The sequence below is a fragment of the Pocillopora verrucosa genome, chromosome 12 (genome assembly GCF_036669915.1).
Source record: "Pocillopora verrucosa isolate sample1 chromosome 12, ASM3666991v2, whole genome shotgun sequence".
Lineage (NCBI taxonomy): Eukaryota > Metazoa > Cnidaria > Anthozoa > Scleractinia > Pocilloporidae > Pocillopora > Pocillopora verrucosa.
In genome coordinates this window covers 24,521-299,820 of record NC_089323.1, presented here as the reverse complement: position 1 = coordinate 299,820, position 275,300 = coordinate 24,521, and the positions used below count along the sequence as shown (strand labels likewise).

The following is a 275,300-nucleotide window of genomic DNA, read 5'->3' as shown; positions in this document are numbered from 1 at the left end:
TCACAGGTATATCGTGAAAATTAATCAAAATTTCGAGAAGGAGAATCCGATAGGAACACTTCGCTGGTAATCAGAATCTTTGATATTGAGACAAGTAGATTACAACTTTGAAAAATATCCAACTTTTATTGAGAATGCTAAATTGGTAAAATAAATTTTACCAATTTAAATACAAATATAATGATCTCTCCTCCGGCGAAACCGTATAATACTAAGTCACGCACCATTGTGTTTACGATTCTGAAGAAAAGTTTCTGACCAGCAGATATTTCCTCGCTGAACGACAAAATCTCTCGTACATTCTTACTTCCTGCTTATATAAAAGTTCGTTTACGACAACAACTGATAACGTCCCTTCCTGTTCTTCTTTGAAGACACCGTTTTGGATGATAAGTTCTGAGGTAAACATACACACGGCAGGCATGAACATCGCCCGTCCGAGAAAGGAAGATCTTTTTTTTCTAGACTGAAATGTTCCGACCTGAAAGATACAAAACTAATGAGATAAAACTGTAGAGAGCTTGGGGATTTTTTTCCGTTATAACTTTTTAAATGTATTTCTTTTGTTATCCAGACATCAATTCATTTTGTAAATTAGCAAAATTATTTCTAGGATACCAAAATTATTTACAACAATTGTTTCCATGTTTTCACGTCGCTGTTCGACCGCAAATAAAGCACTGTTGGTTAAATAGATAGCCAATTAGTAGAACTCGCCTTTCAAGTGTTGCGGCATACAGCGAACTCAATATCGGAGGTAGCATCTGTGCTAAAAGTGTTAAACCGTGTCAGAATATTGAAATATTGAAATAAATAACAAAAAAAACTTCACACTTAAGTCCCTGATAAGGGTAACGACAACTCCTCTTGCTCAAGCACAAATCTCGGCAGTAAATGTAAGTCAGTTGTATGAATTATTATTTGCAAAACGTTAGGAAGGAGAAGCGTCTATCCAAAACGTCAGCTTTCTAAGTATGTGCTTCAGTCGAGTTTGGCACGTTTCTGAAGTATATATGGGATGGGCGATGTATACCTAACTAATTTGCTCGAAATCATCTCATATCGTATGCACGGACGTGGGATACCCAAAGAATTTATCATGCTATAGTCTTTCGTGGAAAATAGACTTTCAAGTAGGATGAGAAAAATAATGGCTTTATTTTTCTTCTAAACTTCTTTTTTTTATAAATCTGATAACCAGTGAAACGAAAATACTCGGTGTATCTGCTGACAAGTCTTATTATATTCTAGATTTTGAACTGGAATACAACTAATTAGTGTCTAAAATATTCTTGCAGGATGTTAATTAATTCTGAATTGTTACTTTTTGTTTTGACTACTTGAAAGCTTTGCTAGCAGGGGCAATGACAACTTTTTACAGTGGTTTCTTTGGGATCTGACCAGTTGGTTTTATTTTTTTTTCATACCATGCGTGAAAAATGATGTTTAAAAGAGAAAAATAAAGAAAGAAGAATACTTTTAAATTTTTTTAAGTCGCGTGTAAAAATAAACAGAGTTTTCGATTAGAACTGACTCGTTTCTTTCCTCCAGTCAATATTATTGTTGAGCTTAGGAACCTTTCATATGAATTTCTGATTTGCATAAAAATTGAGGCCTTCTTAAAATTTATCAAGTAATTTTGGAATTTATAAGGTCAATGGTGACTTATGGAAGAGATAATCAAAACTGCACTAAAGCTTCCGTCCTTCCGTTCAGACTATCTTTCACGAGGTAGCTTCATGGTCAAGATGACAGATAATGAGAGATTTGGCAATCTACATCAACAAAAGTTCAGCTCCTGATTTATTGCGAATGACTTTGAGATGGCAGGTCTTCAGCTCGGTGTTGACTTCTTGTCTGTCATGTCCACTTCTCAGACTTATAGGGCAAGGTAAATTGTCCATGTGAGATGCTCGGCCAAGCCAATCAAAGATTAAATTTGCAAAAATTGACGACGCAGAGATGGCCTATTAATGAGTGAAATATGGCTGAGGAAAATGCGATTGTAGATTAAATGTGGTGGTCCATTTGACGACAAAAAAATGTTATAACATAACCAGCATCAAAGTAAAGGAAAAAAAAGAAATCCATGGCCAAGTGAAGCATACTAATTTATTCATAAGAACAACCATTTCGCTGTCTTTCTTCAAATACTATTCTTACTTCTCTGATGAAACATTGTGGGTATTACCTTCCCGGGAAAGAAAATTATACCACGTTTTGTATGCTAGTGGTTTTGCGAATAAAATTTGCATTACAGATATCAGATAATGAATAAAAGTAAATCAAACCCCATATGGTCAAAAATCCAAAGAAAAAATCTCATTGACATCTTTGTAGAACCAGTTTGAGACTTTGAAATTTTATGAGAAGGCTTGTTTTTGTGGGCCTAATGTTATCGATTTTTGGCAATATTTATATTGTATAGGTCTTGACGATTTAGCCGGGAGATTCCCACCTGCGAAAAGTTGCCAATTAATAACAGCAATCCTAAACAACAACACCGCCACCGCATGTGAAAATATTATCTATATCTTAACCGTATCTGCCAAGACAAAAAGAATTATGATAAATTATTTACCAGACAATTAGCGTCAAGCAAAACAAGACTAAAAGCCTAACGCCCCTAAGGAATTCGGGGCGTGAGTTTTTGTATCTTTGCGGATTCAAGGATTGACAGTTTTATAGGAAGCAAAACTTCATGCACCATTATAATTACTGCAAATATATATTCACAGATGTTTTCTGTAGATATGTCATAACTTAAATTATTATTTAAATTTACAGACAAAACTCCTTTATTAAGCAAGTCGTTACAGCTTTTTCATTACCTGTACTGTAAGCGTTGTTATACCACGATAATGTTTCCGATGATAAAAGCTTTACCGCTGGATTAACTTTCCAATGAAAAAAATTAAAAAACTTCTGCCCCAGCTCAAAATGGATTAGATTTCATTCGCAGTGAGAACTCCTCCAGTGCTTTCAAATTGCATTGCAGCGGAAGACACAACGTTGCTTAGTAACCACACCTAAAATAGCCTTTGGCTTAATAGAAGCTTTGTCGACAAAATTAAATCCCCTATTGAATTACTGAAAAAGGAAATTCAAAGAAAACAGCCAACAGGATATGTACCGCATTACTCTATCACAATACTAATACAATCGAAAAAGATCACGCTATTTCACTCCAGAATATTTACGAGATATACACAACTATTAAGCCAATTTTACTTCGATATTCGTGTTTTAAAAGGTTCAAGGTTGCTTATACGATTCGCTATTTCCTAAAAATTGACAACCGTTGTTAAATTATTGAATATTGTTATTGGTCAATTTTCCGCGAAGATGTCGGCGGGAAATGATTTATAATATCGCATGCAAAGTCTCGCTGGTCACTTTGTACTGTAGACTGTTTGAGCTTGAATGGGCAAACCTAACGAGTTACTTCAGCGCCCGAATATGCAAAGCCATCACAAGGAATCGAAGGATAGGCAAGTCAGCAGGTTGTAAAGTAATTTTTCAATGATTGGAAATTTTTATTTTTTATTGTAGATGACACTGATATTTCCAAACTTTTCATCCTGATTTGGTCATATCCTAGTCATATTTTGTTTTGTGTTGTAAAAAAAAAAGTTATAATTCTTATTGTGAATACACAAAAAAATGCTTTAATGTAGGATTTTTTCGGTTGTTTTCACAAATTTTCGGTAGTGGCTTCATCACGAGATATCATATTTTCTCAAAATAAAAGGAGTCTCCCTAAACGATAAATGTAACCTTATGTCCTTGAGAAAATTGGATCCAAAATACATTATTGTCATTCTATGCTTTTGTCAATAATTACGCCGGAAAACTGAGGCGTTAGACTAAAAAGGTTTTTATTTATACACAGATCAACTTTGTAGTACTCTGCACTGCTCACCAGCTTGTTAACAACCTACAGTTTAAATAACAAAATAGCTTTCACGTATTTTATCATACTCGGTGAATATAAAATGTACAAGAAAAAAACCTTTATTTCTATTAGCACACAAAATGTAACAACCCATTGGGTTGATATGGTTTCACCCACTTTAAAAGAAAATTTATAATTTTAAAAGCAAGGTTAAATTCATGCATATAATATCGTTTGCACAGTCATAATGTCAATAGAAGAATGCCTGTTAACCAATAAAAAGTAAGAATTTCTCTCTAGTAAATAAAAGCATCTGGTAAAGTTTTCTCCGCATAAATATCAAACACAATTATTGCAATTTTACATTTTAAGTTTCCTTTTCAAGTGGAAATGACTCTATCTTGTAGTTTCTTCCCGGCAACAATAACTGCAAGTTGATGTTAAATAAACCACAGACGCGTTGAGTTGTGTACTAAATCCACCTCGTGTTTCAGGTGAGAAGTCTTTTGGGACTACATGAAAACTAGACAAAGATTTGAAATAATACCTCGCGTGGTCGACACATCTCAGCGAAGGATCATTTTAAACGTTGGTGGACGAAAACATGAGACTTATCTGAGTACGGTCAAAAATTATCCAGATACCCGACTGTACTGGGTCGTGGAAAATGTTACGAAAGCTATCGATTATGACTCGGAAAGAATCGAGCTGTTCTTTGATCGACATCCAGGCATATTTGAGCAAGTTTTGAACTACTATCGTACGGGTAAACTGCATTGTCCGCACGATGTTTGTGGTCCTCTGTTCGAGGAAGAACTCGCATATTGGGGCATCGACGAAAAAGAAATGGAACACTGTTGCTGGACTTCGTACACTCAGCACAGAGAAGCAGAGCATAACTTAAAAAGTTTTAATGTCCCTGATGGTGAGCAAGATCAGGATACAGATTTGGAAAGCGACAGAATGGAGGATTCAACTCCTGCAAGGGACTGTGGCCGCCCTTTCACTTGGTGGACGAAATATCAACCTAAGATTTGGCCAATTTTGGAAGAGCCCCATTCTTCTAAAGCTGCTAAGGTTAGTTGCACCTCCTTACATTTTACGATAAATATAGCTTTTACCACACATTGTCTGCAACAACGTTGGTTAGACACTGTTTATTTAGGGGCACTCTATTATAACACTAATAATTATTTCGACTTCCCATCCGTTACAGATAAATTCCTAGGGAAATATTTTAGAAAACGACTTTAAGGACATTTTACGTCTTTAACGCAAGTGGAATTCTGCGATGTGTCCGAATCTTTCGTGATGTTGCATGGATCTCTAAGAAGCTGAGTATTAGGTTATATATATCTTGTCACGACAGCTGTTCATAAAATTAGATTCGGAGCCTTTTCCACTGTCGTATGAATCAACTTTAACCAATTTGTTTAGCTTCAGCTTTGCGATTCTCCATTCCAAAAAATGGGTCAAAATTGGCACTAAAATTGAGACAAAAATTGGCACAAAATATTGGCACCAAACATTCGGTTGTTGAAAATGACAAAGGATATACTCTGATAACTCTAGCTTATAACCACATTTTGAGATGCAAATTAACACTCAAACTGCTTAATGAACGTCTAGCACATTTTTCAATCGAAGCGTTGAAATTTCTCTCGTGAGCAAACTGCGTATCGTAAAAAGGTTTTATATCGGGAAGGAGACTTCTTAATATCATGGTTGTCACAAGTATTACTTGATTCTTTTTGCAAGCAAAGAAAGTTGCTCCATGGGAAAATTAATATGACAATACACAGATGTCAAGTATTAAACCAGACACATTTATGACAGGATGTGGGCTTCATTTCGCATTAGAAGCCGCAAAATGAAATTTTTGACGTGTAGAGAGCATTTTTAATCTTTAAAGTCTGTTTGCACGGCTCCTTAAATGAAAGTTAAGATAAATTATTTATATTTATTCAGCATTTTGACGGTTTCGACTATCGGTGTGGAAAAAACTAAAAAGCATCAAGCTTAGCGGTGTTATTTACGAACCAACCAGTGCAATTAAAAAAAAAAATTCTGAAAACAATTAAGTTTAGTTTTCGGCCCAAGGGCAAAGTCTCTTTCATTTTTCTTAACACGAAACCATAATAATTAATTCGGCGAGGTAATTAAAAGGTGAATCCATGGTGGCTACGAAAGAACAAAACATGCATGTGAATGAGATCGAATGACTCCATTCTTTATTACAAATTCGTCTTCACTGTTGAATATAAACGATAACAACCGTCGTTACGACGGCAAACATTCGTTTACTTCCTTTACACTATCACCTCGCCATTGCACTTACTAACTCGTAAACGAATTTCGGATTTAATTCTGATACCATTGCTGATATATTTTGCAAAGCAGAACATTGCTAACCTACCGTGTTTCAAACATTTTTAATGTATATGGATCTTTGTCAGAAATTCAGAATGTTCCTAGAAAGTAATTGCTGCACAAAAATAGCTATAACTAAATCTAAATTAAACTGACTTGTAATTTTCGTGATCCTGAAATGAATTTACTTTTTATCTTTTGTATTACAATAATTAGAAACTAGCAGTCATTAGATCATCGACGGGGGGTTTGCCTTTGGTTTTAAGCAGATCATGGTTATTAAAAATTGTTTTTTTTGGTCAGAGCGGATGAAATAAGCTCTCTCTTTGCCGATAAGGGTGATAATCCTGGGCTTGATTTGAAATTTCTAGTTTCCAAATCGTCAGCTGAGTGCAATCTATTTTACTCCCTGAGCTTATCTGCGCATTAAATCTCTCCCAATTTTCAATTTGCTTGACCGAATGTCAAGAAGAACTGAGATACTGAAGAATTAAATTGTGCATGCAAGGCACCATACCAGCTCTAAACGTGTGCTCGCAATCAACATATGATGTATGTTTTAATCCTTTTTTCAGATACTTTCAATCATCTCCATAACGCTGATCCTATTGTCCGTGGGCACATCTTGTGCTCTAACTCTACCCCAGTTCTCTAAGCATTCAAGATCAGTCCAAGGTCCCGCAGCTCCTGCAAGGGATTCCACCACAGTAACCATCTTCACTATAATTGAATTCTTCTGCGGTATTTGGTTCACTTTAGAACTAGTGTTACGGATTATCTTTTGCCCAAGACGACGCGTCTTTTTCCGAATGGTGACAAACTGGATCGATATCTTGTCGGTGATGCCGTTCTATATTCGTATTCTCGCTCCTGATGGTGTATCGCAGATTGCCGATGCACTCCTTATGATTCGACTTCTCCGACTTTTCCGCTTTTTTCGATTGCTCTACGGTCTTCAAATACTGTTGCACACGTTAAAAGCAAGCTCGTACGAGCTGGGACTTCTCTTACTGATTTTGTTCATACCAGTGATTTTATTCTCATCAATCATCTATTACGTAGAGCGTACCATGAATGACATCCCCACGAAATTTCGTTCAATCCCAGAATCCTTTTGGTGGTCACTTATAACAATGACCACTGTCGGCTATGGCGACATAACACCAAATACGTGGCTGGGAAAAATTATCGGAGGAGCATGCGCAGTTTGTGGCCTTCTTGTGGTCGCTCTTCCAATATCCATAATTGGAAGCAATTTTAATCTTTATTATGCGCACGCTCAAGCAAGGCTTAAACTTCCGAGACGAAAAAATAAAGTTTTGTTAAATTCCATAACTTCGGACTTTTCGAATCGCGGAAATTTGTCTGGTGTCAGGCGCAGAGGATTACGTATTCGTAGTAACGTCAGCCGTGAACCTGAAGAGGATGATTGCCTAATGTCTGACATGTTGGCCAGTCATTCATCTCGGCAAAATAGCCTTGCAAAGCAAAGTCCCGGTGAGGTAAAGCGAAACTCGACAACCTGGAGTATTCCGTCCAGCAAATCGGATAACGAGGGAAAAACCTCTCCAACGTCAACAAGGCCGACCAGAGAACGTCGAATCAGCCGGAATGAGAGAGTGGTTCCAAAACTTGGAGATCTCCCCGAAAAGGATGAAACAGAGGAAAATGACGGTCAAGATGATAACCATCAGGTTTCAAAGCAAGATTCCATTGTGAACAATAATGTCAGGAACAGTTTAGGTGTGCCAGGTGTTTCTCATGTCATACCCAAAGATCGCCTGCCACTTTGGATAGCAGAAAACGGAAAAAATCAACGTGTACGATCCTTCAGCGTTCCGTCGAACTCAAACATGTCTTTTCCTGAGGCGCCTCCACGCAAAACACAGTCTCAAAACTCTCACGTTTGTAAACGATGCTCTCTACCGAGAGACACCCAAAGCATCTGTGGAGAAGACAACAGAAAACGCTCATCTGGAGAAGTTTGCTGTTGCGCAGAAAAAGATGAGATACCTCGAGGATCGCGAAATAACTCAACTTACACGATATTCATTCCAGGTGTTGATGAAGGTGTACAAGTGAGTACAGAAAGCTTACCATCCTGGAGCAGAGAATTTCCTTTCGAAGGAATCTCACCCATTCAACTTGATGTTGTACCTCGTTGGAAAAGAAGGAGATTTTCAGACGAAGACAGCGAACCAGATAATCTAAATGAAGCTGATGAGCGAGAAACTCTTGTAAGTGAGTTAAGTGACAGCCGAACTGTTTTGGATGGTAAAAGGAAAGAACCCAATAAACAGCCTACCATGTTATATATAGATATGCCAGGGAGACATGGCAATATTACTGAAAATGAAACTTCAATTTAATTGAATGAGGAAGTGTCGTAGAAAAAGGAAGCAGATAGAAAAAAAAGCTACTGACAGGCAGCTTGGACAGAGCTTCTTGAGGCCTATGGCCAAATGTGCATCTCAATACCCTACGGGGAAGGGAAGGCGGCACTACCTTATATGGCTTCGTGGGAATATACCGGTAAACAAGATATGGTAATCGTGGTTTTGAGCCTGTAAATGGATTTTGAGTTTTACGATTTATCGTCGTAACAGTGTTTTCTGAACTAGAAGTCTTTCCAACTTTGTACCCCCAGGCAAAGACTTTCTTTCCTCTTGCAGATGAAATACATTAAGAATTTGTAAAGTGGTATTTAACTCAAGCAATTTTGAGAACCATATTTGATTACTATGTAAATGAGAAAACTACTGATTTGTTGAAAAACTATTCTAGTGTCCCAACCATTTTGCTTAAGAATTTTACTGAATGAGTGAGTTATCATTGATAAGAAATATTTAGAATTAGATAGATGCAATATCGAAAATATTCATAGCTGAAATATAGAAAAATTTGAGAGTCTAAAAGGCTATTTTGAGGACGTCTTATTCATAGAGAAGCAAAAATGTTACGTATAAAAGTTGGTCTCACGAAATACCTCTTTATATTTATAAACAAAAAGCAAACAAAAGAAAATTTCGAATAATAGTTGTTCGTAATTCGATCAGATTTAGTTCAGTCTAATCACCCAATAGAACTTATATATACTTAGAACGAAGTTGAATTATTCATCACTTTTTATATTTATCTTATTTGATTTACATATGTGAGATTTTGCGAACCTTTTTATAGTTAACGGTAAACTTAACACTAAACTTATGATTTAATCTAGGTACTGACATTAGATCAGGTACATTCCAGTCAGCTATAAAAAAATCTAAGCAATATTTAACAGTATTTAATAGATATTAATTCGTTCTCGTATGTCATTTACGTAATATACAGCAAGAATATCTATTTGGTGTAATTTTTTTTGTAAATAATAACAATATTTGAATATCTTGATGGTAAATACTACTTTACCTCATTCATCGCGGAAAATATAGAGAAAAATTGTTGACGAAAAAAAGGTAGACTCCTCAAACGTTTTTAGCATGAAAACCGCTTCAGTAGGCAAACATAAATTCGTTACAATGAAGAGTTTTAGGTGGACAAACTGTGAGGTCGCCAGCACCTTAACGACGCCATTTTCCTACTTTTTTTCCCTTTTGGTTTTTGTTTTATTTTTTATTTTTTTATTGGTTTTTTTTAATTGGTTTTGTTGTTTGAAGCCGTATTTCTTAGGCCGACAAGATACCGAGTCTCTTTCAGAAAGAAAAAATTAGGCCCAACCTAAACACTTTATCACTTAAGATGGAAAGAGACCTTCAATATGTCAGTCTTTTAAAATAAAAAGGAAAAAAACAATAAAAACAGTTGTTCAATCATTACTCAGTTCATTGTTTACCTAACATTCGTATAGGTCCCTTTGGCCTCTTTTGATTGACACTGAGCTCTTAGCATGGCAAAAAGTTAATACCAACATGATAATATAAAAATACGCTTAGACCCATTGTAAGGTAGAGAATCTTCCAGTGCACATTATATAATAAGCTCAGTTATGCACGCGTTTTGATTGGTTCTCACTTATGATCTATTGGAGGACAGACGTATAGATGACGTCATCATTAAAACTTTTTTTAATTCTTTATTATATAAAACAAATAGATTCCAAGTTGCCATGCGTCTGTTCAGTAATAGATCACAGAGGACGTCAAAATGTGGTAAGAACATCAGTGACACACTCGGCTGCGCCTCGTGTGCCACTTTTTTGTTCTTATCACATTTGACGTCATCTGTGATCTATTACTGAACAGAAGCATGGCAACTTGGAATCTATTTGTTAAATATACAGCCAAAGTTTGACCTTTTGAATTGTGTTCGTAAAAGTTTACCCAAATATTGCGTGCTTTTGCTCAACTTTGGCATGAAATTTTCAACCACTTGTTAAAAGGATAAAGAATTTCATCAGTTTTATTGTTTGTGTACACAAGCTTAACACTCTTTTTTATTAGAATTCTTACAGCAAATTGACCCAAACTCTTGATTTCCCTGTATATATTGTTTCTGCGTGAAGATCAACGTGTGTTCTTTCTTTTTTGATGTAAATTTTTTGAGGTCTTAAATTTTAATATGTTGGAAATTTGGGAACTTTTTGTTACGCCTCTTTGTATTTGACAATTAAAGCCATTGGAATCATGAGATAAGTGATCCCTAAAGAAGCTGCCGCCGAGTGTCTTGGAGTTAATTAAGGTAGTTTTGACTTGATGAAGTTGATTGTTGTGGTCAAATAATGCCTGGGATCTGCAGCTGAAAAGTGACCGAAGTTTTGACGCGGATTTCACAATTGACAGCCATCACGTCAAAGTTGAACGATTGTAGTGGCTAAACTAAAAACACACAGCACTCTCTGATTAAGTCTTAGAGAAGCTTCCTTTCAAATGATTAAAACACAATTGACAAGATTTGGCGCTCAGGTTAGTAAATTGTATATGCATAGGTGATGTTGAAGCATTTTGAAGCTTATAAAATGTATGTGGTCGATTCCTCTAAAAATTGAATAAATAATTTTTTTTCGCTGCGAGGCTAACGAACTTTGAAAAAGTGAGAGATTCTAATGGATCTAACTCAAGAGAGAAAGGTCAATGACAACCGTTAGGTCTAAAATTAAACAAACAAAACGTTAGAAGGGAAATTTCACCAGAAAATAATCATGGTTAGACTTTATCCTTACGATAACGTCAAGAACCTCAAAATATGACACTTCGTCGTTGTCATATATCTAAAGTTATCGGCCCTGTACTCGATTGTTGAAAGGACCTCTAAAACAAACGGTTTATTTCAATTGTCCGTCTTACACTTTATATTACATGAATGAGCAAACATCCTTTCTGCCGACGGTTTTCTAAATCATTGTCTAGAAAAACTGTCTTGAATTGGATGAAGGACCAATCTCGAACATACAAGGATATCAGGGTGTTTTGCAATTCCTGAGGAAATAATGTTTCAGTGAAGAAAAAGGGACAAAAGTATCCCGTGCATAGAGTTTGTTTACATTAACGAGTCTTCACTTAGAATCAAACACGAAATACTTTTGCTATATCGCTGTCCGAATTAAAAGACACCTCTGAATGCTAGAGATTTTGCAAACGAAACTAATCATAAAAAAAAATATTTCGTTTACTCTACTGCACAAATTTGTAAATATCTTACATTTCATATCGCGAACCAGCATCTTCGATATCTTTGAATTGGTGCGCTCGGGTGTGTTAAGTAGACTACAACAAACCACCCTCTCGTGAATTGAAGACAATACTGCTAAGCTTAATTTTGAAGCACTTGTCATGTATTTCCCGGGACGATCATTGATTAAACAAACCATATTTCTGATGGATTACGTGAGCTTAACTCTGAACGTTAAAAAAGTGATCTATATCGATATATAAATACATCGCCAAGCAATTATAAATAAATAGAACTTCATTAATGACGACACGTAAATAAAAGATGAAGATTTGACGCATGTCATGGTAAGACAAGCGAACCCTTCGTTAACAATAGATAAACTTTAAGCTGTGGAGATACCGGCGGACAAGTGACTAGTTTAAACCGAACCAGGTACGGGGGATCTAGATATAAAAAAAAAAGTCGCTGGGAGCGGTTTAGCCTAAAAATATTCAAGTGACAGAAGCTCACAAAATATTTTTCTAGTTGGCATAAAATTCGTTTAGCCCATAAAAAAACTTTATCAAACCATCACATTGGTTTTAAGAACATTATGTAGAGCTCATAACGATGTCGGCCCATTAGCAGTGAGCATCGAATCCTCATCTTGGTGAGCATCGAATCCTCATCTTGAGTCCTAAGTCTCAGCAAAATTGCTTAAAATCCATAATTTATGTTATCATTATCATTGCCTTTATCATAGAATAGGTATTAGAGTTGAGATTGGTATGAGACTTATGAACACAACCAATATCATTACTGTTATCGTTATTGCTATCATTGCAAATGTTTTTGTTATCTTTGAAGTTAACGATGGGCTGCGGTAAGAACATCTTTTGCTGGACAAACTTGTTTGGAAAAATGGATTGATTGAAAGAAATATCTGATCTAAAATGAAGAAATACATTTTTGTTATGAACATATCAAGTGCCATTTTACCAAATTTTATCATGTTATAGAACTTATTAAGCAAACACGAAAACACATCGACAAGAATGCTTAAGTTTCGAGTGAAGTAAAATCAACGAAATTTTTTGCAACAAGATTATCATTTGAAATGTTTGCTTAAGTCGCCTTTCTGTCGCGCAGTGTATCATTACCTCCTTGTTTTCGCATAAGTCACAGTTTGCCACAGACAAAATAACTATGTTTTTTCTAAAATTACTTTTCATTGAATGAGTCTCTGTGTTTTGTTTCTATAATTTATCGTCGAGGCAGAGGCTCAACCCCCGCCGATGAAAACCATCTTTTTTGGGTTCATCTGGCCAGCAAACTAGTGTTCACGGTTCTTTGTCAGAGGTAGTTTCTGTCTCTATTTAACAAAACTGATGCTGAGTGTTTTCCCAACAGCGTCACTGCGGTTTATCAAGAGTATTGTCTGTGCATTCATTCATTTGCATGAAATCATACAAATTTATTCTAAACAATTTTAAAATCCCTCTTTTAAATCAGTTCGATATAAGAATATTGTTTACTTTAAATTTCCCTTTTATTAGTTCTCTAGACTCGCCATAGGAGGCAGCCATGCACCCTCCATGGTACATTTATCTTCCAGCCATAATGACAGTTTCAGAAGGGAAAAGGGCCATTTTGGATAGGAAATTAGAAATTCGATTCTACACAAAGGGCGGGAAAGAAAAAAACCTGGTCTTTGTGATTTCAATATTATGAAATATCCCTTATAGCTCTTTATAGCTCCTTAATTCTTGCACGCCGGATGTCAGCATAATTATCCCATGCCAAAACTTTACGAGGCATGGTTATGCCAATAGGACATTTGACAAACTATTCGTTTGGGATTTCTAGACACATTTTCGGTTCATTAGAACCTCATTTCATGTTTTTCTCCTGCCCCTGCTGTGTAAACAATTGACACGCACGAAGGCCTTCCAAGTAAATTAATCTTCGTCAATAAACTAAAAAGTCGTGTTCTGGATATTTGTATAGATCAATAAATAAATAATATGACCATTAAAGATGATTGAATCTTCTTTCTATTACTTTTATCCACTCTCAACTAATTCGAAAAACTAAGTGATGTCTGAAATTTACAACAACAGGACGACATTTCTTTTAAAATCTTTAATTCTGAACAAATATAGATAATCTTGCTATATCACATCATCCAGGTTTTTATATTCTTTAAAAACGTCCTAAATTTCAGATTAGCAATTGTATGTTCATTGCGAAAAGCTAATGGTCACAAAGCTTTGGCCAGCTTGACCAAGACTGCAATTTTCGCTCTTCGACATTTCCAATAATATTCGCCCTTTAGCCTGAACACCAATTGATATATACATCCTATTTCCACTTTTTGTTGACACTTGCCTGTCTGTTCTAACAACTGACAAGCTAAATTACTTCCCCGACACCATATGCTAATGAAAGAACATTATGTCTTCTACCGCAATTCCGCACAGATGCAGTTTTTACAGTTTTTTTGTGATGAATTTTTTGGTCTTCATAAGGATATTATTCGCAAAGATAAATAATTGATGCACATCTTTACTGCGGCATTTCTGGCAAAAGATAGAACTTCTATCTTTCAAGTAAGGTAAGATAAAGAACCCTGGATAACTTAGTCTCAAATAGGATAAAGGTACCGAAATATCCTTTCATAAGAGAAAAAAAATCTAGACATAGGGTCAACCTCTAAGTTTATTCACTGTTTTTTAAAATGGCGGAAATTTTTCTTCATCCGCTCGTTTGCGATCTTATCATTTCGAGTAACTTTTTCCTTAAGTGTATTGGATATAATATCATTATTCAAAAGTATCAAGAAGTGTGATCACTGATGGAGACTTAAGAGAATTTCCAATAGAGGTTTGAGGTCAAAATTTTATCAAGAATGCTTTGAAGTTTTAGCAATTTACCGAATACACCGCCGATCGGATACGAGGAATCGTCTTAAACTTCTTTTGAACGATTTGCAGATTATAACGCTGAATGTATCACAACTGAAATGAAACCATCCTTTGTACCAACCAACGATTTCATCAACATCAGAAATATTTAGTGTAGATACTCTGAAGCCATTACTGCAAATTTGATTTTTTTCAAGACGTGAAGTGCTTTTCATAAAAACTTGACTTTCGACTGAAGCCATCGCTGTTTGCTATTTAATAATACTACTCGCTGTTAAAACAATACCTTAAGCTTACAAAAAACTGGTAATTTGTTTGAACATTCTGTTTAAATCTGAGTATGATTCTGAATCACAATGATTTGCAAAGTCTGAATTTTGTACACCAGCAAATATTAAGTTCTTTTTGCTTAGGAAGAAGCATTGAATAAGATGTTGAAATTGTTCGACCCCATCCTTTGTAGCGAGATGAATCGTGGGGTACATATACAAATTTAAGATATACATATTTCAGGTTGATGAATTGTCGACACCTTTCGTCGTGAAAAAAATTAAAATAAAAATAATTCGAGTGATAGGAAAGCTATTTCGAATTACAGATTGTACAGTGTTGCTTAGCATTAAAAATTCGTACTTGTATCTTGGTCGACAATTGAATTGAAGTTCAAAGGCATATTAAAATGTCAGAAATTTAAATTAATTTTTAAATTGCATATGTCAATAATGAAAGACAACCTTCTAAATTGGAAACTCTGCAAGGTTAAAAAAAATCTTATAATTGCCAATGACTTTGAACGATGGAAGCCAATTTTCCATGTAGTGTTGTTTACGCAGACTTGGGAACAATTGTCTCTAAAAACCAATGAGCTTTCATGTTTTATTTCATTTAAAGAACGGGATGCAAACTATTTCATGAACTGTTTTGATGCAAAGCTTTCAAACGAAAGAATGTTGAGCAAATGAAAAATAATCGAAAAAGTCTTTGATGATAATTATTTAGCCTTCCTTAAAAAAATTATCACAAATTTCGACTGCGGTAATTTCGAAACACATGTGTGTTTTGTTTTGATTCTAACTAACATGTTACATTTTCCTTGAGACGTTCCTCAAGTGCTTCGTAACGTTGTAACAACTTTGAAATTTCATCTGTGTAAGTTTTATGTACGGAAGTTTACAGAAATCTGTATGGTCACATATACTCCAAAAAATTATGACAGAAATGGAAAGAAGATGATTACGAAGCTGCTGATGATATAGAAACAGGAAGTTGATAGCTTTATGAAATTCCAGTCACTTAAGAGATTCCTTGAACTTTTTTTGCACGTTTGAAAGATTAAATGCAGCATGACAAATGAAGAGGAGAATTCTTACAATTTCTTTAACTGAGATCAGAAAATTAGGTTTTGGCAAGAAATCATAAGCCTAACATTTTCTTTAAAGTGTTCGTAGCGATTATCTAACCAGGAAAAAAGGTTATTTGATTACAGTGCCACCTTAAACTCATAGTTGTATTTCTGAACATTCGCGCACGCTTCCCCGATTTCGTTTTGGAGCCTTGCGATTTCGAGTTTTCCCTACGGTAGAGGGTAACGCATACTGGCTGAAACTGACAAAATGATCGAAAAATGGCAGCAATCGTAATCTTTTATTAATTAAGTCGGTCAAATCTCGTTTCTTTTACAACAAAAAATTCAAGCTACTTTGTATGTTAATTAGTAAAAATAATTTAAGAAGTCTGTTATACCAAAGTTTCACATCGACTCCGAAATTCAAACATTTTTGCATGTTGTTGACACAGCTATGGAATAAAAGCCGAATTTTATATTAGCTAATGTCAAGACAATGCTGAAACAATATTGTATCGTGAGCATTTTTAATCGTAAACTCAAACATGACTTTATTTTTAGTGTATCTAATACATTCGTTTTCAATTAAAGGTGAGCGCCTCTTTTGAAGTCTTTTTTCCATTGTTTTTGCAATGAGAGTATCAAGAATGCCTTATGGCCTTACTGAAAAAAATATTGGCGATCAATTTACGTAGAAACCTTTCTATTCAAATTCAAATGATCTCTGTGTGTTGCCCGTCGCCTAAGCCACCTCGCCGACACGAGAGTAATTCTTGTTTCGTGAAGTAAACTGATTGCTTTTTTTATTTCCATGGTAAGTTATTAACTTTCCTGTCCAATATCGTCGATGTTTTGTAATATCTGTTGCATCCTGTTCCAAATCGAACGATAACTGTGAGCTGACATAGTATCGATTGCGGAAAAGTGGTAAGTTTGTTTATTATGGAAGGCTTTTCGCGATGCTGCATTAAAACTCGTTCTCATCGGCTATAGTCCCTTTTTCAAAAAAAACCCTCCATGTATTTAACCATTAGATGAGGCAGAGGGTCGCTTACGATTAAGTTTCTCGAATTGAACTGTACGTGGAAATTTAATAGAAACTGTCTTCAAATTCTGCTAAGAAAGAAAAAATTCATATCAATTACTAACGTGTTTTTATCAACATCGATGGCAAAACCGGAGCCAAAATAAGAGCATACTTTATATTGTGAGTTTATAAACGACGGAAACTTAGAGTGGAAATGAAGTTTTATTCAAAACACCTCGAGCAGATTCTCTGCACTTAAAATTGCAGGCTTAAGTCTTAAGGTCTTGCAATTACATTACACGCCCCAAAATATATTACCCTCAGTAAATGTAGAAAACGCCTGTCTACAAAGCTACATGCATAAAGCGTTCATAGGCAATCATTGAGTTACTTAAATCGTTTACAGTGCAACTTTTAGGAAACGTCAGATAATTTAGTTTTTTCGTTTAATTCACCGATTTCTTTAACCAATCTATTTTTTCTTTGCTCTATGAAATATGAATCTTAACAAAGCACATAAAAAAGACTGCACACGACATGAATAAGGATAAGTGTGCTTTCCTCCGAAAAAGAATATTATAATTTGGAAACAGTTTAAAAATTTTATATGCGAAGGTCAGGGCAAACAGAAATTTACATAAAAAGGTAGCTGTTGTTTTTAAAAGCTCTTAAATGTCAAAACAATGAAAGTGTTTTCAAAATGTGTAGCACCTTTTTTTGCATAATGGCTAGATTATAAATCTAGACTCAGCGGAAAAAATATGTCTGGGCGCAGGAGCATCGTTTACAAATTTCGAAATTATAGATTGCCTTTTCTGACTGTGTGTGCCGAAAACACACGATGAAAAAATTTTTCAATGAAAACAGGCCAGACTAACCATTTAAAAGTTTTCATCAGAGCGCGGGGCATTTCGTAAAAATTGATGCCGACTTACTAGTATGAAGGCCGTTTAAAGTTTAAGATTCTGTTTATAGATTTTTCTGTTCAAAGCAGAAATAATGTTCCCTGACGTATGTCATACAGCATGACTGCCTAAATAATTCATTCCTTGATAAAGTAGTTCACTTTGGTAGGAACTGTTAAAAACTCAGTATTATCATTAACTAAAGGAAAAGTCATATCTTATTCGCATATTCATGTTGGTAACGGGTCTAAAAAATTTTTTGAAAACGTATTTTGAATACACATTTAAAAATGCCCATAAGCATGACTCTTTGTAAAGCATATCTGATATTTTGTAGATACACTACCTTAAGCGTAGGCTATTTAGGCGCCTCAAAAGCCTTCCTGAAGCCTGCATAGAGTTTGAAATTGTTTCTGTGTCGTTCCTTGAAGGTGTAACTGAGGAACTGTTGAACTAGGGAGCTGACGAACTCCACTGCGAAACAGATCTCATTCATTTAATACTGAGAAACTATCTTAAATGTCTAAAGCTGCTACAGAGCGGCTAATTGCCTTTTTTGGTTATCACTTTGAAGGTTCCAACTAGTCTCTGTCGTTTCGAAAACGGAAAACTGTTGGGCCGTGAGCGGTCTGGGTAGGAGTGTAAAATTTAATAAGCAGCATGATAACTTTTCTATTTTCAAATCTCTAACACATAAAAGGATGTTTGAATCGAGTGTTTTGATAGGATAAAGTAGTTTTAACTGTTCTTTAAAAAATTTAATAATCCTATTTCTAGGTGAGCTGTTTAGTTCTTGCAATACCATTTATCAAATGTAATAGAATATGTACATAAACTTTCAATCGGCACGACCACAAATTTGGAACAAGTTAAATACTTGTGTGATCACTGAAATTTTATTCTTTTCGAGGGAAAGCAAATTGATTTGAGCTATTATAGAGTTACTTTAACAAACAATTGAATGCCAACCGAAAGGAGATTCAAAGAAAATTAACAACACGCAATCAACATTCTACAAGCGAAAACATGAAATAACTACTCAGTAGTTTCAAGTATACTATTTTAATTGAAGAAAGTGTTTTTCACGAAGGAAAGTACCCGACTCAAATGTAATAAGATATATCTCATAAGAAATTGAAAGGACTGACACATGGACAAGTGTTCAAGAGCTTGATTTTGACTCCTTATTCTTGAAGAAAGTCATGATGTTTATCTTCGTTCAAATCCTTGAAGTTTTTCGAAGAAATGTACTCACGAACCATCCATGTTTAAAAGTTATTCTGCGACTTTGAAATAGGAAGTTTCCAACACATTTCAAAATATTAATGGCCAATCGGTTGTTTTTTTCAGGCACGAATTTGCTGATAAGAACTATTGTTGTCAATTTGACGCTTACCGAAGTCTTCAAAGTAAACAACGTCACTTAAGGGTTTGGTTACTTAAGGTAGCCAATAAAATTTTAGCAAAGGAAGATAAACCAGTGGCTCAAAGAAATTGATATGTTTTAATCATCTGACGTCATCTATTTCCTGTTGGATACGTTAACGAGATCACGCGTGATCACGTTTCGTTTACACTTTTATGAAAATTAAAAACAACAAACAGACACAGTTTGAGTCGTTTGTCTAAAACACAGATGACAAACAAAGCATCTTTATTCTACATTTAAATCAATGATGTGTCTTGAGGAATTATTACTTTATGCACGGAATACTTTTAAATTTGCCTCAAGGGAAACTGGCGAAACTGTAAGTGACTGTTTTTTGGTTGAATTTTCACCTCGATCGGGAAAAAGTGAGGATTTATATTTTTCTAAAAAAAAAGGCAGAATTCGCTTTTTGTTGTTGTTTTTTTATGTTTATTGAGCTTGAGGGCTACAACTTGCATCTCAGCAGGGGTTCACCATTCTACACATTTTATACGATAAAATATGAGAATATAATATAATATATGATATCAGAGTTAGATGAGCAGATATCAGCCTGATCCGCTACAAAGCTAAGAAAAATCCCGTAATACGTGATCATGTGTGGAGCATTCAATTATATTGTCATTCTCTCTACGCCACTATATTCATTAGGTAAACACAGCCTTCTTTTGAACAAGCTGCCTGCTCGTCCCTTATGGCAGCAAAGCGAATGCGCCGGTTCAAACTTGAATTCATAAAACTGTGAATTTTTTTTAATCTAAATAGAGAGTCATTTTGTTTTCTTTTTTGTTTTTGTTTTGTCTTATTACCTGAAAGCTAAAGTGAGTTTTGCAATTACATAATTGTATAAACTCTAAAAATTATCATTGTCATTTGTCGCGGTTCTAAAGCTGTAGTGTGGGCCTAATATGGTTTTACATTTCCCACTGTATGACAGTTTGGACCTCAAATTGTCCGTAAATGTTCTTGAAACTTAATGAGGTTTTTTAATTATCGAAATGGTGCATGTACAGGAGATGTACTTTTAGCTGTCCCATAATTAGGGGAGAATTTTTAATGCACTGTCAAACTTTTCATCTTCGTGGCTTTGTGTCTAAAGTTCCTTGCCAACGCAATTTGCGCCAATTTAAGCAGTTTTATAAAGGGATGAATATATCTAATTAATTTTTCTTCGCATTTTAGGTAAATAAACCGAGAAAATGTGTCAGTGCATAGAAAGGTCTTTTTGCTACATTACATTCAAGCTAAAAGCGAGTAAAAATAAAATTTATGCGTTGAAAGCACGGGTAGCTATTACAAGTTTTTAGTTCAATAGTTTTAGTACTTTTGGTCAGGTGTACGCCTTAATTAACGTGGTTGAGAAATTCATTGTTGCCTTTTATGCAGTGCTAAAGCCGAAGGGATTTTCGTTCATTGAGATATTTAGTTTACAGACGTCTTCACGCCCTCCGAGAAATGTCCACAGAATTTGTTTTTCTAACAGCTATCGGGCTTCGCGTTGTAAGCAGTGGCAGATAAAGGATAGAACGACCAACATCGAGCGAATTACGTTTTGAAAGGAAATTTTCAAAACGCACCGCAAGGTTAAGAAGGTATCGTAAAAGTGTCAGCGACTAGAATTTGTCTTATTGTTGCGGAACTTATTTACTGTGTTTGAAGGTTCTAGGTACTAAACTCGGCTGGCCTTCGCGTCTCTATTTTATCTTCGCTAATAGCACGAACAGTCGGAGATTTCAACTGGTTTTGATTCTATAGTAGCAATTTGTAAACAATCCATTGTCTAAACACCATTTCTTCGACCCAATATTTGCCTGGCTGTGAACTCATTTGAAATGTTGCGTTTAGCAGAAAAAGGTACAATTGAGATGATCAAAATACCCCGTCGTTGTTTGACCTTTTTGTTAGGCTATGGCAAAAAGATTTCTGGAAGTTGCTTGATAAATTCATAACTTCCTCCCCAAATCTCTCATCGCTAATGAAATTATCAACGTGAGGATCTGCTTTGGTGCTTTGCTAATATCACCTGCCCGTGTGCTTGTGCAAATAGAACCGCCATGAAAGTGATGTTTTTAATCTGTTCTCCTACAGGGTGTTAGCTCGAAAAAGGCATCTCGACTCTAGTATTCGACTGATTTAACTCAAGGACTCGGAAAATCATCTTCGCAACTGATTAACTACAAAATATCTTTGATTTATGAAATAAATCCGTTGTTTAATTGAGCCACTTCATCAACATCGCTAGAAACCGCGAACTGTTAAACGTAGCAGTATTTCAAGATGGATTTTGGAGGAGGCTCGCAGTTTGACGGGTCCGACAGATCCCGAATTTTCATCAACGTCGGAGGATTTCGACACGAGACTCATGTCTCTACACTCAAGAATATTCCTGATACCAGACTTTACTGGATAGCGGAGAATCATGATACGGAAAGCTCTGGAAAACGAGAATATTTTTATGATCGCCATCCGGGTGCATTTACGCAAATTTTGAATTACTATCGTACCGGCAAACTACATTATCCAACAGATATGTGCGGACCCATGTTCGAAGAAGAACTTTGTTTTTGGGGAATTGACGAAAAACAAATGGAACCTTGTTGCTGGACCACATATACAAAGCATCGAGAAGCCGAAGAAAATTTGAAAGCCTTTGTTGGCCCCGACTTCGAGCACCTGAAAAGTAATGACCTTGAGAGATCCTCTTCTGACATATCTGGCATCGATGAGAAGAAAGATAACTTTTGGAAAAGAATACAGCCTAAAATTTGGAATATTTTGGATGAACCTCATTCATCTAAGCTGGCAAAGGTATGAAATAATTATTTTAAAAGATTTTCAGTGTGTTAGCAGTTTATTTCTTTAATGACCTGTTGTTACGGAGCGGCGACTTTGCGGTAAAATAAAATTGACTTAGTAGTTTTGATAAAACCTTACAGACTTTTCGGAAATGAAAACATGTAATTCATGATAAATTCAATTGAAACCATCACTCGGGTTTGAATTTGTCTGTCAAGATACAGCCTTCGTGTTGTAAAAACTACAGCGAGACAGGTTGCCTCATTTAATAGCTGTTGCACATTATTTTGGGGAAAGGTCAACATCGGTTCTCTAGAATCGTTACACAATTTATTTTTTTTTGAGTTGTACTCATTTCTTGCCCGATATTTTCTAATTTCAAGGCTACTTTTGTTTTAAAAGTGACCCCAGAGGAACAAAGTTTGTTAACGAGATTACAAAACATACACAGCCATTGGCGATGTTGTTTTGAAACTTTTAGCTTTTTATTATTTATGCATAAACTGCTAGCGACGAGCAAGATTATTAATTGTCTTTTCCTGACCAGTCAATCTGGCTTGAGGCATCAAAAATTTTTCTTTCTTCTTCGTTTTTGCTTCTTCTAAAAATTCATGACCATAAGTGATAGAAACGTTTCCGTGTAGCAATATTTGCGTAATTTACAGCAGAGCAAAGAAAGGAAATCGACTGGCACTTAAGCGCGCGAAAAGCCACTTTCACTGTGGAAATGAATAAATATTTTTTTTACACTTTAGGATTATAAAGCAAAGGAGAGAAAATTAAAGAAATATTTTCTTTCAAGCAAACGATATCCGCATTCCAAAAGCTTACGTTTTATATTGTCAGAAAAAACTGCTCAAGAAATATAATAACAACCTATGTTTTGTACTCGTAAGATAGCATAAAGAGAGAGAAACGGCCTAAAATCAACTGTCTCAACAACAACCAAAAAAAGCGCTCGGACAAATCATAAAAAATAAACTCTACCAAACCCCTATCGATCGTCCGAATATATGTTTACGCATCTACTTTTCTTTGTTGTTAGATTCAGGACAATATATTTTAAAGAGGGGAACTTCGCGAAACACCCTAACTTCAGGTTACATTTCGCACTAACTAACAAGCAGTAATTAATTCATGATTTGGAGAAATTATTTCAACCAATAAGAACACGATGACTGACAGGTGTTTATGACGTCACCTGAAATAATCATGGTTATTAATTGCATTATGCTAGTTTTCTTTTACTGTTGACACATTGCTTAGCGATCTTTTGTCCTTCCTTTTAAGAAAGCGTAAATTCAGTGTTCTTAGGGAAGGAAATTATGCTGTTTCTTCTTAAATTTTTGTTTGTTTAATTTTGATTGATATTCTGATAACCATGGTTTCAAGGGAAAACGGCAGCGAACAAAAATACAGAAACATTTCATATTCCGAAAACGCATATTTAGAATTCGATTCAGTGCCTTTCTTGTATTTTACTCAGATCTAGAATTTCGAGTTTCCTCTAAGTAACATAAAGAGAAACCTCGCAAATAAAACAAATTTCAAAGAAAGTACCAAAAATTTCTGCTTTTACAGCCATTGTTTTCTTTTTAAATTTTCTGTGTTCCCCTATCGATTTTTCTGATGATTCTTTACTACCCACAAATAGACAAAAACTGCAAAGACAGAGTAGATTCATGCAAAGAAGAGTTTAGTACCTAAAACCCACTTTGAAGGAAGAATTCTGTAGTGTAAGCTATAAAAATTGAATTATATACTTATGATGTCACTACTAGGGTAACTCTATTGCGCATGCTTGCTGTAAACGCGTGGGAGTACAGGTGCTCAGCATGCTTCTCGTAACATGATATTATAAATGTCGCATGTCGTCTGTTTTGCTGCATTATGCGTCAGTAAAAACATCCCTTGTTCCACGTTTCCTTCTGAAAATCTACTTCTTTCTGTACCGCAAAGATACAACATTTTGAGTTCGAAATATTCCACAATTTCAATGGAACAGTCGCCACATTCTGCAATATAACGTTTCCCAATTTTTGAGTTGGGAGTTTCCTGTTTTTTGTGCAAAAAAATTACTTCATTTTTTTTTATATAAAAATCACCACGTTTCACTTTGAAAATTTACCACATTTAGCGTCGAAATTTTGTTATATTTTTGCTTCGAAGTTATAAAAAATTTTGTGCTAAAATTCTTGTGCAATTGAGGTTGAAAATTTACGACATTATGATGAAAAATTACTGCATTTTGTCTCAGAGAGTGAATTATACTTTTTTCTGCATCAAATGGTACGGAGATAAACATAATCATCTGCGGCGCAGCACATGTTGCTCATTTTATCTTTAAATGAATCGCTGCTCTAGTGCGATAATTCTAATAGGATCAACAATGCAACAAATATTGTAATATGATGGCAAATATTCAATTTTCATGTCCATTTTTACCACTTTCTTTCAACAGATCGTCTCATATCTCTCCTGCTTCTTCATCAGTTTGTCAATTGCTGCATTCTGTGTCTCCACATTACCAGGAATTCGATTAGACGATGAGATCTTAGGCAGACGTGATGGATTGTCTGTTCTCGAAATTGTCTGCAGCAGTTTTTTTACTTTAGAGTTTCTAATGAGAGTCATATTTTGCCCCTCCAAGCTTTTTTTCTTCAAGAGACCTATGAATTGGATTGATCTGATATCGATTTTGCCATTTTATGTCTCGTTTCTGACGGAGGACGAAAAAGTGAAAATGTTCTTGGTCATTCGAGTAATGCGACTATTCAGGTATGTCAATAACCTTGTACCCTTTAGCAGAGACAACCTATAATATCATTGCCTTATTAATAAACTTCTTAAGATACGGGTGATGTGATTTGACCTGTTTAATTGCAGATTTGTAAAGCTGTCTTATGGTCTCCAAATTATGATCCACACTTTGAAGGCCAGTTCCCACGAACTAGTTCTTCTTCTTCTCATGCTCTTGATCCCAGTGGTCATGTTCTCCAGCATCGTGTACTATATTGAAATCATACTGGACAAAAAGTCACACTTTAACTCAGTTCCACAGTCCTTTTGGTGGTGCCTTATTACCATGACAACTGTGGGATATGGTGATCTCACCCCGCAAACCTGGCCGGGCAAAATCATCGGAGGCGCCTGCGCAGTTTGTGGTGTGTTGATCGTTGCTCTGCCGATTTCGGTCATCGGTAGTAACTTCAACTTGTACTACGCGCATGCGCAAGCGAGGCTCAAGCTTCCAGTCAAGCAGCATCGACTTGTCCTTGGGGGCGTCCCGGGTCTACTGACAAAGCATCAGGAACTGAGCTCGCGGAGAAAGAAGAAGTCTTGTGCTTTACCGAACCACGTGGATGTGGAAATGAGCTGTATGACAGAGCGAACATCGCTCAGATCCTCGATGCCCCACAGCCCACTCCTAGAGCTGCGCAGAGCCACAGCTAGAACTATACATGAGTCAGATGTAGATCTTCTGACAGCAGATGAAGACGAAAGAAGTGTATCATCTCCATTACTGAAACCAAGTCCCCAACTGCACCCGAGAGGTAAGGACAAAATAATGATTATGTAAATACCGTGTCAGTCAGCTGACAGTCGGGTGGGGTTGGTAGGTCAGTCAGTTGACGGCAAGCTGGGGTTAGTTGGTCAGTCAGTTGACAGTCAGGTGGGGTTGGTTGGTCAGTCAGCTGACGGTCAGTTGGGGGTGGTTGATCAGTCAGTTGGCGGTCAGCTAGTGTTGGTAGGTCAGTCAGCGGTCGGTCAGTTGTGGTTGGTAGGTCGTCAGTTGTCAGTCAGCTGAGGTTGATAGGTCGATCAGTTGTCGGTCAGTTGTGTTTGGTCGGTCAGTCACGTCAAACAGTCACTCGGTGTGTCACTGAATCCCCTATAAATCTTTTGGTCGATCCGTTCCTCGGTCCGTCTGTCAATTATTAGAGGTTAATGTCTTAGCTTCAGCATTATTTCTTTGTTTTCTAATCCAGGGTTTGGAGACAATAACAAAGCAGTAAATTTCCAAGGTCTTCCTAGAAGGCGACCTCGCCGAACATCCGGGACACTTATGCCACGAAAAGTGAGCACTGTCCCGGATGAAGAGAGCAGAGATATGCAGAAGCAAGATGAGACATCCGAAAAACTGTCACGTGCTGAGAGGAGTGCTGCGCATGGTGGGTGTAGTAATGATAGTCAAGTACCAGAAAACATTCAACTGACACCATTAGAGGTGGAACAAACTCAGGAATCCTCCCCACATCCCAATACCGAGAGCTCGGGATATTCCCCCACTCACCTTAGCAGCGACGAACAAATAAACAGTAGAATACAGAGGGAATTCGATCCATTGGTTCCAGTGATAGGTTCTGGAGAAGACAATATTCGAGCAAAGTGGTTTTTAGAGGGAAGCAATTTTGGGAAACCACGACAAGATGATTCAAGAGGCCAGATCATCGCAAACGGGGATGTTAAATCTTCATTTATTAAAAGGCCTTCCGTGGACTCTGGCAATAGATCTTCGCAAGAGTCAAATAGCAATTACTTATCCTCTGTGGAAACTCCACTTAAAAAACGAAAATCTCTATCAGATTCTCTTCTCTGCGCAATGCCACAAGATGATAGAGACTCTTATAATGGAACCTCAAAGGAAGATAATGAAAATGAACTAAAATCTGACCCTTTTAGTGCTGATCGTAAGCAGATTTTTTCCAAGCAGAATGGGTCACCTTTCTCAGGGAAAAAGGCAATTTTTAGTAATGGACCCTGTCTTAAACATTTAGATGAAGATATGACTGCCCACCGAAATAGAACAACAACTCATCCGTGTTATGAGTCACCGGAGCTGCCAAAGAAAAGACGGAATGCAGCTTGTACCGTGGCAATTTTGTCTGCAAGTGATAGAAGTAGTGAAGACTTTCTAGAAACGAAGATTTAAAATATAAAAAGGGAAATACTAACGCGTGCTCATGAAAAATCATAATTTTTGGATTCTCAAGAAAAATTTCGAAGCAACCGTATCATAAGTCCAGTTGGAAGTGTTGCAGAATTCATCATGTCAAAGAAACTATGTATCTGTAATTACAACTTAGGTTTAGAAAGTTTTCACAGTTTAGACAAATGTGCCTCGGACTCAAAATTTTTCTTGACCATTTTAGTAAAATAATGACATTACAATGTTACTTAAGAGGTGAACAAAAGTTGAGATCGAATCCGTGATAAAGGAAGCTTCCTCTATTTTTTTCAATTTTTCCTAAGCCTTTTCCTTGGATAATCCCTGTTAAGGAAGTTGTATATCACTTATATTTTCTATGATCCCCTTCCCCCAATCAAGACTCTAAAGATAACTAGTGATGTTTCTCGAATCTTTTTCACGTTGATACCCTAGTGGGTTCTGTATTGGCCACTGCTGTTTCTCAAATCTCGTTGACGTGGATACTCAGATGGATTCTATTCGTTAGTCAGCAAAGCATCCAGCTAACAAACGAGATAGTTTCAATCCTACACAAGAGAGGCCAGATCCTGGAGCCTTCAAATAACTTAACAAGTAATAATACCACACGTGGTGATGTTGATGTGCTGCGATTAAGACAGCTTGTAAACACTTAGACATTTATTAAGTGACATTGTAGTACTGCTCCATATTGGTTGATGAGTCTAATACAGTAAGAAACAAGTGCCTCAGTCTTTTCACCAGGGGGGCAATTAATTATTTTTGACAATACAGTTTTAACAATTCAAACAGTATCGCTTGCAAAAAGGTACGTTTATAAAGTTTTCTCTATTGTAAATTTAAGTGGGCTCTGACACTCATCAAAATCGAATCTCAAAAGGCATCACTCTCATTCGAGCTTAAGACTCTTCGCCACTGAGCTCATTTCAAAGTAACTATAGATATGGGAAAACGAGGGGTGTTTTTTTGGACTAAAACATTTCTGAGGAAACTTGGTCAAAGATGAAAATAATTAATGATCATAACACTTTAACTGATGGATTCATGAAGTTGTAATCAATCACGTTTTTCATCAAATTATAAGAAGAAGTAGAATTTCATTATTAAAGCATCAGTGCTGTAGATTTGATTTTAAAGAGTTTGAAAATGCACGAGGTCGACCCTAATGTAAAATGTTTTCAATAACTCTAACTTTGTGTGCGACATCAGTTGCCGCATTAATAAAATATTCATCAAGTTGACCTCCCATTTTCTTTTCAGTTCGCTAAAAAGGCCAAATCCTTCAGCAATCAATCGTTATCTATCACCTGAGGGGGAGAGGGGAGAGGATTTTAAGAGGAGAACAGTCGTTGCTAACAGAGTATAAACGGGGAGCTATTTACTGCTCAGACGTCACTCATTTTTCTTAACATTTCTTCCTGCGTTCGTTTCAGTTTTAACTGATGCCCCATATTTCCATTTTCGGAGATATAGGTCCTCTTACAATTATCTCAAATAGAATACCGAGCGAGGATCCATTACGATCAGATCTGCCCAATTCCGGACGGCTTCATCATACATGGATGCATTTGCCCGATTTTGGACGGTACAGTCTGATTTCAGACCCTTTTTAACAATTTTAAAGCTTTCGTCCGATTTCGGACGCTTCTGTCTGATTTCGGACGCTTCCGTCCAATTTCGGAGGGCCTCGCCTGTTTTAGAGTTCCGACTGATTTTAGAGGCGTCTTTGCAATTTCGGATTTTTCCGTCCAATTTCGGATTTTTCCGTCCGATTTCTGATGCTCCGTCTTTCAAATTCGGAACTCGCCAAAATAGAAAATTATCTCCTTGAAAAAATTACACGGTCCGATAGGTAAGGACAAAATATGTCTAATAATTCAATTTATATTAAATGTTAATGGGATGATCCTCGAGGTTGTAAATGTCAAAATTATTGAGACATTTTTGCGGATGAGTTTGTGTTTTTCTTTTTATCCCGTCATGTAATATTCATTTATTCAGTGTTCATGAATATTTTATAATTTTACTGTATTTGTGAAGGACACGGCTTCTTCGCTTGTTAATCGCACGACAATTTGGAATCAAAAACTTCCTGCGCTACAGGGATGGCTAATACGAAACGGATTCTTGTACCGATCGACGAAAAGGAACATTGTGTCAGAGCTTTTGACTGTAAGTATATCTTGCACGAGCAAAATATTTTGCGCGATCCCGTTATTTTGGATGATAGAACTTATTGATGTCCGATTTGCACGCAAGACGCCCCTTACATTGTCTCTATTTTCTTATATGCACGCAAATCAACCGCCAGCAAAATGAACGCTCCTTTGTTTGCGTGAATAAATTGACGCAACAATGAAAATCCAGCATAAAGCTTGATCTCTTCAACAGTGTTTACTCCGGTTTGAGACCGTAAAAAAAAAAATGCTCACGCCAAATAAATTGTTGAAAAGTAATTTCCATGAACTTTCCAAATTTCAGCCGTATTTTAAACAGTTGATCTAATTTAAAAAAGTATAAGGGGTAGCAATAATTTTGTGGATAAGAACGACAGTCTGCCAAGTCTACCTTTCTAATGCAAAATGAAATGCAAAATGTTCTCTCTGCGCTTGCAAAATTCGCCTCGTTCAATCAAAAGGCTAACGTCTAGTGATCTGTGCAAAATACGAAGTTTCCGAGTCTTCGCAAAATTCGAAAACTTTTCGATTTTTTATTCTGACACATCTTTCAGAAAAAGCTGACAGTTTTTCTCGTGATCTCCCGCTAATTCATATTATTAGCTTGTTTTCAAATAATATTTGACTGACGAATGCGGTTTGACTTGAGTAACTTCCTGAGCAAAAGGAAAACCCACAAGTAGAGTAAAATTCATCACTTGCTGTCATAACTATAAAATTTTTGCAATTTTTAAAAAGAAAAGAAAACACAACAAGCGAGAAATACGATGTTCATCCTGAGCGAAAAAACTCATTTTAATTGGCGTCATCTGGAAACCTGAATTTTAATATTTACGCTTTGTTTCTCTTGGAGAATACAAACGAATTTCTCTTGTCCATATTTGAAGCTGCCCACCAAATTGACGTGCATAAAACTAGATTTATGTACAAGTCAAGGTTTTAAAAAAAAGTTTATTGGGATTTTAGCACATAATCGAGCTCAAAATCTTCTTCCGACATGAGATGAAGGGTCCTAAAGAAATGAAAAGGTTTTATCTCTAGCTCTCAATGAAGAGCTCATTGTCTCTCACACACTTATTCAATTTTGACAGACTTTTTTTGACAACTTAGTTCGCTATACTAAACAAGCGAAAGCATAGAACTAAGACTTCAGTAGTAACACACTCAAAAAAGCCGACGAGAAAATTTTATTCGTCGCAATTTAATTTCAGACGATTTTAAGAATCAGAATCAGCTATTAACCGCATTTTAAAATTATCTTTCGATCTAGGCGAGAAATTTATCTCGTTTGCCTTTCCCGTCGTGAAAATAGTGATAAATGTCAAGCGTTTTCTCTTCAACCCGCGGTATGACATAATGGCAGATTGCAGCTGCTCAACTAGCAGAATACTGTCAAGCGTTTTCAATGGATGGTAAACATCCATTTGATACTAAACAAACATGTTGTTATCCTGTCAGCTCACTTATTTGAGGTAACTGTTGGTCGAAATTTACCGTTTTATTAGGTTGACATACCTGAGTCGGTCTATTCGCAATCTAATTAACTCCGGAGTTAAACAGTGTTCACATAGAAACTACAGATAACCAAAAATTGAAACGCCTTGACAACGGGTATGGAGCGGGGAGGAGGGGCTAAGGGAAGGTGAAGGGGGGAGGGAGTAGGGAATAAATGACCCGCTGCTGCTCTTCTCTACTCGTAGTCTTCTCGTTCGCTTACTCTAACATTCATGAGGTACGGTCGAAAATCGCTAAAGTTCTTGTTTTACATTGTTCCTCTCTCCATCAGGGTACGTAGACAATTATGGACAAGAAAAACAGGAAATTATCTTACTTCATGTTTACAGCTCACTTGATCATGTCAAACAATACTCCAAGGATGATTCACAAGGTAAGTTGTGTGACTTGTCACGCTGCAGTCGGTGGGTATTTAGTCATTAAGTGACCATATCAAAGTAATAATAATAATAACAATGATATTTATTATTTGTAACGTGCATTTTACATGCGCATATGATCAAATACGCGAAAAAATATGTCATTTGCATTTTTTCACATCAGATGCCTCGGAACTTCAAGTTGATGAAATGAAGAACATTTTGAGGGCAGCAAATGCGCAAGCCTCAGGCATGCTAGAGGGGTTTGAACAGAAATGTAAACATCTTCAGGTCAGTCAAAACTCTAGTTCCTAAAGAAGGAAAAATGGACCCCACGCTAAAGATTAAGACCCTCCGCCAAAAAAACAATCCGCGTGTGCTGATGCTTGTTTTGTGTGCTTCCCCACTACCGTTCGCTCTTATGCTAGTACCTAGGTAACCAAGCTTTATAAACTTGACCCAACTGTAAAGCCTTCGCAAGATTAAAACGCAATTTAAAAGCAACCGTTTGTTCATTTCAGATACCATTCAAAACCAGAATTGAACTCGGATCACCGGGAGACGCCATTTGTAAAGTGGCTAAAGACGAAAACGTCACCTGCATTGTACTTGGAAATCGGGGACTCGGTGCTTTCCGAAGGACCATATTAGGAAGTGTCAGTGATCACGTGGTTCATCATTCACGGGTTCCGGTTTTACTTGTCCCCCCAAAAACACATTTCTGAGGATGAAACTTGTTCTCAGATCCTTCTCGAGCGATTGAAATCTAGCTTGAGAGGTCTGGTACCGAGATTGTAAAAAACTTTGTTCGTTAATTGAACTCATTGTGCAGATGTAGAAAGGCTATTGAAAAGATATATTTCTGAAAAATAATGGCTTATTAGGAAAGGAAAAAATAAACTTTAGGGGTGGATAATCACGAACCCGAGAGGATTAATATTAAGTAACATTCAATTTTAAACATGAAAAACTCAGGCTTAAAAAATTCCGGAAATGCCTACTCTAAGTTAGTTTGTCTATCACCTCTCCGAAAGAGTGCGATCTTAATTTTGTAACAACTTATTGAGGATATTAAATTAGTACTCTACGGCAACTGAATGTTCGTTAATCGTCAAAAAAAAACTGAAAGAGTTTTAACGAGGATTTTTTTGCTGTCTTATTATCTAACAACGAATCCGAAGAGAGATTATCGTTTTAATCCTTTATCTTCTATGAGTGACCAAGAGAGAATTTCTCCTTACGATATCAATACAATATAAAGCATAGAAGTGATGAGAATAAAGTAGAATATCAATTAGGGATTATTAGTTGATCCAATACCAAAATCTCCAAAATTATAAGAATTGTATTTCAGACAGTAAGGAGAATTACTATTGAGATCTTAGAATTTTAGGGGTTAATCTATAGAGGTAATTGTTGGTAATTTGTGGGTAACTAAGTTTCTTTACGTCCCATGTAATCCAAAAATGGGTTAAAAAAACTTGTCTCGTTCACTCGCTGCCCTTCATGTTTTGCTACATATCCTTTATCGATTCAGGATTCTCAGACTCCTCATTAGCGTAGTTCCTCTAAGACAATACAGCCTATTTCAAAGTTGAACTCTGAAAATGTTTAATACTTTTATGTTGTCGTGAATAACCTTATAAACATTGTTATCTAAACTTTCTTCGCATACTAAGTTGTTGTTTCGTTCAACTTTCGATTTACCCCTTAAGACATAAACACTACCTCTTGGGAAGCCGATGTTTTGTCTCGTCACGAAACATTCCGTTGCGTGACGAACGTATTACATGACATGACCAGACAACGGCTGTTATTGAATCGCCTTAAATCGGTTCCGTTGCTGTTTCGTTCTCTTTCCTTTGGTAATAACGGGTTCTCCCGGGAAGCCCTTTTCGTATAACCTCTTGGAAAAAAATGATTGGTAAGAATTCAAATAAAACTTACATCAGGGTACACTCTCCCGCCAAAAAGCGATTTTCATCCTATGAATTTACAAAAATTTAAATATTTGACTTTCCTTTAAAATAGTGCTTCGTATAATAGCAACGTAGTGTGCCGTGGTTGTTTGAATTGGAACCATTGAACTTATCTTGAAAATCACTAATTTCAGTTCCACTGTAAGATAGCTGTTGCGCAAAACAAAAAAATTAAATCGATTTTCAATCAACCCATGTTCAGCATAAATTTCACTTTCTGTTTCTTGTACCAGCTTGCTAAAGTAAAACATTATATCAATGTTTTTGTTAATTATTAATCCCGTTGGAGTATACTGTTTGGATTTTCCAAATAAGAGGAAGCAATTGGGCTACGAAATGAAAATATCTTGTTTTCAATCTTGATTCTCACACAAACACGTTGCTATCATCGTTCACAAAGCATCACTTTTCAATAGGAAGAAACCGTCACAAAAAATGCCATCGACATCCCCAAGAAACATTTTAGTGGCAGTGGATGGAAGCGTCTACAGCGAGAGAGCCTTTGCATGTGAGTAAAAAAAGGATCGAAATATTTTTTAGAACTACTGCCGAAATCTAGCAATCTTGAACCAATGGTATAATTTTGGCATGAGGTTGCAATTCTGTGGGATCAAATTTTCGAATTTAAAGCTGATTTACATTTTTACGCAGCTCTAATTTCGTAGATTTTTCTCTCTATGATAAGCTTGTGGCATGATGTTTAACGCTGCCTTGTCGCAAATTCCGCTCATTTGATATCATTTTCTAGGCAGGTAAAAAGTGTTTGATATTTCCATGGCCGCTCTCATTTTTTGGTACGTTTACGCGCATGCATGTAAGCATCCCCAAAAAGAACAATCTCCATGAGTTCTCGCTATTCTGGAGAACAATCTAGCGGAGCTCTGCAACGCAATCAGGCATACACAACTGCCGATTTAAAGAACTGATTCTACATTGAATTTTTTATCAAAACAGGCCTTTGTATTTTCAAATATTCTCGTCACGTTATCGAAAAATCCTGGTATCAAAAACTACCTCAACTAGAATATTTTAGAGCTAGTCTTTTTTCGGAATAAAGAGTGAATACCAATCGTTGAAAGCCGATAGATTCATCAATCTTGTAAAAGCGACGAAAGTGAAGGCACGGTCAAGGCGTTATCCTGAACAACTCATTTGCTCAGGGAAAAAACTAACGTAAAGAAATCAGCTGTTTGATTTGCCAGTTATTAGCTGTAAGATGTTCTTTTCAAACGGTGCTTTATTTTTGTTGAAAGAATAGAAAAAACGCAATGTTTTGTTTTGTTTTACCACAAGCCTAGCGCGAATTAGCATTTTGGTATCGGCCATACGCCAGTTAATTATTGTTATCATTTCAAGATAGCCAGCACCTGCTCCAAGCCGATGCAGGTGTTCGTAAAGTACCCGGAGAGTGGTCGGGAAAACTTCGGCTTCTGACCTCGCACCAAAGCTTTAACGAACCTTGCGAGAAGTTCCAAGGCTAAAATGGATCGGAAAAATAGGAGGAGAGTTAGTGTTAGTTTGAATATAAGGATTATGATGTTTTCGCCACATATGTTTCCACTTAATATGTTTTTTTTTACTTGCAGGGTACGCTGATAAATTCCGACAGGAGAGAGATCAGGTTGTGTTTGTTCATGTTTACGAGTCCCCTATCACTCCAGCACCAACATTTGCAAGTAAGAATGTGTTTAGCAATCATTTCTATGCAGTACAGCTCCTAAGCATTATCAGACCTGACCGTGACGTCATGAAAACATAGAGGTTGGTAGCAAGAGCCTCTGAACCTTTTAGGCCAAAAATGCAATATGGAGGTGTCAATTGTTCTAAGTTCACGTAAGATTGGGGTCAAAATGCCACTGTCGTCTCAGGAAGGTATTCAGTGTACTCAGTGGATACTGATCGAACTTCGATTCTTACTGCTGGCCAAAACGATCGCGGCCCTTGAAAGGGTAACGTATTTTATTAAATTGGGAATTTCCGTGAGCGACACGAACTTTCCCCAGGGTCACGCGGAGATAGTAACGTTACATAATGAAATGACAGACAAATTTAGTCTGATAGACGACGCAGAAACAACAAGGGAAAAAAAGCTGCAGTATTTGGAAAAAAGTGTTATCAGTCATATAGAACCTTTTATGTTACAGATTGTATGAGCATTCCACCGCGAGAAGAATGGGAACGAATGTTGGAAAAAGCGGAACAACAGGCAGCAGAGATGCTGAGCGGCTACGAGAAGAAATGCAAAGAAATGAAGGCAAGTATTTCATGGCTATATTACATTCCTCAGCATAACTCGGCAAAAAACGAAAAAGGAACGCCTTTTTTTTTCTATTTTCCAGCTTCCTTTCAAGACTCTCTTTGCTTACGGAGCGATTGGTCATGTGATCTGCTCGGTGGGAAAGGAAGAAAAAGCCGAATGTATAATTTTAGGAAGTAGAGGACTGGGAACCATTAGACGAACAATCTTAGGGAGTGTCAGCGACTACGTCACTCAACACATGACCATACCCGTTTTACTAGTACCTGCTGAGGAAAGACGCTAACGCAATAACCTGTGTCAGCGGTTACACACATCCTCTTCACGACACGTTTCAGTCGAGAGTTAAAAATTTTTTTCCTTCGTTTGTCTGAAAAGAATTACCATAAGTACTGTTATAATAGTGTTAGAGAGGTTGATACACAAGTTTATTTTATCCATTATGATGAGAATTCTTCAGGGTTGATAAAATAAAGAATTTAATTAAAGACAAAACAAATAAATTAACAATCAGATAAATCTTTGAACGTTTTATTATGAAAGGCAATATATGACCTTTTAATACATATAAACACGTTACTCTCGATAATAAAAGAGTAAGAAAGCTTAAAATAAAGTTAGTATAATTTCCTCACACAGTTTTGGGAAAATTATGAGGTAGTCACAATATATAGAACCCAACATTTTTTTTAAAACTAGGAATGCCTTGCATTCTTGCAAAAGAAAGTAAGTTAATTGACGACAGGACGAGTTTCGAGATTTTGCCACAGCAAACTATATAGTCTCAACAATGTAATGCGAATATGATCCTTTAAACAGCATGACAACAAAAATTGATAAAAACTAAAATAGTTAATAGAGTTTTTGGTAAGTATTTGTCATATTCAAATATTCTAAATCGCGATTGAGAGCATTAAACATGTACGGTTAAAATTACGCACGGTTAAGTATATCAAATCTGCAAACTGTAGCTAAATACCTTGACTTCCTCTTAAACAATCCCCTAAAATTGCATTTCTTATTGGAAATGGTCCATACAAAAATAATGTATAATACAAACGTACCAGATTACAACGACAGTAATTTGTACATACAACAACAAAGTTCCTATCGAATTTTCAAATCAGAGTTTGAAATAATTTCTCTTGCACAATTTACAGTTTTTTTTTCTTCTTCTATTGGTACACACTTTAAGAGGATTTCAGCACTATCAGCTCTGGAAAAAACTCTTTAAACCAAAGGAAAAATACTCCATCGCTACCATCATCTGTAAACGTGCAACTTACAATTTTGACGTAGTATGAACGGAATTTAAACGCATTCAGTGTACTACTGAGATTAAATCTCAAGTGAAGGGGGCTACTGTACGTCAAAGTTTATGCCACTTGAAAAACATTGGAGAAAAGTTTACAAGTTCTTCATTTAAAATCCGTTCGAATCTTCTCCATCCTAGGTCATCCTTGCCCATGGTTTATGAATACCACATTGCTGTTTGTCTATTTAACCAAATCAATATGTTATGGTTTCCTCAAAACTAACGTTCGTTTTACCGTTGTAAAAGAGCCGAATCAGGGCATCATGAATTATGCCCTTATAATCCTACCACATCACTCTTGTTTCAGGACACATGAAGGACCATATCCAATGCATCAATATTCTATAAAATCACTTCAATCTAAAACTAACTTCCCACGAAACCACTATTTCCTGAGTTTTACCAGTAAAGCAAAGGAAACAGCAGAAGCCTTCAGGTAGACTTCTTGAAAGCTACTGAGCTCGCGTTACACTCTCTGCGTGACAGACAGAGTGCGTGAACTTCACCGCGTTGTGTGACCATCACAGCGTTGTACAACAACGCAAAAAAATATATATATACGAAGAACTTTATATATTTCAGTGATCACTCGATACTCTTACTTTTCTTAAAAACCTAATCATACTGAAATATGTCTTAATAATAAATTAGCATTCGTAACAAGTTGTTTATCTGTACAAAGACAGTAAAAAAAGTTCCCATTTTACAACATGACCATCACTCAAAACCTGCGACTATCCAAATCAAAATGTAAAACCAAATCACTCGCTCTACAATCGCTCCATATCCCACAATAACCTAATTACACTTTCTTTAACTCTTGATCGGGGCATCCTTCTTAATTGGCATATTATTCCACAAAATACTTACTGATACCTCTACTGAACTAGCCACACTGATCTGCCTTCAACAACCGGGAAGGGTTTTTCACAACAGACTGAACTCGTCGTCTGTTGAAGCCGATGCTCAGCAGTATTTCATCGTTACTTGAATCAGTTCAGTAAGCTAACATTAAAAGGACCCGCTGAGTATTTAGTAGTTGGTTATGTTTTGGCAAGGGCTGCCAAGTTCAGTGCTCTACTGCTCACACGTGATGATGTCATACGACTGAAAAATGAATTAATAAAAATGTTAAAAAATGCTTCAATTAGAAAGAACGTATGATATAGTTGAGTAATATTTACTTACTTCCTTTTCTTTAAATCGAGTGGTCAGATTTGAGCTTGAGGAAAACTGGCCAATTTGTAGACTTAAGATTTCTTGCAGTTAGTCTGGGTTTTGTTGGTAAAAACCGAAACAGCGCATTATAGAGAAGGAAATCCTTTTGGCTGCCACAATGACGAGGTGTTCGTCTGGTAAGGTATATACTATGACGAAACCTAGATGTATTACAACTCCAGCTGGTTACCCCCCTCCCCAACCCTCTCTCTCTCGCCTCAGTATTAAATCATCTTTCTCTGACAGCTTACCGGTACATATAAATAATCCTGGGTGGACAGAGGCACTGCGAGCGTAAAGCGTCTTACACAAGAACAAAACACAATGACCTGGACACCAATTGAATCCTGAGCTCTCAACCTTAAGTCCAACACAGTAAATACTTGATCAACGCTTCACCCATTCTGGAGTAAAGTATTAATTTGTCTGTCATTACCTTCGTAACATGTGGGACGAGGTCCTTGTTGTTCTTCTCGGTAGAGCAGAAACTTTGGATGTTTTCAGCGGTGACATTACTGACTGCATTGTCGACGCGTTCGCAAGCCTGTAAAAATGTTTAAGAAACATTACAATCCTGCTGATCACTACAAGTGTTCTTAATAATAACAAATCCTTTCTTTTTCAGAGCTTTTAACTTTTTTATCTCTTCCTTCGTAGAAGTTTACTGTAAAATTTCAAAAGCCTTCTAGACGCTACGTGACGTGTCCAATATGTCAAGCTTTGTTATTTCCAATTCGTTATAATCTTCTCCATCTCAAACCATCCTTCTTCCTCCTTTTGTATTTTTCTATCTTAGCAAAGTGATATTTTTGTGGTTATTTTCAATGCGAGTAAATTTTCTTCATCCTTTTCCTTGTTAGTTTGTTATTGCCTCTTTAGCATTTACCTAGCTAATATATTTTTACAATTGAGCACAAAGAGTGAGTAAAACAGAATTCTTCTATGCGATATCTAAGTGAAAGATTGTCGTATGTTTTACTTAACTACGTTACACTTACTTCAACGATTGTCCAGTCGTGGAGCGAGTGTGACCTAATCTACCATCCTCCAGTCTGAGAGACAAAAGGAAAACTCTAAAATAAATTTTATTTCATACGATGACAAGGTTCTATTTGTTATTGATGAGGCCTCACAACGCGAATCTGACTTTTCAGTTTATGCAACAATTCGCATGAAAGCTCCTAGGCAGTTCTTTCACGTGGTAATCTTTATCATGCTGTACAAGGTGGTTCTAACTTCTGAGTCTGTGGATGAAATCCCTGGGTGTGAGTATTTAGATCAAGGCTAATGAGCATTTACTTCCATTTTGTACCACTTATTACGCTGTACAAAGTGGTTCCACCTAAAGATGGAAGCCGAATGTCTGTAATGTATTTCATCAAAACTACAAAGCGCTTATTTCATAAGTCCTGTTTTACAAACAAATGTGATAAACTAAGCTTACTTTAAAGCACCCGTTGTTGCCGATCGCGGATGACGCAATGAACGGCTGGTCTTCAATCGCCTCAGTTCATCTCCTTGTGTTGGTTCCTCATTGTCATTAGAATCTTTACTGACCGTTATCTCTTTGGAGGCAAGGATGCTGCTACGTTCACCGAGCAAAGACGCGCCTGAAGTGGGTGTAGCACGTAACATGGGCGTAAGATCCTTGGGAAAAAAATAGAGTAAAATAAGAGACTTTCAAGTGTAAAAGAGGCTATCGTTAAGTTTTAACCCTCTACACCCTAACATCGGTATGCATATTCTCCACACTGTTCTCTTAACATTTCCTATGACACCGACATGGAGAATTTGTCTAACAATCAAGAGCTCTTTAAGTCCGTGATCTATAGTCCGTGGTCAGCTCCAATGTTTGATTCAGGGGTGATATGGTAAAGAGAAATTAGATACCAGTCACTCTTAGTGGTTAAAAGGTTAAAGACTTGTTTCGTACTCATATTTCATAAGGTAGCTTGGTTTTTTTTAACTGAGTCGAATTATGTAAATCTGCCACCCTAGAGACTTTTTAAAACTGACATTTTATGCGTTATCTCTTGGTCTACATCAGGTTGCTGGTATCTTTCTAAGGCACAACGAAACTTCAAAACATTTGGTTAAAGCTTCTTCAATGAGTTGCTTGAGAATGATGTTACCTTGTACAGTTTACTGGGCCTTGTATTGACAGAATCTTCAATCTTGATGGTGTCCACTCCACTAATAAGCCGACTCACTCCACAGCGATCCACTGCTTTTTACAAAACAAAAATTGATAGAAACCTTAGTTACAAAGTTGTTCAATTGATCAGTTTGCGGTATTATTAAGAGAATTGTATCAAAATTAATATAAACACTATCTGTTAACAAACCTTTTTCAGCCTTCTCTTTTTCTCTCGTTCTAAAAATGTCCCCTTGTATCCACAAGCTGGCTTGTTTTCTACAAAAAAACAAATAAATACATGTACATTGTAGAACAAGTTCAAAGGTTTCAAATCGTTATATAACACTAGTATTCAAAATGAAGGACCCAGATTTACACTTTCGATTGGCTTAAGGGAAAGCTACAAATGTATTTGGTTGGGGTTTTGTGACTTTCCTCCCAGCTAAGAGTACCAGTTAGTCTTTATATCTGTAGATAAATGGAGAAAACATATGAACCGGTGCACTTACTCTTCCAAAAAATTCTGCTGAGGTCCAATAACTGATCCAGGACGGCAAATTCTGCGAGTAGGACAAAAAAAAAATGGTACACTGTAAATCTATGATCACTTCGATAGAATTTAAATGCTAGTGATTTTTTGCGAGCAGTAAAATATGCGTTATCGACCAAGCTTGAGGTCAAGATGGCTGGATATTGGCCAAGTTCTCTTTTTTGCGTTTTTATGGACCGAGACGAAGTCAGGATCAGAGCAGGCAAGATGTGCCAGTCAGAACACAGGATTCGCTTCATATTGTCCACGGGCACTGCCAACGATATAGTAACATCACTTCTTACCTTAACCAGGCAATAGCTTCTGCAGCAGTGAATCGGTAATGCTTGATCAAGTAACACGCTATTAACGTCCCAGTTCTACCAAGACCAGCTGAAAGCAGGAAAATAAAGCAGTTAAGTCGGGAGTCGAGCAAGTAAACCAATAGGCATTCAATTAACACTTAAACATCAGTACACATATTCTCCATTTGTTGTTGTTGTTGTTTAACAATAAAGAGGTTAATAAGTTGATGATCATGTCCTTAATTCTCATAACTCTTATGTTTGATTTAAGAGTAAAAAATGTGAGGAGAAATTAGATACCAGTCACTCGTATCTAAAAATGGTTAAAAAAAAAAAAAATAGGTTAAGTTCCCACTGAAGTGGGCAAGGGAGCCGCAAATTTAGAGTAGCTGCCATTTTCAGCCCCAAACTTACATATAGAAGACTTGCTCACCAAGCATAACATGTTAGACTTGGCCACCACAGTCCTTGGAGAATTGTGAACCCTTACCTTTGCAGTGAACTGCAACAGTTCCTTTGGCATTTTCCGCTATTGTCAAGAAACGCCTGATGAGCAAGATATTTCATGTCAGTATGGGGAGAAAATGTTTCTTTAGTGGAGATGTATGAACACCCAAAAGTAAGGACTTGGTAAAACTCAACTTCCCCCATACACAAAGTTTACAATCATGTAACATGACTTTTTTCAAACTGAGAGTGCATCAATCCCTAGATTGTTCTGTCCAATCAGTCTTTGCCAGGCTCAGTGAAATTAATCGGTGGGAAGGTGAGAGAAAATCTGCATTTTTTCAGGACTCCTTCTTTTCCTGTCACAACCTCCCCAAGCATATCCTCTGTCTGCCTAAATTCTCACTCATATTAGCACAATTAACACAAATTTCTCCCCTTTCTGTTTTATGAAGCAAAAAGCATCCTGCATACGTGTAGATGTTAATAATAATAAAAAAGCAACAAAAACAACAAAATAACCAACCTGACAATCATATCACTTGGCACACTGCCATCCACAAAGAACAGGTCAAAATGTTCAATACCATGATCTGTAAACCTCTTTGCATCATAGAATTTCTTATTGAGTCTTACAACTGCTGTAATATTGTGCTTTTTGAAGTAAGGGATGTAGGCTTCTGGGGCATGCAGAGGATAACCTGTAAAAATGTAAAATATCTATTGTAAGCTACACTGCCTCAATATAATCAAATTACTGTGAATAATAATAAGAAGAACTCAACTCCTCAAATAATTACACAAGTGATTAATCCTTTAACCCCCAGAAGTGATAAACATGTAATTTCTCTCTACAAATTCCATACATTATCAAATACAGAGGTAATGAGAATACTCAAAATTAACAGGTAGAAGTTGATCTTGATCTAACACCAAACTGTCGCTACTAATTTACAAGGAAATGTGAAGCAGCTAGTGGGGAGAATTAACAATCAGATTCTTGGCAGTAAAACAGTTGAGAGGATTGGACCACCATGAAGCAGGAGTCAGATTGGTTAATCACAAGCATGACTACAGACAGACTTACCACCACAAAATCTTATTGCCAATCAAAACAAAACAAATGACTTTCTCCATAAGAATATTGACCCAGTGGTTATTCAACAGTCAGCGCCAATGCTGAATGCTGTACAATTACAGAGGCATGAAGTGTAAACTGTCCTATTGTTCTGTACTGCTACAGATATGTTACCTATATATGCATTGTGCTCAAATTTGACAACTTATAACCAATAACACTCAAGAATTTTGTGATAGTTTTTATGATCAGAGATAATCCAGCCCTGGTATTTTAATCTAAAGTCAGCCAAAAATGCTTACCATTCTCAATTCTACTTTTATTGTGAGGTCCACTGAATGCCAAAAATTTATCTGAAAAATAGTTTACAACACAAACTGAGTTAGGAATCTTTGTTAACAGGTCACCCTGCAAATTAAATGTAGTAAACTTGTAAATGGTAAAATTTTTCACAAATGAAGAATATTTCTTCAAGTTTTTATTCATTGACACTAATTTTTGCAGCCATCTCATTTAATCAACTGCCAAGTTGTCAATTTTTCTAACCTGGTAACAGCCAGTTGAAATCCCCATTTTCAATTCTCTGCAAGAAAGAAAATGTATCGCAGAGATAACATTAGCATGTTATAATCAATGATAACAAAAATAGCAATGTTAAGAATGACCATGTAGATAAAAATTATTATAACAATAAAATATTTGAAACATGCAAATCGCTGTTATAATTTTTACATGTGCCCAAAAAAATATAAATACTAGTAAGACTGATAAAAACAGAAAGACATGATATATTAAAAAAACTACAAATATAACAACAGAAAACTATAATAAAATTGACTTATAGCTAAGAGGTAAAAATTGATCAAAAAATTTTAACTAAAATTGTCAAATTCAAACATCTCACCTCATAATGTTCATACTCTTCTACATCAAAAGTTTCAAAGTTAAAAAACCCATTTTGTAATCCCTGCATTAATAAAAAAAATATGACTTTTACAAGAAACAATTACTCTACACAAGGTCACTTAGCTTGTCATATTGTTTGATTCATGCCATGTACTGAAACATGTTCGTGATATTAAAGATTTTGACCAAAAAAAAAATGCAAATAACTAGCAGGTATTATCACTGGTTTTCACATTACACTCTCATTGCCAATACCAATATCAAAGGCAAGTTAAATTGCTCTTGTACCTTGTAAAGGCCATTTAAAACATCCATTAGAGAAAGGTTGTATGAACATGTTCCAAAGGATGCATCTCTGTAAAGGAAAAGAAACACTGTTTTAGTCCATTTATTTTTCATTACAAAATTAAAGACACCACATTGTAGATAGTGAGTACATTTTACTTTTTTGCATTCTAAAAGTATTCCACAAGCAAGTTCTTTGAGCAAGTTCTTCAACCACTAATCATTTCCTCAAAGCTGAAGTCTACAACAACGACAATAAAAATAAATTCTTGTGTTTAAGGGGAAGATGAATAAATGTGGACTTCTAAAACCTAATAAAAACAAGGTGAAAAAAATCATATTGTAATTGTCCAAATACAAGACACTTACTAGATGAAACACAAACTGATGTACCTTGTGAGTTCATGCATATCACCCTTACATAATACACACCTAAATGGAAGAAATGGTGGGTTGCAGCCATTTTTTATCAGTGGTCTATAAGACTCTTCTGGACTTCTCTTCAGGTAGATTATCTATGAAAAAGCAAGATGCACCAGTTATTACAGTAAATAATTGAAGATCTAAGTGGCAAAACAAAGTGAGTTAAAGTTTTTGACACATCACACTAGTGTAAATGGGCCGTACACATCATTTGTGCACCACGTCATCACACGTTTTGTTGAGTTACCTTTTTTTTATGAAAACATATCACCTGTAACTAGTGTCTTTTTCAAATTTTGTCATGGTTTTGATTAATTAGTAAATGGTCTTTGTGTCATCCAATTCGGTCTGTAATCATAGTTGTGATTAATGATTCAAACTCCTGCTTTGCGTTCATCCAATTTTGTCAATCACTCCTATGATCACAGACCAAATTGGACTCCACTCAGTCCCATTACCATTATTAATCAAATAACTGACTTTAAAGTTTCAACATTGCTGATCCTGGCAGAATACAGGATGCTATTCTTGTAAAGGGAAAAACCTAAACTGATGTTCTCTAAAGTAGCAAACCTATGTCCTACACTGAAAACAAAAGAACAACACGTTGTAAAATGAATATTAACTGTGATAATACTTACTGAATATGATGCAATTAAATATGCAGCATTTGCCCTCTTCCTGCTATCGAACGAGGTGTAGTGAACGATCTTTTTCTTTGCCAAAGAGAAAGACTACAAATTCAAACAAAAATATAGATTCAATCATTTGAGTTACCTCATTTTCAACTAAAACTACAATATAACAGCAGAAGAAATTTATATGTTGAGGAAATGTCTTCTAAGCCCACAAAGTCATACTTTAGTTTTGCAAATCTCGAAAGTTATAGTCCTGTTTAAGCCCAAATCTTAGATGTCTAGCTTAACATATCTAAGCACACGATTGTTCTATTCCAATCAAAGTTAATCAAAAAATGACCAGCAATAGTATCATAGAGTTAAGCTTTTATCTCATAATCCAAAGAAAAACCACAACAATATAACAAATGTTGGTCTGAAACTGATAACACCATGTGATGATGATGAAAATACCTCCTCTTACAATAAAAAGTTCAATATAACACAACTGTTAATTTTCAATTACTATATCCACTTTGATACAAGCCAAAAAAAAAGGATATTTTTAACAGAGACTAGTAAACAACAAAAGACAAAAACAGCTGCTCTATTTCAACAAGGCAAGATGATTTTTCAAACCACTGTTAAAAGGAATATTTATAACCAATGATATCTAATTTTGAATAATTGGAAAAATGAGTTTTCAAAATAAGTTTTCAGATCAATTTAGATAGGCACACATTAAGGGCAGGAAAGAAGATTTTCATACAGACCATAGGAATTCATGTAGTTCATTTAGTTCATATCAATCATGAATACACGTTTTACATGTCAACAAAATTATAGATGTTTCAGTCACTCTAATTATTGTGAATTCATCAATAGTAAAAATCAGATTTCAACCGGAGTATCAAAAGATAACACTAATAGCCTATTCTTTCAAATATGATGCTAATATATATAATTTCTCATGCCCCAACAGACGAGCAGAGAACTGAGACATGAGTAAGCTAAGCTACGTAAATTTTCCATCGCCAATCTTAATTGCGTAACACTAGAGCACTTCGACTTTACTTTACCCTAGGTAATAACTTACGATCTAGGTTTCTAATTGGATTCACAGTTTATTTCTTCGACATATTGCATGAGAAGAGTTTCGAGAGTGTCAATAGAGAAGATAAAGAGAAAGAATTTTTGAGTGCAAACGTATCTCAATATCGAATTCTGTTTGTCTGTTTTAGCATTAGACCGTGAACACGAGGCAAAATTCCAAACCACAGACTTAAATTATCGTACGGGAACATTTGTAACAAGTAACCACAACTTTTCAGAGCTGATGTGCCCAAACTCTGGTTTTCTGATTATCCAAACTTTATATTTAAGTACAGAGAAGGAGGAGGGAGTAATTTCGAGTCATTACGACCGGCTGAAATACAAATAGGTTAAGCTTAGCGTTTAGCAAACAAACGCGGGGACCCGTACAAGGAAAAAACATCGTCAACGATGTTTTGATCATATAGATAGCGCTTAGATAGTCTCCATAAACGGAATACCAACTAAAGTATCAATATCACCGACTTGAAAAAACAAGGAGTTGCATCTAAACAACGGACGTTGAAGTCTCTAATAAATACTACGAGCGTAAAATAATACGGATGTGAGTTAAGTCTTTACTTCATTTTTCATGGACACTGGAAGTCCGCTAGAAATCAAGAATGACTGCGAGCGAACTGCATGAGTTTGTCTATAAAACAATTTGAAATATAATATTCATGTTTTCGTCCACAAAAATTAGTTAAAACAGCAGATTGCTTACCTTAAGCTTCTTGTAAAGCCTACAACAGTAGCGATACAGCATAGCAAGATTCAAGGGTCCGAAGTCGGCGTAAAAACTGCAGAACGACAAGTTTACAAATTGACTAATTAGAACGCAGGCTGACGGCAAATAAGCTTCCAAATTAGAACATACTTACTTCTCATACACCAATTCATCATCTACACAGAAGTAATGAACAGATTCAGTATGTCTGGGCTTGTTTCGCAGAGTGATGAAGTACAATCGATCTAGTAAGAAATTAAGAAGGGGACATCTTGGATAAGACTGACAATTCCTTGGCGGTAAACCATATTGGCAGCGGATAAAAACAACCGAGGTGTACCTTTTATAAACTCGCTTGCGTTTGATAGCTCGCTTTCATCGGCCATGATGTTTAAATCAAGTAAAAAGGAACAGAAATCTTCGTAAAAGTCTACAACCGAACTCGCTTACTCCATTCTTTTACAGTTCGACTGCATTACAGTTTTCAACCAATCACAGCTCAAAGCATTAAGTTGCCATGGGAGACGACCTGTTCTAACACAATAGAGCCCCCATTAGGGCATAGAAATAAACCATAAACACTGACGTTTCTAATCTCTGTATTATGAACAATACTTATACAGTACTTCTCGCCAGATTTAAAACCAGACTTTGCAAAAAAAAAAAATTCTATCTCGTATTATGTTTCATCAACTCGATATTCGGTTTTTGAGGTGCTGTTGATCACAGATTCACATCGACTGGAAGTTTTTTATTGTTTCCTAATAAACACTAATACTGGTTACATTCCTCAACTTTTTGAATATACAAATAAACAATTTAATCTACGCGATTAAGAAGGAAAAACATGTATTAGCTTTCCACACACATGCACAAACTGTAAGATTTTTGTGGAGAAAATCAGACTAGAGGAGGAAAAAAGTCCTCCACTTATTTCCGCTTGAAAATGTTTGTATAAACAACGGGTCCTCCTCAAGAAGCCGATTGTTTCCTAAATAATCCACCGTCATTTTTGGCAAGAAAGTTATACTTTATTGCGTAGGCATGCTCTGAATCTACCTCTGACAAATGGCCTGTCGTTATAGAGTGAAACTAGTGTTGTTATATTATGTAAACTTCTCAGCCGTAGTGGGAGCACCTGCTATCTGTGGCCATATGTAGCATAAATAGTGTATGTTAATTTCATTTTTGCCTCCCTTCACGCTGAGAAAAAAAAATTAAAAAAACCTTTACTGGAGCGAGGCTATTCCTCGTTCTCAAGTAGTTCACCTTGAACTGACTCTCTTTAGTTACTTTTTCCATGCAGTTTGAGCGCTAACAGTGATAGTTCATAGGATAGACTGTTTTTCCCATCTTGGTGAACAGTAATTTTGGGGTAAAATTCAAAGTTTAATGGATTTATCAGATTAATATCAATTCGGATTAGACAGAGGCACGTTCATAAGTCGGCTCCTTGTCCATTGTTTCCGGCCAAATTGGAATTTGAAGAGTTGACTTAGAAGGCACAATAAGTGACGTGCAGTTATATAGGGTTTTGTGGAGAGAGAAAAAATGGAGAATCAGCAGAAATATCCGCACATTGCCGGTTTCGAGAATCGAACCGAGACCTCAGAAGACAACGGATGAGGGTGAGACTGGAGACAACTCAAATTTGGTACCAGACAGTGCCAGACTACCTGCATCGGTTACGCAACTTGAAGGACAATGATGCTGTGTGGAGACTTTCCTTGGAGTTGAATTGTTAATTGATCTATGATAGCAACTAGTGCTTTGCAGTCACTGGCCATAACTGTCAATCCAAATCCTGGTTCAATTTTTTTAAGAAGTATTGTCATAATGAGGAACAGTCGTCATGACGGTTGGCTCGCTTGTATCTTTTCCCAGACGTTGCAAATTCTTCTCTTCAGCCTCTCTCTTCTGCAGAATGTATCTAACGTGCCGGAGTGAACTCCTAACAGTGACCGCCAGAAGTTCCACATGGTTTTTGTCATCCTTTGTCTGAGCGCCCAAGTTCGTTATCCTGTAGCACTTTTTAGTTCCCAGTCCTAAATACTCCCTCGCACCCTCCTTGATCGGACGGAAACACAGAATGGTAACTAATGGATTTACAACGGCGCTAAGATTTGCAATGATAACAATGGAACGACCGATCAGATATGACGTTGGAAATTCCGGACGGCCAATACCAGCGATTATTAAGTAATAAAAACCAACAGGACTTGAACACAACCAAAATCCAACAGTTATGTAAAAAGATGAGAGTACAATGTTTCTCAATCCCTTCAATTCCTCTAATTCTGACAGTGATTTTTCCATGCTTGATCCTCTCTGATTATTTTTCCTTTGGATCTTTAGAATATGATAAAGCGTACTCAACGAAAGGGTAGCGATGGCCAAGGCTGGTATCAAGAATGTCACACCCAAAAAACCCCTTGCAAAGTTTCCAGTTTGCCCAGGTTCTGCGACACAAACTCTTACGTAATATCGATCGTCATTGTACATAAACTCGACTTTTGATCGATACAAAAAAAGAGAGGGGATATTGATTACAAACGCCGCTATCCAAGCACCACGGGTCATGTAAGAGATCATTTTATGTCCCAAGGGGCGAAGAGGGAATGTTACCGACCAAAACCGCTCAAAGTTGATAACGACTAAAATATAAAAACTGCTGCTGATCGCAACGAAACGTACATACTTCGAGATAGCACAGTATTCCCGAGAGCGAAGAAATTCCAGGCGATAAATTTCCAGAGCGTCAAATGGAATTGCCACAAAGCAAGTGAGCAAATCGGAAAAAACCAAATGTCGTAAGAAATAAAAAGATCTGCATTGTGGCCGAGCCATCACTCGCTCGTGTCCTTTGACTCGACGTATTCGTCTGCATGACTGCGCCTCTTTTTTTCGTAAAATGTAAAGAGTCAAGAAATTCAGGAACAAAGCAAGCGGCTCAATTATGAAGTACGGTGCTGCTAGTGATATCTTTTGAAACAAGCTCAAGATATTAATCAGCTCTTCTCTGGAATTGTTTCCATGGTTTTCATGGAGCGTTGTATTTGAATGCATGGCAAAGGCGACTGACAAGTTCGACATCACAGTGTTCTATTAATAAGGAAAATAATGAAATAATAGTTTAAAATATGTTCAAGTATACAGCCTGGAAAGGAAACGGAGAGAATAAAAACATGAAAGCAAAAGTAAGAGCTACGTATGTTGGAGATTGGTGGCCTGGTGAACCAAGACACACAAATTAATTGACTCTTGATCTCTAAAACGTGCTAATAACATAGTTAACTTCTAGGAATATCCAGCGCACGAGCTCCGAGAGCGAAAAAACTGAACTTTACTTGAGGTTGTCATATTGATAAACTCCAATCTTACACTCTAGTCTTAACGAGAGAAAATGAGGGGACCTCCCATCGTTTTTACGACCTCGTACACTAAAAACATTTTCCACTGCTCTTAATCTTTGAGAAAAGTCACGACAAGAATAATAGCTTAAGGCTATCTTTCACGATGAAAAATTGCGTAGTTTTAAGCCATAAGATGTATACATCACAGAAATATAAAAGTAAAAAGTAATACTGTTCCTGGTAACACTAAGAGGTAACCATGAATTGAGTAACTCTCAATGTCCATCAGTGAACATTTATGTAAGTGATTTAGACTGTTAATCATAGTGCTCAAGTCGTCATTAATTCGGGGTAAGAATTGCTCGAATAAGAACAACCTATCTGAACTTGCGACACTGAGTTTTCACATAGGTACCGATTATAGTTTTGTTCCTTCGGCATCGAAAGGGCGTAGTATTTTTCTTATTTAATTCAAGTATTTGTTAAATTAAATTTGCTGACTAATAAGAGAAAAATTTTCGTTTTCAAAGGGTAGGCCAAACAGTTACGTCCAAAAATAGCTACATTTGAAAATTTTGGTTTAGTTTTCCTACTAATCCATTTCAAACAGCCGGCGTTCCACGATGAATAGGGTTTAGCGAAATCATGAAATGCTATTTCAATCAATACAGGGTAACTTAGTGTTATCAATTGAATTGATAACATAAATTGGCCACCGTAAAGAGTTCAAAAGCTGACGTTTCGAGCGTTAGCCCTTCGTCAGAGCGGTTGACGAAGGCTTTTACTCTCCCACCGACGCAGCACCACAGTTTCCTTTGAAACTTGCCCCCGTTATTCAATACAGTTAACCAATGCGTTTATCGTCCTTTCACAGAAAGAAAAATCATACTACAACCAGCTGTTGATTGCACAAGCTCAAAGAAAATTCTCTAAATTTAGAATCAGAAAGAAAATAATTACAAATGTATGAACAAAGAAATAAACAAATTAGGATGAGGAAACGATTTTCGCACTCACCTGGATGAAACATATAACTTAAACCGACTAAATATTATTTTGCTGAAATTGTTAAAGGAAAAGCGATGTTAATTGAAACTATCCTCGAATACCAAGAACAAATTATACAGCAAGACTTGATCATGATAATTGAGAAACCTTTTTTTGGAGTCTAATTGGAAAATAGAACGTTCATTGGTTGACGTTCAAGTGTTCAAAGAGGGGACGTAATTGGCATCAAAGAGCTTTGACATACCGACGTGTAACGAAAAAGGAAAGAAATTAACCTCGACACACTGAGCATGGCAAAGTTATAAATAGTTGATGACAGGGGGGAAGGTTGGAGATTTTCGGTAACTCGTTCACATTCCTTAGACTCGTCCAAGAACCCCGCCATGATTCCCCCGAATGTTCTTTCACGCATCTCTTGAGACCGAACAAGGATGCAGAGTAGTCTGGTGACGAGCAGACTGAATACCTGTGGCCGTGACGAAAAACATGGGAACATTTCTTTCAAAAGACAGAAAAAAATTAAATAGGAGTAATAAAAGAAAAAATGAAAATCAATGGTTTAGGATGAAGATTTACTCATATTTCAAACGAAAAAACTCGGAAAATTCAGCCTGAATTGTTCATGGTTAATAAGTCAAAACCTCCTGCATCTCCTTTAAGCCAAGGTACCAGTTATCACCTATCGGTTGGGGGAGGGGTCGTTCGGAGGATTTTGAGGGGGATAACATGGTTTTTTTGGAGGAGGATCATTTGTCGCCAACGGAGTGTAAAGAGTAGGGGGGGGGGAATTACAGAAATTGACCGCTAATTCACTGCGAATGAGGGGCGTATTTGTACTCTAGACTAGACTGAACGAACTGACTTGGAGAAGGTTTAATAAAACTGTTTGATCAATATAATGATAGAGCTGCCATTTTAATTATTGTGTTCTGTGAGCGAGTATCTTGCTTTGGGCAGAACGACAAATATAAAAAGTGGAACAACGGTCCGGTTAAAATAAAATCTATTCAGATATCCCGCCAGTGTTGTTCCAAAGAAACAAAAGGAATTCTACAATTCTGTTATGGAGTTTGAGATCTAACAAGTCCTTACTTTCTGTAAGGTTCGCCGGGGGACATAACAGTACGGGGCCGAAACATACTGATAGATTGTGCGCGTCCATTTTGTTCGTTTCCTTCTCAGCAATAACGCACAAGAAATGATTCAACAAATACACTAACGTTTCTCTGTTGTGTTGTGGCAACTGGACAAGCAGCTTGGAAAGAACACGCTTCTGTGCAGCTAAATCTTGATCTTGAACATGTTCTTTAGCAGCTTTAATCAGCATTTTGGACAAAGATTCAGTGATGAGTGGCTCGGGAAGTTCTCGAAGATAATCTTTCAGAATGCCGGCGATGACATTGATATCAGGATAATTCTCTTCTGACAGGTCGACTTTCGTGCTGTCTTCGTCAAATTGCGCGTGTAATTGCTTCTTCCGTCGAGCGTTTCCGGAAATCCGATAGAGACCGACGTTTGTCAGTCCGCGCTTCTCGATCTCTTCGACACACTTGCGAACGATTAACGGAACGCTTGCCCTCTCGTTGCGCGAAGTCACGTTGAGTTGAAAGCCGAACACGCCCGAACTTCTGTCGGAAGGAGCTCGTTTTAGCAACGCCTTCATCTCTGTGAATTCCATTTTGAGGTGAATCGCGCCTTGTGGATGTAAACGAAACACGGTGTTGTGCTGCTGGCCGCATCGGACAAAAGGTGACAGGTTGAAGGAAACTTTAGCCACTGGTTTGTCAAATTCGTGACCCGGTGTGAAACAAGACAGACAGATTTCACGACCATGCTGAACTTCTACATCAAAGGCTTCATCCCATGTTATGCTTTTCGAAGCTCTTTTAGAACTCGTGAAAGCTTTACGCTCAAAATCAACTTCGACTGCACAATATACCTTCTTTTTCTTCTCCAGTAGTTTCTTATCTGCAAAAGGGAGGTTGGTGGCTTTGATTAGATGTAAGGAGACCATACCAGAGACCGCGTGGGACGACAATAAATTATGTCCACTATAATCATCCGGGAATATCATAAAACCGACATCTACCTCGCTCCTAAGTTGGTCGCTGTCAGTCAAATCTTGCGAGGCAAGCTGATTGGTTAAACTCTTGTCAGTCATAGACTGAAGGCTGGCGCGCCTTCTGGTAAAGGGAGACAGTTTAAAGTGACCTGATGGCGAAGCTGATCCGATAGAAAGCTTGGATTTCGCGCCTTCTTCTGGGACAGGATTTAAAAGTTTCAGATTCGGGTGTGATGATCGACTCGCTAGCCGTCTGGTTCCGGTAGGAACTTGCAATCCACTAGAAACGAAGGAATTTAAAAGCATGGAGTGCCTTTGCTGTTCCACAATATCCTGGCACTGCGATTCACTTTTTCGCGCTGGCCTGCGTGGGGAAGTTGGCGTTTTATAAGCCTCTTGTCTCGCGCCATCTTTGTTTTTCTCTCCTGTCTCAGCTCCGTTTGAATGTATTTTGAAGGCGAATGCACTAAAAATTTGGCTTAGTGACAAAACGGAGTCTTTACGTGAAGGAGATGGCGTAGAAGGCGTAGATGGCGTTGGAGATTTTTCCTCCGCGGTTTCGCCATCCGTGGATCCACTCCAACTATTTCTGTCTGATTTTCCATCCTCAGGGCTCTCAAAGTTAGAGGAACTTGAATTCCGACTGTTTGAAGCATCTTTATGTGAAGCAACAGGAGAAGGTGGTGGAGTTGGCAGCACTCTACGGTTTCGTGGCTCTGAAGGGAGACTCAGTAGTGGTTTCGTTAACGTGGGAGAACTGCTCTCACTTCGACTATCACTATCACATCGACTTGTCCGTCCGACTTCGGATGGCACCGACGGAAGTCTTCGCCTTGCCTTCGGGCTCCCTCCGGGAGAACCCGTAGGGCTTCGGGGAACCTGCTCCAAAGTGTAAACCTTCAAAGAGTCTTCGTTGGACATGCTGCTGTTAGCAGCAAGGGTAGGAACTGCGAAATCGTCGAGATCATCGAAAATCAAATTAACAGATGTAACGGGCGTTAAAGTACTTGACTTGCGGCTTGCAAGCGGTGGGGGTGTTCTTGTTGATAAAATTATTGCATCAGCTGACGGTTTTCTCGTCGGAGCTTCGGGTCTATTTATGTGTCTTTGTTTCAAAAGAGAACCGACCGGGTTGCGGTGATCTTCGGTAAATTGTCTGCTTTCGTCTTCTTGATGCTCAGAATTTTTCTTCGCAGACTTTAAGCGATTATTTTGTGCTCGAATTGCCTTAATAAGTTCTTCAATATTCGACGAATCTCCGCCAATTGGCAGCTTGGAAATTTTCTTCTTATGGTTTGCATTTTTGTCTATTTCAACATTAGCTGTTTCTGTTTGAATAGTTTGTTTACCGTCGTTGCTGGGTTCTGAGCGGGAATCTTTAGTTTTGATTTGAAAACCTTTCGACGTTGTTTTGTGAAAGTTTTCGCTCGTAGCTATGGATCCGTTGATTTCTTCAGAATATGAATTTTGATCAGTCAACAAATCACTTTTTCTGATGGTCAAAATCAGCTTGCGCGGTATTTGAATCATTCGTACAACATCGTCTAAACTAAAGCCTTCAATATCAACTTCATTCACTGAAATAATTTCATCGCCAACCTCCAGTAACCCATTCACATCAACAAAACTTCGCTGTGCAACGCGTGATACAAATATTCCATTCTTCCTAAAAGAACCATCACCTTGTCGAATGAAGAAGCCCAAAGGCGACGTAGAATTCTTAATAATTATTACATCGCGAACCATGCATTTGCCTGAATTTTCAACGTGATTTTCACCGTTCATTTCATCCGATGCGGGGCGCTTTAAATCGGTGGTTTCATGTCCGCTAGCGGTGTCTAACCCATGATGCAAAATCTTTGTGTTCTCTAATTCTTGTTGATCCGTTGAGAGGTCACTTTCATTGTCTATGGCTTGTATTTTTGCAATGATGTCAGCAGTCAATGTTTTCTGTGTAACATATCTTAGTGCAGTTTGCGCCATGTTGCTTGAACCAGGATCTGAGGCTTTAGGTGTTGATCCAGCAGAGAACTCATCGAAGCTGAATTCGATCTCGCTCAAGTCGTTTGACATCGGTGACACGTTATTACTCCATAAATTTCCCTGTTGTGGCGTAAATGTCCGTGCCTCCCACATCATGGATCCAGCACAATAAACGAAGCAATAGCACACTTCACCTTAAGGTCATATCGATCAAATAACAAATAATAAAGCCTGATTTTACAATGACGAAGAAACCCTTGTGCGTCACCTGGGCATTTAATGGCTTCTTCAGTACTTTGTATTGGCTTCCACACTTCCCAAGGACTGTATTTCTATGCGATAGCTTTTTCCACTTAAGCAACTCCGTCGGGATTAAGTTTTCACACCTTCAATATGTATTTGACCACTGGAAACAGCCCAATCATACGTATGTATTGTGGTCGCATAATTACGAAAAATTTGCATTACGTCGCAAAGATTTTTAGCAGCATAAACTTGAGCGAATTTAATAACATTATTTTAATCCAATAAGTGGACGTATTTAGGATGTTTTCGTTACGTTTTCTATTTCCTGTGTCTGGAAGTACGTTAATAGAAAATAACAGCTTAAAATATTAGCTGAGATGTCTAGTTTCCCAGCAGTCCGACTATAAACAAATATTCTACAGCAATATCACTGCTGACCTGTGTACACAATGGCTTTAAAAACGTTTGTGGCACCAACAGCACGCATAACCATTAGAGCACTTTAATTGTTTGTGCTTAAATAACAAAACGAAAAAAAAAACGTCTGTGAAAATAAATTATTAAATTTCAAACGTCAGATCTTTTAGCAGCCTGATGTAAAAAAAAAATCCTATGTTTTGTATTGCTCTTGAGAAATACTCAGTAATTAAATTCTTAGGGAGAGCTATTTTAAGTTTCAGCTGATAATGATAATAATTTTCCATTTGGTAATCATTAGTCGGTAATTGATAGGATTGAAATAAACCATAAGACAGACAAGCACAGACAAGAACATCGATCTAAATTTAGCTTGATAAACGATAAAAATAAAATTGTTATCGTAGCAACAGGAAAATGTATATTACATTACTTTTCAAGTTGTTTGTTGCTTCAAAAACGGCTCCGATATTAAGACCCAGCTCTACAGAAAGAAAGTATTAAGCGCATGAAGTGGATTCTTTCATCTAATCCCGCAAGAAAATCTGGTGCACCACGAAAACAACTAAATTTGCATGAGAAATTCTTTTGGGAAAAAATTAAGTTCTCTCTTCGTAAAACGAATTATAATACCAACATCAGTTTCAGTGACATATTGGCAACTCAGAGTAGAACTTCATAGCAGCTGAAGAGCTGCCTTTTGGGGATCATATCAGAATGGATATTGTAATGATTATATTGGCTCATGAAGCGAAAACATACCGACATCGAGAGAGATTATTTATAGAGTAAACTTTGTTTGCAAAGTTTGCACACGAAAAAAGACTACAAAAGCGATATGGTATAAAAATACAACTCCTAAACCTTCATAAAGTTTTTTTTTTCTCGCAAAAATTTGTATCCCCTTAATGTAGAAGGAAAAAAAATTTATTAATACCACAAAAAAGTATAATAACTCAGAAAATGGTTGGCAGATATTATGCAAACTTATACTTATATGAATTCAGTTGCAATGGGTCTTGTATTCAGGGCATTACTACTAGTCATCAAATCCCAGTATTGCGCGGCTGTTGAAGTTAATGAGCCTCAGTGTACATTTCCCGTGGTTTTGTTCCTCGGCGCGGTCGTGGTCTGGGTACAGTAGCGCTGTGTTTGGGTGATTTTCTCAGAGCGTGATATTTCCACGCTTCAGATATTTGTTTGATCTGAAATAAACGCAAAACTTGATTAAAACGTGAAAAGTCACACGTCCGCAAGCATGCTTGCGTGCATGATCGCACGGCCTAACAAGCGCACTCCAATAGCGAAACCGCGTGTGCTGCGCGCATGAAAGCGTTTATGGAAATTAAATACGTATCATCTAGCGTTCACACGCACATACGCACGTACAGACCGAATACGTACGTAAAAAAGAAGGAACTTTATACGTACTGTAAACGCACAAACAGGCAAATGAAAACATTTGCCTACGCTTTACGCGTTATAAAATGAATACGCACGAATCTATTGACGTAGAAAAGGCTCAATAATTTCGAACTTCTTTCCTCTTCATTCTGAATGAAGAACTCCCTGCTGAATACATATTTTTCAAATAAGAGGTGGCAGAGAGGTCTGTTCAACTGAGTTGGTGCAGAACCACATAATAACAATCAGGTGCACTGGTTTACTGGCTCAGTACAGGGATGTTTTCACCAAGACTTACCGGAATCATTCTATCCTTCTCGTTGTCTAGTTCAACCTGTTTAAGTTCTTCAGGTGTGAGTAAGGCAAGCCTTACATATTGGATTACATTCTGTGCTATTTCAGAAACTGACTTACTAAGAACCACCTTGAAATAAAAGGAAAGACATTCCAGAAATATTTATCTTAGTTTCCCAGACATTAACACTAAATATGAGGCACTGTGAATGTAAAGAGTAAAAGAATCTTGCTCAAGATTACAACAGAATAATACACAACTCAATTCAAAGCTTCAACATCTCCCCTTGCTTGGCAATTGACCATCATTTATGGAGTATTGAACCAGAAGTGTTAAGTCTTTCCAGCAAAATACATATGTTATGATGGAGAAGTTTAAACATAAAGAGTCTGGTTTTATGAGTGAATGGCTCAGTTAAACAGTTTTCAACCTTAAAATGATGCTTACTAACAAAAACCCCAACAGCAGCACATAAGTTAATAAGTGACTATGCTAAATTCTACAACATTTGTAGGGGCATTTGGTGGCAATTTTGGTCTGGTGGAAGGGCGGCAGGAATTTGAATGAACCAATCTTCCAAAATTCAAATGACTGGGGGTGCGTGGGAGGGGATGTTGAAGCTTCAAATTGAACCTAGTCGCATAAAGTGCACATTCACACCACTTTAAGGTTAACACCAGACATAGCAATAAAATTCACAGACAATAAGCTATTGATAAATATCTTACAGAGTTCACTGTGGCCCATTCCCTCACAGCTGAAAGAATTTCCAGTTCATCCATCATCAGTTTATCACTTTGTAGAAGTAGTGCCAATGCCTCCTCTGACAGCTCATGGAATCCTTTTGTTCTGAATACATTCTCTGTGTTTTCTTCAATAAAATCTAAGCATCGCTCTCTTAACTCCTCCTGTCCATAGGTGACTGCGATCTAAATTTAAATATTTGGTCAACTATAACCATGACACAGTAGATAGTTGACCATAAAACCTTAAAATTCCCATGGAAGATACAGGTTTTCCTTCATCTCTCATTCAAATCATAAATTGTCCCCAATTTTTTTTTCACACAAAAAATGGTGCATAGAAATACTGGATCTGGTTGAAATCCTTACAGGGGATTGGGATCTTCATCTGTGTCCCACATTTGTGAAAAAGGTTTAAGATCGTCTTTACTCATTTGTAGGTGATTAACTAATTCCAATCAAAAACCATTAAACCTAGAACAAACCTGCATTGCTTCTGATGCTGTATCTATGGCAAGAGTTTCACCAATGAACTGCTCACAGATCTACGAGTTGACAAAGCAAAGATCAATATTTATTAAATTAATTTATAATTTGCAAATAAATATGGCACACTCAAGTTTACTCTCTTCACTTTCACAGAATGTAGTCTGCTGTTCCACACCCTTAGGCATAAAATTGTGCACCTCAAAGATTAATTGAAGTTTTGGAAACAGGTGAAAAATTACATCTAAAATTTGTACCAAACACCACATCACAGCATGAGTATCAGAATATAATGTAAAAACCTTTTGGAGTTGTTCTAAATTGTACTCCATGGCTGAACCCATAACTTCCATCACCTGAAAAAACCAATCAACAAACAAACAAAAAAAAATGATTAAGTACCATTATCTAGTTGATAGATCAAACATGCAAAGAACAATGAAACAAGCAAACAGCAGTCTTTCAGTAAATCAATATCATGTAAGGTATTTGATCAATAAGTAAACTTATCAGTCAGCTGATCAGTTAAACACATCTATTGTATTCATCATCCACTTGCTTCAACTTCAATAGAGATGTGTCAGTAACATGTGTAGCAAGATATTTCAACTCACATTTCTGTTATTCAGAGTGCATGTATTTGTGTAGAGAAATTCCAACAATGACATAAAGATTTCTGGAGTAACATCTGCCAGTACAAGGGGTACATCCTGCTGGTCAGTTTTTGGTCGTACATTGTCTTTTTGATCTGATAGCATTGCTCTAAAAACTTCACACCTACAATCATAATAAATGCATTTATACAAAAAAACAAACAATTGATCAATACTTGTCCATGTGAAAAATTGTACTCAGTGTAAGGGGTTCCAAATTGACTATTGATCAACCACACACCTATCTCTCACTGATAAAAGTTAAATTCACATATCAAGTTCCAAGTATAATATTTTTTCAGATAATGCTTGGCTTAGGAACCTAATATTATTTGATTTTATCAGCTGAGTTGATAATGTAATTTGGCTGACATAGGTAGTTTCTAAAGCTGACATTTCAAGTGTTGGTTCTTTGTCTGCAGATTGATGAACATTTTCCTGAGACCAAGGGGTAACAATCAAAACATCAGCCTTGGAAACACTTTATGGGGCCATTTTACATTATCAACTCAGTTTTTAAATCAAACTTTCTTGTAATGCCCTCCATAGATGCAGCACCACAGTTTCTTTACAAACTTACCCCCTTTGTTCATTAGGAATTTAACAGAATATTGATTATTTTAAAACATTAAGACTACTAAGGGATAACCTACAGAACAGTATTACCTTGCCATCAAAATTGACTTGTTTGCACGGATCACTTTTCTGTTTGACCCCACAATAAACTTCACATCACTGCAAAAGTAGTCAAGCAAATTGAAACTTGTTTCAAGGTTATCAATTCGGATAGGAAATCTGCATAAGGTTCACAACACTCCTTGTCATTCTTAAAAACTGTATTAAGTTTTCCTTTTATGAGACTGATCGTATTAAAAAAATTACAGGAAAAAACGAACATTCTTAAAACACACTAAAAGGTACAGGATGGTGGAGGTAAGAAAAGATGGTACACTAGTACTGAGCGTAAATACTGCTACGGAAAAATTTCCGCACAGCCCCATACCTCGTTATGCATGCACCTCTTATTGGTGATACACTGAATAATAAAGCCTCATAGATTGGTGAAGATTTAGAGGTTCGTGTTGTTTGACAACTGATTAGAATTTAGTAGCGTGACAGTTGAGGATTCGAACGAAAACAAGTTCGCCTCTCAAACCTGAATTCCTTTTTATCAATGATTCCTCTCATGTCGTCGGCAAATGCCCAAGGACATCCTGGTATTGTGCGCTCTTGTGCCATTGTGCAACGGGAGATAAAAAAAACTTAATGTCTAAGAACCCTAACCCAACAGAAATCCCGCGTTCCAGAATTTCTGCTAGGCGACAAACCAAAACAAAATTGAGAGGCGTAGAGACTGGGTTAGAGGAATTTTTCAGTAAGTGGTGTCATGTACCAGGCCATGAAATGTCCGAAATCAGACAAGACTAATCGAAATCGGACGTAAATGTCAGGAATCGGACATAAGTGTCTAACATAGAACAAAGCTGTCCATATTCCAACAGAGCTGTTCAAAATCGGATCAAATCGTCCAAAATGGGATGGAATCCTATAAAATCGTAAAGTTTTGAAATTCCCATCTTTTTCAATTTTTTTTCCTAGAGTTACCCCCTCATTATTCCCTAAGCCCTGCTAATAAAGTCTTGACGAAGGAAGAGGAAAACAGTGAGACGCACAAAGGACAAGCCTAACGTTTAATTCATACGTTTTGCACGCACTGCTTGCCTTAAGTCTGTGAATACGCGATACATTATTTTGCCTTTCAGGGCTTCATCAGCATTCTCCAAAAGTCAAATGCGCGTAAAAGTAAAATTGCAGTTTTTCATTGATCTGACTAAACAATCGACATTAAATATACAGAGCTATTTTTCAAAGATAAGCAGCCGATTCGTTCCAATCAAATACGACAAGCGGTGAAATCAATGGTAAATTGACAGCCTTCACGCTCAAAAACTTCACAGGATTGAACTAGGATTAAAAAAAAAAAAGGAATAAAATTTCCACTTACAATAAACAGCCATACACTCTTGCACGTCAGTAAAATCTGGCCTAGTGTGATTTCAAGGCGGTTTAGTTCTCAATAGACTTTTTTTTTCTGTTTTTATGTTGAACGTGATGAAGCTGACGTCCATAAAAACTCAAAAAGCCGTCTTAAAGCTAAAGCTTAGTAAATTCCATAGAAATGGAACCTTCCTACAGCAAGGTGAATGTCAAATCTCTTCATGTTGCAAGAATAGATAGATAACCTCTTAGAGACAAAATCATTTCTCTATTTCACTACAAAATGATGTACTAAACGCTGAATTTGCAATCGGGCTCTGATATCTTCACGATTCCTGGTAAAGAACAAAAAAACAGTTTTTTTAACAGCTTTGCCTTCTCCCACAAGAAGTAAATATTGACTATCCCTTGACTTGCACAAACTGCAAGTAAGCATTTGTTTTCTTCAAGTTCTCAATGTTGTAGGAATTTCCTGAAAAAGAAACATTTAAAGATAAATAAAAACATCTCCAGCTAAATACGCGATAGAGAAATTTTCAAATGAGTATTGGCAGTCATTCGTAACCGCTCTATGATTGGTCTGAACGTACTAACCTCTCAACCAATTACGTGCAATACTAAACCCAATCACGACATACTCACCCGTGTTTTTCCGCGCATGGGCCAGTTAGCTTGTTTTAACTTTGGTTCCCATTGGCTTACTGCAATACTTTCCTTTGATTGACAGCTGTATTTACTTGTTTTACGACATGCACCCTATTTAGCTCTAGTCTACGTGGATTTACTGACTAACGCGTAGGTGAGGTGAAACGACCGATTTTCTACAAGCTCGAGAAGAAGAACAATTTGGAGCTGCTCTCCCACTCATCTCTGTAATGTTGCATGAAACTTGTTATGTTTTTTGTCTCTTAGTCATGAAATAAGTTGTGCGAAAAAACTTTCACAGGTATAAACAAAGAGAAGCGTTAAAGTCAACTTCGTTGTACAGTAGCATACTTTTTACAACGAAATTACTACGGCCGCGACGACTGTAAAGTGCATATATTCGGTAAGTAATCTTCTGAACAAATTTCGTCTAACCGGAATCTTAATCTTAAGAGGAGAAGAAATGAAAGAAATATTTACCTTGAGGAACAAAGAATGTTGAGCCTGTGTGAAGAATTGCCGAAGACTTGTGAACTGTGACTTTGACTCTTCCCTTGATAATGTAAAAAACCTTCCAAAAATTGTTCATATGCGTTAGTTCAATTTTCCACGAATACTTACAACAGTTAAAAAAAAAAAAGTGATAGCAAAACAATGATAAAACTTAAAACTGGGCTACAAAGTTTTGGATACTCAATGTTGGTAATGTTCGAACTTCTTAAGTCCATTCTTTATTTTTGAATAAAGGGGGTAATTTTCTAAAGAAACGTTGGTGCTGCGTCGGTGGGAGAGTATAACAGGGTAATTAAGTGTTATCAACTGAGTTGATAACGTAAATTGGCCACCGTAAAGAGTTTAAAAGCTGAAGTTTCGAGCATCAGCCCTTAGTCCGTCGCATTAGCCCTTCGTCAACCGCTCTGACGAAAGGCTAATTCTGAAAACGTCAGCTTTTAAACTCTTTACGATGGCAAATTTACGTTTATCGACTCAGTTGATGATACTAAATTACCCCAATCTTTCCTTCTGTTTCGTTCGTTCTCTCGTCCGCTCTTTTGTTCACCTCAGCCTATCAGTCAGTCTTTTCTTTCATATACAATCACACAAGATGAGTTTTATTCAGAGTGCCAGACCCCCCCCCCGGCAAACCTCTCCCTGATTCGCCTCAATAATTCTTCCCGCAAGCAGAGAAACGGACGTCCTGCTGCGAAAGTACCAACGGCCTGCTCCTAGACTATAACTGTGATACCATGTTTGTTCACATAACAAGGAAATAACGCTTACCATTGTATCTTGTCGTACAAACTGCTTTCCCTTTTCGGCTCCAGGTCTCAATATCACTTGACCGCCTCCAAACAGAGGCTGTGAGATATATTTGTGAACAACAAGAGGGTCGTTCTCCTGTGCTGGTTTTCCCGTGGGATTCGTGAAGTTTAACATACCGGGAGTATGGAAAATGTCTGAAAAAAAGCAAATGTAGGTTATCGGAGGGCGTGAGCAAAGTTTATCATCAGAGTCAAGTGAACCGTAGCTCATGTTTTGAAAAGTTCATTCAGTGTCGCCAGTAACAGTCCCATTCCCCACACTTAACACCAGCTCCAAGATTTGTGCTTGACCTCGGTCCAACGCTTTACTTTATTAGTTTGCAGTGAAATATAAAGCACGTACCCATAGAGACTTCTTCGTGGTTATCTGAGTTTAACACTGTGCCTTTTGGGTTTGTAATTTCTTGGAATCCTTCCAAATCCTGGAGTAAATAAATAAAATAAGTTTTATATAAACTCCTTCGGTCCTTTAACTGCTTCGTACAATATGAGGTAATCATTGGTAAGACATTGTAAGGAAATTTGAGTCACTGAACCCGTCAGCAAGCTGCATTTATAGTAAATAACAGAGGGTCATTTAAGTAGAACTCACATTGTCCGGTTCTTCCTCAGAAGAATCAAGAGAGTTTGCTGCAAAGTGAAATCAAAAACTCCTTTACCATTGTTTGACTTTTATACCGTAATGTAAGATACTATCCGTTCTAAATACATTATTTCTAAAAATCGGTTCACAGAATGTGGAAAGCCTTGTTTGTCGAAAAAGATGACATTGTACAGCAGAGAATAAGAATCACCACCCTGTGAGAGACTGTTAACACATAAAGAGCAGAACTGTGAGTAAGATGTTACATGTTTGGAAAAGCCATTTGAGAATGAAAGGAAAAAGGATGGGGGGAGAGAGGGGCGAAGGAAAAGAGAGAGCGGAGGGAAAAGTATGAGTAGGGGGGGAGGAGTGAAAAGGGAGACCTGAGGGTGGTAAGAACAGAGCAAGAAATGGGAAGAGTAATGGGGACAGGGAAGAAAGGCGAGGGGGGGGGGGCAGGAACAAAACAAGAGAGAAACAAGCGGGGGAGAGCACTGGAGAGATCGAGTGCGTATATACGGCAGCAAACATATTAGAAGGGAGGAACTCTTTCCTGGTAAATAACACAATCAGCAAATTCACCGTTGGTTTGTTTTTTAACAGAAAGTTTCGCTGTTTGTTTCCGCTTCTTCCTGTACTTTGGTGTTGGAGTTGGATTTTTTATAATGCCCTTTATGCACCAGCCACCTAACAAAGAAAAACAAATCATCATCAGTTACTTCGAATCGCTTCTTTTTGTTACTATGGATGAGGGCTCTCCTTCCTTTTTCCAGGCCTGTGATTGGTTGGAATGGAAAGAAATGAGGTTACAACAACTCAACCAATCATAAGGCTCATTTGAACCAAAGTATCTTGTGATTGGTCGGGTTGTGATGGCTCTGAATTTGATTCGATGGCGGTTGCTGTCCGTCACTCTACAGGAGCTAATGTAGTTTTATCAACACACCTAGAGCTAAAATTTATTTAAAAAAAGATTCTCAATTAAGTTAACGGTACCTGATTTTCGTCGCTCATAATCTATTCGCTCGTTTTTCCAGTATTGAAGAGGCGGCACGATGGTGCGTTTGCTTCTCCTAGTATGCTGTTCATTAGGAGAAACTGCGAAAACAATACGTAAATAAAATTTATCTTAGCCAGTCTGGAGCTTTTCCTTTTTTCGTAACATGAAGCGACTGGGAGTATCGTTATTCCACCTGGGCAGAATTCATTAAGTTCTGTAGCAGTTTGCCTGTCCTTTTACACTCTTGGGAAGAGAGAAGCACTCTGAGAGAACATATCAAACTGACTGGGACAGGGCTCGAACACAGATCTCTCCACCGAGGGTCCAGCTCGTTACGCCCCAGCCCCCCCCCCCCCCCACGTCTCCTTACAGGATTACTGAGCGATATTTTAAGCGATGAGAAAATTCGACTTAACTCACCTTCTGGTTGCGTGGTATCATTTGTGATGGTGACTTCCTCTTCAGGATCAACTTTAGAGTTATCACCAACACTGGAGCCACTGGCAGAACCCACAGATGATCTGACAGTTCGAGTACTTCCGGGGGTAAATGTCCCATCTGCGGATTTGTAAGAGCTGTTCTTAGACGCAAACGATAGACTAATAGGGGAAACGTTTGCTGGCACAGACGGTGATCCACGAACGAATGGGGTTGAAGCAAAACTGACGGAAGAAAGACTTTTTCTGTTTGGCTGCTTGGCAGGTTGTAGGCTCTCGTCATCGGCGTCACTACCGCCCGAGTGTGACTTCCCTATTGTCATCTGACGCTTCCTGGAACCTGTAATAAACATACAAACAAACGAACAAACCAGGAGAAATTTTACAATACAGAGTGGCTCCGTGTTTGTAAATATCATCGCGGAAGAAAAATTTAGGCTGCTGTTGACCGTACTTTTAAAAAGATTAGCAACGTTATTGATTCATACCCACATAATTATTAACTATGATGTAAGTTACAGTCTACAGTGTTCAACATAATAGTGTAATTACCTTTAGTTGATCGTCGCACACTGCCTCCAGATTTAAGAATTGACTTCAACGCTGTTACTGGTTCAGCTGGAGCGTCCAACAAACCGTTGTCGTCTTCTACTCCTTGCGATAAATCATTTACATCAGCTCTTTCATTAAAGTTGTCTGTTGTTAAAGAGTTCTTCTTTGCTCCGGATTTCCTCGTATCTCGTTTATTTCTACTAGTTTTACCAGCATTTGTTTTGGTGTCCTTTCTCGGGGAATCCTTTGCAGTGCTCGTTTCATTCGCTTCGTCCTGCAATCTTCGTTTTTTGGCGTCCACGCTTAGTTCAGTAGAGTCGTAACTGCTCGTCTTGGAGGAGTCTTTCGAGTTGTTTGCTTTACCTGCTCTTCGTTTCCTTGCATATGGTGGTAATACCCGTGACACCTTCCTTCGCTTGCTCGCGACACCGTTGCTCGTCTTCTTTGAAGACTCGGAGCTTGAAGAAACATTACTGGACACATTAGACATCCTCCTCACGGAAACATCATTTGTTTTCTCAAACTCATTGGTATTTTCCTCAAAGTCATCATCTTGCGCTTCGTCCAACTCTGCTGCAATGTCAACGACTCGATTGTCCTCTTTGGCAGTAGTTTCTTCATCTTTTCTTCTTCCTTTTCCTCGTTTTCCTCTCTTTTTCTTAGACATATCGTCACCCTCCTCTCTTTCTTCCAGTTTCTGAACTCTGGTAATACCTTTGGACTTCCTTGCTCCAGTATTTCCAAAACCTTGAGTCAGATTGGTATCACTTTTCTTAGTCCTACTGGTCATCTCCTTTCTTTGGACCACTGACGATTCCTCGTCTCTTCCAATTCCTTCGGTTTCCAACCCTGTTCGCCCTAAATCCATGTTTCCACGTTCAAAATTTTCATCGTCCTCATCATCAACTGTCACTTGCAGTGCTTCTGCCTTTCCATTCTGTTCATGAACTTTGCCATCTTTCCCTCTTTTCCTCTGCCCCCTGATATTCCTTCCCCTGAGTTGTGTTGTATCCACTCTATCTTGTTGCTCGGTTCCTTTTCCAACACTTTCTATCTGCTCCTTCTTCTTTTTACCCTTGTTCTCCTTCGTTGGTTTTCCCTTTCGAACTGCTGCTTTTTTAAAACCACCATCATCCTTTTGATTATCAACTTCTTCATCGTCTTTGTTGCCATTTTCATTTTTCTGCTTGCTTCCCCTGGTTACCCTGCTTGTCTGATGCGTGATATTTGGTACAATTTTTCTTCCCCTTCCCTTTATTGTCTTTAGTTCATGGGGCTCTTCCACATTCTTTGTCTTCCCTCCTCTTGTACGTGTCCCCTGCAGTGGCCCCGCTTGTTCTTTCTCAGTAACTGTCAAGCCTGTTCTTTCCTCCTCGTCATCACCTTGTCCCACCACTGAAACCATGACACTCTCTGGATCTCTCGTCACATTTGCCTTTTTTCCTTTGACTGGCCTTTTTAGTGTTGCCTTATTGCCTGGATATCCCTTTGTTAACACAGGTATTCGAGATTTATATCCTTTAGTTGCTGGCTCATCCTGGCAGTCTGAACTAGAACCAAACTCTGGAGACATAGACTTGTGTTTTGTTCCTTCCAACACAAAACTCTCACTCATGACAAAACTATCAGCCTGGGCAGGCAGCGGCGATTTATGAACAGCTGTGCTGGTCTTCGCTGCACGTGATATATTCCCAATGGTTAGAAAAGTATCTTCTTCAGTTCCTGTTATATCAATGATGTCCTCATCTTCACTTTCATCAGCCTCAATTCTGTGCTTTTTTGTTACTGCAGGGGTCTTTTTCAATGATTTAGGTTTCTTTTTATAAGAAGTTTCATTGACAGCTTTCTCTATTACCATTTGTGGATCCTCATTAACAACGTCAATTTCAGTGTCACTATCTCCAACCTCCTCACCACTAGTCTTTGCACATTTGTCATCCGATGAATCTCTAAGAAATGATACGATAAGAAAAACACAAATTGCCTTAAGTACTGTGAAACTTGCAAAACCATGATCACCTTGAAGAGATTCGCACAGGTCTGGTACATACTGACTCATCAAAATTGAGTTCAAGACACACAAGCAAACCGAAAAAATAAAATATATAATCACTGTTGCTGTTTCAGTTAAGTTTCTCACTTTTTCTGATACCTGATTGGATATTTTCAAGTAGGCACTTGCAATAAAGTACTTCCAAGTGATATAATGTATGTCACCATTATCAAACAAGCACAATAATCTGAATTTTCTTCCAAACCATGAAGACCTCATTTCTTGACACAAATAATTGTTTCTTGTCAGGTCAGGGTAGAAACACAGCAAGCCCAAAACTTTGTGATGTGCTGTGTTTCTTAAGTAAAATAACTAACAATTAAAATAAAAAAACAATCAGATGAGAATTACCCAGCATGTACTTGATCGTCTTTTAATTCAATTGGTGATTGCCCAGTTATGAATGACAACCTACAAAAAGTGACAAAATGCACACACGAAGCTTATTTGCCAAATTCAATCATTAAATCAAAAGGAAAATCTGCTGCTGCTCATAGAGGTTGAGATCTTTCAAATGAAAATGTTATTATTGAATTAAGTTTATTGATTCCCCCCCTTTCACCATTCAGAAACCTACCTCTTGCTAATTGGTCCTCTTAACCGTGGAGTTGGTTCTCTGGAGGCTGGGTTTTTAATTGCAGTTCCAGTGTTATTAGGAGACCCAATATTCTGTTTCAGTCTATCCACTGAATCCCTCTCTTCTGGAGGTGACTTTTTCAATTGAGCATCATCACCTGAGACAGTCACAACAAATTTGACCATAGAACTCCCATGATTGACCAAGAAAGAATTTTGCCTTATAATATCAATACAATATCAAGCAGACAAGTGATGAGAATAAAGAAAAATGTCAAATTCTCTGAACTAACATCATAAGAATTGTATCACAGACAGTAGAGGGAATTACTATGGATCATGAGATTCATGTTTAAGGACTTGCTAAGGTCAATGTGTTACCATACTACCCAGGTTGTATTACCAACATGGACCTGAAATCTGTTAGGGAGGGGAGGGCAGGGACCTGATCTACATTGCACACGAGGGTCATGAAATTCACTTATTAAAATTGAAAAATCTTCCAAACAGAATGTGCAAAAGGAGAAACAAACCTGACAGTGGATGGTCATCTGCAACTTTCTCAAACACATCTTCATCCTCCTCTGGATGCAGATTGGCATTTTCCCTACAAGAATTCACCATACAGTCCTATATCTAACATAACTCTCCTTTTTTATTGGACTCGCTGATGTTTGAAAATAATTCCAAATTAAGGAAAACAAAGTATGAACCATCGATAAAATTTAGCCAAAACATAAATTTTAAGCCACCCTGTATGTGTACATACTTCACAAGATCTTTATCCAGTCCTTGTGTATTTGGAGCAACGACTTCTTCTTCTTCTTCTTCTGGATCTGAACAAGCATCAGACATATTCATTGCATTAAAAACACATTACACAAACTTCATTGTGATCCCTTCATAAACCACTCAATTAATCTCAAAAGTGTTGAATCACTTCCTATTTGAAAGCTTCTTTACATAGTAAACAAAAACATTCTCCATTGACAAATGTAGCCCCACCTGAATATAGAAAATAGTCATCAATGTTTTCAAAACCAAATGAATCTTTCCTGGCTTTAATATTCAGAGGAACACCAGTTCGTCTGTAAGAAATAACATCAAAGATAATGAGAAAATACATGTACTCTGTTCATGAACATGTAATTGCAACGCAAAGATATTTCCATATGCAGTTTGAGACTAATGAACAAAGTAGGTAAGTTACTAAAGGAAGTGTGGTGTTGCATCCATGGGAGAGTATAACAAGGTAATTTAGTGTTATCAGCTGAGTTGATAACGTAAAGTGGCCACCATAAAGATTAAATTGTAATGGGAAGTTACAATTAAATCATTTCTGGACATTTAAAGGTCAAATGGATTAAATATAATTCTGATCTGAATTTTACCTTCCTATTAGCGGATCTTGAAATGGTTCATTAGGAATATGTAGATTATGTAGGAGAGCATTTCTTCTAGCAGCCTGTGAGGAAAAAATATGGTTTTAAGTCATTATGGAAGGCCACCGGAAGATTATTTTTCCCAAACCAAATAGTATCTTGATGGAACGCATTGAAGATACCATTCCCAGTCACTGCGAACGCCGATCGAGTGATCGATGTCAAAACTGTTCAAACATCCACTTAAATTATCTAAATATGCATGTTTTTACATAGAGTGAATTTCGTTCCTAATTCGCGGACGTCGCAGAATCAAAATGCTATTATACACACTCTCAGGGCTAAGACATTCGAAATCCGGCATGATTTAAGAGACAAGATGCAGAGATCAACAAATATTAAGTTTAATAGTACGAAAAAAGTGTTGTAAAACGATCTCACCTTTGCAGCCGCCATTTTGGCTTAATGTTCTTCGTTTATTTCCTTGTTTGCTTAACTTTATACCGGCCCTGAGAGGTCAGAGGACTTAAAGTAAACTTCTAATCATGTGTAACTAGGCAATCGGGAGCGATCAGCAGCTCTGCAAACAGATTTCCTCCAAAATTTTGGCAAAATGTTTTGATACGTAAAACTTTTGTCTTTCCCGCTGCACATAATTACGCATGCTCGTTGGAAAACTTATTGTGTGCTGACTTTGCTGACGGGCTCATACGAGGCAGATTTCCTGAGGTCAATCAGTGTAGCTGGGAACAGCCGGGGCAGGGTGAAGTCTATTGCATTGGAGAACGTTTCAGGTAACTCACTCACAATTTGCATGAATGCTTGTTGACCTGTGCTTTTTTCCAGCAAAATTGCTGTGTCGGGTGTTTTAGATACTTAAAATGTGGCTAAACAATATATTACGTAAGATTAAGTTTTCCATGACTTTGTCCTCGAAGGTCATCAGTACAAACAATGCTGAGTCTTAATCCATCATGGAAAGCGTTTGATTATGGAACAACCCACTTCTGGGTACACTATGGTCTCTGCACGTTTGGTTTTCTGCTGGCAGTGATTACCTATGTAACACAGGCTGCTAAGCCAGCTCCTTATGGAAAACATCAGACAATTAACCATTCATTTGGCCCATTGGTTCATCAAAGACTTGCACACACTGTATCAGATGCTATCCCAGGGATCTTTCTGTTTTCACTTGTATTTTTTCACTATGGAATTAAGAAAGAAACCACCAACTTGTTATTTTACTGTATGTGGCTCTCTCATTACCTACATCGTGGAATTATCCACCCCTGGATCATGCGATACAGTAGTCCAAAGACCCCTGTGGGTATATCCTTGGGGGCACTGTTTCCTAACCTTCTGTACAGTTTCCTTAATGCTGATTGGATAGGTACTGCAGACTATGGTTTGTATTACTACAAAGACCCATGTTTTGTCATGGGTGTCATGTTTTTTGTCGCGGGATATTTTATTAACCGCTATGCAGACTTGTTACTTCGTAGACTAAGAGCTGAAGATAGTTCCAAATACTATGTACCTCATGGATTCTTGTTTGACCTGATTTCCTGTCCAAATTATTTTGGTGAGATGCTTGAGTGGTTTGGCTGGGCATTAGCAACATGGTCTGTAGCTGGTGTAGTTTGGTTGTTGTTTTCCAGTGCCACATTCATACCAAGAGCCAGAGACAACCATGAATGGTATACAAAGAAGTTTGCTGATTATCCTAAGAATCGAAAGGCTTTGATTCCCTTTTTGTATTGAACCTAACTGATGTTAATATCAGTCAATATTAGTCAGAACAAATTTGATTGCTATTGTTTAACAGTTGTAGTAGAAACAATAAAAAAGCAAAAAAATTAAAATTCTATATGCTACTTTTTCTCTTAAATTCTTAAGATATGATACACAGTTTATCTCAGAATTGCTCAACATTTCCCTGAATGTTACTAAAAGAGAAATTTGCCATCAGAAGGATGACACCCTCCATTAAATAAGTTTGTGGACTTAGTGGTAACAACAACAAAGGGATGACTTGACACTCTGCAAAATTACTTAACCTCTGGAGAAAGGCCTGGGCACTAGATCAAGGTTTGCTACTGTCTTTCTTGGACAAGTTTAGCTTTCATTAAAGATAAGTTTGAAAACTTTCAGCAAAAGGTTTTGAGGATAGTAACCATTTGACTCCCATAAACTTGAAATTAATATGTTTGTTTCAAAGGAGCCAGAACTGCCTGACTTAGAACCTGCTGATTAGAATTTTTTTTACCTTAGTCTATAAAGGTAGCCAAGCATATCAACAATGTTCTTTCAGGCTTTGCTTTCATATCCTTTCTGTATAGTGCCCCCCCCCTCCCCCCCCCCCAAATTGTGCCTTTTGGCCCATTGGGAAGCTTAGAGTAAGAAATTGGGTTACATTTGTCTTTGTTTTCAACCAAATCCAGCTGAGGGGTCCAGGTGATATTGGAAGAAGTAGTTTATTTACAAAGAATAAAACAATGATGGTTGTTCTTTTTGTGGTGACTAAATTGAATGAACACAGAAAAAAAGTGAAAGAAAAAAATTTTGTCAGCCAAATGAGCTTGTTGGTGTTGTGGAGCGTACGCCGGATTCAAAGATGGCTGTATAATCCATAATGAACCCCAAGTCACCCAACCGAGGTAGGTTGTTGTTTTCTAGTGGCTTGGGTACTAGTTTGAGCAATAATCGAACCACTATCTTATTTTGGTAAAACTTACTACTTCAAGCCACCTAAAGGTGAGGTGAATAGCTTTAATTTCTCTACTAACCTGGCTTTTTCAGGTGTGCCTTGCTGTCTTCTTTTATTCGTAAGTCGAAAAAATGCTGTGAAGTTTTGGGATCAATTGATCGAACAGTGATTGCGGGAATTTTGCATAAAAATTCCACTGAACTGAAATGGCAACAGGTACTAGATATTTTTAGCTTAGAGGATCTAATTACCAGATATTTTCTGTAAATTGAAGGGAAAAATACCGAGGAACTTTGGGGGAAAATGTATGACTTTAATAAAGAAGGCATGCTGTAGTGTCGCAAAGTCTTTAATTGTAACGGAACAGACTCCAATATACAAGAAGAGTTTTTACACCGAAATTAGTCAGATCCAACGTATCCGAAACGTTCTTAGGCTTAGCAGCCAAGCCTGCAATATGCGTGGATACCCGGATATAACACATGCTAACGATCTTTTATAAATTAATTCAATGTAGGCCTTTGAAGCGTTTTATATGAACAATGCTGAATGCATTACCATGGACGACCTTTGAAGACGACAAAACACACTTTTGGGTTCACTATGGTCTCTGTGCATTTGGTTTTCTTTTGGCAGTAATCACTTTTATAGTTCAAGCTACAAAACCAGCACCTTACGGAAGACACCAGAAATCTAACCAATCATTTGGGCCAATGGTTCATCAAAGACTTGCACACACAATATCAGATGCCATTCCTGGTGTACTTCTGTTTTCACTTGTATTTTTTCTTTATGGGACTCACACAGAATACACCAATATAACATTTTACTGTTTATGGCTTTGTCATTATGTACACCGAGGAATTATTCACCCATGGATCATGAAATACAGCAGTCCAAAGACCCCTTTGGGTATACCATTAGGGGGGCTTTTCCCTAACCTTCTCTACAGTTTTCTTAATGCTGATTGGATAGGTGCTGCTTCTTATGACTCTGACTACTATAAAGACCCACGGTTTATCGTTGGTGTTATAATGTTTGTCACAGGATATATCATTAACCGCTATGCAGACTTATCACTTCGCAAGCTTAGAGCAAACAGCAGTTCTGGGTATTCCATACCTAATGGATGTTTGTTTCACAAGATTTCTTGTCCAAACTATTTTGGAGAAATGCTTGAATGGTTTGGCTGGGCTTTGGGAACATGGTCAGTGGCAGGTACTGTGTGGTTTTTGTTTTCTAGTGCAACATTAGTACCACGATCTAGGCATAACCACAGATGGTATAAGAAGCAATTTCCTGATTATCCTGCAAATCGAAAAGCTCTGATTCCATTTCTGTTTTAAAATAGTCACTTAGATGTTAGTAAATTTGTTCAAGGGATGTAGTTGCTAATGAGAGGCACAAGGAAAAGTATGCTGGTATCCTGTCCTCCTTTCTGAACATCGTTCTATGTAGAAGGACATTGATTGAGCATTAAACAGGGAAAGTACTAACTAAGATCATGTCATAGTATTTTACTGATTTCAGAGCATACTTCTTTCTTTGCCTTTCTCCTCCCAAAGTACTGAGAAAAATATTAGGGAAACCTGTTTTAATCAAACGGGGAAAGAGGGGTTGGCAGTGGTTCTGTTAATAACTGGACTACCACCTGTTCAGGTGGAACCTTCTATAAAGTATCTCCTTTGGCCTGCAAAGCTCTCCATTCCAGCAATTGTCACGCAATTTCCCCACCTGATTGTCACACAATCCTTTCCAACAGTATAGATCATCACCTAATCCCAACTGATATCTTCTTAGTGGGATTGAGTTATAAGCCAGAAATGATACTGCCAAAACATGAAAAGAATGCCTACTAAGTATGATAGTGAAGATCAGAGTTATGACTATTTTAACTGTTAGTTAAACTTGTAAAACTACAAAGTATGTTTTGCTTGTATTAAACAGTAACATTTCTTTGTACAACGAAATTGTGAATAGTCATTGAGAAATAACCCTCGTGTTGTTGAAGATATGTAGGAGGATAAAGAAATTTTGTGGAGATTGCATCAAGTCCTTGAAAGGGAAACCCGCTGACACGAACACACAAGACATCGATCACGTGATAAGTGACACTTTTTACCCCTTATACAAAATGGAGACTGTTTTTAAACTGTGTTCTGAGGGACAGGATCAGAGAAAGCAGGTATAGGGTTAGAAAAGGGAAAGGTGTAATCTTTTCACCCTCAGAGGAAAAAAATCAGTTTTCACTCTCCCTCCTGGTCGCTCCTGTCACATTTATTTCCAACACTGAATAAAGGAAACAGTTTCGTCGAGCGCGGAATTAAAAGACAACCCAGATTACATTATTTGAAGTTCTTTCAACGACCCTTTTCAGTGAAAATGTACATGGAAGTCGCTTGTGATTCTATCAGATTCTGCTATTTCGCTCTGAACGTAAGAAGACAATCTTCTTTTTAGTGAAATGTGATCTGCGCTACAGTTAAGCGGAAACCGTCAGTACGCGTTTGTAGGATGATGAACGCATCTATTTGAGACGAAACTCTTCTTAACAATCATGCTCGAGATTTATCATTGCTTTCCTAGTAGAGTGGGAACTTGCGTCGTGACTGCTTCTGTAATCAAAATGAACTTTGCCACCTCTTTTTACTGCAATGATTAACTGCCTGTAAAACCTTGGATCTCACTCAGAAACGAAAATCATTACCAGTAACTTTGGTTAACCATATTGTGGGTACTTTGAACAACACGCATGCGCTTTCCCCCTTTTTTCACTGATCAATTGTCTACAACAACTTTTACCTTGACGCGGTTGAATTAATTCTGATTGGTAACTATAGTTACTGCAAACTTTCTCTAGAGTGGTTTTGTTTTGGTGGTATTAAGATACAAAAGGATTACAATGATACCAGACTTTACATTAGGCCTTAAGTTTGTCTATGGTTTATATACTTAAAAAAAGGTTAACAAATTCTTTAGTCTCAACGGAAGTAAAGCTTAATGGCTTTGTTTAGAAAGGCATTTAGGAAGTCGGGGCTAATCTTCCTTAATGACGCTTTTTCTGAAGAAGATATTAATCCTGAATAGTGGATAAATGAAAACACACCGCGATATCGATCAAATTATGATTTCTTCTGGTAACATTAATGGTTTGAGAGGAACTAAGCTTGAAAAAATCTATGATAAATCATCAGCGAACGATAAGGTTCAAATTTTCAAGACTCCTAAGTTTCCTAAAAGAAAATGTGAGGTGTTTAGTATGGAGAATCTTCATTCCAATCGATTATAGATGTTAAACGATCGGACAATCGTATTAAGGTTTTTTCTCCTAAAGTGAATCACTGACAATTAAAAGATAAACAGACCGGAACAAAGACTGAACGGTTATGGTAAAAGAAAACTGTTTAGTCACGTAAACTTTTCGTATACGATTTTGTAGAAATGCGAACAGAAATTTCTCACTCCATGTCGCCAGAAAACAAATACAGTTAATTCTTTGAGAAGTTTGAAGTCTTAAGCTGTACAAGTACAGGAGTCGAGACTGTCTAATCAATTAAAGTAATGACAAGCTCTGTTAATAGCGCTTCTTTGGAAGGATATTCGACAGGTCTACCCCGAGGAGTGTTGAAGAAAACAGGGAACAATCAACGTCAGTCGACTTTAGCAAGTCAAGAATCTTCTATTCTGTTTTCATTGGAGGGAGAAAACTTCAAACTGAGCGCGCCGGGTTTAGAAAACTCATTTAAAATGAAGCCTGACACATCGTTTAATTCCGAAAGAGTCCGTAAGCTGGCCGAGGACATTTTGCATGGAACATTCGATGGAATGAAATACGAACGAGAAAGATGTCGACAGTTAGCGCTGAAGGCGAGTGAGGAACTGAAAGATAAAGTTAAAGCGGAGCTTGGTTGTAACAGGTTCAAGTTTGTTTGCTTGGTTTATTTGGGATCGAAGCAAAGTCAGGGAATGAGCATCACCAGCCGCTGTCTGTTGGATGAAAGATTTGATAGATGCGCAACGGCCTCGTTTCAAAATGGCTCCCTGTTTGTTGTGGCTACAATTTACGGTATATATCTGGAATAACTGTGAAAGACAATGTCGTCTGCACCTTCCATTCTTTGCACCCGTAACAGTTCGCTGATCATGTACTAGGGAGTCTCTTTTATCTTGAATAGTTCAGCTAATGATGAAGAGTATTAATAGACAGAACATTTTATAGGAAAAAGTGGCCAATTGTCAGGGCACCAACAAAGAGACCGCATTCCATATCCTTTCCAGGATAATCAGGAAAACCGTTTTCAGCTGCTTTTATGAGGCAATTGTTTTTAGCTCTTTCATATGAAATCTTAAAACTTCAGAAAACTTTCCAGTCCACCGCGCAATCTTAAATTAATCAATTAATTAGTCACCCTTTTTTTCGACCATGGAGATATTTTATTTTGGTTTAAAATGCGTGAAACCTCGTTGTACATCTACTTACTATATCCGTAATCAGTATTTACGGCACTCATTTGACTATTTGCAACGGTTTTGCGAAACATGTTTATATAGAACACTTGACAGCAAATGTAGTAGTTGTATGAAGAACCCTTTCGTTGAAATCTTGCAAGTAAATCTAATGATCGTAAGTTATAGCGAATGCTATAGTGTGGTGCGTGTGTGTGTGTGTTTTCTTTAAGCTCGAGGGGCAATATTGACTTTTATCCCATTCTTAGCTCGCAAAATAAGCTCAGGAATCATGTCTTCGATTGGCACGTAATTGTCAGGATTGACAGATAACTTGAACCTGTAAAAATAATATAAAAAAAAAAGCAAATTGTATCAATACATACAAATTGAAATAAAAAAAGAAGAAAAAAAAGTATATAAATACTTTAAATACTTGAATATATTTGCCAAATGACAAAAGCATGAAATGACGAGTAAGCAAACTAAGAATAATTAAGTGTTTATTCCTAAAAATATAAACTTCACTAACTTGCGTATGATCATAGCCACAGACAGTTTGACTTCCGTCAAGGCAAAGCTTTGTCCAATGCAGTTCCTGTTTAACACGAGAATAATTTTCACTGACATAAAAATATGGCTGGGTGACATAAAAAGTTTGAGGAGAAAACTGTTGCATTTCAGAGTAAAGCTCGGCAAAATACTGTGCGTGGTTGAGTGTCGAATATAGATAACTTGTAACGCATTGTCAAGTGCGGGAAACATGCAACGCAGTTTAAGCGCGGGAGATTGTACTACGCAATGCTTAGCGCGGGAAAATTTGTAACGCACAGTCAAGAACGCATGTTACACGCAAGCGTGGGAAAACTTGCAGTGCATTGATTAAACGTTTTTCAGGACTGGAAGGTAATGGCACAATTATGGGTTCCCCAGTTTGTGAACCCGTGTTTCAGCTCGTTTCTGGAACCGAAGAATGCACTCCGGAATTAGAACTTAGACACTAAGCTTTACATAAAACATAATCAGGAGCGTCACACCAACCGTGCAATACCAGTAAATTACACCAACATCAGTCACATACCAGTCCCGATATTTACCTTGGACCAGCCGAAAACGGTATGAAGGCATATGGTGACATTTCTTTAGCGTTTTCAGTCGTGAAGCGCAGTGGGTCGAACTTCTGTTTTAAATCGGAAACCAAAGGAATTTAACATTTATAGTAAAAGTGACAAGAATATTTGATAAGTGTATGTTAAAGTTAAAATTCTCCACCAAATACCGAAAGAAAAATTCTAATTTCTGTTGGCGTCACTTATAATCCGGCGCAAATTAATGAAGAACATCTACCAGCAATCACTTTTTGATGATAATCTGTCAATAGGGAGCTAATTCAAAAACACAAACCTTAGGGTCTCTCCACACGTGTGGGTTAAGATGTAAAGCGTAGACGTTGGTCATCACCCAAGTACCTGACGAAAATGAGATGTTTTTTCAGAGCACACACGAAGTATTTATTTTATCATTTTGCCTTCTTTTGGGATAAAGAACAGTTAAGAACTTGAAGGATGTGGTAAATAACGCGAACAACATTGGAGGGGGGGGGGAAGAGGGAAGGGGGAAAAGGAATCATACGTTTCTGCCTGGTCCCAACACCACTCGATGTTGACGACGCCGTTTGCATCATTTTAGAAACTTTTTGTTGGACAAATAGATTTTAAAAAACTTTCCAAAAAATAACAACTTGACATATTCACAAATATCAATAATAGGCAAATACAGGACCCCATGCTCTTCCCAAACCTGAAAAAACCGCCTCCTTCCCCCTGTTAGTGATTGACAACTTGGAATGAGGGCTATTGACAAATGCATGCCTCTGACAAGTCAGGAACGTTTGTGATCAATACACACAGTACCTTCCGGAACCAAATGGCCATCAATTTCATAGGTCCTGTCCAATGTTCGACTGATCATGGGGACTGGGGCGAATAACCGACAACTCTCCTTGATACACATGAGGAGATATTTCAGTTTGCCGAGCTGCTTCCTGTGAAAACACACATTACGCCATTAGTATAATGATGCCATAGTAGAGGCTAAATGACAAGATAATTAAGCCAAACCATCAATTTCCCACACACACGTCGATATTCGAAAACTTTAAAGAGAAGGCATCCCTCACAGGGCCGTCAAGTGGCCTGAAATAGGGTATAGAGATGATAAGCTCCAAATATCTTTTACAGAAGGAAAATTAACTGTTCCTCACCACTCTATCTCATGACTGTTTCCAAACACTTCTTCAATCTCCTCCAGGCATTTCTTTTGGTGCTCAGGGAATCTCGCCAAATTGTACAAAGTCCACGAAATAACTAAAATGGTAAATAAAGTAGACCGGATAAGTACCTTTTGTCTTTCAAGGGCAAAAGGTACTAGGCTGCCGGAGGTTTTTTACTAAGGTCTTCGTTTGAAATGAGATCTTATTGTACACACCGCTTGCCGTGGTGTCGTGCCCTGCAAACATGAATGTCACGACTTCTCCGACTATTTCTTCGTCTGTTAAGCTGCTTCCATTTTCGTCCTGAATCATAGAGAGAAAAAAGCCATTTACACCAAGCTCGATAAGAGTCGTAGTGCGAAAAAATGAACACAGAGGGTGCGTGGGGTAGATTTTCATGGATCGAAGTTAGAATCGGAGCAATTGCGTACCTACCCCTCCCCTTACCCAACAACTGTTAATGTTGTGGGAAGGGGAGGCACAAGGGCGCAGTTGCTCAGATACTGACGTCGATCTATTTTTATCAATTTAAAGGTACTGCTTTGAACAAACAGCGCTGAGTCTTCTTAATTACCTTTGCCTCCAGTAGAATATCAAGGAAATCCAAATGCTTCTTTTTCCTGAGTTTCTCCTTCTCCTCCTGAAGTAAGAACAAATAAAAGTTCATTGATATGGCCCAAGTTTTCAAATACAATCAATAAACTTATCAAAACTCACGTCATCCTGTAGAGCTTTACGCCTGGCTTTTATTATTCCATCTGCTTTTGCATGAACAAACGCACAGTTCTTAAAGAACCTTCTTCCGTCAGGCGTCAGCTTATAGATGGTGTCATTATGAATGAGGGGATTCCTACAAAACGGTGTACAAGTAGAATAGGCATGAAAAAATAGATTTGTGTAACACTGAGGAGTGAGAGGATGAGGATGAGAGAAGAACAGGGATAAAAGACAAGAGGAAAGAGGCATAAAGAACAGGAAGGAGAGACTGAGGGTGAGGGAGACTGAGGTGAGGGAGGAAGAGGAAGAAGACTAAAGAAAGGAACAAGAGCAATGCAATGCAATGCAATGTAATGCAATGCAATGCAATGCAATGTCAGTTAAATATGTTTCTTACATCAGTCTGTCCAAAATCTGACCCGAGGCTTCATAAACAACCACAATGTAAGGGTCCTGTTTTCTGAAATGCGAAAAAGGAAACAAACAAATGACACATCACCTGGTATATTACTTAGAGTAAAGGGTGTAAGCAAGAGGGAGTCCTAAGCTTTATGTTACTTCTTCCTTGTTAAGAGAAAGTGATCACGTATAATAATAAAAGAACCTAAAATAACTTCAAATGTATTAAGATGCCGATGAGAAAAAGCCCCCCCCCCCCTCCCCTCCCCTTTTACCGGAAAATGCTGTTTACATCCCTGGACTACTCTCCGGTATATCTTGAGCAAAGGTTTTCACAGTGATGTACAGCACTGGTAGAGTAGACTAGGAAAATTTGGAGAGAATCCTCTACCGTCCAATGACAAACATCGCAGTCTGATCAGTTGTCAAGTTTTGAACGACCACAATTATTAGATTTATACGAACTCAATCAGACTAGTCGCTCTCGATCTCTATGCGTAATAGCTGACGCGGGTTTCGCCCTCGTTAAACACAACCCTATAGAAATCACGCGGTCTTAATCTAATTCTTTGAAAACAATTTTTTTTTCACATACAGGTTAGCTATCTAAATGTGTCTGCTATATCTCATAGCTTCAATTCTTACTTTTGAGTCTGGCAGTTGGTTCTGTAGCTGAGTGCACATTTGAGAACGGAGTCTAATGTCATCAGACTAACATGATGAAACAACTCCACTTCCCCACCCTGCTGAGAAGACCATTTTTCCTGAAAGAAGAATATCATGATTTGCTGTAAAAGGCTTCTGAAAAAGCCATTTTTGAAGTTTCCATTTGACCACAATAAGTAGCACAGGTATTGGTACCTTTAACTTCTTTTCTTACTAAATTGTATTGGAGTTCGCCTCTTCCTTAGATTGAGAACAACCACTAGCTCCTTTTCGGCGAGGTCCGTCACGCGAGTGAAAGAAGCAACGAAAACAAATGAAATTTATGGTAGCGCGCTGCGTGGAACTCTTGGAGTGAGGCGCAGCGGGCTAGTATCAGTTGTCATCATTATTATTATTTTTTTTTTTCGATTTTATTTCTGTTTTCTTTCTTTTAATCGCGCGACGGACTTCGCCGAAAAGGAGGGACTGTTCGTATTCTAATTCCCCTGATCCAACCTCCCTCCCGCATCGAAAATGTCGAACACAATGTTAACCTTTCTTATCGAAACTTTAGGTTGGAAAGAAGCATTTTTCCGCCGGGGGGAGGGGGGACTTTTCCGCTGGTTATAAAGTAAACATTTCTCCTTAAAATCACGTGTGAATGCTTCAGTTCCTTACCAGAAGGACATCGGTAGATTCCTGGAAAACTTGAACGTACGGCTTGAGAATCTCAAAGTGGAAAGCCGGAGTGAGGAGTCTTCTCATTCGAAACCACTTGTCTCCATATGAAGTTACCAAGCCATCTCCTACAAGCATACATGACATTTTACAGTTTTATCTTTACACTTGTTGCTTCAGTCAGCAGTTTGATTAGAAAGATTAGACTAGCCCCAAGGTTAGCCCCGCGGTATAATTAGGTCCATCACCTGATTAGAGATCTCCATCTATCTAGGTAGTGTAGTTTGCATTTACTCGATAATGATGATGATGATGACAATGAAAGTGATGACGATGATGATAAAGTTGCAACTCACCAATGAATGGTCTGACAAGGTTGTACACAAGCTTTTCTTTGGGTGCATTACTGGACTGAATGACTTTGACTGTTTCCGGGTGACAAAGGACTACTAATGGCTTGAGTGGGCCAAACCACAGGCGATAACAAGTTTTGAATTCTTCAGCGCATTTTCCGTGGAATTGAAGTCCAGCTCCGTCAAACCGTGCCTACAGATGAAATTGACAGGCAAGTGTCATGAAATCAATCAGCTTGATTACCATACCCCTAAAGAAGCAGGCATGCATAAATCAATTTGTCACATGTTAAGATAAGTTCATCCCTTGTGGTTCGCTTACCTCGTCACGTAAATAAAAGGGAGCCTGTTGCGTGATAGGTCTTACAACCGTCTTCGCTCGTCACACAACGTTAGCTCATAACGTAACAGTTTAAAATTATCAATTTGTAAATGAGCCTCGGCTTGTTAACGCTGAATCCATTGTATCTTCAGTTTGTTTAGTTTTGCTGTAAGAGTTCAAACCGTAAATTTTCACGTACTTGAGCTTTCGTTCGCTATAGCCTTGTTTGATAAAAGGGCCAAAGAAATAAATCCTAAGAGATTTGGATAAGATTTTAATTTAAAAAGGAATCGAATGAAGTTCATCATACACTACAGTGAGTAATTGAACGGGTTCGTGACATCACCACAAGATATCATTCCGGCCCACAACCTGACTCAGCTTGTTTAAAACTTACGTAATCAAGATGTCCCTTCAGCCAGTGACCATCCGGTCCCGGTACTCCATCGACTGACTTAACAGCAAGTTTCCTTTGCCGAACAAGGCTTAGTAAGACGCTCACAATGCAGAAGATTGCAGCAGTCACCAATACGAGAGATGAGAACGTCTGTGGACTCGACTGCGGTGAATATTGCAAGACAAATTCCGCTACCGATTGAAGCATATTCTTTGGAATAAAGTATCACAAAGGGCGGTTTTAAATGCTTTTCTCGTCTGATTTAAGCGACTTTGGTCTCTAATGATGATCAGAGGTGACACGTAATTGGAGTGTTGAACAGATTTGCGCGGTCCATGATTGACAAATGTCAATTGTTTATGTCACGAGAACTTTTATTTTGATCGCGATTAAAATGCAAATAATTGTTTTGCTCTCTTATTGTGGTTTAATGAATTCCTCTGAGAGTTAATGTACGAATCAAAGTCCGTGGGAAACGCTTCTCTTATTTATTCATGTCACTTTATTTTCTTTACAGGGTTATGTTTGGGAAATAATTTTTAACTGGGAAAAGTGCACGCGGTGAAATTGCTGTACAGTGCCTATTGTGTGTAGAAATAAAATGAAATAATTAAAAGAAAAAAAGGGTCAGACCTCTGATATTTGCTGTGAGTAAGTACACCAAACAAATTCCTGGGGAACCTGGCGTAGCGTGAGCCTGCCGATATCAACAGGCTCCTGCTAACTACAAAGACGCAAAATGTACACGTTTGCGACTTCCGTCGACACTATAGAAAACACACACGTAATCATAAATTTTCGAAACAGGTTTAAAGGAACATTACTCTCCTCTTGCGTAGACAAGGAGTTTTATGACGTCATCAAATCCTTTTTTTTCCTCAAACCCTTCCGCCCCCAACCCCCCAAACCTCACGTAGAGTTGAATAAAATGAAACATGTCTTTTCTCGTCCTGACCTTAGAAGTCTCGGAAGATTTGTAATAACCGTGGCAATGTAAAAAGAAGCTGAAAGAGCCATTTCCGAAAAGAGACTTCCACTTGGCAGCACAAGTAGTTTCTAGCACGGAAATGGTATTTTCTTGCAAGGACAATATTTAAGTAAACGTCATTCAAGGCAATTAGAACAATATCATTACACATACCCACGGATTGGTTCTTTCACTTGGGGATAAAAGTCATATTTTATGCATATAATTTGAAACACCTTTTGTTCTGAGAGGGCAAAGTTATTTTTCTGTTTTCTTAAATAATTCAATATTTATTTCGTCCCGAGTAAACATGCATCAGCATTATTTTATCTTTTATTCTCAAGTAACTATTTCTGAGACAAGGTTGTGTTCTTAAACTACGACCACTAATTTTTTGAGTGAGGTTCCCGCACTAAAAACGAAATTGACGTTGAAAGCGTTTTAATTCTTAAGACTAACAACCACCACAGATTTATATTTATTTGAGAGCCGAGAAGATGAGAGGTTGTGAAGTTTCTGAAGACTGAAATCGTCAAAAAGAAAATGACCAACGCTTCCAGCTTGTGTGTGATACTCGGAGCAACTGTACAAACAAACTCTACCATACTTTATGAGCACAACCGTAATTTTGTTATCGGAATCAGTATTATAAACGGACTACTGTCGCCGGTTGCTGTTGTTGCCAATGTTTTTATCCTCTTTTCGTTGTGGAAGACGTTTTCTCTACATTCCGTGTCAAATATACTGGTTGCATCTTTAGCTATGGCCGATCTCTGCGTGGGTTTGTTACTCCAACCTATGCTAGTTTATCTAATGAATACTCGTCTTGTCGCCACCTTCTGTGTAGTTTTTAAAATTCAAATGTTTCTGGCGTATCTCTTCACAGCATTATCTTTGGGAACGTTAACTTACTTGAGCATAGAGAGAGCTGTCGCTATTCATTGGCCTTTACGTTACCATGAACTAGTGACTTCAAAAAGAGTGGCTTCTGTTGTAATTCAGCTTTGGGTATTCCAGATTTTGATTTCGTTAATCATCTGGTTCGCTGTGGGAAGGTATTCAATCCTTGCCGTACTGTCTGTCGCAGGAGCACTGTGTTGTACTTTAGTGATTTGTTACAGCTATAAGACAATTTGGAAAATTATTCGTCGACATCAACGGCAGATACAAACTAGACAACCCATTAACCAAGAACAAAATGCTTTTGATTTGCTTAAATACAAAGCAAAGACTTTTACGTCTCTAATGATTTTAAAACTGTTCGTGTTATGCTACCTTCCTTATTTATGTGTGGAACTAAAAAAACTCACTCGCAGAGGACACAAGTCCATCGATGTTGTAGAGTATTCAGTTTTAGTAACAATCGTTTTTGCCAATAGCTCTTTAAATCCTCTGATTTATTTTTGGAGGATAAAGGATCTAAGACGCGCAGCATTGAGCACTTTAAGAAGCCTCATTATTTGCTAAAAAGAAGCAAATTAAATGGAAAGTTACGTACAGAAAATAAGCAAAAGTTTTTCTAACCGTAAGCAATCATTACGCTTTGTAATGTCTGTTGACTAGGAATTTACACGGGGAAAATCCGGCAGTGTAGATCTATTTGAATTTAGCATTTAGTGACAAACTCATTTGCATATAACGAACAGGTTCTGCAAATTCACTCTATTCTGTAGCTTTTCATGAAAATTCACCGTTCAGTTATACTGAAAACAGATGACTTGAGCTTAAAGAGAGCTTGAAAATGGTTCAAAAAAGGAATAGATTCTGAAAATGTCTTCAATCATTCTATTCGTTTTCAATATTTTCAGATTTAAAATCTGCGCATCTTTTGACTGAAAAATCGGGTAACACTTAATATTTGACTGACATTTATTTCGAGAGAGCTACCTATAGATTTCCAAAAACCTTCAAGTGAGAGGTATAACATACATACAGCGAGTGATTTTTTTACACTCAATTTCAGCTATTTTCTCGGATACAGTCTTCCCTTCACCCTTTGGGGAGGGAGCACAGGCTCATTTCGCGCTTTTCAAATGAAGGTCAGTAAAAAAAAATATAATTAGAGGCAGGAGGGTTGTCACTCTTTTAGGCGTTTCCCTGACAACCACAACCGTCCTTTGTCTCCTATCCGCTTCCCCGCTCATGTCCACTGACTGAGCATTTGGTAAACGCTTCAAACTAAATCACTTCGTTAGATACGTCAGTTACACTTTATTTATGTTCGACCACAACCAAATGCTTTATGTCTTCTTCACTCCACTCCCTACACTGAGAAAAGCAGGAAAAAAAAACTATCTACATTATCTACGAGATACAACTTTCTGCACTATCTTCAGCAGATATATAACTATTTACTGTGTCATCAGTAGAAACAAGAGGGAGGTAGCTTTATCCACAGCAGGCAGTAGCAATAACTGTATTAAAGTAGACAGTGTGGATATCTATATCTCCTGTAAACATTGTAGATAAAGGAACTTTCTTCGGTATCCCGCAAGGTGATGAAATGCACCGACAGCCTGGACCTGGTCAGTTTTTCAACTAAAATTGTGATATACTGGGGATGACATCATACTCAGTGTCTGCAGTGACTATGACCTGCGGCTACAATCCAAATTCAACATGGCTGCTCGACAAGGACTTTACGTAAGAGTACCATTGAAACTTTTTCGTCACAAGTTACCCTTTTATTTGATACACCGTATATTTTCCTGTTTAGGTAATTTCTAGGATATCGCGAGGGATACATACGTCTTGCAGGAGACAGTTCTTGATTCCTATGGTGATCGAACAAACGGTATGTAACTACAGAGCCGGAGCATTTATATTTCTTAAAGTATTTCAACTTTGATACGTGCTCAGAACCTTCTCTTCCTGTTTTCTGATTGCTGAAAGATTTATCTTGATGTTTTTCAGGGAAGAGGTGAAAGAGCCTATGACATATTTTCCCGTCTTCTGAAAGAGCGAATAGTGTGTGTTATGGGTCCTGTAAGTGACGATGTTTAAATTTTAAAATGTAACCAGATATGCAAGTGATTACTCTAAGTTGTGGTAGTTTTTGAAGGAAAAGAGAGTTGAAAACGCAGCTTATTCAAAGTAGAATTCATTGTTCTTAATTAAGTAGCACAAGAATCAGATAGGAGAATGAGAAAAAAAAACTATAAAATTGTGTGTCTAGTTTGACTGAACAAGGACTTATCATTTGAACAATTTTTGACCTGAAGCCTTTTGTGAAGGAATAGATTGTCAACCAGTCAGAATGCAGGATTCACTTTGTTTGCCTCTTAGAGAGACAGCCTTGTAGTAAAATTTGTCATTATTATAAGAAACTAACTAAATGCATAAAATCACATGTGATTAGCTCACATTTTTGTGGGCCAGTCCAATATAACAGTGTGCAATGTGCCAAGAAATAATGATAAAGTTTTTTGCATTCGGACAACAATCCTTTGTGATGCCATATTAAGGAATTTGGACATAACATCCTACAAGAAACTGATGCTGGCTGGTTATCAAGGGGCAGTGGAGATGATGCAGTTGCTGCAGCACTCATCTCTCAATGCTGTCACCCCACTTTAGTTCCTGTATGTAGCATTTCTTGTGTTTGAATGTTTTGTTGGTTTTCCTCTCTTCTCTGAGGGTTTTTTGTTGGGACCCCTGTGTTCTCTAGTTTCTCTGCCTTGCCAACAAACCTGATGTATTTTTAATCACTGATTCAGAACCTTTTTCAAATGGTTTTTTTTTCTGTTGTTGTTTTTTAGATATCAGATGAGTTGTCAAGTCTTGTTGTGGCTCAGCTATTATTTCTACAGTCTGAGAATGATAGAACTCCTGTTCATATGTACATCAACAGTCCAGGTGATTTAATTAAAATTAAAGGCACTTTTAAACATACTGTTGCTAATTACTGTTGTTATGTTGGGAAAAAACTATCCGTGGGAAAATCAGGATAACAAGGAAAGTCATCATATATTGTGTTCAAAGCCATGGTGTTAATACATTTAATTTGATATTTAGGGTTTAGCAAAAAAAGTCACCTTCTAAGTTAAAAAGAAGTTATCCTGACCTCAGCCTTCTAAAGGAATTTAGAGTAAGTGAGAGGTTAGCCTCTCTAACTTTGTCAGCTTCCTCTGAAAGTTTGCAGTCTCACATTTATACTCCTGGGTGGAGAAAGGTGCTGTGAGAATAAACTGTCTTGCGTAGCATTTCAATACAATGACCTGGCCAGTTCTCAAACCTGGACCTTTTAATCCAGAGTCTAGAGCACTAACCACTTACCCACCTGTGTGATATATTGCATTCTGGATGTTTTAAGGCAGGTTTACACGTGACACTTAATTATTTTGTGTTCTTGTCAGGTGGGTCAGTTACAGCAGGATTAGCCATCTATGACACAATGCAGGTATGCTTGTTACAATTTTTAAGCAATTGTATCACATTTGTTTGTTTATTCTGTACAAAATCAATTAGCCATCTATGACACAATGCAGGTATGCTTGTTACAATTTTTAAGCAATTGTATTACATTTGTTTGTTTATTCTGTACAAAATCATAGCCCAGAGTTTTGGTAGAGGTGTAAACTCCTTTTTTTTTTTTAATTTGGGGGGGGGGGGGGGAGAGCAGGTTTTCTGAAAGTTATTGCTTATCAAAGATGTTCATGGAGTTTTATGGCATTACTAGAGTTTCTATACAGAAGAATGAAATGGGCATCTGCAAGGGTGCAGTAATTCTGAAGTATTGAAAGGATTACTGAAGGGAACCTCATCTTAAGTGTTCTTCATCAGTGAAAGTAAGAAAGTCTCATAATGTACCGATATTTCCTTCTCCAGTATATTCAACCTCCTATCTCCACATGGTGTATGGGGCAAGCTTGCAGCATGGGTTCTCTGCTTTTAACTGCAGGAAGCCCAGGTTTGAGACATGCTTTACCACATGCTAGGGTTATGGTGCATCAACCACATGGAGGAGCACGGGTATGTTGTTGTTTTCACTTTTTTGTTGATATACCCTTGAAAGTAGTCACTCAAATGTTTGAGAAACATCAACATCCTTTGAATTCAATTTGACTTAGTTTTTGTGGCCTTAAACAAGGTAGAGGTAATTATTTTGCATGTAACTGAAAGATGTGTGTGAACTTGAGATAAGTACTAAGCAAAGTTAAGGGTGCTCTGACTGCATGACTATGCAAAGATGTCCATTGTAAATTTTTCATTATTTTTTTAGGGCCAAGCCACAGATATAGCCATTCAAGCAGAGGAAATTCTTAAGCTCAAGACACTCCTAAATAAGATCTATGTTAAACACACGGGTCAGCCTCTTGATGAAATAGGTAAGATTTTGAAAACATGTTATAAGCTATTTGCTTCAAATTGCTACATTTGTTGCATTGATCATAACATAGACAAGGAGTGAGAGTGACAAAATCGCGATGGATTTTAGTTTTGCATATGATAAGTCGGGAGGATCACAAGTTTTTGGACCAACCAGAGAACGTAGGGAAGCAAAATAAAACCAATCCTGGTCTATCTCGGACACCCACAATGCCAAACACTGAATTAATCACTTGTTCACGCATTTATTGATGGCTTATTTGTTTCCAATTTTTGTTCATCAGAAAAAGCGCTGGAACGGGACAAGTTTATGTCACCTGAGGAAGCTAAAGAGTTTGGTTTGATTGACAGAGTGTTGTCTCACCCTCCACCAACGGATAATTCTTTGCCGACTGATGATACAGCCGAAAGCTCATGATGCTTATAGAATCTAAAGTTAGGACGTTTAAAATTTCTTTTTACCAACGCTTTAAGACACTCAAGGACCCAGTTACAAATATAACTTTAATGATGCAATAAGTGGGTATTAAACTCGTGTGCAATGTTTCCAATATTGACAAAAAGGCCCCCTGTCATCAACGACATTATCTCTAGTGACTGCTTTGTTTAATGCTGTCAAGTTACAGCAAGATCTCTTTTTTCGCTCAGGTTTGTTTCAAAGCCATAGGTCTTGAGGGATTTATGAACAAAATGTGGACTAATAGCACACTAAACGTTTTTTGAAGAATGATCCAAACTACTTGTCGTACTTGAACACAAGCTTAGTTTGACCGCTTTCTACACCAGGGATCTTTTCGTAGGTCAGCTTACGCCGTTTTGAGGACAGGTACGAAGGGAAGACAGACCATTTATCAGGATCTAATAGATTCAATAAACACAAGTTATTCTTCACATCATTTTGAACTAGATCTTCTAATGCCCCTGGTAATACCACATATAGATTCCCTTGTTCCTCGAGTGATTCCCCTTCCATTAAGATTAGAAAAGCGCTGGTGGAGTGAATAGGGGAAAGATCGCGCCCCCGTTACTGCTTATCACGTATAAGCTCTCGTCACGTTTTTTGGTACTCTATTAGCTTGCGTCCCAATGCTACCCTCGTGTTGTGAAGTTGTATAAAAGATAGTAACTCACCGTCTAGGGACGGCCGTTTTGCTGTTACCGCGTGTTCCCCTCCTCGTAGCTGTCATGAAAATGAAATGTTTATCTGTTGGTTACTTTTCTTTGCAAACATGCCATTTCGCTCTCTTTGTCACGATCAGAGGTAAATACGTTTACACAGGGCTTACCCGACAAGTAAACTTTTGAATAAGAAGTGCTCTGTGGGGTTACGAGATTTTAGTGACAAATTATACAGACTCCCTCCTATCTCCTAGCTATTGTAGTATATAACATTTTCAACGGTTTTGTGTCCTTTCTGCTGTAAATGCACGATAACAGAGAACTTGCTGGTATATTTATTCACTCAGGGAAAAAAAACGGCTTTGTTTTTTAAGCAACTCAGTGGAGAGCGACCTTTAAAACAAGCTCTGTGTATATCACCATAGAGGTGACAGGAAATACTTACCTGTTGTGCACCTTTTGACGCAGAGTTAGTAGATCTTTCAATACCAAGACTAACTCGTTTGTGTTTACTAGCGACAGTATTTTCTCTTAGCGCTTGACTTGATGTACTCGGTACAGACACTTGAGGATAATCAGATGAGCCATAAACTCTCCTTTGTGGTTGAGCTATTCCCACTTTAGTTGGAACAGCACGGGTAGCCTCGTTTCCAAGATCTAATACTCGCACAGCTTGCCTGCGAACATTCAATTGAATACGTTTCAATCTCGTCTCCAGGTCTTTGCGGCAAAGAAATTTTGGCGGTCATACGAGGGTACAAGCCTAGACCAGTACTTACAGTAATCTCTTTACTTCTTCTTTTTTAGGAATGTTTTGAAACAGAAGGCGCGTCATAATATAATCGTTATTGCTCCGAAGATGTTTAGCCTATGACTATGTTGACACAGTCTGAAGTAAAACTTAGGCCAGAAACACTCAGAAAACAAGATAAACGTTCTGTTTACCATAGCTGCTCTTACCTCACGCGTTTGCTTGAATGATCTTTATCCAGTACACGTGCTTGCGGTATCTGATGAGTACGGTAATCTCTGGGGTTCTGGTACCTTCGACCGCAGACGTTTCTGTCCCAAGACGAGTCAAAGTGATCATTCTGTTCTCTCGAAGAGTGTGTCGTAGATCCTCTTGCTATTGGAAAGTTTAAAGACATCGCTGAGCGACCAGTCACGTCGATGTCTTCGTCATGTGTCAAGTAGTGTTCATTGTCATCCCTTAAATGGCTTATTTCTTCGGGTCTTGATCGACAGGAACCGGGAAATTCAGAAAAATAATGACTCTTAACTGGATAATTGGACGTTACTTGGTGATCATACCTGATGTACGGTACCTTAAGATAAAGGAGAGATAACAGGTGAGATGGCACACAACATGTAACAAAGGGTGAAAGGGCCGGGGAAATTGAGTGGTTAAGTTCAAGGACACCCATTGATTGGAAGGCAGGCCATCACCTTTACTTGCCTTCCTCCTCCCTCCATCATTAATAGAACTCTCCTTTCATCCTCTGTCCTAGCTCTACATCCCTCTATTCGTCATGTCTCTCATTCTTTGCTTCTTGTCGCAAAACAAGTAAGCTGGTTGAAAACTAAGCACGGAATAATACACATAAGGAATATTTGTCTCCCTTTTGGCATGATGGTTACCTTTTTCTCTGTGATGCATCGCCTCAAATCTGATTCGACGTTGTCCTTCCATGACTTTGAAGATGTATTTCTCGCTATCAAGGGTCTCCATTCGCCATCATGTGTATCAGGAATATCTGGAAATGGAGGGCAGTGATGTTCAGCCTCGTCTCTTTGAGAAACGTCGAGAAAAGAATTCAAGCGATCTCCAAAGGCGCTAGCAGACCAGTCATCAGTTACTGGTTTATCTTGAGAGTAAGTATGATAAACCCTATCAGTCACAGGGTCTCTCGTGGTTTCTCGCGTTTGTTGAATGTTTACCCAAAGTGACGGTGGATCATTAAGCCTGTAGTCAGTGGATTCCACCAAGGCATTTCTTGTAGCAACCATGCTATCAGGGGAAGAATTGGCCTCTGAGGCAGCCAAGGGCATTTGATGTGGCGACGGTTCTACAGCAAAGCAGCTTTGTGAGGAAGTTTGAAGTGACGGCTGCGCTATTGAAAAGACTGGCAACTCAGAACACCAGTTCACAGACTTGTAAAATTCCTAGAAGAAAGCCAAGTAGATACTTTTAAGTGGTACATAACATTGCCATTGGAGTAGCTATAAACAGTGCAAAGGTTACATTACTAAGCAGCCGACCCTATAATATACGTTTTTTTATCACATCACATTAGTTGAAGTCTTTGAAAACAAACACGATAAAGGATGTCACCAAAAGGACCTGAGAAAATTTCACAGGGGGAGGTCCAAACTGATAAACGAATAATTTGATACACAAGGATGAATGAGTTTACGCGTTCTTCTCTAGCTCGCTTCAGCATTATCTTCCTGATTTGAGGATCAAAATCTCAGGCGTGGTAATGAAGATCAGTCAAGTTTCTCAAGCTCTTAGTGACATCATCGCATAAGTTATGACACGATGATATTGAATCAATCAAATTTCCTCATTCAATACTATTAGTGCAGTAGTATGTACAACTTTACTAACACTCATATACAAACTTAATTCCGCATACTGAGAGAGTTTTCGGCGGAATCCAAGGACAGGTTTCTTTCAATTCCTCAGGTGACATTTTCAACAGCTCAGCTAGTGGGGCAGCGGTTAGCATCACTTGTGCGCTGAGTAAATAATAAATGAGTTATAAAGGAAACCTTTAACGCTAATCAGTGTACTGTGCACCTTGTCGGGTGTTGTGGTTAAAGTGAACTGACAGACATAAAATTCAAAGTGTTAAGTGTTGTGACGGTAATGTTTCTTTTTTAATATCTATAAAAAAATCTTTTGTTGAATTGATTTTTATGTAGATCATTACCGTTAGACAAGTTATCTCACTTTGATTACCTGAATGAATTCATACACGGAAGTGACACCAGGAACTCCTCATGCTTCAAACAAAACAACACCTTATTAGTCTTGAGGACATAAACAGGTCTCTCTATGTCACAAAAAATATTTTGCGATGTTTTCTAGACACGAAGTGAATGAAGCCAATTTATCTCACCGCACTTGCTTCGTTTGTTAACCATTTCCTTTTTGGCCATTCCATCTTGTTCCACACTGGAGACTGTGCCCTAGCTTTGTCACCTATCTGTCTGATGAGACGAGCAGTTTCTTTCATAGTAAAGGAGTACAGGATCTCCACTTCAAACTCATTCTTTTGAAAATGTGCACAGCTGGCAAACAGAAGGGATAGGTGGCGAAGAATTTCTCCTGTAAAGGCATGGCTGAATAAAAACAAGAGTTTGTAATAAGTTAGCACTGACTAACCCTGACCTTATCCCAAAATCTACCGGATACATCTTGCGGGGTCATCACCAAAATATTATTTTTGTTTTGGATACGTACTCTGGCTGTTTGTTAGAATACATGATAATATGACACTTGTGGCATTTGAGGGACAGTGACAGCACCACATCTCTCAATCCTTTATATTCGTTCTCATCTGTTAGAGAAGACAAATGCTGGAGATGAATGCAGGTTCTCTCGTCAATCATCACGTCTGGCTGTAGAAGCACTTTGTTCAGAGAATCTTCAGACTTTGTCTTACTTCTTCGTCTTTCATAGATCATGACATTGTGGCAAGTTTCGAGGAGATGCAGGAGATCTTTATTATGTGTAAATTTTTCACTGCCGATGAAAATGTACTGATCTTGGTCGCTTAACAAGCTGGCGTCACTAATGTCTGAGAGAGAAATGATAGAGAACCACGTGAGGTCCTTTACACTGGTTATGAGACTGGCATTCATCACATAATAAATGTCGTTATCCTTTGATGCATACACATAGTTTACAGCTTGAGTTAGATATGAGACTTTGCATAAATAAGGAAAGTTAATTAATAAAGGAAAAGCGGAGAAGAGAATGTCTTAAGGAGATGGTAGCAGAATTGACAACTTTCACCGCAAGGAGCTTCTCAGCAAACTAATTGTTAGGGCGTTGGGGTCTTGGTGGAGAAGTCCAAACCCGAGTTCCAGCCAACATGTTGTATCCTTCGGTAAGACACTTCACACTCACACGGACACTCAATACCCACGGGGGGACACAAGGGATCAGCCAGCTCACAAGAAAAGTTAATACATAGCTGGGAGTTACTTTTGACGATAGCAATAATCCTGGCTGCTTCATGCTACAGAAACCAGGATCAACTCCAAAGCAGCCTTGAGGATCCGATATTAACCAACAAAACTTGTCATGAAACTCTTCCTCGATAGCTTACATGTATATACGTACATTGCTAGTAAGCCTATAAATTCCTCTTTTTCAAGGTTGATATCGAACATGCCTCAGTGGAAAATATGATGATATTGTATATTTGCATCATTTGTATGCTGCGTATTTTGTATCAATATTTCCTGCAAAACTACATTAAAATAAGAGAAACAAAATGAAAATCAATTGGTCTGGACCTAACTTTGATTGTATCACAACATCAACAACTCCTTTAAAAGTGAAATTCAGGTTCTAACCTTCGGCCTCACTTAAATGATTTCCCATTGAAACTTTTGAAATCGTTTTCAAGATTACATGAGATTTAAGTCTTGTGCTGCGAGAAAGTTCCTCCCTTGTTACTGTTCCACTCGGGTTGTAGTCCAGCACAAAGTCAAAACTTGCCCACGGAAAATCCTCGCTTGCTGCTAAGCCATTCACAACATAGATTACCAGTTGTCCATTTTCTTCCTGCAAAGCATTGATTTCTGTGTCCTTGTTAAATAACCTGGTCTGAACTCCGTGTAAACCTGACAATGTCTCTGTAATTTCTTTGGTTAACTTTTCGTGGAAAGTGTAAACGATGATAGCAGCGTTTGCGCTGCAGGCTTCTTGATCTTTACTCCACTTTGCTACGATGGTTAGCAGCTTTGAAAGCTTTGGGTGAATTATTTTCTGCTGTTCAAACGCGAAACGTGTTTCGAAGAGGTATCTCCGCGTTGATTCCAGAGCTCCCCCTATTAAACTGCTGTACTTTTCATTTATTGAGCTGAAGAAGGCTGGAATAAAGAAAGGAAAATATATCACTGTTTTGATAAACATTAACCCCTCAAATCCCTGCTTGTAGTTCAATTAGTTTAACAGGCAGAACTGTCAAATAGCCTCATTCAAATCTGAGTTTGAATTAGAATTTTTAGTCTAAATCACAAGAAACTAGTTGTACAAGCTGTGAAAATGTCGCAGAAATTGTCAATCTCACCTACTGCAGCTTCCAAACCACTATGCATAAGAACATCAACAGAAGAGACAAGCGCATGCAGGCATATAGACATGCCATAAATATCACTTTTGTGCTCTCCTTCATTAAGGGACATTTGAGTTTGCTTCAAAACGAATCTTGTATACTCTGGATTTAAGTTCGAAAGCGTCTTAGTTTGTGGCACAACCCCAGCTCTCTGAAGCTTAGATAAAAGAGGCTTTACATGCCCGATCAACTCGTCTAAAATTTCTTGGAAATCGTCTGACAGTTCAACAGGTATGTCACGCTGCCGTACGGGATAGTTACTATGTAGCTGGCTGTGACACTCATAGCCCGTTGGATCTTGCGTTTCACTAGAGTTGAATCCTGTCTGCTCTGTTGTGAACACCGAAGGACGCACTTTCGCCGCTTTTACGACTTTTTCTGAAAGAGAGAAAACGAAAATGGTACTGGATTTCCACTAAAAAGAGTCTTCTCTTAGCAAGGGTCCCGATCAAATGATAATTTAGATAGATATTCAAGAGACTGAAGAAAAGAGCAGTAATTTGAACGAGTTCATGAAGGCGGGCGTGAAAAGAAGTAGAAAAACAACTTTGTGAAATTTTATCGGACTCAAATGTTTTGTATCCAAATAAGGAGTTTCAAGTTCTTTTGTGTACTTTTGAAAATTATAACAATTTGGTGATGTGTTACATGTCCAATGACACTCCTCGGCATAGATATCGCACACTATTAAAAAACATGATGTACTTCTCTTTTAACTTTGATTCCCTAACTTAATGTTTTCTTTCTTTTTTTTAAGGATGTTGAATGCAATTTCCCAAAGTTAAGCAACTGTTTTGATTTTGTCATCAAAGGTAAAAACAGTTAATAAGCCCAAAAGGATAGATTAAAGAGCGAGGTAGTCCATTCTTACTTGTTGGTGCACATTGGCCAGAACTGGGTGACTTTGAGGAATTCTTATGACCTTCCCTGAGTAAAAAGAAATCATCAATGCCACCAGAAAATTGTCTTAATGCCGGAATTATTGTGCGTTTCGTGAAATATGGTTCCCGTTCGTCTGTCTCTCCCGAGGTATCTCTAACTTCTGTCACAAACTTGCTGGTGTTTGACGAGCGTGAATTGAATCTCGTTGTGGTATCTGATGAAGTCGAAAGTGTAGACAAAGTGTCATGGATATCGCGTTTTGAAGCCAATGTCTGCATTTTTCCTCCATCCTCACCTTAACACACACAAAAAAAGAAAAAAGATGTATAGATCTAAGTTTTGACGTTCCCATAGGTGTAATGACGCTTGTTGACTTCTCTTAAATACTGTTTGAGAATCAGCTTTGACATCAGATTTAAATGACATTTCGATCAAAGTATAGCTGTATTGTTCAATGTTATTGTTGTGTAAGTACTTACCCGATTGTTGTTCCTTCGGCTTTCCCCCTGAAAACGGCTGTAAGTCTCGCGACAAGCTTCCATCTTGTGCCTCATCTGGACAAAGGAAAAAAGGCAAATAAATGATGAAGAAAAGAAGTAACAAGCAGAAAACTTTGCCTATTGTTTCCCCGCAGTTCAATCATGACTTTGCAAAGATTTTATCTCACCGTAAATGTTATTTTTACTAAAGGTTTCCCTTGCAGTTCCCTTTCGGTGAGGAGATATTTCACTTTGTGATTGCTTTTCATCACTCCACGACGAAACAGACTGTAGATATATTTGGCAATTCTCCATTTGTCTTATCGACACAGCGAGCGGGTTCCACGGTATGCCTAACTCCACCTTTCCATCCAACAATTCTTGTGAAAGGGTCAACTTCTTCATTGCCTCCTGTATCAAAGTCGTCGAATGATCCTTTCTCCTCCTGGATGAAGTAGTTGGTACTTAAAGAAACACGAAGTGTTTTAGTGTTTTACGTTTTGTTAAAACTCATTTCCATTTAATGAACAGAGAATAATGCTTAATATCCTCTATTACAAAGTTCATTTTTGGTATTGACTTGAAAACAGCACTTGTTTTGGTTCTATGAGTGCGACCAGCAAGGACAAATTAAGGTTTTTTTTGGGTGCAAAGTTATTCAGAAAAAAAAGAAAAGAAACGGAAGTTTATTAATACAAGGTTTATTTTGGCTTATTAAAATATTGTGTTGATCCTTAGAGCAACCGTAAGGTAATCCATATAAAGGCTACACACATAAAGAAAATCGCGATCTTAAATGGATCACTTCACGTTACAGGTCGGCTACAAAATGTTTTCCTAAACCATGATGCGTAAACTAACACGAACTAAACCACTCTTGCAGAATTATTCAGTTGACAAACCCGATAGATTTTCTGAGCATACGTACCAGGAAGCACCATTGCTATGTGTTCACTGAGGAGAAACTTTTCATTTTCCCATATGTTTTGTACACACTGCTTGACCTTGTTGGGTGACAGCGGTGGGCTGAAGAAATTGACATCAAAGATTCAGGAAAATTATTCAAACAGTTAATTAAGTAATATGTTAATTACAAACTGACTAGTTTTGAGAATTTTGTGAGTAGTTCTCCTGCTGTCTGAGATTCTATTGCGAAACCGACGTCTCAGATTATTTTTCTCGCCATCGCTCCCCACCGATACAGATGATTTCTTTTCCGGTTAAGACGAGATGATAAGATTCTGGCATTCCGTTAAGAAAATGCATATTGACGCTAGGAACGATCTAAGGGAAGATATGAAGTTATTAATGCGAGAATTCGCTACAGATTCAAAGAAAAATCTTATCTCTTGGAGCGTACCTAGTTATCTCAGTAGATAATTTAAAAGGTTGCAAACTACTAATGAACTTCTTGCTGCTGTGATTCTCCGCCACAGTTGGAAGATGAGATGGAGATTCCAGTAACTGCTGATCCTCCAAGACATCGCAAGCGTTGGTTTGATCTCCTAAATATTGAAAGTTTCTAATATCATTGCTCAAAGAAGATATAATACTAGATAAACCCATGATGGAATAATTGTTTTCACCCTAGCTCTATAAGCTTTGGAATTGATACGAAAAGGAGTACTGACATATTGTATCTTTTTATTTCTCTTGCTGGTTGATTCAGTGACTCCGACGCATACTGCCGGTATTTTGCCGCAACACTTCACTCAAAAATGATTCGAGGGAGAATGATTTATTGGAGAAAATGTGCTTCACTAACGGATGCATTGCACAAGCAAAACAAGTCAACGTATTCATCTGTATATTAGTAAACTCTCCTACTTACTGACTGGAAATTACCTTCATTTAATTTCACAAAATCATTTGTCTTTAATTCACTGCTCTCCTCAGAACCTGTGAGAGTTTCAACACCTGTGTGAGTGGGTTGCTGTAACAGCAGCTCAGGTTTCTCCCCTAAAATGCAAGTATCGTGAACAAACGTTAGAGGCTTGCTTGCATGCTACACACAGGTTCTCCCCGTGGACAAACCAGTGCATACAATAGAGCTGTAACCGTCTAATCACGAGCCGAAGGTCATTTTTAACGGTACAAGAGGAACTGAGTGGCGAACAAGTGGGAACCCGGCCAGAAGTATGATTCAATTTCCCAAATTTTTTAACAATAAAGCAATGGAAAAAAGGACGAAACTTACCTACAAGCTCGTTCTTTTCATGTAGATCAAGCAATCTGAGTGTCTCTTTCACATAGAATGCATCTTTTGATGTGATTTCTGGACTGAAAACGTCTTCGATTTCATCCTCATTCTATGTGAAAAGACATTCAGGCGGTATGTTAACAGCGCAACAACACCACAGCTACTGAACCATCTTGACAGAACCTCTCACCTCATTCCCTGAGTTAAACATTTGCTTAGGATTTCTCTGTAATGTTTAGTGTCTTTTGTCTGCTCCACTTTTACAAGCTTTCCATACCTCATTCACATTGTCACCGCAATGTATCTTTAAAAACATTTCCTTGTCCTCCTGTCCTTGTCCTTCGGCATTTTTTCCCCTGAAAGACGCCTGAATTTCCGATCTGTGAGTTTACAGGAAAAAAAGGGATATTTGGGTAGTTAAAATTCATAAAAATAGTGTGTGATGATTTCTCAGTCAAACTAGAAATTGCACCAACAGCGTCTAGTGACCTCATGCAGACGTTACCAAATGAAATAGGAGACTTTCGGGGGCTAGCTAAACGCGCGTCATACATATCGTGTAAAACATTATTAGCTAAAAGACGTTGCTGTTGGAAAATCAAACTACTAACCTCAAAAGGCTCTTCTCTTCTAAGGGATTACCATGGCTGTCCAACAAAAGAGGGTCTTGAACAAGTTTGGTTTTCAACCTTGAAGCTAGGACGTTTATGTCAGGAATCTTCTGGCGAATGGAATAAAGGTTGTCTGTGAATTCCACTTCTTCTAGTTTCATAGAGTCAGCTATGAGATAATGATAGATATTGGTATGGGACAAAGGAAATTTTGTAACTTGACTTATTACGCGGAGATCACCAGTTTACTACCCATTTGCCACTTTATCTTGTTCTTTATTGATCGGTACTTTCACTAGAATTCTCGTACACTTTTGCCCTTATGTTCAGTTTTAAGGCTTTAATGTTGTCGCTCGCAACGATCAAACAATTCAAATTTACCGTCAGACTTTTCATCGATTGGTGTAAACTGTTCTTTGTCTGGTGCTAATGAGCTGATGACCTGATCCACGATTTCCTCTTCAAGATCAGACCACATATCAAAGGATACCAAAGGGGAGTCTGGGTTGGAGCTTGGGACAATGTCTTTCCCAGTCTTCTCTGAGCTGTAGGCCACAGGCCGCTGGATGTTGCCTGAGATTTCTGTGATCTGTGCCAGGTAGTCAATAGGTTGTCTACTTGACAACTTGAAGGGAATCATTTCTGTGTATGAATAGCTTATAATTAATGGAAAATTAGGCAAAATTTTAAATAGATTGAAACAAACCCAAGAAGCGCTTAAAATAGCTTCATAAGAATTATTAAACATCTCTTCTTTACCCTTCAGTCGAGGAATAAGTCGTGTCCTATCACTAGCTGTTCCATTATGGGTGTAGGTATCTACATACTCCAAATTGCTCGGTATTGTGAGAAGCATCTGGGAAAGCATGTTTTTGCGCTGTCGTAATGCCTGCAAAAGAGAACAACAGAACCATACAATAGAAATTTATATTTAAATATCTGCAGGTTTACCGACAGATTCAGATAAGGGTGGTTGTTTGTATGAAGATTAGAACAAATGCTGTATTTACATCCGCGAGGAAGTCGATTCCCAGGTAGCGTGGCATTTTTAGTTGTATCTTGAGGCGATCTCCTTCTATTTCATCATTTTTTGCGTGTTATAAGATATCATTTTCAGCTCTACGTGGTAATTTAAACTCATATTTTGTTTATGTTCAGATTTTTTTTTCTTCACGCGGGCGGACGCTCGTAACGCGCGCTTTTGGATAGATTAACGTGATTGGGCAGAGTTCACAGATATCAACCAATCAGATTTGACAATGTTTATTAGTGTCACCTTCCACCTTCCCTCTCCACCCTCACACAAAATCGTCAAGCCTTGTAGCCAGGCCTCTTCGAAGTTGTAGTCTTTTCCACGCTTTTAATCTCTGGCACGTGGAAAACTAAAATGACGTCCCTGGCAAAACAACTACAGCAACTGCAAATACCGGGCAGTTTGCCTTCAACAGCCACTGCTAAAGCCAGCAAAAAATCATCTCTGCTATTTGATTCGAAAGAGGCAGCTGACATAGACAACGAAACTGTGTTCTCTATCGGTTTAAATGGCTTGGAAGAATTGAAAGTTATCGAGCCTGCCTTTAAGATGTTTGAAAAGTCGCTTTTTGGCGACAATTCGATGTCTTTGGAGAGATCTTTACAAACAAAAGATGTGAACGAAAAGCTCGATAAGCATATTTCAAAGTTTCTGCAATATTTATCGCCATACTTCTTGCTAAAGCCAGCTCATAAGGTTTTGGAATGGCTTATCCGAAGATTCCAAATCCACGTGCACAATGTTGATAGTTTGGTCACTTGTATTTTGCCTTACCACGAAACAAACTTGTTCACGCGTGTGTTGCAGCTACTTTCCATAAAAGATCCTTCCTCAAAATGGAACTGGCTCAGTCCGATTAAAAAAGCTGGAGTTCCCCTTTCTAAGACAGCTTTCTTACAACACTGCATCACTGATACAGCCTTCTTCTCTCTCATTTGTGACATGGTAATGGAAGGTATAAAGTTGGAAATCCCTCCGTCAAGCTCAAGAGTTTTGTTTACATTTTATACCTCAACTGTTGTTGGAGTCTTGGATATGATGCCAAGTGTGACAGAGAAATTTATGACTCTATTATTGCCTCATTTACTGGCTTGTATTAAGTCTGGGCTCTCAGAGCTGATAGCATCGTCATACATTATTACAGCTCAGTTGTGTTTTAGATGCAGTATGGAGAAGGAATTGGTGAAATCCCTTTCTGACAGCATATGTAAGGTATTATAAATTACTGTCATTTTGGGCAGCTTCCTTGAATAAAATATAACAGTAAATGGTGAGTTGAAAGTCCCTTGAAGGTTGACCCTCATGACTTAATTCAAGATTCCCTCTCATGAAAGCACCAGGGACTAAAATTGAGTCTTGAAATAAAACTAGCAACTTATCAATGTGGTGAAGCTTTAGTCATTTTTTGAGTTTGCATAAATGTTTACAACCAATCAATTATCAATCAGGGCAGTCCTCAAATTTAAACTGTTCCTCAAGTCTTGTTACAGGGAGTAATCAAGTTTATTTTCATAGTCCATTCTTTGAAGGTACTGTCTGTTGCTCTCCATGTTTCTGTGGCATCTCTCTTTACCTTGTCTTTCTCTAGCTTTTTCTCATCATTGGTTGACCACTATAACTTGTCATTGGTTCATAAGCTCTCCCAAACTCAAGTATTATTAATCCCTTCGTTTTTTAATAAATTTCAGAGCATTAAACCCGGATTTGCCACTGAAGGTTTGTCTTGTCTTACCTACATTTGTCAATCACAGGGGTTAAAGAAATTATCAAAGAGGTTAGTCTATGATACATGTATATAGCATATGATAAAAATGACTTACTTTTGCTTAATGTGCAGATATGTCACTTCTTATCCTTAAAATCTTCCATTTTTCATTTATAATTGTGTATTGCTATGTATTTTGTTACAGGTCTTTTAAAGCACTTCTGAAGCTTCCAAGACTGGTAGATATTCTTCACAATCTGTCTGTGACTCATAGCATTAATCCATTACTTGAAGCATTTGTCCCACAACTTGTATCCAATGGAATAAAACAGGAGTTATCAGAGGAGAGTGACACAAGAGCCCTGTTAGAGATTGTCTGGGAATTACTTAGAGAGGTTGATTTTGAACCAGCACTGGTCACAGTGATTGGCAGGTCAGAATTCATCATAAGTTGTTCATTGTAAGAAATACAGATATTTTTAATGGTTTTTTGAACAGTGTGTAGTACAGATATTATAGATGCACTGTCAGAGGGTTAAAAACAAATAATTCAAATAAAACACAGCTTGAATGAAAACCTCTGGTAAGCTATGGAACAGGTTGTGAGACCATGCATCTGGTCATTAACATGTGGCATCAATTATAGCACTTTTTTCATATATATTTCAAGATACTTCAGACCAGTGAGTGATGAAATGTGTATTCCCCGTGTTTGAAGGAATTTTCCTCTTGAGAATAAAAATCACATGAGTTGAGTACCTTTCTGACACTGGAAGAATGTGATCTCAACATTTAGCAGGCTTCAAGCCAATAAAATCTTCGTAAAACTCAGTCTAATCAGTTTTCTCTAAACAGACCTAACATATGACTGAAAGAAACTTCCACATGCTTGACTTGTTAATGACTTCTGTTCAGTTGGTGGAAATGTCGGGCACAGTCTATGAGAGCAGTCTTCTTATGGATTCTCTTCCTAAAGACAATCACATTTCTCAAATTACTTGGTTTTTTTTTGTTAAATATTGTAAATTAATCACTCTCCTTGATTCTTACCTGTAGAACACTTCTTGAGGAGTACTGTGATGCCAGGAAAGCATTGGGTGCAGACGAGGGTAGAATTGGAAACTTGAATGAAAAAGTGAAAGATTTGGTGCAGGCCTTGGAAAAAAGGTTAGGTTTGATGCCTGCACATTTGTATATGTGTAGGGCTTTTATGTTTTCGAATAAATTCATTTATATCTTTAAGCACTAAGGGCATACTCTGTGTTGTGTACCCTGCTTGTTTCTTGTAGTTCTTCTTTAAGTGAAACTGTAGTAGGCTATATCCATCAGATGCTGATTAATGAGACCAAATATCTGTTCTGAAAAGCTGGCAGAACTGGTGTTTGTCACATTTGCTCAAAAAGTGCTGGTATTTTAGAGTTTGCTTTAATTAAGTTCTCATAATGTCACTTCTCATAATTGAATAACCCATATTTACCAATGGATATGAATCAATATTAAGTCTCGTATTCTTGGCGAAACAGGGCAAATGTAGTTCCTTTAGAAGTTTCTGCAGGTGATCTTTTCTTTCCTGTTACTAAAGTTGATTTTGTTTTTAATGTATAATTATGTTTATTTTACAAGATATCCTACTGAACTAGAGAGAACTGTTGAGGCACATCTTCAGGCACTCAAGAACACAGAGGACATGACTGAGGGGGATGCTGGCATTGTTTCAGAGGAAGGTTCCCTCTGGACAATGGATCTGGTGTCCTTAGCACTCACAGGAGTAAAATCACAGGTACGTGTAACTTCCCTACCCCCTTACAAACACATGTAACTTCCCTGCTTCCCCCCCCCCCCATAGGTGCACATAACTTCCCTGTTTCCCCTCCCCCCTCCATCGAATGACTCTGGTGATGGAGTGTACATGGGGAATCACAGTCTGGTGGATGGAGATGGTGATATATTTTAAAAGCAAGCATTTCTTAAAACCTAATGTACACAGAGACCCTTTGTCATAAATGACAACATAGTTTCTTGTGAATTTTAGAATGACAGAAATGAAATGGAAATTTTTTTGGCTCTCCAGCTGTAATTAAGATGATCAAAGAAATATCTAAAAAAAAACACTGTCACACTGTCTGTGTACCCCTTTTAGAATGATGACCATCATGTATGGAATATCTGATGGAATATATGTATGTGTAAGACAGAACATTAATATAACACTTATATTCAACTGGATGTTAACTTTTCCCTCTGCAGGTTATTCCTGATTCAAACACAACACTAGTTTTGAGTCTTCATCATCCTCAAGCCCAAGTGCGAGAAATGGCAATCAAACGTCTAGGAGAACTATTAGCAGATAAAGGGGTACTGTTCTTCAGTTATCGTCCAGCTGTTATATTTGTGATCAGCCCTTGATCCTTTCACCTCCAAGAACTCTTTAGTAATTCTCCTTACTGTCTGGAAGACAACTCTTTTGATTCTTGTTTGAAGAAATTGGTGTTGGATCAACTAGTAATCTCCTAATTGATATTTTTTCGTTATTCTCATCACTTGCCTGCTTGGTATTGTATGGATATTGTAGGGAGAAATTTTATCTTGGTCAGTCATGTGAGTTAAAGGGTTACATTAGCCTGAACCTGTTTGTAGCTTCTCCCCTTGCTTCTTTTCTTTTGGAGGGTTACACTTGTTGATTATTTTTTATGCTTGTGATAGAATGTTGGAAGCATGGTTTATTACCTTTTTAGCAATTTGTGTGACTGTAGTTTCTATATACAATTATAACTCTGGTGAATGTTGGTGTTGATCATATATATTTTTTTGTACAGGGCTTGTCTGAAGACAAACAGTTCATTAGCGATTCATTACTTTCACGACTTCAAGATGATGATCCATCTGTGGTGGCTTGTGTGCTTAAGTTGGGACAGGTGAAATTCCATGAATTCTCAAGAGAAAGAATATTTAATTTAGTTGAATTTTTTCACTTTGCACTTTGAAAATATGTGATTATACTAATAACATATAATGGGTATTTTTTTGCAATTAGGGGCTTGTAGATAATCTTCCCATCAATCAGTTTTTGAAAGAAATGTTTAAACTTCTGGATAAGAAATCAGAGGAGTGGTGAGTGTAACACAATTTTATGGACATTATGATGTGCAAATTAAAGGAAACATTAATTTTTTATAAGTCTATCAAGCTAGATTTACATGCAGTAATAATTCTTGTTTTGGTCCTGTAGGGACAAGGTCCGAGAGGAAGCCACTCTATTGTTAGTTGGTGACTGGGTAACCTGTGCTGTACCATCACTTGTAGCAGAAGTTATGTTTGGTTTATTGCCTCGTCTACTGCTTCATCGTCAGTCTCACAAAATGGCAGTTCAGTTGTCATTAATTGTCAGCCAATCAGAGCTGGCTTCACTTCATCCTCTTTTGACTGGAATGGAAGATTTTGTTCAAAAGAAAGGTAGACACATATGCATCCTTTACATATACATGCAAACATTCAGTAACAACAGTAACTAACAAAGTGATCTCTCAGTGCTTACAAAACTGAGAGATTGCCTATCAAAAAGGGATTGTACATGTATTTGTATTACTTGTGTAATGAAACTCGTGTTTCGATACATTAAGTAAGTGACATTTTCCTTCCCAAGCTGATTCATCAACAACTTAAATTAAGCAAATCTACTGCTACAGCTTGTTATGAGAAAAATTCGCAATCAACGTGACTTGCGCAAGTGTAACATGATAGCTTTTTTCATTATGTAAATTTTCTGTTGTCTTCTCGCCGCTTTTTCAAGCCTTGAAGTCCTTTGTTTCATACAACAATGAAATACAAAAGAAACTTATAGCACTGAATAACAAAGGCACATGAATTGCGCATTTTTTTTGGCCGTGCGCGCAAAAAAATCATATATACGTGTCTGACTACCCTATGTTGGAGCGCATGAAATTTGTCTGCGCAGTTAACGTATACGCAAGCGGTACTGTAGGTATCAGTAAGTTGTATTGTGATCAGCTGAGATACATTTTGGTATTCAAGTGTGAATGTATTTTATCCTCTCAAACTTTTTCAGAGTGGAAAAGTTGTACGAAGATTGTTGACCTTGATAAGCTTGCCATGGCCAGCAGCTTACTGATCAGTTGGCTTGGAGATAACCTGGTTAAGTTAGATGAAGAACAATGTGTGGAGATGGTGGGTAAAACAACTCTTCTCCCCTCCATAGACGTGTAATTCTTGATATCAAGAATTATTGTTTTGGACTCGTAAATATCACTGGCACAGTTATTCATAAGAATTGGAATCAGAACTTACGCTGTACCTCTGGGCATACATGTATGTAACTGTAGATGTTTGAAGTCAGTAATTGTAAAGAATTCACCTTTAAAGGTTAATTTTAATGTTGTTACATTTCTTCTTGATTCTCTCTCAATCAGGTTCAGAGTATGATAGGGTATGCCAAAAGTCTTTCAGATGAAAGTCTTTTCTACCCACTCCTGAATTGTCTGCTCAGTAGGGTCATTGCTACAGCAACAGAGGAGTGTAAAATGAAGTTTTGCCAAATCATCACAGAATATATCTTACCCGATATTTGGAAAGTGACAAGATTGCCAGGAAACTATGAGCCACTCAAGGTACTGTGGACTGGACTGACATTTAATGTATAAAGCAATAATCTGAGAAGTTTTTCAGTGCTCTGTCTTTGAATTAAGTGACCTCTACCCCACTCTCCTTCATTTTATTATTCTCAATTTTCTCTTGGATTTTGAAAGAATAAAGAAGTGTGCTAAAGAGAGAAAACTTCCTTGCTTTCCTGGGATTTAATTGATGGAAAAGCAACCATATTATTCTTTCTCTAAACTTGGAAAACAGGAAGCCAACCTGTATTACTTTTGCAAACCTGTGCTCTCTTCTGAAAACCTGATGGATGTAGCTTTTACTCTGATCTTTTCAGTCATTCACATAAAATGCAGAAGATCTTGTCTGGAGTGCAGAAATAGTGATTTTATGTTGTTTATATGTGAGCACAGTACCAATTGTTTTCTTAGGAAGGTGTTTCTTTTATATATACATTTTTAGGATGAAGAGTCAGGAAACAAAGACACAAATCCAGGGCATGTGGTTCCATTTTCTCAACTAAAATGTTTGGTGAAATTTCTTGGTAAACACAGCAATAAGCGGCTGAATCATGCCAAAGGTGCCATTACACTGTGGCTGTGTAAGATGTTGATAAAGAACATCCCTACTGTGCCTTGTGCTTTAAGTGGTGAGAAATGTTTTTTGAATTATGGAGTAAATTATGTAAGTTAAGTGTTGTTGGACAATGCAGACAGTAGTTTAATTGTTAAACTATGGACAGTGTTGATAGTCAGTGAGCAGCTGGGATTCGATTACTTGTTCCTCCTCCCTTTCCCCAATTTTCTGTACATGTCTGGTTGTCACATAATGTACAGAAATCTAAAAACATATTATACATGTGCATTGTTTGTCACTTGTAGGACAGTGGTGGCCAGAGGCAGATGGTAATAACCCAGAAGGCATTTATACTAAGGTATGGAACATAAAGCATAAGGATACCGTTCCAAATTAAAAGTGCAATTTACAAGTCCTTACCTTTCCTTTTCCTTAGCTTCTGACAATGCTGTTTGAGGCTGTAGCATTTGGAAGTGGCACTTCAACAGCACATCAAGATTTATTCAAAGAATTACTTCAAGATCTCTTTCAGGTAAAAGACAATGTAGAGAGAGGTCAATTACGTACTCAGGTGTAGATAATATATGTTAGAGATTTATCCATTTTGAAGTAGCTACCAGAGTTAAATTCATTTTATTTTTTATTTTCTAATTTACTTATAGTCATCAAATCCACTGTATTAAGCATTTTAAATTGTTGAGTTAATTGTTTACACATTTATCATTTATGTGTTACAAGTTTTAGTTTCAATATCCATTGTTCAATTAAATGTCATTTTCCGTTACATTGTTTTCCAGTGCCATCTACCAGAAAAACTAGTCCTACTAAAGTTTCTTGGACATTTATGGTGTAAAAATCTCCACCAGGGAGGGGAGAGTGGATTAGCTCTTCTGCAAGTTCAGTGTCTTCACATTGCTACTGCATGCTTTGGCTCCATTAGCGGGAAAGCGGTGAAGGAACTGGCCAAGACAACATGTTCAGGTACAATAGTGTTTTTGCTGCAGGTAACCAAACAAAAATTTGAGTTGCCAATTATCAGGTTGTGAGTGATACATTTGTCATCGATGTACATTTGTATACAGGTGTAACTCGATTCTTGCTTTTGCAGTTGTTCCTTCTCTTATGGTGCCGCTGTGCAGCCCAGTCTCTGCTGTAAGAAAGTCGGCTGTTGCTTGTATAAAGATTATCAAGTCCAAACTATCTTCTGTCCAAGCCTGTCCAGTGACGGCACTTCTTGATGTCTTGAAGGACAGTGCTGAAGAACTTTCTGCAGATTCCGAGCAGTTACATAGGTGAGAATGTAATATTATTTAAATTTTTTCACTTATAGAAAAATTTCAAATTTGCCAAATTTTTTTATTACCTTTGGAACGGGTCACTTCTTGTCTTGAGGCGAGCGGAGGAAAGTATTAGGAAAGAGCGAATAAATGGCGTGGAAAGCGAGAATAGCGCGAGGCGCGAGCGAGTATAGTGCGAGGCGAGAGCGAGTATAGCTTGAGGCGAGAGCGAGCATAACGTGAGCCTCAAGGGCGAGTCACGCGTGTGACCTGCCTTTGCACGCACATAGCGCGTGCCATCCCTCGCCTGAAAGCTCCAAAAAAGGGAAAAATTATTGCTCGTTGTGCAGGACTAATCATTTACTATTTGAACTATTCATTGACAGGGTTCTTGGTGAGTTCTTTGCACCAGCGGTATCCCGCGGAAAGCCTCACTCCAAGTCATCGCACAATAAGATCATTAAGAACACGCTGGACTTCTTGTTACAACATGTAGCATCCAGTGAAACGTCTTCCTTTGTTAGACGTACCATACTGTCATCGTTACGCAGTGTTACTACTCAGGTATGAAGAAACCGATGGCTACAGGCAAACACAGAGCATCTCGATTTTTTATGAGAAGTAGAATAAACGGTAGATTTTTAACACGGTTGTCTTTGGAGAAAGATGTTACTTGAGAATTGGTGTTGTTAGACTCTTTTGAATTTGTAGATCTTAGCAGTATCCAGGTCGCTAGTTGCTTATGAACCTAGTAATTGGCCGAATTCAACGCTAGGTTTTCTTGCGCTCAGAGGCGGAAGATCAGAGCGGAGAAACCAAGAGTGTGGGCAGCACTTTATAACGGGGGAGTGTCGTTTTTACACAGGAGATGCTTCAGACCCTGTTGCCGCTCGTGGAAAAACTATTAGACAAGTGCGAGGATAGCAAAGCCCTCTTACATGAAGATGAGAGCATTCTGCTACAACTGATTTTACAAAAGTACACCCCGGACGCTGCTGCACTGCTGCAGGAGGAATCCAAATGTTGGAAAGAGATGTTGAGGGTGCTCTACCTGAGATCTGCGGTCTGCCCTGGACATCCAGCACCAATGTTGACTATGATTGGCCAGGTAAGTGCCATAAAATGAGTCTTTGCGACCTGTTTGGAAGCAGTATATAAGAAGTGTTTTGTCGCATCTAATCCATCAGAAGCCTTGATAGCAGGAACTGTGATTTTTTTTTTCCCTCTAAACAGCTGAGAAACAGGCGATTTCGGACACTTCCGTGCAATTTTGAATAGTTTCGTCCGATTTTTAACGTTTCCCGTCTGGTTTCAAACACTTTCCACATTTTATTTCACATCCCATTTCAGAAGCTTCCGTCTGGTATCGGAAGGTTCCTCCTGGTATCGGACATCTTCGCCTGTTTTCGAACAGTTCCGTTTGATTTGGGACGGTTTCATTCTATTTTCGGAGATTTGTCTGATTTTGGACACGTCCGTCCAATTTTGGACACCCCAGTCAGATTTAGATAAATTGAATTAAAACGTGTATGTTGGCTCCCGGACGCCTTTGTCTTATTTCAAACATTTCCTCTCAATTTTGCTCCTTTCTTTCAGATTACAAATAGATTTTTCCAAGCAATCCCAGCAGAAAGAGTAAAGCAGCATCTGATGAAGATTTTTGTGGACACGATGCTTGAAGCAAAGGATGTTGTTATAGGAAATGCTGCCAAGAATTCTCTGTTGAAGGTACACTGTTGAAAAAAACTGTTAAAGCTCTCTGCAAAAGTGAGAGATACCGTCCCGTAATTATAAATCTGATGCCCCGCCAAGACTCGAACCTCAGTCACTTCTGATTTCGTGGTCGCTTAGCAGCTCGGGCGTTCAATAAAGGAGCATTCTGATTCATGGCAAGCGTTATAAAATAAAAATCTGTGGTTGTCGTTTATTCATGTGCACGTAGTTGTCCTTGTAAAGTCGTGACTAACCCGATTTTGCTTTCTTCGCAGCTTACTCTGACAGCAGATCTGATTACTGAAGAGCTATGTAAGCTGAATTCCAATACTGATAAAGAACCAAAGAAGAAGAAAGTGAAGAAGTTAGTTTCCCGAGCGTTTGATTTATTTTGATTAGTATTCATTAGTGCTGTTTGCACAATGTATTGTGCTGGTTGCATGAGTTTTTTTCTTTCACGGAGACGGTAAATGTTCTTTTGACAGGGCGCGAAAGGGTGAGCAAGATGACGAGAACGAAGGAGCAGTGCAGCTACAAAGAGTGACAGTTGTTCTTGAATTGTTACAGAGTAAGATTAACATTGAAGAACCACATCGACTTCTACCAACCTTGTTTGGGACCCTGACCAGGTAAATGTACAGTCCTGTGATGAGAAAAAAGAAGGGAAAAAAACCTTGTAAAGTTATGTAATTTGAAAACGACTCTCCTTTTTAAGGTGAACGGAAAGTGAAAGCTTGCTCTACCATACACATTTCGTTGGACTTATTTAATGATGGAAACTTCTAAAACTTCTGCTCTTCGTGTAGCTTGAATACCAGCTGTTTTGAACTTTTGCATGGAGGTTTCACGTCTAATGTGTCTGTCGATTAATGTTAACAATAGGTTTTTTGTCCATCACACAGTTAATATATGTTCAGGTTGGCATCAAGACTTTGTTTAATTTTTGTTTGTTTGTTTCTTTTGTTTGTTTGTCTCCCCTTCAGGTGTGTAGAACTCGATCACAGTCAAACAGCTTCAGAGTACATTATGCAGCTGGTATTTTCTCTCATCAACAACATCTGTCAAAAACTATCTCCAAACAGCATCGCGTCTATTGCAGGTAACAGAAGCCATCACTAGCGGTTTGGAAGGGGGGGAGGGGTGAGGAACTCATAAAATGAGGGGAACTTGTCGTTCACCCCAGGAGTATTAAGCAAGGATTTGGTGTCATTTTAGACTTTTTAGGACTAAACCCGATAACGTAATGTCAAGGTGTATTTGGAAGTTGCCTAAGAAGAAAGTAAGGAAACACCGTCATTTTACTTTGTTGGGAGTCATTGGCTTGGAAATTTGAAAGGTGTTTACGGTTAATGAATAAGAGGGGGGGGGGAATGTCTCTCAAGACATTGTGGTGCTGCATCGGTGGGGGAATTACAAGATAACTAATTTTGGTTTCATCAACTAAGTTAAAATTGTGAATTAACCGCCTCCCCCCCACCCCCCTACAGTAGAAAGTTTCTAAAGCTGACGTTTTCGTGGGGTAGCCCATCTTCAGGATGAAACATCAACTTTAGAATCTTTCTTCGCGGTGGCCGGTTGGTATTCACATTAACAACTCAGCTGAAGAAACCAAATTATTTGAGTATCTAATGGGTCGGATCACAATCTAAATCGCAGCGAGTAACATCAAACACAATTTCCGTTGAGGGTCGTTGAAAATTTTTGTGAGGAAATTTACCACTACCCTTTGTACAAAACTGTTACACGGAGTCCATTCTCTGAGTTCTGAATATTTTAATTCCGAAATTTAAGTTTACCAGGGATTTTCTAGCTGAGATGTTAGTTCACTGTCTTTTGTTTTGTGGCAGATCTTGTTCCCGAAGACCAGTTTGACGTGGAGTTGATAGTCCAGTGCATAAGGTCATCAGAGAATCCGCGCACTCATACCCAGGCTTTACTCCTGCTTGCAACCTCAGCCAAGCTTTTTCCGGTAAATTTATTGAAAGTGTTTCATAAACTCGGTGGCCTGATGGTTGGCACTCCGGTTTCTGGATTTTTAAAATTCGTGGTTTCCAATTCAGGCCAAGCCATTTTGTAGGCACCATTTTCTTACAGTTCCTCTATTCACAAAAGAATAGAAATGAGTGTCGGTGAACGACCTTAAAAAAATGCTAACGGGGAAGGGAAGGGTAACCCAGAAGCAAAATAACTTTCTAGCCCGGCAGAGTTGAATCACGCCTATGCGCTTCATCTTACAGAAACCAGGAGGAGTTGCAGCGGGGTATCTATTCAAGCCTTTCTTCTATGCAGACTTCATGTGATTATGTAAATTTGTATGCTAGCTGAAAAACTCTCCTTCCCCCCACCCCTTCCCCTCTCAGCCTCCCGCGTCCAGCAACAATGTGATATTGGAATGATCTTTGGGGCTTTTTTTTTCAGGAAAAAGTTTTGCACAATGTGATGTCGATATTCACTTTCATGGGCGCGAGTGTCGTTCGCCAGGATGATAGTTACAGTTTTGAAGTCATCACTAAAACACTGGACACAGTGATTCCTGCGTTGATTCAGGTATGTGTGGTTTGTTTGAACTGCATTTACTTTCAGTTGTGCACATCAAGTGAAATATGAGTAAGAAACGTATTACTCGTAAAAGCTTTTCAATCGAGTGTCCTAAAACGGAATTAAAACGGCTAAGTAAGACAAAGGTGAATGTCACAGAGAATATTTTGGGATCCAAATCTAAAATAAGGAAATCTAGTGAAGTGCGGTAAAATCCACGAGGGTCAGAGGGTGAAAAGCGCGTGGGTTAGAGGGAGAAACGCGCGTGGGTCAGAGGGTGAAAAACGCGTGGGTTAGAGGGAGAAACGCGCGTGGGTCAGAGGGTGAAATGCGTGTGGGTCAAGGATGCTGCAAGTTTTCTACACCGATCACAAAACGAGGCATAGCAAACCTATTCCAGTCCTGGATTAGTTTCAACACTCCCATTTAGGATTTCTTCATCCACGTCTCAATCCATTTAGGCGGGTGAGAAGCAGCAGTTACCACAGCTGACCAAAAAGGACTCGGCGTCTCTAGATGACATTGTGGCGATGCTTATCAGAGTGTTTGTGGATGCCTCGCCTCACATTCCAGAGCACCGCCAGCTTCCCTTGGTTGCTCATCTCATCGGCACTGTTGGTTCAACACAGTTCCTTCACACAGTGATCATTCTCTTACTGGAGAAGCATGTTGTGCACGCTCCAAACACGTCTGATGATAAACAGGTACTTGTTAGATTGCGAAAATAGTCTCTTTCGACTCCCATTCTTTCCCTCCCCCCCCCCCTCCCTCCCGTCCTTCGCCTTAATGGAAAATCACAACATCACGCACACTACACAAATGAAGTTTACTCAAACGTAGTCCCGCTGTGCTTCGGTTCAAGGCGAGAGTTGTTCCTAACATGTACATACCTTTACCTGTTTTTGTATCACTAGGATCAATCGGTATCTGGATGACTGCGCACCTACCCCTCCCCTAACCCAACAACAGTCAACCGAGAACAAGTTAGGGTAATGTTGAGTTAGGGGAGGGGTAGGTGCGCCGTTGCCCAGATACTGACATTAATGCTATTGCTCTAAATATTATTTCTGTAGACAAAGGGGAAAAGTAAAGAATAGTTTAAAATATACGTAAAAGTAGGTATCTCTGACATGATTTATTTCTTGTGTTTCAGACCTCTGTTGCCAAAAAGCCTCTCGGAGCAGACTTTTGTCTCAGTCTCTGCCATTGCTTCCACGTTAATGTTCAGGTACAGTAAGTTTTAAGACATGCGGTGTTGAAATTAGTTAAACGAGTGTGAATCAGGACTAAGGTATCATACAAAAAGATATATCTTGTAATATGAGCAGCGTGAAGAAGCGTGAAACCTTGTCTGTTAAAGAATTGACGCGAGGTATAACAAAATCTGGAAATGACAACGTATCTGGGAGGTTCTGGTCGTAATTAAGGTGTTTTGTCAGTATTTGGTGGAAAAAATTGAGAAGCGGAAAAATTGTATCGTTTTTCTTTTCTTTTTTGTGATTTTTTTTAGCTGTTTATTCAGTGTTGAAAGTAGAAACAAAAAAGTGTTCATTAGTCTTGACGTGATGCCAGAACATTATTGTTTGTTGGTAGGTAGAGGCCATGCTGAAACTCCTGCAGTTCATTGATCAGTTGCCGTTGGAAAAACCTGAAGGTATACTACCAAATGATTATGATGTTAACTTAGTTATGTTCGTTTGTACCAGGACATGAAAGTGTTTAAATCAGGTGCCATCTTAGTGAATGATGAAATGTGTATTCCCCGTGTTTGAAGGAGTATTCCTCTTGAGAAAAAAAATCACACGAGTTGAGTCCTTTCTGACACTTGATGGCTCCTGAACGTACATTGGTTCGTTTGTTTATTATTCCTTGTCTGAGTTTCTTTGTTGTCCATTCATCACTTTGGACCTTCGTCTGTTCGTCATTTCGTTCGTACGTTCGTTAGTTTGTTCGTACGTTCGTTAGTTTGTTCGTTCTTTCCTTAGTTTGTTCGTTCTTTCGATCGTTCTTCCTTTCGTTGTGTGTGTAAAGACGCTTTTCCTATAAGTAATCAGTGAACTCGTCTATGTGATAATTAGTCACCAAAAGATTTTCCTTTAAAAATTTCTTTTCTTCTCGATATTTCCTCCACAGTTCGTCTAAAGCCCAGGATGGCTAGAAAAAGTGCCCGTATATTCCTCGCTGTTACGCCTCTGTTTGATGTGGACACTCACTCAGCGAAACACCTCAGGCAATTCAAATACACATCAATCAGTGTTATTTCTTCCTTGCTCGACAGTGACGAGTTTGTAAACAAGGTAAATAACCACTGACAACAGTTCTTTTCCACACCCACCTTGACCATTAGACAATACTGTCAACTGTTACTCCCGAATTCAAACGATCTATCATTTAGGTTAAACTGTTTTAAAGCGCACAAATCCAAAAACATTTTCGATGACAATTGCAAATTACAACTGCGGTAAAATTTCTCACTTTTGTTTCTGTCAGCAAAAACAGTGTTTTATTTCCTTTGTTTACCTTTCATTTGACGGAGTACAGGTCCATGTTGAGGAAGAAATGTTGGATTCTCTCTTTCTAAGGTAAACTTTGTTTATGTGTCCTTGTTTCACTGTGGACATTATATTCTCTAAACAGATAGCTCTTTCCTTTTATAAAATGAGTTTTAGAGTCAGTGTCGATTAAAAAAAGAAATTCCTTTTGTGACATCTTCACTATAGTCAGTGGGGAAACTTGCCACACTCTGTTGAAACAACTCTAAAAGTGACTAAATTTCGTAGTATATTTATTTTTCTTATTTTATTTTTTGTTTCTGCAGACTGTTACAGGATACATTAAACTTCATGACTAAAACGGCGCAACATGGTGATCAGGCAGCTACTGATGTGACTGGAAAGTTTTGGAAAGCTTTGCTGCATAAAACTTATGAAATTATAGACAAGGTAATGAAATACGAAAAACTGTCTGCTCTCCTTTAAAAGAACCATGACTCAGAATATGATTAAATATCCTGTTCTCTTTCCTCAAGGTAAATCTCCTTTTACCTGCCTCGGTATTTTTCGATGTCATTGAAAAACTTCTCCATAGCAGCAATGGAACAGTGAAGCGTAAAGCTATGGAGCTACTGAACTGCAAACTAAGCAATAACGTTGGAGTTCATTCTGACGAGCAGGTACACGTACAATAAGAATGTAAAACTTACAGTGTAGTCCCAATATTCTGAATCCGTAGGCTGGGTCTTCGTGTAGGTAGTTGTGCTTATGTATATGCAGGGTCCTCGGGCGCGGACTTGTGTTAGTGTACCAATGCCTTTTTACCCACGATATCCAGAGTTTAAACCGTGTTCCCCTCTGTGGGGTTGTGTGAGAGTAATATTGTTGTTTTAATTGTCTGTTAAGAGAGCATCGACTTGACATGTTAGTAAAACGTAAACAAGAATGTATGTTCTAATTATAATTCTTGGTATTATTTTCGTATTTGAAGATTAAGGCGTTACTGAACTTAGTAACCGAACTCCTCGCCATATCGGGAGGTACTGGGGAGAGTGAGGTGTCCCTCATTAACAGGCAGACAGCTTTGTACAGCTTGAAGCTTCTCACTCGATTGCTGGCCAAGGAACACCCTGACGAATTTAAAGAGGTACTGGAACTTGTTTTCTTTTACATTTGTGAATGAATTGAACCCCTGCCCTCCCCCCCCCCCAAGTTAACACTTTTGAGATATTACATTTCGTCCTGATGTAGGTGATGACTGTGGCAATTGATGTGTTTTCTAGCAAAGATTCCAACCCTCAGGTAAGTTACCCACGTCTATATTCTCGTTCTCCTTGGTGACGCATTTCAGCATTTGTCGGTAATACAGTCTCAGTTGCAGTGGGTCGTGTTTGAGAATCAAAATGCGGCGTTTTTCTATGCCCACAAAAGACTTGAGAGAATATCATAACCCCCTTTCCAATGGGATGCCAAATGTATGGAAGGCTGTTCACCGTCCTTCCCCTCCCTAGCAGTTTGTCGAGTTTCCCTACAGTTTTCCAGCACTGACATACACTCAGTGGTGTAGGGAGGGGCTATTAGAATAAATCATCTCGCTAATATCCCGTCCAGGGTTCAAATCTTGATCCAATGTCTAGACACTTCGCTTGGTTTACTTTATTTCTCATTGGCTCCAAATAATATTTTCTTTCGTTCTGATTGGCCCCGGCCCTGTGGTCAGCTTTTCTTTAGTTATTGAAAATTAAAGATTTCCTAATTTCTTTGACCTCAAGGTTGCTTCAAGCGCATTGCTCTGTGCAGCAGAAGTGCTCGGTGGACTTAAAACGCACTGCATTCCCTTCTTGCCAAAGCTGATGCCTTCTGTACTGAAACTGCTCAAAAGAAATCAAAAAGAGAGGTAAAGACTTCACTATTAATAAGATATCTGTAAAGATGTTTAATTCATTTGAAACTGAGGTAGATAAAAAAAATAGCATGCGTCCGATGAAATCTTAGCTTTGATGATGACTTCGCGCTGTTTGTCGAAATGGCAGATTTTACATTTGGTCCACGATCGTAACAAGACCAGTAACATCTTTCTTTAAGCCATATGTGATGTATGAATATTGTCAAGTAGCTGTCTGCTACACACTGATTTTTATGCTGGTTCTCCTGGCACCGAGAGGATTTAATTGACAAGTTAAGCCAAATATTTTAATTATTTCCCTTTCTATTTCTCTCTTCCAGGAACAGCCTGTTGACTCTGTGTGGTATAACAGCTTTGTACAAAGCCACAGAAGCACTTCCACATTTTCTTAGTCCTCATTTAGTGGATATTCTGATTATGGTAAGTTTGTTCCCGCTGGTACTCTCTTCTGTAAGATATATCAATTATTTTTGCCCGCGTGCGATTGGTTCAAACGCGTCACGTGACCGCCAATGGCCCACCTGAAACTGAGGAATAACGGGTGATAATCCCAAGGTGATATTCCTCAAGCTTCCAACCTTGACGCTGTATAGACTGGAGTGATTTTCATGTCGTTCATGTCAAACTGGGTAGTTTAACTTTTTTGAAGGTGACGCAACCATCTCTTACTGGAGGAGAGGTTACAGAGGTCCAGCAAGAAAAGGAAGAGGTTACAAAGCAGTCGACTGTGGATGTACAGTTAAAGGATCGTATAGTCTTGCTCAGGTATCTTTTGTGATGAATAGACTTGACAAATTTCCACCCTACGTTTTCACTGACCCAGTGTAGTGCATTTGACTGACAGAGATTTCGTTGAAATGTGTTGCTAAGCCTTCCTCCTCTCTTACTTTCTTTTCTTCCTTTTTAGGAAAGAACTGGCTTGTAATATTGCACCCCGAGTGCTGATATCGGCAGTGTCTGATTGCTACAACAGTATTGTCAACAAACACAAGGTTGATAATTTTTTGACTAAGTTTTTTGTAGTTTATCTTTATGTTATCATTCAGATCTCCAATCATGATCGTCAATTTTAATGTTTTCCCGTTGGAATCAGTTACCTCAGGAACATTACAGCCTCTTATCAAACTGTGATCTAATTTACATCGAAAGCCACCTTAATATTCTCCTTAATTTTGTAGTTCTCGGGTGCTCGTGCCCTTCTCCGATTGGTTTAAAATCCCACTTTGTTTCTGGTGCCAAAGCGTACATTGTCGGAAATCGTTCGTGATAACCTGTTTTGTTGTCATCTTTTTAGGAACGTGTTTTTGTGCTTATGGATGTCCTGGCAGAATGTGTGAAAGCCATGAAAAAGGAGGATATTAAAACCTACCATTCCAATCTCTTTACGCTGTTCTTAGAAGCGTTGGATTTCAGAACTCACCACAACCAGGAGGTAGGCTCGGTAGCGATTCGTTGTTATCTTTTTTTGGAAATAAGATTTTTATACTTCTTACGATGTTTTTAATATTTACCTAGGTAGTATTTGTTAATTTTTTTAAGGGCACACTTAATTTGGAGCCTCGCTCTGTTGTGTGTCCCGCACCTTCGTCTCTCCCTCTTGTGACCTCTTCAAATGTCTTTCTTTTTCTTAGCATTTTAGCCGTGTGATCATGGTGAAAGCGATCAAATAAATAAATAAGTATTTTTTTTGTGCTTCGTCTCCCCACCCCCCACCCACATTCTCTCTGCACAATTATGTCGCTGTTATCTCGGGTCGGTCGTCCCACTTTTAGAATTTTTAGAATTTTCTTCTCGTGTAAATGTGTTTCTCTTAACTTGGTTCGTTCCAGGACGACGATGATCTCGTGGACAAAACAGAGCGTAGTGTGATCGAGGCATTTTTGTGTCTCGTGATCAAGATGTCCGAGGCTTCTTTTAGACCGACGTTTTTAAGGGTACGTCAGAGACTGATCTATAGTCCTCACCCTCGAGATCTTTAAACAAAATGACTTAACTGACAGCCAAACATTTCTTTGTTTGTCTGTTTTTGGATGTGGTGTCAAATCAAATGTGGTGTCAAACAGAGTCCGTTAGTTGAAAATTTCCTTTCTTCTATTATTCTTGTTGAAATCGTGAAATAAGTTATATTCCAATAAATATTGCGATTGGTGGAATTCAAATATAGCTTGATGTTTCTTGAGATGTCAGTTTTAGGTCTTACACGAACGCACGTTTCTTACAGTTGATAGATTGGGCGACCAGGCCTTCGTCCAGTAAGGAGAGGTTGATTATTTTCTATCGTCTTTGCGACAGGTGAGGAAAAGGCGTTGCAATACTATTGTAGAGATGAATGTTTTGGTTTGACAAGGGGTGAATTGGACAAATATGTGATGAATCTCTTCAGGCGAACGGCCAACGCTTGAAATGTCAGCTTCCGAGAATCTTTACGGTGACCAATTTGCATTATCAACTCAGTTGATAAGTGAAAATTATCTTTATATATTCCCCCACTGACGCAGCACCACAGTTTCTTTAGAAAGTTACACCCATTACCCCTTAGTCTTTCTCTGTGTTTGCTTCCAAAACTTCGGCCCTGTGTGCTCTCTTCGTAATAGAATGAACTTTAAAGTAAAAGAGAGTATCTAAATTTAACTGTTGACGTTTGTTTATCTTCAGCGTGGCTAATAAACTGAAAGGATTGTTTGTGCTGTTTGCGGGTTACATTATGAAGAACTGTGCTTCTTTGCTGGATGCCGCAAACATCTCCAAAACTGGTAAGCATCCTTTTGAAGGGCAAATTTGAATTTAGTATCGGAAATAATCCGGCATTTCATTGATTGAACTTTGGTACGTTGAGAGAACCTGCGCTAACCTCTCAACAAATCAGATGCTAAACAAAAACTAACTGCGACTTGGCCACGCGCGTTTTCCCGCGCTCAAAGCTGTTAGCTTGTCCTAAGTTTAATCCTTTTTGACTCGTTGTGATGTTAACGTTTTTGTTTGCTAGCTGCGATAACTTTGGTTTTTACTTCTTTAATGGGAATTCCCTAGTCCTGCTTTGTAGTTAAATAACTCTCATCACATTAAACAGATATTTTCGAAAATTAGCTGTAATGGCTGCTTTCTTAGTTTCTTAGGAATCAAAATGTATCCTTTTTTGTTTATATTCGAACTCTAGAAGAGAACATTTTCCCGGACGAGTCTCCAAACAGAAACATGCATAAAACTTGCCTCTTGTTGAACTACATGTTGGATTGTTTGCACAAATGCTTCATGTATGACACACACGGATTCTTGGACAGCGATCGTTTCCAGTGTTTGATGCAGCCTCTTGTAGACCAGGTAATGTTTGCGTGACTTGACAGCGTTACGTTACGACAAACAAATTGTTGTAATTCTTAAGATAGCTTATGCAGGAGACGGTGATTTTGAATGTTTCGTATGTAATCTCTTGTAGTTAATTTGTGTACACTTTTTTTTGTACACTGTTTTTTTTTAAACAGATTGAAAACCTGTTGGGAGGAGAAGATACCTTCAGAGAGAGGCTTACGAACCACTTAGCCCAATGCCTCGCGCAGTTTGCCGTAGCCTCCGGGAGTGATGCGCAGTGGAAACCGCTGAACTATCAAGTATTACTGAAGACTCGACACAGCTCTGCAACAGTAAGTGTGGATTTCTTGACAATGATGTACCAGTAAGTCTGTCAATCCGAAGGTCAGTCAATGGGTGTTGGGTTTAAGTGTTAGTCAATCTTTGAGTCAGTCATTGGGTCGATTGGTCTGTCCGTCAAACTGCCCGTGAGGTCAGTCGATCAATTCAACAAAGATTTTTTTTTTTTTAGTCGGACAATTAGTCAGTCTACCAGTTAGCGAGTCAGTCAGTTTTTTATTCATATAGTCTGGGTGGTCAGTCAGTCAGTCAGTCAGTCAGTTTTTTATTCATACAGTCTGGCAGTCAGTGAGTCAGTTTTTTATTCATACAGTCTGGCAGTCAGTCAGTCAGTTTTTTATTCCTATAGTCTGGCAGTCAGTCAGTTTAAATAAGATAATTTGCCAATTTAAGTCATCAACTCAGTTGATAGTACTTAATTACCCAGTTTTTATGGTACCTAATTATTCGCCATTTTTTTACCTCAGGTTCGCTTTGCAGCCCTCAAAGTTCTAGAGGGATTCCACACAAGACTCGGAGAGGAGTTTATGGTGCTTTTACCAGAGTCAATTCCATTCTTAGCAGAGCTTATGGAAGGTGAGAGAACAAAACTTAATGGACGTGACAGATCATTGTGTAACCCATCGTTACAAGTTACGCACTAGATTGTTAGCTTGCGTAGCCAGCGAAGCTGCGCTGTTTGTTTTCACTGTTCCGGTGCCTTTGCTTTCATCGAGTGCCTGTAAGCCACATGGGCTATTTGGTAGCCTCCCTTTTGTTTTACATTTGCTAGAAGTATTTTGTAAAGGTCCAACCTTACTTTTTTGTAATTTTACAGATGAATGCTTTGAGGTGGAACAACAATGTCAGCACCTCATCTCGGAAATTGAGCAAGTCTTGGGAGAGCCATTACAAAAATATTTTTAAGAGATATGACGAGACACTGTTCCATACTGGGGAAACCTGCCCAGCACTGGCGAATATTGCTCTACACTAGCGAACACCGCTCAACACCGGCGAACACTGCCCCACACTGATGAAGTTGCCCTATGGACATGAACTTGGTTCAGCCTATTGAAAATTGATTTCCTCTCTAGTGGGAATAAATATAACCATAATCCTTATTCATCAACTCTGATTTTTATTTTATTTAGTGCTGCAAAGAAAAAACAACTTTTATTGGATTTAACCCTTGACGCAGTATTTTGCTTGGGTATAAGAGTCAGGGCCAGGGTTAAAAGCTAAAAAGGATCGAAGAGATAAATAACAGAGCAATTTTTGATTGAGTGTCGAAAACAATCGTGGATTGCCCTGGTTGATTACCTTCCTGTGATTGTGGTTGGTCTAGAAGACTTGTACCTCTTTCCAACGATTTCAGTGGGATTCAGCACCTTCCCTGAGAACAACCTAGAAAATTCCCTCTGAATGTCCTTCTTAAGAAAAGAGTAGAGGACTGGATTGACAGCAGTGTTGGCGATCAGTGCAATAGAAACTATGTGATTCAGCGTCTTGGTAGACTGACAAACACCGATGAGATGGCATAGACAGTGATAATTCCAGCCGATGTATGTGACATTATAGGCGGTCATCACCATGATAATCAAAGCAGTCGAACCCCTGAAGTGTACATTGGACAGGGCAGGTGGCCTGTTGTTGACTGCACCCGTGGCATGGTTGTACAGGACCTGAGTGGTCATTATACCAATCTGGCTGTTGACCTTCTGGGCGACGTGAAGTAGATGGAACGTCGCAGCGACAAAGAAAACAAAGGGCAGGATTTGGAAGATAATAATTCGGGAGATTTCCACGAGCATGGTGTACTTTGGATTGTTGTTGTGAGTGAAGATGGCAGGAAAGAAGAAGAGCAAAAACGGGGAAATCCAAGCCGCAACGATCACGGACCAGGTAGTTTTCTCCGTGAGTAAATAGATGTGCCGAAAAGGCGTTGCAATAGCAAGAAAGCGATCGAGTGCCATAGCAAAAAGATTTGTGTTGGAACAGTACAGGAAGGCGAAACTGACTTTGAAAAAGAGACCTGCATGGCTGAGGTCAATAGTGTAGATGAATTTAGCGCAAAACTGGGGTGGAAAGAACGCTAGAGATGCGCAGAGATCGGCAACGGCCAGCGATACGATGAAATTATTACCAGGGGTATGGAGGCGAGGTTTCGTGATGACGAGATAAATTACGAGTCCATTGCCAATCGCTGATGTCAGAACAAGGAACCATCCAAACACCCAGAACCACATATTGAGTTTATCAACTGACAGAAAATGTAACAATAATGATAGTTGATTGCATTATGTAACAAATTTTATAATATGACACATGCAGGCCTTTTAACGCTTTTATTGGGAAAAACGGAAAGATTACTTGACTTTTCTGTGCTCGGTCTGTACGTTATGACCTCGAGCTAAATTTTTTCCTGTCCGGCCCTTCCCATGATTAGAAAATATATCGCCGCGAAACCTTTTTCACACTATAAAATCAAGTCTCGTCTGTCTTTGACTGGAATCGCTATTCGATCTCTGCAGTGAAAACCAAGTCAAATATAAAACTTACCTCGACTTTTCGATCAGGATAAAAGTACACTTGCAATGCTTGATAATGCCTTCTGGTTTCGGCAAATGACAGTAGTGTTTTCTTTTCTCGCTCTTATTTACGCGCTTGTTAAGAGTGTTCCTGATTTTTCGTGCGCACTTTACAGAATTCGGTTCCCTGTGATCTCCATTTCAGTATCGTTGGTTGAATCCTGTCTTCATTGTCAACCAATGGAGACTCATCGAATTCAAGAGGCCACATTGATGACTGCCGATAATAACTCGTTTTAATATGAAAAGTTTGTATCCGTGGCCAATATAAATCTGACGCTGTATTTTCTGAAAGTCGCCGAAAAGCACACAATATTGGCTGTCTGAATTGAAATAAATCCTGATTTCAGGGAAACTTTTGCGCCGGTTGGAATTTGATCCAACACAGAGTTTTAAATACCATTTAATAAACACCGCAGTTTAATTAAAAAAAAAAGGACCCCACTGAATTTAAGTTATGAAAAAAGGTAAATAGGTGCTTTCCCCGAGCTTTTCCGATTTTTTTTTTTTTTTTGGCGTAGCACATTTTACCTAAACTAGTTTTATTTTTAATTAATATAGAAAAAGAAAACCGGCAGATTAAAAAATCGGAAAAGCTATTAATACAGCTCATCGTTGAACGAATAAAACGTTTAACCAACACACGTAGTTAGTGCGTAATATTTTTTGGGGGGAAATTTGATTCCAAGTCGGGAGAATCAGATTGTGTTTTCAAGTGGGCGGCGATTTTCATATAGAGATTTGTTTGAAATGTAATGTCACATATCAATCAAACTTTTCCATGTTATTCTGCAATTGCCTGATTTAAGTTGCAGTTGATAGCACTCGAGAACTTTTTTTTCTAACCTGTGCTTACTAGATTTGGCGTTACTTCAACCTTTCCTTCGATGGTGCCAGAATGTTTGAAAATATGTAACTAGACATTGAGGACCTCACTAAGAAGTCTAGTTTACATTAATTACACGCTAATTTCTGTTTCTTTTGACAGTTCCCAAACAGTTTCTCCTCACTCCCGAGATCTGAAGATTAATTCTCACTTCTGCTTGGCATACATCCTTAATGTTAGTTTAGAGAATTTGGTGTTGAACCCAACCGTATACCTCAGTTGATATTATTTCTTTCTTTTCATTACTTTTCTGCTCGACAATATATCGATTTCGTAAAGAGAAATTGCTTTTTGGACACTCCTAAGTGGGCAGGGGTTGAAGGTGTTTACGAAGTCAGTTTCCTGATCAGTACGATATTAGGAGTGTGCACGCAATCATTTGCCTCGTGCACCGAAGGAGTTTGAATGATAAGAGCAACAGTGATAAACAGATTGAAAAATGCAAAGAGAACGGAGATTACAAAACACCTGCTTGTTTGCGGTAAGTTTAACTCATTTATTAAAAACATCCTTCACTGGACAATTTAAAAGGGAAAGTTTCATCTCACAATTCTACTTAGAAAGTTAGTATTTGAATATGTACATTTTATTTGCAAAGTTAGTTTAATTTCATTTCGTAACGGTATCTTTTTTTAAAATTCAAACACTGAGTCGTAAACTAGAGACATCCGTCTTTCGAAGTTTCCCGGAATTTACGACTAAAAAATCTCAACTTTGTTCAGGAAGAAAAACAGTGTGTGCTCTCTTTGCGAATTGAGATCAGCTCCAGTCAAAAAAAGCACTACAGTCACTTCTTTCCCTGGCGGTCTTTTTTACTCATATTAGTAAGAAACATTTCCAAAAACAAGTACTAATAATCTATCTCTCTCTCGAGTGAAAATATTAAAAGAAGCTGGGATTGATCAACATCAGAGAGCATCTAAAACAAGGACAAAATAATCACAAAGGCCAATCAGGGCAAGGGGGAATGCCACAAAGAGCGCGTAGCGAGTAAAAAAAAAAAAAAGAAGAAGCAAACTTCACAGAGCGCGCGAAAATGAGAGTGAGCCAATGAGAACTCGAAGTAAAATCAAGCCAATTTCCGGAGCGCGGGAAAACGCGATTGGGCAACTTGCGATTAATTTTGCATCTGATTTGTTCAGAGGATGGCGCAGGTTTTCTTTACCAATTTCAGAGGGAAGTAAAGAAAAGGCAATGAAATTATAAATTATCTTAAAAATGCCCTAACATTTTAAACATCATTAAATTTCCCTAGCCACCGGGGACATTATACTGTTCAATACATCTGTTGAAATCCTCTTTGTAAACAAGCCGCATTCCACAGAAAAGTTGAAATCTTGAATACGGCACCGGCTGGTAGTTTGTCTCGCGCGAGAACACGTATCCCTTCCAGAACTTGTTACTAGTTTGGTTTATAAGTTCTTCATTCAGTTCATAGATTCTGTTGGCGTCGAGAAACTTATTTTCTGATGGGTACTTCTGACTAAAAGTGTAGTCCAGTTGCCAAATCGGATTTGAGAATTCTGAAATAAAACCAGTTAAAAAGTTACATGTAACTGCACATCCTTCAAAAGCTACTCTACAAATCTGACAGTTGATGAAGTATATAGATCACATCTTTGTAGAACTGTTGCATGCATTATAGCTTGGGAGACGAAAAAATTAAAGGGCGCGAAGTACACGTTTGGTTAGCACGCACAGGACTCTCGCATGCTTAAATTTATCCATTTTTCACGTCTCGCGCAATGACACGTGCAGCTGGCGGGCGTCTTCCCACTCTTCTCTAAGGAAGAATAACAGTAAAAAAAAAAGGAGGGTGAGAGTTACTATCTCAGTGTGAGACTGATTAGACGAGTCGATTAATTAGGGAAATTTATCAATTCTCTACAAAGCTTACAGCAGTAGTACTTCGTTGATAAAATAGTTTGATAGGTTTATTTTTCTAATTTTCTTTAAAAAAATCAGCTAAAGGAGGTGAATTTCTTTGATCTTTAGTAAGTTTTGACCTTAAGAACAGCACAACAAATCGGATGGTATGGTAGCTATAGTGTGTATTATTAAAACGTGGTACTCCAAAATCACCGTTCCAAAGCGAGTGTACAATTTTTACGATCCACAAGGGCAGAAATGCTCACTAGTTCTTGACCGTTCTTGACTTTCTACATAAGCACTGCAATACCTGTAGACGTTTGTTGTATAGCGTAGGCAGCTTGGTACTTCTTTAAAATCTCCGTATTTAAAAAAGTGAGATATTTTTCCTACATAGAAGTTCCTATTTTTGTTTCTATTCGAAAATTTTGAGCGATTACAATACTACTGTGGCTCTTAAATGCAAACCCTCTACTCCCCCCCCCCCCCCCGAAGGAAAAAGGCTGCATTGGTATTCCTCACCTGTAGCCATGACTAAGTCCATGTAGTACTGTGTGTAATCCAGCAGGACAAGTTGGTCTGTTTCTAGCGACACTACTCTAAATGCTGGGTTGTTATGGTAGACAGGAGATATGGCGGGTGCAAGAAGCACAAACGACTTCGGTGCTTCTTGCTGAGTGTCACCGGTTTCTGTCATAGACAGCTGAAGACGGAAATCGTCTTTGTGTGTATGAGCAAAGAACTGGGCTAAAAAAAGAATAGGTAATCATGTTTATTGCCTCAGGAAGGCTAAAAATATCAAATCGTAAGGGCATTAATTTCTATAACTGTGTAAAGGGAGGACAATGAGAGTAAATTGCCCCATCTAAGGACATCGAAAAAGCGCCATGACCCCGCCCTCTCGACCTGGGGGTCACTGCGCTGACAATTAAACCACCGCGTTCGGCAGGGCAAATAATCACATCTCAATTCCATTTGATTAACCTTACGTTAGCTTAAAAGAGCTGCATCGAGAAGAGAAATTGCCTCGAAATAACAGTTTGCCAGGGTATACAAACAATAGAGGGACAAGAGAAAATCAAAAAGAAGGATAGCGATAGGGGTTTGATCATTCGTTATCAAGTAAAACAAACAGAATGGGGCTAGTTTTGAGAAGAATTTAAAAACTTGAAATAAAACACTTACCAGTCACTAAGTAACTGTACTTTTTGGCCACAAGGCTCACATATGTATTTGTGTAGTTACTGAACCAGTAGGATTTTCCGTCGTAAGTATCAATTCTAACAAAAATAGACACAAACATATTTGACAAGAATCTTATAGTTAAGACAACATAAATGTTACACAGGGAGGCATAACAGAGCTTGACGTTATGAAAGGAAACGCGTCGTAGCCTTTCACAGCGCGGCGCAACCTTTGAAAGCGAATTTCAATGATTATTGCATCATATCTGCCGGGAAAACCACAGGAACCCCCACAGGGATTGCTAAAAGAAAAGCTGAGATTGGCGACTTCACTGAATACTTTTAGGATTTGATTACCTGTAAGTAGCAGATCTAGAATTGGGTCTCCCCCTTTGCTTCTCACCTCTCTCCCGAGGGGGAGGGGGGGATGGGAAGAAACCTAGCAATGAAGTTAAAAAAAAAAAAAGGCTCCCACAAAACAGAGGAAATACTTTTTTGAATAATTTCCCTAACACTTTAAATATTTGAATACCATAAAACAATACCTTACAATCTCAAAAACACAAGTTAAAGCTCTAGTACAATACTCAACATACCCTGCAGGAATGTGAGATACCAGTATCACCTTTTTTCCTCTCATTGCTGCAATTTCTAACTGGGTTTCCAGCCATGTTAACTGCTGGACAGCCTTTTGAAGGATTTCTGGATTGTGATTCACTTCTACAGACCAGTAAAGGCTGTTTAAGACTAATAACACAATCTTGCCACCTTAAAAGAAGCAAATGAGGGCTAAAAATTATATCTCATTTAGCACCTACTCTATATATAAGATTGAGAACAGCTAGTTCTACTAAGATTTTGATAACATATTTGAAATTGAAGGGAGGTCAAATTCCTAGGTGTCCACTTCTTTAAGTACTACCTTCAGAGGAAGGGTTGGGAATACTTAGGACAATTTTTTTTTCAAATTGTTATGCCTTGTTCCAGGGTTCATGGCTCCACCCTTATGTCTTTTTTTCTTTTTTTTTCGTTCTCGGCTAGGATCTAAGAGACTTTTACCCTTAAAGTAATGTTATGGATCAACAAATAGACACTTCATGGACACTTTATGATTAAACTAGTTTTACTAACACCACTCCATGGAATCTGACCAAGGACAGAGCACCTCCCCTTAGTCCATTACAGAAAGTATCTCCTACCCCAGACATTATCAGCTTGTCTATTATAAGGTTGAAGTGGTCGGGGGGGGGGGGGAGGGGAGAGGGGGATCATGAGGTTAGGGGGCTAAAGGTCAGAGGTGAGTAGTGAATAACACTTGACAAAACAAAGGTAAAAAATCACCTGCAATGCTGGCATTGTAGTATCCTCCCTTTAAAAAACTCTCTTCTAAAACAGTCCTTGTAGTTGGCTTTGTCATGTCATTGGGGCATGAGGAGCACAAAATCAATGGAGCCCAAGAATTCAAAAGCTCTTTATACCAGTCACTGGAGTTTGGTAAAACATAATGTCCTGGCAGATCATTATTCCCAACCACTGGGAAGATGGGAATATTTGGAAACCTTGAATGTGCTTTGTTACTAACTTCAGCAATGTTATCCAAAACTTTATGTGGACCAGCATAAGATGTCCACATGCCATGACCTGACAAGTCACCTGAATAAACAAGATAAGGAGCCAGACTTGTTTGATTAATCCACTATTTTTAACTGATGACTTAAATAGCTAAGACTAGATATACTTCAAAGTTTCATTGCATTACAGGGTGCACCATTATGCACACAGAGGGGAGAAATATAGGTGATTAAAGGGAGACTGGGAAATTGCCAAAAGAATTCTCTCATCCCAAAGAGAAAACTGCAAAAAATAATTGGAACAAGTTTTCTCTAACATCTTGATAATTTTTATGTTTAATAGAGATATCCTGGCATAATCTCACAGAAACAAAAAAGTAAAGAAAACGCATTTTTTGATTGGAATATTTGGGGGATATCAATGATAGTCTCATTCTCTTGGTGACATGTATAAAATTAACACTCAATCAAATCTTTATTTCTTATCTTTTATCTTTATCTTTTTCTTTTTAACATTGTTACCCACCTGTTAACAAAATGAAGCTAACATTCTCAATCTTGCTTACATTCTGCATGGCATCCAAGGAATTTTCCACAAGATCAATTGGTGAATCACAGCCAATCCTTCCATATTGTGCTGTGTAATTTGATGTACTATTTGCAAGTTCTGGTCGGCAAAAAGATCTTTGGGGTGTATTCTTGTCATAAAAAGGATCATAATGTATATCCGAAATGTGGACAAACTTAATAATGTTGTTATTGACAGCTTTTCCATTCTGCTTTTGTGTGCATTCTGTATTTTTATGACCACTCTCATAGGTTACAATTAATATCACGATGAGTATACTGCAGATAACAGTTAAAACTCCAATTAGGATTCTTGCTTTGATTGTCTTCTTCTTCCATCTTTTACGCTCATCCAAATCACGAGCCTCTATGCTGGTGAGACTGGAATTAGACATGTTCCGAGTGTAACTCACTGCCATGACAACTGGCTACATGAAACTCCTGTAAACATTTTAAGCATACCATTTAGATTTCTCTCGATGCCAAAAAAAAAATAACATTGTAAACAATTTTTAAGGCAGGATGCTGGAACAAAGTACAGAAAGAGGACCTTGATCTGATGAAATTTAACTGTCTCTTAGTCTCATTCGGAACAAGTCTCACAGATACTTGTCAAAATCATACCTTGAAACCTTTCCTATGGGGCAATGGAGTACCTTCCGGAAAAATTTACTGTAAGACAATTTGGTTGTTCAGGAGAAAATCCCTCAATTTCATCGTAATCTAAATCTAATTTAAGTACTCAAAGTAAAAACTTTTTTATGTGGTGAACGTGCGTGCATTCAACGTCTGCGGAAAAAGCGACGCCTTCCGGAAACGCGATCCTCGCACACATGCAGTGGAATTCCGTCGTTCCTAACGCTACGTGAACGGAAAAATTTTTATAATCAATAGAGGTAGCGACACACTGTTGAAAATAAGACTTTTCTGTTCGGAACGGGTCTGAACTTAAACAAGACATCACTACTCATTGCTAAGAACCTGTCGTAGGTATAGGTGACTAGAGACATGATCATTCGTTAAGGCCCGTTTAAACGGTTTCAACATTTGACAAACATTCGTTCAACAAAAGTTGAACGGACGTTGGGTAAATGTTGAAACCGTTTAAACGGGCCATTCAACATTTTCGAGAACAAAGGAAAAGTTGAATCGATGTTGAATGAAAGTTTAAACCGATTCAAACTTGATTCAACACGCTTTCAACATGCTTTCAACATGTTTTACGTTTTCAGCAATACTGGACGACCTGTTCAAACGCACCGAACATTTGGTTCAACAGAGTGTTGAATGCAAGTTGAAGCAAATGTTGAAACCGTTTAAACGGGCCTTTAAATGTGTTCAGAAGGCTTACAATCGCAAGAAAGAAAACCTCGACTTTCCAATTCATACAAGAGAACATACGAAGAACATATAACGAAAGAAATTCAGAATGGTCCTACAAACTTAATCTCTGCTAAACCAGTCAACTATCGAACCCAAAAGTGTGTAAACTACGTTCCACTTATTGTACGCAAAATCGATCAGAAACCCATTGGAGTGGCAATATAGTTGTAACATACTATACATTTCGTTACCAACTTCAAGTTGTACATAAACAAACTACTGAGACTGTACGAAAGCTTACCTTTCAACAGACAAATCAACCCTGCTTCGACGTTAACTAACGAGTTCTGGGCGCGTTTCCGCTAAAGATTGCAATGATTGCATGATTTTCTATGCTCTCTGCAGCGTCATTGATATCATTAACGATAACCTTTTGACTTACCTGACGGAATTAATCAGATTAGCTAACGTAACGCAAGAACACTATTATTATGCTATTAGCGAGTGTATGCCTAAAATTACTGTGGTATTCTCACCAGTTAGAGGTACAGATAAACATTTCCACCATCCTCTAAGACAATTCATTCGACTGACCGAAAATAAGTCACTGAGATTTGTTATTAAAGTGTCGGTGAGTGATATCTGATAGGTATTTACCGCGTGACAAATATAGTTTTACTAGTCACGCTGTCAATATTACAGTCACTTGAAATTGCTTACAAATAAAGAGTGTTTACACATTGTAAAAAGGAAATACAGAAACGATGTTGAAGAAAAAAAATGTTTTTAAATCTCAAATCAATTTCATCTCCATATAAAACGTGTTACACGTAATAGGAACTTTATTCGAAAAAACTATATCATTTTTAACTCGCACGCTAAAATCCTCAATATTTCAGTTTAACCTCATCAAATGTTTTTACCGATATTGTCGGCATTTTTTACTTTCATACGAACGATAGACTGTTATGTTATTATTCAGGATTTTCGGTAAAAAAAAGCAAATTTATTTTGAAAACATACTTCAAGCATACGATTGTTTCTATACATATTACGATTTGCACAGAACAGTCATTATCATGACATGGCGACCTTAATTCAATTAACGCAATTTACGGGGTAAATTCAAGCAGTGTTCGTAAATTAAAATTACTTCAGATGTCAAATTCGAAGCTTCCTTGCGGTTGGAGTCCTAAAAATGGTATTTCTACAATTTAGCCATCTGCAGTAAATACGATGTCATCATGTTGTCTATGTTAGCTCTCACGGTCTTTGACACTCTATTTAAAAAAAACGATTATAGAAAGTTTCTACCTAGAACGTTCGTAGAATTATAGTCCAACTGCGTTCAATAAGATACCTTAAGCCTGAAACCCTAAGTGTGACTGGCTTCTAATTTAATTAATTTCCCATTTCAATATCACCCTTTAATCAGACGTAAAGGTCACAAGAATAAAGGAAATTATCCCCAATTTTGAAGCTCTTGATTGCCAAAAAATTCTCCACGTCAGTATCAAAGGGACATGAGAAGAGGAAGGTGTAGAGAATATGAATGCTTATGTTAGGATGGAAAGGGTAGAGCAATATTTTATACCAATTACCATCCACACCGTCAAGGTCAACATAAATGGCGCCAGTGGTGGAGTACTCTGATTACGGGAAGTTGAATTAACTCAGCCGATATAGGAACGTCTTATCACATTTGTGCTGTTGGTCAAGAGAAAAAGTCAGTGAAAATATCGAGGCACAACTCTATTGTCTTAATCGTAAAAGGGAAAAACTCTTGGCCCTCACGCAACAATCTCTCTCTTTTAGTATTTACCCAATCTATTAAATTATGTGTAAATACGACTAGTACTTTACAGGAAGAACTAAAAACGTCCTTCTGCTAGATTTGTCTCTTTTTTGTCTATGTTGTAAGATAAAAAGTGATAACTAAGTTTTTTGTGTTTTCCAAACTTATTAGTAAGCACTTGGGAGCACTTTAAAAAACTGTAACAGTAATTAAAATTGACAAATCTTCCGGTTGAAAGACATGGAAATATCATAACGGTACGGATCATTGATGAACTTATGATCTTTATTAAGATTGTTTACCTCTTAATAAAAGAAGCCACACTTTTCCCGTCAAAGATGAAAACAGCAATGCTGGCCAGATAACCCTCAGTTCCAGCAGAGCATACAATTAATCCTTTCTTGCCCTATTCTGAACACACCCTGAAACAGATCCCGTTTGGCCAACACAAACCACAGCAACAGCAAAAGATGAACAAAATGAGTGGGAAAAGATAGATCATCACGTGCCCCAGTCCTAAGAATGCGCGTGTCAATAGTAAAGAGCTCGTACGAGTCACACGCGAGAGTCTACGCTTAGTGCAGGAATCCTTTTTGGGAGAAAGCGAGGGTAAGTCTCTATATAATCTACCACTTTCTCAAAAACTGTTCGTTCAGCTAATGACTAGTTTGATAACAATTTTTAGCTGGCTGTCTTGAGATTATTAGAATATTTCGCTCCCAGACCCTGACTTGAGCTCGTTGCTAAAGTGACTAAATCACAGAGAGGGCTGAAAAAAGAAGAGAGAATTTCAAGAGTTTCAATATAAAACGAAATTGTGATAGGATTTACAGCTGAAGTTTGTCTTCCCTCCCCGCTGGGAATTTCTCTGAACTAGCCAAAGTCAGGCCGGGGGGACGGGTGAGGGAGAAAATGTCAGACGGAAAGGTTGTCTTTTTACCAGACCCTACTCGTCCAATATGGCGATCTTTCGATGATGGCTGAAAAGCTGTTAGGGTGTACTGTACCCCCTATCATAAGCTTTATACTTAGCAAAAAATGATGGAATCCTATTATATAGGTGTGGACGTTGGAACAGCTAGCGTCCGTGCTGCTCTGATTACCCACGATGGAAGAATCGTTTCATCTGCGACGAAGCCATTGCAAATCTGGCAGCCTCTAACTGATTACTACGAGCAGTCATCAGAGGATGTATGGAGAAATGTATGCTTAGTTGTTAAGGTATTTTCCAAATTTTTGTTTTGCGTATGTGATCCTTTGGAAGTTTGTTCACAAACACACCGCGATAATCCCTGCTGGAGGGGAGGGGAGAGGTATCTTTTTATCATCGCAGGATAAGGCTTGTGGAGGACAGTGGAGGCTAGTAAAGGACAGGATGTGCCCTCCTGCAGCCCTGTCCTATGTAGTCTATCTATCTATCTATCTATCTATCTATCTATCTATCTATCTATCTATCTATCTATCTATCTATCTATCTATCTATCTATCTATCTATCTATCTATCTATCTATCTATCTATCTATCTATCTATCTATTTATCTATCTATCTATCTATCTATCTATCTATCGATCGATCGATCGATCGATCGATCGATCGATCGTTCGAACTAATCAACCCACTAAGGGGTATTTGAATCAGGATCAAATTTCTCGTAGGCTTTGCTTTTGTGATCATTTACTCACAGGCAGGTAGACAGACGGGAGGACAGGCAGATAGACGGACAGGTAATCATTTTATGATTGTCGTGATTCTAATCAAACATTTACCTGACTTTTGCGATTGGAGGCAACATGGCAAAGTGATTGAAAAGTTAGCTCTAACTGGTGGAGAATAGTCAGAGGCAAATTTGATGGGGTATACTGAAGTTTACTATTTGTGTACCATCATTGTATACCTTTTTGCAGGAGGTTGGTGCCAGTCTTACTGACATGAGAATGGTGAAAGGGATAGGTTTTGATGCAACATGTTCCCTGGTGACTTTAGATTCTTCAGGATGTCCTGTCACTTGCAGTCCTTCCAAAGAACCTCACAGAAATATTATAATGTGGCTGGATCACCGTGCCATGGAACAGGCTAAAAGAATCAATGATACAAAACATAAAGTGTTAAAGTATGTCGGTGGAGCTACCTCACCAGAAATGGAGATTCCAAAAATACTGTGGCTAAAGAAAAATTTACCAACAGACTGTTGGGATAAATGTGCTCTCTTTTTAGAATTACCTGAGTTTCTCACTTACAAGGCAACTGGTGATGAAACAAGGTAAGTGATACATAGATCCTTATTTGTAATGGTTAATATAAAGTTAGACAAAAATGGTCAAGAAAGCTGGAAAACAATGGCACTTTTCATGTGTTAGAGATATTAGTTAAAATCTCTTACAATTTTTCTTGGTCTCGGGTTGAAAGAAAAGTGGCAGTAATCATTCATACTTGAATATCAGAGTAACTAATAAATATATATATATTATAATTATATATAAATTATATTGTTATATTAAACTATATGGTTTTATTATAAATTATACATTATATTATAGATTATACATTATATTATAAATTATACATTATATTATAAATTATACATAATATTATAAATTATATATATCATATATTATATATATTTATGTGTGTATATATACCCGTTTTTGAAAATGTCTCAAATTTGCAAATGTATATCAAATATATGTAGTTTCTACCTTTTATTTTCTATATTTAATACATATTTTAAATGTTGCGATGTTTTTGAGAAGGGGTTTTATATACATATGTATGTATATATGTAGATCATTGTTATGGTTCCATTAGATGTTTGTGCTATACACAATATATTTTTCTGTTAACCCTTTAACTCCCAAGATCTGATTGTAAATTCTCCCCTTTAGCTACAACACATTCCCTTGTAAATTTGTAGTGATAATTTGGTGTTAGATCAAGATGGCAACTTCTACCTGATATATTTGAGTATTCTCATTACCTGTTTGCTGGATAGTGCACGGATATTGTAGGGAGAAATTACTTGTTAATCACTTCTGGGAGTTAAACAGTTAACAGGTATGACACTGAATTTTTTTTGTTTAAAAAAATCAGAAAGTTATAAGTAATGGATTATCTAACAAATAATTACTTGACAGTCAGTGTTTGGATAACTCACCAAAGTAATTATGATGACTGTGTACTTTGCCTGCTGGTAATGAAAAATCACTCTTTTCAAAAACAACAAACATATTTTGTTAGGTCCATGTGCTCTCTTGTGTGTAAATTTAATTACATGGGACACGGATCTCAAATACTGGAAGGTTAGTTACATTTTTGTCATTCAGAAATTTTATTTCAATCATTAAATTTAAAATTCAAATTAATGAAGAGAATTGATCCACTTAGACTTGACTCACAACCTCAAAGAAAAGTGGAGTGACCTTCAATTTTCTGGATCAATGTCAGTATCCAAGCAACTGCCCATCTACCCCTCCCCTAAGCCAAAATTTATCCTTACTTGTTATCAGTTGAATGTTGGGTTGGGAGGGGTAGGTGTACAGATGCTCAGATACTGACTTATGACAGACTGGCTGACTCATGGAGTGAATTCTTTCAGATGCCCATTACAGAACTGATAATATATAGATTTAGCCAGGCCTAAAAGTGGAGCTCGCATTTTTTTCCCTGCATGTCTCAAGGGCACAACGCCTTGCCCCAGCCAGGACTAGAACCCAGGTCGTCCAACTCAGAGCCCAGTACACTGACCACTGGACTACTGGACAAAGCTGTGGTGTTGGTTTGCCTGCAGTACAATTGACCACGCACGTTAAAAGTACCACCTTGTGCGGTCGTACAGTAGTATGGTTGTACATTCAAATTTTTTCGGCTTGATGGGTTACTACTATTTTTTGTAATTATGGGGCTACAGAACCCTACAGAATGTTAAAGAATTACTCCTTTAGGGAAAAAAGTTTGTGCTCAGGATGCTTAAAAAAGTTGATTTGTGGCCAGACTCTAATAGGTGACATTATACTAATGCTGATGGCAACATTATTGATGAAAAATATGTCTCAATCAACTTAATTTTTCATGGCAGGTTCAACAAGTGGATGGATTGACTCATTTTTGGAAGCAGTTGGACTCGAAGATCTTGTAAACACTAAATATTCCAAACTGGGTAGAGCTACAGCATTGATATGTTTTTTTTATTTTTAGTTTTTGTCTTTGAATTAATTTTATGAAAACTATTTCTTTTGTTTTGTCCTGCATTGGAATTTAACAATAAAATATTTGAAAAGTTATGACAACTATTAAATTTGCTTTCTCTCTAGTATCCTGTGAGTCTGACCAGTTATTTATTTTTTTTCCTACTTTTTTTGAGGGGTAAAAGTTGGTAGCCCCGGGGAACCTGTTGGTAAAGGTTTGACAAAAAATGCTGCAGCAGAACTAGGATTATGGGAAGGAATGCCTGTGGGTACTTCACTCATTGATGCACATGCTGGGGGCTTGGGTAAGAGTTTGCTTTTGATGATAAGTGTTATTGTTTCTCTAGCAATGTACTTACTGCCAATTTGAATTTCAATATTTCTTCTCAAGGTGTCATTGGAGCTGATCTAGGTTCACTTCTTACGGATGATAAACCATTGACTTCACGTCTGGCTGTCATTTGTGGAACATCATCATGTCACATGGCTGTAAGTTGATAAATTGTCATCTTGCACAATCAGTTAGTTGAGCTGTCATTTGGTCTCTCATCCACAAGTCAGCCAGTCTGTCATAAGTCAGTTTATGTGGTGGTGGGTCAGTCAGTCAGTCAATCATTCAGTCAGTCTAAGTTAGTTTATTCTTCCTTGTATCAATCAGTTGGTAAGTCAGACAGTTGTCAGTCAGTCAGCCAGTAATTAGTCATTCTCATGTCAGTCAGCTAGTCCATTTGTTTCTTTAAATAAATACTCATTTCATCAGTCAGTGAGCCAGTCACTTGGTAGTCAGCCAGTCTTTCTGCAGCTACTGTAGTCAGCAGTCAGTATACTTAGTCCTTGAATACCAGTTTAATTTAAGTTTGAATTGTATTTTATCAATTTTTATTGACTTAATACTTTTGTGTTGTAGATTAATGAAAAGCCAGTGTTTGTGCCAGGGGTCTGGGGCCCATACTTCTCTGCTATGGTACCAGGCCTGTGGTTGAATGAAGGAGGCCAAAGTGTGACTGGGAAACTGGTTAGAGCTGCAGTATATCATTTTATACCCATTCTGTAAACATTTTTTGAAAACAACACAGAGAGACAACTAAGGGTAAACTTGTTTGTATTGTGTTTGCAAGGCTGGCTGAAATTAGTCTAGCTGTACTGATATGAGTCTTAATTGTGGTAGATTGATCATCTTATCGAGACACATGTGGCTTACACAGAGCTGAAAGAAATAGCTGAAAAGAGGTTTGTTTTATGTTTTATTTTTTACTTGGAGTTATCCAGTCTTATAACTTATAACTCCTGCATTGCTACACAAAGTGTCAACATAACTATAGAAGCATGTAAGCCTGTTATTATTTCTGTATTTTGGAACAAATTATCTTTGCTCTGAGCTGGTCACTTTAAAGATTGAGACAGCATTTCTTCTTAGTAATAATGAAAAAAAATTCACGTAGAAATTCAATAACCTTCCATTCATATTCTTTTCTTTTCACTCTCTCAGCAATTGTTCCCTGTATGAGGAACTTAACAGACATGTGACCACCTTGGCAGAGAAGCGTCAGCTTGATAACTTGGCATTATTGTCACGCAACTTTCACCTGCTTCCAGATTTCCATGGAAACCGATCACCCATAGGAGATCCCAAAATGACAGGAATGGTACAGATAAAGACTTTCTTATATTGCCTGAGTTTTAGCCATTCCTGGTCCCTCTCACTTATCATCTGCTTTTGTGTGAATATTGTGTCATTAGGTTGAACCTGTCGTCAAAATCAAATATAGTTTTGTTTCCCTCTGGTCATCATTTTTAAAACTTTTACTCTTAACACCTTGGTAGTTCTTAGAATATTTGAGTTATTAGAATTCAATAATACTTTATTACCTTAAAAAATTTGTTCTGATTCCTCTCTTGCTTCTTTCCTTTCTGACTCTGGACCTGAATGTTTGTAAATGTTACTTACTATCCTTTCATCTGGTGTCATTATTTTTAAATACATTTTGATAGTTTTAGATACAGCCCTGTCATGTCAGTATTTACTAAGTACATCTGTTCTTTCAAGTAGATTTGTGGTTTAACTCTCACTACTGATCTAGACAACCTGGCTGTTTTGTATCTTGCTGCACTTCAGGCCCTTGCAGTAAGTATGAACAACATTAGCACAATTTCCAATGAACTGTACGGAGAATGATTCAGTATTGTTTGTCATAGTAGTTGTCATTGTCATTTTCTTTTCCTTTAATAGACCTGTTCTCCATTGTGGTAGTATTTAATTTCAAACAGACACTGAAACAGTTAAGGCAACAAAAACTTCAACAACAGTAAACATTTCGTTCCTCTGGAAGTTATCTTCCCTGGGAGGTTTTCAACATGTTGTCCTACTGACCTTTTGGAAAGAAAGAGTTATTGATAGAAAAATTCACCCTTTTTTCTTTCTCTATTTCTGCAGAAATTGTATGGTACTTGTTTATCACAATGCAATGTAGTAAACTTCTGCTTTCCTGTTGTTTGTTCCCACCAGCATGGAACTCGCCATATTGTAGAATGCTTGAACAAAGCAGGACATTCTATTGACACTCTGTTCCTCTGTGGTGGCCTCAGTAAGAATGAATTGTTCATCCAAACACATGCTGATGTGACAGGTATGTTCATTCTTGAATGTATATTTTCTGATCTACTACACTTCAATAGAGTCAAGAGGTAATGCTTCTGGTTGTGATCTGAGCTAGGTGATATTAGGGAAAAACTAATTGTTATCTTTTTGCATCAATTTAGTCATTAATAGAGTTATAACTAAAAATAGAGTCATTTTGTTATTTGACTTGTAGGTTTTCCTTGTATTTTACCACGTGAGAGTGAATCAGTGCTTGTTGGTGCAGCAATTCTTGGAGCATGTGCATCAGGGGATTTTTCTTCAATCCAGGTGGGTGCCTGAGCATTCCTCACTATTCACCTGACGGTGGTATGTCATATTTTGGACAATGATGTTTGAAAGAGGACAAAGCTCTCTTGCCCAACCAAAATCAAAACTAATTTTTTTTTAACCAGTGTTATAGATGGAAAAATTTTGGTATGAGCTTTGTGCCAGAACGACATCGAGTTACATTGATGTATAATTCATTTACACTATACTGACATGAAATAACATTTCAAAATACTTTGACACACTTAGACTGTCTACAGTTCATAAAACAAACTACTCTCTTTACAGAAGATATATGCAGTAACTGAAAACAAATGTAGCTAAGTCCCCTGAATTTTCTCACTCTTCAGGGGGTTTTCTGCTTTACTATGAGTTCTTCTTGGTTTCTTGTAGGTTTTCCTTCGCTCTGATTCCTGTTTTGATTACTTTTGTTTTGGTTTCACATCAGTCAATCAAAAGGAAAATCAAGTGGGAAGGATTTAATTGTACCTTGAAACCCAGAGAGGGTTTGGTACATATCCCATTCATCAGGTCATCTTATTTATTATTTTGCTTTTGTCTAAAGGAAGCTATGAATAGCATGAATGCTGCAGGAAGAGTTGTAAAGCCACAAGAAAATTTGAAAGGGTAAGGAAAAAGTTACTCTACTCTCTGTGGGAATATTTTGGTGACGCTTGAGTATGACATAGTTAGAGGAGCAAGAAAAATGAAAACAACCGAGCTGCTTATCAGGTTAAGAGATTCTCACCATCCTTTAGCTTACTATGAATGAACAAAATAGGAAAGGAACACATGCATGGAATAGATTGACTTATGGATAACTATGTGATACAAGATCAAGTCTAAATGGGGAGATGTTGAATTGAATTATTTTGAAATGTAGGGAGAGGAACAAATTAGTTTGAAAAACAGGGAAATTCACCTGGAAAAGAACGATGGTTTGAGTCACAACAAAATGATCTCAATCTTCTTTCCTACTTGAGGGCTTGACAACCAAACATTCAGCTTAGACATGATATATGGTTGAGGAAATAGGCTCTGCCATGAAACATTCCAAACAATAAAGAAACAGAGAAATGCTTCACACTCCTAAAACTTGTGTTCCTTGTTTGTCTCATTTCAGGTTTTACAACAAAAAGCACCAAGTTTTTTTACAGATGTTGAAGATCCAAATGGACTTTAGAGAATTAATGCAGGATTAAAGTTTTCATTGTGCACCTGTGCAAGACTTGTTAACTTTAAAGAAATGCCCTGAAGACTGATTTCCTGCATGAACACCTTCAATAGGCCACTCAGAATATTGAAATGGTAGAATAGTGTCAATAAGTTTGAAAACAAGGGTTAGGTCCTGGACTCAAAATGCTCATCAACAAAATCTTACTGTTACAGTATTCTTATGATTATATCTGATTAAAAAGGTATATTAAAAAGAAAGAACTTGACTGGTTCTCAGTTGTATGCAGGTTTCAAAGCAACATCTCTTTTATGGACCGGAAAAAATTCCCTCTGGGTATTGGAAAAGTTGAAATGGGTCAATAAGCTTTTGTTTCAATAATCTCTCGGCAATAAAGAGGATTTTTTTGAGAATTACTAGTTCGTCAGAAAGATGGCGTTTATCTGTGTGTTTTGTATAAGTTTCAAAGCCACACCTCTTCCTCAGGCCAAGTAAATCCCCTCTGAATATTGAAATGATAGAATTTTGTTAATGAGCTTAAAACCTCACATTAACTTATTGCCCTGACATTTACCGAAAGTTCATTGACAAAATTGTTTTGTTTCAATATTCATGCGTATATATCTCGACAATAAAGAGGATTTGCTTAAGAATTACTAGTTTGTTAGAGAGAGATGGTCATTGGCTGTGTGTTTTATGCAAATTCCAAGCCACACCTTTTCCTTGGGCCGAGAAAATCCCCTCCTGACAGTTTGCAGAAAGCTCATTAGCAACATTCCTTTGTTTCAAAGTCGTGTGTATATATATCGGCAATAAAGGTTTGCGAAAGAATTATTAGTTTTTTAGAGAAATGGCACATGGCTGTGTTTTTTGTGAGTTTCGAAGCCGCACCTTTTTCTTGGGCCCAAGAAAATCCCCTCTGAATATAGAATTTTGTTTATGAGCTAAAAACCTCGCTCTAGCTTGTTGTTCTAACAGTTTGCAGAAAACTCATTAACAACATTCTTTTGTTTCAATATTCATGCGCGTATATCTCGGCAATAAAGAGAATTTGCAGAACAATTATAAAATTGTTTGAAAGAGGATGATTAGCTGTGTATTCTGTATGAGTTTCGAAGCCACACCTCTTTTTTGAGCGGAGAAAATCCCCTCTGAATATTGAAACAATCGAATTTTGTTAATGAGCTAAACATCTCGGTTAAGCTCGTGGTCCTAACTGTTTGCCAAAAGCACATTATCAAAATTCTTTTGTTTCAATATTCTTGCGTATATATCTCGACAATAAAAAAGATTTGCGAAAGAATTATTAGTTTTTTGGAGAGATGGCATTTGGCTGTGTATTTTGTGTGAGTTTCCAAGCCACACCTCTTTCTTGGGCCGAGAAAACCCCCTCTGAATATTAAAACAATAGAATTTGGTAAATGAGCAAGAGACCCCATTTGAGTTTGTAATCCTGACAGTTTCCAGAAAGCTCATTAACATAAATCTTTTGTTTCAGTATTCATGATTAAATATCTTGGCAATAAAGAGGATTTGTGGAACAATTATTAATCGGTTAGAAACATAGTGATTAGCTGTGTATTCTGTATGAGTTTAAAAGCCACATCTCCTGTTTGAGCCGATAAATCCCCTCTGAATGTTGAAACAATAGAACTTCCTTAATGAGCTAAAAGTCTCGGTTTAGCTCGTCGTCCTGACAGTTTACCTAAAGCTCATTCACAAAATTCTTTTGTTCCAATATTCGTGCGTATATATCTCGGCAATGAAGACGATTTGTGAAAGAATTATAAGTTTGTAAAAAAGATGGCATTTGGCTGTGTATTTTGTGTGAGTTTCCAAGCCACACCCTTTTTTGGGACCAAGAAAATCCCCTCTGAATATTAAAACAATAGAATTTTGTTAATGAGCTAAAGACCCCGTTTTAGTTTGTTATCCTGACAGTTTGCAGAAAGCTCATTAACAACATTCTTTTGTTTCAATATTCATGCGTATGTATCTCGGCAATAAAGGGAGTTTGCAGAACAATTATAAAATTGTTTGAAAGGCTGAGGAACAATTATTAAATATATTAATTATTTAATTATTAATTATTAATTTAATTATTAAATATATATTTTAAGCTATTAAATATATATACTGAATATTAAAACAATAGAATTGTGTTAATGAGCTAAAGACCCTGTTTTAGTTTGTTATCCTGACAGTTTGCAGAAAGCTTATTAACAAAATTCTTTTGCTTCAATATTCATGATTAAATATCTCGGCAATAAAGAGGATTTGCCGAACAATTATAAATTGGTTAGAGAGAGGGTGATTAGCTGTGTATTCTGTATGAGTTTCAAAGCTACACCTTCTTATTTGGGCCGAGAAAATCCCCTCTGAATATCGAAACAGTAGAATTTTTTTAATGAGTGAGAAAACTCGGCTTCGCTCGTTTTCCTGACAGTTTACGGAGAGCTCATGAACACAATTCTTCTGTTTCAATTTCCATGCGTATATTTCACGGCAATAGGGAGGCCTTCGGAAGAATTACTTGTTCGTTAGAAAGAGGGTAATTAGCTGTGTATTTAGAATGAGTTCCAAAGACACGCCTCTTTCTTGAGCCGAAAAAATCCCCTCTGAATATTGCAACAATAGAATCTTTGAAAATGAGCTAAAAACCTATGTTTAGCTTGTGCTTCTGACAGTTTGCCAAAGGTTTATTAACAAAATGCTTTTGTTTTGATATTCATGGGTATATATCTCGGCAAATAAGAGGATTTGCGGAAGAATTATTACTTCGTTAGAAAGAGGGTTATCTGCTGTAAATTCTGTACGAGTTTCGAGGCCACACCTCTTTTTTTGACCAAGAGAATCCCCTCTGAATATTGAAACAATAGAATTTTGTTAATGAGCTAAAAAATTGGTTTAGCTCAGTAACATAGTTTAACGAAATAGATTACCGGATAGTTTACCTAAACTCATTAACAAAATTGTTTCAATATTCATGCGTATTTATCTCGGCGATAAAGACAATTTGCGGAAGTATTGTTAGTACGTTAAAGAGAGGGTAATAAGCTGAGATAGTTAGAAAGAAGGTGATTAGCGGTGTATTCTGTATGAATTTCAAAGCGACACCTCTCTTTTTGGCCGAGAAAATTCCCGTGAATATTGAAACAATAGAATTTTGTTGATGAGTTTCAATAACTCGGTTTGGCTCATTGTCCTGACAGTTTGCCGAAAGCTCATAGACAAAATTCTTTTGTTCTAATATCTATGCCTATATATCTCGCCGATAAAGACGATTTGCGGAAGGATTATTAGTTCGTTAAATAGAGGGCAATAAGCTGTGTTCTTTTGTGCGAGTTTCAAAGCCACAACTATTTTGTGGGCCAAGAAAATCTCCTTTAAATATCGAGACAATAGAATTTTGATAATGAGCTAGAAAACTCGGTTTGATTCATGGTCCTGGCAGTTAGCAGAAAGCTCATCAGCAAAATGCTCTTGTATCAATATTCATGCATTTAAAACTCAGCAATAAAGAGGAGCCGCAAAATAACTGAGCTTAGGAACAAAATTCTTTTTTTTTTTAATTACCACGCTAAAGAGAAGATTTCCGGCTGCTGGTAGGAGCTTCATTAGTTGGCCATCGAGCCTAAGTTCGGCTAGAAGGTTGTAGCAAAAGAGTCACTGATGTTGAGCTGACTACTTTTTTGGAAGAACAGCACAATCTCTCTTTAAAGCAGAATAATTGGGAACGGAATATTGTTAGGTTTAGTAATAGAGGGGAAAATCAATAAAAGGGACTCTGTCATTCTTTTAATTTTAGAAAAACTTTTATTTACTAGAAGAAGGCTTCTTAGAGGAAGCCTTTTTACGTTGCTTATGTACGCGACACTTGTTTCAAATTTAGAGTAAAACCAAATTTAGTGTTTAAATAAACAAAATACGACGGATAATTTACCGTTGCTCATAGTAACCTGATAATGGTTTTTAAGGCTCAACTAAGTAGAAAAAGAAGACGTTTTCTTTGCGAGGATGATGGCTATTGTAAACGACTATCAAAATAACCCTAAATCACTAACTATTATATGTAAGTGTTAATATTAGGCCGTAAAAATTAGCTGAACAACGATAGGTTACCTATTGAACTAATCAAACAACTGAAGCCTTCAGACAGAGAAAGCTGGGCTCTAATGTGCAATGCTGACCAATATCTCCCTTCCCCTCCTCGAAAGGTTTCCTGTTACTGTCAGGAAGTGAACAGCCTTTAATATAAGTGTGCATGAGGTATCAACGGTTTTCTTTTAATCAGTTTTTAGCGACGTTTGGTTCCACCGAACCCTGCAAAGGAAATTGACCCCAATAAATTACGGTATTTTTCACACAATATTTATTCTACGTCGTGGTATTGTCAGTGTGACACACCAAAAAGTGGTCGGTCCACCTCTTATGGGTGGCTCACTGACCAATCATATCTTTTAATCCCTACAGAGGATTTCTCCCAGAGAACAGAGCTGAAAATCTTAACAAAGGGAATTCTGTGGTACATTCAGTACAACAGAACAGGACTTACTGTCACGTTACGATGACGAATCCAAAAAAAATTTATATTTATGATTACGACTCAGTACTCAATGCATCAAAAAATGTTTGCCACCACAATTCACAGAAACTCTTTACATTGTCTGTTTCGCGGCAAGTTGCAAGTCAAAATAAATAGTCTGAAACACAGCAGGGGTTTAGTTCAGCTCACGCTCACCTGAGGAGGTCCGAGAGCTTGGAGAGGAGCTTTCTCTGTAATTGTTGCCTGAGGTCCAACCTGAGGAGCGTCCTGAAGACCAGCTGTTGTTGGACCCAAACCAGCCCGATCCTCCACCAAAACCGTACCCAGGTCCTCGCTGATGGTATCTCGGACCATAGTAATCATAGTGATCATAGTAAGTATTGCGACGGCTGTTTATGAGAAAAAAAAATTAGGATGGCACATTATACCAGTAATCATGGTGACCATAGAAAAGATTGTGACGGTTTGTACAGTAATGATAAAAAAAGTTGTCTATATCATCGTCACTCATAACGTTAATATGATCGCAAACAACAATACTTTTCTAGATGGTGATTTCTATCATCACCGTTCTCATTTGGTCGTCAACCAATCACAACCGTTATCAACACTGTTTCTGTTTTCATTACTGTTATCGTTATCGTTATCTTATCGTTAACGTCACTGTTATCGTTATTGTTACTTTTACCGTTATCGTTATCGTTATCGTTATTCTTATGGTTGGTATTTTGGTTAGATATACAGTACGCTGTCGTTACCGATCTCAGTTGCGTTACCATAAGCGAACCTCATCAAAGCCGTTTTTGCAAGACAACTAGCAAATGGAAGGAAAATGCAATTACTTCTGGTGCGCTTTCCACGTAAGTCAATCAACTGAAAGGCATCTTTTAACGCATTTCAACGGTCAAAAGGTTTGTCGCAAGCCCCTAAGGTTATAAAAACTCTCTTTCCGGTTGTTATCTACGTTTAAAAGATGCACATGCTTATTACTCTCTTTATCATTTAAGCGTTTTTTAAGCTCTTACCCTGAGCCTCCAAACAGATATCCCAAAAGTCCCCCGGTGGCAGCACCTACATTGCATCAGCAAATAAGGAAAAATGTTATGATTTATCTTCTCAATCAACTTGAACACCTAATAACAACAATAGGAGCGATACATGTATCCTGATCCACGGACGAGAAAAAGTCTCAGTTCTTGTTGATTTGAACAAAATTTTGAAACTCAAGAATAGCTGGTTCATAAATCACTTTCTTCACCATTTCAAGACTGCACCTTGATGAACACTTCTTTATGATCAAAAGAATGCGTTTTCTGAACTTCTGCCACATCCATGTCTCCTACAAGCTCAGTTTATAGTCGATAATAGTCCATCAATAAATAAAGGAAACCTGGTTAAGAGGTTTTGATATCATTCTGATCACCTGACCAAAATCCCGGCCAACCATCAGTTCCTGCTGCATTTCCTGTCCAGCTGTTGGAATGTGTAGTGTGGCCTCCTAATAGCAGCGAAAAAAGCACAGTCTTTTAAGGTGTGGCTGAGGGGGAGGGGGAGGGGGAGGGAGTACCTGAACCTCCTCTTGTCAAATGTATAAAAACTGATAGTTCACATTTATTTAAGGCTGGTAAACCACTAACTTTGTCCATTATTACTTAAAAAGGTAAAGTCCACTGTGAGAAGTCTTCTTTTCCTTACTTTCTTCTTCTTCTTTTCCTTACTTTCTTCTTCTTCTTTTTTATTTTATTTTTGTTATTGTTATCATTCAATTACCTTTTTTTTTTTTTTTTGGGGGGGGGGGGGGAGGGGATGCATAAATTCTTACCTGGTGTATACTCAGGCCGAAATCCAGGAGGTGGGGGACTGGAAAATTGATTATGACCACCAGTTGAATTATTCCTAAAATATTTCTTGTTAAGGAGAACTTTATGAAAATAGATAGTACTAAAAATGTCCTAAAGAATATTCTATTTAGTTCTTAAGCAAGAAACTGTACAATACCATCACTTCATCATATTAAATAGAAGACTGAGAGAAGAAACTTGTGTGATTACTAGATAGTGAAAACTTTGGGTAATTGAAGGACCACTGGAATGTGAAAATGTTGGGTGTTATAATACAGATCTCAGCATGTGGCCAATTACACATAACACATTAAAAGTAATAAATGTAGGATACTGCTGTGATTGGTTGTATGTAAAACGCTGGTAGATGTAATATACAATCCAGGCAATGACTCCCCAGGTGATAATTGTACTTAGCCAACCTCCAGAATGCCTAGAAAGAAAATTCATCCTCATCATCATCATCATCTTTATTTGCCTTATTTACAAAATACAAACAATTTATTTACAACACTTATAGCTAGAGGCGAGGAGACCCAGGAAGCCACCAGGCTTATGGGAGAGCCACCTCGCTTACATTAATAAATAAAGTAAAGAAAAAGTGCTGTGAATGTGCGGCTTAAGGCCAATTCAGTGATTATTTAAGTAAAAACTGTTGCATTTTTGTCTTAAAACTAAGAAGGTTTGATGAATGAGTGATTGAAACAGGAAGAGAGTTCCAAATTTTAGGACCTTGATAGAGAATTGCAAATTGCTTGAGATTTGTACGGCACAAATGCGTTCGATAATTACTGGCTGTTCTGGTACCATAATTGTGAATTTGGCTTTTTGTTGCAAAAAGATTGAGAAGCAATGGAGGCAATAAGTTATTTCCACAATAAAACATGAATTTGGTGATTTCAAATGTATTGACTTGGAAAATATCTAAAATTCCTAGTTTGGAGAACAGCTCACTTTTGCAAGTAATAAATTCTATTTAAAGTTAGATACATATGTGGACGACCAGGCGCAGTTACAATAGACGATATAAGGATCAGTTACAATAGACAATATAAGGATCAGTTACAATAGACGATATAGGGATAAATTAAGGTGTAATACAAAGTGAGTTTGGTTGTAGAGGATAGGAAAAAGTGAGACCTGAATATAATACCTATTGATTTAGCAATTTGTTTACATAGTAGCTGATATGGTATTTCCAGGTGAGATGATCATCAATATAGACCCTTAGGAATTTAGTTGTGTTAGATTGTTGTAAGGGTTTACCTCCAAAGGAGAGAGAAAAGCTGGAGTTTCTGTCTGGGTTTAAAAATTATGTACTAGTTTTCTTTATATTAACTGAGAGACTAGCCAAACATCAATATTTTGGAGTTCATCATGATTAAGTATGGATTCTAAACAGTTTGGGTTTGAGTGACAATAAAAGATACTGGTGTCATCAGCGAAAAGCAGAGGGTCTGTTAATTCAGAGGCATTAGGGAGGTCATTCATGTATAGAATGAACAGTAGAGGGGCTAAAATCGAACCTTGAGGGACACCACACTTGATGGTTTGCATTGGAGAGCAAGCTTGATTGAATTGGAAAAAATTGTGAGCAGCAAGAAAAGTAGCTTTTGAACCACTGCAGAGCCATGTCACTGATACTATAATGCTCCCATTTGGCAAAGAAGATTTGATGGTCAAGAGTGTCGAATGCTTTGGAAAGATCTAGGAAAACATCCACCGTTGTTTTGTGTTGGTCGATTGCAGAAGCTATTTTTTCCAACTTGTGATTTCTATTGATTTGTGCATAGTTTTCAAGTGGCTTTTTTTTCATTTTTTTTTAAACAGATAACTGCATGAAAGCAAAACAATGCTACTTAAATTTGTTTACAGCTTACCACATGATAGAAGAACAACTAGTGTTGCATATGTTGTTTACAGACAACACACCAGTACTTGAGTACTTAAAATAATCAACACATACACAACGGTTCTGTATTTAATTAAAAGTACAATACCAAAAAGAAAGAAATGACTCCACTAGATTTTAACAATGTACCTGGAGCGGTAACTGTGACTGTTGTAGTTGTGGTAAGTGTTGTCCCTGTGCCCAGAATGATAATTGCTGTGATAATAACTTCCACTACTGACCATGTCAATTGTGTATTCCAACTGTAAAATAAATTAATACCTTTAGTAATAGTTTCATATGAATACAAGCAAAAGTAAGAGGAAATAGGAAATATAAACCAAAAATCATTTAAGCTACAACATTGGCTAAATGTTTTAAGTGAATTCTGTAACGTAACGGTTTTGCAGTGCAGTTTTGCATAATGCCATCCTGGTCTGCCTTTTTTTTGAAAACCCTCATATAATAGAGTTTTAGCTTGGTTGTCAAAAGAGAAAGATGTCATAAATTTGTCATGAAAATGGTACAAATAAAATATAAGCAACTAATATCTTTATCTTTTTTTAGACTCAAGCAATCAAGCTAGGAAATTTAGCCCCTTTCCTACTCTTGTTCTACACAGGAAGCTTCTGCCATAGCTGATCCTAACATTAAGACAGACAATTTTCACATAGGAACCTTGCAAAATCTCCCTTACTAAGTTAGCAAGGAATCAAACTTTCAAATTGGAAAATCTGAGTTTTGAACCTTCACAATGAAATAAATTAATTCCTAAGTCCAATGTCTGTGATCAATGTTCAACATCTTTACTACTTGAGGAATGAGTTCACAAAAATTGACATCCTTCTCACTCTGTCTCCATTTATATTGGATCTTCACTTGGTATTGGGAGTTTTATATCAAATAACTTACCACTGATAATATTTTTTTAAACTTGCACCACACTAACACGTGTATAATGATAAGAAAACAATTATATGGCAAGATAGTCCAAAGAAGCCAATAGGCTTGTGTAACTGATACCCTCACATGCACAACATAGTTTGGTTAATCATCTGAGTTCATAAAATATTAATTGGTCACTGTAAAGAGTTTTAAATGTCTCTTAAAGTGTTAGCCCTTTGTCAAAACAATACAGCACTAGGGTACATACCCCGCAGGAACCTTGTAGAATGTATGGGTCATCAGGATAATCATAACCTTCACAGCTGACTGTAATTTCACCAAACTTATACTGACTGTCCATGTCTGTCTTGCATTCCCACTGCAAAAATGTATCACAGTTTACAAAACTTATATGATATAAGGAAAATTTTTCTTTAAGATAATCATTATGACTGCAAATTAAATTCCTATCACAATTTACCTGAACATCATAGCCATCAGACCCTCGGTTGTAACACTGAACAACACTTGGAGTAAAAGCTGAACAACCTGCTGAGCCACCAACACACTTTAACTGGGGAACAGGGTGGGTACGACGGGACTTTGTCATTTTTCCAGGATGTAATGTAATGACACTGACATCTGTTAATCTTATCTTGTCTTTATTGCCCCAACCTAAGGCTGTAAAACACACAATGTCATTCAATACCCAAGTCAACTGATTTTCTTTAAGATTAGTGTGCAAATTCAGAGTACTGCTCCCTCTACGAAATAAATAGGAATCAGCATTCAGATTTTGGCTACAGAGGAACCCATAATAACCGCACTTGAATTAATAATTTTGGTGAAACCCCCAATGTGGCGACAGAGAAATTTTCTGCTGAATTTGAATTCTGAAATCAAGAAGTAAATTTTTTTACTTTTTTTTCTTTACTAAGCTCGACAAAGACATTGTTCAAAATAATATACTGAGACTGGGCCAACAACTTGCAAGAAGGAACAAGGCACCTTGTGGCAGGTGCAAATTACCATATCTAATTTTTTCTCACAATTATATTTTCTCGTCTACCATTGCAATTTAAAACGTGATCCGCAAGATCTGCAAGCTCATGAGCTACTCTTAAAGGCAACAAAGAAATCATTGTTCACGTTTCTTACCTCCACTAATTAAGACACTACCGACCAGCACAATAAATATCCATAATATTGTACAATTCTTAAAGGCTTCCATCCCTCTTATGGAAGTACGTTACAACGCCAAAAATGCTTCCAAATCAGTTTTCAGCAAAACACCTATTTACTTCGTTTTCGAACGTGAGACCACTGGTCGTTGAGACGGTAAATGACAAGACCGAAATATACGCCGGATATCTACATATACCGAAGGAGACGTATCAAAATAACATTGGTTAGAATTATTCTTATTTCCTACGACAACGAACTTGCATCATCCTCCTAGCTGCTCGGAAGGGAAGTTTGAGATAGACTGGCACTAGCTGACTAGGACTCATTCCTCCCGCAGGCTGTTTAGAAGTAAACAGCTGGTGTGATGCCAGCTCATTTTTTCAGCGTTTCTCGGAAGAGATTATCTTGCTTCGCCAACATCGTCCCCATGTGTGGCTTGAACTTATTTGCCATTCTTACCAAACAATCATTGCGTTAATACAGCCACATCAGACAAGCACTGATATCGTTGTTGTTGTTTTAACGAGAAACCAATTCCATTTAGGTTAAATTTACAAGCCTTCCATTTACATGGCTTCCTTCTTCGTCTGAAGATTTCCCGCTGCCTAGAATCAGCAAAAGTTTACGAAAACTTGAAAACTGGGGTAAACAGAGCTCATTTATCATTTACTGAGCCAATTAAAATGGCGATGCTCACGAAACTTCAATAACAACCAGAACATCTGTGTGTTTAACAAAAATTTCTGGCTCTAATAATGAAAAATAACAATTAATTATCTATGTAACTCTTGTTACTTTTCGCTAATGCACACATTACTGAAAACTAAGTCATTTCTGAAGGAATTATTAGCCGTCCTCTGGTAAGGTTGGTTTACAGCTTTAAGAGGAGGTGATACATCATGGCTCACTTTGCCAGCCGCTCGTGAAAATAAAGAATTGTAGCTGTATATTTATTTCAAGTTTATTTCCAGCCCCGTTCCTAATATTAGTTTTGGAAGGTGCCTACATGCAGAGACAGAAAGCATTTATGTGAACACATAAGCACTATTTTTTTATTTTAAAACATTTGTGTTAAACATGCAGAGACGTAATTTCATATCACATAGAAATTATGCGTGAATATAAACAACACAACTTCTCTGATAGATGAAAAAATAAATTTACCTTAAAGCTTTCTAAAATCGCCAACATGTCTAACAGCCTCGTGAGGGATTCGTTCGTTGATAATCAAATTAGGGGAATACGTCAAAATGACAGCTAGAAATTCTATCTATTTAAAACATATGGCTCAGGCCTGACTAGATCACTCGTATGACTTCCGTTGTTCCATTTAGCAGCAACTGATAGAGGATGAGCTTCAGCTTTGAGGCATTGCGGGGCCTCTTATCAAAAGGTTTGTTGCATAAAAAGGTTTTTTTCAATTATTGCTTATTCACACCAGAAACCAAAATGTCTCTTGTTAACCTCACCAAGTTTTAACTATTAATGCTTAGCTGTAAGCCTGAATGCTTTAGACACAATTTTTCACAACTTTTTCTCTGTGGGATTACCTAAGGTACGGAAATAATGACAATCTTTTGACAACGTTAATTCATCAATGGTTTGCAGGATACCCTTAAGTCGGGATACTATATGAAAAATGAAAGGAACAAAAGCTAGTGGGAGGCCTACCTCCTCACAACATTTTTATCGAAATTAGTCGGGAAATAGAAATTTACACTTCATTATATTTTTTCATAAATGTATAAATTGGCTTCTGTAGATTCATGTCCAGTTGTGGAAAAAAATAAACACCGATGAAAAATATGATTTCATGAGCGAGCGATAAGCTGGCGAGTGATTTCCCTTTTAGCAAGTGAATTAGTTCCGTTTACAAAATCAAAAACGAGAGCCATCGGTTTCAAAAGTACCATCAAACACAAGACTTGATAAATAGAATATTGCCTAAGTATTCAGTGAAACCTTAACAAAATTCAAATGATCAAATTCTAGTTTCTGGTGTTCTGCTTTACGATAAAATGTTCTCTTTTTTAATGAAAGATTGTACGAGCCGATCGAAATAACAAATCGTTTTGTTTTTAGTCTTTGTACACAGGCTCACCATTCATGCAAGCTGATCAAACTCATTTTAAGCTGATTAAACTCATTTTAAGCTGATTAAAACATGACGTTAATGTTCCTTTAATTTGACCGCCGAACCGCTCTTTTTTAGTTCGTGAGGTAAAAATTCAGTTGATTAGCAGCAAAATGTGCTACTTCATATGCTAATACATCTCCTAGATAAATTGGCTTGCATTCTATAAACTTCTGAAGCATTCTATCTCACTTAACTACACGTAAACCAGGAGCTGTTAACAATAGAACATATGCCATCTATGTAATAGTGTAGTTTGATCGTCCGGGTGAGTGTAGTCCTGAGAAGGACTGTTGTCGGTAGTGGTGACTGACGTTTTCGACAACCTGACTTCCGCTCAGGTTGTCGAAACAACCCCCGGGTTCAAACTATTTAAAAGCCATCAAATTAGCTATTCATAATTTCCCTCTTTATTTGAAGATAAACCCAAAGAGGCAAAACAGAAATATGAATTGACGAGGAATTCAGATGTTCAAAGGCATGAAAGTGGGTTAGAGAGCCCATCATTTCCAAGATGGCGTATGACGTTTATGTCGTCAGAAGAAGGATCATTGGAGTTAGATCACGAATTCTTTGGGAGCACCTTCTCAATGTCGGAAAGCCTGAATCTGGACGCAGCACGCCTGCCTGTCTCAAAAACTATAACCCACCGACCATCCAGTCTAGGAGACACCTATCGCAGGATCGTAAGTTTACGAATCTTCTTTACTTTAAAAAAGAATTCTCTTTCCTTAGCTTGTAGACACGATAATGCAGTAGTAATACAGTTCCTATCTACACCTAAGAAGCCTAAAGAAATGTTGACATGACGGAAAAATCACCTTCACAGGCTGAAATAAGCTTTGGCGAGAGTGAACCACTTGCTTCGTAAGATTAAATCACGAGCATCCACCGCTCTTTTTGTTTCCAAAAACCGAAGATTTGCAAGTTTTTTTTTTACATACTAAACTCCATGGAATACCCTTGAGGCCTCATTTGAGCAACTTCGATCTTATTTCAGCACCGAAATTTTACAGTCGGCAAGTCAATACACTTAGCAGCTCTCGCTGGAGATCTCAGAGAAGTCCAGCGATTGATCAACAATGGCGTTGGTAAGATTTCAGCTTGACTGTTGTACTATGTAGGTGGTGGTGAATAAGTGAAGCATTTGCTTATCCGATTTATTAACTCCCCAGATATCCATAAGCCAGATCACCTTGGTAATACTCCCCTGATGTGCGGGGTACTGGCTGGTAGCCTCGCTGTCGTAGAGCTGCTGATCCAGATGGGAGCTGAAGCTAAAAGAGAAGACAACATGGGGAACACAACACTGCACTCCGCCATACAAACTGGCAACGAAGACATAGTGAAGGTTTGCCTAAGGTCCTTTCGCAGCTATGAGAGTCACTTACATTTTATCCATTTTATTACCCAGTCAAAAGCTTCAAACGTTCTTTACCTGGGAACAAGATGGTGAAAAAAGAAATTCATGCTTTGTTTGACAATTTTTATCCTTGTATCTGCTGTGCAACCAGCACAGAGCTTTGCAGTTTCATTAATGTACTAACAGTTGTTTTTTGTTCCTCCTCAGTTGTTGCTTAATTCCGGTTCCCAAGCTGATGTAAATAAAATTGGCAGTGGTGGTCTTTCTCCGTTGCAGCTTGCAGCTCAGTCAGATCACGCAAAGTTGTGCAAACTACTTGTGAGTAAAAAGTTCAATGATGACATCTAACCGTTGACCTGCATTAAGACTAGGCTGAGGTTACTGATGACCAGGAGAAATAAGCCAACCTATGGCGTGCATCGAACCTAAGACCAAACTGAAATTTATGTCAATAGCCAATAAGAACACAGGAAAATATTTCAAGACGAGAATTTAAAGAACCTTAGAAATTCAAAGGCCCAATGAACAACTTGCCTTATGCCAGTGCTCACCAATGTTCTCAACAGATCAAGTTATTATAGGTCATCTGGTTGATTGAAAAAGGTGCCCAAGAGCATGCAATGAAGATAAATAATAATGTAATAATAAAGATATAACTCGTGTGTTTTATCTTTCCAGGCTGATTATGGAGCCCAGCTGGATTGTAACCATGGAAACGCTCTAACACTTGCTGTGTTGAAAGGCTCCAAGGATGCTGCTGCTTGCCTCTTTGATCTCAGTAAGAACATCAGTTGTTCATGCCACGTTCTTTCTCCTATTATTTTAAATGCGCTTTTGAAATCTAGACCAAACTCTTCAGTAATTATTCTGAATAGCGCCATTCTTACAGTCGGCGCCTAAACGTCACGAAAAGCACTCGTCATTCCTCTGAAGGTAAATTGATATAGCACTGCGAAGTTTGATCGTAGTCTGTGTGAATCTGTCAGCATATAATTAAGGTGCGGTCTCAGCAGGCTGTTTAATCAAATTAATGGCCACTGAAGCTAAAATCAGAATAACACGAGAGTTTTGTTTGTCTTATACAGTTGATGAACGTAACATGAAAATGGACTCGTTTATCTACGGTGTGGATGACAGCGGAAACAGTCTTCTCCATCTTGCAGTAGAAAGCTCGGTTTTCCAGGTATGCATTATTTCCACAACTCGAGAAACGAATAAGATAGTTGTTAGGGACTAAGTTATTACTTAAGTAGTACATAAGTGATCAACAATGGAGTACATGTAGCATCCTATCTGGGAGGTGTAAAAATTCTTGCGAACTGACGAGTAAACTGATTATTAGTCTGTAGATTTGTGTCTTTCATACGGAGCTAAAATGGCCGTGACAAGGGTAAGTGATTTCTCAATAAGACGTTCATTTGCATTCCATAAGTGATTTCACGTTAAATTTAAGCACTGGCACTAACTATGAAATTCATATCCCCTCTAAATTTTATAAATGACGTATTTCAGAATAAAGATGGCAGTACACCGTTTCATTGCGCATGTGCGTTAGGGAACCTTGATGTGGTGAAACGTTTTTATGAACAAGACAAGGAGGCTTTGGGCTGTATTCCCAAAGACAATCAAGGAATGTCTCCACTGCACAGGTCAGTTTTCTATGTTCGGCAAATATTCCCCATAATGAAATTATTTGAAATATAAAAATGTAAACCCAGTTAAATACAGTTAGAGGCAAGGGTGCTGGACTTCACTTAATTTGCTGAGTGTGTTCGATTCCTCACCGGGTGATCACAACGTGTTCAATATAAGAAGAGAGGATTAATATTTGTTAAACTTCGTCGGTATATATGTGGAAACCAAAGAGACATTTGGCAAACTTGCTGTAAATAAGTATCTGCCCATGAAAAGACTTCTAAAAGTTTTTCACTGTGTAAACTTTGTAAGTTGTGAGTGTCTCGGTTCGTGAGAATAACCATACTTAAGAAATTACTTCACAAAACAAGCTCAAATACTTAGGTTATTGAATGCAAGATTTTAACTGATAAGAGAAACTGGCATAGGTATGCTACTAATATGAAATACATATTCTGTGGTTTGGTGAAATGAAAACAATTAGTTTCTGATTACTCTTTTAGGGCTGCTGGAAATAATCACGCGAAAGTTGTAAAGTTTTTGCTAGAAAAGGTATCTTTTCAGAACTTTGCTATCTTTTCGGTCGGCAAATTGTTAGTCTCTTGAGTCAGTCCGTCTGTTGGTCCGTGGGTCGTTCAGTCCTGTCCATAAACCGCCATGCTCTTTTCCATAAGTCCATAAATTTCTGTCTTTCAGTGGCGTCTCAGCGTCTCCATGTATTTAAAACTCTTGCGATTGGTACCAACGAGAAGAGAGAGTACTGTACTAAAAATGTGTCCAATGTTTTTCCATACATGGAATTTCAGGATTTTCCAGTAAATCCCCGAGATGCTAAATGCAGGACACCCTTGTTGTTGGCTTCGGCTGTGGGTGGACTGGAATCTGTCAAAGTTTTGCTGGAATTTTCTGCTGAGGTCACTGTAAAGGATTTTAATCTTCGGTCGGCGTTACACCTCGCCATCGGTCACAACATGACACTGGAGGCTCTCTTGAAGGTCAATATCATCGTCTGAATCATATCTCAAGAGAAATATGCTAGTATTGGCACGTAATTAAGCTGAGCTATTCTTTTGACAGATGCCTATCTCAAAACAGCTTATAAAAGAGAAAGATGTCCATGGATTTGCTCCAATTCATTATGCAGTTCAGAGTGGAAGCCTACAGGTATTAAATGGTTTTTCCTTGATGGGAATATTTTTTTTATTCGCTTCCACCAGTTTTTAAGCCCTCTCTTGAGCTATGAAGTCATTCATTTTGTCATGTAAGTTTAGGGAAAACGTGCATGGATAAGGAAATTTTCAGACACAAACCTAGAGCAGCGGTAACACATTTGGTTAATGAGTAGATCACGTGAAATAACATAGAACTCTGTTTCTATGCAGGATGTCTCTTTACTTATTTCCTACGACATGGTTGTAACAGAGGTCGTATCTGACTCGCTGGATACAGCACTGCACCTGGCTGCAAGGTAAATAATTTTCAAATATCTGTGTTGGGCAGTTGAGTGATAAGAGAAATTATTGAAGTCTTGAAAATTCGTTGTGAGTACTTTAGCTATTCCAATTTTTTTAAGGCATGGATTTTCTGACATTACCGGAAAGTTGTTAGAAAACAGAAACGAACGCCTCATCAATGCTGAAAACAACCAGAAGAGAACCGCTTTACATCTGGCCTGCATGGAAGGACATCATGCTGCTACTGCTGTCCTAGTAACAGACTCTGCAATACAAAGGTGGGGAACTGGGTCCAAGAAAGAAGTTTTTTCCTCGTTGTATATAGTTTTGCCATAAAATGTAAGATGAGGTGTTTTCTTTTGGTCCATATCTGTCTCCTGCTTCCCAACCTTGCCAAGGGACTCAAGGACTTGTGCGACTATCAGAATGACCAGAACATTTAACATGTTTGAAAAAGGATTGAAATACACCTTAGAATAAAAAATTAATTTTAGTTTTATGTTTCGTATGACAGGGACATCAACCAACGCTCGCCACTACACCTGGCTGCTACACAAGGCTCACTAAAATGCGTTGAGCTCGTGATAAAGTTTCACCCAGATTGTCTTAACTCCTGGGACCGAAATGAGGTATAGTGAAATTTGTCACAGAAGCAATTCCGCTTATCAAGTACATAAGCTATTTATCTAAAATCACAAAGTTATGTTTCGTAATTGGCCTTTCCTTGAATTCACTCTCACAGAATACAGCTATACATCTAGCCGCTATAGCCGGGCATGCGCACATAGTGCAGTACCTGATGTCCTTTGAAGAGCTGCTCTTTATGAGTAACGCGCGAGATAAGAACGCTCTAGACCTCGCTATTGATCACGGCAGAGAGAATGTCGCCATGGTGATGATAGAGCATAAGAGGTAATGTCACGTTGAGTTGTCGCCACGTCATATCATGTCACGCTTTGTCACGTCATGTCATTTCACGGCACGACTTCTCATAAAAGTCATTCTATGTTATATCAAGCCAGGTGAGTGTCTGTCTAGTAACATCATCTCATAACAAGTCAAGTCGTGTTATTTGATTGTATCACATCATGTCATTCCATGGCACGACTTCTCACGACAAGTTATTCTACATCATATCATATCACGTGAGAGTCTTTCTAGTAACGTCATCTCACAACAAATTGTCATATTATTTCTAGCCTATTCTTTGCGCGTTAGTGCATTTGTCTGTTGATTTTGCCAGTTTTGTTCCATTAATATCATTGTTACTTGTTTTATCCACATCTCTTTTTACGTTATTATCAAGCTTTTATATTTGCGCTGCAGATGGAAGGAAGCTCTTCATTCCACCATAAGTGACAGACAGTCTCAAATAGAATCACTGGTACAGAAAATGCCCAGAGTAGTGGAGGTTCGTCTTAAACGAATATAGTAATGGTCCGCTATTGTATTTCCTCAATCTGTTTCTATCACAAGTGAATAAGCGGGTGTTTTAGTTTCAATTAACATCGAATTTGGATTTTTCCCAAAAGAATTATCTAAATCAAAGATGAAAATTGACCTTGTACAAATGAAGTCGCTTTCACTGACAACAGAACCTCTTGATTGAACATGTCCACAACCAATGCTGACTTATCTTTGTACCCAGCGTCTTTTAGATCACTGCATCGTGGAAGAAGGCCAGGTTACAGATTACAATTACAAGGTAAGGGTGGTGAAAGTTCACTATGAACTTTACCATCGCTGTTTAATTATAAATGTATTTTAAAAAAATTGTGTCGTCTCTTTCTTAGGTAACTTATGACTTGAGATTAATCCAAGGAATGGATGCTAATGGGGATAAAACAAAACATTCCCTGAACCACTTGCGGGTGAGGAGATTAATTTGCGATGTTCCAATACATTAATTCTGGCTTATACTGTCGTCTCTAAATCAATAATTATCCGGGAAAATCTCTCTGGGCTCCCACGAAATAAATCTATCTACAAAACTGAGGAATCCATAATTTTCTTTCGATGATGAAACTAGCTCTCGCAAGGAAATCCTTAACGAGACTTGGACTATTTAAAGGATTTCGGGTTTGTTGTGATAATCTCAGCAAATACTTTGTGGTTCTACTGGAGAAATAGAAAGTTTGCCTCAGTCTTTGATAATCCTATGTGTCTTTGATTTCCCTTTCATCACAACATAGTGTTAACATTCAGAACAAAAAACAAAGAAAGAAAACAAGTACTGGACGATGAAAGCTGTCAATTTATTCACTAATACTGTTGAGTTAATAACAAAATATTTTTAGCTCCGTGCGTCTTAAAAGGAAATCGAAAGACAAGAGTTTTCAAAGACGGTTGTATCTTCATTACCTTTTATAATAGACGCAAAAACATTAAAAGGTAAGTCTGACAGTAGCTTGCTGATGTTTATTTTTTTCAGACGATGGTGAAATACAAGAGAGAGAAATGCATCGGTCATCCGGTTTGTTACAGTTTAATGAGCCTGAAGTGGTGAGAATAACTCAAAATATTTGTGCCATCTTGTATGTTAATTAAACGACTGAGAACAAAATTGTTACATGTTTTGATAAGTGCCATAAATTTGTTGTTTAACGACTTATATAAAAAATGAATTAATTGCATATCTACGTATTTTTTGCAGGAAGAAGTTTGGTTGGGTCACGTTCATGTTGAATTTCTTCATGTTTTTTTTGTTCTTACTTGTACTGACATATTTTGCGGTAAAAAGTAAAGCTGAATGGATCAACAAATGTGATTCAGAATGCAAAAATCAGGTGATCAAGCTTTGTGGTCACTGTTTCCAGAGTTATTTTGATTTAAAGTTTCAAATAGTTGCGTTAACTCTCAACCTAAAAGGTTTTAACAGTGAAAGCAAATTTTAAAGCAATGTTATTAGGTTGTTTTAAACACACAGAAAGCTTGACATGCTACACCATACAGTAGCACTTTTAGTGTAGTTAAAAGTAGTAACATAACATAATTCGCGTTTGCCTGGGACTGAATAAAGAGCCCTGCTGGCCAATAACCTTTTTCTTTTTTTAGAGCGGAAGAAATGACACGTATTTTGCTTTGACCATTTTGATGGCGTTTAACATGTTCTCCATAATCAAAGAGCTCCTGCAGTTGTACAGGCTGGTGAGATAAGTAATCAACATGAAAGCTGTTCTCAATCTGTCAATCAACCAGCTAGTCAGTCAGTCAGTCAGTCAGTTAATAAGCCAGTCGGCCAGTCAGAAAATCAGCCAGTCAGTCAGTCAGCCACTAACTCAGTCGGTCAGTCAGTCAGTAAGTTAGTCAACCAGCCAGTCAGTCAGTCAACCAGTCACTCAATCGGGCAGTCAGTCAGTCAGCCAGTCAGTCAATCAGGCGGTCAGTAAGTCAGCCAGTCAGTTAACAAGCCAATCAGTCAATCAGCCGGTCAGTCAATCAGCAGTCATTCAACCAGCCAGTCGGTCAATCAGCGAGTCAATCTATCAGTCAGTCAGTCAGTCAGTCAGTAAGTCAGTCAGTCAGTTAATTAATCAGTCAATCAGTCTCCCAGTCAGCCAGTCAATCAGTAAGTCAATTAGTCAATCAATTAGTCAGTCAGTCAGTCAGTCAGTTAGTCAGTCAGCCGGCCAGTCAGTCAGTCAGTCAGTCAGTCAGTTAGTCAGTCAGCCGGCCAGTCAGTCAGTCAATCAGTCACTTAATCAGTCAATCAGGCAGTTAATCACTTAATCAGTCAATCAGTCAATCAGTCAGTCGGTTACTCAGTTAGTCATTTAGCCATTGAGCCTCGCAGTGACTCATGTAATCTATGAGTAAAATCACAATACCGCCACAATACACTTTATTTTTGTCGGCTGAAGCAGCTTGAAGAGTGGCGAACATTAGTGAATAAATATTCCGTTTTTTCTCATTATTCCCTAACTAGCGACTGAAATATTTCTGGGATGCATCCAGCTACATGGATTGGTCTATAAACCTGTTAGCCTTGGTTTACCTGATTTCCAAGAATCCTGGCTGTTTGTGTAAGACGCCTCTTCAGATGCATGCAGTAGCATTGGGTCTGTTTCTTGGTTGGCTCAACTTGGTGCTCTACCTCCGTAGGTCAGCGGTAGTATTTATAATAGATTGCTTATCTGGCAAAAGATAGGAGAGGTCGTGTGTAGTGCATGAAGATCGTCAAAACTGAGCCAGTTTTTGTTTGTTTCCGCAATTAAGATCAGACACTGATTGGCTTTTTGACACAAGACGTAAAGGATGAACAAAGCAAACTGAAATAACGTAGTAAACCTTGTCAGAAATGTTCATATCCCTTAATCGTATCAGTGACATCAATCATCTTGTATTAGGACCTGGAAGGTCTGAGGAGGCTCAAAAGCTGTTTATTGGGACAAGGGGTTCTCTAATGGAGACAATTCAATAGACCTTACTCACCCAGCCGTTTGCTGATCTTTAAAAAAAAATAATCGAACCACAAATATTCTATATGTAGATATTTTATTGAGATTAAAAGTAAGGTGAGAAAACAGTCAACTAAACAATATTAACGAATATTTTCCATGTTATTTTCTTTTTTCCTTTCAGACTGTCAACGTATGGTAGGTTTGTGGTTATGCTGATGACTATGATACAAACGTTACTCAAGGTAAACTGCAAAGTAGCGATTTTGGATTGAGGAATGTTACCTCTCATCAGAAATTTTAAGTCCAATTTGTAAAGTGATTTCTTAATATATTCCCTTTCTTTTTTTTTAGGTTATCATTCTTTTTATTCTCTTTATTTTGGCGTTCGGAATTTCATTCTACATTCTCATGGGCAATGTACGTATATTTTAGTTCTTTTCTTTTCACTACACACTGCCTCGGCATTTTTATTTCAGGGTAAATTATTGAAAAAAGACAGATACTGAGAATTCAAATGTAGAGGTTTTTATAACGTTTGTTCTAAAGGTCCTAATGGACACAAATCCTTAACTTCAAACCTTATAACTGCAAAGCTGTCGAAAACAGTCACCTAATAGCCGGCTTTTGAGGAGAAATCAAGCTACAAAACCATTTAATTTAAAATTAATACTTTCAAAGGAAACAATAAAAACTTACATAGGCAGCATTAGTCTTCCACGTATCTTGAAGAGCGAACTATTGGAAGATTTTGACTCGACTTACGTTGACATGCATTTATTGCGAACTTAGAAACTCAGTCGTTTCGACCATGTATACGGAAACTAAAGAATCTTAAAAAGATTCATTGAATGTTCATTATTACCCGTATTAACAAAATCAAGACGACCACAATTGGACGTGCAAACTATTTGCGAGCGTCACGAGTTTGTTTGTTTGTTTGTTAGTTTGTTTTTGTTTTTTTTTTAACCAGGTTTACCTCCAGTCAATTCTTATAAGTAGCTTTCCATAAGTTATTAAGCCACACTATATCATTCTGGCTCATTAGTAAATATGTCTCCATCAAGCCATTATTTTCCTACCCGACTAATTTTCCTTATTCTTAATTTGTTTCCAGGATCAGAATTTATTTGGATCTCTTCCCAAATCGCTGATGAAGACTTTTATTATGACGCTTGGAGAGTTGAACTTTGAAGCTACCTACATCAACAAAGATGTCGACGTTCCATTCCTTAACTTTGGAATATTTATTCTTTTCGCGCTCGTTATGCCAATCATTCTGATGAACATGTTGGTATGGAACGGCAAACTTGTGTCCATGTTGTTCCTTAAAGTTTCTATACGACAGTACACGTATCAAGTATAAAATTCTCTATACATTTTAAAAATAGACGAATAGGGTCCTTCCTTTCAGATAACATTTAACAGGTCACGCACCCATTTTTAGAAAAAGGAAGTGTGAAATGAATCAGCTAAACGTGTGAATTTAGTTACCCTGACGGAAGACATTACTACCTTTAAAATGCCTTCCGTGCAAACATACACCACAACTCACTGTTTTTCTGATAAAAGCTTTTTGCGAAGTACTTAGGTTGTGACAAACATATATTTATATGAATAAACATATATTTATATGAATAAACACATAGCCTTCGCAGAGAATGAGCGGAAAATGTTCCATTATAAGACCACATAAATCTTGCAATAACGGATCCATGTGTTGTGAACCTGTTACGAGTGAGAAATTCAAACTCTCTCCAGATTGGTCTTGCTGTGGGTGACATTGACAACATTCAGAAGAATGCTGTTATGGATCGTTACAGAGTTCAGGTACAAACTGTCTTGGTTCTTTTTTTATTTGTAATTAAGTGACAGACACAAATTCGTGATTTACTGAACAGATCAAAGGATGAAGAAATTAGTTTGGAAACGAAAGCCGATTTGAGTTCTGCTGTCGAAATAAAGCCTTTTGAATGATTGTGTTCGACCACAGAAGAAAAGGAAGTTTTAAATCTAGTTATGGAGGATATCAAGAAATCGAGGGCTTCAGGAATCGAAAGTAATTATGATACTCAGTGTTACCTTTAATTTTGCGAGTTATCAGTCTCAAAGATCGAAATCCAGGTGGGATCGTAACATTATATTTTCTTGAAAATTATCTAATCATGATATAACTCAGCCATGAACTATAAAAATTGTCTTAATTTCAGGTCGCACTTCTTCTAGAGCTGGAAGAATCTCTTCCTAAATGGCTGTTACGCCGTCTGACCGTGAAAGAACACGCTGAGTATCCAAACCACCTAAAGACAATCTGGACAAAGGTGATAATGGCAATGTTCATTACCAGACTTGGAAGGCTATCGCTTTCAGATTATTAATCAATATCATAACTTATCAATTAGTTTAAGGAATTAAAGTATTTGTTTCAATGTCATAAGGATAGACTTGATGTTATTTTTAGATGTGGATGCTCTTCTGTGATTTGGGTCGAGTCCAGGGAAATGAATATGACCAGGGTAACCACGTGTCTGTGACTTTATCTCAGCTGAAAGATAAAGTTGATGAACAAGAAATCAGGTATGGTCAGTCTGTGGCTTTATTTCAGCTAGATGGTTAAGTTGGTGAACAAGGAACTAGGTTTGGTCGGTCTCTGGCCTTATGTGACTGTAAACATCAGGGATACCTTTTTTGTTCTTACCGCGTTTGACGTCATCTGTGATCTATTTCTGAAAAGACCTGCAGTAACACGGAGTTTATTCGCTAAACTGAAACCACGTAAATGTAATCCTCGAACAATTTATCTCGAAGGCAAGCTTCTGTAATCATGGTTTATTTACCAAAAACTGATGTACCCAACTTAAGCCTAAAGAAAGAATTCAGAATAAATAATTTTGCTTAGTTTAAACTGAAGTAAAATATAATTTACGTCGATGTGTTGTGTTTGTAAGTTACCGGCTTTATTCATGTCTTCCTTTCTCCTCTAATTCATTCATACATTTACTGCTTTATTCAATTTTGTTCATTCATGCATTTATCTTTTAATGCGTATCTTGTCTATTAATTTCATTAAGATCAAAAGAGATGGAAAGAATTCTACATGAACATTTACAAGTTCTGAATGAGATGAACCGTCGGCTGAGAGGAAGCGAAGAAGGGACTGGGCGAAGAATCATGAACTGGTTCGGACTCCGGTGAATAATCACGGACTTGGCTGACGTTGCTGTCGAAAGGGTTAAGAGACAGACTTAAAGAGTTGCTACGACTTTTATTAAGAGAGATTAACATGAATTGGACCAACCGCTGCTCGGCAGTTATATAAAAAGTCTGATTTAGTTTTCAGTCACGATTTACCGCGTAAAACGTCCGCTATTACCAGGTTATTGCAGTTTGATTTGCACTTGATTTGCATCAAGAAGCTGAATCAATGAGTTTATAGTGACGTCATCAGCTCAAAAGGTTAATTTTCCAGTCTCTCTCTCTTTTTCTCGCTACTGATCAGATTATGAAATGGTACTCGACGGAATAAGTTGATTGGTTCTATGGGTGTTTTCAACTCCCTTTATTTTCTTGTAGAGGTGGGGGAAAGGGGGAAGGAGGGTGGGATGGGGCAGAAGGTGCCTCAAATTCTTTAGGAATTATTGTTAAAATATAAGGTATAATTAAAATACGGCACAAGAAAGGGCCGTTTAGGATGAAGCACAGACACGTACCTCTTGCTATCGAGCTCAATACCGAATGTAGAGGATTCATAAACATAAAAGAAATCAAGCTGATGGAATTGAGCCAGAAGCTCCTGCGAAAAACGAATGGAAATTCCCTTTTGTATAGACCAGTTCAGTTAGCATGCTCAGACTTATTAGAACTACTTGTGCTCGTCATTAGTTATCTTTAATGTTTCAGTGATTATATTGCCTTTCATCCCTGATTATCTATGGGTCTCAATTTTTTTATATCTCTGACCAAGTCTAAGTTGTAGCGTACTTTCACGATTCATGAACATCCTCAACTGAATATATACGCAATGATTCAACACAAAGTTCCTCAGGACATCAAACTGGTGTGAAATCAAATGTTGTCAAATTACTTCGGCGGCGTGAGCTAGCAAAGCCTGTAGACCTCTTTAAAGCTCTTTTGAAATCTTCTTTAAAGAAAGTATAAATAATCGGATTCACCACTGATGAACCAAATCGAAAAAACATAAGTAAAACTTGTACCCAGTGAGGCAGAGGAAGAACGTCAAGTTTCAAATCTTGCATCAAGCCGTGAAGAAAATATGGAAACCAACAAATTATGAAAGTTAAAATCATTATCCCAAATATAATGACTGCTTTGCCCTCCAGAGGGATCGCTTTTCTACGGTAAGCTCTAGTTTTGTAACTGTTCACTGCCTTAATAGAAATCAGTTGACGCCGCAAAACTAAGAAAATGCAGGTTAGAGCCACACCCATTATCAGCAAACTTGGCACAACTATTCCAAAAAACACAGATAAAGAATATTTAGTGTCTAATTTTTTAACAAAATCATTGCTTGGGCTGAAATCCAAAGGAATCCATGAAATTTGAATGAGCGAGGCTCCCAGCGAGAAAAACCAAAGGAATACAAGAACAGTGACCAGCCGAAACTTTGTGATAATGTACGGATAATGAATGGCGTGAATTATCATACAATATCTCTCGATAGTCACCAAAAGCAGATGCAATACGGTAGAGATGGATATAAACCTGGACGATAAGTCCATAGCGGTACATATCTTCATCTTTGTTACCGACTCAACCATCATATTGCACGATATCACCATGGGAACGGCAACTGAGCCAGCGAGCATGTCTGAAACAGCCAAACAGACCAGACAAAGGTTTGTTTTGGTTTTCAAAAACGTCTTTCTTTCATAGAGGACGATTACCGTGGAGTTAGCGAGGACAATCAGCAGCCCGACGAATGCCAAAAATATAAACACAGAAATATGTATCTGCGACAAATCATAAATATGAGTAGAAGATGTGTTAGACACAGTATTGTTCAAGCTCCCGGATGTTTGGTTTACTTGACTTCCACAAAGGCTGTTTGTCTGACACTAGCAAGAAAATCAACAAAGAGGAAATCTTAAAATTGAGAGAAATAACTACATGCGATTATTATTTCTTAGCCTCAAAATTACATCTCCGTAATTGTAACCCCTAAAAAAAACCTCCTAGGAGAGAAAGCGGAGTCAAAAGTCGATGCAGAAGAGAACAAAAGTTCGATCCAACGGTTCAACAGTTACAACGGTTTGACAAAGTAAAACAAACAAAAGGTTCATTGTTTGCTCTTGTGATCTACAGATATTGGACTTAGCGTCTTCATGGTTTTTAAATAAAATAGAAGAGGCTCGAAAAAAGATTTTTGAAAAAAACAGCGGTGACAAAAAATGAAAAATTGAAATAGAAGATGGAACATGTGAGAAAATATTGCTATCAACTGAGAAAGGCGGACTGAGAGCAAATTCACATCCTTACCTTGTTGTTTCCTTCCATTTAAAACAGTTGTTCGGCACTGAATAAATGTTATTAGAAAAATTATATTTTCTCTTGCAGTCTACGGCACTCCGCCCTGATGAATCAAATAGGGAAACCTTTAAGAGACTGACCACACAAAAGAACATTTGGTAGAAAATAAATGCTATGGGAGACGCTGGCGCCTGCAGATGTTTTTCACTTATAAGTTTCCGTATTTACTACTGAGATAAGAAGTTACGGAATATTTATTCCCGTCGACCCACTGTTTATCTTCTTGGTAAAGAATATAAGTGGTGGGCTGAAAGTCAATAACAACTCAGTTTATTTTTTAGTTTAAATAAACTCAGTTGGAATTTGAATTTGAATGACTTCAGCATTTTGACCAAAAATAAGCAATTAATTCGAGAAATTCATTTTTGCTGGTTATTGTCTCCGCTTTGTAGGAGAGATGAAAGAAATAAAACAAAACATGCATACGAACCAGCTGGCAATAAATATTATTACGAAAGTCACGAAAAAAGGATTTCAACAATGAAAATTAATAATTTAAATGTAAATTTAATGCTCAATTTTTTTAAAGATCTCAACCTAACCTTTTAGAGAGAGAAATGTTTTCAAAATGCTCTAATTTTAAGAGTACTTCACAATCAAGGTTTAAACAAGATAAACAGATCTTTATTGAGATTCTTTATTTGAGCTTGAAAAAGAATATTTATTACCCTTTTTGCTTCTCTTTTCTTTCCATCTCTAGTAGTTCGATTTAAACTCTTCTAATTCATTCGTGTGAGTCTTATTCTAATATATATGTTGAACGGAGTATTTCGGTTTGTCATGAAATAATGAAAAAAAGATTCCGTGTTGCCGCGTGTCTGTACATTAATCGAACACAGATGAGACCAAAATAGGGTAAGAAGATCAGTGACGCACTTTGCTGTACTTGTGATCAATTACTGAACAGACACTGGGCAACATGGAATTTATTTGTTAATTTCAGTTCTATCAAGGACCAATACCAAGCTTATCACAACTACAGTGAGTTCTTACAAACTCTTGTGACTATAATGTCAGTATGATTCACATCCCAAAATGGCTCAGTCGATTAAAATGTCATATTTTGGCTTTAAACCTACTAAAGTCAGACGAGTTTGAACGCTTGGGGAAATTCGAGATCAAAAGGATGAGGCACGTAGCCAAAATAATCGACGATCATCACTTCGCTTAGTGTCACCAAAATATAAGTAACTGAACCATACTTAATTTTCTACACATTTGGACCCAGTTGTATAAAGGGCGGATAACGCTTTCCAACGGATAAATCGCTATCCAACGGATAAGTGAGAGCAGAACGTATAGCCTCAGGGTAGAGGAAGGTACTGCTCACAGCACAAAAAACCTCTTGCACTGGAAGGGATCTCCTAAAAAAATCAATGCACTATATTTCTGCATTCATCCAAATATTTTGATGTGTTAATAAAGGACTGAATCTTAAGTTACACTGGCAATCTGGGAAATGGAGAAATCAAGCATCCTCTGTTGGAATAGTGAATTACTGACATCTGAATTCAGGGGGTTGGGGACAGGGGTGGGGTGGGGTGTGTTGTTTGTAGAATGGATGAACATTAAACAAGTGAAGAAATACAGAACACCTTTCTTACCAACAATTCCACTAGGTTTTTTAGGGCAATACAATTAAACAGTGAATCAGATATTTCAAATTAATATATTAAATGTGCTCCATGATGTGAGACAAGTGATGCAAATTACTAATGTCTGGGTTTCACTGCTTCAAGATATCTACACAGAGAATAATATATATTTAAATACAGACATGATGTTAAAAGTATGATTCATCTCTACCGCAGGTTCTATTAATTAATAAGTCTGAGAATTTAATTAGAAAGATTGATACCACTAATAAAATTATTGCCATGGCAAATTCTGTACTCTCCTTTGTGGTAAAAAACCAACCAGATACAATGTATGCATTAAATAATAACACCAGGAATAATTCATTTCTAAAAAAACATACATTATTCTCCAAATAATTATCAGACTGTAACCTTCTACACTTTGTTCAGTAATTCAGAGTTAGCTTCTTTAAAGTGTAAAAATTAATTGATCTGTTTATTTTCCCCTCTCAAATTGTTGAATTATTGTTCAAAGTAAATGTTCGCTTGTTAAAAGTTACTTTTGTTTGCTGGTTTTTGTTGCCATTTTTACAACAAAGAGCCTGAGTCTATGTGGGCAAGTTCACTACCACCAAACCTCCAGAAAGCAGCCCTCTCTATCCCCTGGAGGTTTTGCACCAGTAAGATGCAAGAGTTATATAGGCCAGAACTAAGTTTCTACCAACAGGAGTCTGTCATCCAAAATTGTGTGCTAGGAGATGTTCAACTGTATCTCAAAAAGAGATTATTACAGATAGAACCTTTACCAATGACCCCAAACATTAGCTACAATGCCTCTATGTTCTTAGGAATTAGTCTCCATATAACTGATGCTGGATATTTGAAGCTGCTGGAATTTTTCTATGTGACAACCTATTTTACGAGATAGAAATACAGTTATAAGATGAAAAGACTTTCTCAGCTCTCTAAAAGAACAAACTCAGAGAAATTCAGTATAATATACAACTAATAAATTATCGCTATCCACACACCAATCCAACCACAAGTTCGATGGCCTGTTCTATTCCAATAATAGGCATCACTTTGTGAAACTGTTTTGGAACACTTCTAAGCAAAGAATATTTGTCCCTTTGGTCAGTGTGTTTCATTGGTGCTGAGGCATGGATCTGAATATCTGATGTGACATGTCCAGATTCACCAATAACAAGTCTCCAGCATATTGTAAAAACAAGTCCAGGTTTGTTCCTGTTGTACAATTTCATAAACTGACTTGCAGTGGATGTATTTGTCAAGTGGACAATTTCAGGGTACTTCATTTTAAAATGACCAAATGTCCTTTGCCTATTGCTATGCCCTTCAGCATACTGAATAAGTCCAAAAAAAAATGGCTGCAAAGACTTGTCCTCTTGCACTTTTTCAAGAAATTGAGCAAGTTCCTGTTCTGCTAGATGATCTGTGACACTAACTTGGAGTCTGGTTAATTCAACAACCCTGTCTTCCATACACTCAGCATCTTTGGATTAAAAAAAGATACTAAAATTACAACTATAGTATGGAGCAAAGACAATCAAATTTGTATTAATCCTAAATTTATACAGTGAGGACAAATAATTTGAGAATATTTATCAAAGAACCTCAATTTTGACTGAGTTCTTCCTTTTCAGGACCAACATCAATTGTACAGTCATTGCCTATAAGTATGGTCAAAAGCTTTTCTCAGCCATTTACTATTCAAGTCAGTTTGATTTTAATGTTCCTTTATCTTTTGGACAATTATTAAAAAGGGAAACAGATGAAAATAAAAATCAAACTGGTTTAAAAAATTAGACACCAAAAAGACTTTGAACCACAACAAATTATACTGCTCAGGGTTCAAACTATTATCTTGCAGTGTCCTCATCAAGTTAAGGTTTATGATGTCTTCCAAGAATACTGCCTACGACGGACAAATAATTTTGGTTTAATTTTTCCTACGTGGAATATTCCCTTTGTCTCAAACTGTTATTTTACATTTTTGAACACAAAGAAAATAGAACCGATTGTAAGGTAAAATTTAACCACAACATGCACGATTGACTCAATTTTACCTTTTGAGCTCAGCAGACTATTCACATTTTCCTCTTCTTTAACTTCGAATTCCACTGCAAAGGGAATTCTAAGACAAGTTCCTAACATTCTCCGAAGTAAAACCATTGTGGCTTCTGTCTTTGAAAGCATCTCGGTGCTATTTTCAATAAATATTAAACCTGTCAACTTTTCCAAAGAACGAAGCCTCTCGTTTATTACATCAATTTCTTTTTCTTTTCCGTCAGTGTTATTTTCTTTGGATGAAGAAGGCAAGTCAGCATTCAAGAGTTTTGCTTCGATCATTGCCAGAGATTCCAGTGTGTAGGTATCTGCACATAAAGAATCTCTTTTAAATATTTCCTCCTCTAGATGGTGAATCTCATCACTGAGACTAGAAATATCTTGAAGAGTAAGTTCTCTTAATTCTGCCTTTTTCTTGTATTTCTTATTCGAAAGATCGTTATTAGCAACACATTTCCTCCTCTTGCGTTGATTCCATTCATGTTCAAACGCCATCATGAAATTATGGCGCCAAATGACAAAGTGAAACGAGGCTTCTTTTCTAAAGCCAACCGCAGGTTGTATCCTTCGAAGGCTCAATACTGGGAAAGATGTTGAAGAATACTGGGTAAGTTTTGCTCCACGTAAAAAAACTTGCTAATCTGCCTTCGTTAGATCGGACGATTTCCTGTTTGGATTTTTTTTTTCTGTTCATTATGATATCTGTACTGTCTTCATCCTACATTTGGCAGAAAATTAGCTGGTAAAACATTATTTATCACCGGCGCGAGCCGTGGCATTGGAAAAGCCCTTGCGCTGAAGGCAGCTCAAGATGGAGCAAACATTGTTATCGCCGCTAAAACCACCGAACCTCATCCGAAACTACCTGGAACGATATACACTGCAGCAAAAGAAGGTGATCCTTTTGTTTTCGTTGTTGCTGCAAGAGTGTCATTTTTATCTGAGACAATCGTGACAGAATTAATGAAATGCGTGACTTCAAGTGGTGTGATACAAACAGATGTCACGATCATAATTTTGCAGATGTCTGGCGCCTTGATTTTGTATGTACTCAATAAAATACGCATTACTTCCTCGAACTGTAGCCGTGGTGACATTATTTCAGTGCTGATTTCTAAGATCATCTTTGATAAACCCTTAAAAAAGTTTTCATGATATTGGTATGTTATCCAAACATTATTTCTTGCTGCAGTTGAAGAGACAGGAGGAAAGTGCCTTCCCTGTGCAGTAGATATTCGTGATGAAAACGCCGTTAACAGTGCAGTACAAGAGGCTGTAAAGACATTTGGTGGTATTGACATACTTGTTAACAATGCTAGTGCAATAAGCTTGACAGGGACTTTGGAAACACCAATGAAAAAGTGAGGCCTTGTTCAATTTACAAGTATTTCCATCGCAAATTTTCTTAAATTTTGGTTTACGAGAAATAGCTTTTGGAGATTTAAGTTCATGTTAATGATACTCTGAATGTAGTCTATTTTTATTGAATGAACACTCGTTAACTACCATTTTGAAAGTTTTTTCTTAGTTTTTTTCCACTTGTGACCAATCCTATGTAACCAACTCTCTATAGATATGATCTGATGAATAATGTCAATGTAAGAGGGACATTCTTGTGGTAAGTGTTGACAAGTTAAACACTTAATTTAAATCAGTTTTCTTGTCACTGACTTTTGATGTACATCAAGGCCAAAACGTTTTGCTGAAAAAAACTCTAAAAATGTTGTTGCATTTATTTTGTTAGTTCTAAAGCATGCATTTCATATTTAAAGAATGCAGAGAATCCTCACATTTTAAACGTGACACCACCTTTAAATATCAGACATGCCTGGTTCAAAGAACATGTTGGTAAGAATTTGCAATTGTGTGTTTTCTAATTTATTTTGCTGACATATTTAAGCTTGAAGGTCTTTCTTGCTTCTCCAAAAATATTGGGTTTGACTAAAAAAGTAGACAGCATTTTTGTTGGTTTGTTTGTTTTTGGTAGCAAGCTGCACCATTCAACTGAACTGTATCATCTTCAGCCATATGGTTCAAACTGTGTCAGCTCTAACATAATTATTAACCACCTTCATTTAAGAAGGAATTTAAACCAGAGGTTTCAATCCATTGCCCGGTTTGAAATCTTTGAAATCTTGGTGATAACTCTCTCCTGTGGATAACCCATCCTAACATCAGACCCAAAAAACTTCCACACCACACCTAACACAAGTGTCTGGAGAACAGCATTTTGTGTTGCAGGTGGGAACAGCAACAACTGTTGTTTGATGTTATCTTAGGTAATCTGATGGCTGGTCTCATGAGATGGAAGGCTTGTTATCCAAACAATGGATATTTCTTTTATGATTTGTTTCTTTATCTACCATTACTTATTCACAATTATTTTAAGGCTACTATTTGTATTGTAAAATTCTTGCTGAATTTATCTTTGTTGTAGTTATGATACTCCATGAATGATTTTTTATAGCATATTCATTATCTAAGTATGGAATGTCATTATGTGTCCTTGGGATGTCTCAAGAATTCAAGGATGATGGGATTGCAGTAAATGCACTGTGGCCTAAAAAAGGTTTGATTATCTGATTTTACTGTTCAGTTCCTTGTCTGAAATGTTAAAGTGCACACATTAAAATGTACCCTCAAAAGAAAATATTTAGCTTACAGCTGTAAGTCAGTCCACCTGAGTATTACTACCAAACAAATTAAAGGTTACTCCATTAAACAGGTATTGCCACTGTTGCTGTCATGGTTACTGCAGGGAAACAAGGCTTAGCCTACTGTCGAATAGACAAGTTTTTTGCTGATGCTGCATATATCATGTTGACAAGAGACAGTAAAACAAGGACAGGAGAGTTTCTTTATGATGAAGATGTTCTTAAGGAGGCAGGAATCACTGACTTTGAACAGTATTCTTATATTCCAGGTAACCTCATGAATTTCTGTTAAAATCTTAACCTCCCTCTTGTGTGCAGTTTATATCTTGAGAAGCCATATCCTCATGGTGAGCTCTCTGAATGACAGATAAACCGGTCTTTGTCATAGTCTCAGGGTCATTGTGTTGTGTTTTTGGGTCAGAACTCTTTGCAAGCCTCTCTCCACTCAGGACCATAGAAAGGGATCAGCATACAGTCAGAAACCTGTCAAAGAGAAGGGGTGGGTGGAGTGTGCTACAATGGACTTTCATCCTGTTCAGATGACATCATTGGTTGATTCTATGAAAAGTATTGGTCAATAACATTCCTTACTCTCTTTACAGCTGGTGCACCAGTGCCAGACAGTTTTATTGATGGTTATTCCCCCACACTGCAAAGAAACTCCTCCAAGGATACCAGGGAAACTTCCTCTCACAGGAGTAAAGTGAGAGGGGTAGTAGACATTTTTGATGCTGTTAAAAATTTTTTGGATGAAAAGCTTGTTCAGAAAGTGAATGCAGTCTTTGAGTTTCATTTAACAGGAAAGGAAGCTGGAGTGTGGTATCTTGATCTTAAGAGCAGTACAGGTAAACACTTGAATTTACTCCATTGTGTTTAATGAAAGAAGGGACTGGGCAGGTGACAAAAAAATTGCTTCCGAAAAAAAACAGTTTTGAAAATGAATGAAGTGATAAACCAACAAAAGGAAGTAAAGAAATGAATGAGTGAGACATTTACAAACAAACAAGAAAATTCTCAAACAGATGTAAAAAAAAAACTAGGGTGTAATGAAGGATACTTTAGTTAAATGATCAAACAAGAGTAACTCATGGGTTTATTCTCTGACCACCAAATGATGCAAAATGACAAAACCTTAGAACAGGCGATTACCTGTCACCTACAAGGCAGACAAGTTGTGACAACTGAGAGTTGATGGTTCAACAAGATCTGGACAAAAGCTGACTCCTTTTTTAATCTATTTCCTTGAGTTTTATAGGAAGCAGAAACAAAAGCAAAAATTTGCTCTTCCAGTCTAATTCTTATTCACTTATTCTTTGTTTTCCATTAATAGGTGAGGTTGGAAGAGGTTCTTTTTCAGGAGATGAGGTGAACAGTACAGTAATGTTAGACTCAGAGGATTTTGTGAAGTTGTTCACTGGCGAACTTAATCCAGCACAAGCGTATTTGGGAGGAAAACTCCAGCTTACAGGAAGCATGCATAAATTTATGAAACTTGAGAATCAGCTCCTACAAAAGATGAAATCCAAATTATGAACATTACTCTTTTTGAGAAGAATTTAGTCTTGTTCAAAGTAAAAATAATGACAATAATAGGAATTATATTGATTGTTATCATCACCACTATTATTATTATTATTTGGTGTTAGTATTGGTATCATCATTACTGTTAAATTGTGTTTATAGAATTAAGGACTTTTTTCTAAAGATGAAGAGGAACATATTTAAATATTTTCTTGAGGAGTAACTCATAGTTAATAAGCTGCATTAAGGAGAGAGGAAAGTAATGAATGAAAGCAATCTTTGCAGTGATGAACACTATTGAATGAACTACGACCTGCACAGGCCTTGAATTTTTTTCATGCCCTATTTTCACCACCACTTAAGTAGTATTTATTACTGCAAAGATTGCTTTCATTCATTTCTTCATTAAACCATAGTTCACACGTATTAGTTTCCTATATATTCACAGAGGAAAGTAAGTAAGGAAGGAATTGTCACATTACCAATCACCAAAGTTTCTGGCAGAAATCTTTATCTAAAAGTTTCATATAAGGGTACAGGGTGTTTTCATCTAAGGTTACCCCAAACTGTATATTTGAAATCCTGAACAAAGTAAATACATTTTAATCAAGTACATCTAAAGATACTGGGTAATTTTGTCTACAGTAAAGTAGATATGTAGGTAAAAATGTAATGGTTATGACACAGTTACATTGCTGTTGTTTGTGTTACTCATTCATTCTTCCATTGTTTGGATCAAAGTGTACATATTCAGAGTTCTTTTTACCAGATGTCATGTTGCTTTTGTCAGTATTTGTAATATTGTCCTGTGGTATTACCTTCAATACTTGATCAAATAAACAGACATAAATTGTGTAGATATTCAGTATTTTGATATTTTCTTGGAAAGCTAGGAGTGACCTAAAATGTGGCAGAGAAAACATCCTTCCCCTTTCCTATGGATATCCGGGTTTTTAAATGCATTTCAACAGAAAACAGATAACATTGTTTCTAGTATTGAAATTTCTGACTTGTTCCTGATAATTCAATGTCCGATTGATTGATTACGTCACCGACACAAGTCTTGAGTTATTTTTGGAAAAAGTTTGTTTTTAACTCGTGACTTTTTGATTGACAGATTAATCATCGCCAGGGAGTCTGAGTTTGTGACTGGAAAGATGATGAAACAACCACAGTTCAGAGTTGCTCATGTGTTTATAGAGCCAACAATGAATAGTTCTGTCCTCTCTGTTTTTCAGTTTGTCAATCCATACTTAAGATAACTCACTTCCCCTAGTAACACCCTGAACATCATCCTTCACTATTACAATGGATATCAATGGTGATCGATCGCTCTGTTCTTACATGAGAATCAACCCCTATCTTTACTTTCACTTACGCGCTGACCAACAGTATTGTGGACTCCTCTCGTGGTGTTGTATTCAGCAGAAAAATGTTGAACACAGGGTAGAGTTTTGTCTATTTTCAGTCTTTCTTCCAACTCTTTAGGAAAATCAGCTAAAGTTTCTGTTTTATAACCAAAGTATCTTTAAAATCGATTTCCCTTTAGGAAGCTAGCCGGTAAAACTATATTTATTACCGGTGCCAGCCGTGGAATTGGAAAAGCCATTGCGCTGAAAGCGGCCAAAGATGGAGCAAACATTGTAATCGCCGCTAAAACTACCGAACCTCATCCAAAACTGCCTGGAACGATATACACTGCAGCAAAAGAAGGTAAAGTCAAATATATTTGCCTTGTTCATTTACACATGGGGGTTCGCGTGCCTCGAAGGCATTGTTTGAAACGCACAGAAGTGAGGATGCAGGCATATTTGCCACACTACATGCAGCCCCTGGTAGTAATTTGTGAACGGCTTGGCTCAGGTTTTACCTTTTTTGATTGTAGTTTCTCCTCTTTAAGCTTCGAAAGGTAAAATTATCTTTAAGTTTGGATCTTCAAATCAAGCAACAACTGAATTGTTAACAACACCCTAAGCCCCCCCCATCCCCTCTCCTCCCCCCCCCATCCCCTCTCCTCCTCCACTGGGCAACGACCCAAGCCAACTGGTGTAACAGTTATTGTGTTGATGTATTTAATTACAGTCGAAGAGGCAGGAGGAAAGTGCCTTCCCTGTGTAGTGGATATTCGTGATGAAAATGCGGTCAATAGTGCAGTACAAGAGGCTGTAAAGACATTTGGTGGGATTGACATACTTGTTAACAATGCTAGTGCAATAAGCTTGACAGGGACTTTGGAAACACCAATGAAAAAGTGAGAGCATCTTTTATTTTTAAAAAAGCATTGGAGCATGAAAGATATTACTGCTTTATAAAATAAATGGATTTTATGGTCAGCTCATGGCCATCTTACGCCCTTTGCCGCTGTAGACTATGGTTTTTTAAGGTGTTGAACTTTTTGGCTCTTACTTGGTGTAGAAGACACAGTTTAAATCACACTATTGTTTTCATTGTTTTCTTGTTCCCAGTTGTGATGGAATTCTATTGTGTCATACACCAAGTAAGAGCCAAGTTTTTGTGTTTAAACTTTTTAGAGTCTGTCATGAGTGGTTCCAATTTCCAAACCCAAGGAATGAATAATACTACCTCTACTCTTAGTAAAATTTTTTGGTAACAAAGAAGTATTATTATGAAAATCAATCTTTAAATCATTTGGAGGGAAAATATTTATTTTTATGAAATGTTTATCACACCTATCTACAGGTATGACCTTATGAACAGCATTAATGCACGGGGGACATATCTGTGGTGAGTCTCTCCAGTTAGCATATCTCAACTTTCATGGTTATTGAACATACTTCCATCTATTTTTGTATATTTTACAATTTATTGGTTAAATTTTTTTAAAGTTGACTCAAATTTAAAATTTCTTTGTTCAGAAATTCGAATAGAAGAAAAATTCATTTCAATTTTTAATATTTTTGATTCAACCTCTGAGCATTTCCAAATTCTATTAAGTCATGAAAGGTTCTGAAGTAAAACTTCATTCAATATTTAATGTCATATATCATGAATAAATGTGGTAATTACATTCCTTTATTTCTTTTTTTGAAATTTACCAGTGTGTCTTTACCTTTGAACTTATCTGCTTTTTTTTATATACATAGAGATATTGATACATATATCTACAAGTTTTGAATTAGAACAGTTATTTCCAATGTCATGGGTTATTTTATTTTCTTAGAGCTTAGACACCTTGTAAATATGTTCCAATACTTGTTATTATTATCCGATTATACCTTTAATTTTTTATCATTTGGAATGTGTTGACAGCTCTCAAGCCTGTCTACCATATCTAAAGATTGGAAAGAATTCACACATCTTAAACATCAGTCCCCCTCTGAACATGAATCCTCATTGGTTCAAAGGTCATGTAGGTTAGTTCACAATTTATCTCCCACTGTCAATGCTGCTTACACTTTTACACAGCACACCAACTTTGTAATAAATTGAATTAGAGAGACTTTCTTGCCTAATTATATTTTGGAACACCATCCAGATGATGATCACTGTGGTCAGATCTGACTTGTTTCTTATACCTTCATTCAAAAAGGAATTTGAACCAGAGTTAACAAACTGTGGTTTGAAATCTTGGTGGTTACCCCTCTTCTGTGGGTACTCATTGTAAACTCAGACCTAGAAAAACTTCCATCTTACACTCACGACAAGTGTCATGAGAACAGACACTTTGTAATACAGGTGGAGACAAATGTCTTGACTGATGCAGTCTTTAGTAATCTGATGGTTGGTGTTGGTTGAACAAAATAAAACAGCAAGTAACAAGTAATAACATACTGCTAAAAAGTACAAGCAATTTACCAGGTGCTTTATCTTTTAACAAGATATGTGCCAATAATTGTAACTAACCTTTTAACATGTACCTTTTGGGCTGAACTCTACCATAAGGAATTAATTTTTCATTGGACATAAATAATTTTGTGAATATGAAACTGATCTTTGCAGTAATAAACATTACTTGAGCAGTAGTGAAAATAAGGCCTGAAAAAAATCAGGAAAAAAAATTTAGACCTGTAATAATTTTATTTGTTTAGATTAAATTGATATATTTAGTGCTTGTGGAATTTGGCGATTTTTCATTTTGATTCCTTAGCTGCTATCTGTTTTGTTCTAAGCTTATACAATGGCTAAATATGGCATGTCCATGTGTGTCCTGGGCATGGCACAAGAATTCAAGGATGATGGGATTTCAGTTAATGCACTGTGGCCTAAAACAGGTAAACACAAAACTACAAACCTTACTTGATCAATTTTTCATTAAAAAATATTTCTCAAGAGAGGCTTTCAGAGCCATCATGACATACAGTAACTACAGTGTAACAAAACATAACACTCATTTCATTGCTTTCTGAAAGTTGTATTTTTATTTCAGAATTTATTTTTTGTTATACTGTATGTTCTTCTGCTTAAAGAAGTATTCCCTTGATTCATTAGCTATAGCTACAGCTGCTATGGAGATGCTGGGTGGTAAAGAAGCTCTTGCTTCCTGTCGCACTGATCAGATCATGGCTGATGCTGCCTATGTTGTCCTAACAAGGGATAGTCGAGCCAGGACTGGAGAGTTTCTTGTTGATGAAGATGTACTCATAGAAGTGGGAGTCACAGATTTTGAACCTTATGCCTGTGTGCCAGGTATTAGTAGTTGAGAGGACAGGGTTACTGGATTTAGGTTTGGTAGTGGGAAAGATAAACGTAAAGAAAGGAGGGATGTTTACTTTGAAGAATTTTCCTGAACCATGTTTACTGACTAATTGGTTTGATGCTTTGTGTTCTTAATACAATAGTGGAAAGTAACCCATTTATTTGATTTGAAGGGAAGACAAAGATAGAGTAAGGCAGCCATAAGCTAAAAGATAGGGAAAAAATCGGCCGTAAGGTCGTTTTGAAATCGTCATGCGAGTTGAGGTTCATAGGTAGACGATTTCTTTTTATATCGTGTCACGCAATACACCCAAGTCTTGCTTGTGTGACTATTACCCTCCTTTCATCACATTTACAGGAGGCAAACTGTTACCGGACTTCTTCTTGGACGTTGATGGTTCGGATGCTAAAAAAATTATGGAGGCTCAGAAGACTGCAGATACTGTTCCACAAGGAAATAGTGCGGAAGGAGTGGATGGAATTTTCGATATCATAAAGAGCTTATGTAACAAGCAACTTGTTAATGAAGTGAGGGGAGTGTTCGAGTTTCATTTAACAGGAAAAGACGAAGGAGTGTGGTATATTGATCTCCAAAATGATGCAGGTAAACAACCCTGAAGAAAAGAACGTCACGCCATATAGGTCTTCTCCCATATTTGTTTAATCATGCTGCTCTTCAGAAAACGCTATTTTTCTCGGAGAAAACATTCAACGCCCCTAGTTTGCGGAAGTGAAGCAAATTTCTTCCGTATTCATGTCAGAATTCTACGTTCTTTTCGACGCGCTTGATTTTGTTTTAATTCGAAAAAAACATGAAATCCTCTCTAACTCTTGTTCTTACTTTTTTTGCCCTTTTTTTTAAGGGTCCCATTATTTTCCTCGGTAATCTTAATGTATTTATGGAAAGATCAATACTGTTCTTTACTGTTCCTTTATTTGTTATCTTGCTTATTCCACGGCAAGGTTCAGACATCGTTAACCTCGTCTCCAGGATCTCTCACCGGAGCAAGCGAGGGATTGAAAGAGAGACCCTGGTTACGAGGTTTATCAATAAAGGGCAAAATTACTGAGCGCTGATTGGTTGAGAGAGAGGGCATTTTTTTCTTAATCGAGGGCATTTTTAGTAATCAAGAGAGGGCATGATTACCTGTTAATGATTGGCTAATCCGTTGCATAGCAACCGTTCGTTATCTTGAAATTTTGATTTTCCTTCGCATAAATTTTGCCCTTTATTGATAAACAAGTAATCCCATGAGACCTCGTACTATTAAGGATTAATTGCACTTGAGTTTTCAAAATTTTGGAAAATTTTGAAAACTCTCGTGCAATTAATCCTTAATAGTACTTGGCCTCATGTGATTACCTATACAAATGCTACTTTTATCATTTATCCACAGGATCTGCTGGTAAAGGATCTTATCCAGGAGGTAAAGCAAACTGTACAATGACCCTAGGCTCGGACGATTTTGTTAAGATGTTTAAGGGTCAGATGAATCCAACTCAGGCGTTCATGGGAGGAAAACTGAAAATTAAGGGAGACATGATGATGGCAATGAAATTTGAAAAGATGATGGGAGCGATGAAATCCAAGCTCTAACAAGAAACGCAGTTGATTGAATGACTTGAGTAACATAAAGTGATTACTGATGTAACGAGCGTAAGCGATTCGAGAAAAGATATACATTTTCTATGAGATTCAGGTTCGGACACAATTAGGTCATTCGATGGTTTTATTGTTACAAATAATTCTGACACTTCCTGCAACATAGTTGTTCTTTTAGTCTTTTGTTTGTATTCATTTCTAATCTAGACTTTATTTAAGAGCTCGTTTCACTCGAAGAGGAATTTGAACCAAGTGATTACCACAAAGATTGTTCCGTAAACTAGCTGTAGAGTTTGAAGAAATACTCTTTTTAAAAGGAAAAAGGAATGCCTTCCATTTGACCAGTAATATTTTCTAGCTATCCCCTAGAGACTCCAAACACCAGGGAAAATAAAATTTGTAAAAAATAAAGTGATACGCGAACTGTTCTCTACCGACATCATTTTTTGGTCAAGATACCACGACGTTTTACCGAGTGATGAGTGAAGACAAAACAAAACATACAAAATAAAGAAACAGCTAGGAAGCTTTTATAATGAGGCTCGATTTCACGCTACTTTTTTGGAAAATGGAGATCGAAGACTGGACTTAAGGGGAAAAAACGGCGGAAATCGAGCCCAAACTGATTCTGTGGGAAGGTCGATGTTTAAATATTTGTGATGGCGGCTGGAGTGATTGTTGGATCGGATACATGGTCATTATTATCTTATTTCTGAACTTAGTATTCTTTTCAACTGCATCATGCTTAGCTCGAGTGACTCAAATTCACGGATGTTAGATGGATTAATTTGCAATAAGAAAATAAAGTCATGGAGATTAAGAAATTGTTTTATTCACACTCTCTAGGTTCTATTCAACTTTTAAAATCGACTAAAAGTCAAATTGTTTCAAAAGCACACGCAGAGTGTGAATTCTGGCCTCAAACATGTGTCGTTGCAGGCAAATGCGGGGGAAACTATCATATGCAAATGAGAAAAAATGATCGTCGGAGATCGACTCCCTTAAGGAGTTATTTGAAAGTGGGCTGAACAATTTTCACATACGAGGGCTACATAATTAACACATCAGACAAGCAAATACCACAAAGTACTTTTAAATAATTGACCTCTACCAAACAGAAGGACAGAGCTGCATTTACGGAATCTTCGCTTGTAACCTTTAAGGATAACTTGGTGCTAAAACTAGAGCAGTTTTACACACGTACATAGAATTCTGAGTGAAAATAAAATATGATTTCTACCCTCTCCTCACCCTCCCCCCTCCCCCTTTATTATTTTCAAACGATAGTTGCCCTATCCCTGGTGGTAAATTCCCTGCCATATTAAAAGCCTGTCATTAAATTTAGCAATGTCAATTCTAATTGGTAAGGCTGAGTGAATGGGTTCCATCCGGCAATCAGAAGCGGTCCTGGTAAATAGAGTAAGTCAAGTCTTCTCTGAAGGAAGCTGTTGAATGAATCGTGTCCACCGTCGGGTTTGTGATGTAAGTGGTTGGGACTTAACCCTGGACAGTTTGTTTGATGTCCCCTCTCAAGTAAAGTGTATATCAGTTTAGGTTCGTCTGTCTTCTTTGTCAAATGTTGCACTCGTGGAACCACGCTTCGAAAAATAAATTTGCATCAAAGAGCTCTTGGGTGTCTGGTACATTCGTCAGCAGCCACAATTAACCCAGCAAAAGCGCACGCCATGATTATAAGTCCAACAATAACTGATACAAAAGAGGCCATTTTACATGAAATCTGGGTACACTGAGGATTCAAATGAGTGGAGAGGGAATCTTGCAACCACAAAAAACTCGTAAAAGCAGTGAGCATTGACAAATTCCCTTTAAAGATATCGTGTTGGGTTTCATGAGGAGAATATCACAGATTCCCTGACAAATTTTTCGAAGCGTGACCTCATAAGCCAATTATGTTCAATTAGGCCAAACACCAGTAATGGAAAGTTTAGCAGGTACCAGTCTACGCTCAGTTTCGCCCGCGGCAATAAAAAGCGACTCCGGTTAAACTTAATGGAAGGTCTCCATAATTTTAGCGTAATCATTTTCCTTGGAACACGGGAGATGAAATTCTGTTGTAACACACTATTATCAGCAAATGACTGAGACATGATCTGCGTATTCTGCAATATTTCGTTGCACGAGATCGTTTTGTAGACGTAATTAAGTGTTGCAATTATCACCTATTAGGACAATTTTTTTTCACAGTTACTGTTCCAGATGAGTAGTTCGGTTTGTGTACTTTTCATTAACTTTAAATACCGCTTTTAAATTTTATGGATTTGGGTTTCGAAATTGTGATGGTCTACTGTGAATTTTTCATCATTTCAATGCAGTAAAATGTTGACTTTTGGACGCTTTTTCCGATAAAAATTTAAGACTTCATGTTGTCAAGTAAAATATTCAAGATCCCAACCAAATACAGGTTACTGATTGCTTTTAAATGCATACTTAGTTAGTAAGCTGGTTGGCACTGGAAGGTGATATTGTTGCCAAGAGACGTGTATCTTAATTCAACAGGTAGTTAATAACGTAACATAATCGAATACTCCCCACTGAAAATACCTCCTTACAGTTTCAACAAGGAACGCTCTTCAATCGAAGATTTGGGAAGAGAATCCACTTTGCAGTGCTTGATCTGAAGTGAATTTCGCGTCAATACCGATGGTTATTTTATTCGATAGTGTATAACAAGCATATACATAAAACAGCCAAATAATCTTTTATTCCTTAGAAACTTCGGCGCTTAACAACTTTCGTTTATCTGTCTTCTCACAGTAGACTGCACATAATCCTACCAAAAATGGCTCACCATTTTAGCTGCAGGTTAATGTTCTAAACAGCTAGATGTTATTTAAGATCAATTGTAAAGTTTTTATTCACAATTAACATTCAAAACTTGTAATGTATCTTACGAGCCTCAACGTGCATCACACATAGACTCTGTCAGTACGCAGAGGATGTTTGTACACACCAGAGTACTTGGCTAAAGCTCCAGCAGCGGCAAATGCTGTTGCAAGACCACAGCCCAACCCCCAACTGCTCTCTGTACATAAAAAGAAACAACAAATGATGTTGCCTCTGCCTGATGGTAAAATTGTAGGAGGAGGGCCCAATGGATTTTGTTAAAATATTCCTCATGTCAAACTCACAACCAAAGCATTAGAACAGTAGCAGAGCAACTATCATGTCTTTTTAGACAGAGAAACTTCTCAAAAGCCCTATAGTAACATGTCATCACATAAATGGTAGATAAAAAAAGATAATAATTAGAGAAACTTACTGCTAAATCCAATCAGAACTCCACTTGCAGCACCTCCTAAGGCCCAGTTAAAATGGTCATCTTTTTCTCTCATTGAAGCTGCTGTGCATGTTGTTAAAGCAAACAAACTTGCTGCACCACCTAAAATATCATGACAAGTGAGGTTCTTCACCATAATTATAAACTAATCATTTTTGATAACCAAAAATAGCCCCTAGATCCTTAAGAATCTTCACAGGCCATTTTTTTTAATGAAAGGATAAGACCCTCTGTTCATTAACCAACCAGCAACTGAAGTTCAAAATTTAGTAAAGGACTATGTAATAAAATCACAAACCAACAAGGATTGAGTTATTCTTCATCAAAATAAAGGACTGCAGGATAAGTGGAGTGGGATGAGGATCTGGGATTCTCAGCGCAGACCAAGCAGCACCATAGATACCACCTGAAATGTTAAATAAAATCAACCAAGGTCATGGAAATGAGAGCAAAGTTTGCATATTGACATAGCAACATAGACAAACAATGATATGAAAGCTTCAACAAACCCTGTGCAGCATCAGAAACTAAAATATGGATGTCTGCTCTAGTCAAACTTTAAAATAGCCTGCCTGTATAAATACATAACATGTCTTAAACCAAACTTGTACTGAAGTAAGAATGATTTAAATTTTCAGAAGAGAATCTTGAACCATTTTACCCTAGGTAAAAATCAAAATGAATTAAGTAATTATAAATGCTAGAATTACAAAATAAAAATTTTAAAAAGTTCAAATGAGGCCTTAATTACTGTAAAATTGATGTGAAAATCTTTAAAAATTTCAAACTTTGGCACATCCTCAAAATCATCAAGGATGAATTAAAGTTCCTATATTGTACAGAATTTGGCTTCTGTCCTTGTGTTTCCTGATGCTTTCTTCTCATGTTTCCTGATGCTCTTTGTTTCCTATTCCTGTATAGTTTTTTTTGGACACCTATTGCAATTTAAAATGGCATGAAGTCATTGTGTAAATGAATTCTGTGTTGAGATTATATTTTCCTCTCATACTCTATTTTTCAACCTTTGAACCCAATGAATCCATGCCTGCCCAGGCCATCTCTGTAAACTCTCCTGTATTTAACTGACCTAGGTCTCTTACATGAGGTTCAATCAATCAGAAAAATTGAGAAAGATTGGAATGCCAGAGAGAGAACCAAAGTCAAAAGGGTCTATTTGCTGAATATGAAAGCCCTGTTACATTGTACATTTTCATTTGCTTATGACTTCCCAACCTCATCCTGGTCATGGTCACCATAGAGAGTTTAAAAGCTGACATTTCAAGTGTATGACAAAAGGCTAACTTTTAAAACTTCAGCTTTTAAACTCTTTACAGTAGCTAAATTACCCTAAATTATCCTGTTACACTCTCCCACTGACGCTGCAACACAGTTTCTTGAAAGACTTAGCCCTTAATTCATTTCTCTTAGAATGGGTTTGTTAGTGATGGGTTGCATTGGGTGATGGGTAACAAAATCAATACATAGGAATGACCATCGCTTTCCATATTATAACAATGATAACAATTACAGCTACAACAACAAAAACAACAATAATAATAATAATAGTGATGATAATAATAATAATAATAATAATAATAATAATAATAATAATAGCAATAACGATAATAATAATACTAAGACATTATGGTAAACAAAGAAATGGGTTAACAAATCACTGTGTGGGTCAAAGTCTCATTGACTAGCTATCTATGTTCCACCAGCTTTGTACACTTCAAGCATATTTATTTTCAAATAGATTACATTTATTTGAAGAAAGGGAACATACTCGCTCGACACAGATTAAATAAGAACTTCCTGGGATTCACATAAAGTGTGCCAAAGTCTTCCACCGTTCGAGTTTCTGGCGTGAAGCCTGATTACTTGGAACCACAATAACATTTACAAACTCAGTGCACTTACCTACAAACGCTCCTCTTGCTCCAAAACTAATAGCTCTACTCACACAGTTATGTCCATCGAGTTCGTCCATCCATGGTTCGTCAAATTTGGGGGTGGTGGGCATTTTTAAATGACAATTTTTGAAAAATCTTCCAAGGTTTGCAACCAAACTGCACTAATATACGATACTGCGGTCTTCGTGGCTGGGCGAAAGCCTGGTCCCTAGGCGATCTTGGTAACCTGGCCTAGAACATATAACGAAAACAATATTTTGAACAATATATTGGGTACCAGTATCAACAGATGGTATTTAAAAACATTTAGCGACATGGAAAACAAAGCTCAGCCTACAGATGAGTGTAGATTCTCTGTGGAACTAACAGTTGACGACTCATCGCCTGATCTAGAACCAGTCAAACCAGAGAAGCCCCGTCTGGCTTGGCTCATAGTGGACTTCACTTGTTTGCTAGTTGTTGGGTTGGTTTGTCTTTTATTCAAACTAGTTGCCGTTCCATATCACCGAGGGTTTTATTGTGATGATGATAGTATTAACAAGCCATACAAAGAAAGTACTGTCCCATCTTCGGTGCTCTATTCCGTTGGCTTTGCTCTTGCTTATCTGGTGATCTGTGTCACAGAGCTGTGTAGCCAGCGACGACATAAAAGATCTTCAGAATACAGTGAATATGTCCCCTTTAAATGGCTGAAGCTCAAGCCGAACCATATTAATCTAATCAACCTCTTGGTTTCTTTTGCCTTTGGAGGGCTTGTCACTATTTTTGTCACTGATATCGGAAAATACACAGTCGGACGATTAAGACCTCATTTTCTGTCAATCTGCCAAGCTCCATCTTCTGTATTTTTGAACTGCAGTCACACATACATCACGGACGATGTGTGCACAGGTGACCCAGGTTTGCTTAGAGAAGGACGCTTGTCATTTCCATCAGGCCACGCTTCATTCTCAGGTAATAATTCCATTTGCCTTTAGTGGTCAAATTTAATCAGCTGAAGGTCAAATGTGATGAACTGTAAGAATAAGCAGTAGTATATGAAAAAGTTCTCTTCAACAACACTGCACAGCAACCAATAATACCTAACACCATAAGCTACATTCTAATCCAAAATCAAAGGCATAGTTTTATATCAATTTTTTTTTTCTTTTGTTTGCATTGGAAGTTTCTATCTGAAAACCAACCATGTCAATCTGCTTTGTTGCACCCAGCTGGACTTGTATGAAGAGTCCCTGACAGAAAGGATTGTGCTATCATTCTAAACTTGGCTTTTTTTCTCATATTTGCAGCATATGCCGTGACATTTACAATTCTGTATATGGAAATCATGATCAATTTCCCCCATAGCAGGTTTCTGAAGTTTTCCCTCCAGCTGTTGATTGCTCAGTTGTGTGTTCTGTGTGGGCTGTCCCGCATTAGTGACTACAAGCATCACTGGAGTGATGTCCTTACTGGCTTGTTGTTGGGTTCCCTGATTGCAGTATTGATGATAGATCGTGTCTTGGGGATGTTTCACAAAGGCAAAGGCACAAGCAAACATGACAGCCAAGGCTGAGGAAATTTGATGTAATTAGATAAGAAGGACAAGGCTATTGAGCACAAAAGAGGGCATTATATGTACTTCATAATAAAAGAATTGCTGCCAAAATTATAAATATCTATATATCAAACAAAGCATGACTAAATTTAATACAAAAAATTTAATTGGCTTGCCTTATAGGAAATTTGTGGTAAATTTTATCATGAAAATGTAACTTATAAAACTGTTATTATGCCAATCAAAAATGTAGAAATATTAATTTCCAAGATGATATTCTTATGTGTGGAAGGCTCGTCTGAAACTTGTGAAGGGATTTGTAGCAGGGTGTGCGAAGGATGGCAAATACAAAGGTATTTTAGACATGCATTTTATTAATATTCTCCAGAATATGATGTTACATTGAATACCTCATAACATATTTTGTTATAATTATTTAACTAGCCACCAGGTACTTTGAATTTTTCATGGCATTTCTCAAAATCATCTTCAGAGACATATCTCATGACACAATAGAGGGCAAACCGATCATATGAACCCAGCTGGTAGTGGGAGGTTGTTGAAGGCATGTATTCATTCCATTATCTGCCTTCAGTTTGGCTGATCAGCTTACGGTTCAGCTCATCGATTCTGTCGGCATCGATTAACTTGTGTTTTGATGGATACTTTCTGCTAAATGTGGAATCAAACTTCCAAACGGGATGTGCAAATTCTACGAGAGAGAACAAAAAATAACTATTACAAATGGAATTCCTTACAGCAGCACAAATAGAGGGCGTGTAGTACAATATTAACATAGTAAAATCCACTTAATATTTATTAAGCTTTTGATGAATTGTGAGAAAACTTTGTGGAGGATTCATGCCACTGATAGGAGTTTGATCAAATAAAGTCTGAGATTGACGCTGTCTTCAAATTATGCTCAAAATATGACTTGGTGGTACAAACTGGTAAAGTATTGAACTAAGTTAGAGATTTGAAGCATCAATATCAGCTCCTCAGAAATTTGCCCATGAAATTAAATTCTAACTGCTCTGTCTTTGTCATTTCCTTGTGTATACAGACAATTCTCGTTGAAAGCTCTCCCTCTGACACGTTAAATACCTGTCACAAGAACCAAGTCGAGATAATATTGGTCATAGTCAACAAGAGCACGTTCTCTTGTGTCCAAAGACATCACTCTGAATGTTGGATTATTAGAGTAGACAGGTGATACTGAGGCAACTTGTAGAACAAAGGATTTGGTGGAAGTTTTTTCTGCTTCATCACTTGCAGTGTTCATTATTTGAAGATGGAAGTCGTTTCTATGAGTATGACCATAGAACTGGCCTTATGATAAGGATAAAAAAAAGTAGTGATGAAAGGAGAGCAACTCAATGTGAATAAAAGTACCAAAAAAATTAAAACAAATGCAAAACATAAAAAAATGGAACCAAAAATCATGGCAAATGGAACTTCTTTTTAGGGGAATTTCCGTAAACCATTGCGAAATGGAATGTGATAAATAGTTATCTATCATTTGTACCAAATCGTCAAACATCGTCACTTGTTACTACATTGACTTATTGGTATCAAACTCCTTATCATACAGATATCATGCATCAAATCATATCCAAGATTATTTTTCAAAAGTTGCTCTCTGACGTAAAGCGGAAACATACAAAAAAGCAAAAACTTCTGAAAATAAAAAGCTTCAATAAATGCGTGGGGAAATAAACAAATCCCAAAAAATCTGAACCTATCTAGTTTCGGGGCGTTCTATTTAGTTTCTTTCAATCAATTATCTACCATATTATTATAATTTCCCTCATTCAATGCCCATAACTTTGCTGAATACGAGTGTTACCTGCCACTACATCATCGAATTGTCCGGCTGTCAGACTCGCATAAGGTATTAAATATTGTTTATGCCAGAAGTAGGAACCATCATATGGGTCGCCTCTGAGACAATTAAAAGAAACGTTTTCAGTTTGTTAATTTGATCTAAAAGGTGGCTCTGATAAAGAAAGTTGTGGTAACAAAAATTACCCAGGTGGGATGTGGCTCATGATAAGGACTCTTTTCTTTTGGTCTTTGGCGAGTTGAAGTTGGTCTTTGAACCAAGTAAAATCATTTTTCCACCTGTAATTCAATGGTACATATGTCAAGTGACATCATGAAATGTAAGCGTTTGAACCCAATTGTTCTTGTCAGTTTATCTAAGATTTTTCTTTTCACGTGGGATTCGGAACCATATCTAGTTTGGATTCCGTTTTGTTTCTTTTAATTTTCTTCCAATGATGTTTTTCCAGGCTGCTCAAGTCTTTTCTAGATATCCATCCCTCTTTTACTATGCTTTGTTTACAGAAATACCAGCAAGGATCTCACCTGCAATGTTGACTTTATAGTAACCGCCCTCTAGAAATGTTTTTGCCAATTCCTCCATTGTTGTAGGCTTTTCCACGCTCCTGGGACAATGTGAGCACAAAATGAGTGGGGCCCAGTAAGACAAGACTGTTTTGTACCAATCGCTATTGTTTGGTAGAATATAATGTCCAGGGAGGTCATTGATGCCAATTGCAGGAAAAATTGGAATGTCTGGAAACACTTTATGGGCTTCACTTGCCACCATGGACATGGCTTTTAAGACTTTTGGTGAACCATGATCATCTGTTAGACCATGGGCAGACGAATCTCCTACGGAAAGAAAATAAGCAATCTTCATGCAATCTAAATATAATTAACATAAAGAAGCTGAAAAGTGGGCAAGGATAGAAGAGCCATTGAATAGAAGAGTGCTTCTTGAAGGAGATGGTCAACAGATTGACAATTTACAAAAACATGTTAGCTTCATACCAGAGAGCATCATAAACTCAGCACTTTGTCCTTCCTCCCTCATTCCTAATAGAGCAATTTTCCACAGAGCTAACGGTGAGTCACAACCGATCCTACCATAAGGTGCCTCATAATCTGCTTTTGAGCCAGATCCCTGGCAATAAGTGCTCACATCCGCAGCCTTATTGTAGAATGGATCAAGATGGACATCAGACACGTGAAAGAACTTCAGAGACCCTACTGGCAACGCAGTCAAGGCAAAAATCAGCAGGACTACTGCTGAGGGACCAGCAGTCATTATTAACTCCTATAATCTGAAAAAATAGATGTTTAGAGTAATAGTTAGATAGACTATTAGATAGATGGATAGATAAATAGATTGTCAGATAGACATATAGATTATTGGATAGATAGATAGATAGATAGATAGATAGATAAATAGATAGATAGATAGATAGATAGATAGATAAATAGATAGATAGATAGATAAATCCATAGATGGATAGATAGAACATGTGGATGGATAGATAAACAGATAGACAACTAAATAGATTATTAGGTCTATAGATAGGTAGATAGATGGACAGACAGACAGACAGATTGTTAGATAGAGAGCTACAAATATAGAGATAGATAGATGTATGGATGGATGGAGAGATAGATTATTAAGTAAATAGATCATTAGATAGATAGAAAATTGGATAAATACATAAATAGGAAAATGATCCATTGAAGTTTCAAAATCACAGCTCTAGGGCTGAATTAGATAAAACTTTACAAGGATTAAAAAATTATCCACAAAAATTACTAAGTAAATGCATCTACATACAATTTCTGTGAAAAAAAGCTGTTCTTGAATCTGTTCATTTTGCAAATAGAGACGTGATATCTACGACTATTTCTCAGACAGTATTCCTTGCACTTGGTGGATGGTAAACAGTTTTTTGTACAAAACAGTTGTAGCCCCTGTGGAGTTGCATAGGTCGTAATTTGATCCACGAGAATTCCAAATACTAAGGGTCTTTCATCTAGAATGGTGATTTTCATGTTGTTCCTGATAGATAATGGTAACTGAACTGAGTGGAGTCAAATTTGGTCTGAAAGCATACGAGCGATTTCAAAATCGAAGGAGCGCACAGCGCGAGTTTGATTTGAGGTCACAGACAGCGAACCCTCCCCCTGGACTGATGAGTCCAGGTTGACTTCCACGCAGTAAGACGGGTTTATGATATCGTCCACGCCTCTCAACTGCAGAGGCTCGGTCATAACCACGAGGTCAAATCGTTTAAATTTGCATATTAATAATAATATGAAATGATATAAAATAACCAACGAGGTGCGTAGGACCGAGTTTTTTTGCTTTGTTTTGTTTTGCTTTTTTTTATCAATGATCTCATATTCGAGTTGGCTCGTTAGCTCAGTTGGTAGAGCACTGCACCGGTATCGCAAAGTTCATTGGTTCAAATCCCGAAGGGGCTTAAATTTTTTCAGGCCTAATTTTCACTACTAGTTAAGTAGTATTCATAACTTCGAGGATCGCTTTCACATTCGCCTGTAAGCCTGTTGATACAAAACGCACACAAAAAAATTATTATAATTCTACCAACAAGCTTTTGTGTCAGTTAAACAATCAACTTTGGCGTGTGGCAAATGTTATCGCAACGTAAATACAAAACATTTTGCAAATTGTCTTTATGCCATTGCTTCACGGATTGCTCACATAGGTTTTTTTTTCTAACTTCGCTGACGAATTCATTGGCTAGGCATATTTGTTGGAGCTAGGTTATGAGCTCAGAGCTAGGTTGCAAGTTCCTAGCACTGCTCCGTTCAGCCAATCAAAAGGCTAAAATTCGAATAATTTTGATCCAGTTTTTATTAATACCAAATATTGCAAGTGGTCGGTAGAGATCTATGAGGAAATATCAGAGAGCTAAAAGGGCAGCTGTTCGCGGTTCCCACAAGACAAGAGCACACAATTATGCAAAGGTATAAAGTATGTAGTAACAATAAGGACTGATTGGTGAGAAAGCAAATAAGTATTAACACCTGCACAAAATCCTTTTTTATAAGTTAACTGAAGAAATGATGACCATGTAACTGATGAAAGGGAGATTCCTACCTCTAAGTTTCTTGAATTACTGATAAAGTTCGCTGTACAAATCTCCAGGCTAAATTGAATGGCGAAGTTCCTCTGGTCTCTAAATAATGGTGAGCGCGCTAAGTTAACCTGCGCCATCATACGTACTCACATGTAATTGGTTGCTGTACGACTTAATTCAGGGTAAATTTCAAACGCAACAGCTGCGTTTAAATTGGACAATTTCAATACAAAAAGATATTATTCGTGCGTGATTCAATTTTCTTTCAAAGGAACTTAAACTTGTTTAAATATCAGTTTGAATCTTTTATCAGATGTTTAACATGGAAAAGTCTTGGTGATGTTTTTGGTTCCCCAGTTATTTCGGCGTAATGAAGAATTCAAAACATTTTATCAGAGTGAAACGAAACAATTTTTCGGTTTATTACTGGGCCCCATGGAAACAGAAAAGGAATAAAATCATCCTGATGTTAATTTAAAAAAGCAAGTCAAGTTTTTTTAAATTTTTTATTTTTTGTCGGGGCACTTAACACACAGTAGTTTACAAATATTCACCAAAGTGGAAGTGAATTGTACTCGCTATTCACTTCCGAACTAACCAATCAGCGTTCACGAAAAGCACTATTCTCTTTTGTGGTAAATACTAACATCGTTTAATTCTACAAAATTTGCACAATTATATTACTAGCTTTTTGCTTTTTGTTTTTTTTTTTTGTATCTTACATATCGGATGCTTTTCTAAACTCCTTTGAAAACATTTCGGGGCTATAAACTGATGGATAATTGCTTAGCTTTGAGATAATTACAAAACTGATTATCTTGTGCACGAAATGATAGTTACTGCTAGAAAATAGGGCACATGGAGTTGTTCGACTGGACTCTAATGAAACATTAAAAACAAAGTTACTTTAAAAAGAAACAATTTTCAAAAGTTAGTTGTTACCAAGGGTTAAATTTATAGGCCACAATTAACTTTAGGATTGAGATGGTAGCAACTTGTGGCACAACTGTAGAACACTTGTCATAATCATAAACATCACAGATGGCAGCTATGTTATGACATTTTATGATCACGATATTAACAAGTAACAAGTTTTCTCAATTAGTATTTAAAGCCCTGGGTCCCTTACTGCTCACTGGAATAATCTTCGTGTTCTCCAAACCACCATTGTGTGGTGGAGTTGTTATTTGAAGAGCACCTATGAATGGGGTTTACTGTGTCGTACCAACCAAAGTCATCCTCCCCCCCTGGGTCCTTTATTGCTCCTGATGCCTTCAACTGACACCCTGCTCCATAATATGAGTCCACGTGTGCATGCCACATATCCTGCTGAACAAACACAGCAGTGCAGTCATGGCAACCGTAACCACGGATGTTAATGTATTCGTAATTCCTGCAATCGTCGAATTTCTTCCGCATTACATCGATATCAGTCAGTTTGGCTCTCAAGTAATCAGTGAAGTTCAGACCATCAGTGTTAAAGTTGCATGTTGCACGCACGTGAGAGGACTGGTTAGCAATTGACTCCATCCGGTTCAAAGACAAGCGGAACTTATTCCAGTTAAAATCGTTCTCAATGACAGGATAATCTTTATAGAATGATTTATCCGCAAAATTTTGGTTATTAACCAGGCTGAACGATTCAATAAGAGTCCAAACAAAACCATTTTCGGTGGTAAAATCGCAAAAGGTTTCATACCAAGAGTTGCTTGTCGGATCAAACAGCCAGTAAGCTTGCGATGATGACTTCTTGTCCATCAAAAGCTGCTCTTTGCAGGACGTTCTTCGCTTCTGGCAAAATTTCCCGACATATCCTGGTGCACATGAACATTTAAACTTGTTTTTGGCGTCCTGACAGAGTTCGGTGCACGTGGCGCCATTAAGACACACACTATGACTACAGCATTGATTACTGCAGTGTGAGTCTGGATATGCGCTATCTGAAGTTACCTACAATACACATATCATAGATTATTTGGCTGTAAAATGAGCAGAAACTGGTGTTGAAGTTAACACACTGCTACTCACTACGATGCATAAACCCTAGCAATTTAATTATTAAGGGTTTGACGTTACCTTACCAACTAGATCCCTCAAAACTGCGCAAAACTGTCCTTTGTTAAACAACAAGATCCTCTTCAATTTGCATGTTGGAGCTTTAATCGTAAACTTCAATCGTTATAGAACGAGCTTGAAAACTTGACACATGATTAGACATTGAATACATCTTGTAACTTGTAGCAAGATAGAATTCCGTGAGCCGCATTGTTGCAGTCGCTGCGCGCTGGACAAAATCTTTGAAATTTACATTTTCGATTGTTGTTCACTGGGATGGTCTAGCCAAAAATCATTTTTGGCTTGTGGCGGCGTAAAAAGAGAGAATTGGAGAACAACTAAACTATTTTAGAAACATGTGTCCTAAACCCTTTTCATGGGCAAAAAATAAAAGAAAACTTTTTTCCAACAAGAAGTCGAGAGGACCGCTCTTAGCGAGAGCGGCACTTAACACCCACGGCGTTTTCGAAGGCCGTCAGAAAAAGTAGAAGTGAGACAAACCAGCATTTCGAATGAGCGAAATATTTGCATCCAGTAGACATATCACCCTTACCTGGTGAATATATTCCCTGCTCATATCAAAGTAAGCATATCCAGGAGTATATATGAACTCATCAGGAGTTGAATATCTATCTTCATTCAACAGCTCACAGCGATCCCCAGATATTTGAAATGCTTGGCACTTACATTTCTCGTCAAAACACTGGATATGACAGTCATAAATTTTTGGCAACGTGAAATTTTTAAAACTGTGTCCCACTATGGCATGGTTTTTAATTCCTTGCTCCAAGTGGCCATGGTTAAGTCCGCTCAGTTCAAATTTTCCGTCGCACTTTGCAGTTTTTGACTCCAATCTGCAGAATGTCATTAATACCATGTCCAGAAGAAGGACAATGATGTCCATGGTATTTTTTTTTAATAATTTTGCACAAAATCGAACCAAGTTTTGATATTTGAGGAGCACTCGCTTACACGGGAATACTTTTCATCTTCAAATTTCCATACGACACAAAAAACTTAAACTGATAAGAGCCAACAACCAACAAACCTTATCTCATTTATTACCTCATCCCACCTGCTGCTGCGTAAATAATCAATAAGATAAATGAAGAATTGCTAGAATAATTTAACGTCAAATACGGACACGACGCACGAAATCTTATGGCTGTATGGTGAAGTAAGATGCGCTGGAAACAGCCGTCAAGAACATCAGCCATCAGGATTATATTTGTTAATTAATTCCCAATCCAACTCCTTTCCAAAGGTGTTCGCCCCTTTGTAATTATCAAAATTGAAAACACTTCGAATAATTAAAATTTCATGAATTCGATCTCAAATAATCCACATCTCTGTGAAAAAAAGAAAATTAGTATTAACACAGAACAATCATCCTGCAGTATGAATTAATAATATTGCTGACAGGTCAAATTACAGCTTCCACTTTCGCTAAAAAAAAACTAAAAGTGACATCAGTTGTCAAGATACGCCTTTCTTAATGTTAGCTTAGTGATGACATTTACGTCCAAGCGTCATTGTAAACATTTCCTCCATCTTGCGTAAGAATAATATTTTCCGTTTGCCCCTTTACTCTGCATTTGAACCATTTTGTGAAAGTTTCACGCATGCGCAATTTTCGAGTTATTGGCATGCGGGAGATTATCATGTACGGCGTCCTACCCCTGTGACGTTCTCGTCCTCAAATACCACGCATCTATTCTCCCAACGTGACAAAGAGAAACATCGTTTTCAGAATTCTGCGGTTTGGAGAGCGATTTGGAGAAGATGCAGTTTCTGTGATCGCTTTAGATCACGTAGTATGTGTAGACAGTAGGCAAAAACAGAGGGTATGGGTGGAGCTATGGTGAAAACTGTTAAAGCAGTTTAAAAGGGTGTCATCCAAAGTTGGAGTGCTGCTAGTTAATTCTTGTGACCTTAGGACAGTCTTTTTGTCTTTGTCCTAAGCACATGACAACTAAAGAATTTTTCTGTGGCGTACTCATCAAAGGAACGCTTCCGTGTTGAGACATGTCCTGTCTGTTACTATGGTATCTGCTTTTGGGAACCCTATCTGATCATCTGATAAATCCGGGACTTCCTTTGCACTTGCTCGTTTCAAGAAATGAATAGATGATTCTAGCTTGACTTCTTAAAAAAAAACTTTATTTTGGATTTAACCCGCTGACAGACAAGTTCTTGTCTGCCAGTCTAAACAACACCGTTCTCGCCCATTATTGAATCGATCTTTTTGTAACACAAAACAACCAGAGCCAATAGGATACATTACAAGTGATGTCATACAAATGAAAAAATATCAATATTTAACAACCTCAGTTTATTTGGAAATAAATTACATTACCAATGACTTGCTATGCTTATCTCTTCAACTGTCACTCCCACATTGTTTCAGTGACGAAGCAACACTACCTCGGGTGTCTCTTAGACAATCGAAATGACTGAACAGTTAGAAATATCGTCTCCAAACGATTCCGAGAACAATCGGAAAAGGAAAAGACTCACTGTATTGGTCTTGCTAATATTTCTGGGAAGTCTTTGCGTTGTTCTGTCGTTGATGTTGATTCTCACGTTTGTACTTTGTCTTCATTGTCCTGACTGTGACTCGAATTACAAACAAGGAACTTCAGGATCTGAGGAGAAACTTACAACTCAACAGAGCTTGGTCCATTTTATACATCTCACAGATGTCAACTTAGATCTGAAGTACAACAGCTCCATTCCAAAGCGTGACATGTGTCGCGCAGCAAACGGATCCATCAAAACAGCTGAGTTTAAAGCTCCTTTGGGTAGAATTGGGTGTGACACTCCACTATTGTTGCTGGAAAGCAGCTTAGAAGCGATAAAGAACGCTACAGAACGCACAAAGCTGAATTTCATACTGATCTCAGGTAAGTCCCATGATACTTTTTTATTTCATATTTGTCATCAAAATTATGCAAAAACGTATCGAAGAAGAAGTGATATAGAAAAACATTTAATTATAAAAAATTGATAAAAAAAATATTTCTTAAAAAACATTTTGGGATTTATAAAAAACGACGACGTTTCGAAGTTGGCTAAACGTCCTTATCAATTGAAAGTCAAAAAATATATTTACAAGTTGCACTCTCTATAAATACACCAAAATAACAATGGGTAATAAAAAGCTAAACCGTTAGAAAAGAACAATAGTAATGCCGCACGTATGGGGTCCGCCTGGATATTTAAATTTGGCTTGAGATTCTTGGTGAACAGCATTTCAAAGACTAAACAATCAAATTTTCCTTGGTACTTTCTTAAAAATCTAAATTGGTTTTCTTTCAAGAGGTGGTTGCTACCGTGAGCTTCCACGAAATGTCAACCGATTGTCGAATATTTGTGCGCAGCAATGCGTTGATGAAGGTGTCGGGCTGTGTACCCGACATAATCTGCATCGCACAGATCATATGAGAAACGGTAAACAACGCATTGCCGATTCACAATTGACGGCTTCATTTCTTTAGGTTTAAGATCTTGCCCCAATTTCTTGCTCACAAAAACAGGCTGCAATCTTGGGAGAATCTTACGGCTACGATCGCCCAACTGCTTCCGAACCGCATCAGGGGCCACTTGATCTTTGAATGGAAGACTAATTCTTACTGTGCCTCTATCATCGGCGTTTCTTTCCGCTGTGCTTGCCGAAGCATTTCTAAAAATTAAATTATTAATAGCGGAATCAGTACGGCCCATAGGGTTGTCAAGACGACTGAAAATAGAGCGCAATTTAGGGTTAGGGTTAAGTTGACCATTAAACTGAAAAAGCTGATTGGTTGTGGCAATTTTGAGTAGTTCAGCAAGCTGATCCTTTTGCAGATTAAGGCCATTGGGTTTGTTGAACCAATCATCTGTGAAGGCTTTGTTGACCACGATGTTGATAGTCTCATCTAAAGGCACATAAGTGAAGAGAGCTGTGACGTCATAAGAGACCAATATGTCTTTATTCATAGAATGAGTACGAATCTCATCAGCAAAGGCAAAGGTGTCAGTGATTGTATACTAATTTATGGAAAGTGGTTTCAGCTTTTCTTCAAGCGATTAAGCCAGATTGTAATTGTAGGTTACGGTTGCTCATCCCAGCGTGGCTTTGTGAGTCTTAGGTAAGCCATAAAGATGAGTGAGCCTGGAACTCTTTGGAGAAAGTGAATTGGCAATTTCTTCAGGCAAAATTTGACGTAAATTTTCTTGCAACTCTTTCTCTTTCTGAAAGAGAGGGCGAAAATGCTTAGGTGGTCGTCCACGCATTTTTGCCGGTCGTTTGTGATCAACGTGTGAAAATTTAGGGGTGTTGTCAACGGAAGCAGCGCTTACTAGGCGGATATATTCGGGTTTGTCCATCATTACAACTCCAGAACCTTTATCAGGCTTAGTGAAAAGGTATCGTACCAAGTAGTCGTTAAACATATTATATAACAAACCATCAAACACGAAAATAAAGAAATACACAAAAACAACAAACTACGTCTTTCTGTTTTGAATTAGAAGACTTGCGTAAAAAAATAGAGACTGCGCGTTTGTTTTGAACATTTTGTTCCTGACGGCTTTTGAATGGTTCTGAATAATTGCCTGGCACTTTTGAGGTGTTGCGGATTAAAACACATTTTATCTCTTTGCAGGTTGTTTCCCTTGAAATCACCGAGTCGCTCAAATAGTCATGAAATTAACTATAATTGATTGTTTTTTTAATTTGCGTTACCCTGAGTATAGTCATTCAGTACACTCAATGGAAGTCGGTATCAAAACTCCTCAAGTTAGAATCGAGCCGTTGCCTTTGTTTGGCCCATAGCCATAGTGATAAAATAAAGATTATTGAAATTCTGAACACCGCTGAGATGAATGCAGCTGCGCAAGCTAATTATGCTTTATTGCAGTCGATCAGTGACAGATGTAATTTCAAATAATCACCAAAATGTCCATTACTTTTTTCCCCTTCCTTTTTTATCTTTGTAGGAGACTTCTCTGCACATGAAGTTGATGTTGATGAACAGCACATTCTCGAAGCCATGATCAGGACAGCGAATGAGACACATGCAGTTTTTCCTGATATTCCTGTGTTTCCTGTCATTGGTTTACATGATTATCTGGTACCACTCACTTTACCGAACACCAGTGATTGGTACAACTCTGTTTTGTCTCCATGGGAACCGTTAATGATTTATGATGGCAGCGCAGGCGATGCAAGCAAATCTACATTTAGTAACACGTTAAGAGAAACCTTCCTTGAGGGCGGTTACTACAATGCAAGCATTGCAGGTATTTTTGAGCATTAAAATTCGAGGAAACTTATTGCCCTAATGTTATGAGATATTTGTAGCGTTTAATTTGGCAGGGAGAAAAAATTCTTTGTCGATCCATTGAGCCTATGAAGAGAGATAATTTTTCTTTGGGTCGAACTGAACGTCTTCCAACACCGCGCAGGCCTAAGCGCCATATTTTTTCAGCAAGACTATAAATTAATGCCTTTCCGTCGACCAGTGACCAAACTGATCAAATAACTTTGATCTTTAGATGGGAGAATGATTTTAATTGTATTGAATACCATATACTGGCACTACAAAAGCAACCAAGACAATCTTCAAGTTCGTAAAACTGCGTTAAGTCAGTTGTCGTGGTTAGAAAGTCAACTCGAGTCTGCTGAAGGACAAGGGAAGAGAGTACTGATAGCAAGTCACATTCCACCAGGGTAAGTGATTTCTGTTTAGAATTTTAATGAAGAACGTTTTCCGTTATCAAGCGTTATGAACGTGATACTGATAAGCAAGCACTGATATCCAAGAATTGTTTTAATCACTAAATCCTCATTGCCTGGATGAACAACGGCGTCTGTCGATAAAGCGGTTGAGTAAAGAGCCCCATTTGCACATTTAGCTTTGTCTTCTCCATAAAACCGCTGGCCGTTTCTTTAACCATGATTAGACCCCTTTTATAACGCCACTCCCTTCCTCAGCATACCACACTTGATCAAATGAACGATTGTCGAGCGCAATAATGTCTGGATTCGTTCTGCTAGTAATCTTCGATAACATTCATGCTCGGGATTTTTATAAGGGTTTTATCATTCAGTATATATTGTCAGTGCTATCGCTTTTTGAATTCTAGAGTGGATGTTGACGACCATCAGCCATTTTGGTTGCCCAATTTTACTAAAAGATACATGGATCTGGTTGGTGGAAGGTATCACAAAGTGATAGCTGGTGAGAAGATTCTACAAATTGATAGTATTCTAACAAAAAAAGTATTCTCTCCTACTTTCAATTAGCATACAAGAGGGGAGTGAATTTTTGTTCAATACTAAGCTTCCACTAAACTTTCGTTGTATGCATGTGTGTTTCAATACTGGACATCAAGACACCCCTTTAGTCATGGCAGTCAAATTACGTTTTTGCGACGAAAACTGAAAAAGATCTGCTTAGCGTAATTTCACAGAAGTTAACTGGAATAAAGGGTTATATTGTAACTAATGATCCTGTGATTTTCAAATTTTTTATTTGTAGGTCAGCTATTTGGTCACGTGCACAAAGACGACTTCAGACTTCAGACTCTGGAATCAAACTCTGACTCTGTCTCTAATGACGCAAGGAAGTCTTTTGCATTGATCGCTCCCTCTCTTAGTCCAGATTACAAGAGTAATCCAGCCTTCCGTGTGATGATATTAGATGAACAATCAATGTCTCTTTATGACTACAATCAATACTACATTGACCTTGACTCGACCAAAGGTAAGGGCGTGGCTCTGTAACTAATCAAAACAAGGACGCATTAACGATCATGCCGAGTTGTGGAGAGTTGTAACATTATAGGCATCGGCGACCACTAAACAAACGAAAATTGAAAATCCGTATATATAATGCCTTCAGAATTAGTGTCACCATTTGAAACGAAGTTTTACATTATTCTTCACTTTCAAACGTTTCCCAGTTTGTGTCTAAAAAGATTAAATATATCTTTACCTTTTTTTTTTCAGTGTCCTCCACTCCTGTGTGGCGGTTGGATTACACATTCAGCAAGAAATACCCCTTGTTTGCAAATAAGTCTATAGATGCCGATCGAATCTATAAACTAACCGAGGCTTTAATAAATAACGAGAATGATATGTTCTGGAAAGCTTACGCATTTTCACGACAAGTTAATTACTGGCCCGATTATTATCCAAGGGCAGTTCTTTATTGTTCCATGCGCTACGTTTTTAAAAACGATTATGAGAAGTGTCTCTTAAGAATGCATTTTGAGGCAGGAGCACTACTAAGTTCGCGAAGATCTCGAAAATGAAATCGTTTTATCGATAAGGCATCAGTAAACAGAATGCTTTATTTCAGTTCTCTTTGCAGATGTTTGGCTCAAAACACAACTGGCGTTGAAGCGGATTCCCTTAGCAAAACAAAACGAGGTTTACATGTATTTGCACTCTTGTTATCTGCATGTGCTACAAGAATAAACGAAGAAAGAAGTTAAGTCCATCGGGTATCGAAGTATCATACGCATATCATTTACTTGGCATCAGAGAAAGTGGAGCGACACCACACCTTCACCAGATTATTATCAGCCATACAATTTCCAAATGGGTCGTAGGATTCTTTGACTGAGCTGTGACGGGATTTCATTTTATTTCATGTATTTATCATTTGCCTTTATTATATATTAAAAGGGGAACAAAGTTAATTTGCATGGATAGTACATAAAAAATAGAAAATAGCAAAGGGGAAAGGCGAGGAAGTCTCAAGAAGCCATGAAGACTTACACGTGAGGCTCCCTCTTTAAATTAGAGTTGAAGTTAACCTATAATGTAGAACGTAATTTAACAAGTCACCTCGCTATAAAATTCATTCGATATTTGGCAAATTAATTAAACAGGATTCAAGTAACCGTTTGAAATATCTTATATCGTTAGATTCAACTATCGAATGAAGCATTCTATTTATCTGATCAAACCTATCAAGGATTTGCAATAAAGCCGTACAAGATGAAGCTGTGTAACGCTTTCGCGTCGCCTTCAGAACCACAGAAACTGTTAACAGATAAAGCACAAAATCCTTTTTTATGAGTTAACTGAAGAAATGATGACCATGTAACTGATGAAAGGAAGATTCCTACCTCTAAGTTTCTTGAATTACTGATAAAGTTCGCTGTACAAATCTCCAGGCTAAATTGAATGGCGAAGTTCCTCTGGTCTCTAAATAATGGTGAGCGCGCTAAGTTAACCTGCGCCATCATACGTACTCACATGTAATTGGTTCCTGTACGACTTAATTAAGGGTAAATTTCACACACAACAGCTGCGTTTAAATTGGGCAATTTCAATACAAAAAGATATTATTCGTACGTGATTCAATTTTCTTTCAAAGGAACTTAAACTTGTTTAAATATTAGTTTAAATCTTCTATCAGGTGTTTAACATGGAAAAGTTTTGGTGATGTTTTTGGTTCCCCAGTTATTTCGGCGTAATGAAGAATTCAAAACATTTTATCAGAGTGGAAACGCAAAAAATTTTTCGGGTTAGTACAGGGCCCCATGGAAACAGAAAAGGAATAAAATGATCCTGATGTTAATTTAAAAAAGCAAGTCAAGTTTTTTTAAATTTCTTATTTTTTGTCAGGGCACTTAACACACAATAGTTAACAAAGATTCACCAAAGTGGAAGTGAATTGTACTCGCTATTCACTTCCGAACTAACCAATCAGCGTTCACGAAAAGCACTATTCTCTCGTGTGGTAAATACTAACATCGCTTAATTCTACAAAAATTGCACAATTATATTACTTGCTTTTTGTTTGTTTGTTTTTTTTTTTGTATCTTACATATCGCATGCTTTTCTAAACTCCTTTGAAAACATTTCGGGGCTATAAACTGATGGATAATTGCTTAGCTTTGAGATAATTACAAAACTGATTATCTTGTGCACGAAATGATAGTTACAGCTAGAGAATAGGGCACATGGAGTTGTTCGACTGGACTCTAATGAAACATTAAAAACAAAATTACTTTAAAAAGAAACAATTTTCAAAAGTTAGTTGTTACCAAGGGTTATATTTATAGGCTACAATTAACTTTAGGATTAAGATGGTAGCAACTTGTGGCACAACTGCAGAACACTTGTCATAATCATAAACATTACAGATGGCAACTGTGTTATGATATTTTATAATCACGATATTAACAAGTAACAAGATGTATATATTAGCACATTCATCAAATTATATTCAAGTGTTACTATGAAAACTAAAAGGGAATAGTATAAATTGAACATAATTTGATATAGACACTTAAGGAGGATAAAGATTCTTGCAATTTTCGTAATCGTAAGAATAAAATTTTAAATGCACATCTTTCTTAATCAAACGATGCATATGTGCGAGCGCGCAAACTGGCTGGCGCCGCCGGTTGTCTCAGGTCTGTGGTAACAAATCACCACCCAGCGCAAAACTGTGCTTAGCTTCGTTAACATCAGTTTGCCTTGATTTCCAAATTTTATCTTCTCTATAGCATAGAAGAAAACGGTTTTATTTAAGGATTCGAACAAATATCTTTTGCTCAATTAGTATCTAAAGCCCTAGGTCCCTTACTGCTCACTGAAATAATCTTCGTGTTCTCCAAACCACCACTGTGTGGTGGAGTTGTTATTTGAAGAGCACCTATGAATGGGGTTTACTGTTTCGTACCAACCAAAGTCATCCTCCCCCGCTGGGTCCTTTATTGCTCCTGATGCCTTCAACTGACACCCTTCTCCATAATCATGATACGAGTCCACGTGTGCATGCCACATATCCTGCTGAACAAACACTGCAGTGCAGTCATGGCAACCGTAACCACGGACGTTAATGTATTCGTAATTCCTGCAATCGTTGAATTTCTTCCGCATCACATCGATATCAGTCAGTTTGGCTCTCAAGTAATCAGTGAAGTTCAGACCATCAGTGTTAAAGTTGCATGTTGCACGCACGTGAGAGGACTGGTTAGCAATTGACTCCATCCGGTTCAAAGACAGGCGAAACTTATTCCAGTTAAAATCGTTCTCAGTGACAGGATAATCTTTATAGAATGATTTATCCGCAAAATTTTGGTTATTAACCAGGCTGAACGATTCAATAAGAGTCCAAACAAAACCATTTTCAGTGGTGAAATCGCAAAAGGTTTCGTACCAAGAGTTGCTTGTCGGATCAAACAGCCAGTAAGCTTGCGATGATGACTTCTTGTCCATTAAAAGCTGCTCTTTGCAAGCAGTTCTTCGCTTCTGGCAAAATTTCCCGACATATCCTGGTGCACATGAACATTTAAACTTGTGTTTGGCGTCCTGACAGAGTTCGGTGCACGTGGCGCCATTAAGACACACACTATGACTACAGCATTGATTACTGCAGTGTGAGTCTGGATATGCGCTGTCTGAAGTTACCTACAATACACATATCATAGATTATTTGGCTGTAAAATGAGCAGAAACTGGTGTTGAAGTTAACACACTGCTACTCACTACGATGCATAAACCCTAGCAATTTAATTATTAAGGGTTTGACGTTACCTTACCAACTAGATCCCTCAAAACTGCGCAAAACTGTCAATCCTTTGTTCAACAACAAGATCCTCTTCAATTTGCATGTTGGAGCTTTAATCGTAAACTTCAATCGTTATAGAACGAGCTTGAAAACTTGACACATGATTAGACATTGAATACATCTTTTAACTTGTAGCAAGATAGAATTCCGTGAGCTGCATTGTTGCAGTCGCTGCGCGCTGGACAAAATCTTTGAAATTTACATTTTCGATTGCTGTTCACTGGGATGGTCCAGCCAAAAATCATTTTTGGCTTGTGGCGACGTAAAAAGAGAGAATTGGAGAACAACTAAACTATTTTTGAAAGATGTGTCCTAAACCCTTTTCATGGGCAAAAAATAAAAGAAAACTTTTTTCCGACAGGAAGTCGAGAGGACCGCTCTTAGCGAGAGCGGCACTTAACATCCAAGTCGTTTTCGAAAGCCGTCAGAAAAAGTAGAAGTGAGACAAACCAGCATTTCGAATGAGCGAAATATTTGCATCCAGTAGACATCTCACCCTTACCTGGTGAATATATTCCCTGCTCATATCAAAGTAAGCATATCCAGGAGTATATATGAACTCATCAGGAGTTGAATATCTATCTTCATCCAACAGCTCACAGCGATCCCCAGATATCTGAAATGCTTGGCACTTACATTTCTCATCAAAACACTGGATATGACAGTCATAAATTTTTGGCAACGTGAAATTCTTAAAACTGTGTCCCACTATGGCATGGTTTTTTATTCCTTGCTCCAAGTGGCCATGGTTAAGTCTACTCAGTTCAAATTTTCCGTCGCACTTTGCAGTTTTTGACTCCAATCTGCAGAATGTCATTAATACCATGTCCAGAAGAAGGACAATGATGTCCATGATATTTTTTTTTAATAGTTTTGCACAAAATCGAACGAAGTTTTTCTATTTGAGGAGCGTTCGTTCACACGGGAATACTTTTCTTCAAATTTCCATACGACACAAAAAACTTAAACTGATACGAGCTAGCAAACAACAAACCCTATCTCAATTAATACCTCATCCCACCTGCTACTGCGTAAATAATAAGTAAAATAAATGAAGAATTGATAGAATAATTTAACGTGAAATACGGACTCGACGCACTTGGTTTTAAAATAATTGAATGGAAACGAATTAGTAGCCACAAATCTAATGGCTGTATGGTGAAGTAAGATGCGCTGGAAACAGTCGTCAAGAACATCAGACATCATGACTATATTTGTTAATTAATTTCCAATCCAACTCCTTTCCAAAGGTGTTCGCCCCTTTGTAATGATCAAAATTGAAAACACTTCGAATCATAAAAGTTTCATGAATTCGATCTCAAATAATCCACATCTCTGTGAAAAAAAGAAAATTAATATTAACACAGAACAATCATCCTGCAGTATGAATTAATAATATTGCTGACAGGTCAAATTACAGCTTCCATTTTCGCTAAAAAAAAACTATTTCTTCAGTTTCCTCCACAATTCTTAACCCGTTAAATACTATGCGCTGTGAAATTATTTCAAACCGTCTCACTTATCTCATCTCTACTGGTTTTTTCGCCATAAAAAAACCACGGTGATATCGGCAAATTCCACTTTACGTAAAGTGACACCAGTTGTCAAGATACACCTTTCTCAATGTTAGCTTAGTGATGACATTTTCGTCCAAGCGTTATTGTAAACATTTCCTCCATCTTGCGTAAGAATAATATTTTCCGTTTGGCCCGTAAACTGTGCATTTGAACCGTCTTGTGAAAGTTTCACGCACGCGCAATTTTCGAATGATTGGCATGCGAGAGACTATCATGTACGACGTGTTACCCCTATGACGTTCTCGTCCTCAAATACCACGCATCTATTCTTCCAAAGTGACAAAGAGAAACATCGTTTTCAGAACTCTGCGGTTTGGAGAGCGATTTGGAGAAGATGCAGTTTCTGTGATCGCTTTAGATCACGTGGTATGTGTAGACAATAGGCAAAAACAGAGGGTATAGGTAGAACCATGGTGAAAACTGTTGAAGCAGTTTAAGAGGGTGTCATCCAAAGTTGGAGTGCTGCTAGTTAATCCTGGTGACCTTAGGACAGTCTTTTTGTCTTTGTCCTAAGCACATGACAACTAAAGGATCTTTCTGTGGCGTACTCATCAAAGGAACGCTTCCGTGTTGAGACATGTCCTGTCTGTAACTATGGTATCAGCTTTTGGGAACCCTATCTGATCACCTGATAAATCCAGGACTTCCTTTACACTTGCTCGTTTCAAGAAATGAATAGATGATTCTAGCTTGACTTAAAAAAAAAACTTTATTTTGGATTTAACCCGCTGACAGAGAAGTTCTTGTCTGCCAGTCTAAACAACACCGTTCTCGCCCATATCTGAATCGATCATTTTGTAACACAAAACAATCAGAGCCAATAGGATACATTACAAGTGATGTCATACAAATGAAAAGATATCAATATTTAACACCATCAGTTTATTTGGAGATAAATTACATTACCAATGACTTGCTATGCTTATCCCTTCAACTGTCACTCCCGCATTGTTTCAGTGACGAAGCAACACTACCTCGGGTGTCTCTTAGACAATCGAAATGACTGAACAGTTAGAAATATCGTCTCCAAACGATTCCGAGAACAATCGGAAAAGGAAAGTTGCGTTGTTCTGTCGTTGATGTTGATTCTCACGTTTGTACTTTGTCTTCATTGTCCCGACTGTGACTCGAATTACAAGCAAGGAACTTCAGGATCTGAGGAGAAATTTACAACTCAACAGACTTTGGTCCATTTTATACATCTCACAGATGCCAACTTAGATCTGAAGTACAACAGCTCCATTCCAAAGCGTGACATGTGTCGCGCAGTAAACGGATCCATCAAAACAGCTGAGTTTAAAGCTCCTTTGGGTAGAATTGGGTGTGACACTCCACTATTGTTGCTGGAAAGTAGCTTAGAAGCGATAAAGAACGCTACAGACGGCACAAAGCTGAATTTCATACTGATCTCAGGTAAGTCCCATGATATTTTTTTAATTTCGTATTTGTCATCAAAATTATGCAAAAACGTATCGAAGAAGAAGTGATATAGAAAAACATTTAACTATAAAAAATTGCGATAAAATATTTCTTAAAAAAAATTTTAGAATTTATAAAAAACGACGACGTTTCGAAGTTGGCTAAACGTCCTTATCAATTGAAAGTCAACAACTATATTTACAAGTTGCACTCTCTATAAATACACCAAAATAACAATGGGTGATAAAAAGCTAAACCGTTAGAAAAGAACAATAGTAATGCACGTATGGGGTCCGCCTGGATATTTAAATTTGGCTTGAGATTCTTGGTGAACAGCATTTCAAAGACTAAACAATCAAATTTTCCTTGGTACTTTCTTAAAACTCTAAATTGGTTTTCTTTCAAGAGGTGGTTGCTACCGTGAGCTTCCACGAAATGTCAACCGATTGTCGAATATTTGTGCTCAGCAATGCGTTGATGAAGGTGTCGGGCTGTGTACCTGACATAATCTGCATCGCACAGATCATATGAGAAACGGTAAACAACGCATTGCCGATTCACAATTGACGGCTTCATTTCTTTAGGTTTAAGATCTTGCCCCAATTTCTTGCTCACAAAAACAGGCTGCAATCTTGGGAGAATCTTACGGCTACGATCGCCCAACTGCTTCCGAACCGCATCAGGGGCCACTTGATCTTTGAATGGAAGACTAATTCTTACTGTGCCTCTATCATCGGCGTTTCTTTCCGCTGTGCTTGCCGAAGCATTTCTAAAAATCAAATTATTAATAGCGGAATCAGTACGGCCCATAGGGTTGTCAAGACGACTGAAAATAGAGCGCAATTTAGGGTTAGGGTTAAGTTGACCATTAAACTGAAAAAGCTGATTGGTTGTGGCAATTTTGAGTAGTTCAGCAAGCTGATCCTTTTGCAGATTAAGGCCATTGGTTTTGTTGAACCAATCATCTGTGAAGGCTTTGTTGACCACGATGTTGATAGTCTCATCTAAAGGCACATAAGTGAAGAGAGCTGTGACGTCATAAGAGACCAATATGTCTTTATTCATAGAATGAGTACGAATCTCATCAGCAAAGGCAAAGGTGTCAGTGATTGTATACTAATTTATGGAAAGTGGTTTCAGCTTTTCTTCAAGCCATCAAGCCAGATTGTAATTGTAGGTTCCGGTTGCTGATAAAATAGACCTCATCCCAGCGTGGCTTTGTGAGTCTTAGGTAAGCCATAAAGATGAGTGAGCCTGGAACTCTTTGGAGAAAGTGAATTGGCAATTTCTTCAGGCAAAATTTGACGTAAATTTTCTTGCAACTCTTTCTCTTTCTCAAGGAGAGGGCGAAAATGCTTAGGTAGTCGTCCACGCATTTTTGCCGGTCGTTTGTGATCAACGTGTGAAAGTTTAGGGGTGTTGTCAACGGAAGCAGCGCTTACTAGGCGGATATATTCGGGTTTGTCCATCATTACAACTCCAGAACCTTTATCAGGCTTAGTGAAAAGGTATCGTACCAAGTAGTCGTTAAACATACTATATAACAAACCATCAAACACGAAGATAAAGAAATACACAAAAACAACAAACTACGAGGTCTTTCTGTTTTGAATTAGAAGACTTGCGTAAAACAATAGAGACTGCGCGTTTGTTTTGAACATTTTGTTCCTGACGGCTTTTGAATGGTTCTGAATAATTGCCTGGCACTTTTGAGGTGTTGCGGATTAAACCACGTTTTATCTCTTTGCAGGTTGTTTCCCTTGGAATCACCGAGTCGCTCAAATAGACATGAAATTAACTATCATTGATTGTTTTTTTAACTTGTGTTACCCTGAGTATAGTCATTCAGTACATTCAATGGAAGTCGGTATCAAAACTCCTCAAGCTAGAATCGAGCCGTTGCCTTTGTTTGGCCCATAGCCATAGCGATAAAATAAAGATTATTGAACTTCTGAACACCGCTGAGATGAATGCAGCTGCGCAAGCTAATTATGCTTTATTGCAGTCGATCAGTGACAGATGTAATTTCAAATAATCACCAAAATGTCCATTACTTTTTTCCCCTTCCTTTTTTATCTTTGTAGGAGACTTCTCTGCACATGAAGTTGATGTTGATGAACAGCACATTCTCGAAGCCATGATTAGGACAGCGAATGAGACACATGCAGTTTTTCCTGATATTCCTGTGTTTCCTGTCATTGGTTTACATGATTATCTGGTACCACTCACTTTACCGAACACCAGTGATTGGTACAACTCTGTTTTGTCTTCATGGCAACCGTTAATGATTTATGATGGCAGCGCAGGCGATGCAAGCAAATCTACATTTAGTAAAACGTTAAGAGAAACCTTCCTTGAGGGCGGTTACTACAATGCAAGCATTGCAGGTATTTTTGAGCATTTAAATTCGAGGAAACTTATTGCCCTAATGTTATGAGATATTTGTAGCGTTTAATTTGGCGGGGAGAAAAAATTCTTTGTCGATCCATTGAGCCTATGAAGAGAGATAATTTTTCTTTGGGTCGAACTGAACGTCTTCCAACACCGCGCAGGCCTAAGCGCCATATTTTTTCAGCAAGACTATAAATTAATGCCTTTCCGTCGACCAGTGACCAAACTGATCAAATAACTTTGATCTTTAGATGGGAGAATGATTTTAATTGTATTGAATACCATATACTGGCACTACAAAAGCAACCAAGACAATCTTCAAGTTCGTAAAACTGCGTTAAGTCAGTTGTCGTGGTTAGAAAGTCAACTCGAGTCTGCTGAAGGACGAGGGAAGAGAGTACTGATAGCAAGTCACATTCCACCAGGGTAAGTGATTTCTGTTTAGAATTTTAATGAAGAACGTTTGCCGTTATCAAGCGTTATGAACGTGATACTGATGAGCAAGCACTGATATCCAATCACTAAATCCTCATTGCCTGGATGAACAACGGCGTCTGTCGATAAAGCGGTTGAGTAAAGGGCCCCACTTGCACATTTAGCTTTGTCTTCTCCATAAAACCGCTGGCCGTTTCTTTAACCATGATTAGACCCCTTTTATAACGCCACTCCCTTCCTCAGCATACCACACTTGATCAAATGAACGATTGTCGAGCGCAATAATGTCTGGATTCGTTCTGCTAGTAATCTTCGATAGCATTCATGCTCGGGATTTTTATAAGGGTTTTATCATTCAGTATTGTCAGTGCTATAAGGGTTTTATCATTCAGTATTGTCAGTGCTATAAGGGTTTTATCATTCAGTATTGTCAGTGCTATAAGGGTTTTATCATTCAGTATTGTCAGTGCTATAAGGGTTTTATCATTCAGTATTGTCAATGCTATCGCTTTTTGAATTCTAGAGTGGACGTTGACAACCATGAGCCATTTTGGTTGCCCAGTTTTACTAAACGATACATGGATCTGGTTGGTGGAAGGTATCACAAAGTGATAGCTGGTGAGAAGATTTTACAAATTGATAGTAATTTAACAAAAAAAGTATTCTCTCCTACTTTCAATTAGCATACAAGAGGGGAGTGAATTTTTGTTCAATACTAGGCTTCCACTAAACTTTCGTTGTATGCATGTGTGTTTCAATACTGGACGTCAAGACACCCCTTTAGTCATGGCAGTCAAATTACGTTTTTGCGACGAAAACTGAAAAAGATCTGCTTAGCGTAATTTCACAGAAGTTAACTGGAATAAAGGGTTATATTGTAACTAATGATCCTGTGATTTTCAAATTTTTTATTTGTAGGTCAGCTATTTGGTCACGTGCACAAAGACGACTTCAGACTTCAGACTCTGGAATCAAACTCTGACTCTGTCTCTAATGACGCAAGGAAGTCTTTTGCATTGATCGCTCCCTCTCTTAGTCCAGATTACAAGAGTAATCCAGCCTTCCGTGTGATGATATTAGATGAACAATCAATGTCTCTTTATGACTACAATCAATACTACATTGACCTCGACTCGACCAAAGGTAAGGGCGTGGCTCTGTAACTAATCAAAACAAGGACGCATTAACGATCATGCCGAGTTGTGGAGAGTTGTAACATTATAGGCATCGGCGACCACTAAAGAAACGAAAAATTGAAAATCCGTATATATATAATGCCTTCAGAATTAGTGTCACCATTTGAAACGAAATTTTACATTATTCTTCACTTTCAAACGTTTCCCAGTTTGTGTCTAAAAAGATTAAATATATCTTTACCTTTTTTTTTTCAGTGTCCTCCACTCCTGTGTGGCGGTTGGATTACACATTCAGCAAGAAATACCCCTTGTTTGCAAATAAGTCTATAGATGCCGATCGAATCTATAAACTAACCGAGGCTTTAATAAATAACGAGAATGATATGTTCTGGAAAGCTTACGCATTTTCACGACAAGTTAATTACTGGCCCGATTATTATCCAAGGGCAGTTCTTTATTGTTCCATGCGCTACGTTTTTAAAAACGATTATGAGAAGTGTCTCTTAAGAATGCATTTTGAGGCAGGAGCACTACTAAGTTCGCGAAGATCTCGAAAATGAAATCGTTTTATCGATAAGGCATCAGTAAACAGAATGCTTTATTTCAGTTCCCTTTGCAGATGTTTGGCCCAAAACACAACTGGCGTTGAAGCGGATTCCTTTAGCAAAACAAAACGAGGTTTACATGTATTTGCACTCTTGTTATCTGCATGTGCTACAAGAATAAACGAAGAAAGAAGTTAAGTCCATCGGGTATCGAAGTATCATACGCATATCATTTACTTGGCATCAGAGAAAGTGGAGCGACACCACACCTTCACCAGATTATTATCAGCCATACAATTTCCAAATGGGTCGTAGGATTCTTTGACTGAGCTGTGACGGGATTTCATTTTATTTCATGTATTTATCATTTGCCTTTATTATATATTAAAAGGGGAACAAAGTTAATTTGCATAGATAATACATAAAAAAAATAGAAAATAGTAAAGGGGAAAGGCGAGGAAGTCTCAAGAAGCCATGAAGACTTACAAGTGAGGCTCCCTCTTTAAATAAGAGTTGAATTTACCTTTTATGTAGAACGTAATTTCACAAGTCACCTCGCTATAAAATTCATTCGGTATTTGGCAAATTAATTAAATAGGATTCAAGTAACCGTTTGAAATATCTTATATCGTTAGATTCAACTATCGAATGAAGCATTCTATTTATCTGATCAAACCTATCAAGGATTTGCAATAAAGCCGTACAAGATGAAGCTGTGTAATAACACTCTCGCGTCGCCTTCAGAACCACAGAAACTGTTAACAGATAAAGCACACACAATAGCCCTTACATCTCAATATCAGGGTTCGCCATGTTTAATTTCTAACCTAAATTGTGTGACGAGGCAGTAGTCATAAAATCACCAGATAACACAAAGTGCTGAGAATATTAACATTGACAACAAATTTGTTTGGTTTAGTTTGTAAACAAGATGACAGATCAACATTTTAAAATACATTACACCACCGAAAAGGCGGCACAGCCCTGAATCTCTCTAAACTGTTTTGAAAATTCCTCAGATTTACATCGGCAATTACCGTGCCTCAACTAATAAAAAAAAAAAAAATCAAAGTCACCACCTTCCCCACCCCTTCGTAGTTTTGATAAGCTACTCCCTTCCAGAGGGATAACGACTGTTACATATAGATGGAATAAAAGGAATTCTCCCGGGCCCTGCTCTTGACAGGAGTTCCTGAAAAAACTCTTAGTCGTGATTTAGCAACAAAAGCGCACAGCTTTTTGCAGGTGCAATTCTGTGCCAAACAGAAACAGAGAGATACCACCGACTTGCAACATTTGCATCTGTTCCCCGATCATTAAAAGACGAAGTTTACCTATCATCAGCTGACCACCAAGTAAAAGTAACACTTTCAAGCAGTCTTTTTAAAACACTCTTTTGCGTAGCGCCACTAAACATTATAATGTGTTACGAAGTTCAAAAATTTAATTATGGTTATTGTTTTAAAAAACTCGATTCATTTGACACCTCTTGTTTAGTTATCAGATATGCGAGGCAGAATGTTTCCCTGCCTGTTCAGGCTGACCTATATGGTCACATGCCTACTCGCAGACAAACATGACATGTGACGTGTATTTTTTTTGGTTAGGGTAGTTTCACCAGAGTCTGAATATTTGCGTTATTGTTACGTCAGGATCTCCTTGAAATAATAACCCAAGTTTGCAACGAAATAAAAGTTCTAGGCCAAAAAAAACCACCATACAATACAGAATAAGACAAAGCCTGAAAAGAAGAGGCAGGTGAGACTTGTTGGGTAGGGCAGTTTGATTGATTGGCGAGTGCTAAGTGGGATAGAAGTTGAAGGATCGATCGGTGTTCTGAGTGTGCAGTTGTAGTTGTTGATCGACGGGTGGCGTGTATCGAGGTCAGAGTAGGATGTTTAGGAACCAAACTCTGTAGTAGCAGAATCAATCGGTTTGTACTCATACGAGCCTCTGCCGTCCATGCACAAAACATACTGAAGATAAAGACAGAGAGAAAAGATACCAGGTTAGAAAGAGAAGTGCCTATTGTCCAAGCATTGTCCCCCTTATCTTGTCTTGATAGCAACAGAGAAGGGTGAATCGAGTCCTGCTACGGACTGACGGCGGAGACAGTGACTGAGAGTAACTCACGTCTGTCAAATGTTAATGTCTAACTTCTTTAAACCGATTGGTCAGATTTTGCCTTTTAAAGCTCATTTAGGTTTTACCAGTTTCAGCAATAGAGAAAGTAACTCGAACAAATCCGGAACTCCGCTGCTTCCAACACTTTTTATCTTGTTGAGGGGAAGGGGAGGTGGGGGAATGGGCGTCGTGAGATTGATGTATACGTATCAAAAAGAAACCGCCCTTGAACAAGGTACTACTGACGGAAGGCAATCTATTGCAGCAATGCTGATTAAAAATTCATAAACAAAGGAGCATATGAAACAAAATAATTACAAACCTCGTGGTATTTCCACAATGACTTGCGATGTGAGACAGTAAATAATGTGATGCCAACCTACATGCAGAAAACAATGTATTTATGGCTTTATGATCAAAGGAAGTATTCCTTAACACTTCCTGGCACGAATACCATCAACAACATTCTACATGCAAAATTGTTCTGGAGAAAACAAGAATATCATTCAGTGTAAAGGAATCGGAAAGGGCAACTAAACACTACCGAGTTTAAGCAGCAGAAAAAAAAGGTGTAATTTAATTCCTCATTCAACCCAGCAAGAGGCAACGCGTTGTTCAGTTTCACGGTTCGATAAAAGACCGTTGAAACACTTCAAGCAAGGCCGAGGTGAGGGAACGTGCAATTTTTTAGAGACTAAGACAAAAAAAGCCTGTATTTTAAAATTTCCCATTGGCGGAAGGTGTCTGCTGACCAGAATTTTAACTAGATTGAAGGTATACCTCTCTACAGCGTGTATACATGAAACCCTCCACATCCACACTAACTGCACTAGTGCATTCATCCAGAATAGCAAACTGAGGTTTGTGGTAGAAAAGACGAGCCATCTAATAACGGTATAGAAAAGATGACGTTAATATCATAAACACCACTCTTCAAAAAATAAATCAAAACATTAGCTCACGTTGTCGTTCAGTACCACAAAGGTAACCAGGAAAGTGACCAAGAGCAAGTCACGCAACACTGTCGCCACAAGCTGATAAATGTTGTGTGACATGGTTGCAGTCAAGGTTTCAATGCATACTTACTGCCATCCTTTGCTTCTCACCACCACTCAGAACATCCATCCAATCCTAGGGAAATAAAAAACATACATATTTCTACATTAAAAAGAATAAAGACACTCTTCTTCGTCATTTACCGCATGAACATTGAACATGATTGACAAGATATACTTCAAACGTCATTGACACTTCATTAGTTTACCTGGATCGAGTCCCAGCTTCCTTCCCGCTCAAGAATATTACCAAGATGAACCTGAAACACAAGTTCACGAATTAATGTGGGAATAGTGAAGGTTAACTAACAATATGAGAGATATCTGATTTTCCAACTTAAAAATTCGATCCGTGACATGTGCGGTTATTATTGTGAATGAAAATGAAAATTTGCGTCTTTCAATAGGAACTTGATGAGTTAATAAATCATGAACCTGTTTTAGATAATCCTCAAGGTCTCGGTCCGTAAGTCCTTTCCGGTGCAAATCTTCCACAGTGTCGGGATAAATCACCTGATCCCGCAACGTTCCGAGGGCCATGTAAGGACGCTGAAAAATAACATTTGAGAACGATTGTGCGCACGCCGAAGACAAAGTCATTTTTTTAAGTTGCCTGATTAACAACTTACTCAGTAATAATGATAGTCATAATAATAACAATAATAATAATAATAATAATAACGATAATAACAAATTATCGGAATAGTGTAGAAAATAGAATATCTTTTGTACCCCGAAAAATCTTAAAACTTGTCCCTGTTTAATCATCACTAACCTGCGGTACATAGAAAAGCTTGCTCTTGTTTGGTTTTACTAATTTACCACCAAACAGCGGCCATAGCTGTCAAACAAAACACCTCAATATTAAACCAAGTGTAAACAATACCGAGCTACTTAAAAAAGAGCTTGATATTAATTTGCCAGAAAAGAAGGGCTTTAAAATAAAATTGTTATGAATATCGTTGATTTCTCTAAAGAAGTTTACTTGATTAGCATTTGTTTATTAACTAACATCCAGTATTCTAACAATGTTACCTCTCCCAAAATCCGGAACAAAGAACTTTTTCCACATCCATTTGGCCCGCAAACTAACACATTCATGCCCGAACGTACCTGTGGAGAAAAAATAGAGCAGCTACATGTACAAGATATGCCATCATAACAAAACCTTAACGAGAAATTGTTTTACGGTCACCCATAAGTATCACTACAAATACAAATCACTAAAAAACCACTAAAACCTCAAAGAAGAACCACAGCCAATCGCTGGGAGAGAAACGTCATGGTCCACGGAGCGAAAGAAGCACGGTGTTTACCGTATCATGATTAGTTAAATCACCGTATTGATTCCGATCAGTGAGTGCAGACAGTAAATTATTACATCCAAGCCAAGTGTTACATATTTACCTTAGTGGGACGGTTCTCACCTCAAACGAAAGGTCGTTCACTAGAATGTCTCCATTGGGTGTAACCAGAGGAACATGTTCAAATCTGTTAAAAAGAAAGAAAAGACTGTTTTACTTGTCGAGTCACATACACAGTCAGTTCCCTACAGCACCATTTTCGTGTGTTTTTTTGTTGTTTTCATTCAGTAATTAGTGGTAATAAATATTTTTTCTTGTTATTTTGATACTTCGTTGTGCAACAATTAACCCCCATAGCCACGAAAAACGAGACCATTTAACGTTGACTAAAAATTATAATAAAACTAATCTGATAAAGCTGATTCACAGCCGACGTGCAGTGCTGTAACAAAAAAAATTGTATCTTTTGCTTCAATCATATTAAATGACAGGTTTCATACAGAATAAATTCAAACGTACAACATGATTTCAAAGCTGTAAAGTGTAACAGAACTAACCTGATTAGATGATCAGTTTCAACTATTTCGCCTTGGTTTGGAACCAAAGAGCTCCTAGGAATCTTATCTAATAAGAAAAAGGGAAACAGTGAATCCATCTGTCGAAATTGGAACTGTCAACAAATTTAAGTGAGCTTGACGGTAAGGTAAGAACAACAAGAACGACAGTAACACTAATTACAATACACTATACTATAATGATGACGATGACGACGCACTGATTAACGTTTCCTTAGACCAACAACAACTGCTTCACTCTGTCAGTTTTTGACTTAAATGAAACCCACACCCTATGGCGGCCTCTTAAATTGTGAACTGTACCATGCACTTAACATAAGATAATCATTCTATCGAGCCTGTAGAAATTGTTACTTGCACCTGCTCTCCCACTGTTCTCTCCCAGTTTTCAATTTACATACCACGCAGCGATATAAGTATGGCTCTCCCCCATCCCCTTAATTTTTCCTCACCATAAAGTAACAGCTAACTACACGCACTGACCAAGGTAAATGACAGCATGTCAAAGTTTTTTCTGGTTTTGTGCCCTATATATTCTTGAGCTTATGTTTCGTGACAAGCGCATTGGCACAAGGATAACACTACCATATGCTCCAGTCCCACTGATTCCAGTACGAAACTTTCCCATCGGCTTATGTACGGGTCGTGAGTAGAAACCGCAGAAAACGCAACCATAAAAAAACAAGGACGCCCTTAAACTCGCCTCACGTCAACTCACATGCGCAGGTCTTGCATTTATATCACCCAACATGGTTTATATTATAATCATGTTACGTTTGTATTATATTCATATTGCTCCAGTGGTTTGTACCTTGCCGTTCACCGTCTCCCTCTGCCTGTGGACTCGACTGATTGATCATAGTTCGTTGATATTTTCCTTTACTGAGGTCTTTTAACACTGTCATTAGCTCTGAAACTCTGGAAGTATACCTGAAGAAAAACACATCGATACCCAAGTTTTAGTTAAATTACTCCTTTTTTCAAACAAGTTACACAAATTTAAGGAAGAGAATTCTAGAGCCAAGCAAGTGGTATATGAGTTTATTAGTGCTTCTGTTCACCAACTTACCCTGCCAGTCGAGTTAACTCTCTGCCCGCCAACACTAGGCGACCAATAGCTTCTGCCATTTTCACTAACATCCTGCCACTTCTGTAGTAGTCCTGACACAATTTGAAAAAGAAATTTAGCTAACAAGAACACTAATGCTGTTTGTCAGGTCTGTCTGTCTATCTGTCTGTCAGTCTGTGTCTGTCTGTCTGTCTTTCTGTCAGTCTTTCTGTCAGTCTGTCTTTTGGTCTGTCTCTCAGTTCTTCTGTCTGTATATGTTGTCTGTCTATCCGTCCTTGTCAATCTCACAGTTCGTCTGTCTGATATTTTCCCTCTATCTGTGTATGCCCATCTTTCTGCCTGTTTCTCCACAGGTTACAACAGGTTCCCCTAACCCTATTCCTGTCTCACTGCTCGTCTGTCTGTGTCTAGCTATCCTTAGAAATGCATTGAACAAACCTCCATTCTCTCACTGTGTGTGCTGTTGATGTGCCTTGTACTTGATGCACTCAGAAAAGGACGACTGACAACTGAGAATCCTACAGCAGTAGCTATATCTACAATCAGCACACCGAAAAAAAACGCAATCAGAAAGGAACTATCCTTTGTAGCGAATCTTTCCCATTTCCTTTTAGCCAAGTGGAAGACAGTAGAGAGTTGATTCTCTTGAAAATAAGAGCTTTTAGTAAAACAAAAAACACAAAGTCCACAACCAGACCAACTGACTCCTACTCATAGATGAAAAGAAAAAGAACTACATGTAAATGTGTCTGAATCTAAAGGTAAAGTCAATTCTTGTACCAGTAAAATACTTACATTTTGCTATAATATTGTCAATAACTCCCATACTAGATCTAAACTGAATGAAATTTCTCAGATGATCAACCTACAAAAACAAAACAATGTAATAAGCCTAAAGGCCAGATTTTTATCTCCTTCTTTATCCAGTGGTGCTTGTCATTCCTGTTGCAGCAAGTGGAGACAAATAACTAAGTAACAAGGCCTTGATTATCAAGTGATAGAAATGGTGGTACAAAAAACAAAAAAATAAAAATATAACAATATGTAAATAAAGAATTCTGTGTAATCATTCACTATTATTACAATTATCTAAGTTTCTTACCAGCCTGTGAAATGTACTTTCAATTGTAAGTTTTTCCCTTCTCCCTCCTTGGTAGAAAGCAATTTCCTCACTAAAGTTTCAAGTCAAAATAAACAGTTAACCAAACCATATGTTATGCAATATTACCTGATGGAATATACAGATCTCTTTCCATATGTCGCCCTGCTTGAGCCAAACAGCTTACTCACTCTGTGGCTGAATCAGGATCTTTTTTTACATTTTATTTAATCACAAGCAATTCATCAGCTATTCTTTAGAGAGTTTTGTTGATTTCTCATTTCAACAACCCCAGGGATACCACACACCTAGTCTTGTAAGGATCGACAGCTATTCCACAATGTGGTGTCATTTGAACATTAAGTTTGTTCTCGGAGTCCCTCAGGGTGTAGCTTGTATTGCCCTTAGTCCTTGAAATGTCAGAATGCAAGCAGCTGTATTCTGCAATTTTTGCAGTTTGTCATGTAAAGTTACTCTAGAGGGTTACACATCCTTCTCTGTAACATGCTGAGGTACCACATGAATTATAAAAAACACTTTTCTCCGTTATCATTCTCAAATGAAATTTATATTCATTTGTAGACTGAGTAAGCATCTCCTAATTAAAGAAAAGGCATAAGAGTCATTTCATTTTTAGTCTCCCAATTATGTACAATAATCTTATTTACCTGTTAGTTATGAGCCTTGAGTTCACATATCTGAACTCTCCTTCAAGATGTTGTTCATCAGCTGTCATTCTACCAACTGGCCGTCGCAATCTAGATTTTTTATTTTCATAAACAGGCATGACAATCATTTAACAATCCAAATTATTAAATCAATATACCCATTTCTATAAAGTCATAACATCCAATATGTTTTTAAGTCAGCAAACCGTTATTGGTCTGGTTTTAAACTCCACAATCCACTCTGGTGATAGCTTTGGTTCAGGTTAATGAAATGGCAACTACCTGTGTCCTTTTCACAACTACCCATGCCTGGATCATCACATGGAATGTTCAACTAAATTATTCTGTTCAAGTCTTATTCTATTCAAGTCTTATGCCATGTCAAAGTCACAAAGTATTGTCTATAGCAAAGTTGCTGTTCCTTAATGTGTGATACATTGAATAATGTCTACTAAAAAATAAATTTGACACAGAGTCATAGTTAACTATTGGAAAATTTCACACTGACCATTAAAGAGTGTTCATTTAAAAGAGAAGAATGTATAGTTATGTACATCCTAGCAGTACCTTGTTAACAGAAGTCCTGAGAAAGCTAAGTATCCCAACATTATGGCTGGCCCCTAAAACAGTGACAATTATAAGATAAAGTAAACATTAGAAAAATACAAATTCATTGAATAAAATGACATATAAATTTATTTGATTAAGTTTCGCAGATGGTTCTGTTATACTAACCTGTATACCAATAGCTCCAGCCAATCTTTGTACATATATGGCTATGTCAAGTATAGGCTGTAAATAGTTGTAATCAAAAAGGATAAAAAAGCAGGTAAATACAGCTGCCAATCAGAACTAAATAAATGTAAATAAATGTACAACGAGGAACAAATAATATTTTGGTACAATATATCCTGAATCCTGACCCTAAGCATAGGGAAACCCAGTGTAAAACTCTGTATTTTGTACTACTCACTTTACTTATATTGGAGTACAGTTCAGCAAGACTGTTGCAGAATTTATCCACATCCTTTATGAAAAAAGAAAATACAGATTCTAGTGATAATCTTGAAACCACATTCATAAGAAGACAAGCAAGTAAATATGAAGCTTAAGACCAAAACATACACCAACTGGAAAAGTAGGTGACAAACTATCAAACCATTGATCCCTTTACATTGTTCTGACCATAAAAGAGACAATCCAGTAACAGTTAGATATACTAAACTTGCATCAACCACTTATAAACCTTCAGTATCTGTTAGGTATTGTAGTTGACCTGTGCTGTGCTTCCTCAAATCACATGTTATCTTTTTTTACACACCCACCTGAGTTAGAAGTTGATCTGCATTTGCAATGCGGTTATCCAAGTTGCTCATTTTATAGAAAGTAAAAGAGCTGAAAAGAAAGTTTCAGTGAGATCAAATTTTATCCTGTGGTCTTTTTTCCCAGAGCATTTTACTTGACACTTCAAAAATAGAGTAAAACAGTTCCACAACAGAGTTCACAATTTAAATACCTTAGATACTTTTCATAGAGATGAAGAGTTAATCTGGAGCGGAACCTCAACTTGAGCTCACTTAATCCAAACTAGAAAAGGTAACGAAAAACAACAAGAAGTAATGTTAGCCTCAAACCTAATAAAACCTCTGAATGAGGAAAAACAGAACACAAATTACTTCAAAGACTTTTGCAATTGAAACTGAAGAAACTTTTGAGTATAAAATTAATACAAAGTAAAAATAACAAAATCTGCTTTCAGAAAGGCAAAAACCTTTGGATCCATACAATACAAGTTTCTAAGATTCAGTCAATATCAAAATTTTACACACACCTTTAAGAGTTGGTTTATCACAGATATCTGTGAAGAATAAAAACACAATAATGTATCAACTTTAACATAGGGTGTAATTGTGTTTTATATCAGGTGATGATATCAGAGATCTCACCCATAAAAATCCAACTCATGTAGACTTTTTCTTATTTTTAAAGATTAAAACTTTGAAAAAAGTATTTGAATTTACTTACAAATGGCATTGCATAAACCAGTGCAAGGAGATTGTCTTTAAATCCTCCAAAATCACCGCCAATAATGGACCTGATATATCACAAAATATAAAACAGTTTATTAAGTCTGCATGTTGAGTACATAAACTTATGAAATTGTCCACGACATGTAGCAACTAAAACCAGATACATGACTTTGGACAGAGTGATATGTGATGTCATACAGCACAGTGATGTGTGATGTCATATAGCACAGTGATGTGTGATGTCATACAGCACAGTGTGATGTGTGATATCATCTGGTACAGTTTGATGTGTGATGTCATATCGCACATGGTGATGTGTGATGTCATATGGAAGTGTGATGTGTGATGTCATACAGCACATGGTGATGTGTGATGTCATATGGCACATGAGGTTGTGTGATGTCATATAGCACATAGTGATGTGTAATGTCATACGGCTTATGGTGAAGTGTGCAGACAAATTGCAGCATTCCACGTATCATATGAAAGTAATACAAACTTGAGATGATATTTGAAATACAAAGTGCAATGATTAGTAGAATCAAACATTAAACAATATGAACACATACCTCTCAATCGATGTCCCATTGTTTATCATCCATACATCACAGTATGTCCGAGCTATTAGAGATACAGCAACAAGTAACAGGTAACCACTCTAAAGATGTAATGAATAATATTACTTGAGGACTGACTACTACAAAGTTTTAATAGTTACAACTGTATTTCTATTTTGAAAAACAAAAACTTTTAAACCAAGTTTTCTTGATTGGGAAGTTAAAAATTCCCAGCCCACTCACTCTCTCCTTCCTTAATGACCAAAACAAATGTTGCAACAGGAAGATATTGAAATGACAATAGATTATAACCCACATAATTGGTTGAATTCAGTATTTAAGCCATCATACCAAATAAAACAGAAAACATCAGTATACAATACTTCAAACATCTTAAAAAGCTTAATGTGTGTTAAGTACCTCTGGTGAAAGCCATCCAGGGATGATAATTTTTAAAATCTTGAGCAGTTGCCTGCGTAACAAGTAGAGAATAACACCACATTTTGATAACCAGTTTGAAGAGTGGCTAACATTATCAGTGGGCAAAAAAATAACCTTTTTTCCAAAAAAGTTAAAAAATCAGCATCTTTTAAAAGAGGTAACATAAAATTAAAATCAACACTAATCACATGTGATGTTTTTTACCCAATTAATGCACATGACTGACTTTTAATGTAGCATAAGCAAGATCTTGTGCATGTAGCACTTATGGCATTAAGCACAAAAGAATTTAACAGGAAACAAACAATGTGTTATTGGTAATGTTTTATTGATCATGAGCATCTCTTCATTCTAAATTCTTGCAGGGTGAACAGTAAATAAACTTTTATTACCTAAAAAACACACCATCAACAGCAGCCTTTCCTTTCTTTCTGTTTTTTTCCTGAAAATATTAGAAAAGGGTAAACTTACACGAGTTTCATAAATATATTAAAAAATTAATCAATGCCTCAAATTACTTAGCAGGGAAATCAAAACACTTATGATCATTATATACCAAGACTTTCACTCAACAAAATGAGCACTGTGATTGGTTGATTCTTATCCGACCAGGATACAATTGCACAGTTGTTGCCCACAACCACGCCGAATACAAGAGCATGTTTTTTCCCCGTGATTGTTTAAGGGAAAGTCTAAATAATTATGTAACAAAGCACTTGATGTATGGTCCCTCGGGAAACTAGTTAGTTTTTTTTTCCTCGAGTCCTGATGTTTCCCGAGACGAAGTCGAGGGAAACATCAGGACTCTCTGGAAAACAAAACTAACTGTTTCCCTCGGGAACATGAATTAAGTGTATAATATTTACCTCCTCTAAAGTAATATGCAAATCACCAGTCACATCTTTTCTGCAAATTGAAGGAATACTTTTTAGGTAAGTTACAAAAGATAAAAAACAAATAACATACACGTACTCCGCTACCCGAGCTTCAGCCAGTTAATTCTAGTAAAAGGCATCGCTATCTTTCAAATCACCAGCGCGCTGTGCAGTTTGCATGACGGTGCAAAGTGCAAAAAATCTCAGTGACGAACAAGCCATGGTTCGCATGATTGAATTGTTCGTACAATTCTATAATCCAACCTTTTACTACTCAGCTCGTCAAGCTTTTTCTTCCACAGCACAATAATGCCAGCAGCAACTGCTGCAACAGCAATTCCAGAAGCTTTAGAGTTTAAAACCGGCAACCGCACTGCGATCTTGCTCAATACGTTCACCATGTTGATTTATTTTCTCCTTCTTAGCTACCAGGCCTTCAATGCTACTACCTAAGGAGGGGGGGGGGGAGGGGGGCTGAGAGAGTTTGTAAAGAAGAATTAGGCTAACGCACAAGCCCCTCCCATGAACAAAAAGACGTTTTGAATGTTTAGTAAGAGAATAAGTTGCCTTTACATTATAATTATCCTTAAATTATTTTCGATGTCTGAACTCACATATTCCTTCTTCTCTACCTATCTATTTCTTACTGGATCTTTCATAATCATGTGAACTGTTTCTTTCTCATGTCATGTAAAAATGTGACTGTCTGCCATTTGTCTGTTTTAACAAAAACAAATAAGAGAATTTGAAAATTTTCCTCGATTTGAGATCTTCGCAGGATTTTGACCCTGAATTTTTAATTGTGATTTGAATTTGTTGTTGTTGTTGTTGTTTTGTAACAAGGATTGATAAAAGCATTAAAACGAGTCCTGAAATCGAAGTTTTATTTATTATTGAAAAGCACAACAACCTATAATTACTCATTAATTAGATAAAGAGATTATAACATTAATCTCTTGTCTATATTGAATGTCCTTGCCGTCTTATTGGAAATTTATGAAAAATTAATTATCCATGTGTTCCTTTTTTTTTCGCCTGTAAACTCTTACGTCTCAGTTTTGGTATTTTCCTCCTGTTTTGCTTTTTTCAGTTCAGAATTCTCTCTCCAAAGTATTGGACTTTTTGCTAAGTCACTGCAATACTGAGGAGTAAAACCACGAAGTGGAGAGGCCAAGACACGCAAATCACTCGTCAGGGGAGGTAGAGCACCTAAAAAATCACACAACTTTGTTGAGGATGATCCTTTTTTAGTTAAAATTTTCAAAGGTTGTTCCTGAGCAGAGATTCTCTCAATTTTAACCACCTTGTGGTACCGTTGGTTTGAACGCTCTTCTAAACTCAGGGTAGTATCAGTAATCTTTGACCGTGTCCTCGGTGTTCTCAGTTTCTGTTGACAAACTGCGGTGGCAGTAGAGTGATGTGAAAGGTACAACTTTGGTAATGCTAATTCTTCAAGCTTGCTAGCACTAAGATCTTCTTTTTGCCCAAGAGAAGAACTTTTTTGCGAATTATCTTGTTTCACACTTTGTCCAGAAGGTTTATCAAAACCGTCTTTCTTTTCCAAGAGCTGACGTTCTTTTAGTTTCAACCTGTATTTAAGACGGGTCAGGTTTTCCGATTCGTTGTCAGCGCCATATACTCTTAGTAGATTTTGAGATTTTTTTCTACATTCTGTACAAAGATGACAATCCGTTTTCATCAGGGACATCACGGGACCTCTCTCGAAGACTGGAAAATCCATGCGTTTTATCCCATTGGTGTTATACTTTTTTTTTACATGAGGAAGGCGGCACGGTGAACAGGGATTCCATGGCATTTTTGAACTTACCAGAAGTATTTCAGAAAGTCTGCTGATATCGAGCTCACCTTCACGAAGTGCGAAAGAACATGTTTTTCTTCCTGGTCTGTGTATTTTTTTATTTGTATGTTGAACTGTACAGTCATCATCAGCACATGTTTTAATTTGTTCATGCAATCTACGCACGTTACTACCCCGTTGAAGTGAAACAAGACGAGATATTTCAGCTCTTCTGACTTGCTTGTCCATAAAACCCTTTAGGCCGGATGGCTGCCTATTATCGTTAGCTGTTTGAACTGAATCATTTTCCCAAGGTTGTACATTGACAGTTGATAGTGTCACCAGTTTACTGCTTTGATTCTCACTTTTCTCCAGGGATAGGTCAGGTTCCCATTCGTTGTAAACGGTGGCAGTATTCTTCTCTAATTGGTACGAATTCAAATCGAATTTTGATCCAGAAGGACTTGAAATTTGTTCGCGAGAAAATTCTTGGGATTTGTTTCCCGACCTCCGAGTTCTTTTCGCCTCAGAAGACATTTCTCCCTTGCAGTCAATCTTATTTACTTTTTTGGATCGCACTGTCTTGATCTGAGAATTCTGATTATGCCCTGGAACGGCCATTTTTGTTGTGTCATCTACGCTACTTGTCAAAGAGGCTTTTGAAGAAATATACAATGCTGGCCGATGTATCTTTGCATTGTGAAGTGCTAATGCAACGCGAGGGTCACCCTTTTTTAACTTGATCATCTCTTCAGCAACTTGCGCTGTAACTTTCCATGAAGTGGACTTGGGTTCGGTCGCTGCACTAGGCATTCTCAGCATTAAGTTTCGTCACTATCCTATGACTCGATGTAAACTTGACAATCAAACAATTGAGCGGAAAATTGTCCTTTGTTTACTTTTCGAGCTGCCCGAGAGAACTTTTCGATGACTGAGAAAAAATACTATTTGACGCTACTGTTAGACGGTAAGTTTGGTTTTTGCCCAAGACCAAAATCGTGTATTCTTTCTAATTACATAGAGAAGGATATTACAGCAGATTAGAACAGCGTCCTCTGTACTAACTACAATGGCGTACGTGATACGAATAACACTCTGGACACCCATTATAACATTAACAACTAGATGGTCCTTATTGATGACTTGTAAGTGGCCTCTTGGGACAGATGTGCGGCAAAAAAAGCATTTCAATAACTTTGAGGTTTAAGCAAAACAATAACTCAATCATTGCATTGTGATTTTCTGATTGAAAGACCGACACTTATACGATTAAAAAGGTATACTGAAACAAGAATATAAGATCAATAAGATCAAAGCTAAATTGTGAAAGTAAGCTGGGTGGAAACTTCTAGAGATTGAGGAAATTAATTTCTGATGGCCATTGGCTCACTAAACGTACAGGAGAGCTGTACACAAGCTACAATACTTCACCAATCACAGGAATTCTAAAACCAATTGACCTTCGGCTGACAATGATTTCAGCAGGTGACGATGTCAGAAAATGCTGGGGTGAAAACGACCCTGCAACTAGTTTTCGTCTATGGACGTGACATTTTTAGGCCAGTGGCAAGACAATACCGAGAAAAAAGCTCATCTGATCAGAGTTTTTTGGCCTTAGTTCTTCAACGAGTATGTCGTACTCGGTGAACACTCACCGCGTAAAGCTGAAAACTAGTTAAGTTTCCATGACTACGGATAACATAAAAACTAATGTTACGCCATTTTGGATTTAGTGGAGTTTGTGGGTCAAGACTGGGAGAAGTAAACGGCAAACACAAGCAGAACAATGGGATCTAAAGGAAATGCTGAAGTGAATTATGTTCATCAAAATGCTATTTTGTGCGAAACGATCAAGAAGGAGCAAAAAAATCACAAATTATACACCAACTATAGCATTAACCCGTTTAAGAAAAGTAAGCAATTTGATCAAGAGTACGATCTAGTAATTTGTTTTCCTTGGATCGCTAGTTTACGATAATACTTTTTTTGAACTTAAAAAACTTGTTGTTTTTATTTAGTGTATACGCTCACTGGAAAACCGAATTCTGTGCACGATTCTGCGGATGGAGAAGAAGATGGTAAGTGAGAAGCTTTGTTTACATGCACATCCACAAGAACAGCAGGAAAACACTGACCGGTGTCCGGTCAATTCGCCACCACTAAGAGTCAAATCGCCACCTTTGGCGATTTTGCTTTGACGTTATGTGTAGCCCGTCGTATGAAACCTGACTTGGAGTCTTTTCTTTGTTTTAAGCACAAGAATGTAGACATAACCTTTAACCTGAATTTTGTAATAAGATCTAATGAAAGTTGTATTATATGACAGCTTAGATCGTGAAGTTTATTCATTCTTTTTGGTTTGGATGTAAAAAGTGTGTGGAAACACGGTACAATTTTTCAGAAATCAACTTGGCATCCTCTAGGAGTCCCTGAAGTGCAAACAGATCAAACTTTGAATTAATTAATATGATAAGTAGTATGTCAGTGATTTATCGTACAACAGCAACATTTGTTAAATTATTCAATCAACATCATTGCAGAACAAAGTATTATTGTTAATAGCTCTTTCTTTGGATTTCTAAACACTGTTTAAAACTCTTTAATGAAGGAGCACACCCCAAAAGGTATATTCTGAAAAGAAAAGCAAACAGTTTGGCTGTTCAAATTTCCCCAATTGTGTGGCAACCATTGATGAGTTAACAAGCACTCAAATTACCTGAAATGGGCTTTGAATTCACTTCTGTTCAAAATACTTCCTTTAGATTAAGTCACTTGACTGTCTTATGAAAACTGTGTCCTCCAGAGCCCAAAAGTAGAGAATGCATAATTGAGACACTACACATTAAGTGTAAGTTCCTTTGGCTGTATTTGTTTGGGCTTCTATGTTGGCAATACACTACTAAAAGTTAGCTTCCATTTAATGTAAGTTTCAAAAGGGAGGCTAAACATAACACCTGAGTCAAATGGCCACCAGTAGAGATTTGACTCTTAGTGGTGGGGAGTTTGGTAAAGGTGAGTTGGTTATGGAGGTGAATTGACCATAAACCCACTGACCTTAGCATGGTTGTCACTGTGCTGGAGAAGACCTATCATTGTATGCAGCATGATGAATGTTAAAGTAACTTCATATCTGGATTTGAAATAATTATTAAGCCCACTGTAGATGCTTTATCAAGATCCAGGGTACTTCAATTCCACTTTGAATTTCCTGCCACACTGTTAAGAAACTTCCCATAATTTCAACAATTTGATAAATGCAACCATACCGAAACAAATTCAAACAATTAAATGACTTGGAAACAGTAACATTATCAATCACAAAACTTCTCCTTTAGAATTTGCGATGGGATAAAATTAGAGCTGAATAGGTGGTAACATAAACACATTTACCAGTGTGATACAGTAAATTAGTGACCTGCAAGGCTAGGCATTGCATTATTTGAGTAGAACATATTTCAGTTTCTGATGGATATCTATTGAAAATAGAAGAGTACATGTACCAGGCTGTTTTTGCAATTATTATTACCTCTACACTGTATGTCACTGTGTAAAAACTCTTGGACAGTACTTTTGCCATTTCATCTTTAGAATTATGAAAACAAGTTTTTAAGTTCAATTAAATTTCAGTTTTGCACATAACATGCAAAGTACTGAATTTGCTATACAAACTTGCTTACAATCCAGACGAGAGCCAGTAGGGGTGTCAAATTGGACCTCATGAAATAACTTGAATGGAAATCTCTATTAGAGACACACCACAATAGAATTGTGGCATGACACTGTTATCTTTTGAATCTTTAGACAATTTCCTTGAGGTCATCAAAAAGTCCAATGAAACACCAGTTAAGAAATTCAAATTCCCACAAACATCAGCTCAAGAAGTTGGATGGAATACAGAACCACTGGTTAGTTGCTAACTTATTTATGATGACATTTCATATAGAATTGATTAAGTGATTAACCATAATTATCAATTCCAAATCCATATCAAGTTGACAGTCTTAGAATGTGAGGTTTGATAAGCTTATATATCAAGCTTACTGTCAAGGTGACCCTTTTCAATTTGACATGTGTATTGAATTTTTATTTGGTTTGTTGCTGCACACTTGTTTTTCAAGTACTGAAAGAGAATGTCTCAAGTATGGAGGGAAAAATGTGTTTGTGGGTCAGTATTATGTGAAATCAATGTCACATCATGTGCCAGATTTTTGGATTTCACATCCACAACAAAATCGCTGCAAATTAAATGATAACGACCATTACAGTGGTTTAAATGTGACCATGAGTTATCTGTTTCTATTCAGATTGACAGGTTGTGGAAAGACCGTCTGGATCATCCAATAGTTAATTCCGAAATCACCAAGTTTATGGACAAGAAATGGATGGTGAAAGAACAGACAGAAATTAATCAAAGCTGAATGTTACTGTGCAATCTATTGTTGATATTTTTAAATTTTGAAACGTTACACGTTTTTTAGCTCATCTGACTGTTATAGTGTGGAAACAAAAATTCTTGTATTAATTAGAAATTAAAATATTTTTAGAGGTGCTTTTCTCTTTTTTATGGCAGTGTCCTTAAATAAAGGATATTGGTTGTAAGCAGTGAAGAAAATTATCTGGACTATCTTTGGTTCCATTTTAACAAGTGCTTTAATTTAGAGAATCCTGATATTTTAACAGGCTTGTTATATTTAATAATTAAAGCAGTCACTAGCTAAACTTATGCTAAGCATAAATAAGTAAATTAAGACAGTAATGTAATTATTGAAACTAATAAGTGTATTTTGTGCAGACATCATTGTGGTTTACAGCAAATCCTTTAATCTGATTGGCTAGATTCTTACTTACTATTAATTAGTACATTGTTGCCAAGAGTCACAGTCAAGAGAGTTGTAAAAATGATTTATTAAAGTTTTTTTTCTTTACATGAGGTGCGCCCACACATGCACACAAACTCTGCCTCTATTGTCATGATTATCATATTTCATTAAATCTTCTCCATACCAAATCTTAATCGTTGCGTACTTTTCGAGGTAAAAGGGATTGGCATAGTCAGTGTACACCAGTTGATTAGAGCTCTTAGCGTCTGTGAAAGGCAAGTAATACCACAGGCCTGTGTTCATGATGTATTTCTCGGCGGGGTAGATAACATGGTTGTCTGCATCCGTGACTACAACGTTCAGAGGATGCCTGACGTTATCGGGATGATGGTAACAACCCCATCGACTGCTGAATTTAGGATCATTAGCGCACCGTACAGAGCCTCGTACAAAGACAAGTTTAATTGCACCAACTAATTTGCCTTCACCCAGGTAATGAAACATTCCAGGCCGTCGCCCTTGCGCGTGGAAACACACAGGAATCTGATTGATCTTAGCCCAAAGAGCAACTGGGTTATCTTTGATCGCTGCGGGTGCAAATGTGAAAAAAGAATCGTTTAGCGGGCATAATAAAGGAAAAAAGGCCAGAAAAAGTGACATTTTAACCAGGTGGGAAAAGGAGTTAAGTGCGCAAATAGATAACTTTCTGCGGTAACGTAAAAATTTAAGGTTATTATAAAAGAGGCAGAAATAGCGGTCGTGCTGAGTGATATTTCGAACTTTTCCTTCATGTACTTGTGTGTTATTTGTGGCTCTCTAAATCATGTTTGTTTGCCCATAGCAAATAGCTTCACAGTGTTTATTTAGAGGTGTAAGCATCTTCATATAACATACAACTCCATACGGCTGTACTTCATTCATGATAGTCTGTTGCAAGATTTGTGATGAATTTTATTTACTCTGACCACATGCTTTGACTACATTTAAATTGAAATCGTTGCTTTGTATCGCACGGTAGAATTATTTATATTCAACAGAAGGTTTAAATTAAATTTTTTTTAAATTAACAGTTTGATATTTGAAGCGCTAATCAAGTCAGTTAAATAGGCTCTGCTATTTACTGCAGGTGTCCGTACACATCCACACAGACCCTTCCACCGTTGTCGTGGTTTCGCCAATTTCTCAAGTCCTCTCCGTACCAGATTTTCATAATGGAATTCTTTGGGAGATAAAATGGGCTCTCATAGTTGGTGAACACAAGTTCATTGGAATGAAGAGCGTCAGTGAATGGAAGATAGTACCAAAGGCCGGCATTTTTAATGAACTTCTCCTGAGGAAAAATTATGTTATCTTGTCGATCTGTTATCACGACATTTAGCGGGTTCTTAACGTAACCATTATGGTGATAGCAACCCCAGCGACTATTATAGGCGGTGTTCCTTTCACATCTTACAAGCCCACTGCGATAAACAAGTTTTATTGCAGCAACAAGCCTCCCATCACCGACATACTGGAAATCGCCAGGTTTTTGTCCTGAGGCAAAAAAGCAGACCGGGGATAAGTTGATCTGCTGCCATATTTGCTGGCCTGCAGGAAAACGAAAGCAGAGTCCATTTACATTGTGACATAAAATGAGAGATCTTACGGTGATTTTTTTACTCAGTGACAACTGAAAGTCATCTACGAAGGATCAAAGAAATTTGAATGCAAATCACGCATGAAGAGTGCACAATACTCTTGCAACATTTATCATCACTGACAGAAGGGTAACCTACAGAGAAGACCATAAGCGAACTTAAGAAGTCACTTCTGTGTGAAGTAAACCATTCAATGCTATATAGCAAAAGTAACGATGTGAAGAGAAACACATCCATGCTCTGTACACCATCAAACAGTGCATCGTGGTATTTGATCGTCCACGTGACAGTTTTGTCAGTGGTAAGGACTGACGTAAAGAGAACCTGACCGGAAGTTATCGGGTGAAATAATCTGGGACATAAATTTTCTCTGTGTGAATGACAATTTATCCTTATGCAAAATTGTGCTGAGCAAATGATGTGTACTTAACAAAACATGCAATTGAAAAGAATATTAACATAGCTTTAAAGGCCCGAAATAATAAGGAACTAACTGCAAACTCTATTGATCTTACGCTGCATAACTTCAACTTCATACTTTTAGGTAATGAATATAATAGGAGAACTGATCGATGTCGATTCAGCGATTTTTGTATGGACAGAGTGATCTAAGTACAAGCACCGAACGGAAGTTTTGCTCTTAGTTTGACAGTAAGTCACATGTTCTAATTTTTAGAGGAGACATGGGAAAGGATTACAGTCCTGTGTGGGGGAGAGGCAGTCCCTTCATGCTACAAACAACACACTTAACAATCCTGAGCCACACACCAAATATCATTGCACATCAGGACACGCAAGTGGAATTGAGAATGTAGGCACTACCGGGAAAGCTTTTTCAGAGGTCGTGCACTTGGTGGAAACAGAAGTAATGGGCTTCTGGCGGAAATCAGTGTTACTAGTGGCATCTTTGTAAACTCTATGACGGTGCTGTCATGTCTAATAATCGACGGAATCAAACAGTAAAGTGAATATTTTCATCACACGAACTCAGAGAACCAAACTCCGTTCAGTATCCAGTAAAATCAGTTTCTCTTATGGGAAACGTTTAATTTTATCAATAAAGAGTGGGTAAAGATTTTGGTAAACAGTGAAAGCAATATTTCCCACCATAACCGGCGACATGCATTGCCTCTTTTTCATTCTTTTAGCTGTTTATACATCGCCGTACATCTGCTCAAACACGATGGAAAAAAGTCACTCTTTCACTTTAAGTTAGAAAGTTTAAGGCGAGGGACCGCACCACCGTGAATTCGTATGAAACCACACAGTTCTGCGTTTGTTAAACACAGAGTCAGCTAACGGCCGGAAAAAAAAACTTAAGTTGAACGAGGCACTTCTAAAGTTCATAAAGTTTCTGCAGAGTAGGCACTTACAAAAGGAAATAAATTCTACACCTCTCAAGATTGTCTTTCAATGTGAAATGTTGACTGCGTCTGTACACACATAATTTACGACCAGTGGATTTTTATCGCAATAAATTCGGGTCTCAGGTTTCGTGTTCGTACTAATAAAGGAAACAAAATATATGCTAAAGAGAAAAGGGCCTAAGATGGTACATTTTTTCAAATTGTCTTTTAGTTTAAAGAAAAACTGCGATTTAAACTGCGCTTGATTGAATGGATTTCGTCATCTCACCATCTTTTTCATCTTCGGACCTTTGATGTTCTCAATTTTGATTTCGTTACATTCAGAGTTAACTATATCGAAAATATATAATTTTTTCGCTTTTTAGTGTTTCTCCGTAACAGTGTAAGGTTTTCATGATTTGATAAGATCACCTAATTAAACCACATGTAGCCTTCTACTCTTATGAAAAGTCGCAACTTTTTCATGTTCCAGACGCGCAATTCAATCTAACTTTTGTTCCCTATGCCTCCGTAAATTGGATGCCACAAGACATTAACTTCGTCACACAAAATGACTGAAAAAATTCGGGTCTAAGTCCGCTTGAATGTGCGGCAGAGTAAACGTGTTTTTTATACGAATTTCGTAGAAAGTTTGTTAAGCTACAGGCTTATAACCGAATACCCTAACATGGGTCTACCCGTTAATAAAAAAGTCCGTTTTGTGGGAATAGAAACGTACCGTTGGCTTGTTGTGGAAGAAAAACAATCACACAGATCATGGAGAGGAGTGTCGCAAGGGACATTCTGGTGCCTTGTATGGTAGCTAGGGTGTGATAAGTGCACTGGCCACAATAGAGCTCTGTTATAACGCGTCAAGAAATCGGTCATGTGACTTAATGACGTCATTAAAGGTGAGCGAGAAGAGCAAATATTTTTCTGAGTGTAATTCCGTTACTTGTCTAAATATTGTCATCAGTGATTTCATAAAATAACAAAAAATCTAATGAACTCATATCATTCTGTGTTGGTCTAATTTTATGAATTTAATCTGTTAGTAAACAAAGATGTTCAATATTTGTCCTGAGTCCAATATGAGGATTTAAACCTCATCCTGTTTATGGTAAGTTAGCTTTATTGACAGAGAGGTCCTGTCGTCTAAGATTTTGGCAAAACGACGGCAAATACACGAGTTAGAAATATAACAGTTGACCCAGAAATATCCGCGACTTCCTCCTGGGCGTTCATAGTTATAAACATGAACTCCAACATTTTTTTTTTATCTGACGAAAGGTGCCTTTTCATACTTTATGAACTAGTGAGGCAGGAAGTCTTCTGGTCGGCGGTATCGACTCATCGGAGAATTTTCTCCGAACTGATTCGAAAATGCGCACAGAAGTCTTCGGCCTGACACGAATAGAGCCGAGCAAAATCAACACAATACAGCGGAAATTGACGAGCAATTTTCGTCACATATGTTTGCACCATACAAAAAAACTCACTCCTTCTTTTTCAGAATATCACCACAAACCTTGTAGAGCTCTTACTATAGAAGAGAACATTCGCTGCACGTAGCTTGAGTGAAAGAACAAAATAACTGATGGAGAACAAAGCCTGCCAACCTCTTAACAATCCGTTGTTAAATTCTCATTTTATAATCTTCAAGTCACATTACGGAGTTCGAGAAGCAAATAGACAGGACGTACCTTCCATTGCAAAGATGATTCAGGTACAATGAACACAGTTTCATCATATCAATGAGCAGGGACAAGGTCAGGGGTTCCTGCTGCTCGTTTAAGATATTCTCTTTAATTGGGTTTTCGAGTAATCAACGAAACGTGTGGCGACCGGGTGAAATTTATTTCACAAACGTTTGACGATGAAAATTTAAAAGTACAAAAATTCGTCAACTCGAGTGAGCGGGTGGTCGAGCTCCTTCTGAACAATTGTGTTACACAGTTGTTCAGGATTTTTCTTTACGTAGAGATGCACCTAAAAATATCAACGCTTTTTTATTTTTGTTACAAAATATAGGTTACCTTGCCAGTGATCCAATCTTACGTGATTTAAAAATGAATCGACGTTTAATTATAATTATGGTGAATACAACCTCACCAATTTATCTGCAGTTCTAAAATAAATGATTGAAGTTTAAATCATGGAAATGTCAGAAAAATCACTATAAAGTGACGGATCGAGTAACTCCCAGAAACAGTAAAAATTTGTGTCGCAAAAATCGGACTTAGGTTAATATTACCATCGGCCGAGACTAATATTTACCTCAGAGCCGATGGATTTTGAAAAAAAGAAAAAGAAAAAATGCTTGTTGCATGATTCGGCAAATACAAAAGACTACGATTATAAACATTCGGGAAACTAGTCTAATTAACCTTGTTCTAATGCAGGATCTTGCGGATTACTTGGGCAAGAGAGACGAGCTGAAGATCGGAGAAAAGGGTATAAGATGCATTTATAAAACACCGAAAAGAAGATGGACGTAAACACACTATATAATTCTCTGCACTGTCAAGGAGGCATGGCTCTAGTGTATCACGTGATAGATAGCTTTACCATGTTTCATTGAATAAAATTAGAAGTGCGATTGACCAAATTTAACTGCACTGAATAAAATCAAGTTTAGGATAGAGGTCGTCAATCTCTTTCGCTTCTGGTATACACAATTTTCGAGTGCAGTTACAGCTGCATATACTTTTTAGATTAATTGAGTTTACTTGTTACTAAACATGTGTTTTACTATAGAGCTTCTTCGTGACGGATTTCGCAAACACCCTTTGTTTCACTGTGTTATTGCTGAAGAGAGAGTAGAAAATATCGAAGGTACAGTACTGGGTCATTTTTCTTTCTTCTTATCTGTCACCCGAACAAGGGAATACTGAGAAACTATCTCCTTGACTAGTATTTGTTGACGTTTGTACAGCGAGATTGATGTGGAACTTTACGAAAGTTAATGGCTCACAAAAATAGAATACATTTTGGGCATGGTCGTCCAGCAAACGAGAATGTTACTGGTTTTGTCAAAAAGGTGGAACAAAGATCACCGTGTTTCAATGGCAGCACATAGAGCGGTGACCCACAAAATCCGAAAGTCCAAAGTTCAAATCCTCTAAGGGGAAGGTAGAGAAGGGAACTCAGATGATTAACATTATGACTAAATGAACTAACTAGCAGTAACGTTTGATTTTCTATCAGAGTTAAATGATCATACTCCAACACAAAACCTGGAGGCGCCAAAAAAGAACAAAGAGGCTTTAGGAGTTGCCATTTACTACTTCACTTACTCTACATGGGAGGGTCCTGTTTTATACGTGGAAGATCTTTTTGTCACTCCCAATGCTCGAGGTAAGTTGATGTCTCGCTGATGGAGCTCACCGTGTGACTTCTGCCTGAAAAAGCAGCTTTAAGATGATGCTAACGATTACTCCGTGTAAAAAGCACAAAAATAATCATGATAATATAGTAACAAGATAGCAATCTCATCTCATAGTAATTTAATCTCTTTTATCTAATTTGGTTGGAAACAATGTTAGACTTGAAACTGAGTTGATTATTTACTTACTAATCACCGAAATCAATGTTTCTGTTTTGCATAATAGGTCAAGGGATAGGAAGTTCACTAATGGCAGCGATAGCAAAGGTAACTTAATTCCAATGACAACAAACAAACAAACAACAATGTTTTGATGGAATATACACCAAAAGCGGCGCTTCCGAGCATGCCATGTTATTTTCACGTTTTCTTCTTTTATTGGTAAGCAAGAAAACTAGCTCTAAAAAACACCACTATAATAGGGTTTTATTTCTACCAGATTGCCAAGTCGTGTGACTGTCAAAGAATGCAATGGGTTTCACCTTCCTCGGAAAGAACTATGGGATTTTACAGAAAACTGGGAGCGAAAAGCATGCCGGATTGGAGGCTATTTCGCATGGAGAAAAGTGACATTGAAGAACTTAGCTTGGCATCTGAATGAAATATCAGCAATAAGTGAATATTCTGCCATCACTTTATGAGGAAAATCAAGTTTGATACCTAATGTTTGCAATTTGTAAATAATTTTACGTTTATCGAACTATCCAACGTTGTTTTTAAATTCAATAAACATGAATCTTTCCATATCGTGTGTAATGCAATATAATTTGCTAGAATTCAAAGAGAGTTCACTTGCTGACTTGTAGCTGACAGAACAAAAATATTTACCGCAAGGGGTTCCAAAATTCTTTGGTAAGAATAGATTAATACAAAGTGGTCGCTGGCGATGTGAAGATCATGTTTTTCTCACCTTTCACGCCAAAGAGGAGCAAAGGCTGAAATCAAACATTATATAACTTCAATCGATATACTTCATGCGCAGTTTGAGCTTCCTGGAAGTTTCTTGCAGGTCTGATTAGTAATTCGATACCTGGCTGCAATTGAGCTGTAGAGCTTAAAAATGAGTAGCTGTAAAATCCTTTTAATTGTTGTAATTAACTAATTCTTTCATATGCTCACCTGAAGTTCCGCCATCCTATTTTGTACACATGCCGACATCTCAATAAACAGAATAGGTCAATATGTGATGAAAATTAGAAAAATATTTATTAACAGATTCGCATGTTTATTTGTACTGCCTTCACTTGATATGGTTAGGGTTTAATGTTAATCAAGAGATTCCAAACATTTTATCAAGACTTAGGACTTTAACCTTAATTGCTCACTTAATCCAGATGTGTAGAGGATTATTTTTGTATCACTGAAAACCTTTCTGTCTCTGTAATGCGTCTACACTTTCAATTGCGTTGAAAGAGGAGGTATTCGGCCGGTCAAATCAAAACATTGGTGAGTAAAGATAGAGATAGATGAAAAAAAAATCGAAGATCCAAATAGCAATTACCGTCGGGATTTGAGAACGTGCGCTAACCGGTAATTTTTTGAAGATAAATGCAGTGATGGGTGGAAGTGTTTTGAGCTTAAATATGAATACATTTATCAAGACAAAGGGCTGCATGAAAAGACGCAATCAAGTGATTGCTTCGCACTGGAAAAGCTTGTCATGCACCTCCGGACGGATGTTATGTGCACGATAGCAACGGGATAAACATATGGAGAGTGGGCATAAAGGCCAAAACCTTCCCGTAAGAAATCTTCGTCGTCTCGAAAAGGTAAACATTTCTGTTTCGTGAAATTGCTTTTTTCGTACTTTTTCGAATATATTACAAAGGTTTGTACCTCCCACCTACGACTGTGTATTTTGTGTTTCTGGCTGAAGGTAAAAAACCATGGAAGACCTAAATGTGGATTTATTGTTCAATCACAAAGCTAAGTAAGGTGTTTACAGATGGTTGAAAGAAAAACTACTTAGATATGATTGTTCGCACCCATCGTAAAGGTTGGTACTCTTTATAAGTCCGTGTACGATGTTGCTTTCTGGTATTGTATGGTTCATAACACAGATGGATCAGTTATCCTCGTGTGACATTAAACTGCGTTCGGATGCATATTCCAAATTGAATTTTTAAAACTAAAAATGATGTGGATAAGAAAATATTAATTGCAAGTTTGACTTCATTTTCAAAATGTTGATAATTGAGCTCGTTTCCTTTTTCTTGAATCACAAGAAATGATTGATTCTACACCAGTTACTTTTTATGAGGCGACGGTACATAAAATAATCGAGTTTAACAGACTTTTACTTCTAAGGATACTGTCTGTCCTGGCGATGTAAATAAAAATGGCTGTGACCGATATTGATCGTGGACGCAAACTGTGCTTCGTACCAGTGAATGGAATAGTTGTCGACATTTAGTTAAAAATCTGTCGTTACAGAAGTTTAACTCCTTGCCATTTCAAACTTGGGGTTTGAGTAATGATGTTTGATAATACTGAACAAAATCTAATTTAAAAGGGAAAGCACAATGCTATGGATGAACGATTTAATCTCCGTAAAAAATTTAATTATTACATGGAATTAATCAATTTTGTTGAGCCTATCAGGAATGATTAGAGGAACTGGGTAAAAATCCCATCCGTTCTTGCATAGAAACAAGAAGCATTCTAGTAATCTGCTGCAGTGAATGATTCCCATGAAGAGCATATCAAATTGCAGCAGAAGGTTCAATGTCCCATCGATGGTGGTGGGAGGGGGGGGAATGGGGGCGTTTCTCCTCCTCCTCCGCTCTGTCCCTAACGGAAAAATCACCTAGTGTAATGTTGGCACAGGAAACGATAGGATATAAAAATAGAGAAAAATTAATTTTCCTAAAATTCGTTTCAGAATCAATACTTAATAGCAGGAGAAGCAACAATACGTTATGTAACTGATCACGGTCAAGCAGCCCAGTTACGATAACCAATCGGAAATCAGCATCACATTTATTTATTTTTTTTATTTTGTCCACAGAAATGTTTCAAACTTGATGATAAAATAACTGAAGGAGAAACAGCGCGCGAAGCTACGAGACTGTAGACAGGCGCATATTGTGCAGCACGACGAGGCTGTAATTGTTACAATATTTTGATGTTATTTCCCAGCACATACTCCCCAAGACTCGACAGCAACGTGACCACGTTGCAGCCGGCCAATCCGTCATCCGCAGATATACAACGGAGACGCTCTTCACCCGAGGTATACCTCTCGTTGGCGTGTTATGGCATTCTTGTGATAACTATCCTTTGTGGTAACAGCCTTGTTGTTTCAGCCTACGTGTTAAACAAATGGCTACGCAGAGCTCTCACACACACCCTGATAATAGGACTGGCGCTGGCTGACCTTCTGATTGGGTTAGTTTCTGTGCCCATTTGGATGTGTATTACTCTGTGGAATCATCGTGGCAAGCCGTTCAATGTGCAAATTTATCAACTTTACATAATTGCTGATATATTTATCGGAGGCGCATCCATTCTTCAGCTAACTGCTATCGGCATAGAGAGATCCCACGCCATTCTGAGACCATTTCAGCATCGCCGTCTTCAACAGAAAACCTTGTACATTACAGTAGCCTCAATTTGGGTTTTCTCTGCTGTTCTGTCTTCACTACAGCCTTTGCAGTATGGAACGGACTGGCAGGTGCCATACACCATTCTTACAGCAAGTGCTTGTTTCTTCATTCCAGTGTTGATCATTATCACTGCTTACGGCAGCATTTTTGTGGTTGCTATGAAAAGGAAAAAATTACAGAGCCAAAATCAGACACAAACGTCTTTAGATAAGGAGGTAAGGTTTGTATAAACGCTTTCTTCTGAGAAAAGATGAGAAAGGGCAGAAATGGAGAAGGGCGGGGGGGGGGGAAGTTGGAGAAGGGTGGAGAGAGAGAAAAGGGCTGGGTACATAGTGTAAAAGTGACGAAAAATAAATGCAACTTTTACCGTACACTGATGGAAAACTTAACCAAGGTTTATCCATTTTCTTGCTGTAGATGAAACTGTGTGGGACCATCGCTCTCATAACGTTGTTGTTCATCATAGCATGGCTTCCACTTTTCACCTTGACAATGCTGGCCACGTTTGATCCTAAAGCTCTCCCGAAGCCGATCATTTTTTCTCGACTACTGCACTTTGTTAAATGGATGCATTACAGTTCAAGTGCCATTAATCCATTCTTGTACTCTCACCGAAACACCGACCTGCGCAGGACCATTGCTGTGATTCTGCGGCGTCTGGTTATAAGAAAAGGACCTGGTTTGAATGAAGTGTTTAGAAGACGCCACAGCAGCTTGTCCACTCTGCCTTTAAGAAGCTTGAGTATCACTTCAGATCAGAGTCGTAAGACGAGCATAGAAAGCTGCCAACAGTGTCTCCCCAGGGCTCCCTCTGAATTTGTGTCGTCCTATGCTAACATTAGGAGACTCGGCTCCCTGTTTGAACAAAAAGAAAAAGAGAATGTATCGGCTGAAGAGAGCAACAAACTTTGACTGAAGATCTATGTAATATAATATTATGCACGGTAACTTTTATTATTATTTTTTAAAATTTTATTTTGTAATACATTTAAATTATGTACACTACGAAGTGGACATTACTTACAAGCTACAGCTACATAAAATACAACATAAACACTACCTATAATACTATAATACTACAGGTGCGAACAAATAATAACATAAATTAGAAAACTTCTTGGTGGGGTTTCACAATTACAGCTACATTGTACAGACAAGTAAATTGATCGGTACTGAATAACATATTACATTAAAGTAATTATTGTTATCAACTCCAAAAGCTAAAGAAAAAAAAAACATTGAACGAGAAATAAAATAAAATAAAAAGTACACGGCTACAAGGCGTTTAATTTTAACCTACTTTAGGCTGGCGCTGGCGCTGGCTGACCTTCTGATTGGGTTAGTTTCTGTGCCCACTTGGATGTGTATTACTCTGTGGAATCATCGTGGCAAGCCGTTCAATGTGCATATTTATCAACTTTACATAATTGCTGATATATTTATCGGATGCGCATCCATTCTTCGGCTAACTGCTATGACCCAACTATGGCGTATCCATTAGCCAGTGTAAACCGTTGGCCGAGGTGGAAAGAGCAACGTTCCATAAACGTCAAGTGGGTCTCCAACTAACTTTTTGCAAAACCTCGATTGTTTATTAATGTTCCGTTAGAGCGCATGCCTGTATTAAAAATGTCGGGGTTCATCTTGAAGCCACTCCTAAGACCGACATATCTTTGGATTACGAAAATAATAACCGTTTTTCTCAAAGTTAGTAAAACTCTTAGCCAAGGTCACGACACCGAACCAGCTTTGGAAGGCTGGACCATTCATTATTTCATGAAACTAAACTTAACTTTTGCTGAAGTGTTAGATCTTAGTTCACAAACTTTGCAGGAAAGTTTCGCGTCGTCACTGCTTTGTTATCTCAAGTTTTGTCTCACAATTAAATCTAAAAACTATAAAATTTATGCCAAATACAGGCATTTGTAGAGGTAAAGCAAATGTGACCGTAAATTTTAGTAATAGGTCAGCAGTAACCGCACCATCTGCCCATCTACCGAAAACGACCGGTAGAAGATTGAGGACTACTCAACTTGGTAGCCAGGCATTTTGTGTAACCTGGCCAAACATCAACAAAACAACTCTTGAGCTGCTTGAAAATATCCCTGTTACTGAGTTATTATGGCTTTTCTTTCAGATATTCTTGTTGCTGGGTATGTAGATCTTCCTCGTCACATGGAAAAGATTTTTTTAGAATTACACGGGAGCTCATGATGATATTTTTTGGGTTAACTGGTGTCAAAGGAAAACCAAAAGTGAGATGACACGTAATGAGAAGTTGCGTCCAAGGTTACTGAAGATCAATGCGGATGAATGTACGGTTCATCGCTACAGATGTGGATTATTTATTCCTGACTTTGGTGGGAAAAACTTCTCAAAATGTTTATTACCACTAAAGATTTGAGCGCTAACACCTTGAGGACTTCCACGAATGTTTAATTTGTGAATACGACTTTGGATAATTAAGAGTTATATTTATTGATTTAAATAACATTGTCAGACAGTTTACCAAGTTGAACAATCATGTTCTAATAATCATTCCCTTTTTTTTTAACTTTGCAGCACCTTGCTGATTAATGCCTGTGCAGTTCTGAACTTCAAACTGTGAGTACAATCAATAATAATTAATTATAAAATAATTGAAATAGTATGTGCGCTCTGATTGGCCATAAAACCATTTTACATGAGCGTATGTAAACACGGTTTTCGTTCCTCTTTCATTAGTTATTTTATAAAAGAAATGTAAAATGGTTTCCGTGTTTACATAGCCTGATGTAAACACTTGGGAGGTTGGGAGAACACTCGATAAGCTAGAAACCATTCCACTTCGCGTCGTGGTATAAATAAGGAAAAGGACAGATAGACACAAGTTCACATGTAAAATTATGCTGTGGGTAAATGCATGGCAGGGTGGAAATTACTGCAGAAATTCTACCCTAATGTTGTTTCAAACTTCCCAAGTGTATCTGATGTCTAGTTAGAACTGCAGGGTGGCAATTTTTGCAGGAATATTACTAAAAGGGTCTTTCAAACTTCCCAAGTGTATTTGATGTTCATTTAGAACTGCAGGGTGAAAGAAACTTTCAGAAATTTATCTGAAAGGTTCTTTCAGACTTCCCAAGTGTTTCTGATGTTCGTTTAGAAATATCACATGATTCCAAGTACTATGTAGTTAATGAAATATTCAAAGTTGAGCATACCATGAAACCACTGTGTTCTCAACTCTTGCAAAGTTATACCTTAAGAATATTGACCCAGCTCCCTCAGAGAACCTCTATGAGAGCAAACTTTATAAGAGTATTCATTGTTTGCTAGATATTGCCAAGCAGTTCTAAAAATAATTTTTGGTCTTTAAAGGTATCTTTGATTTATTTCACTATAGACATGATCCCATGTACTTCATAATGTGCATGATGCAGGAAATAATCAAAACCCACATAATTCCCAGCTTTAATCAACTGGTATTTTTTACTCACACAGTAAAAAAAGGAACCCCACAGATTCATTTGGAGAAGAGAATGAAGAACCTTCACTTGGTAATTCAGATTAAGAAGCATTTTATCTTTGATTTCAAGATATGCTTACCGTATTTTTCTGGTAGTTCCAGTGTTTAAGTACAATGATGCGAAAAATGTCAGTAAGGATTTTAAAGAGGCCAACTGCCTTGTCCTTCTAATCCATATGAAAGGTTAAAGTATAGGGTGTTTAGATATATATGGCAGTAATATTTAATATATTAATGAAAGCTACAACTGGTAGAGCAATTATTTCCCATCAGTACACTGAGATTCATGTGAGATAGTGCTGCCTGGGTCAGCAAAACTGCCTCCAATTATTGCAAACAAATGGTTGACCACAGAGTTAACCCTGGAGGAAGCTGCCAGCACATTACATTATCTCAATAACCTTTCAGTCAATGTATATCATTCATATGATCTTGTTAATTGTATTCCGATTGCAGGTGAAAAATTGAAGGACTTTATCATCAATCTTCGATACTTCAGAATTTTTATTGGTTTATGGAATATTATAATGATGCTGTGTATGGTCATGTAAGTATCAGTCAAGTTATGAATTATGTATCTATGTTAACTCAAAAAAGTACATCAGTTGTACAATGCATGCAGTTATTGAACAGTTGTTCTGTAACAAAAGGGCTATGTAGCAATCATCACCCATGGCAAATGATCAGAACAGCTGAAAATTTTACATTAACCTCTGCATGCGATGTACTCCTCAACATGATTGTTTAGCTGTTTCTTACCTTTCCACACAAGAATTGCTGTGTCTGAATTTCTAACACATTTACACTATATGGATACAGCATTTTTTTAAGTGTTAATGTCCTGAGAAAGCATTTTTTTTAAAGCATAAACATCTTGTGCACCTATTAGCTAATGCCACTATTCCTAATACCACTCCACTTCACTCTTAATGAAAAGTTTTACATCTATATTTGTTGGCCTAAGTCATTACTTATCTTGCTTTTGATTGCTTTGAGGCTTTTCTCGTTAAAGTTTTCTTCGTTTCATTTAAAGTCAAGGTTTATTAAAGATATTTTTTTCATTTAATTTTCCAGATTATTTGGTTCGTGACTGAAACTTATGGACGAGGGTCACATATTTTGGGGGTCTAGCAAGAAGACAAGTTTACAGCTTGTTCAATAACAAATAACAGTACTTGTACATAAAGAAATTGTCTATAGCTTGGCCTGACAGAGGACATCGACAATGGGTAGTAGTTGTGATCAATTAGGAATTGCTGTAAGAACTACTGTAGTCCACAAAGAAAATCTACATTGTACAAGGATTGTCATTTCATCCAGTGGTTTTGTTGCATTTCTTAGGCTATGTTTTTCTTGGGACTGTTTCAAATTTGAATTACCCCTTCTCAGATCAGAATTCTTTGGTTCTCTTTCTGACGAGCAAGAAACATGTATCAAACGTTTACGAAGGGAAAATCTTCCACGGTTGAGCCTCCAGATACCGTAGAGTAGTGCATTGAATCAGTGTACCAGTGCATCGAAAATCTTTAAATCGCTGACCAAGTCTTAGGTGGGTCATTTCGTAGACATCAGGATTAAATTTATGCTAGGGGGCTCCCATCTTGTCAATTTGTCTTGCGCTTGTATTAACGCATAATAATCTTTCTATAAGTTTCTACTAACCTGTATGATAGAGTTCTTTTAGCAACAAAACAAACTGAAACATGCTAATCGAGCTTGTAGATATTGTGCATTGGAAGCGGAACACAACTAGCCAGAGCATGTAGTAATTACCTGATGGTTCCCCAACGGTACTGTGTTTATACGACCGACGATTGATACTCACGTAAGACGGCATGAAAACTCCACAACATTAAAGGAGTCTGAAGTCGTATCAAAGTGTTGGGACGTTAGTGGGAGCAAAAAGCTTTAGCAAACTCGCTGGGAAAAGAGTACCAGAAGTCTTCAATCACATCTGCCTCTTGTTGAATGCACCACTGCCTTGTTGTTACAACTTCTACGTAAACTTCACCAACAGCTCTAACTTCCACCATTGACAAAAAGCTTGGCGCTTATATTCTGGTTGTGTTTTCTTAAGAGATCACGCCTGAGCTCCATGCGAAATAGATGCACATACGACTGCGTGTAATAAAAATCTGAAGCACCAACTAATAAAGGGGCTAAGTTTCTGAAGAAACTGTGGTGCTGTGTCGGTGGGAGAGTATAACAGGGTAATTTAGTGCTATCAACTGGGTTGGAAACGTAAATTGGCCGACGTAAAGAGTTTAAAGGCTGACGAAGGGCAAACGCTCGAAACGTCAGCTGTAAAACTCTTTACGGTGGCCAATTTACGTTTTCAACTCGGTTGATAAGAGAAAATTACCCTGAAACACTAATTCACGGCTTATTGAGAGAATTTTAGGGGCTAAAAAAAACACACACATATGTGAACTTTGCGCAAGTAGAAAGTGCAAAGGTTTTGTGCAAATAAAGCGCTGGTATGTTTGGTAAACACCCAGCCACTGGATGGCGATTTATCCAGTGAATAGCACCATCTAACCTCTGAAAAACAGAGGCCTAGAGGATAACACAAGGGTTAATTAATCTTGCAAGTTTTGTCGATTGTTTTCTTTTCATTTTAGCCGTGACTTGACAGGAAAAAACATTTAGAGTCCGTGAAAAATAATATATATCATATCATATTTTGCTATTTGGATAGAGGCATTTGCGAACATTTTAACGCGAACTACTACGACAAAATTTGAAGTTTTGTTGCTTCTCTTTCAGTTTCTGCATTTATGAAAAACTTTGGTACTTATTGCGAGGGCTCTACTGTATTTTGTCTTGGAAGAAAAATATGAGAACCCAAATGTTAATTTTAACGTTTAAGTGTATCATAACAGAAAGTGCTTCTAATGAATGGTACTAATTAGAAAAATCGTGCGCGCGTGAAAAATAACAACTATGGCCTATATATCTCTCTCTATAAATGAGAGAACCCAGATGTTGATTTGACGTTTGCGTTTACCATAACAAAAGGTACCTCTAATGAATGGTGCTAATTAGAAAAATCGAGCACGCTAAAAACCCGTGCAGTTGGAAAAATCGTGCGCGCTAAAAACCCGTGCAGTTAGTTAAGCCCTTCAGGGAAGAGCTCAAGAACCCACGTGCACACATAGGTTTTAAAAGGTACACTTTTGAAATTATTACAAGCTTCGAGAAATTCTATTTCAGTGGTCAATTGTTGTCACAATTTTAGCCCTTTCACAATGTTTTCTCCCTTGGAAGCCCTCTTTCGTTTCTCGTTTTGTCAAACTAAACATCACGTATCTTTTCTGGCAACGGACGGAAGCAGGTAAGTGTTTATCGACGCTTATAGAAACAAGTAAAACTGTGTAAACTAATCCTAAAAGAAGCTGAACCATTTACAAATTCAAGAACAGCTCCAGGTCGAAGCTTCATTTTATTAAATCTTTTAATTCTTTCCAGTCACTCGTATTTCCGCCCAGAAGCTGTCAATAACTTAGCAGTAGAGATTATATTGCGTAATTTTTTTTTGCAAAATCGGATTCCTTGAAATTCTTCTTTGAAACTGTTGACGCGCGGAGTACCATTTTTAATCTTGGTAAAATTTCCGTGCAGCCCCTTACTACATTATGCATTCAGTTCTTGGATAGAGAAAACAATGACAAAAACACTACATTTTCACTAGGAAAACAGATTTGTTTTACAGTAGTATGGAGCTGTGCTGAAATTTCACCCTAATCTTTCATCTACTTTGCTGAAATTCCGCGTTAACAATTTAGAGAAAGCGTGGTTCGTTCGTGCAAGTTTGAAGCGATACTCAGAGTTTTGAGTAATGCATATTAATTTTGATAGTGAGTATATCTAAAGCTTGTTCATAGAGGCATTAGTTTTGAACATTTTGCGTAATATAGAGATGACGAGTGAAATTAAGGAAATATTTCAATAGACTTCCCAAGCAGATTCCGAGAATTTCCATCGTCTCAACCCTTAAATTCCAAGATCAGATCGTCAATTCTCCCCTTTGGCTTCCAAACATGTCCTGCCAATTAGTTACAAGAATTTGATATCAGATCAAGATAACATTTAGGAGATAAATTTGAATATTCTCACTTCCTGTTTGCTGGATAATGTATATATAATATAGGGAGAAGTTATATTTTAATCACTTCTTAGACTTCAAGAGTTAACCGCTCGTTATGAAAGAAGAAAAATTAAGTTCACGCTTCTGTTTTTTTTTCTTTTTAATCGAAACATCTGAATGATAAAAATGTCAGAAATACGGTTTTTAATCAAAGAACGTTTGTAAATTTCTGATATTTTAGACGAAAGCCCCTTTTTCAAAGCAAGTTTTGATTTTCGGGCATTAAGACAAAAATCCCTTTTCTTATCTCAGTTTTTTTTATAAATTCAAATCTTGTTTACATGATTGGCTGTTATCTACTATTTGCATAAGATTTAATTTGCCTAATTTTCGATAATCTGCGAATGTTTAAATTTAATTTTACTATAGGATTCTCCAAATTTCGCAAGGGAAAATTCAAGTACGCCTTGATGTTTACTCACCATGACTCCAGATGAAACTGATATTCGGCAATATGAAGGGGGCTTCGTTCTCAAACGTAAGTAATTTTTTTTTGTAATCTTAAAAACCTAGGGATTACTGACATTTAATTTCTAGTTACATTATCAGCCCTTAGTCACACCCCTTAGTCACACCCCTTAGTCACACCCCTTAGTCACACCCCTTAGTCACACCCCTTAGTCACACCCCTTAATCACACCCCTTAATCACACCCCTTAATCACACCCCTTAGTCACACACATAAGAAGAAATGAATAATCACCAACAAACGGAGCTCATGATAGTTAAACACGTTCTCCTTAAGAAATGTATAGAGAACAGTATTGACAATAAAAACACTGATGTAAAGATGTGAAGGGAACAGTTTTTTCAATCTTACTACTGCCGAAGGTTACTCCGGAAAAATGAATTAAATTTATCGCATGTTGTCCAACCAAGTTTTGCAACGTTTCAGAAAAATGTGTCTGACAGAAAATCCCTATTCAGTTCTTCTTACATGTGCAGTGGTTGCGAACTCAGAATATGATTATTTTGCAATGTTTTCCCCTTCACAATGGGCCACGATGTTTTCACGTATTATTTATTTCGTCTAAATATCCACAATATCTTTCTCATTTAGACTTGTACGACACACTCCAGTCGAAACACCGCTTAGTCCATTCCAGTCCAGCTAGTCCAGATCACTTAACCTCAGTCCCGCTCACTTCATTTCAGTAGAGTCCAGTTCGTTGTGCATTTAGTCCAAAACTCAGCGTCCAGTTCTATGCAGTCCAGTACGGCCCGCTCCAGTCCTCGCCATTCCTTTCCATATGGTCCAGTTCATCATCACAAGACAAGTGCTGACTCTCGTTACCGGTACAACTCGCTTATGGACGGGAAAGCGTGGTGAAGAAAAGGGCCGACGCTTAATTGGGTGTTTTCTTCTCTTCCTTTCTGCTGTATACGCGGAGGCTGGGAACAGAACAGTTAGAAGACGCTGATGTCCGGCTGGTTAGTAAGATTCTTTGTGGGTTGGGATAAAAGAAGGATTAATAGACAGTGCACTAATTGAACCATAAAAGCCAAATTCTGCTAAAAGTTGTCACACTTCGGATTCGGCTCAAAGTAGTTAAAGCTTAGTTTGCGGGTCCCCTTGAGGCTTGCCGAGGCCCTTCCTCCACATCTTTTTCTCTAAGTTTTTTCTTTCAATCGAATACTGTTCGGCATATTTTCGGTTTGGATCGTTTCTTCTTCGTCGCTTCTTTAGTTTGTCACAATATCGGCTTCGTTTATACTTCGGCTCTTCATCAACAGGTCTTTCGGTGTTCATCAGTTGCTCATCGACTTTAGCGCATGTCTTCCCCCATTGTTACTTCGACTGCGACCGATTACATTTTCAGTTTTACTTGATTGAGGGGATCTTAAAAACTGTGATCGAGTAAGACTGTTTAACATGAAAAAAAGGTTGGCTCGAAGGTCAACTAGATTTTAAGGTTGTTATTGGAAATCGGATTTAAGCAATCCAGCTATGACAGCAAATAAGAATTGAGAATTAGCCTTTGAGAAAACGTTATGCATGCATTGATAAAAATTAAGATCGTGTTTCTTTCGGAGTTCGGCTTCACCTTCGGTTCGAATTTCACTTCGGCTTTTCGTTCGGCCTTTCAAAACTAGTTCGGATTTTCAGTTCGGAATACAAAGGCAATGGGAAATGACTGAGAATTTTTAGCAAGTTGATATAAAAATGAAAGCACCGTCTGGGACACTATGGGTGTTCAAATTATCGGGGTGTCGGCATTACTGACACACAACATTCGGAGTTTTGTGGACGCCCCATTTTTTTTCTTGGGTGCGCGTCCCCTCCTGCTGGGTTCGGTGAATTAATTTAGAAAAATCTAAATTTATTGATGTTATGTGGTATTATAAATTAAATGCTTGACCCGATTGTCTCTGTGTTCTTTTCTTTATTTTTAGGACACACAAATTTGTGATTTATTTTTCGCTGCACCCAGTGTAAATTTCTGTCTCAAGAATCTCATTAAGATGCGAGCGTCGTGTCTTTTCTTTATTAAGAAACTATTTTTTTATCTCACTAATGCAATTTCAACTGCAGGGGCTTTATACTAGCCTATTTTCGGAGGTCTGAATAGCTAATTTCGGGCAATTTGCTCGAATCGTGAACTGGATTGTTACAATGATTTTTCAATTTGCCAATGAAAAAGCCCCGGAAGCAAAGTCACCTTGGTGTTAATTGTGCGTTCGCTTATCTTCGGAGGGTTTGGTTGTTTGTCTTACATTTAGCCAAAGTCATCCACTGACGTGTGCAAACTGTTCTTGCGAGCTTCAGGTTAAGGATTTCAAAACTAAACTCTGTCCCTTTTAGGGGACTCGCCGAAACTTTTCAATATTTTTTAATTTGAATTTCCCATACCTGCGGATCAACATAAGCCCGTTTTCGACGGCTGTGCATCACTGAGACGGTAAGTGAAGAATTATCACAATTTTGACATACTGATCTGTCTAAGATGGGTTTTTTCGCTTGATAATGTAGTAAGAGTAAACCTAATAATTTGAAATAAACAAAAACAATTGATCAATAAAAGATAAATTAATAACTAATAACATTCATTAATTCTTGAAGAACTAAAGAAATGATGAATTAATGGGGAAATGAATAAATATGTAAATAAATTGATATATAAATCAGCTGATATGTAGATAAATTGATAACTAAATACAATTTTATCGCATGGTCAATGTATTAACAATCTTTTTGCAGAATATTAAAATACAGTACCACGTTTTCTTAAAAGCTTGCAAGTATTTTTTCTCACAAGACTCAGTTTTCCCAAGACTCCAGCTGACCTTTGGAAAGACACAAGTAATCAAAGCCTCGCTATTGATTCATGGCTGGACTTGCAACATAGATATCAGTAGAGCAGGATTGGAATGAATAATCATAACAACAAGCTGAGCAACAGCTGCGAGGAGAATCCAAAGCTAGGACATAACCACAGGTACGTTAAATTTCTGAGTAATGGATTAAAGGCTGGTCGAAGCGGATTGTCTTTCTTTTACAAAAGTACTATATAGTATAGTGTACTATTGAATTTAAGGCTGGGATATCGGTTGAGGAGGACTGAAGTGCTTCACGAAAAGATGGCCGTAACAAGTTGAGCCACAACAGCGAGGATAATCCAAAGCTAAGACATAACTACAGGTATGTCAGATTTCTGAGTAATGAAAGTATAATATACTTTAATCTAGTCTAATGGAGGAGCTAACGTGGTCTCGAGTTTGCCAGAATTCATATAAAAGAAGAGCGGGCCTTTTCTTCGACTAACGAGCTCGAGACATTTGACTTTCTGCAACTCAAGATAAGCCCATTTTCAACGTCTTTACATTAGTGGGAAGGTAAGTAAAGAATTATAACAATGTGATACTAACCTGTGTAAGAAAGGTTTGTTCACTGATAGGAAAACACTGATGCGTTGCATAGAGCAGTTGGAGGAAAAAGTTATGGTCGATCAGCACTACAGGTCATCTGAAAGAGGTAAGGCCGGCATGTTTTGATTGCAACAAGTTGTTAGATTTTTTCTTTTCAGCATGACCTCGTGGATCACTTCGGATCACGTCATGAACAAGAAAGCACATCGAGCGCTTCATAGGTAATATTTCAACATTTGTAATAATTATTCTTTCTTCTGGACTATCTGAAATTTTCTGCTTACAGAACTTTTTAGTTGACCTCCTGATTAATCGAATTTAAAGCTAGCTATCAGTAGAGCAGGACTGGAGTGCTTCAAAAAAGATAGTCATAACAACAAGCCTACCAACAAAAACGAGGAGAACCCAAAGCTAGGACTGGTACGTTAAATGTCTGAGTAATAGATTAAAGGCTAGTCGAAGCGGATTGTCTTCCTCTTAAAAAATTACTGTTTATTATAGTATAGTATAGTATTAAATTTAAAGCTGGGATATCAGTAGAGCAGGACTGGAGTGTTTCATAAAAAGAGAGCCATAACAATAAGCTGAGCTACAACAGAGAGGAGAATCCAACACTAGGACATAACTACAGGTATGTTAAATGTCTTAATAAAGGAAAAATAGTATAGTCCAGTCTAGTCTAGTCTAGTGTAAGAGTTAAAGTAGTCTCGAGTTTGCTGGAATTAAATTAAAAGGGGAGTGGGCCTTTTTTTCGGTTTTAGAGCTTGAGACATTTTAACTAACTGCAACTCAAGATAAGCTCATTTCAGCGACTTTCCATCACTGAGAAGGTAAGTAAACAATCATAACAATTTGATACTAACCTGTGTAAGATGGGTTCGTTCACTGATAGGAAAACCCTGATGCGTTGCATAGAGCAGTTGGAGGAAAAGGTTATGATCGATCAGCAATACACGTCATCTGAAAGAGGTAAGGCCGGCATATTTTGATTGCAGCAAGGTTTCTTTGATTTTTATTTTCAGCATGATCTCGTAGTTCAGTTCGGATCAGAGCAGGACTGGAGTGCTTCATAAAAAGATAGCCATAACAACAAGCTGATCTACAACAACGTGGAGAATTCAAAGCTAGGAGATAACTACAGGTATGTCAGATTTCTGAGTAATGAAAGTATAGTATTCTTTAGTCTAGCCTAGTGGAGGAGTTAACGTGGTCTCGAGTTTTCCAGAATTAATATAAAAGAAGAGCGGGCCTTTTTTTCGATTTAAGAGCTTGAGACATTTTAACTTTCAGCAGCTCAAGATAAGCCCATTCTCAGCGGCCTTGCATTACTGAGAAGGTAAGTAAAGAATTATAACAATGTGATACTGACCTGTGTAAGATGGGTTCATCGGCTGATAGGAAAACCCTGATGCGTTGCATAGAGCAATTCAAGGAAAAAGTTATGGTCGATGAGCACTATAGGTCATCTGAAAGAGGTAAGGCCGGCATGTTTTGATTGCAACGAGTTTTGTTAGAGTTTTTTTTTTTCACCATGACCTCGTAGCTCAGTTCAGATCAGAGCAGGACTGGAGTACTTCATAAAAAGATAGCCATAACCACAAGCTGAGCTACAACAGCGAGGAGAATCCAAAGCTAGGAGATAACCACAGGTTCGTTAAATTTCTAAGTAATGGATTAAAGGCTAGTCGAACCGGGTTCTCTTCCTCTTAGAAAAGTACTACATAGTACAGTATAGTGTAGAATTGAATTTAAAGTTGAAATATCAGTAGAGCAGGACTGGAGCGCTTCACGAAAAGATGGCCATAACAACAAGCTGAGCTACAACAGTGATGAGAGTCCATAGTTGGGACATAACTACAGGTATGTTAAATTTCTTTTCTCCATCCAGCACAATCCTTTTAAGTTACTTCCAGTGCTGTGCAAAGCTATGCTGCGTGGTCTAGTCCAATGGATTGCATAGAGCAGTTAGAGGAAAAAGTTGTGGTCGATCAGCACTACAGGTCTTCTGAAAGAGGTAACGCCGGCATGTTTTGATTGCAACAAGTTTTGTTAGACATGGTTTGATGCTACTCTGGTTTACAAATTTAATGAATGTAACCGAAGAAGTTACAATTTATAGACCCAACGTTTCTACACTCCTGTCTAGTGCTCATAGTGAAAATATGCTCCAAAGTCTGAAAAGGTTTGAGCAACTTTAACGTTGTGGCTATTCAAAATTCTCTTGATGGGTTCCGTATATGGTCATAAAGTTTTGTCAGATTTTTTTCTTTTCAGCATGACCTCGTGGATCACTTCGGATCACGTCATAGACAGGTAGCACATCGAGCACTTCATAGCTAATATGTAATCATTTGTAAGAATTATTCTTTCTTCTAGGCTATCTGAAATTTTCTGTTTTCAGAACTTTTTAGGTGGCCTCCTGATTAATTGGTTTACTGACAACATTTCACTACTCACAATGTGGCGTGTTTAAGATTTCAACACCTTCTTTTCTCTTAACACTTTTCTGTTTTCAGTGGAGAAAAACTAGTGTTTCCAAACAAGGCCCAACCAGCAGCCCGTCAGAAAGGTCACAGATGACCATTAAGTGTAAGTATTCAGTTATGGGACAATTCAAGGACAACTAACACGATGTCCATTGTTACATATTTCGTATGCTCAAAACACGAATTTTCTTAAAAAATTGAAACTGAAACTAGCTTCATAATATAATTTTTATTTGGTTGATCTTTTCTCAAAACATCAGTATATTATCAGTCTTTATTAGTAGTCTTTTTGCATGCAAGTCAAGTGTAGTTTAATGTATTGCCATCAACTCCATCGCACCTTAGGCACTCCAGAACAATCCTTTTAAGTTACTTCCAGTGCTGTGCAAAGCTCTCCTGTGTAGTCTAATCCCGTGGAGTACATTCACGTGCAGTGAAGTACAGTCTTTGTCAGTTTCATTTCGAAACGTGCAATGCAGTTCGGTGCAGATCAGTCTAGCGAGGTGCAGTGAGCTTACTGTCTTGTATGGTACTTTCTAGTTCAATCCAGCGTAGTACAGTATAGTGCAGTCTGGTGAAGTCAAGCTCAAGCTAAGACAGTCCAGTCCAGTGAAGAGCAGTGCCGTACAGTTCAGTCTTCTGAAGTGCTGTCCGGCTAAGTCCAGTCCAGTCCACTCCGCTGACGTGCGGTCCAGTCCACTGAGTGTAGTCTGAGCTTAGGGAAGTCCAATTTCGTTCGTTCCCGTCCAATTCCATTTATTCCATTCCAGCTAAGTACATTTCAATCCAGTAGAGCCCAGGTACATATAACTCAACAGCAGTCGATTCTAGTACAGTCAATTGCAGTGCAGAGCAGTGCAATCCGTAACAGCTCAGTCCCATCCCGTCCACTCCAGTCCTTCGAGTCTAGGAAAACGCAGTCCTGCTCAGTCAAGTTAAGAACAACCAACTGCATTGCGGCCCGTCAAGTTAAGTGAAGTGCTATTCGGAAAAGCCCACATTTAAGCCCATTTAAGTGTAATTCAGTCCAGTGTTGTCTTCAGTTGTCACACCAACACAATGAAGCGCGTCTACTTGCATTGTCGTAGAGAGGACTTTTTTAATGATACCTTGGGCATCTTGGGCCTGTCAATTGGGCTTTACTTTTAATAAAAGTATACGTACTAACTTAAAAATAAACAAAAATAATCGATAATCAATAAATGATATGAAGAAATAAAACATATCTCAATAACTGATAACATTGATTAATTCTTGAAGAACTAAAGAAATAATAAATTAATAGGGAGATGAATAAATATGTAAATAAATTGATATATAAATAAGTTGAGAAAAAGTAACGTTGTTAAATAAATACAATTTTATCGTATGGTCAATGCATTAACAATCTTTTTGCAGAATATTAAAATATAATACCACGCTGTCTTAAAGGTTTGCAAGTATTTTTTCTCACAAGACTCAGTTTTACCAAGACACCAGCTGACCTTTAGAAAGACACGAGCACTCACGCGGTTGCTAGTTATTCAGAGCTGAACTTGCAACACTGGGATATCAGTAGAGCAGGGCTGGAATGGATAGTCATGACAACAAGCTAAGCTACGACAGCGAGAAGAATCCAAAGCTACGACATAACCACAGGTACGTTAAATTTCTGAGTAAAGGATTAAAGGCTAGTCGAAGCGGATTGTCTTCCTCTTAGAAAAGTACAATATAGTATAGTATAGTGAAGAATTGAAGTTAAAGCTGGGATATTAGTAAAACAAGACTGGAATGCTTCATGAAAAGAAAGCCATAAAAACAAACTGAGCTACAACAGTGAGGAGAATCCAAGGCTAGGACATTACCAGAGGTATGTTAAATGTCTAAGTGTGGTGCTGCGTCGGTGGGAAAGTATAGCAGGTAATTTAGTGTTAAAAACTGAGTTGAAAACATAAAGTAGCTATCGTAGAGGGTAAAAAAGCTGACGTTTTGAGCGTTAGCCCGTCGTCAGAGTGTAAGAGTTAATGTTGTCTCGAGTCTGCCAGAATTAATATAAAAGAAGAGCGGGCCTTTTTTTTCGATTTAAGAGATTGAGACATTTTAACTTTCTGCGGCTCCAGATAAGCTCATTTTCAGCCGCCTTCCATCACTGAGAAGGCAAGTAAAGAATTATAACAATGTGATACTAACCTGTGTAAGATGAGCTCGTTCACTGATAGGAAACCCTGATGAGTTGCATAGAGCAGTTGGAGGAAAAAGTTATGGTCGATCAGCAGTACAGGTCATCTGAAAGAGGTAAGGCCGGCATGTTTTGATTGCAACAAGTTTTGTCAGCTGTTTTCTTTTCAGCATGACCTCGCGGCTCAGATCGGATCAGAGCAAGACTGGAGTGCTTCATAAAAAGATAGCCACAACCGCAAACTAAGCTACAACGGCGAGAAGAATCCAGAGCTGGGACGTAGCCATAGCTACGTTAAATTTCTGAGTAATGGATTACAGGCTAGTCTAAGCAGGAAAATACTACATAGTATAGTATAGTAAAGAATTGAATGTAAAGCTAGGATATCAGTAAAACAGGACTGGAGTGCTTCAGGAAAAGATAGCCATAACAACAAGCTGAGCTACAGCAGCGAGGAGAATCCAAGGCTAGGACATTACCACGGGTATGTTAAATGTCTCGTTAAAGGAAGTATTGTACAGTCTAGTCTAGTCTAGCGTAGGAGTTAAGGTTGTCTCACGTTTGCCAGAATTAATATAAAAGAAGACCAGGCCTTTCTTTCGATTTAAGAACTTAACACATTTTAACTTTCTGCAGCTCAAGATAAGCACCTTTTCAGCGGCTTTGCATCACTGAGAAGGTAGGTAAAGAATTACAACACTGTGACCCTAACCTGTGTAAGATGGGTTCGTTCACTGATAGGAAAACCCTGATGCGTTGCATAAAGCAGTTGGTAGAAAAAGTTATGGTCGATCAGCACTACAGGTCATCTGAAAGAGGTAAGGCCGGCATATTTTGATTGCAACAAGTTTTATTAGATTTTTTCTTTTCAGCATGACATCGTGGCTCAGTTCGGATCAGAGAAGGATTGGATTGCTTCATAAAAAGATAGCCATAAGAACATGTTTAGCCACAACAGCGAGAAGAATCCAAAGCTAGGACATAACCATAGGTACGTTAGATTTCTGAGTAATGGATTAAAGGCTACTCGAGGCGGATTGTCTTTCTCTTAGAAAAGTACTACATAGTACAGTATAGTGTAGTATTGAATTTAAAGCTGGATTATCGATAGAGCAGGACTGCAGTGCCTCACGAAAAGATGGCCATAGCAACAAGCTGAGCTACAACAGCGAGGAAAATCCAAGGCTAGGACATAACTACAGGTATGTTAGATTTCTGAGTAATGGAAGTATAGTATACTTTAGTCTAATCTGGTGAAGTAGCTAACGTCGTCTCGAGTTTTCCAGAATTAATATAAAACAAGAGCGGGCCCCTTTTTTTGATTTAAGAGCTCGAGACATTTTAACTTTCTGAAGTTTAAGATAAGCACATTTTCAGCGGCTTTGCATCACTAAGAAGGTAGGTAAAGAATTATAACAATGTGATACTAACCTGTGTAAGATGGGTTCGTTGGCTGATAGGAAAACCCTGATGCGTTGCATAGAGCAGTTAAAGGAAAAAGTCATGGTTGATCCGCACTGCAGGTCATCTGAAAGAGGTAAGGCCGGCATATTTTGATTGCAACAAGTTGTTAGATTTTTTCTTTTCAGCATGACCTGTGGCTCACCTCGGATCTCGTCATAAACAAGTAGCAGATCGAGCGCTTCATAGGTAATATGTAATCATTTGTAAGAATTATTCTTTCTTCTGGAATATCTGAAATTTTCTGTTTACAGAACTTTTTAGGTGGCTTACTAATTAATTGGTTTAATGACAACGTTTCATTACTCAGTATGTGACGTGTTTAATATTTCAACACCTTTTTTTCTCTTAACAATTTTTCGTTTTCAGTGGAGAAAACCTAGTGTTTTTAAACAAGGCCTAGTCAGCAGCCCATCAGAAAGGTCACAGATGACGATTAAGTGTAAGTATTCTGTTATGGGACAATTAAAGGAAAACTAACATGATATCCGTTTTTACATAGTTCGTATGCTCAAAACACGAATTGTCTGGAATAATTGAAACTGAAACTGAAACTAGTTTCATAATATAAGTTTTATTTAGTTGATCTTTTCTCAAAACATCGGTAAATCATTCGTCTTTATTAGCAGTCTTTTGCATATAACTCAAGTGTAGATTAATGTATCGCCATCAACTCAATTGCAGTTTAGGCAATCCAGCACAATCCTTTTAAGTTACTTCCAGTGCTGTGCAAAGCTAAGCTGCGTGGTCTAGTTCAATGGAGTACATTCACGTGTAGTGCAGTACAGTCTTTATCAGTTTCATTTGGAAACGTGCAACGCAGTTCGGTACAGATCAGTCTAGCGAGGTGCAGTGAACTGACTGTTCTGCATGGTAATTTTCAGTTCAATCCAGGGTAGTGCAGTGTAGTGCAGTCTGGTGAAGTCAAACTCGGGCTTAGACAGTCCAGTGAAGTGCAGTGCTGTCCAGTTCAGTCCTGAAGTGCTGTCCGGCTCAGTCCAGTCCACTCCGCTGACGTGTACTCCAGTCCAGTTCAATCCGGTCCAGTCCATTGAGTGGAGCTGTGCCAGTCCTGTCCCGTCCAATTCTGTCCGTTCCCGTCCAATTCCATTAATTCCCTTCTATCTAAGTACATTTAATCTAGCAAAGCCCAGGTCCATATATGTCAACAAAAGTCGAGTCTAGTCCAGTCAGCTGCAGTGCAGAGCAGTGCAATCCGTAACAGCTCAGCCCAGTCCTGTTACTTCCAGTACAGAACAACTAATTGCCGTTGAGTATAGCACAACGCAGTCCTGTTCAGTCAAGTTGAGAACAATCAAATGCATTGCGGTCAAGAATAATTGATAATCAATAAAAGATAAAATAAAGAAATAAAACATATATCTCAATTACTGATAACATTGATTACTTCTTAACGAACTAAAGAAACGATGAATTAATAGGGAGATGAATACATATCCAAATAAATTGATATATAAATAACTTGAGAAAAAGTTGCGTTATTAAATAAATTGTAATTTTATCGAATGGTCAATGCATTAACAATCTTTTTGCAGAATATTAAAATATAGCACCACGTTGTCATAAAGGTTTGCAAGTATTTTTTCTCACAAGACTCGGTTTTACCAAGACACCAGGCGACCTTTGGAAAGACACGAGCAATCGCAGGGTCGCTAGCGATTCATGGCTGAATTTGCTACACTGGGATATCGGCAGAGTAGGACTGGAATGGATAATCATGACAACAAGCTAAGCAACAGCTGCGAGAGGAATCCAAAGCTACGACATAACCACAGGTACGTTAAATTTGTGAGTAATGGATTAAAGGCTTGTCAAAGCGGATTGCCTTCCTCTTAGAAAAGTACAACATGGTATAGTATAGTTAAGTAAGGTATTGAATTTAAAGCTGGGAGATCACTAAACCAGGACAGGTTAAAAGATAACCATAACAACAAGCTGAGCTACAACCGCAAGAAGATTCACAAGCTAGGACATTACCTAAATCTCTCAGTAAAGGAAGTACAGTCTAGCGTAGGAGTTAAGGATGTCTCGAGTTTGCCAGAATTAATATAAAAGAAGAGCGGGCCTGTTTTTAAGATTTTAGAGCTTGAGACATTTTAACTTTCTGCAGCTCAAGATAAGCTCGTTTTCAGCGGCTTTGCATCACTGATATGGTAAGTAAAGAGTTGTAACAATGTGATACTGACCTGTGTAAGATGCGTTCGTTGGCTGATAGAAAAACCCTGATGCGTTGCATAGAGCAATTCAAGGAAAAAGTTATGGTCGATGAGCACTATAGGTCATCTGAAAGAGGTAAGGCCGGCATGTTTTGATTGCAACGAGTTTTGTTAGAGTTTTTTTTTGCACCATGACCTCGTAGCTCAGTTCAGATCAGAGCAGGACTGGAGTACTTCATAAAAAGATAGCCATAACCACAAGCTGAGCTACAACAGCGAGGAGAATCCAAAGCTAGGAGATAACCACAGGTTCGTTAAATTTCTAAGTAATGGATTAAAGGCTAGTCGAACCGGGTTCTCTTCCTCTTAGAAAAGTACTACGTAGTACAGTATAGTGTAGAATTGAATTTAAAGTTGGAATATCAGTAGAGCAGGACTGGAGCGCTTCACGAAAAGATGGCCATAACAACAAGCTAAGCTACAACAGTGATGAGAGTCCATAGTTGGGACATAACTACAGGTATGTTAAATTTCTTTCTCCATCCAGCACAATCCTTTTAAGTTACTTCCAGTGCTGTGCAAAGCTATGCTGCGTGGTCTAGTCCAATGGAGTACAGTCACGTGTAGTGCAGTACAGTACAGTTTTTATCAGTTTCATTTGGAAACGTGCAACGCAGTTCGGTACAGATCAGTCTAGCGAGGTGCAGTGAACTGACTGTTCTGCATAATAATTTTCAGTCCAATCCAGTGAAGTGTGGTGCTGTCTGGTGCAGTCCAGTCCTGTCTACTCCGCTGACGTGTACTCCAGTCCGGTTTAATCCGGTTCATTCCATTCAGTGGAGTCTGTGCCCGCAGTCCAGTTCCGTCCCGTCCAATTCCATCCAGTCCCTTCCAGTTAACAACATTTCGATCCAGCATAGTCCAGGTCCATATAAGTCAACAGCAGTCGAGTCTAGTCCAGTCAAGTGCAGGGCAGAGCAGTGAAGTTAGTAACAACCTAATGCATTGCGGCCCGTCCAGTTTAGTGAAGTGCTATTCGAAAAAGCCCACATTTAAGCCCAATTATGTGAGGTTCAGACAGACCTTTTTTAATGATACCTTAGGAGAAGTATACCTAATAACTTAAAAGTAAACACAAATAGTTGATTAATAAAAGATGAAATAAGAACTCAAATATATCTCAATAACTCGTAGCATTGATTAATTCTTGAAGAACTAAACAAAAAGGATGAATTAATTGGGAGATAAATAAATATGTAAATAACTCAATATATAAATAAGAAAAAACGAATAGTTAAATTGTTATATAAAGACAATTTTATCGTATGGTCAGTTTATAAACAATCTTTTGGCAAAATATTAAAATACAGTGCCATGTTGTCTTGAAAGTTTGCAAGTATTTTTTTTTCACAAGACTCAGTTTTCCCAAGACACCAGCTGACCTTTGAAAAGACACAAGCAATCACAGGATCGATACATAGTGATTCATGGCTGAGTTTGTAACATTGGGATATCAGTAGAGCAGGACTGGAATGGATAATCATAACAGGCTGAGCAACAGCTGCCAGAAGAATCCAAAGCCAGGACATAACCCGCTAACGTCGTCTCGAGTTTGCCAGAATTAATATAAAAGAAGATTTAAGATTTAAGAGCTTGAGACATTTTAACTTTCTACAGTTTAAGAAAAGCTTATATTCAGCGGCTTAGCATCACTGAGAAGGTAAGTAAAATTATAACAATGTGATACTAACCTGTGTAAGATGGGTTCGTTGGCTAAGAACAAAACCCTGATGCGTTGCATAAAGCAGTTCTAGGAGAAAGCTATGGTCGTTCAGCACTACAGGTCATCTGAAAGAGGTAAGGCCGGCATGTTTTGATTGCAACAGGTTGTTAGATTTTTTCTTTTCAGCATGACCTTGTGGTTCACTTCAAATCACGTCAAAACCAAATAGCACATCAAGCGCTTCTAGGTAATGAAATCATTTGTAAGAGTTATTCATTCTTCTAGACTATCTGAAATTTTCTGTTTAGAGAACTTTTTAGGTGGTTTCCTGATTAATTGTTTTAATTACAACGCTTCACATTGTGACGTGTTTGATATTTCAACATCTTTTCTTCTCTGAACAGTTTTCTGTTTTCAGTGGAGAAAAACTGGTGTTTTCAAACAAGGTCTAATCAGCAGCCCATCAGAAAGGTGACAGATAACGTTTAACTGTAATTATTCAATTATGGGACAAAGTAAGGACAACTAACATGATACCCATTGTTACATATTTGGTATGCTCAAAACAAGAATTGTCTTAAATAATTAACAGTGAAACTAGCTTCATGATATAATTTTTATTTCGTTCATGTTTTCTCAAAACATCAGTATATTATCAGTCTTTATTAGCAGTCTTTTTGCATGCAAGTCAAGTGTAAATTAATGTATTGCCATCTTCTCCATTGCAGTTTAAGTAATCCAGAACAATCCTTTTAACTTACTTTAAGTGCTGTGCTAAGCTATCCTGTGTGATTCATTCATGATATATTCATGTACAGTGCAGTACAGTCTTTATCAGTTTCATTTGGAAACGTGGAATGCAGTTCCAGGTGCTGTCCTGTATGGTACTTTCCAGTTCAATCCAGGGTGGTGCAGTATATTGCAGTCTGCTGAAGTTAAGCTCAGACTAAGACAGTCCAGTCCAGTGAAGTGCAGTGCCGTCCAGTTCAATCATCTGAAGCGCTCTCCGTGCGTGCGGTCCAGTCCATTCCGTGGAATCTGCGCCCGTCTAGTCCAGTCCAGTCCCGTCCAGTCCCGTCCAGTCCAATACTGTTCGTTCCCGTTAAATTCCAATTCATTCCCTTCCAGCCGAGTACATTTAAATCCATCGTAGCCCAGGTCCATATAAGTCAATAGCAGTAGAGTCTAGTCCAGTCAAGTGCAGTGTTGAGCAGTGCAATCCGTGACAGCTCAGCCCAGTCCCTTCCCGTCCAGTCCTGTCCAGAACAACTAATTGCCACCGAGTCTAGGACAACGCAGTCCTGCTCAGTCGAGTTAAGAACAACCACGTGCATTCCGGCCCGTCCAGTCAAGTGGAGTGCTATTCCGAAAAGCCCACATTTAAGCCCATAAAAGTGTATTTCAGTCCACTGCTGTCTTCAGTTGTCACACCAACACAAGGAAGAGCGTTTACTCGTATTGTCGTAGAAAGGGCTTCTTTAATGATACCTTGGGCCACTTGGGTCTGTCAATTGGGCTTTACTTTTAATAAAAGTGTACGTAATAACTTATAAAAAAACAAAAATAATTGATAATCAATACAAGATAAAATAAAGAAATAATTATATTTCAATAACTGATAACATTGAATAATTCTTGAAGAACTAAAGAAATGATAAATTGATGGGGAGATCAATAAAAATGTAAATAAATTGATATATAAATAGGCTGAGAAATAGCTATGTTGTTAAATAAATACAATTTTATCGTATGGTCAATGCATTAATAAGCTATTTGCAGAATATTAAAATACAGTACCACGTTGTCTTGGAGGTTTGCAAGTATTTTTTCTCACAAGATTAAGTTTTACCAAGACACCACCTGACTTTTAGAAAGACACGAGCAATCACAGGGTTGCTAGTGATTCATGGCTCAATTTACAACATTGGGACATCAGTAGAGCACGACTGGAATGGATAATCACAACAAAAGCTGAGAACCAGCTGCAAGGAGAATCCAAGGCCAGGACATAACCAGAGGTACGTTAAATTTCTGAGTAAAACTACTCGAAGCGGATTGTCTTCCTCTTACAAAAAGTACTACATATTATAGAAAAATTGAAGTTAAAGCACGGATATCAGAAGAGGACTAGATTGCTTCATTAGAAGATAGTCATAATAACAAGCTGAGCTACAACAGCGAGGAGAATCCAAAGCTAGGACATAACCTCAGGTACGTTTAATTTCTGAGTAATAATTTAAAGACTGGTCGAAGCGGATTATCTTCCTCTTAAAAACATAGTATAGCATAGTAAAACATAGAATATAAAGCTGGGATGTCAGTAGAACAGGACTGGAGTGCTCCATGAAAAGATAGCCATAACAAAAGGCTGAGCTACAACAGCAAGGAGAATTCAAAGCCAGGACATAACCACAGGTATGTTAAGTGTCTCAGCAAAGGAAGTATAGTATAGTCTAGTCTAGTCTAAGAGTTAAGGTTCTCTCGAGTTTGCCAGAATTAAAATAAAAGAAGAGCGCGCCTTTTTTCCATTTTAGAGCTTGAGATACAATTGAGAGGAGAATCCAAAGCTAGGACATAACCACAGGTGTGTTAAATGTCAAAATAAAGGAAGTATAGTATAGTATTGTCTAGTCTAGTCTAGGAGTAAAGGTTATCTCGAGTTTCTCAGAATTAATATAAAAGAAGAGCACGCCTTTTTTTCCATTTTGGAGCTTGAGACATTTTAACTTTCTGCAACTTACGATAAGCTCATTTCAGCGACTTTAAACCACTGAGAAGATAATTAAATAATCATAACAATTTGATACTAACCTGTGTAAGATGAGTTCGTTTTAGGTAGGAAAACTCTGATGCGTTGCCTTAAGCAGTTGTAGGAAAAAGTTATGGTCGATCAGCACTACGGGTCATCTGAAAAAGGTAAGGCCGCCATGTTTTGTTAGATTCTTTTATTCCAGCATGACCACGTGGCTCAGTTGGGATCAGAGCAGGACTGGAGTGCTTCATAAAGAGATCCGTAACAACAAGCTGACCTACAACAGAGAAGAGAATCCAAAGCTAGGACATAACCACAGGCATGTTAAACGTCTCACTAAAGGAAGTTTTGTCTAGTTTAGTCTAGTGTAGGAGTTAAGATTGTCTCGAGATTTCCAGAATTAATATAAAAGAAGAACGGGTCCTTTTTTCGGTTTAAGAGCTTGAGACATTTTAACTTTCTGCAGCTCAAGAAAAGCTATGTTAAATGTCCCAGAAACCAAGTAAAGTATAGTCTAGTCTAGTCTAGTCTAAGAGTTAAGGTTGTCTAGAGTTTGCCAGAAATAATATAAAAGAGGAGCGTGCCTTTTTTCCATTTTAGAGCTTGAGACACTTTAACTTTCTGCAACTCACGATAAGCTCATTTCAGCAACTTTGAACCACTGAGAAGGTAAGTAAATAATCGTAACAATTTGATACTAACCTGTGTAAGATGAGTTCGTTCACTGATAGGAAAACTCTGGTGCGTTGCCTATAGAGGTTGTAGGAAGAAGTTATGGTCGATCAGCACTACAGGTCATCTGAAAAAGGTAAGGCTGGCATTTTTTGATTGCAACGAGTTTTGTTAGATTTTTTTTCCCCAGCATGACCTCGTGGCTTAGTTTGGATCCTAGCAGGACTGGAGTGCTTCATAAAGAGATCCGTAACAACAAGCTGAGCTACAACAGAGAAGAGAATCCAAAGCTAGGACATAACCCCAAGTATGTTAAATTTCCCAGTAAACGAAGTCTAGTCTAGTCTAAGAGTTAAGGTTGTCTAGAGTTTGCCAGAATTAATATAAAAGAGGAGCGTGCCTTTTTTTGATTTTAGAGCTTAAGACATTTTAACTTTCTGCAACTCACGATAAGCTCATTTCAGCGACTTTGAACCACTGAGAAGGTAAGTAAATAATCATAACAATTTGATACTAACCTGTGTAAGATGAGTTCGTTCACTGATAGGAAAACTCTGATGCGTTGCCTAAAGCAGTTGTAAAAAAAAGTTGTGGTCGATCAGCACAACAGGTCATCTGAAGGAGGTAAGGCTGGCATTTTTTGATTGCAACGAGTTTTGTTAGGTTTTTTTTTCCCTGCATGACCTCGTGGCTCAGTTCGAATGAGAGCAGGACTGGAGTGCTTCATAAAAGGAGAGCCATAACAACAAGATGAAATACAACTGAGAGGAGAATCCAAAGCCAAGACATAACCACAGGTATGTTAAATGTCTCAATAAAGGAAGTATAGTATAGTCTTGTCTAGTCTAGTGTAGGAGTTAAGGTTGTCTCGAGTTTGTCAGAATTAATATAAAAAAAGGGTGCGCCTTTTTTTTCATTTTCAAGCTTGAGACCCTAACTTTTTGCAACTCACGATAAGCTCATTTCAGCGACGTTGCATCACTGAGAAGGTAAGTAAATAATCATGATAATTTGGTACTAACCTGTGTAAGATGGTTTCGTTGGCTGATAGGAAAACCCTGATGCGTTGCCTAAAGCAGGTGTAGGAAAAAGATATGGTCGATTAGCACTACAGGTCATCTGAAAGAGGTAAGGCTGCCATGTTTTGATTTGCAACAAGTTTTGTTAGGTTTTTTTTTCCAGCATGACCTCGTGGCTCAGTTTGGATCAGAGCAAGACTGGAGTGCGTCATAAAACGAGAGCCATAACAACAAGCTGAGCGACAACAAAGAGGAGAATTCAAAGCTAGGACATAACCACAGCTGTGTTAAATATCTCACTAAAGGAAGTATAGTATAGTCTAGTCTAGTCTAGTCTAGTCTAAGAGTTAAGGTTGTCTCGAGTTTGCCAGAATTTATATGAAAGAAGAGCGCGCCTTTTTTTCCATTTTAGAACTTGAGACATTTTAACTTTCTGCAACTCACGATAAGCTCATTTCAGCAACTTTCCACCTCTGAGAAGGTAAGTAAATAATCATAACAATTTGATACTAACCTGGGTAAGATGGTTTCCTTCACTTATAGGAAAACTCTGATGCGTTGCCTAAAGCAGTTGTAGGAAAAACTTGTGTTTGATCAGCACTCCAGGTCATCTGAAAGAGGTAAGGCCGGCATGTTTTAAATGCAACAAGTTTTGTTGGATTTTTTTTTTCATCATGATCTCGTGGCTCAGTTCGGATCAGAGAAGGACTGGAGTGCTTCGTAAAAAGAAATCCATAACAACAACCTGAGCTACAACAGCGAGGAAAATCCAAAGCTAGGACCTAACCACAGGTACGTAAAATATCTCAGTAAAGGAAGTCTACTCTGGTCTAGTCTAGTGTAAGAGTTAAGGTCGTCTCGAGTTTGTTAGAATTCATATAAAAGAAAAGCGGGCCCTTTTTTCGGTTTAAGAGCTTTATACATTTTAACTTTCGGTAGCTCAAAAAAAGGTCATTTTCAGCGGCTTAGCATCACTGAGAAGGTAAGTAAAGAATTATAACAATGTGATACTAACCTGTGTAACCTGCGTTGCATAAAGCAGTTATAGGAGAAAGCTATGGTCGTTTAACCTAACAGGTCAGCTGAAAGAAGTAAGGCCGGCGTGATTTGATTGCAACATGTTGTTAGATTTTTTCTTTTCAGCATAACCTCGTGGCTCACTTCAAATCACGTCAAAACCAAATGGCACATCGAGAACTTTATAGGTAATATGCAATCATTTGTAAGAGTTATTCATTCTTCTAGACTATCTGAAATTTTCTGTTTACAGAACTTTTTAAGGTGGTTTCCTGATTAATTGTTTTAATGACAACGTTTCACATTCTGACGCGCTAAATATTTCAACATCTTTTTTCTCTCTGAACAGTTTTCTGTTTTCAGTGGAGAAAAACTAGTGTTTTCAAACAAGGCCTAATCAACAGCCCATCAGAAAGGTGACAGATAACGATTAACTGTGTAAGTATTCAATTATGGGACAAATTAAGGACAACTAACACGATAGCCATTGTTACATATTTCGTATGCTCAAAACACGAATTGTCTTAAATAATAAAAACTGAAACTAGCTCCATAATATAATTTTTATTTCGTTGATGTTTTCTCAAAACATCAGTATATTATCAGTCTTTATTAGCAGTCTTTTTGCATGTAGATCAAGTGTAGATTAATGTATTGCCATCTACTCCATTGAAGGTTAGGTAATCCAGAGTAATCCTTTTAACTTACTTCCATTGCTGTGCTAAGCAATCCTGTGTGGTCTAGTCCGGTTGAGTACATTCATGTACAGTGCAGTACAGTCTTAATCAGTTTCATTTGGAAGTTCGGTGTAGATCAGTCTAACGAGGTGCAGTGACTGTCCTGTATGGTACTTTCCAGTTCAATCCAGGGTAGTGCAGTGTAGTGCAGTCTAATGAAGTCAAGCTCAGAGTAAGACAGTCGAGTCCAGTGAAGTGCATGCCGTCCAGTTCAGTCTTCTGAAGCGCTGTCCGGCTCAGTCCAGTCCGGTCCACTCCACTGACGTGCGGTCCAGTCCATTCCGTGGAATCTGCGCCCGTCCAGTCCAGTCCAATACTGTTCGTTCCCGTTCAATTCCAATCCATTCCCTTCCAGCCGAGTACATTTAAATCCATCGTAGCCCAGGTCCATATAAGTCAATAGCAGTAGAGTCTAGTCCAGTCAAGTGCAGTGTTGAGCAGTGCAATCCGTGACAGCTCAGCCCAGTCCCTTCCCGTCCAGTCCTGTCCAGAACAACTAATTGCCACCGAGTCTAGGACAACGCAGTCCTGCTCAGTCGAGTTAGGAACAAACACGTGCATTCCGGCCCGTCCAGTCAAGTGAAGTACTATTCCTAAAAGCCCACATTTAAGCCCATAAAAGTGTATTTCAGCCCAGTGTTGTCTTCAGTTGTCACACCAACACAAGGAAGAGCGTTTACTCGTATTGTCGTAGAAAGGGCTTCTTCAATGATACCTTGGGCCACTTAGGCCGGTCACTTGGGCTTTCCTTTTAATAAAAGTGTACCTAATAACTTAAAAAATAAAATAAAGAAATAAAAATATCTCAATAACTGATAACATTGATTAATTCTTGAAGAACTAAAAAAATGATGATTTGATGGGGAAATCAATAAATATGTAAATAAATTGATATATAAATAGGCTGAGAAATAGTTACGTTTTCAAATAAATACAATTTTATCGCATGGTCTATGTATTAACAGTATTTTTGCAGAATATTAAACTACAGTACCACGTGGTCTTGCAGGTTTGCAAGTATTTTTTCACACAAGTTTTAGTTTTACCAATACACCAGCTGACCTTTAGAAAGACACAAGCAATCACAGGGTCGCTAGTGGTTCATGGCTCAATTTGCAACACTGGGATATCAGTAGAGCAGGACTGGAATGGATAATCAAAACAACAAGCGGAGAACCAGCTGCGAGGAGAATCCAAGACAAGGACATATCAGAGGTACGTTACATTTCTGAGTAATGGATTAAAAGCTACTCGAAGCGGATTGTCTTTCTCTTACAAAAAGAACTACATATTGTAGTATAGCATTAGAGTTAAAGCACGGATATCAGTAGAGGGGGACTAGATTGCTTCATTAGAAGATAGTCATACACGCAAGCTGAGCTAGAACAGCGAGGAGAATCCAAACCTAGGACATAACCACAGGTACGTTTAATTTCTGAGTAATAATTTAAGGCTAGTCGAAGCGGATTATCTTCCTCTTACAAAAGTGCTACATAGTATAGTATAGTAAAATATTGAATTTAAAGCTGGGATGTCGGTAGAGAATCCAATGCTAGGACATAACCACAGGTATGTAAAATGTCTCAGTAAAGGAAGTATAGTTTAGTCTAGTCTAAGAGTTAAGGTTGTCTCGAGTTCGCCAGAATTAATATAAAAGAAGAGCGCGCCTTTTTTTTCATTTCAGAGCTTGAGACATTTTAGCTTTCTGCAACTCACGATAAGCTCATTTCAGCGACTTTGCATCACCGAGAAGGTAAGTAAATAATCATAACAATTTGATGTTTACCTGAGTAAGACGCATTGCCTAAAGCAATTGTAGGAAAAAGTTATGGTCGATCAGCGCTACAGGTCATCTGAAAGAGGTAAGGCCAGCATGTTTTGATTGCAACAAGTTTTGTTAGGTTTTTTTTCCAGCATGACCTGGTGGCTCAGTTCGGATCAGAGCAGGACTGGAGTGCTTCATAAATAGAGAGCCATAACAGCAAGCTGAGATACAACAGAGGAGAATCCAAAGCTAGGACATAACCACAGGTATGTAAAATGTATCAGTAAAGGAAGTATAATATAGTCTAGTCTAGTTTAGTCTAGTGTAGGAGTTAAGGTTGTCTCGAGTTTATCAGAATTAAGATAAAAGAAGAGCGCTTTTTTCCCATTTTAGAGCTAAGGACATTTTAACTTTTTGCAACTCACGATAAGCTCATTTCAGCGACTTTGCATCACCGAGAAGGTAAGGAAATAATCATAACAATTTGATACTCGCCCGTGAAAGATAGGTTCATTCACTTATAGGAAAACCCTGATGCTTTGCTCAAAGCAGTTGTAGGAAAAAGTTATGGTCGATCAGCAGTCTAGGTCGTCTGAAAGAGGTAAGGCCGGCATGTTTCCGTTGCAGTAAGTTTTGGTAGATTTTTTTTTTCAGCACGACCTCGTGGCTCAGTTCGGATCAAAGCAGGACTGAAGACATAAAAAGAGAGCCATAACAACAAGCTGAGCGACAACAAAGAGGAGAATTCAAAGCTAGGACATAACCACAGGTATGTTAAATGTCTCAGTAAAGGAAGTATACTATAGTCTACTCTAGTCTAATCTAGTGTAAGAGTAAGGGTTGTCTCGACTTTGCCGGAATTAACATAAATAGAGAGCGCGCCTTTTTTTCCATTCTAGAGCTTGAGATATTTTAACTTTCTGCAACTCACGATGAGCTCATTTCAGCTACTTTGCATCACCGAGAAGGTAAGGAAATAATCATAACAATTTGATACTCGCCCGTGAAAGATGGGTTCATTCACTTATAGGAAAACCCTGATGCTTTGCCCAAAGCAGTTTTAGGAAAAAGTTTTGGTCGATCAGCAGTCTAGGTTGTCTGAAAGAGATAAGGCCGGCATGTTTCCGTTGCAGTGAGTTTTGGTAGATTTTTTTTTCAGCACGACCTCGTGGCTCAGTTCGGATCAAAGCAGGACTGAAGACATAAAAAGAGAGCCATAACAACAAGCTGAGCGACAACAAAGAGGAGAATTCAAAGCTAGGACATAACCACAGGTATATTAAATGTCTCAGTAAAGGAAGTATACTATAGTCTACTCTAGTCTAATCTAGTGTAAGAGTAAGGGTTGTCTCGACTTTGCCGGAATTAACATAAATAGAGAGCGCGCCTTTTTTTCCATTCTAGAGCTTGAGATATTTTAACTTTCTGCAACTCACGATGAGCTCATTTCAGCGACTTTGCATCACTGAGAATGTAAGTAAATAATCATAACAATTTGATGCTAATCTGTGTAAGATGAGTTCGCTCACTGGTAGGAAAACCCTGATGCGTTGCCTAAAGCAGTTGTAAGAAAAAATTATAGTCGATCAGCACTACAGTTCATCTGAAAGAGGTAAGGCTGGCATCTTTGATTGCAACAAGTTGTTAGTTTTTTTTTCAGCATGACCTCGTAGCTCAGTTCGGAGCAGAGCAGGACTGGGGCGCTTCATAAAAAGAGAGCCATAACAACAATCTGAGCTACAACAGCGAGGAGAATCCAAAGCTAGGACCTAACCACAGGTATGTTAAATGTCTCAGTAAAGGAAGTCTAGTCTAGTCTAGTGCAAGAGTTAAGGTTGTCTCGAGTTTGCCTGAATCTACATAAAAGAACAGCGGGCCTTTTTTTAAGTTTAAGAGCTTTAGACATTTTAACTTTCTGTACCTCAAGAAAAGCTCATTTTCAGCGGCTTTGCAACACAGAGAAGGTAAGTAAAGAGTTATAACAATGTTATACTAACCTGTGTAAGATGGGTTCGCTGATAGCAAAGCCCTGATGCAATGCATAAAGCAGTTGTAGGAGAAAGCTATGGTCGTTCAGCACTACAGGTCATCTGAAAGGGGTAAGGCCGGCATGATTTGATTGCAACAGGTTGTTAGATTTTTTCTTTTCAGCAGTTCGGTGCAGATCAGTCTAGCGAGGTGCAGTGACTGTCCTGTATGGTACCTTCCAGTTCAATCCAGGGTAGTGCAGTCTGGTGAAGTCAAGCTCAGTAGAAGACAGTCCAGCCCAGTGAAGTGCATGCCGTCCAGTTCAGTCTTCTGAAGTGCTGTCCGGCTCAGTCCAGTCCAGTCCATTCCACTGACGTGCGGTCCAGTCCATTCAGTGAAATCTGCGCCCGTCCAGTCCAATTCGAATTTATTCCCTTCCAGCTAAGTACATTTCAATCCAGCATAGCCCAGGTCCATTTAAGTCAACAGCACTCGAGTCTAGTACAGTCAAGTGCAGTGCAGAGCAGTACAGAACAGTGCAATCCGTAGCAGCTCTACCTAGTCCCGTCCCGTCCAGTCCAGAACACCTAACTGCCGTTGAGTCTAGCACAATGCAGTCCTGCTCAGTCAAGTTAGGAACAACTAAATACATTGCGACCCGTCCAGTCAATTGAAGTGCTATTCGGAAAAGTCCACATTGAAGCCCATACAAGCGTATTTCAGTCCAGTCTTGTCTTCAGTTGTCACACCAACACAATCAAGAGCGTCTACTTATGGCATTGTCGTACGCAGGTCTTCTTTAATGATACCTTAATAGAAGTATACCTAATAACTGAAAAGTAAACAAGAATAATTGATGTTCAATAAAAGATAAAATAAAGAAATAAAATAATATATATCTCAATCACTGAAAACATTGATTAATTCTTGAAGAACTAAAGAAATGATTAATTAATAGGGAGATAAATAAATATGTAAATAAATTGAGAAATAGTTACGTTGTTAAATAAATATAATTTTATCGTATGGTCAATGTATAAACAATACTTTTTGCAGAATATCGCAATATAGCAACACGTTGTCTTAAAAGTATGCAAGTATTTTTTCTCACAAGACTCAGTTTTACCAAGACACCATCTGACCTTTGGAAAGACACAAGCAATCACGGGGTCACTAGCTATTCATAGTTGAATTTGAAACACTGGGATATCAGTAGAGCAGGACTGGAATGGATAATCATAACAACAAGCTTAGGAACACCGGCGAGGAGAATCCGAAGCTAAACATAATCAGAGGTACTTTAAATGTTTGAGTAACGGATTAAAAGATAGTCGAAGCGGATTGTCTTCCTCTTACAAAAAGTGCTACATAGTATAGTATACTATAGTATTAAAGGTAAAGGACGGATATTAGTAGAGGAGGACTGGAGTGCTTCATAAGAAGATAGCCATAACAACAAGTTGTGCTACAACAGCGAGGAGAATCCAAACCA

At 37.7% G+C, this 275,300-nt stretch overlaps 38 protein-coding genes, 1 long non-coding RNA gene and 1 pseudogene across 51 annotated transcripts in view; 21 read left to right on the top strand and 19 right to left on the bottom strand.

Moving 5' to 3' along the window:
- LOC131778037 (potassium voltage-gated channel subfamily C member 1-like) overlaps positions 1-10,136 on the top strand; it is a 14,373-nt gene extending 4,237 nt beyond the window's left edge. For 2 of the 3 annotated variants that reach the window (XM_059094423.2, XM_059094421.2), the window contains exons 2-3: positions 4,390-4,972; positions 6,841-10,136. In XM_059094423.2, the coding sequence (XP_058950406.2) occupies positions 4,412-4,972; positions 6,841-8,634 (2,355 nt within the window). In that variant the 5' untranslated portion in view covers positions 4,390-4,411 and the 3' untranslated portion in view covers positions 8,635-10,136. Of the gene's footprint in view, positions 1-3,245; positions 3,504-4,389; positions 4,973-6,840 lie in introns of those variants that run through there. The other variant, XM_059094422.2, reaches the window with a different exon arrangement.
- A 4,255-nt stretch (positions 10,137-14,391) lies between these two features.
- Positions 14,392-28,390, top strand: LOC131778036 (potassium voltage-gated channel subfamily C member 4). Of its 6 annotated transcripts, none has more exons than XM_066159184.1 (5): positions 14,392-14,471; positions 21,576-22,295; positions 24,745-25,061; positions 25,170-25,837; positions 26,273-28,390. In XM_066159184.1, the coding sequence occupies exons 2-5, from the start codon at positions 21,765-21,767 to the stop codon at positions 27,214-27,216; spliced, it is 2,460 nt and encodes an 819-aa protein (XP_066015281.1). In that variant the 5' UTR covers positions 14,392-14,471; positions 21,576-21,764; the 3' UTR covers positions 27,217-28,390. The 6 variants fall into 6 exon arrangements, with proteins under 6 accessions (XP_066015281.1, XP_058950402.2, XP_066015283.1 ...); XM_059094419.2 differs by lacking the exon at positions 14,392-14,471 and adding an exon at positions 14,701-14,740; XM_066159186.1 differs by lacking the exon at positions 14,392-14,471 and adding an exon at positions 16,878-16,940.
- An 875-nt stretch (positions 28,391-29,265) lies between these two features.
- On the top strand, positions 29,266-32,904 carry LOC131778062 (universal stress protein Slr1101-like). Its single transcript, XM_059094455.2, has 4 exons — positions 29,266-29,403; positions 31,195-31,296; positions 31,467-31,573; positions 31,804-32,904. The coding sequence occupies exons 1-4, from the start codon at positions 29,337-29,339 to the stop codon at positions 32,005-32,007; spliced, it is 480 nt and encodes a 159-aa protein (XP_058950438.1). The 5' UTR covers positions 29,266-29,336; the 3' UTR covers positions 32,008-32,904.
- A 662-nt stretch (positions 32,905-33,566) lies between these two features.
- LOC131778017 (universal stress protein YxiE-like) lies at positions 33,567-36,058 on the top strand. The gene is made up of 4 exons (XM_059094393.2): positions 33,567-33,769; positions 34,848-34,937; positions 35,406-35,515; positions 35,601-36,058. The coding sequence occupies exons 1-4, from the start codon at positions 33,697-33,699 to the stop codon at positions 35,802-35,804; spliced, it is 477 nt and encodes a 158-aa protein (XP_058950376.2). The 5' UTR covers positions 33,567-33,696; the 3' UTR covers positions 35,805-36,058.
- On the bottom strand, positions 36,034-47,068 carry LOC131778015 (dual specificity protein phosphatase CDC14A). Of its 2 annotated transcripts, none has more exons than XM_059094390.2 (19): positions 46,938-47,068; positions 46,752-46,842; positions 46,595-46,670; positions 44,803-44,895; positions 44,171-44,253; positions 43,742-43,808; positions 43,452-43,514; positions 43,094-43,130; positions 42,850-42,900; positions 41,996-42,170; positions 41,513-41,568; positions 41,023-41,110; positions 40,698-40,748; positions 40,397-40,464; positions 40,184-40,278; positions 39,496-39,698; positions 39,050-39,103; positions 38,488-38,595; positions 36,034-37,940 (listed from the first exon to the last, which is right to left on the bottom strand). In XM_059094390.2, exons 1-19 carry the CDS (start codon positions 46,981-46,983, stop codon positions 37,877-37,879), a joined length of 1,569 nt encoding a protein of 522 aa, XP_058950373.2. In that variant the 5' UTR covers positions 46,984-47,068; the 3' UTR covers positions 36,034-37,876. The 2 variants fall into 2 exon arrangements, with proteins under 2 accessions (XP_058950373.2, XP_058950374.2); XM_059094391.2 differs by having other exon boundaries at positions 40,184-40,275.
- A 4,729-nt stretch (positions 47,069-51,797) lies between these two features.
- On the bottom strand, positions 51,798-55,165 carry LOC131778028 (rho GTPase-activating protein syd-1-like). Its single transcript, XM_059094408.2, has one exon. It carries the CDS (start codon positions 55,157-55,159, stop codon positions 51,962-51,964), a length of 3,198 nt encoding a protein of 1,065 aa, XP_058950391.2. The 5' UTR covers positions 55,160-55,165; the 3' UTR covers positions 51,798-51,961.
- A 1,565-nt stretch (positions 55,166-56,730) lies between these two features.
- LOC131778029 (BTB/POZ domain-containing protein 19) lies at positions 56,731-60,581 on the bottom strand. Its single transcript, XM_059094409.2, has 8 exons — positions 60,404-60,581; positions 59,914-59,982; positions 59,209-59,371; positions 58,897-58,950; positions 58,594-58,653; positions 58,094-58,294; positions 57,369-57,494; positions 56,731-56,871 (listed from the first exon to the last, which is right to left on the bottom strand). Exons 1-8 carry the CDS (start codon positions 60,484-60,486, stop codon positions 56,743-56,745), a joined length of 885 nt encoding a protein of 294 aa, XP_058950392.1. The 5' UTR covers positions 60,487-60,581; the 3' UTR covers positions 56,731-56,742.
- A 340-nt stretch (positions 60,582-60,921) lies between these two features.
- On the bottom strand, positions 60,922-70,433 carry LOC131778063 (uncharacterized). The gene is made up of 16 exons (XM_059094456.2): positions 70,237-70,433; positions 69,805-69,878; positions 69,419-69,501; positions 69,183-69,249; positions 68,947-69,020; positions 68,415-68,571; positions 68,189-68,248; positions 65,785-67,733; positions 65,216-65,572; positions 64,792-64,893; positions 64,378-64,482; positions 63,805-63,842; positions 63,556-63,634; positions 63,172-63,347; positions 62,371-62,461; positions 60,922-61,717 (listed from the first exon to the last, which is right to left on the bottom strand). The coding sequence occupies exons 1-16, from the start codon at positions 70,249-70,251 to the stop codon at positions 61,647-61,649; spliced, it is 3,498 nt and encodes a 1,165-aa protein (XP_058950439.2). The 5' UTR covers positions 70,252-70,433; the 3' UTR covers positions 60,922-61,646.
- Positions 70,434-70,517: 84 nt separating this feature from the next.
- LOC131778060 (uncharacterized) lies at positions 70,518-71,637 on the top strand. The gene is made up of 2 exons (XM_059094453.2): positions 70,518-70,589; positions 70,734-71,637. Exon 2 carries the CDS (start codon positions 70,750-70,752, stop codon positions 71,554-71,556), a length of 807 nt encoding a protein of 268 aa, XP_058950436.2. The 5' UTR covers positions 70,518-70,589; positions 70,734-70,749; the 3' UTR covers positions 71,557-71,637.
- Positions 71,638-72,492: 855 nt separating this feature from the next.
- On the top strand, positions 72,493-74,690 carry LOC131778046 (uncharacterized). 2 transcript variants are annotated; one of them, XM_059094434.2, is made up of 2 exons: positions 72,493-72,549; positions 73,020-74,689. In XM_059094434.2, the coding sequence occupies exon 2, from the start codon at positions 73,045-73,047 to the stop codon at positions 73,846-73,848; it is 804 nt and encodes a 267-aa protein (XP_058950417.2). In that variant the 5' UTR covers positions 72,493-72,549; positions 73,020-73,044; the 3' UTR covers positions 73,849-74,689. The 2 variants fall into 2 exon arrangements, with proteins under 2 accessions (XP_058950417.2, XP_058950418.2); XM_059094435.2 differs by lacking the exon at positions 72,493-72,549 and adding an exon at positions 72,563-72,718 and having other exon boundaries at positions 73,020-74,690.
- Positions 74,691-76,249: 1,559 nt separating this feature from the next.
- On the top strand, positions 76,250-76,585 carry LOC131778000 (dynein light chain Tctex-type 5-B-like). Its single transcript, XM_059094375.2, has one exon. The coding sequence runs from the start codon at positions 76,250-76,252 to the stop codon at positions 76,583-76,585; it is 336 nt and encodes a 111-aa protein (XP_058950358.2).
- Positions 76,586-76,913: 328 nt separating this feature from the next.
- Positions 76,914-83,070, bottom strand: LOC131778019 (cytochrome P450 4F4-like). Its single transcript, XM_059094396.2, has 14 exons — positions 82,732-83,070; positions 82,016-82,205; positions 81,660-81,787; positions 80,982-81,100; positions 80,335-80,397; positions 79,938-80,070; positions 79,795-79,860; positions 79,436-79,523; positions 79,212-79,314; positions 78,862-78,992; positions 78,353-78,417; positions 78,046-78,128; positions 77,481-77,546; positions 76,914-77,288 (listed from the first exon to the last, which is right to left on the bottom strand). The coding sequence occupies exons 1-14, from the start codon at positions 82,936-82,938 to the stop codon at positions 77,177-77,179; spliced, it is 1,554 nt and encodes a 517-aa protein (XP_058950379.2). The 5' UTR covers positions 82,939-83,070; the 3' UTR covers positions 76,914-77,176.
- Positions 83,071-84,110: 1,040 nt separating this feature from the next.
- On the top strand, positions 84,111-85,185 carry LOC136277473 (histamine H2 receptor-like). Its single transcript, XM_066159645.1, has one exon. The coding sequence runs from the start codon at positions 84,242-84,244 to the stop codon at positions 85,163-85,165; it is 924 nt and encodes a 307-aa protein (XP_066015742.1). The 5' UTR covers positions 84,111-84,241; the 3' UTR covers positions 85,166-85,185.
- A 1,084-nt stretch (positions 85,186-86,269) lies between these two features.
- On the top strand, positions 86,270-89,917 carry LOC131778041 (ATP-dependent Clp protease proteolytic subunit-like). Its single transcript, XM_059094428.2, has 8 exons — positions 86,270-86,341; positions 86,415-86,492; positions 86,612-86,683; positions 87,457-87,553; positions 88,054-88,097; positions 88,526-88,669; positions 88,920-89,025; positions 89,311-89,917. The coding sequence occupies exons 1-8, from the start codon at positions 86,318-86,320 to the stop codon at positions 89,442-89,444; spliced, it is 699 nt and encodes a 232-aa protein (XP_058950411.1). The 5' UTR covers positions 86,270-86,317; the 3' UTR covers positions 89,445-89,917.
- LOC131778001 (protein shortage in chiasmata 1 ortholog-like) lies at positions 89,763-100,714 on the bottom strand. Its single transcript, XM_066159382.1, has 23 exons — positions 100,679-100,714; positions 100,428-100,557; positions 100,050-100,310; positions 99,669-99,837; positions 99,335-99,437; positions 99,055-99,166; positions 98,703-98,816; positions 98,218-98,362; positions 97,786-97,883; positions 97,046-97,321; positions 96,858-96,932; positions 96,368-96,673; positions 95,452-95,874; positions 94,733-95,251; positions 93,612-93,948; positions 93,268-93,490; positions 93,108-93,151; positions 92,782-92,884; positions 91,784-92,308; positions 91,106-91,470; positions 90,591-90,822; positions 90,158-90,206; positions 89,763-89,884 (listed from the first exon to the last, which is right to left on the bottom strand). Exons 1-23 carry the CDS (start codon positions 100,712-100,714, stop codon positions 89,763-89,765), a joined length of 4,767 nt encoding a protein of 1,588 aa, XP_066015479.1.
- Positions 100,715-101,041: 327 nt separating this feature from the next.
- LOC131778003 (HEAT repeat-containing protein 1) lies at positions 101,042-122,267 on the top strand. The gene is made up of 45 exons (XM_059094377.2): positions 101,042-101,913; positions 102,390-102,475; positions 102,612-102,839; positions 103,463-103,573; positions 104,030-104,186; positions 104,654-104,761; positions 105,223-105,321; positions 105,441-105,517; positions 105,636-105,859; positions 106,473-106,591; positions 106,834-107,031; positions 107,477-107,663; positions 107,896-107,948; positions 108,027-108,122; positions 108,388-108,571; positions 108,699-108,882; positions 109,254-109,431; positions 109,733-109,975; positions 110,464-110,595; positions 110,856-110,944; positions 111,066-111,209; positions 111,564-111,679; positions 112,428-112,549; positions 112,999-113,127; positions 113,580-113,822; positions 114,272-114,346; positions 114,712-114,772; positions 115,252-115,415; positions 115,660-115,700; positions 115,937-116,060; positions 116,147-116,290; positions 116,602-116,757; positions 116,862-116,912; positions 117,383-117,507; positions 117,837-117,936; positions 118,166-118,281; positions 118,424-118,508; positions 118,811-118,948; positions 119,346-119,450; positions 119,738-119,808; positions 120,172-120,269; positions 120,674-120,837; positions 120,999-121,157; positions 121,632-121,740; positions 121,982-122,267. Exons 1-45 carry the CDS (start codon positions 101,056-101,058, stop codon positions 122,068-122,070), a joined length of 6,540 nt encoding a protein of 2,179 aa, XP_058950360.2. The 5' UTR covers positions 101,042-101,055; the 3' UTR covers positions 122,071-122,267.
- A 195-nt stretch (positions 122,268-122,462) lies between these two features.
- LOC131778004 (olfactory receptor 7A42-like) lies at positions 122,463-123,392 on the bottom strand. The gene has a single exon (XM_059094378.2). It carries the CDS (start codon positions 123,390-123,392, stop codon positions 122,463-122,465), a length of 930 nt encoding a protein of 309 aa, XP_058950361.2.
- Positions 123,393-125,105: 1,713 nt separating this feature from the next.
- Positions 125,106-131,558, bottom strand: LOC131778040 (cyclic GMP-AMP phosphodiesterase SMPDL3A). Its single transcript, XM_059094427.2, has 7 exons — positions 131,436-131,558; positions 129,771-130,252; positions 129,015-129,326; positions 128,270-128,441; positions 127,675-127,769; positions 127,012-127,236; positions 125,106-126,143 (listed from the first exon to the last, which is right to left on the bottom strand). The coding sequence occupies exons 2-7, from the start codon at positions 130,228-130,230 to the stop codon at positions 125,872-125,874; spliced, it is 1,536 nt and encodes a 511-aa protein (XP_058950410.2). The 5' UTR covers positions 130,231-130,252; positions 131,436-131,558; the 3' UTR covers positions 125,106-125,871.
- Positions 131,559-133,887: 2,329 nt separating this feature from the next.
- Positions 133,888-141,461, top strand: LOC131777986 (FGGY carbohydrate kinase domain-containing protein-like). Of its 2 annotated transcripts, none has more exons than XM_059094360.2 (14): positions 133,888-134,150; positions 134,835-135,190; positions 136,165-136,226; positions 137,003-137,083; positions 137,297-137,416; positions 137,503-137,600; positions 138,019-138,126; positions 138,280-138,341; positions 138,601-138,757; positions 139,162-139,236; positions 139,618-139,738; positions 139,925-140,019; positions 140,585-140,646; positions 141,143-141,461. In XM_059094360.2, the coding sequence occupies exons 1-14, from the start codon at positions 133,968-133,970 to the stop codon at positions 141,219-141,221; spliced, it is 1,659 nt and encodes a 552-aa protein (XP_058950343.2). In that variant the 5' UTR covers positions 133,888-133,967; the 3' UTR covers positions 141,222-141,461. The 2 variants fall into 2 exon arrangements, with proteins under 2 accessions (XP_058950343.2, XP_058950342.2); XM_059094359.2 differs by having other exon boundaries at positions 137,288-137,416.
- A 3,517-nt stretch (positions 141,462-144,978) lies between these two features.
- LOC131778065 (store-operated calcium entry-associated regulatory factor) lies at positions 144,979-151,828 on the bottom strand. The gene is made up of 10 exons (XM_059094457.2): positions 151,515-151,828; positions 150,838-151,037; positions 150,625-150,735; positions 149,622-149,734; positions 147,915-148,013; positions 147,562-147,635; positions 147,163-147,237; positions 146,765-146,810; positions 145,935-146,128; positions 144,979-145,516 (listed from the first exon to the last, which is right to left on the bottom strand). Exons 1-10 carry the CDS (start codon positions 151,585-151,587, stop codon positions 145,491-145,493), a joined length of 1,011 nt encoding a protein of 336 aa, XP_058950440.2. The 5' UTR covers positions 151,588-151,828; the 3' UTR covers positions 144,979-145,490.
- A 1,028-nt stretch (positions 151,829-152,856) lies between these two features.
- Positions 152,857-166,449, top strand: LOC131778034 (transient receptor potential cation channel subfamily A member 1). The gene is made up of 30 exons (XM_059094413.2): positions 152,857-152,934; positions 154,096-154,361; positions 154,676-154,766; positions 154,851-155,026; positions 155,246-155,356; positions 155,717-155,816; positions 156,124-156,221; positions 156,381-156,428; positions 156,551-156,687; positions 157,177-157,225; positions 157,480-157,668; positions 157,751-157,837; positions 158,056-158,141; positions 158,247-158,405; positions 158,642-158,756; positions 158,870-159,039; positions 159,454-159,538; positions 159,776-159,832; positions 159,921-159,998; positions 160,559-160,629; positions 160,781-160,913; positions 161,182-161,274; positions 162,053-162,228; positions 162,709-162,769; positions 162,879-162,944; positions 163,642-163,818; positions 164,286-164,354; positions 164,735-164,845; positions 164,986-165,101; positions 165,596-166,449. The coding sequence occupies exons 1-30, from the start codon at positions 152,892-152,894 to the stop codon at positions 165,717-165,719; spliced, it is 3,342 nt and encodes a 1,113-aa protein (XP_058950396.2). The 5' UTR covers positions 152,857-152,891; the 3' UTR covers positions 165,720-166,449.
- Positions 166,450-166,553: 104 nt separating this feature from the next.
- Positions 166,554-168,161, bottom strand: LOC131778068 (histamine H2 receptor-like). Its single transcript, XM_059094459.2, has 2 exons — positions 168,021-168,161; positions 166,554-167,599 (listed from the first exon to the last, which is right to left on the bottom strand). The coding sequence occupies exons 1-2, from the start codon at positions 168,036-168,038 to the stop codon at positions 166,574-166,576; spliced, it is 1,044 nt and encodes a 347-aa protein (XP_058950442.1). The 5' UTR covers positions 168,039-168,161; the 3' UTR covers positions 166,554-166,573.
- A 1,553-nt stretch (positions 168,162-169,714) lies between these two features.
- Positions 169,715-172,473, bottom strand: LOC131777979 (centromere protein P). The gene is made up of 2 exons (XM_059094350.2): positions 171,736-172,473; positions 169,715-171,161 (listed from the first exon to the last, which is right to left on the bottom strand). The coding sequence occupies exons 1-2, from the start codon at positions 172,232-172,234 to the stop codon at positions 170,668-170,670; spliced, it is 993 nt and encodes a 330-aa protein (XP_058950333.1). The 5' UTR covers positions 172,235-172,473; the 3' UTR covers positions 169,715-170,667.
- On the top strand, positions 172,317-176,770 carry LOC131777977 (hydroxysteroid dehydrogenase-like protein 2). The gene is made up of 9 exons (XM_059094348.2): positions 172,317-172,343; positions 172,468-172,631; positions 172,929-173,097; positions 173,310-173,354; positions 173,481-173,584; positions 174,204-174,305; positions 174,462-174,659; positions 174,993-175,235; positions 175,721-176,770. The coding sequence occupies exons 1-9, from the start codon at positions 172,327-172,329 to the stop codon at positions 175,921-175,923; spliced, it is 1,245 nt and encodes a 414-aa protein (XP_058950331.2). The 5' UTR covers positions 172,317-172,326; the 3' UTR covers positions 175,924-176,770.
- LOC136277097 (uncharacterized) lies at positions 175,755-177,267 on the bottom strand. Its single transcript, XR_010715784.1, has 2 exons — positions 177,179-177,267; positions 175,755-175,896 (listed from the first exon to the last, which is right to left on the bottom strand). It is a non-coding gene; the product is annotated as an uncharacterized lncRNA (long non-coding RNA).
- On the top strand, positions 177,209-182,581 carry LOC131777978 (hydroxysteroid dehydrogenase-like protein 2). Its single transcript, XM_059094349.2, has 9 exons — positions 177,209-177,357; positions 177,461-177,624; positions 177,994-178,162; positions 178,612-178,656; positions 179,182-179,285; positions 180,042-180,143; positions 180,361-180,558; positions 180,926-181,171; positions 181,965-182,581. The coding sequence occupies exons 1-9, from the start codon at positions 177,344-177,346 to the stop codon at positions 182,162-182,164; spliced, it is 1,242 nt and encodes a 413-aa protein (XP_058950332.2). The 5' UTR covers positions 177,209-177,343; the 3' UTR covers positions 182,165-182,581.
- A 2,289-nt stretch (positions 182,582-184,870) lies between these two features.
- Positions 184,871-187,586, bottom strand: LOC131778052 (NADH dehydrogenase [ubiquinone] 1 alpha subcomplex subunit 11). Its single transcript, XM_059094442.2, has 4 exons — positions 187,389-187,586; positions 185,767-185,874; positions 185,451-185,570; positions 184,871-185,213 (listed from the first exon to the last, which is right to left on the bottom strand). Exons 1-4 carry the CDS (start codon positions 187,489-187,491, stop codon positions 185,098-185,100), a joined length of 447 nt encoding a protein of 148 aa, XP_058950425.1. The 5' UTR covers positions 187,492-187,586; the 3' UTR covers positions 184,871-185,097.
- Positions 187,587-187,663: 77 nt separating this feature from the next.
- Positions 187,664-190,305, top strand: LOC131778051 (phospholipid phosphatase 1). Of its 2 annotated transcripts, XR_009339668.2 has the most exons (3): positions 187,664-188,335; positions 188,671-189,271; positions 189,982-190,305. XR_009339668.2 is itself a non-coding variant. In XM_059094441.2 (2 exons), exons 1-2 carry the CDS (start codon positions 187,696-187,698, stop codon positions 188,934-188,936), a joined length of 906 nt encoding a protein of 301 aa, XP_058950424.2. In that variant the 5' UTR covers positions 187,664-187,695; the 3' UTR covers positions 188,937-189,821. The 2 variants fall into 2 exon arrangements, 1 of the variants encoding a protein (XP_058950424.2); XM_059094441.2 differs by lacking the exon at positions 189,982-190,305 and having other exon boundaries at positions 188,671-189,821.
- Positions 189,359-192,030, bottom strand: LOC131778005 (cyclic GMP-AMP phosphodiesterase SMPDL3A-like; annotated as a pseudogene).
- Positions 192,031-194,449: 2,419 nt separating this feature from the next.
- Positions 194,450-196,854, bottom strand: LOC136277370 (uncharacterized). Its single transcript, XM_066159399.1, has 2 exons — positions 196,440-196,854; positions 194,450-195,781 (listed from the first exon to the last, which is right to left on the bottom strand). The coding sequence occupies exons 1-2, from the start codon at positions 196,788-196,790 to the stop codon at positions 194,957-194,959; spliced, it is 1,176 nt and encodes a 391-aa protein (XP_066015496.1). The 5' UTR covers positions 196,791-196,854; the 3' UTR covers positions 194,450-194,956.
- A 1,429-nt stretch (positions 196,855-198,283) lies between these two features.
- Positions 198,284-203,185, top strand: LOC131778013 (sphingomyelinase phosphodiesterase C-like). The gene is made up of 6 exons (XM_059094388.2): positions 198,284-198,789; positions 200,867-201,169; positions 201,425-201,599; positions 202,016-202,110; positions 202,411-202,635; positions 202,881-203,185. Exons 1-6 carry the CDS (start codon positions 198,336-198,338, stop codon positions 203,183-203,185), a joined length of 1,557 nt encoding a protein of 518 aa, XP_058950371.2. The 5' UTR covers positions 198,284-198,335.
- Positions 203,186-204,514: 1,329 nt separating this feature from the next.
- On the bottom strand, positions 204,515-207,316 carry LOC131778056 (uncharacterized). The gene is made up of 2 exons (XM_059094445.2): positions 206,966-207,316; positions 204,515-206,303 (listed from the first exon to the last, which is right to left on the bottom strand). The coding sequence occupies exons 1-2, from the start codon at positions 207,314-207,316 to the stop codon at positions 205,473-205,475; spliced, it is 1,182 nt and encodes a 393-aa protein (XP_058950428.2). The 3' UTR covers positions 204,515-205,472.
- Positions 207,317-211,721: 4,405 nt separating this feature from the next.
- On the top strand, positions 211,722-214,028 carry LOC136277305 (sphingomyelinase phosphodiesterase C-like). Its single transcript, XM_066159230.1, has 5 exons — positions 211,722-211,846; positions 212,102-212,276; positions 212,809-212,903; positions 213,204-213,428; positions 213,677-214,028. The coding sequence occupies exons 1-5, from the start codon at positions 211,744-211,746 to the stop codon at positions 213,979-213,981; spliced, it is 903 nt and encodes a 300-aa protein (XP_066015327.1). The 5' UTR covers positions 211,722-211,743; the 3' UTR covers positions 213,982-214,028.
- A 464-nt stretch (positions 214,029-214,492) lies between these two features.
- Positions 214,493-226,169, bottom strand: LOC131778014 (ATP-binding cassette sub-family D member 3). The gene is made up of 28 exons (XM_059094389.2): positions 226,028-226,169; positions 225,755-225,794; positions 225,281-225,330; positions 224,868-224,919; positions 224,460-224,548; positions 223,886-223,955; positions 223,692-223,718; positions 223,377-223,447; positions 223,186-223,255; positions 222,834-222,887; positions 222,596-222,652; positions 222,428-222,480; positions 221,861-221,950; positions 221,196-221,265; positions 220,889-220,958; positions 220,532-220,629; positions 220,094-220,185; positions 219,836-219,954; positions 219,007-219,073; positions 218,573-218,636; positions 218,181-218,258; positions 217,921-217,986; positions 217,581-217,694; positions 217,355-217,405; positions 217,177-217,221; positions 216,871-216,975; positions 216,413-216,469; positions 214,493-215,942 (listed from the first exon to the last, which is right to left on the bottom strand). The coding sequence occupies exons 1-28, from the start codon at positions 226,162-226,164 to the stop codon at positions 215,865-215,867; spliced, it is 2,034 nt and encodes a 677-aa protein (XP_058950372.2). The 5' UTR covers positions 226,165-226,169; the 3' UTR covers positions 214,493-215,864.
- A 639-nt stretch (positions 226,170-226,808) lies between these two features.
- LOC136277356 (uncharacterized) lies at positions 226,809-228,374 on the bottom strand. Its single transcript, XM_066159381.1, has one exon. It carries the CDS (start codon positions 228,372-228,374, stop codon positions 226,809-226,811), a length of 1,566 nt encoding a protein of 521 aa, XP_066015478.1.
- Positions 228,375-229,275: 901 nt separating this feature from the next.
- Positions 229,276-232,569, top strand: LOC131778011 (protein FAM183B). The gene is made up of 4 exons (XM_059094387.2): positions 229,276-229,474; positions 229,580-229,639; positions 231,363-231,466; positions 231,866-232,569. Exons 1-4 carry the CDS (start codon positions 229,348-229,350, stop codon positions 231,977-231,979), a joined length of 405 nt encoding a protein of 134 aa, XP_058950370.1. The 5' UTR covers positions 229,276-229,347; the 3' UTR covers positions 231,980-232,569.
- Positions 232,433-236,211, bottom strand: LOC131778010 (uncharacterized). 2 transcript variants are annotated; one of them, XM_059094385.2, is made up of 2 exons: positions 236,104-236,181; positions 232,433-232,968 (listed from the first exon to the last, which is right to left on the bottom strand). In XM_059094385.2, exons 1-2 carry the CDS (start codon positions 236,165-236,167, stop codon positions 232,484-232,486), a joined length of 549 nt encoding a protein of 182 aa, XP_058950368.2. In that variant the 5' UTR covers positions 236,168-236,181; the 3' UTR covers positions 232,433-232,483. The 2 variants fall into 2 exon arrangements, with proteins under 2 accessions (XP_058950368.2, XP_058950369.2); XM_059094386.2 differs by lacking the exon at positions 232,433-232,968 and adding an exon at positions 233,077-233,968 and having other exon boundaries at positions 236,104-236,211.
- Positions 236,212-236,260: 49 nt separating this feature from the next.
- On the top strand, positions 236,261-239,350 carry LOC131778006 (diamine acetyltransferase 1-like). The gene is made up of 7 exons (XM_066159380.1): positions 236,261-236,275; positions 237,028-237,090; positions 237,767-237,818; positions 238,122-238,199; positions 238,572-238,721; positions 238,976-239,016; positions 239,189-239,350. Exons 1-7 carry the CDS (start codon positions 236,261-236,263, stop codon positions 239,348-239,350), a joined length of 561 nt encoding a protein of 186 aa, XP_066015477.1.
- A 2,523-nt stretch (positions 239,351-241,873) lies between these two features.
- LOC131778007 (D(1) dopamine receptor-like) lies at positions 241,874-243,266 on the top strand. Its single transcript, XM_059094382.2, has 2 exons — positions 241,874-242,569; positions 242,772-243,266. The coding sequence occupies exons 1-2, from the start codon at positions 241,874-241,876 to the stop codon at positions 243,264-243,266; spliced, it is 1,191 nt and encodes a 396-aa protein (XP_058950365.2).
- A 1,144-nt stretch (positions 243,267-244,410) lies between these two features.
- LOC131778031 (small integral membrane protein 7) lies at positions 244,411-247,160 on the top strand. Its single transcript, XM_059094411.2, has 5 exons — positions 244,411-244,507; positions 244,917-244,958; positions 245,835-245,890; positions 246,316-246,406; positions 246,934-247,160. Exons 1-5 carry the CDS (start codon positions 244,476-244,478, stop codon positions 246,947-246,949), a joined length of 237 nt encoding a protein of 78 aa, XP_058950394.1. The 5' UTR covers positions 244,411-244,475; the 3' UTR covers positions 246,950-247,160.
- Positions 247,161-275,300: the final 28,140 nt, after the last annotated feature.

Coding starts and splice junctions, on each gene's coding strand:
- LOC131778036 (XM_066159184.1), top strand. CDS start 21,765: ATGGATTTTGGAGGAGGCTCGCAGTTTGACGGGTCCGACAGATCCCGA. Junction 22,296..24,744: donor ATTCATCTAAGCTGGCAAAG/GTATGAAATAAT, acceptor TTCTTTCAACAG/ATCGTCTCATATCTCTCCTG. Junction 25,838..26,272: donor TCCCCAACTGCACCCGAGAG/GTAAGGACAAAA, acceptor TTTCTAATCCAG/GGTTTGGAGACAATAACAAA.
- LOC131778062 (XM_059094455.2), top strand. CDS start 29,337: ATGGCTAATACGAAACGGATTCTTGTACCGATCGACGAAAAGGAACAT. Junction 31,297..31,466: donor CTCCAAGGATGATTCACAAG/GTAAGTTGTGTG, acceptor TTTTCACATCAG/ATGCCTCGGAACTTCAAGTT. Junction 31,574..31,803: donor AGAAATGTAAACATCTTCAG/GTCAGTCAAAAC, acceptor TGTTCATTTCAG/ATACCATTCAAAACCAGAAT.
- LOC131778017 (XM_059094393.2), top strand. CDS start 33,697: ATGCCATCGACATCCCCAAGAAACATTTTAGTGGCAGTGGATGGAAGC. Junction 33,770..34,847: donor CAGCGAGAGAGCCTTTGCAT/GTGAGTAAAAAA, acceptor TTTTACTTGCAG/GGTACGCTGATAAATTCCGA. Junction 34,938..35,405: donor TCCAGCACCAACATTTGCAA/GTAAGAATGTGT, acceptor TTTATGTTACAG/ATTGTATGAGCATTCCACCG.
- LOC131778015 (XM_059094390.2), bottom strand. CDS start 46,983: ATGGCCGATGAAAGCGAGCTATCAAACGCAAGCGAGTTTATAAAAG. Junction 41,569..41,995: donor CCAAGTGATATGATTGTCAG/GTTGGTTATTTT, acceptor CTTGCTCATCAG/GCGTTTCTTGACAATAGCGG. Junction 40,749..41,022: donor GAAGCTATTGCCTGGTTAAG/GTAAGAAGTGAT, acceptor TCCTACTCGCAG/AATTTGCCGTCCTGGATCAG.
- LOC131778028 (XM_059094408.2), bottom strand. CDS start 55,159: ATGATGTGGGAGGCACGGACATTTACGCCACAACAGGGAAATTTATGG.
- LOC131778029 (XM_059094409.2), bottom strand. CDS start 60,486: ATGGCACAAGAGCGCACAATACCAGGATGTCCTTGGGCATTTGCCGAC. Junction 58,951..59,208: donor GCACTCTGAATAACAGAAAT/GTGAGTTGAAAT, acceptor TGGTTTTTTCAG/GTGATGGAAGTTATGGGTTC. Junction 57,495..58,093: donor AATGGGCCACAGTGAACTCT/GTAAGATATTTA, acceptor TTTTATTTCAAG/GTGGTTCTTAGTAAGTCAGT.
- LOC131778063 (XM_059094456.2), bottom strand. Junction 67,734..68,188: donor GACGATCAAGTACATGCTGG/GTAATTCTCATC, acceptor ATCATTTCTTAG/AGATTCATCGGATGACAAAT. Junction 62,462..63,171: donor TTGTACGACAAGATACAATG/GTAAGCGTTATT, acceptor AATTTTTGGAAG/GTTTTTTACATTATCAAGGG.
- LOC131778060 (XM_059094453.2), top strand. CDS start 70,750: ATGCTGAGTCTTAATCCATCATGGAAAGCGTTTGATTATGGAACAACC.
- LOC131778046 (XM_059094435.2), top strand. CDS start 73,045: ATGCTGAATGCATTACCATGGACGACCTTTGAAGACGACAAAACACAC.
- LOC131778000 (XM_059094375.2), top strand. CDS start 76,250: ATGAAGCCTGACACATCGTTTAATTCCGAAAGAGTCCGTAAGCTGGCC.
- LOC131778019 (XM_059094396.2), bottom strand. CDS start 82,938: ATGCTTCAATCGGTAGCGGAATTTGTCTTGCAATATTCACCGCAGTCG. Junction 81,101..81,659: donor AATCTACCGATGTCCTTCTG/GTAAGGAACTGA, acceptor TTCTTCTTTCAG/GAAAAATGGTCTTCTCAGCA. Junction 78,993..79,211: donor AACAGTCATGAGATAGAGTG/GTGAGGAACAGT, acceptor GTGTTTTCACAG/GAAGCAGCTCGGCAAACTGA.
- LOC136277473 (XM_066159645.1), top strand. CDS start 84,242: ATGACCAACGCTTCCAGCTTGTGTGTGATACTCGGAGCAACTGTACAA.
- LOC131778041 (XM_059094428.2), top strand. CDS start 86,318: ATGGCTGCTCGACAAGGACTTTAC. Junction 86,342..86,414: donor CTGCTCGACAAGGACTTTAC/GTAAGAGTACCA, acceptor TTTCCTGTTTAG/GTAATTTCTAGGATATCGCG. Junction 88,098..88,525: donor CCATCTATGACACAATGCAG/GTATGCTTGTTA, acceptor TTCCTTCTCCAG/TATATTCAACCTCCTATCTC.
- LOC131778001 (XM_066159382.1), bottom strand. CDS start 100,714: ATGCCACGCTACCTGGGAATCGACTTCCTCGCGGAT. Junction 96,674..96,857: donor GCCGAAGGAACAACAATCGG/GTAAGTACTTAC, acceptor GTGTGTGTTAAG/GTGAGGATGGAGGAAAAATG. Junction 93,949..94,732: donor TCATTTAAGTGAGGCCGAAG/GTTAGAACCTGA, acceptor TTTCTCTCTCAG/ACATTAGTGACGCCAGCTTG.
- LOC131778003 (XM_059094377.2), top strand. CDS start 101,056: ATGACGTCCCTGGCAAAACAACTACAGCAACTGCAAATACCGGGCAGT. Junction 116,291..116,601: donor GAGTTCATTCTGACGAGCAG/GTACACGTACAA, acceptor TCGTATTTGAAG/ATTAAGGCGTTACTGAACTT. Junction 121,741..121,981: donor CTTAGCAGAGCTTATGGAAG/GTGAGAGAACAA, acceptor GTAATTTTACAG/ATGAATGCTTTGAGGTGGAA.
- LOC131778004 (XM_059094378.2), bottom strand. CDS start 123,392: ATGTGGTTCTGGGTGTTTGGATGGTTCCTTGTTCTGACATCAGCGATT.
- LOC131778040 (XM_059094427.2), bottom strand. CDS start 130,230: ATGGCAGTGAGTTACACTCGGAACATGTCTAATTCCAGTCTCACCAGC. Junction 127,237..127,674: donor GTACAGTTACTTAGTGACTG/GTAAGTGTTTTA, acceptor TTCTTTTTTTAG/CCCAGTTCTTTGCTCATACA. Junction 126,144..127,011: donor GGACTTAGTCATGGCTACAG/GTGAGGAATACC, acceptor GTTTTATTTCAG/AATTCTCAAATCCGATTTGG.
- LOC131777986 (XM_059094359.2), top strand. CDS start 133,968: ATGATGGAATCCTATTATATAGGTGTGGACGTTGGAACAGCTAGCGTC. Junction 137,417..137,502: donor TGCACATGCTGGGGGCTTGG/GTAAGAGTTTGC, acceptor TTTCTTCTCAAG/GTGTCATTGGAGCTGATCTA. Junction 138,127..138,279: donor AAAGTGTGACTGGGAAACTG/GTTAGAGCTGCA, acceptor TAATTGTGGTAG/ATTGATCATCTTATCGAGAC.
- LOC131778065 (XM_059094457.2), bottom strand. CDS start 151,587: ATGGAAGCCTTTAAGAATTGTACAATATTATGGATATTTATTGTGCTG. Junction 151,038..151,514: donor TAGTGTCTTAATTAGTGGAG/GTAAGAAACGTG, acceptor TGTGTTTTACAG/CCTTAGGTTGGGGCAATAAA. Junction 146,811..147,162: donor TTGGCCGGGATTTTGGTCAG/GTGATCAGAATG, acceptor GATGCAATGTAG/GTGCTGCCACCGGGGGACTT.
- LOC131778034 (XM_059094413.2), top strand. CDS start 152,892: ATGAGCTTCAGCTTTGAGGCATTGCGGGGCCTCTTATCAAAAG. Junction 154,767..154,850: donor ATTGATCAACAATGGCGTTG/GTAAGATTTCAG, acceptor TTAACTCCCCAG/ATATCCATAAGCCAGATCAC. Junction 155,357..155,716: donor CAAAGTTGTGCAAACTACTT/GTGAGTAAAAAG, acceptor TTATCTTTCCAG/GCTGATTATGGAGCCCAGCT.
- LOC131777979 (XM_059094350.2), bottom strand. CDS start 172,234: ATGATGGCGTTTGAACATGAATGGAATCAACGCAAGAGGAGGAAATGT. Junction 171,162..171,735: donor TAGTCTGCTGAGCTCAAAAG/GTAAAATTGAGT, acceptor TTTAATCCAAAG/ATGCTGAGTGTATGGAAGAC.
- LOC131777977 (XM_059094348.2), top strand. Junction 172,632..172,928: donor ATACACTGCAGCAAAAGAAG/GTGATCCTTTTG, acceptor TTCTTGCTGCAG/TTGAAGAGACAGGAGGAAAG. Junction 173,098..173,309: donor TTGGAAACACCAATGAAAAA/GTGAGGCCTTGT, acceptor AACTCTCTATAG/ATATGATCTGATGAATAATG.
- LOC131777978 (XM_059094349.2), top strand. Junction 179,286..180,041: donor TTGGTTCAAAGGTCATGTAG/GTTAGTTCACAA, acceptor TTTTGTTCTAAG/CTTATACAATGGCTAAATAT. Junction 180,559..180,925: donor ACCTTATGCCTGTGTGCCAG/GTATTAGTAGTT, acceptor TCACATTTACAG/GAGGCAAACTGTTACCGGAC.
- LOC131778052 (XM_059094442.2), bottom strand. CDS start 187,491: ATGCCCACCACCCCCAAATTTGACGAACCATGGATGGACGAACTCGAT. Junction 185,875..187,388: donor AGCAAGAGGAGCGTTTGTAG/GTAAGTGCACTG, acceptor TTAACATTTCAG/GTGGTATCTATGGTGCTGCT. Junction 185,214..185,450: donor AGTTCTGATTGGATTTAGCA/GTAAGTTTCTCT, acceptor TTTTATGTACAG/AGAGCAGTTGGGGGTTGGGC.
- LOC131778051 (XM_059094441.2), top strand. CDS start 187,696: ATGGAAAACAAAGCTCAGCCTACAGATGAGTGTAGATTCTCTGTGGAA. Junction 188,336..188,670: donor AGGCCACGCTTCATTCTCAG/GTAATAATTCCA, acceptor TCATATTTGCAG/CATATGCCGTGACATTTACA.
- LOC136277370 (XM_066159399.1), bottom strand. CDS start 196,790: ATGGACATCATTGTCCTTCTTCTGGACATGGTATTAATGACATTCTGC. Junction 195,782..196,439: donor GCAGGGAATATATTCACCAG/GTAAGGGTGATA, acceptor TGTGTATTGTAG/GTAACTTCAGATAGCGCATA.
- LOC131778013 (XM_059094388.2), top strand. CDS start 198,336: ATGACTGAACAGTTAGAAATATCGTCTCCAAACGATTCCGAGAACAAT. Junction 201,170..201,424: donor CTACAATGCAAGCATTGCAG/GTATTTTTGAGC, acceptor TTTGATCTTTAG/ATGGGAGAATGATTTTAATT. Junction 202,636..202,880: donor TGACCTTGACTCGACCAAAG/GTAAGGGCGTGG, acceptor TTTTTTTTTCAG/TGTCCTCCACTCCTGTGTGG.
- LOC131778056 (XM_059094445.2), bottom strand. CDS start 207,316: ATGGACATCATTGTCCTTCTTCTGGACATGGTATTAATGACATTCTGC. Junction 206,304..206,965: donor GCAGGGAATATATTCACCAG/GTAAGGGTGAGA, acceptor TGTGTATTGTAG/GTAACTTCAGACAGCGCATA.
- LOC136277305 (XM_066159230.1), top strand. CDS start 211,744: ATGATTTATGATGGCAGCGCAGGCGATGCAAGCAAATCTACATTTAGT. Junction 212,904..213,203: donor GTATCACAAAGTGATAGCTG/GTGAGAAGATTT, acceptor TTTTATTTGTAG/GTCAGCTATTTGGTCACGTG. Junction 213,429..213,676: donor TGACCTCGACTCGACCAAAG/GTAAGGGCGTGG, acceptor TTTTTTTTTCAG/TGTCCTCCACTCCTGTGTGG.
- LOC131778014 (XM_059094389.2), bottom strand. CDS start 226,164: ATGGTGAACGTATTGAGCAAGATCGCAGTGCGGTTGCCGGTTTTAAAC. Junction 222,888..223,185: donor CAGATCAACTTCTAACTCAG/GTGGGTGTGTAA, acceptor TTTTTCATAAAG/GATGTGGATAAATTCTGCAA. Junction 215,943..216,412: donor CATTGTGGAAATACCACGAG/GTTTGTAATTAT, acceptor CTTTATCTTCAG/TATGTTTTGTGCATGGACGG.
- LOC136277356 (XM_066159381.1), bottom strand. CDS start 228,374: ATGCCTAGTGCAGCGACCGAACCCAAGTCCACTTCATGGAAAGTTACA.
- LOC131778011 (XM_059094387.2), top strand. CDS start 229,348: ATGGGATCTAAAGGAAATGCTGAAGTGAATTATGTTCATCAAAATGCT. Junction 229,475..229,579: donor CATTAACCCGTTTAAGAAAA/GTAAGCAATTTG, acceptor GTTTTTATTTAG/TGTATACGCTCACTGGAAAA. Junction 231,467..231,865: donor GATGGAATACAGAACCACTG/GTTAGTTGCTAA, acceptor GTTTCTATTCAG/ATTGACAGGTTGTGGAAAGA.
- LOC131778010 (XM_059094385.2), bottom strand. CDS start 236,167: ATGTCCCTTGCGACACTCCTCTCCATGATCTGTGTGATTGTTTTTCTT. Junction 232,969..236,103: donor TCTTCCACAACAAGCCAACG/GTACGTTTCTAT, acceptor TTGCACCCGCAG/CGATCAAAGATAACCCAGTT.
- LOC131778006 (XM_066159380.1), top strand. Junction 237,819..238,121: donor GCTGAAGATCGGAGAAAAGG/GTATAAGATGCA, acceptor GTTTTACTATAG/AGCTTCTTCGTGACGGATTT. Junction 239,017..239,188: donor TAATGGCAGCGATAGCAAAG/GTAACTTAATTC, acceptor TATTTCTACCAG/ATTGCCAAGTCGTGTGACTG.
- LOC131778007 (XM_059094382.2), top strand. CDS start 241,874: ATGTTATTTCCCAGCACATACTCCCCAAGACTCGACAGCAACGTGACC. Junction 242,570..242,771: donor AAACGTCTTTAGATAAGGAG/GTAAGGTTTGTA, acceptor TTCTTGCTGTAG/ATGAAACTGTGTGGGACCAT.
- LOC131778031 (XM_059094411.2), top strand. CDS start 244,476: ATGGCTTTTCTTTCAGATATTCTTGTTGCTGG. Junction 244,959..245,834: donor GCAGTTCTGAACTTCAAACT/GTGAGTACAATC, acceptor TTACTCACACAG/TAAAAAAAGGAACCCCACAG. Junction 245,891..246,315: donor GAATGAAGAACCTTCACTTG/GTAATTCAGATT, acceptor TTCCGATTGCAG/GTGAAAAATTGAAGGACTTT.